This window comes from Lithobates pipiens, unplaced genomic scaffold (assembly GCF_037356315.1).
Source record: "Lithobates pipiens isolate NorthernLeopardFrog02 unplaced genomic scaffold, aLitPip1_a1.2 Scaffold_8, whole genome shotgun sequence".
In the NCBI taxonomy this organism is placed as follows: domain Eukaryota; kingdom Metazoa; phylum Chordata; class Amphibia; order Anura; family Ranidae; genus Lithobates; species Lithobates pipiens.
In genome coordinates this window covers 102,361,332-102,649,689 of record NW_027507903.1, presented here as the reverse complement: position 1 = coordinate 102,649,689, position 288,358 = coordinate 102,361,332, and the positions used below count along the sequence as shown (strand labels likewise).

At 43.3% G+C, this 288,358-nt stretch overlaps 1 protein-coding gene and 1 long non-coding RNA gene across 3 annotated transcripts; one reads left to right on the top strand and one right to left on the bottom strand.

The window, feature by feature from the left end:
• The first annotated feature begins 74,286 nt into the window (after positions 1-74,286).
• On the top strand, positions 74,287-244,619 carry SORD (sorbitol dehydrogenase). Of its 2 annotated transcripts, none has more exons than XM_077472608.1 (10): positions 74,287-74,414; positions 130,754-130,952; positions 152,506-152,539; positions 154,968-155,132; positions 161,466-161,625; positions 164,567-164,685; positions 168,614-168,679; positions 185,334-185,509; positions 243,915-244,036; positions 244,133-244,619. In XM_077472608.1, exons 2-10 carry the CDS (start codon positions 130,884-130,886, stop codon positions 244,296-244,298), a joined length of 1,077 nt encoding a protein of 358 aa, XP_077328734.1. In that variant the 5' UTR covers positions 74,287-74,414; positions 130,754-130,883; the 3' UTR covers positions 244,299-244,619. The 2 variants fall into 2 exon arrangements, with proteins under 2 accessions (XP_077328734.1, XP_077328733.1); XM_077472607.1 differs by lacking the exon at positions 74,287-74,414 and adding an exon at positions 107,640-107,728.
• Positions 179,634-180,966, bottom strand: LOC143963253 (uncharacterized). The gene is made up of 3 exons (XR_013270920.1): positions 180,838-180,966; positions 180,629-180,733; positions 179,634-179,907 (listed from the first exon to the last, which is right to left on the bottom strand). It is a non-coding gene; the product is annotated as an uncharacterized LOC143963253 (long non-coding RNA).
• Positions 244,620-288,358: the final 43,739 nt, after the last annotated feature.

The window sequence follows — 288,358 nt, the reverse complement described above, 5'->3', positions numbered from 1 at the left end:
TTAGTATATATTATTTGGTCTTTGTGAAAGTTATAGAGTCTACAAACTATGGTGCCAATCACTGAAAATTGATCACTTCTGATCAGGCCTTCAGTACATCAGGTGTATCTCATTTCTTGAGACACTAACAAGTCAGGAAAGTACAAATACCCCCCAAATGACCCCTTTTTACAAAGTAGACATCCCAAGGTATTAAGTAAGTAGCATGGTGAGTTTTTTTAAGTTGTCATTTTTTCCCACAATTCTTTGCAAAATGAAGATTTTTTATTTTTTTTTATTTTTTTTTACTAAATTGTCATATTATCAGGTTATTTCTCACACACAGCATATGCATACAACAAATTACACCCCAAAATACATTCCGCTACTCTTCCCGAGTACGGCGATACCACATGTGTGAGACTTTTACACAGCCTGGCCACATACAGAGGCCCAACATTGATGTAGTACCTTCAGACGTTCTACGAGCAAAAATGACGCATCTCATTTCTCAACCACCTATTACACTTTTGAAGTCCCTGGAGTACCAGGACAATGGAATTTCCCATAAAATTACCCCATTTTGGAAAGCAGACACCCCAACGTATAATCTGTGAGGCATAATGAGTCTTTTGAATGGTTAATTTTTTTCCAGAAGTTTATGGAATATGTGGAAAAAAATTAAAGCGCATTTTTTTTTTACACAAGTTTGTCAATTTATAAGATATTTCTAACACATAGCATGTATATAGCAAAAATTACATCCCAAAATACATTCTGCTACTCTTCCCGAGTACGGCAATACCACATGTGTGATACTTTTACACAGCCTGGCCACATACAGAGCACTAACATTGATGTAGTACCTTCAGACGTTCTACGAGCAAAAATGACGCATCTCATTTCTCAACCACCTATTACACTTTTGAAGGCCCTGGAGTACCAGGACAATGGAATTTCCCATAAAATGACCCCATTTTAGAAAGCAAACACCCCAACGTATAATCTGTGAGGCATAATGAGTCTTTTGAATGGTTATTTATTTTCCAGAAGTTTTTGGAATATGTGGAAAAAAATTAAAACGCATTTTTTTTTTACACAAAATTGTCAATTTATAAGATATTTCTAACACATAGCATGTATATAGCAAAAATTACACCCCAAAATACATTCTGCTACTCCTCCCGAGTACGGCAATACCACATGTGTGTGACTTTTACACAGCCTGGCCACATAGAGAGGCCGAACATTGAAGTAGTACGTTCAGGTGTTCTAGGAGCATAAATGACACATCTTATTTCATTCCTACCCATCACACTTTTGAAGGTCCTGGACCACCAGGACAGTGCAATTACCCACAAAATGACCCCATTTTGGAAAGCAAACACCCCAACGTATATTCTATGAGACATGGGCTGCAAATAGGTACTCGGGTACTCTGATGGGCTGGAGATAGGTACTCGGGTACTCTGATGGCCTGGTGACAGGTACTCGGGTACTCTGATGGCCTGGTAACAGGTACTCGGGTACTCTGATGGCCTGGTAACAGGTACTCGGGTACTCTGATGGCCTGGTGATAGGTACTCGGGTACTCCGATGGCCTGGTGATAGGTACTCGGGTACTTCGATGGCCTGGTGACAGGTACTCGCGTACTCTGATGGCCTGGTGACAGGTACTCGGGTACTCTGATGGCCTGGTGACAAGTACTCAGGTACTCTGATGGCCTGGTGACAAGTACTCAGGTACTCTGATGGCCTGGTGACAAGTACTCAGGTACTCTGATGGCCTGGTGACAAGTACTCAGGTACTCTGATGGCCTGGTGACAAGTACTCTGATGGTTTGGTGACTGGTATTTGGGTACTCTGAAGGGCGGTGACAGGTACTCATATGGACTGTGACAGGTACTCGGGTACTCAGATGGACTGTGACAGGTACTCGGGTACTCAGATGGACTGTGACAGGTACTCTGGTACACAGATGGACTGGAACAGGTACTCGGGTACTCAGATGGACTGTGACAGGTACTCGGGTACCCTGATGGACTGTGACAGGTACTCGGGTACCCTGATGGACTGTGACAGGTACTCGGTACTCTAATGGACTGTGACAGGTACTCGGTACTCTAATGGACTGTGACCGGTACTCGGTACTCTAATGGACTGTGACAGGTACTCGGTACTCTAATGGACTGTGACAGGTACTCGGGTACCCTGATGGACTGTGACAGGTACTCGGGTACTCAGATGGGCTGTGACAGGTACTCGGGTACCCTGATGGACTGTGACAGGTACTTGGTACTCTAATGGACTGTGACAGGTACTCGGGTACTCTAATGGACTGTGACAGGTACTCGGGTACCCTGATGGGCCGTGACAGGTACTCGGGTACCCTGATGTGCCGTGACAGGTACTCGGGTACCCTGATGTGCCGTGACAGGTACTCGGGTACCCTGATGTGCCGTGACAGGTACTCGGGTACCCTGATGTGCCGTGACAGGTACTCGGGTACTCTGATGTGCAGTGACAGGTACTCGGATACTCTGATGTGCCATGACAGGTACTCGGGTACTCTGATGGGCCGGGACAGGTACTCGGGTACTCTGATGGGCCGGGACAGGTACTCGGGTACCCTGATGGGCCGGGACAGGTACTCGGGTACTCTGATGAGCCGGGACAGGTACTCGGGTACCCTGATGTGCCGTGACAGGTACTCGGGTACCCTGATGTGCCGTGACAGGTACTTGGGTACTCTGATGTGCAGTGACAGGTACTCGGGTACTCTGATGTGCCGGGACAGGTACTCGGGTACTCTGATGTGCCGGGACGGGTACTCGGGTACTCTGATGTGCCGGGACGGGTACTCGGGTACTCTGATGTGCCGGGACGGGTACTCGGGTACTCTGATGGGCCGGGACGGGTACTCGGGTACTCTGATGGGCCGGGACGGGTACTCGGGTACTCTGATGGGCCGGGACGGGTACTCGGGTACTCTGATGGGCCGGGACGGGTACTCGGGTACTCTGATGGGCCGGGACAGGTACTCGGGTACTCTGATGGGCCGGGACAGGTACTCGGGGTACTCTGATGGGCCGGGACAGGTACTCGGGTACTCTGATGGGCCGTGACAGGTACTCAAATACTCTAATGGGCTGTGACAGGTACTCAAATACTCTGATGGGCTGTGACAGGTACTCTGATGGACTGTGATTGACAGGTACTATGAGGGGTGGTGACAGGTCCTCTTTATTGGGGGGGGGCAATCAGTATGTTTGGTGTACACTGTATGCGGTAACGAGATGTTACCGCAATCTCCTCCTCACACACGATCGGTGTGTGAGGAGGAGAACCCGGTAACATCCCATTACCGCGGTTTGTTTACATTTGAGTGATCGGCTGTGAAAGGATCACAGCCGATCACGTGGGTAAACAGCCGGCCAATGGCTGTTTACCAGCGTCGGTGACGAGCAGTGTTCCCGGTGTTACCATCTGTGTTAGCACGTCGGTGTTAGCACGTTCGAGGTGTTACCATCTGTGATCGGCCGTGACTTCATCACGGCCGATCACGTGGTAAACAGCCATAACGAATGGCTGTTCACCCCCTTCGGTGGCGAGCGGTGTCTCCGTGACACGCCGCCACCGAAGAAACAGGGATGCGCGCGCACGATCGCGCGCATTCCCTGTTTAAACGGGAGGCCGTCATATGACGGCCTCCCGCCACAATAGCTGCACCGCCTGGCCGTCATTTGACGGCCGGCGGTCAGCTACTAGTTAAAGAACAAAACTCCAGGATAAGTTCTTATGACTGAATTAAAAGCACATTGCCTTATAGCCAAAACAAGATGGAGTCACTATTGTTCAGTCATATTACTACACACACCCTCTTATAATTGGGGAGGTTCCGAATTAAGCAATTACATTCAAACTCATGTTAAATAGGAGTCAGTACACACCTGCCATCATTTAGGGAACTTTCGCATTGAGGTGCTGCAGTGTTGGCGGTAAAGCACCGCCATTTTTAGCAACGATTTACCGTTGTTTTAGAGTCACTTTTTGGCTTTTTAATGACAGGAGAGGCACTTTAAAGGTGCTTTGCAGACGCTATTTTTTGCGCTATAGCACCTGTGAAGCACCTCAGTGTGGAAGTAGTCTAAAAGTGCCTCTAATTAACCACAAATAATGTTTAGCTGTTCTAGTAGGTCTTTCCTGACATTTTCTCAGTCGCATCCTACAGCCAAAGCCATGGTCCGAAGAGAGCTTCCAAAGCATCAGAGGACTCTTATTGTTAAAAGGTATAAGTCAGGAGAAGGGTACAAAAGAATTCCCAAGGCATTAGATATATCATGGGACACAGTGAAGGCAGTCAACATCAAGTGGAGAAAATATGGCACAACAGTGACAGTACCAAGAACTGGACGTCCCTCCAAAATTGATGAAAAGACGAGAAGAAAACTGGTCAGGGAGGCTGCCAAGAGGCACACAGCAACATTAAAAGAGCTACAGGAATATCTGGCACGTATTGGCTGTGTGGTAAATTTGATAACAATCTCTCATATTCTTTATATGTCTGGGCTATGGGGTAGAGTGGCAAGTCGAAAGCCTTTTCTTACTAGACATGTGCATTCGTTTTCGTCCGAATGCATTTTCGTCCGAATTTCAGCTATTTTCGTTTTCGTTTTGACAAACGATAACGAAAGCACAAAATCCGAAAAACGAAAGATCCGACATAAATAAATGCTTTATTTTCGTTTTCATTGTTACAACAGTTCGATATAGGATAGGAGATTCGATATGACTCTGACAATAACAATCTGTGTCTATAGAACCTGTGGTCGAATGTGCCTAACCTTACCTCTATTAGTCCAAGATTATATAGAGAAAATATTCGACAGAGAAAAAAGATTTGACAGAGAGAAAAGATTCTGCAAGTTACTGTCCTAAAAAGTGTTTGGGGACCCGGGTCCTGCCCCAGGGGACATGTATCAATGCAAAAAAAAGTTTTAAAAACGGCCGTTTTTTCGGGAGCAGTGATTTTAATAATGATTAAAGTGAAACAATAAAAGTGTAATATTCCTTTAAATTTCGTAGGGGGGGGTTGTCTATAGTATGCCTGTGAAGGGGCGCATGTTTCCCGTGCTTAGAATTGTCCCTGCACAAAGTGTCATTTATGCAGGAAAAAAAGTCCTTTAAAATCACTCGCAGCTATTATGAATTGTCGGCTCCATAATACAGAGAACACTCATTGAAAGTCATTGATAAAAAAATAAATAAATAAATAAATAAAAAAGCGTGGGGGTCCCCCAAATTCAATTACCAGGCCCTTCAGGTCTGGTATGGATATTAAGGGGAACCCTGCCTCAAATTTAAGAAAAAATTTGACGTGGGGTTCCCCCTAAATATCCATAACCAGACCCTTCAGGTCTGGTATGGATATTAAGGGGAACCCCGCATCAAATTTGAAAAAAAATTGACGTGGGGTTCCCCCTAAAAATCCATACCAGACCCTTTATCCGAGCACACAACCTGGCAGGCCGCAGGAAAAGAGGGGGGGACGAGAGAGCGGCCCCCCCTCCCTCCTGAACCGTACCAGGCCACATGCCCTCAACATTGGGAGGATGCTTTGGGGGTCTGTGACCCCTCAAAGCACCTTGTCCCCATGTTGATGAGGACAAGGGCCTCATCCCCACAACCCTGGCCAGTGGTTGTGGAGGTCTGCGGGCGGGGGGCTTATCAGAATCTGGAAGCCCCCTTTAACAAGGGGACCCCCAGATCCCGGCCCCCCCCTGTTTGAAATGGTAAGGGGGTACAAAAGTACCCCTACCATTTCACAAAGAAAGTGTAAAAAATGGTTAAATAAAACAAACACACTTTTGAAAAATTCCTTTATTAAAAATAAAAAAATAAAAAAAAGATTCCAGCGGCGGTAATCCACTCTTGCTATCCAGCGACGGACGGTCATCTCTCCAGCGATGTCTCATCTCATCCAGCGCAGCGATCCTCCATCCTTCTTCTGTCTCCTCCACGGAGACACTGCAGGCATTCCGGCGGCTGACGTTTCTTATATACGGAGGGCGGGGCCACCCGTCACCTGACCCTGCCCCCCTCTGACGCAAGGGGAAACCCGGGGTTCCCTGTGACGTAGGGGTGACCCGCACCCCTCTGATGTAACACAGGCAGGTTTCCGTTACATCAGAGGGGGGCGGGGTCACCCATACGTCACGGGGAACCCCGGGTTTCCCCTTGCGTCGGAGGGGGGCGGGGTCAGGTGACGGGTGGCCCCGCCCTCCGTATATAAGAAACGTCAGCCGCCGGAATGCCTGCAGTGTCTCCGTGGAGGAGACAGAAGAAGGATGGAGGATCGCTGCGCTGGATGAGATGAGACATCGCTGGAGAGATGACCGTCCGTCGCTGGATAGCAAGAGTGGATTACCGCCGCTGGAATCTTTTTTTTATTTTTTTATTTTTAATAAAGGAATTTTTCAAAAGTGTGTTTGTTTTATTTAACCATTTTTTACACTTTCTTTGTGAAATGGTAGGGGTACTTTTGTACCCCCTTACCATTTCAAACAGGGGGGGGCCGGGATCTGGGGGTCCCCTTGTTAAAGGGGGCTTCCAGATTCTGATAAGCCCCCCGCCCGCAGACCTCCACAACCACCGGCCAGGGTTGTGGGGATGAGGCCCTTGTCCTCATCAACATGGGGACAAGGTGCTTTGAGGGGTCACGGACCCCCAAAGCATCCTCCCAATGTTGAGGGCATGTGGCCTGGTACGGTTCAGGAGGGAGGGGGGGCCGCTCTCTCGTCCCCCCCTCTTTTCCTGCGGCCTGCCAGGTTGCGTGCTCGGATAAAGGGTCTGGTATGGATTTTTAGGGGGAACCCTACGTCAATTTTTTTTTAAATTTGATGCGGGGTTCCCCTTAATATCCATACCAGACCTGAAGGGTCTGGTTATGGATATTTAGGGGGAACCCCACGTCAAATTTTTTCTTAAATTTGAGGCAGGGTTCCCCTTAATATCCATACCAGACCTGAAGGGCCTGGTAATTGAATTTGGGGGACCCCCACGCTTTTTTTTTTTTTTATTTATTTATTTTTTTATCAATGACTTTCAATGAGTGTTCTCTGTATTACGGAGCCAACAATTCATAATAGCTGCGAGTGATTTTAAAGGACTTTTTTTCCTGCATAAATGACACTTTGTGCAGGGACAATTCTAAGCACGGGAAACATGCGCCCCTTCACAGGCATACTATAGACAACCCCCCCCCCTACGAAATTTAAAGGAATATTACACTTTTATTGTTTCACTTTAATCATTATTAAAATCACTGCTCCCGAAAAAACGGCCGTTTTTAAAACTTTTTTTTGCATTGATACATGTCCCCTGGGGCAGGACCCGGGTCCCCAAACACTTTTTAGGACAGTAACTTGCAAATTAGCCTTTAAAATTAGCACTTTAGATTTTGAACGTTGGAGTCCCATAGACTTTAATAGGGTTCTAAAGTATGCTATATAGTTAGCTCCGTCGAATCTTCTTTATACATTCGACAGACACCATAAGCCTTCCAAGACAGATTCGACCGTAATTCATGTGGATTTTCGGACGAATGCAATTTTTGAACGAAAAACGAAATAAATAAAAACGAATTTCGGGAGTAACTAAATAAATTAAGTTTTCGGACGAAAACGAAATTCCGAAACGAAATATTTTACTCTGCACATGTCTATTTCTTACAAAGAAAAACATCCAAGCTCGGCTAAATTTTGCAAAAACACATCTGAAGTCTCCCAAAAGCATGTGGGAAAATGTGCTATGGTCTGATGAAATTAAGGCTGAACTTTTGGTCATAATTCCAAAAGATATGTTTGGCGCAAAAACAACACTGCACATCACCAAAAGAACACCATACCCACTGTGAAGCATGGTGGTGGCAGCATTATGTTTTGGGGCTATTTTTCTTCAGCTAGAATAGTGGCCTTAGTGAAGGTACAGGGAATTATGTACAGTTCCAAACATCAGTCAATATTGGCACAACACACAGCTGAACATAAAAAAGAACTTCATCTTTCAGCAACAACCCAAAGCATACATCCAAATTAACAAAGGAATGGCTTCACCAGAATTAAAGCTTTGGAATGGCCCAGCCAGAGCCCAGACCTGAATCTGGTTGAAAATCTGTGGGGTGATCTGAAGTGGGCTGTGCACAGCAGATGCCCTCACAATCTCACAGATTTGGAGTGTTTTTACAAAGAAGAGTGGGCAAATATTGGCAAGCCAAGATGTTCAATGCTGATATATGTATATATATTTAACACATCTTAAATGTGACAGATGGTACATTTTATAAGTCATATTTAACCTCTTTAAGACCACCCGCCGCACAATGGCTCTCCTGGGCAAATCTCCGTAGCTGTATGATGGCTCGCACAGGATCAGTTGTGGGTGCGCACCGCCGACCACGCTCTCGCTCCCGCAGCACGATGTGGGAGCATTCTCACAGGTCAGGAGGACTCGATGTCCTCTGGCGGCCTGCGATTGACTTGTACACAAGCAGAATAGGGAAGTGCCTATGTAAACAAGGCATTTCTTCGTTCTGACAGGTGACATGATAGGGATTTACTGTTCCCAATAGTTGGGAGCAGTGATCTCTGTCATGTCCCAGTAAGCCCATCCTCCCCACAGTTAGAAACACTCATAAGGAACACAGTTAACCCCTTGATCACCCCCTAGTGTTAACCCCTTCCCTGCCGGTGCCATTTATACAGTAATCAGTGCCTATTTTTAGCTCTGATCACTGTATAAATGTCACTGGTCCCAAAAAAGTGTCAAAAGTGTCTGATCTGCCTGCTGCAATGTTGCAGTCCCGATAAAAATCGTGGATCACAGTCATTACTAGTAAAAAAAAGAAATAATAATAATAATAAAAATGCCATAAATCTATTCCCTATATAGATGCTATATTTTTTGCGCAAACCAATCAATATACGTTTATTGCAATTTTTTATCAAAAAATATGTAGGAAGAAATTTGTTTTTAAAAAAATAAATGTGGGATATTTATTATAGCAAAATTTCTTTTTTTGTTTATAGCGTAAAAAATAAAAACTGCATAGGTGATCAAATACCACCAAAAGAAAGATCTATTTCAGGTCATTTCGGGTCATCGCAATTTGTAGATTCATAAATTCGATCATTTTAAAATTCATAAATTCAAAAATCCAAAAATAAGAAAGAAAATTCAAAAGTTCAAAAGAATAACTAACTAACTAATAATAACTAAGCTGCAAGTGACAAGCTGCATCTGGTGGCAGGTGAAGTGGCAAGTGACAATCTGCATCTGGTGGCAGGTGATGTGGTAGCTCTGATGGTATTTCTAAATAGAGGTTAAATCAAACTGTTGAAAGGTAGACAATTTTGACAAATTTGTTAATTCTGAAATACCTGAATTAACCCTGTTTAACAATTTATTCAGAATATTCGGAAATACGAATATACTAAAATTCGGAAATTTGGAAGTTCCAAATCTGCAAACCCGAATATTCAAAAATCTGAAATAATAAATAACTAATAATAACTTAACTATTAATAACTATTAAATTATAGGTTTGGAATTTCCTTTCAAATGTGGCTGTTAGTGAACGTAACGAATACGAATTTATCCGAAGTTACGAATTATCCGTAATAACGAATGCCGCTTCTAAACCAATGGAACATAACAAATTAATAATAAATAATAATAAAAAGTTTTTATTATTTTTGGTATTTAGTATTATTAACCACTTAAGGACCGAGCCTCTTTTTGACACTTGTTGTTTACAAATTAAAATAATTTTTTCTTGCTAGAAAATGACATATATATATTTTTTTTTCTCTAACACCCTAGAGAATAAAATGGTGGTCCTTCCAATACTTTCTGTCACACCGTATTTGGGCAGCGGTCTTACAAGCACACTTTTTTTGGAAAAAATAAAAAAAAATTGAATTAAAAAATAAGACAACAGTAAACTTTGCCCAATTTTATTTTATATTGTGAAAGATAATGTTACACCGAGTAAACTGATACCCAACATGTCACGCTTCAAAACTGCGCCCACTTGTGGAATGGCGACAAACTTTTAGCCTTAAAAATCTAGGGCTAGAATTATTGCTCTCACTCTAACGATTGTGGCGATAACTCACATGTGTGGTTGGAACACTGTTTTCAGATGCGGGCGCTACTCACGTATGTGTTCGCTTCTGTGCGCAAGCTCGCCCGGACAGGACGCTTTAACATTTTTAACTTTTTTCTTATTTATTTTATTTATTATTTTTTATTTCAACACTAGTTTTTTTAAATAAATCTTTTGGGTCACTTTTATTCCTATTACAAGGGATGTAAACAATAGAAATAAAGCATGACAGGACCTCTTAAATATGAGATCTGGGGTCAAAAAGACCTTAGATCTCATATTTACAAAAATATATAATAATAAAAAAAGAAAAAAAAAGAAAAATTCTCCTTCAAGAGCTATAGGTGGAAGTGGCATCTAACGTTGGTTCTGCTCTCCCATGCTATGGAGCTGAGCAGGGGCCATCTTCCCCTCGCGTGTTCATCTCTGCGACTACCGCCAGGTCCGGTAAACGGCGGAGACGACCGGAGCACTCAGGAGGGGGGCCTCTCCTACTGATAAAAGTGATCCTTCATTGAATCCGCCGTGGAGACCACTTTTTTCTTATAGAGAAATGCACGGCGTTCTCGAAAATACCGGGGTTATGGCAGCTAGCTGCTGCCATAACCCCAGTATTTAGCGTCAAAGTACCGACGGACGGGTATGTAGTTTTGCATGAAGTTTCTCAATTTGTTATGTTCCATTTGTTTAGATACGGCATTCGTTATTTCGGATAGTTTGTAACTTCAGATAGTTTTTGTTACGTTTACTAACAGCCAAATTTGAGAGCAAATTCCAATACTTATAATTTAATAGTTAGTAATAGTTAAGTTATTATTAGTTATTTATTATTTCAGATTTTTTAATTTTTGGGTTTGCAGATTTTCTCATTTTGAACTTCCGAATTTCCGAATTTTCCAATTTCTGAATTTTCGGTTTATGAATTTTCGATTTACGAATTTTCAAATATTCGTATTTAGGAATATTCGGAAAAATTCATTAAGCGGTTTATCATTAATTCAGGTATTTCAGAATTAATGAATTTGTCGAAATTGGTTAAAAAATTAATTCGGAATTAAACGAATTGCACATGTCTACCTTTCAACAATTTGATTTAATTTCTATTTAGAAATACCATCAGAGCTACAACATCTATATTCACCACCACATCACCTGCCACCAGATGCATCTTGTCACTTGCCACGTTGCCTGTCACCAGATGCAGCTTGTCACTTACCTGAAAGACAACTCTTCTTTCTGCCTCATCCCAGCGCTATGGCTTGTAAAGTGGCACATGAGGGCAGAACAGCTGTGATGCAGGGTGAGCAGTGGGAGATGATGTCATATCTCTGCTCGTCCACCACCACTCTTACACTGCAGCATTTGCAGCCCAGCTGCATAGAGGCCACAGACCGGCACCTGTCCGTGGCCCAGGGTTTGAGGACCCCTGACCTAGTATGATCAAAAGAATGCCAGAATCAGCACAGTAGTGTGAAGTCTACTCTATGCAAGCCAGGGCCCAGGCAAAGCTCCTCCCCCAAGCCCAAGGTGGGAAGCGCTGCAAGCCAATGGGAATTTACAAAATTCTAAACACATGATGTCCCTGTCAGTGGCAGCGTGTGTAGTGCAGCAGCAAGGGTTAATAGATCATTGGGCACTCACTGAGCTCATGCTGTTCACTGCCCAAATGTCGGGCTTGGACTAACTGACAAGATTCTATACCACCAGGAAGCACTGAACACAGTGGGAGCGGCGCCCGTAGTCGCGCCCTCCACTAGAGAGTGGTGGGCGGGACTACAGGCGCGCTTCACGCTGTGTTCAATGCTGCCTGGCGGTATAAAACCGTGTCAATCAGTCCAAGCCCAACATTCCAACGGTGAACAGTGCGAGCTTGGCAAGTGCCCAATGATCTAAAAAACTCTTGCGGCAGCACTACACACTCTACACTCTGCCCGTTGCAGCCACAGCACAAAGGGAAAGACGTTCCTGCTGTAGAAAAAGTACAGGAATGGCATTCCCATGCATTCCTGCAGGACTGGAGCGCTGGATATATCCACATATACAGTAGACAAACCATTAAAATTGTGTTGCATTATCCATATAAAGTACATACAGTCATTAAAATCATCATACAATTAATTGAAAAAGATTAATGTAATTCAAAGACCATATATGCAAATAAATATAAAAATTCATAAACAGTTCAAAGAAAAAGTGTTTTAGTGCAAAAAAAGTTAATATTGACATTTAAGTGTCAAACAAAATTCAGTGCTCCAAAGTGAATTAAGAATTCATGCAGCACAATTTTGGTTTTAATATTAAAATTTTAGTCTGTGGATTATAGTATGATGAACGCCTATTGCTAATGATGAATTCTAATTGCTCAAAGTATGAAAGTATAACTAAAACATAGCTCCCGACTGTCCCTGATTTGGAGCAATGTCCCTCTGTCCCTCATTCCTCCTCATGTGTCCCTCATTTTGGTCTAATCTATATAGTTGAATATAAAATGCATGGTTTATCTTTCAAAAAGTGTTTCCCAGAGCTAAACCTTTCATCCTATTTCAAAATTGCTGGATTTGTACATTTTAAAAGCCAATATAAAGGAATAGTAGGGGTAAAAAAAAGTCTTTGTGGATTTAATTAACCTTTTTTGGTTAATTCTCCTTTAACCACTTGCTTACTGGGCACTTAAACCCCCCTCTGTCCCAGACCAATTTTCAGCTTTCAGCGCTGATGCACTTTGAATGACAATTGCGCGGGCATACAACACTGTACCCAAATGAATTTTTTTTCCCACAAATAGAGCTTTCTTTTGGTGGTATTTAATTCCAGCTCGGAGTTTTATTTTTTGCTAAACAAACAAAAAAAGATGCAAAAAAAAAAAATCATGTTTTAATAGTTTGTTATAAAATTTTGCAAACGGGTAATATTTCTCCTTCATTGAAGTGCGCTGATTAGGCGGCACTGATAGGCTGCATTGGTGGGCACTGATGGGCTGCATTGGTGGGCACTGATAGGCTGCATTGGTGGGCACTGATAGGCTGCACTGGTGGGCACTGATAGGCATAGTTAAGGCGGCACTAATAGGCACAGATAAGGCGGCACCGATGGGCACAGATAAGGCGGCACTGATGGGCAAAGATGGGCACAGATAAGATGGCACGGATGGGTGGCACGGATGGGTGGCACGGATGGGCACTGATAGGTACCACTGATAGATGAGACTGATGGGCACTGATAGGTGGCACTGATAGGTGGCTCTGATAGGTGGCACTGCTGGGCACTGATGGGTGGCACTGCTGGGCACTGATGGGCGGCACTGCTGGGCACGGATATGTGCCACTGGGGTGCAGCACCTTTGAGGCAGATTGTGGGCACTGTGGGTGGCACTGCTGGGTGGCACTGCTGGGTGGCACTGCTGGGTGGCACTGGGTACTGCTGGGTGGCACTGTGGGCACTGCTGGGTGGCACTATGGGCACTGCTGGGTGGCACTGACGGGGGGCACTTACTTTTAATAAGTGTGGCACTGCAGGGGGCAGGTGGGCACTGGCAGGGGGCAGGTGGGCGCTTGCATTGCTGGCCGTGATCGGGACATCAGTGATTGGCTTTTTTTTTTTCTCCTCGCGCTGTCAGGAGGAATAATAGCCGATTACCGGCTCCGTTATATCACATGATCAGCTGTCATTGGCTGACAGCTGATCACGTGATAAGGGGTCGGGATCGACCCCTTGCACGGATCGGTGATCAGGCGAGTCTCATGGACTCGCCGATCACAGAGTGCGCCGCGCGCGCCCCTCAGGGGGCGCGCAGGCCGCTCGTACACGGGACTACGTCTATTGACGTCCTCCCGGAAAAGGAGATCCGCGCTGTAGCCGTCATTTGGCTATAGCGCGGATCTCAAGTGGTTAAGGGGGTGTGGCATGGGGCGTGTACTATGCCTACATACGTTTGTTAGAAGGTGTCGCTCATTCCCATCTCAAAATGTTGGGAAGTATGCTAAAAGCAAAGTTTTTTTTTTAGTTTTGGAGTCAATTTTTATTGCTGTCTGTGTCCCCGGTAGGGAGAATCACCCTCTGTATTTATCCTGTTTACCATTATCATTGAAAGTGAAAGTAAAAAAAAAAATCCCAAACTTTGAGTTGTCCCCAGAAAAGTAATAGAGGGGAAATCTTCCAATAGGGACACTAGTTCTGGTGTCCTGGGAGACCCCAAGGAATTCCTTTAATTTGCAGGGATTTCCTCTTGCTTCCTGTTTGGCTATGAGATAGGAAGTGAAGGAAAATCTCTGCTATGGGACACAGATGGAAAAAAAAATCTGACCCTGAATAACTCTCCCTCGCTCTATCCAAAATGAGAAAAAAATGTTTTGCCTATAGTTCTACTTTAAGGTATATTGCTGCTACTGCTCATCTCTTCTTTTGAAAACGGTAGTTGCACTTGCCATAATGATTCTTTAACTTTAGTACTTTGTGAGTCACTGGCCAAGCACAAGTTGATAGGAAATTTCAACCAACTTTTATTTGCTGTATGCTTGCTGGAGGGCTGTGACTCGGAAGTCCCGAAGCCAAACACAATTCAGAAGGAGGTGTACAATGGCATTCTTTACATTTCTCTCATGACACTTTTACTTTAAATAGAAGATACTGTACTATTAGTGATGCACACAGTGGTCATACAATATGTCCTCTCAAATAGAGATGGCCAAACGGTTCCGCCCGAGCATAAGTTCGGGCCGAAATTTGGTTGTTCGGATGTTCTGCGAAAACCGAACAATATGCGGTGTTTGGGGCAAATTCGAAAGCCGCCGGAACACCGTTAAAGTCTATGGGATATTAACATGAAAAATCAAAAGTGTTCATTTTAAAGGCTTATATGCAAGTTATTGTCATAAAAAGGGCTTGGGGACCTGGGTCCTGCCCCAGGGGACATGTATCAATAAAACAGTTTTTTTTTATAACTGAAGTTTTTTCAGGAGCAGTGATTTTTTTTAATGCTTAAAGTGAAACAATAAAAAAATAAATATTCCTTTAGATATCATGCCTGGGGGGTGTCTATAATATGCATTTTTCCCATTTCTAAAGGAAATATTGTAATTTAAAACTGATCGCGGCTGTAATGAATTGTTGGGTCGCAGTAATATAGATAAAAATCTTTGAAAAAAAGAGCATGGGATCCCCCCTTCATCCATTACCAGGCCCTTTGGGTCTGGTATGAATATTAAGGGGAACCCTGAACCAAAATTTAAAAAATAAATTGCATGGGGGTCTGATATGGAAATTAAGGGGAGCCCTGCACCAAAATAAAAAAAAAACAGTGTAAGGGTCCCCCTCAAAATCCATACCAGACCCTTATCTGAGCACGCAACCCAGCAGGCCATAGGAAAAGGGGGGGGCAGGAGAGCACCCCCTCCTGAACTGTACCAGGCTACATGCCCTCAACATGGGGAGGGTGTTTTGGGGTAGCCCCCCAAAGCAACAAGTCCCCATGTTGATGGGGACAAGGGCCTCATCCCCACAACCCTTGCCCGGTGGTTGTTGGGGTATGAGGGCGGGGGCAGGCTTAAGATGACCCCCAGACTCCGGCCTCCCCCCCTGTGTGAAATGGTAATGGGGTACAATGTACCCCTACCATTTCACAAAAAAAGCGCCAAAATGGTAAAAAAGACAATAGCCGGTTTTTGACAATTCCTTTATTAATAATGTCTTCTTCTTTCCCCCGCTTCTTCCTCCATCTTCTTCTGGTCTTCCCTTGGTTTTCTCTTTCTTCCTCCATCTTCTTCTTCCCCTGGTTCTTCCTCCATCTTCCTCTGCTTCTTCCTCCGGTCTTCTCCATCTTCCTCCAGCTTCTTCTTCCCCTCTTCGTCCTCCGGACGATTTGCCTCAATGGGAGGCTCCCGCAGTGTGACGCTTCTTTGCTTGTGACAGTTCTTATATAACTGAGGGTGGGGCCACCAAGTGACCTCACCCCCTCTGACACCATGGGGACTTCCCTATGGCTTTCCTGTGGCATCAGAGGGGGGTGGGATCACCTGTTTACCTGTTTCACCTGTAAGAACTGTCACAAGCACAGAAGCATCACACTGCAGGAGCCTCTCATTGAGGCGGATCATCCGGAGGATGCAAAAAAAAAAAAAAAGCAGATTAGGTTGTAGAGCCCATTCCAATGTGTGGGAATACACAGCAGGTTAGGTTGTACGATTTATGCCATTTTGTATGGGAATACACAGCAGGTTATATTGTAGAGCCACTGCCATTGTGTCATGAGGTTCATTTCTCCATACAGGAGGTGTCTTGAAGCTTTTTCCCTGTCATTCCATTTTATTACACATAACTTAATTTCTGAACTTATTTGTTTTGGTTTTTGTATATGGGTTGCATGGGTTGTTACTGATATGTTGTGAAAATGTCATGTCAATAGCACCTTTGGAAATGTAAGTATGGATTACATGGGTTGTTACCGACATGTGCTGAAAATTTCATAGCACCTTTAGAAATATATTTACATAAAAAAATGATGATGCGTTCAATACTTATTTAACCCGCTGTATGCGGCACTGACACACACTGCACTGTAGATTGTGTGTTACCCTGCTTTTCAGTAACACGCAGTAAAACATATTTTATTGCAAGTAATGCACAGTATTTAATGGGCCCTTTATGTTTGGATTTGTGGTGGAAGTGAGACGTGCAGATACGGTACCTTCTTTGTTAAGAAGACTCTACTGTGCCTTAGTCCACTTCACCACAATCTGTCAACGAGTACCATGAATATCAAACAACACAAGGTATGTAAACTAACAGCAAACAGTGAGATCTTTATGAAGTGACAGTGATACATATCAGTGGAACACGGAAGTTATGGTGCGAAAGTGATGCAAATGACATTTGTACTCCGTAGTTTACTAGTGCTATAAAATAGATAATCTCAGTATGTTAAACGTTCATATAAAATAAAAGAGTATCACTAAAACAACAAGTAGTATCTAACATATACAATATTTTTGTCTGTATTCATGTTAAACTATAAATGTACTTTGAAGCAGAACTCCAGAAATAATGTTTTTTTGCAAACTTCCATGTGTCCAGCTTGGCTCTTTGCTGGCATGGATATCTGATAGCTGGGGGGCTGTTGGTAATGCTGGACTGCTGCACCTTTTTACTGCATCCAATCAGAGAGCACCTTGCATTCACTGAAAAAAGAAAAAAAATGGAGCTGCACCTGCACTGGAGCAGCACCTGGAAGATCATGACTACCAATGTATAGGCCCATACACACGATCAGACTTTTTGATAACAAACATGCAAATTAGCAGTTTTGGAGCAACATCCGACCGTGTGTACGCTCCATCGGACAAACTTTTTTGGTTTTCATCAGACTTTTGTTGGTTGTGCGAACGGACAAACTTTCTGGCAACAAAAGTCACATGGAGCAAAGTCTGATCGTGTGTACAGAAAACCATAGGACTTTTGTACAAAGTACAAACAGGCATGCTCAGAACCAATGCAAAAGATCAGACAACAATACAGAAGTTGACCATAGGTGGCGGTAAAGAGCAGAAAAAACAGGTGATTTGGTGAAAATTGGCTGAAAAAGTCCTGCTGTGTGTATGCAATACAAGTTCAGGGCCGACGCCCTTTGTACAAAAATCCAAGGGAAAGTTTGTACAAAGTCCTATCATGTGTATGAGGCTTATGTCGCATAGACTGCTACAGTGATTTTCAGCTTCCCCAGCAGCCCCTCCAGATATCAGACATGCATATTTACACTAGTAGTTGCTGAGTTCTTGGAGTTTCACTTTTAAACAAAATGCAATTATCTTTTTTGCCGTCCTTCCCTCATCTAAGCCCACTCTACCCAGATGCATTCTAACTCCAATCCAGTGGTCACAGCCTCCGGTGTTGTTGTTTCCAAAGTCTTTTGCGTATTTGTTGCATCTGAATAATAAACTCTGCATACACATCCACATTTATCCAGCACTGGTTTATTGGGAGAAATTAAATACAAACAATAGGACTGGAGGGGAGTTATTAAAACGGGAGCATGCAAAATCTAGTGCAGCTCTGCATAGAAACCAGGTTGAAGCTGATTGGCTACCATGCACAGCTGCACCATATTCTGATTCTCCAGTTTTAGTAAATCTCCCCCAATGTGTCCCAGGACTTCTCCCCCCAAAATTCTCCAGCAGATGGTACCTGTGGTAGCCCATATACTATAAATTATCTGCCAATTCAGCCATTTTTAATGTAATCTAATGACCATGGGCACCTGTAGGCTTTAGGGTTTAGACTTTAGGTAGATGCCTCATTGATAATGATGGGCTGCTTGCTTTAGGCTCCTTTTACACAGAGTGGCGTCCGCTCCAATCAGCTGGGGATTCATGAGCAGCTAATCATTTCCATTGGGATTAATAAAGTATTCTAAATCTGAATCTGCTGAACTGAGCTGAACTGAACGGATGTCAGTTTTTTTACATCCTTTGACATCCTTGCCTGTTCAGTTTGTGCCTGGAGAACATGGGATGATCCAGGGCAGCCAGATGTAAACAGACTCTGCTGTCCATTAACACGCGGCTTCCTTCGTTCTATCAATTTTAGATCCGGAAAAATTAAAAAGTATGCAAGGATTGACCTAAAGGTAGGCCGGTGCTAGAGAGGTTGTATACCCACACAGAATTTTTTTGAAAAAATTTTAAAACAAAAAAAACCTGTAAGGCAAAGGCACAATGAGCTAGTATGCAAGGCATACTAGCTCATTATAAAATACTCACCTTAGAACGAGGCTTCGGCATCTGATCCTGGTCCACGTCGAGGGAGCTGACATGTTCCCTCATTGTTTCTTCCAGGTTTGCGGCTCCAGCACTGTGAGTGGCCGAAGCCACGATTACATCACTCCCAAGCATGCGCGCAGAAGTCTTCTTCCCGGCAAGGTCCTGCAGCACCTGCCGGACCTTCAGCTGGGCCTTTACAGCGCATGCTGCATGCAAAGTGAATATCTCCTAAACCGTACAGGTTTATGAGATATTCATTTTACCTACAGGTAAGCCTTATTATAGACTTACCTGTAGCTGAAAAAAAAAAAGGTAATACAACCACTTTAACATACACAAGTCTGTTTTTATCCGCCTGTCCATAGGACTGCACAGAGCTTCTGATCAGGTCAGCCAGAAAAACTGACAGGTGGACTTGATTGGAATGCCTGTGTGAAAAGGCCCTTCGAAGAACAACTATATTTGCCATGATCTTTTCCACAACTCATATGAAGTATTGGATAGTAAATATTTTATTAACTATTCTCCCACAGATAAAGGAGCCAGTACCCCTCATACAGATAAGAGACAGCATGTGCTAAAACTGGAGCACTTAGAATCTGGTGCAGCTGTGCATGGTAGCCAACCAGCTTCTAACTTCAGCTTGTTCAATTAAGCTTTGACAATAAAACCTGGAAGCTGATTGGTTTACATGCACAACTGCACCAGATTTTGCACTATGCAGTTTTAGCAAACAACCACCTTTGGGATTGATTTACTGAAGTCAAATAGATTGTGCACTTTGCAAAGGGCAGTTGCACGCTGCAAGTGCCAGAACTTAGTAAATGAGGTAACCCTTCACTTTGCAAGGAGTATCCAATCACATGCAAGAAAAAAAAGGCATTTTTGCTTGCACATGATTGGATGATGGAAGTCAGCATAGCTTCTGCACATTTTCTAAGCTGTTCTGCTCTTTGCAAAGTGAAAAGTGCACAGTGTATTTGCCTTTAGTTTCAATCCTTTGTTTCTAATGTTTAGAAAGGCTGAAGGAATCTCCTACTTGGCTTGATCCTTATCAGACCATCCCTATTAACATGTTCATTGGCTTGGAGATGTGCAGCTTTATGCTCTTATTCACTTTAAAGTAAAGTCTGCCCTTGTAAAAGATGTTTTTAGTTTTGGATAGCGCAAGTAAGGACTAGAGTCTCTGTCAGGTTTTTATTTCTGTACAGTATTTCCATACTTTTGTTGCAGTCTAATAATCAGAATTGAAACACATGAATATATCAGTACTATAAGACTAAATGTTTGAAAAAAACTAGGCAAATCCAAGTCCCAACAGTTCCAAGCTGATTCAAACACGAGGCAAAAAGGCAATGTTTGAAACAGCTTAGAACTGCAGGGACTTGGAAGTTCCATTTTGGTTGTGTGCTGCCAGTTGGACACTGGACCTGCTGGGACTTGTAGCTCTGTATTGGCCGCATACTACAATCTGGACCCTGGGATCTCTGAGACTTGTGATGCTACTCTGGTACAAGCGTAAGGCACCTTTCACACTCGGGCGGTGCGGGCGCTGGTGGTAAAACAACGCTATTTTTAGCGCCGCTTTACCGTTGTTTTAGCAGTGGTATTCGGCTGCTAGCGGGGCAGTTTTACCCCCTGCTAGCGGCCAAGAAAGAGTTAAAACCACCGCAAAGTGCTGCTGCAGTGTCACTTTTCCAGCGGTATAGCTGTGCTGCTCCATTCATTTCATTGGGTAGGATTGGTGAAGGAGCGCTATACACACCGCTTCTTCACCGCTCCAAAGATGCTGCTAGCAGGACTTTTTTTTACCGTCCTGCCAGTGCACTGCTCCAGTGTGAGAGCCCTCAGGGCTTTCACACTGGACTGTGAGGAGTGGCTCTTTCAGGGAACTTTGCAGGCGCTGTAGTTCCTGCAAAGCACCCCAGTGTGAAAATTTTTAGCAGCACTTTACCGTCAGATTTGCACCACAATTCTGCCGCTAGCGGCCGAGAAAGGGTTAAAAACCGGCAGAGGCGCTTTTCTGGTGGTATAGCCATGGTGCCCCATTTATTTCAATGGGCAGGAGTGGTGGAGGAACGGTGTACACACCGCTCCTTCACCGCTCCAAAGATGCTGCTAGCAGGAAATTTTTTACTGTCCTGTGTGAAGGCTCTTGGGGGTTTCACACTGGAGACAGGGCAGCAGCTGTCAGGGCGCTTTGCAGGCAATATTTTTAGTGCTGTAGTGCCAGCAAAGCACCCCAGTGTGAAAGGGGTCTTATAGTTGCTGGAGTTGTTTGCACCCCTGAATTCCTATTTTGTGAATCATTTGGAAGTCTGATCCATGCTTATTAATTATATCTCCACCATTCTGGTCCCTGTGCCAAAATCACCTTACTGATGCTATCCATATGCTCCTAGTTTGTCAAAAAACACAATTATATGCCCATATTGCCCTAAATTATACAGGAAATGCGTAGGTGGAATGAAACAGCTATCAGGACAGGATGCATTTTGTATGCAGACATTCCTATACTGGTAGCTTATCTGTTTGGTAAATATATTATAGTCATATTATTGTGGGGATTTTTCTGTACTGTAGTTGACTGTATATATCGTTTGCATTACTAGATCCATTGTGACTTATCTAAGTGGTTATATTTAGCAGGAGTAAAGGTTATTTCTAGTTTGTTGAAGAAAAAAGGGGGACGTTACCTTGTTGGTATTGAACCATTTAATTTCACAGCTCTAGCTGAAAATTTTCAAGAGAAATGCTTATAGCCTTACAAATGGTATAGGTATGAGGAAATATATTATAAAAAGCCTTCTTATATGCATATTTTATAGATGTTTTTATGAACTGCTTTTCTTCTTGGAAGTCCATATAAACGTATTTTCAGGCAAACACTGCAGGGTCATTTGAAGGAAAGGGGAAGACACGATTGAAATCTTTAAAGGAGAAGTACGGCCTAGGCTAGTTTTGCACTCCTGTGACCCATTTTTAACAGACAGTGGGCTGAAGTCTGCTCTCTGTTGACGTCACACAGGTCAGTCCAGGCACCGCGTCATCACCACAATAAAGTCCGTCAGGTGCCTGGACTGATACCGCTGAGCCGCTGAGAGCCTGAGATGGCCGCTCCACCCCCTCCACAGCTCAGCGCTCCAATAAGCCTGGGGTGGGGGGGGGGTGGTTGACGAGCGTAGAGCTGCTGAATGACAGCCAGCAGCTCTCTGCTCAGGAAACTGTGGGTACTTAGCCATCGGCAGTGTTTGATCGCCTGGTTCTCAGTGCAGAGACACCGGAGGAAACCTAAGTAAGTATGAAACTGCAAAAAAACTAAAACATACTTCTCTTTTACTACAAAAAGGGGTTGGAACATCAACAACACAGGGACATGACCTCCAACAGGAGGAAAGTTCAAAAATCATCTCAAAAATTATTCTACTACTGAATTTGATGCATGGAATAGACTTCCAGCAGAGCTAGTGAGTAAGTCAACAGTAAGTGGATTCAAACATGCTTGGGACGAACATAGATTTATACTCAAACAAAAAAGTTAAAAAACACTTTTGTTTGAGTATAGATCTATTTTTAAAGAGTGATTTTCATTGATGGAAGCTATAATACATAAAGCTTCTTTGAATAGAGTAGGATGTCAGAAAGGGCAGGGGTATGGGGGAGGAATTTTTAAATGAAGAGAGGAGAAGCCACAAGATCAAGGATGGAAGGATGGAAAATACCATCCGTTATGCCGATTTAAAAAAAAAATATTACTAAACAAAGGCTTTAACCCCTTCAGATCCGCGCTATAGCCGAATGACGGCTACAATGCGGATCTGCTTAGCCGGGAGGCCGTCGATAGACATCCTCCCCTTTGCACGCTCGCCACGCCCCCCCTAAAGGGCAATGAGACTCGGGCGGCCACAGATCGGAGTAAGGGGTCGATCCCGGTCCCTTACAACATGATCAGCTGTCAGCCAATGACAGCTGATCACATGATGTAAACAGAAGATCGGAAATCGTTTTTTTCTACTCTGAAAGCGTGAGTAGAAAAAAAAAGCCGATCACTGTTGAAGGGTCCCGAAGAGGAAGAGGGGAAGCCGGCTCATATGTGCACACCAGTACCGCTTGCCAGTGCCACAAATCAGTGCCCTCAGTGCTCACCAGCATGTAAATGCCAGCAATCAGTGCCACCTATCAATGCACACCAGTGGTGCCAATCAGTGCCTCATCAGTGCCACCTAGCAGTGCTGCCTATCAGTGTCACCTGCCAGTGCCGATCAGTGCCCATCACTGCCTCCCATCAGTGCCAGCTATCATTGATACCTATCAGGGCCACCTATTAGGGCCCTTCAGTGCCACCTATCAATGCCCTTCAGTGCCGCCATCAGTGCTACCTCTCAGTGCCCACCAATGCCACCTATCAGTGCCCACCAGTGCCGCCTATTAGTGCCCATCAGTGCTGCCTTATCAGTGCCCATCAGTGTCAGAGACTGCAGACATGATAAAAGAGGTGGTCAAAGACTGCGGACAGGATACAAGAGATGGTCAGAGACTGCGGAAATTATACAAGAGATCAATCCATCAAATGCAGCCTACCAGTTCCCACCAATTTCAGCCTCATCAGTGCCTATCAAATGCAGCCTACCAGTGTCCATCAATGCAGCCTATCAGTGCCCATCAGTTTAGCCTCATCAACGTACATCAATGAAGGAGAAAAATTACCTGTTTGCAGAATTTCTTAAAATATAAAACGGTTTTGTATTTTTTTTTATTCAGTCTTTATTATTTTTTTTTTTAACAAAAAATAGAAAACCCAAAGGTGATCAACTACCACCAAAAGAAAGCTCTATTTGTGGGAAAAAATATATAAAAATCATTTGAGTACAGTGTTGTATGACATCGCAATTGTTATTCAAAGAGAGACAGTGCTAAAAGCTGAATATTGATCTAGGCAGGAGGGCGGTTTAGGTGCCCAGTAAGCAAGTGGTTAAACCAAAGTCAGCTGTGCCCGGACTAGCTATAGAGCCTTGTTACAGCCTGGAAAGAATTAAAAGCCACAACAGCTACATGTTGTGAATTAACTTGCTTTGCCACGAGCCTGTATACCAGTATTACACAAAATGTTAGAATCTGTTTTGTACCACATGTGACAGGTACAACAGGATAAGGCTTGAAGTAAAGGCTCTTAATAAAAAGGTTGACCTGCAGAATTATTAGGAGAATATTCAATCAGCATGTTACTTTAGATTGTAGGATATTGACTCAACTCACTTTTTTTTTTGCAGTTTATTGACCTTTCCTGTTTCATACTTCCCCAGGGTGGCAGATCCCCATTGCTGTTTCCTCTGAGATTAAAACTCAGTGGGAAATTTTCTTATACTATTATTACAGATACTTATATAGCAATGTAATATTACATAGTACTCTACATATATACAGTATATTGTGCATTCACATCAGTCCCTGCCCTCAAGGAGCTTACAATCTAAGGTCCCCAAATCATTCTTAGCCCTTGTACACACGGTTGGAAATTCCGACCACAAAATCCGTCAGATTTTTTTCGATGGGTTGTCCAAAACTGGTGTTGCATGCACACGGTCGGACAAAGTTGTCGGAAAATCCGATCGTTCGGAACGTGATGACGTTCGTTCGTTCCGACGGGACCACGTTCAACCTAGTAGCCAAAAGCTTTGCTCTCGTACTTTGATCTGAGCTTGCATGGCACTTTAACCGATCGAAATTCTCTACAGACGATCGGACAAAGTCCGATTGGATCATGTTGTCGAAAAATTTTATATCCAGCTCTCAAACTTTGTTGGTTGGACATTCCGACGGCAAAAGTCCGATGGAGCCCACACACGGTCGGATTATCCAACAACACGGTCCAATCGGACATTTTCCGTCGGAATGTCCGACCATGTGTACAAGGGCCCACACATATTAGGGCCAGTTTAGACAGGAGCCATATAATCTACTAGCATGTCTTTGGAGTGTGGGAGGAAACCCACACAGGGAGAACATGCAAACTTCAGGCAGGTAGTGTCATGGTTGGGATTTGAACTGGCAACCCTAGTGCTGCTAACCACTTAGCCCCTGTATTATAAGGCTGAATCTCTTTGGATGAAAATACTGTTACCAATTAGTGCAGCTTGCAAAATAGTAGAGTAAGGGCCCATTTACACCAGAAACTGCAAGCATCTGCACATTTTTTCATTGTTCCTCTGCTTGCATTTGATGCATGTTCTACATGCAGTTGACTGACTTTTTTTATCTGCATTTGTCCTGTGAGGTCACATCCTTCTTTTTTCTTTCCCTGGGCTTCTATGTGCACTGTGATGCGTTGCAGTGTGTTTGCATGCATTTTTGCACGTTTGTGGTGTGGAAGAATGCACCATGCTGTACTTTTCTGCACTGTGCTGAATTGAAATACAATGGTGTGAACTATGCCCATAGGAAAGCCTGGATTTTAGACTGTCTATGCCAGTGATTCTCAACCCTAGGGTTCCTCCAGAGGTTGCTAGGGGTTCCTTCAGCATTGGGCATTATCTGCCTCTCAGATAAGTTCCCACTGTTCCCAAGATCCCATTGATCTTTTTAGCAATCTATAAGGAGGTAATTCTTCCCAATGATAACAAGTGTAAGGAGTATTTTTCCCACTGACCACCACACTAATGTATCATGAATTGTAGATGTCTCATTTTTTCCCCGGGACCAGAGAACTATTTCAAGGGTTCCTCTGTGTTGAAAAGGTTGAGAAAGGCTGGTCTATGCAGTTGCAGTGCAGTTCAAAACGCATCCAACTGCAGTCAACTGTATTCTACTGTGTTAAAGAGGAAGTAAACCCCTTCAAATCACTTTGACCTACAGGTAAGCCTAGATTAAGGCTTACCTGTAGGTCCAAGCAATATCTCCTAAACCTATATGGTTTAGGAGATATTTGCCCGAAAATGGGCACCGCTGTCTACGGCGCATGCGCCGTAGACAGCGGCGCGCAGGCGCACTAAATGCGGCAAGTCCAAGAATGGATTTGCCTAATTTGTCGACTCCCGTGCGCATGCGCGGGAGTGACGTCATCGCGGCTTCGCCGAATGGCAGCGGCGGAGCTGCGAGACGCGACTCCCGTGCGCATGCGCGGGAGTGACGTCATCGCGGCTTCGCCGCTGTCATTGGTCGGAGCTGCGAGACGCCACCAGCAAGATGGATGCGGCGGACTACAGGGATCAGCAGCGACTTCGCTGGCTCCTGTGTCAGGTAAGTGACACATAATGAGCTACTATGCGATGCATAGTAGTCCATTATGCTTTACCTTTGCAGGGAAAAAAAGAGGAAGTAAACCCATCAGGGTTTACTTCCTCTTTAAGTGTGAAAGGGCCCATAGGCAATGTGTATATACTGTATATCTAATAAAGGTCTCTACAATTGTTGGAAATATATTAAGAAAAAAATCAAAAGGGAATCATTGGTCCAGCTTGGCTCAATATAAACATTGGTATCTGATAGCTGGAGGGCTTCTGGTGATGCTGCATTCCCACACTTCTTCCCGTCCAATCAGAGAATGTTTTGCATTCATAAAAAAAAAAAAGAAAAGGTATCTGATAGCTGGCGGGCTGCTGGTGATGCTGCATTCCCACACTTCTTAACCCTGTCCAATCAGAGAATGTTTTGTATTCATTAAAAAAATAAAATAAATACAGAGCATTCTCTGAATGGTGGAGGTGCCAAGCAAGCAACACCCTGGGGAGATTTACTAAAACTGGTGCACACACAATCTGGTGCAGCTGTGCATAGTATACAGGAACTCTGTTCAGTTAAGCTTTCACAATAAAACTTTTTAGAAGTTTGTTGGTTACTGTGCACAGCTGCACCAGATTATTTGTGTACCAGTTTTAGTAAATCTCCACCCGTGCTCGGTTTGCAAAGGTAAAGTCAGTGGAGCAGCACTTGGAAGATCATAGCTATCACTCTATGTAGCATGGACTAATACAGTGATTTCCGGCTTCCTCCGTGGGCCTATAGATATAACATATGGAAACTCATATTGAGCCAAGACCAATGTAAATTTGAAAAAATTATAATTCCTGTAGTTCTGCTTTAAGATATAATAAAAAAAAAATGCAAACATGTAATACTTACCTACGTAAGTACGCTGTGCAATGGTTTTGCATAGAGCAGTCCCAATCCTTTTATTCTCGTGTCCCCTGCCAGCACCCTAGGCCCCTACCCCTCCTGCTGAGTGCCCCCTTAGCAAGCCACTTGTCATGGGGGAACTCATTCCTGCTTGCCCCTGAGCCAGCTCTCTGTGTCCATAAGACACAGAAAGCGTGGCTCTGATCCACCCCCCTCTCCCTCCTCACTGGCTGTGATTGACAACAACTTTAAACTTGACTATGAACTTTGCAAGTGCAGTTGCTCCACAGCTTAGTAAATGAGGGGAAGCTCTACTCACTTCACTTCCATCATTCAATCACGTGCAAGTAAAAATGCTGTTTTTTTTTATTTTCCTTGCATGTGATTGGGTACTCTTTCTAAAGGGAAGCTTCATATCATTTACTAAGCTCTGGATCAACTGCATTTGCAAAGTGTACAGCCTATTGGCCTTCAGTAAATCCACCCTAGAGTCCCCCTGCCAGAACAAAATAGCTCAGCAGGGAGATCACTGTGCTAACATGACATAATTAGTAAAGTGATCTCCTCGCAAGCTCCTCCGTTTTTGGGGGGTTTGTTTTCAGCCCACTGGGTTAACTAAAAAAATAAAAATATGTCAGTATGTAACAGGAGGCATTTTGTAATGCAGACGTTCCTATAATGGGAACTTATCTGTTTGGTAAATGTATTATAGCCACACTATTGTGAGAATTTTTCTGTACTGCAGTTGACTGTATATGTTGTTTGCATGACTGGATCCATTGTGACTTATTTATCTTCAAAGTGGCTGTAAACCCATTTAAAAAATCCAAAAAAAATTAAAAAAAACCTGCAAGACAAAGGCATAATTAGTTAGTATGCATAGCATACTAGCTCATTATAAATGACTCACCTGAGATTGAAGCCGTCCTCGTTCACCGATTTAAGGCGTCCTCAGCCATCCTCGTTCACCGCTCCGGCACCCGAAATCTCCTGGGGGTTTACTTCCGGGTATCGTGGCTCCGGCGCTGTGATTGGCCAGAGCCACGATGATGTCACTTCTGCACGTGCGCACGGGAGCTGCCAGTAACGGCACGTACGTGCCGTTGCTTCAGTTTGCTTCAGTGCGCATGTGACAAATGACGTTGGCACATGCAAATACAGGGGTATCTTCTAAACCGTGCAGGTTTAGGAGATATCCAGTGCAGCTACAGGTAAGCCTAATTATAGACTTACCTGTAGTATAAAGTGATTGTAAAGGGTTTATAACCACTTTAACTGGTTAGATTTACCAGGAAGCATATTTATCAGAAAAGGTTGTTTACCTTGTTGGCATTGAAGAGTTTTATTCCCCAGCTCTTTTAATAACTTTTCAAGAGATATGCATCAAGCCTTACAAATGGTATAGATATGAGGAAATATCTTAAAAAGCCTTTGTATTGTACATTTTATAGCTGCCTTTGTCTTAAATGTATATTGTTGTCTTTTATGAGTTGCCTTTCTCTTCCAAAGGCCATCAAGCTATATTTGTAGCGCCACCCCCAAAGAAGCCACTTGAGTAAATTTGGTTCTGTACTCTGTGGAGGTTATTTACAAAAGGCAAATCCACTTTGCACTATAAGTGCACTGAAAGTGCATTTGGAAGTGCAGTCGCTGTAGATCCGAGGGGGACATGCAAGAAAAAAAAAAACAGCATTTTAGCTTGCACATGATTGGATGATAAAATCAGCAGATTCCCCTCATTTCAGATCTTCCCCTCAGATCTACAGCGACTGCACTACTAAGTGCACTTGTAGTGCAAAGTGGATTTGCCTTTCGCAAATAACCCTCTCAACCCCAAGAGTCTCACCCCCTCTGCAACACCTAACAGACAATAGGGGTTATTTACAAAAGGCAAATCCATTTTGCACTACAAGTGCAAACTACAAGTGCAAAATGCACTTGAAATTGCACTGAAAGTGCGCTTGGAAGTGCAGTCGCTGTAAATCTGAGGGGTAGAACTGAAATGAGGGGAAGCTCTGCTGATTTTATCATCCAATCATGTGCAGGCGAAAATGCTGTTTTTTTATTTTCCTTTCATGTCCCCCTCGGATCTACAGCGACTGCACCTACAAGTGCACTTTCAGTGTAATTTCAAGTGCACTTTGCACTTGTAATTTGCACCAGTGGCGGCTGGTGAAGTTTTAGGATGGGGGGCCAGACCCTGCCCTTCCTTTTTGACCCCTCCCTCAAGGTGAAAATGGGTGTGGTTTCAGCGAAATAGTGGGCGTGCCTCTAAGGTGGTGTGGTTAGCATCTGAGATGAACAAGGGAGAGAGGGATGGAGGGACAGCAGGCCAAGATCCTACACAACAATAGAAATATGTGTATTCTAGAGCATTTAACAATCAGCAGATAAAGATACTCCAACATCTGGTGTTAGCACTTTAATCATCCCGGCACCATGGTTGTTATGGTGTCAGGATGATTGAAGTTTATTATTCTCATTATTTCTATTATTACATTGTAATATAAAATGAAATCATTCAACTCACCATAATGCAGAATCAGTGGGAGCCCTGAGCATGTCACTAGCCATGTCGCCTGCCACCAGATGTCATCAGGTGTCCCCAGCAAAGTCCGTCCTTACATCAGGCACCTACAGCAGAGTCCCTCCTTACATGCAGCCTGTGTCCCATCAAATGCAGTCTGTGTCACATCAAATGCAGCCACATCAAATGCAGCCTGCATCCCATCAAATGCAGCCTCTGTCCCATCAAATGCAGCCTCTGTCCCACCAAATGCAGCTTGTGTCCCACCAAATGCAGCTTGTGTCCACCAAATGCAGCCTGTGTTCCACCAAATGCAGCCTCTGTCCCCCAAATTCAGCCTCTGCCCCTCAAATGCAGCCTCTGTCCCCCAAATGCAGCCTGTGTCCCATTAAATGAAACCATAAAATGTCCCTTCAAACCCCCCCCCCTCCCTGTTCTCCACACAGCGGCACTTACCTTGCTGTTTTCCTCTCCTGTAGTGTCTCCTTCCACTGGCAGCGGCGATAGAGTGGCATACTTCCTGTTTTCTCTCTCCCGGGTGCAATGGGAGAGAGAAAACAGGAAGTAACATCAAACTGAGATGTCAATCAAACAGCGCGGCCATAGTATACTACGAGCGCCGGACGGAAGTTACTCGGCGCTTCAGAAATCTCATGATTGCATAGATATGGCACTTCCCATAGTGCACTCCGTCCGAACACAGTGCACTTAAGGAACTTTTTTTGATTTTTTTTTAAAGGGCCAGTTTTAAAAAAAAAATCTGGAAAACTCTGATATAACAATATATCTCAAAGGCACATGCATGTTATAAAATAACACAGTTTAACACTTCAAATTACTGTTACAGACCAGCCTGTCTCCCTGAAATCCTGAAATCACGGGCCCTGACTTAATATTGTTGGATATGTTGTTACATTTATAAACTTTAGCATGGAAGGTAGGGTTCCTCCTTAATGAATGTAAGTGCAATACTGAATTCCTGATAAATAGGGATAGGCCTGATGTTCAAGTCAAGCGTAAGTTCAACTCGTATGTTCGGCCATTTGCCGAATACCAAACATTATGGGGTGAGATCGCAGTGCATTCAGTGTATCTATATATACAGATCAGGCTTCGGGTCTGGAATAGATTTTAAGGGAAACTCCATGCCCAAAATCCATACCAGACTCTTATCTGAGGAACAAGGACCTTGTCCTCACAACCCTTACCCAGTGGTTGGGGTCTTTTTGAAATCTGGAAGCCCCCTATGTGAATGGGTAGGGCATATATTGTACCCCTATCCATTCACCAAAGAAAAAAGTTTCAAAAAGTAAAAACCACAAAAGACAGTTTTTGACAATTCCTTTATTAAAAAAGAAAAAAAGTGTCCCGCAATGTCCATCCATCTTTAACCACACAGCCCGACGGACCTGAAAAATAGAGAAAAAAAAACTTCATGGGAGGCGTCCCACCGACTGCTGTCTTTTCGCTGTGACAGCTGTTATATAGGCAAGGGCAGGGCCACCCGGTAATGCACCCGAGTGGTCCCTCCCTTTCTGACATCATGTGCCATCAGAAGGGTTGGGGTCATCTGGTTACATCAGCAGGTGCTAACGTTCTTACCTATTTAACAGCTGTCACAGTAAAAAGACAGCAGTCACCAGAAGTATTCTATTATCTTTTTTTCTATTTTTCAGGTCCATCGGGTGGCGTGATTGAAAATGAATGGACATCGCAGGACACTTTTTTTTTTTAAATAAAGGAATTGTCAAAAACTGTCTTTGTGGTTTTTACTTTTTGACACTTTTTTGGTGAATGGATAGGGGCTCAATGTACCTCTAGCCATTAACATGAAGGGGGCGGGATCTGAGGGCCCCCTTGTTAAAGGGAGCTTCAAGATTATGATAAGCCCCCTGCCTGAAGACCCCCACAATCACCAGGCAAAGGTTGTGGGGATGAGGCCCTTGTCCCCATGTTAAAGGCATCTGGCCTGGTATGGTTCAGGTGGAGGAGAGCGCTCACTCATCCTCCCCCTATCCTCCAGGCTGCTTGCACAGATAAGGGCCTGGTATGGATTTTTAAAAAAAAAATTGGTGTGGAGTTCCCCTTAATATCCATACTAGCCCCAAAGGGCCTGATATGGACTGAGGGAGGGAACCCATGACAATTTCCTTACTTTTATCTATATTGTTGGGAGGTGGCAATACATTACAGGCGCAAACAATTTTAGATGACATTTTTTCCTTTAGAAATGTAATTTTACTGCGGCACTGTAAAACACATCAGACAGATGGGCCACTTTACAGGCAGACTATTTAAAGGAATATTTAATTTTTACTGTTTCACTTTAAGCATTATTAAAATCACCGCTCCTGAAAAAAGCGGTTGTTTTAAAAACTTTTTTTTGCATTGATACATGTACCCTGGGGCAGTAACCAGGTCCTCATAAACATTTTATGGCAATAACTTGCATGTAAGCCTTTAAAATTTAAAACTTTTGATTTTTCATGTTCGTGTCCCATAGACTTTAATAGGGTTTACATGTTCGCACAAATTTGCCTGTTTGCATGTTCTGGTGCGAACCAAACCAGGGGATGTTCGGCCCATTCCTACTGATAAACAGAGCAGAGACATGGAATTCTGTACAGTGGATATGTCCAGTATTTTCAGCTAGCTCTTTGTTCGGGCACTATAGGTATTTTGTTTGCAGGATGGAACAAGGTACGTTTAAGATGTTCTGGCAAGCACGATAATATAAAGTGTACCGTGGAGTTCTAGTAAGCATGAGAAATCCTATCACTTCTCAGCACAAGGTCTCTCTCTCTGCCTTACTTGAAGCGGTAATATAATGGTGTCTGCATGCAGTGTCTCTTCATTATGAAAAGGTGGGCAAGTGCCTGCTCACCAATCCTGTGACAGAAGGCCCAAGGGGAGATGTCCTGTCGCTTCAGGTTGCCCGACTGGCTACCTGCCAACTGGAATGCCTCGCTATGTCTGCAGAGATGCACCTGGAGATACACCTGGGGTCCTTCTCTGGTGAGATGCTTGCGACCGACCGTGGAGATGTAGCAGGATAGTCACACTGACCGAGAAGCAGCAGCCCCCTCACTTGTGCTCAATCTTCCCCTCACCTCATGGTATCTTGTGGTAATCCCAGGCAGCCTTGTGGTATCCTTGCTGGCTTTTTCTCTTGCCCTGCTCAGCTTTATAGTCTGCCCCCAGGGAATTACAATGGGGCCGCCTGTGTTAGGGACGATATGTCCCAAGATCCTTTACTGATGAGTTCTTTCACCCTATTGGCTCTCTCCTCCTGCCAATGGGGAAGCAGGGGAGGGAGCAGTTTGGGTGGCCATTTCTCAGAATCACTGAAAGTAATATCTGATAACCAGTAATAATACCATGTCCAAGAAACAGACATTGAACCAGTCAGTAAAGGTAAACTTATGCCGCGTACACACGAGCGGACTGTATGGTGTACTTAGTCCGTCATACAATCCGACGGACAGTCCGTCATACTTTCGACTGAACGGACTTGACCACACACGGATGCACAAACAGTCCGTCGAAAGCTTGCGCGATGACGTGTACAGCACGTACGACGGGACTAGAAATAGGAAGTCGAATACACAGCAAAGCACCCTTCCGCCGTGTAAATCCTTTCTGGGCATGCTCCATTCTTAGTCTAGCCTACTGACGAGCGGATTGTCCGCTGAAACCAAAGTACGATGGACAGAATTTCGAAAAATCCGAAATACTTAGTACGCCAGACTGCACGCTGAAAAAGTCAGCTGAAGCCCACACACGAGCGGACTGTCCGCTGAAATGTGTTTCGACGGACTAAGTACGCCATACAGTCCGCCCGTGTGGCATTACAGGAGAAGTATGACCAAAGCTTTTTTGGCCCTATTTCTCCTATCGATCACAGGAGTGCAGTTCGTTCTGCACTCCTATGACCTGTTTTCAGCCAACAGCAAGCTTAGGCTTCAAGACCATCTTTATCTGCTTCTATTTTAGATTGCAGTGTATGTGGCGGTTTTTCTGTCCAGACATCTGACTAAAGGACAACTTTAAAACTGCTTTTGATATCTTATTTTTATGAGAAACTTAGTTGTGATGGATATTAGCCAACTGGTCCTCTGCCACTAAGATCTTTACAGCACCTTTGCTTACTTACCAGTTAAGCTAAAGAAAATAAAATATTTTACATACAGCTGTTTTCAATTCTACGGTAAGCCTATAGGTATAACACACACTGTGGATTAGCTCTTTCTACTATAGTATTCATTGTACAATGTATCTGGTGATTAATCCCTTCTTTGGAAATTTACTTATGGGGATGTTAGTATGATCATTCCCACTTTATTTGATTACCGGTATACATTGTATGATAATTAATCTTTTTTGATACGGATGCACTACTCCCGTATTCTGAATTTCCATATAGTGTTCTGGCAGCTTGATGGGTGGCACAGGCTCAATGCTAAGTTTCAGTTTCTAATTACACTGAATTTGCATGTGCACCTATTTGCAGACGCCCATCTCTCGCTTTGCTCTTTGTCCTCCGGGCTCCATCTGGGTGCGGTGTCCCTTCTATTCCTCGGTCCTTTTCTGCGTGGGGATTCTGGTGGTTTGGCACTCTCTGGATATTAACATAGGTTATGATTTTCCCCTTTTTTTATTGTTTGTTATGTATTAAAATGATTGTTACTATAAGGTTGTGATTGATATATGTATATCTTTTTAGTATGAACTGCTCCTGAAGAAGCGCTATTTGAGCGCAGAACATGTCAAGCTATTTCTTCAGTTAAAATACCTGGACCCACATGCCTTATTTAAATTTTCTGGAATTTTGGATAACCTCCTAGTACCGGCTTTGTATCATTGATTATTGCATTATATGTTATTATTGGAAAATACTAATGATTAGGCAATCTGGGTTACAGTGATAAAAAAATCTCTTTTATGCAATTGTTGTACCATATATATGTGAATGTTTAATGATATATATTTGTAATAAAATATTTTTATTGATAGAGTATCCATGTGCCTCATAAAGTCCATTTAAAATTAGCATATTTTTTCTACATTCCAAAGGAGAGCTTGGATGTTGAATGTTAATAGTTAAAAGGGTTTTAAAGGCAGAAGGTTTTTTATCTTAATGCATTCCATGTGCAGCAGCCCCCTTCAGCCCCCCAATACTTACCTAAACCCATCTCGGCTGCCCGAGACTCCCCTCCTTATTAGCTGAGACAGCAGTGTGGTTCCATTGGCTCTGGCTGCTGTAAATCAAAGTCAGTCAACCAATGAGGAGCGAATGGGGGCATGGCCGAGCCATGGCTCGGTGTCTGAATGGACACAGGGAGCTGTTAATCGGCTCGGGTGCCCCCATAGCAAGCAAGTGGGGGCAAGCAACAGGAAGAAGGGGCCAGAAGTAACAAAGAGGGACATGGGAAGAAGAGGATCTGGGTTGCTTTTTTGAGCATTCGTTTATTTAAAAAGAAAAAAGTGTCCAGCGATGTCCATCCATCTTCAATAATACCTCCCGATGTAGAAATAGATTTTTTTTTAAATCTCCGCCTCCACGGGAGGCCTCCCGGCAACTGCTGTCTTCTCGCTTTGACAGCTCTTATATAGATGTAGCGCTGGCTCCTGACAAGCAGGCGCTATGGTTTTTTGAAAAGTTAATTTGCCTGAAACCACAGTTGGGTTTCAGGACTATTTCTCAGAAATTTCTGGTCTCAGTACCAGTCCAGCTGGGTTGCACTGGGTTCTCCTTGACCGCAGGTGTCACTGTCACCGCCGGCAAGAGTAGAAACGCAGTCTAGCTGGGTGCATTGAATGCCACTAGTTCTCTCAGAACCAGCCAAGTGGGAGTGTTTTCCTGCTGTGTATTCTGGGGGGTGGTATTTAAGGTATGGACGCCACATGGTTTGGAGTTGGAGCATTTTATTTTATATCTGTTCGGTTCTGGTGGTCCTCCTGACCCAGCCCCATGGCCTTCCTGGCCTGGGGTGCGGAACCATGCATCCTAAGTCTCGGGGCCGGCTGTCCCGAGGAGACGCAACTGCAGGGACAGGCCTGACTGGATTTTGGGGCCTACTGATCCAAGGGTGGTCCGGTGCCGTCTCATCTGAAGGGAGAGGCCCAGCAACTGAGGAACCCCAGGGGAGGTCTCTTCAGGAGAAGGCCGTGCGCAAGGCTGGCTTCTCTGAAGGAGCCTGGAGGCTTAGTTGAAGGACGCAACCTGGATTAACCCACATATGGTATGGCCGGATCGGCTGTGAGAACCTGGTACCATATGTTAGCTCTTTAAATTTATCTACGTCCCTCAGTAACGCTCAAGTGTAAACACAAGTGTGTGGCAGAGAATTTGTCGAGCACCCTACTGGCTGCTAGGCCTAGTGAGAGGAGGTCTATCCGGGGGTTGTTAAATCCAGCTGTGAAACGGTCTTTATTCTCTGGATTTTCTCTAAGGACTTCCATAATTTCTGCAATCTAAGTACCTGAACTCATTCCTAACCCTCTACCCTTTATTTAAAGACTCTGTTTCTGTGACAAATAAATAACCCAAAATAAGATTCAGTGTCAGCTTCCACATTCTTTGGGCCATCTACCACGGGAATCCCTAGACGGAGAAGTGAACAAAAGGGTAACGGTAAGCCCAATAAAACCAGCAGCTCCTTCTGGGTCAGTGCTTCACTAGAAACCAAGAAGCAAATAAAGAAATTTAAAAAAGGTAAAACAAGTAAATATACCTTCCTATGTATTTACTAAAATGGTTGTGCTGCAGAATTAATATGTGAATATTCAATGAGTATGTTCCTTCTTTAGATTTTAGGGTGTTCACTCAATTTACTAACTTCTTGCAGATTATTTAACCTTCCTGCTTCATATTTTACCAGAGTGGGTGACCCCCCTCTGCTTTTTTCCTGAGATAAAAATTCAGCGGTAAATAGTCTTATACTTTAAGGTAGAATCTGTTTAGCTGAAGATGCTGTTACCAATTAGCACAGTTTGCAAAAAAAAAACTGAGTAAGGCAATAGGATCAATTTACTCAAGTGCAGTTGCACTAATTTTCCTTCGTAAATGTAATGTGGTAAAGCTTCACTTTGTAAAGGTGCAAGGAAAACAAACAAAAAAACAAACATTTTAGCTTGCATATGATTGGATGTTTGAAATCAGCAGAGCTTTACCATATTTAGTAAGCAGCAGTGTGCAACTGTACTTACACAGTCTATTTGCCTTTTGTAAATCCACCCCAATGCATATATATATATATATATATATATATATATATATATATATATATATATATACATACACACACAACAATTATTGTTAAAATATACATATCTAATTTTCTAGAAATCAATACAGAAATAATAATTCAACAATAAATTGCACCCACCAGGATCAATAATTACACAACAAAGGGAATCTTGGAAACTGATATTATTGAAAAGGGGCCAGCAAGCAATTCCCATGCCAGCCAAAATGCATATTAACATTGTGCTGGTTACTTTGAAGTAGAAGAAGGAAGAGAGAGGCACGCTCTCATAAAGACAAATGTAAGAGCTGAGCTAGACTGACTTCTTGTGTACTTTTGGGGCTAGGAGACGTTTAAGTAAGCATAGGACCATTCAGGGGTTATCTGGGAAAGATGCTAGCCAAGCAGCCAACTCCTGCCTGTATAAATGTACATTTTGCAAGCCCATATTATGTAATGCCTGCAGGCTTACTAACAGTACTGGAAACATCAGACACGTGAATCTCACAAGATTAAGATTGGGATAATGTTTACTGAATTTAAGTCAATTGCAACAGTTTCTGCCCCAAGAGAACATTGTGTAATGACCATGCACGCATAGTCTACCTTTCTCAAAGCACCTCAGGCTGGTTTCTTGGCAAAGCAAGCAGTGCAAAGCTGTCTTACTGTCACAGTTAGTAAATCTGGAACAATTGTCCAAAGCACACAGCCCACATTAGTAATCCAAAGTAACTGGCACTTTACATTGTCCTGAATAAGATTCTTTCTGACACGGGTTAAAGCAGAAGAGGGCCTCAACTGTCAGACTTGGCACTTTATGACAGTCCTCAACAATTCAGGATATTGAGGAGCTTCTACATCTCACTGTCTTTAACAAGCAGATTCTCACATAATGTTCTACCACATTGTGGTAGAACTTATGCTGTACACGGTGCATAATTGTAAAAAGTTAATTTATTTTCCAAGATTCTTCCTCCTCCATGGTAAGCGAATAATCCTGTAAGGCAGAGGACTGTACAATATTGCTAAATGGTACTTAAAATGGAAGTAAACCCTTCCAAACAACTTTGACCTACAGGTAAGCCTAGATTAAGGCTTACCTGTAGGTCCAAGTAATATCTCCTAAACCTATATGGTTTAGGAGATATTTGCCCGAAAATGGGCACCGCTGTCTACGGCGCATGCGCCGTAGACAGCGGCGCGCAGGCGCACTAAATGCGGCAAGTCCAAGAATGGATTTGCCTAATTTGTCGACTCCCGTGCGCATGCGCGGGAGTGACGTCATCGCGGCTCCGCCGAATGGCAGCGTCGGAGCTCCGAGACGCGACTCCCGTGCGCATGCGCGGGAGTGACGTCATCGCGGCTTCTCCGCTGTCATTCGTCGGAGCTGCGAGAGACGCCACAACCAAGATGGATGCGGCGGACTACAGGTGACAGCGGCGACTTCGCTGGCTCCTGTGTCAGGTAAGTGACACATAATGAGCTACTATGCGATGCATAGTAGTCCATTATGCTTTACCTTTGCAGGGAAAAAAAGAGGAAGTAAACCCATCAGGGTTTACTTCCTCTTTAAGACCCTCACAGTTGAACCAAAAGCAATAAACACTATCCAAATAACATTTCTCTGCACTGATCCAGACAACTTTACACACAGTAAAAACAAGAATTGGTGTGCAGTTTACTATAATTACCAATCAAATTCTATCAAAAGGGTCTTCATATGGGTACCAAACAGCAATACAATACTAAAATAAAAAATACGGTTTAAAAAATAAAATACAATGGAAGTGCTTCATGCTTTACATGTAAACAATGCACCTAACTGGTAATTACCTTATGGTAATTATTGTGCAAGACTATACGAAAAGTGCTCCTACAAATCCAATAATAATACACAGCATACAGACTTCTAAACGGCAACAAATACTGTACAAAAGTGCAAAATTATGAAATATATAAAATGTGTAAGCTACAATTGTGCAAGAATTAAAAGGGACAAATGCTTAATCCTTTCTGTAAACAAGACAAGGAATAAAAGATTCTAATAAGGCAGTCTATTATGCAATAAACCCACTGGAGAGTAAAAGGGACTTATGCAGTGTTTTTCTGTACAATACACTCCGTGTTCCCCTCTAGGGATGAGCCGAACACCCCCCGGTTTGTTTCGCACCAGAACTTTCGAACGGACCACAAATTCGTGCGAACTTTAGAACCCCATTGAAGTCTATGGGACTCAAACATTCGAAATAAAAAGTGCTAATTTTAATGGCTAATATGCAAGATGTTGTCCTTAAAAGGGTTTGGGGACCTGGCTCCTGCCCCAGGGGACATGGATCAATGCCTAAAATGTTTTTAAAAACGGCCATTTTTTTCAGGAGCACTGATTTTAATGACGATTAAAGTGAAAAAAAATATGAAATATTCCTTTAAATATCATGCCTGGGGGGTGTCTATAGTATGCCTGTGAAGTGCCACGTGTTTACCGTGTTTAGAACAGTCCCTGCACAAAATGACATCTAACGGAAAAAAAGTAATTTAAAACTGCTTGCGGTTTTAATGTAATATCTGGTTCCGGCAATATGGATGAAAATCATTGAGAAAAATGGCATGGGTAGCCCGCCCTGCCCATTACCAGCCCCTTTGGGTCTTGTACGGATATTAAGGGGAACCCCGTGCCTATATTAAAAAAAGGAAAGACGTGGTGCCCCCAGGCCCTATATACTCAGAACAGCAGTATACAGGCGTTGCAAACAAGACAGGGACTGTGTAGGTTTGTTGTGTTAAGTAGAATCTGTTTGTAATTTTGAACTGGTACATTTTCAAAGTGTAGCTCCAGTCAAAAAATCTATTTTTAAGCTTTTTGGAAAACATAGGGAAAGGTTATCACCCCTGTATAATTTGTTTTGCTGTCCGTCTTTTTTCATCTCACTTCCTGTTGTCTCCTTCCGTTTGCAAGTAGGAGACGTTTGGAAGTTGGATGATTGAAAGTAGGGGCCTGCCCTATATGCTCTGCAGAAATGGCGGAACAAGGTGTTCGTGTTGCCACAACATTGTAAGCCCTCAAGGTGACTCTTGGTGGGCGCTGGAGCACCCTGCTGTGAACGATTATATCAAGAATTGTAATTACATGCCATTGTTGTCTATTTAAAAAAGAGCAAGATAGCTAGCTATATAGGTGGATATAGCGGTGTATACTGGGTTCAGAGCACGCAGACAGCACACACAATCTCCTACAACTGACTGCAAGCTCTATTAAAAAATAGCAAGATAGTTAGCTATATATGTGGATATAGCAGTGTATACTGGGTTCAGGGTACGCAGACAGCACGCACAATCTCCTACAACTGACTGCAAGCTCTATTTAAAAAAAGGAAGATAGCTAGCTATATAGGTGGATATAGCGGTGTATACTGGGTTTAGAGCACGCAGACAGCACACACAATCTCCTACAACTGACTGCAAGCTCTATTTAAAAAGAGCAAGATAGTTAGCTATATAGGTGGATATAGCGGTGTATACTGGGTTCAGAGCACGCAGACAGCACGCACAATTCCTACAACTGACTGCAAGCTCTATTAAAAAAGAGCAAGATAGTTAGCTATATAGGTGGATATAGCGGTGTATACTGGGTTCAGAGCACGCAGACAGCACGCACAATCTCCTACAACTGACTGCAAGCTCTATTAAAAAAGAGCAAGATAGTTAGCTATATAGGTGGATATAGCAGTGTATACTGGGTTCAGGGCACGCAGACAGCACACACAATCTCCTACAACTGTCAGACGGCCACCTTCTCCACCGCTTCTTCTGACTGATGCCTCAGCAACACGTTTTCCAGGACCAGGAGTTTGTAACCTCCCAGTCTCTGGGAACGCATTGCACAGACCTTTCTGCAAGGCCTCCCAGAAATTTCTCATCCTCTGCTACCTCTGCGACGGCAAGATAAGGTCGGCAACCTTACCCTTGTACCGTGGATTAAGGAGAGTGGCCAGCCAGTAATGGTCCCTCTCCTTGATCTGAAGAATATGAGGATCCTTCCGCAGGCTTTGCAGGATCAGGGAGGCCATGCAGCGTAGGTTAGCTGAGGCATTCGGTCCGGAGTCCTCTGGGTCACTAAGGACAACATGATCCGCAGCTACCTTCTCCCAGCCACGTACAAGTCCACGGGTTTCTTGGGACTGTAAATAATCCCTACAAGACTGTAGCTGCTGCTGATGCTGAGTGCCAGATTCCACCTCCATGCTGACACAATCATCCTCCTCCTCCTCCTCGTCCTCTTCCTGTGTGATGGGTGGGACAGCAGGAACTCTGTCTGGATAAAGGGGGCCTTGAGAGGCATGGAAGTCCTCCTCTTCCTGCCTCTGTTCTGCATCAAGTGCCCTGTCCATTATTCCACGCAGCGTATGCTCCAACAGGTGGACAAGAGGTACAGTGTCACTGATACATGCACTGTCACTGCTCATCATCCTTGTGGCCTCCTCAAATGGTGACAGGACAGTGCATGCATCAGTGACACTGTCCTGGTGCCGTAGTCGCACAGGTACTCATTGATGGCCCTCTGCTGCGTGTGCAGCCGCTGCAGCATGGCCAACGTTGAGTTCCACCTGGTGGGCATGTCACATATAAGGTGGTTCTTGGGCAGGTTCAACTCCTTTTGGAGCTCAGCCAGCTGAGCACAGGCATTAAATGATCAGCAGAAATGCACACAGACTTTCCTGGCCTGCTTCAGGACATCCTGTAAGCCCGGGTACCTGCCCAAGAACCGCTGCACCACCAGATTAAGGACGTGAGCCACACAGGGCACATGGGTCAGTTGTCCCTGTCAGAGGGCGGACAGTAGGTTGGTGCCATTGTCGCAAACCACCAATCCTGGCTTAAGCTGGCGTGGTGTCAACCACCTCTCGACCTGCCCCTGCAGAGCTGACAAAATATCTGCCCCAGTATGGCTCCTGTCCCCCAAACAAACCAGCGCAAGCACGGCATCGTTTTGCCTGTGTACTTGTGTAGCCCCTTGAACGCCTACGGAGCACCGCTGATTCTGAGGACAGAGCACTGGAAGAGGCCATGGAGGAAGAAGAAGAGAAGGGAGTGGAGGAGAGAGGTGTGTCACAACCAGTAGTAGCATTTTGGAGGCATGGTGGCGGAACAACATCCAACACTACTGCACCTTGTCCTGCATCCTTCCCAGCTGCCAGAAGAGTGACCCAATGGGCCGTTAAAGACAGGTAATGTCCCTGTCCATGCCTGCTGGACCATGAGTCAGTGGTAATATGCACCTTTCCGCTGACTGCCCTGTCCAGCGAGGCAAGGACATTCCACATGCCGGTAGAGAGCCGGAATCGCCTTCCGTGAGAAAAAGTGGCATTTGGGGACCTGCCACTGAGGAACCGCACATTGCACAAACTCACGGAAGCAGGCCGAGTCTACCAACTGAAAAGGCAGCAGTTGAAGTGCTAGCAATTTAGCCAAGCTAGCATTCAGCTGCTGGGCATGTGGATGGCTGGGAGTGAACTTCTTTCGACGGTCCAGCAGCTGGGGCAGGGAAATTTGCCTGCTATAATCGGACGTGGGTGTACTGCTAGCAGAGTGCCCGGAAGCACTTGGCTGTGACACACCTAATTCTACACCTTCATTCCTCTCAGCGCAGGTTTCAGAGAGGACTGAAGGTCTTGTGGGGTTGGAGATCCCAGCTGATGAGGAGCAAGGAGAAGTCCGCTTTGTTCTTTGGTGTTGGTCTTTGAGGTACGCTTGCCAATGAGCTGCATGGCAGGTCAACATATGTCTGGTCAAGCATGTGGTGCCCAAGCGGCTGATGTTTTGGCCATGCGAGATACGCTTGAGACATATGTTGCAAATAGCAGTGGTGCGATCTGATGCACTTGTCTCAAAAATGGCCCACACCAAAGAACTTTTAGAATAACGCGCAGAGGCAGCGCCCTGCACAGGTGGAGCTCTGCGGTGTAATTCATTCAGTGTGCTGCCCCTAAGCTGGCCCCTGGAGGGCATTCTGCCTCCTTGGAGATGTGCCTCCTCCTCCTCTCTCCTACCAGGCACCCACGTGGAGTCAGTGCCCTCATCATCCCCTCCCTCTTCATTGCTGGAGCAAACCTGACAGTATGCTGCAGCTTGTGGAACATGACTGCCAGATTGCTGTCCTTCTTGAGCATCCCCTCTCTCTGCGCTCACGCTACTGCCTTCTTCTAGCTGAGTATGATCATCAGAGCCTACAAAACACTGGGCATCCTCCTGGAGCATGTACCCAATACTGTGTTCAAAGAGTTCAGGGGACTCCTGAGGAGGACGTGGTGGGTCTAGGGAAAGAGTCACTGATGATGACATTGAGAAGAGGGAAGAGGATGCGTTGGTAGCTGCTTTGCTAGTACCCTGAGCCTAGGTGAGAGAGGATGAGGAGGATGAAGAGGGCTTGGTCATCCACTCTACTAAGTCTTCGGCATGATGCGGCTCAACACGTCAAGCTGCCGAAAATAAGGACAAGCGTGTCCCATGGCCACGTGCTGATGACGATGCACCGCGTCCACGACTAGCACTGTTGTCTCTAGACACAGAGCCTGCTTGCCCTCTTTTATCGGCTCGTGCCTGTCTGCCTCTCCTTGTTGGCCTTCCAGACATGGTAATGGCCTGAAGGGAGATGGGAAAACCAGCAATTGGGTAGTGTATATTGTGCTGGAGACACAAAATACCCACTAACTTCTGCAGATGCCTTTATTATAGACAGGAACAACAGGAATTAAAGTGTAGATACTGTGCTGTGCTGGAGGCACACAACACCAACTAACTCCTGCAGATGGCTCAATTAGAGAAGAGCAAAATAGGTAGATACATGTGTATACTGCGCTCAGGGCACACAGACAACACCCAGAAACTCCTGCAGAGGGCTGATAGCTCAATTACAGAAGAGCAATATACCTATATAGGTGGATAATGGTGTATACTGCATTCAGGTCACACAGACAACACCCAGAAACTCCTGCAGATTTCTGAAAGCTCAATTACAGAAGAGCAATATAATTAGCTATATAGGTGGATAATGGTGTATACTGCACTCAGGTCACACAGACAACACCCAGAAACTCCTGCAGATGGCTGATAGCTCAACTACAGAAGAGCAATATATCTATATAGGTGGATAATGGTGTATACTGCGCTCAGGGCACACAGACAACACCCACAAACTCCTGCAGATGGCTGAAAGCTCAATTACAGAAGAACAATATAGCTATATAGGTAGATAATGGTGTATGCTGCGCTCGGGGCACACAGACAACACCCACAAACTCCTGCAGCTGGCGGAAAGCTCAATTACAGAAGAGCAATATAGCTATATAGGTGGATAATGGTGTATACTGCGCTCAGGGCACACAGACAACACCCACAAACTCCTGCAGATGGCTGAAAGCTCAATTACAGAAGAGCAATATAGCTATATAGGTGGATAATGGTGTATACTGCACTCAGCTCACACAGACAACACCCACAAACTCCTGCAGATGGCTGAAAGCTCAATTACAGAAGAGCAAGAATGCTAAATAGGTGGATAATGGTGTATACTGCGCTCAGGGCACACAGACAACACCCACAAACTCCTGCAGATGGCTGAAAGCTCAATTACAGAAGAGCAAGAACGCTAAATCGGTGGATAACGGACGGTGTACACTGCGTTAAAGGTACACAGAGAACACCCACTAACTCCTGCAGACGCCAACACACTACACAAGGCCGCCGCGCTGGTGGCCTTATATAGTGTGGGGCGTGTACTACACAGCCTGAGCTATGATTGGTCAATCATGGCTCTCCTCGCTGCCGGCGCTGTGATTGGCCAAGCATGCGGGGTCACAGTGCATGCTTGGCCAATCATGAGCCAGCAACGCACTGTGAAGGCGCAGTGCATTGTGGGCCATGAGCGCCACACGAATTTGGCGAGAACGGCCCACAGAGTTCTGGCTTCGCCAAACGGGCGAACAGCCGATGTTCGACTCGAACATGCGTTCGACTCGAACATGCGTTCGACTCGAACACCAAGCTCATCCCTACTCCCCTCCTATTGTACCACACTCACCAAAACCTTTTGACCTCTTATGTACCATAAGAAGGTCTAAAGCGCTTTGAATGTAGGTACTCTCAACTCCTCCGGTTCCAGTATATCCACTCTGCAGTGAACATTCCCATTGTTAATCTCCGAAGTGTATACATGTGCAGGGAGAGAATAAAAACAGCGGCAGCCTCCAATAATGTGATACATTTTGGACAGCTGTGATTTTCCACCAGATATAAATACTGCAAAGAGGAGAAATGGCATGCAGCTCATCAATTTATGGCAAACAAGGAAAGTGGGAAGAGTAGTTGATTACACTTCCCACCTTCCTTTTTGCCTAATGGTGTACAATCAGCTGGTCACTTCAAACATAGTGTTTCTAAACATTTTGATTTAGTACACAATAGGGACCCCTCTCATTTACAATTTTGGGGTATTGAAAGATATAATCCATCATGGAGAGGCAGTCACAAAATTAGAACCATTAGTCAAAAAGAATCCAGGTGTATATACATTATGAGAACTTTCACCCCTGAAGGTCTTAATGTTGAATTTGACTTGAACTGTTTTTTAAGCAATTTTTGACAGGGGCTACCTGGGCCTACCATTGACTTCCCTAATGCTGATTAGTGCCACAAATGACACCAGTACAGTGATCAGTGAAATATCTGACAACTGCACTGGGTGATACTGTGACAGGGGTTAACTGGGGGGGGGGGGGGGGGGGGTCGGAAGGTGACAAGTGTACCTACGTGTACTGGTGTTAGTGTGGTGTTTGTGCAAGTTACTTTGAGATGTCTCTTCTCCTCTCTCTGAAACAAAAAGAGTTCCACGAGGGGAGATGACATCACTTGCCCTGCCTGCGTTTACGCTTATAAGCAGGGGAAGGATTTAATTTGCCAGAACCGATCAGCAGGTCAAGGCCATAAATCATTGGCCTGGACCTGAAGACTAATCGGTTCTGGAACTAATCTTGTTGTGAGCATGGCGGGGGTGTGTGGGCGCCCCCTGGTAGCGAGAGTGCGCCCCGTACCTGTACCGGGTTTCGCACAGCTGTGCCATTGTGCCCCCCGTATATGTACGTGAGCCGGTCAGGAACTGGTTAAAAGATACATATCTAATTTTCTAGAAATCAATAGAGAAATAATAATTCAACAATACAACAAAAATAAATTGCATTTACCAGGGCCAATAATTACACAACAAAGAGAATCTTGGAAGCTGATATCATTATTGAAAAGGGGCCAGCAAGCAATTTCCATACCAGCGTATTAACATTGTGCTGGTTACACTGAAGTAGAAGAAGGAAAAGAGAGGCATGCTCCCATGAAGACAAATGTAAGAGCTGAGCTAGACTGACTTCTTGTGGATCTTTGGGGCTAGGAGAAGGTTAAGCATAGGACCATTTGGAAGATATCTGAGATGCTAGCCAAGCACCCAAGCCCTGCCTGTATGAATGTGCATTTTGCAAGCCCATATTATGTAATGCCTGAGAGCCTACGTAACAGTACTGGGAACATCAGACACATGAATCTGACAAGATCAAGATTGAGATAATATTTACTGAATTGAATCCAATTGCAACAGTTGCAGCCCCAACAAACAGAACATTGTGTAATGACCATGCACGCATAGTCTACCTTTCTCAAAACCCCTCAGGCTGGTGCAAAGCTGTCTCTGTCACAGTTAGAAAATCCGGTGCAACTGTCCAAAGCACACAGTCCACATTAGTAATCCAAAGTAACTGGCACTGTACAAGGTCCTGAACAAGGTTCTTTCTGACACAGCTAAAGCAGAAGAGGACCTTAAAGCCCCATACACACGAGCGGACTTTTCAACATCCAAAGTCCGACGGACTGAGTCCGTCAGACTATTCGATCGTGTGTGGGCTGCAACGGACTTTTGACTCGCCAAAGTCCGAAGGACTTTAGAATATGGAACATGCTTCAAATTTTTCCGAAGGAACTCCGCCGGACCCGGTCCCTTCGAAAAATTCGCTCGTGTGTATGCTACTCCGACGGACTAAAACCGACGCTAGGGCAGCTATTGGCTACTGGCTATGAACTTCCTTATTCGAATCCAGTTATACGTCATCACGTTCGAATCCGTCGGAGTTTAGTGTGATTGTGTGTGGCCAAGTCCGCTCAGCCGAAAAGTCTGTCAGAACTCTGTCGGAATTCCAGCAGAACTCCGACGGAACTCCTTCGGAAGTCTGTCGGACATAAGTCCTCTCGTGTGTACGGGGCTTTACTGTCAGACTTGGCACTTTATGACAGTCCTAAACAATTCAAGATATTGAAGAGCTTCTACATCTCACTGTCTTTAACAAGAAGGTCCTCACACAATGTTCTACCACATTGTGGTAGAACTTATTCTATACACTGTGCATATTTGGAAAAAGTTAATTTTTTTTCCAAGATTCCATCTCCTCCTCCATGGTAGGTGGGTAATCCTGTAAGGCAGAGAACTGTACAGTGTTGCTAAATGGTATATATGCCCCTCACATGTGAACCATTAGTAACTCTGGGGAAAAATGAGTGAAACTGCACTTGTAGAGTGCAACTGTACCTTTTGAAAATCCACCCCAATGTATATCTATGTGTGTATATGTATATATATATATATATATATATATATATATATATATTTTTTTTTTAAGCATCTCTACAATAGTTGGAAATATATGAATAATAAATATATTAATAAAAAAAAATCAAAATGGAAGCATTGTACCAATTTCATCAACAATTATTGTTAAAAGATACATATCTAATCTTCTAGAAATCAATACAGAAAGAATAATTCAATAATAATAATAATTCAAGCTGACATCATTATTAAAAAGGGGCCAGCAAGCAATTTCTATGCCAGCCAAAATGCATGTTAGCATTGTGCTGGTTATTTTGAAGTAGAGGACGGACGAGCGAGGCACGCTCCTATAAAGACAAATGTAAGGGCTGAGCTAGACCGACTTCTTGTGTACCTTTGGGGCTAGCAGAAGGTTAAGCACAAGACTATTCAGGGGTTATCTGAGAAAGATGCTAGCAAAGCAGCCAACTCCTGCCTGTATAAATGTACATGTACAAATGTAATAAATTTTGCAAGCTCATATTATGTAATGCCTGCAGGCCTACGTAACAGCACTGGGAACATCAGACAAATGAATCTGACAAGATTAAGATTGAGATAAAGTTTACTGAATTTAAGCCAATTGCAACAGTTTCAGCTCAAACAAACAGAACATTGTGTAATGACCATGCATGCATAGTCTACCTTTCTCAAAGCACCTAAGGCTGGTATCTTGCCAAAGCAAGTGGTGCAAAGCTGTCTTTCTGTCACAGTTAGGAAATCCGGTGCAATTTTCCAAGGCACACAGTCAACATTAGTAATTCAAAGTAACTGGCACTGTACAATGTCCTGAATAAGGTTCTTTCTGACACAGCTAAAGCAGAAGAGGACCTCAACTGTCAGGCTTAGCACTTTATGACAGTCCTCAACAATTCAGGATATTGAAGAGCTTCTACATCTCACTTTCTTTAACAAGAAGGTCCTCACACAATGTTCTACCACATTGTGGTAGCACTTATTCTGTAGACTTTGCATATTTGGAAAAAGTTAATTTCTTTTCCAAGATTCCATCTCCTCCTCCATGGTAAGCAGGTAATCCTGTAAGGCAGAGAACTGTACAATATTGCTAAATGGCATATATACCCCTCACATGTGAACCATTAGTAACTCTGGGAAAAATGAGTGAAACTTCACTTGTAGAGTGCAACTGTACCTTTTGAAAATCCAACCCAATGTATATGTATGTGTATATATATATTTATTAAGCATCTATACAATAGTTGGAAATATATTAATAAAAAAAAAAAATCGAAATGTAAGCATTGTACCAATTTCATCAACAATTATTGTTAAAAGATACATATCTAATCTTCTAGAAATCAATACAGAAAGAATAATTCAATAATAATAATTCAAGCTGACATCATTATTAAAAAGAGGCCAGCAAGCAATTTCTACGGCTGCCAAAATGCATGTTAACATTGTGCTGGTTATTTTGAAGTAGAGGACGGAAGAGAGGCACGCTCCTATAAAGACAAATGTAAGGGCTGAGCTAGACCGACTTCTTGTGTACCTTTGGGGCTAGGATAAGGTTAAGCACAAGACTATTCAGGGGTTATCTGAGAAAGATGCTAGCCAAGCAGCCAACTCCTGCCTGTATAAATGTACATTTTGCAAGCCCATATTATGTAATGCCTGCAGGCCTACGTAACAGCACTGTGAACATCAGACAAATGAATCTGACAAGATTAAGATTGAGATAAAGTTTACTGAATTTAAGCCAATTGCAACAGTTTTAGCTCAAACAGAACATTGTGTATTGGCCATGCATGCATAGTCTACCTTTCTCAAAGCACCTAAGGCTGGTATCTTGCCAAAGCAAGTGGTGCAAAGCTGTCTTTCTGTCACAGTTAGGAAATCCGGTGCAATTTTCCAAAGCACACAGTCCACATTAGTAATTCAAAGTAACTGGCACTGTACAATGTCTTGAACAAGGTTCTTTCTGTCATGGTTAAAGCAGAAGAGGATCTCAAATGTCAGACTTGGCAGTTTATGAAAGTCCTTAAAGAGGAAGTAAACCCTGATGAGTTTACTTCCTCTTTCATTCCCTGCAAAGGCAAAGCATAATGGACTACTATGCATCGCATAGTAGCCCATTATGTGTCACTTACCTGACACAGGAGCCAGCGAAGTCACTGCTGTCCCCTGTAGTCCGGCGCATCCATCTTCTCGGTGGGTCTCGCAGCTCCGCCGCTGTCATTCGGCGAAGCCGCGATGACGTCACTCCCGCACATGCGCACAGGAGCCGAGACGCTCGGCATCTTCGTTATCGAGAATGCCACACTGAGTGCGCTCAGTGCGCCTGCGCACCGCTGTCTACGGCGCATGCGCCGTAGACAGCAGTGCCCGACTTCGGGTAAATATCTCCTAAACCGTATAGGTTTGGGAGATATTTCTTGGACCTACAGGTAAGCCTTAATCTAGGCTTACCTGTAGGTCAAAGTGGTTTGTAAGGGTTTACAACCACTTTAACAATTCAGGATATATAAGAGCTTCTACACCTCACTGTCTTCAACAAGCAGGTCCATACACAACTGACCTGGACATTTTATAGATAGGCAACTCCTATCCTCATATTGATTAGTGGTTCCAAATGAATATTAACTACTGCAGTAGGGAACAGACACAAAAGATACATTCAGCATCTTTCCAAATAACTGTTCTGCTTTATTATGATGCAATTGAAGGTTTTTGTACACATGATTACGTAGGTATCACATTAATATTACAATTGTATGTTTATGGTAACAAGGGGCATAACATAGGCAGACTGATTTTATTCAGGACTCAAAAGAAAGCAAACATGTGCTGAAAACATTTTAGTGCAGTGTGCACAGTGAGATCACTGTGCAATACATATAAAATAGAATACAAAGTTTATCCTGTGAGGCAGATGACTTTAAAATATTGCTAAATGACACTTATGCGCCTCACATTTGAACCAAAAGCTTCTAGAGCTAGTGGGTGGAGGTTAGAAGGAGCTGTTTGGAATATTGATGAGGGCCTCAACCAATCCACAGTAAAACGGTTGGCAGGGGGAATACCACTTCATAAATAGGCATGGGTCCTGCCTGTCCATTTACATCTGACTGTCATCTGATCTGATCCACCAGACAAATGGGGAACAGATCCCCTATTTGTTTGGTTTTAGCAGACAGGATCAAATCATATGTCCATTGACACCCATGGAGGGGAATGGATGGTCTGCCCAGTGAAAGGGGCATAACACTTACACAATACAGTAGGTGACCGCGATATTGTGTCAATCTTGCCGCTTTTATCGGCGAGATTGACACCCTGCGAGCCCCGTCACGGGAGCCAGCGCCGAGCTGGCTCGCATCGGGAAAGGAAAAATGTTTCTTTTCCTTTCCCGATAGGCGGCAAGCATTGCTGGCCGGGTTCACACTGGAGCAGGGATCCGAACTGGATTCCCGTCAATACCAGGCACTGTATTTGGTATGAATCCTAAGGGAGAACTCCACCCCAAATTGAAAAAAAAATGGCATGGGTTCCCCCTTTGGAGGCATACCAGGCCCTTAGGTCCGGTAGGGATTTTAAGGGGAATACCCTATGCCAAAAAAAACGGCATGGGGGTCCCCCCAAAATCCATACTAGACCCCTATCCGAGCACGCAGCCTGGCCGGTCGGGAAAGGGGGTGGAGATGAGCGAGCGCCCCCCCTCCTGAGCCATACCAGGCCGCGTGCCCTCAACATGGGGGGTGGCTGCTTTGGGGGAAGGGGGCACCCTGCCGCCCCCCCACCCCAAAGCACCTTGTCCCTATGTTAATGAGGACAAGGGCCTCTTCCCCACAACCCTGGCCGTTGGTTGTCGGGGTCTGCAGATGGGGGCTTATCAGAATCCAGGAGCCCCCTTTAAGAAGGGGGCCCCCAGATACCGGCCCCCCACCCTATGTGAATGAGTATTGGGGTGCCATGTACCCCTACCCATTCACCTGGTGAAGAAAGTAAATAAAACACAACACACAAGGGTTAAAAAATAGTTTATTGCACAGCTCCGGTGGTCTTCCATCTTGGGGGGTCTTCTCGCCACCGTCCGGGGGTTTTCTGACTTCGGGGGTCTTGTCCCCTCTTTGGTTCTTCTTGTCGGGCCTCCGCTTTCTTCCTTTAGCTCTTTTACTAGCGGAGGCCCGGTCTTCCGTTGCGGCCGCCCCTTCTTCCGACTTCGGGGGTCTTGTCCCCCTCTTTAGTTCTTCTTGCCAGGCCACCGCTTCTTCTTCCAGCTCTTTTACTAGCGGTGGCCCGGTCTTCTGCCACCGCCTTCTGTTCTTCTTCTTCTTCTACTTCTTCCTTCTTGAGATGTTGACTCAACGCTCTCTCTGGCCGCAATGCCAGGGACGCGGCGTGCGTCAACTTATATAGGGACAAGGGGCGGGGTCACATGGGGACCCTGCCCCCTTATGATGTCACAGACCCGACAACCAATGGCCAGGGTTGTCGGGAAGGGCGCCCCCCTTCCCCCAAAGCACCCACCTCCCCATTTTGAGGGCACGCGGCCTGGTATGGCTCAGGAAGGAGGGGCGCTCACTCGTCCCCACCCCCTTTCCTGACCTGCCGAGCTGCGTGCTCGGATAGGTATGGATTTTGGGGGGACCCCACACACCGTTTTTTTCGGCGTAGGGGATTCCCCTTAAAATCCCTACCGGACCTAAGGGCCTGGTATGCCCCCGAAGGCATGCAGGTTTCATTAGTGAGGCGACATCATCACCGATCTTGCGCTCGCTCGCTACTATAGGAAAATTACCTTTTCTTATTGCTGCCAGCGCGAGAAACAGCGCAACGGGATCGCGCTGGTTAGAGAAGCCTGTTGCCGGGAACCAGTGCGACAGTATCGCGCTGGAAACACAATATCGGCGGCACCTACTGTAGTTCCTTCATTTTTTTAATTAACAAAGTGCTCACTGTATTCTATATAGTACTAAACAAAATTGTGCCATTTCTTTACTTTTCTTATTTTTTCATAGCTATTTTGTCAATACTGTCAAACGTGTAATCGCAAGAAAACTAACTGTCAAGAGTTCTTTGAAACCTTTTTGCTACATTGGCGTACCCTAAAAGGTGCTTTGGTGGGTAACTTTTCACATAGGGCAACCTCAATGCAGGAAAGGTGTATGATTATTCTTTTGTTGGCGGAACTTACATGTTTTTTGGTATCAGAAAGGAGGGAATGAGCATCAATAAGACAGTACTGTAGAGTTAACAGCTTTATTATAGTGGAAAATCAAGTTATAAATGAAATGATTAGAACCCAAAACACCTCATCTGAATATCTTTTGTGTGGGACTTATTAGATCAGGGGTGTCCAAACTTTTTTGAAAGAGGGCCAGATTTGATGAAGTGAACATGCGTGAGGGTCAACCATTTTGCCTGCCATTCTTTGAACCATTAACATTCGGTCTTAGCCCTTGTACACACGGTCAGACATTCCGACGGAAAATGTCCAGTCGGACCGTGTTGTCGGATAATCCGACCGTGTGTGGACTCCATCCGACTGTTTCGGTCGGAATATCAGACCGACAAAGTTTTAGAGCTGGGCTATAAAATTTTCCGACAACATGATCCGATCAGACTTTGTCCAATTGTTTTTAGAGAATTCAGTTTGAACAAAGTGCCACACATGCTCAGATCAAATTCCTAGACCAAAGCTATTGGCTACTAGCCTGAATGTAGTCCCGTCGTAACGAAATAACGTCATCACATTCTGAATGATCGGATTTTCCGACCGTATGTGTGCAACACCAGTTTTGGACAAAATCCATCGGACAAAATCTGACGGATTTGGTTGTCGGAATGTCCGAACGTGTGTACAAGGGCTAAGTGTGTTTGTCTGAGTACTATTACACTGCCCAATAAGAATTTTGTTGCTTTTGTGGCTGTGTGTGGTGAAGAGATGAGCTTGGGCGTATTATTTGGATATACCGTATTTTTCGGCATATAATACGCACCTTCACTTTAAGAGGGAAGTTTTAGGAAAAAAAAATAATTTTAAATAAAGAACTGTGAAGCAAAATAAGAGTCAGTGCCCATCAATGCAGCCTAATCGGTGCACATCTGCAGCCCCACCACTGCCATGAATGCAGCCCCACCATTGCCATGAATGCAGACCCACCGTTGCCATGAATGCAGATCCACCGTTGCCATGAATGCAGATCCACCATTGCCATGAATGCAGACCCACCATTGCCATGAATGCAGACCCACCGTTGCCATGAATGCAGACCCACCTTTGCCATGAATTCTGCATCCCCATTGCCAGAAATGCAGACTCATCATTGCCATCAGTGCAGCCTGATTGATGCCCATCTTCAGCCTAGGAGGGACAGGGAGGGGGCGGGACAAGCATCAATTGATTAGATATAGGAGAATCTGTTTTCCTGGCGGCCTCTTTAATACAATGTCTCACCACCTATGATGGTCAGAACAGTTGTCCAATGGCAGCGCAGGAGACAGGACTTTCTATTACAGAGGTCACAGTGTAAACAGGAAATTTACCTGCCTCCTCCCTGTCCCCTCCAAAGCAGCCAGCATGTATATCTTCTATGGCCCCCAGGGCTCGAGGATTTGTTGGGGGCCACAAAAGATATATATGTCCAAATTACCAGGCGGCATTCCAAACCGGAACGCGGGCCGTGATTGACCCATGACCTTGAACATGCCTGTATTAGATGAACATAGGAGTATAGAGTAGCACATACCTGATTAACTATAAAATGACGCTTAAATAATAAACAAGAAACCTCTCTAATGTAGACAATGTACAAATAAAGTGCCAATATATCATGTGACATAAAGTGCTGCAACCTAAATGTGCTCATTCATATATTATTCAAAATGAAATAGTGCCACTAGGTATCTAATAAATCATAACATTCAGAATCACATATAAACAATGTGCACAAATAAAGTGTCCACCTGTTAAAGTGCCATCTTTTCACCAACTCTGATGTTGAAAAACACAACTCTTTTAAAGTACTCACTCACTCGATTGTGTTGACCTTCTATATATAAGAAGGTTAACGTGTGCTTATGATACTGTGTCCAACTCCTAAATCTCTGTAAAGGACAGCTCTTTGGAATTCCCACCACTTATTTTCCAACAAAATAATCACCAATGTCTCATATAGGCCAACATCCTATGACCACAAAACATCCTCATTGCCAAGCATGGGTCACACAGACCAGGGGAGACTTCACCATCTACCGTGTCAAGTAAAATCCGGTGAACAATGCGACGGACTTTGCAGCTGAGGTCTGCCGGACTTTCAAACGAACGGACTTGGCCACACACGATCACTCCAAAAGTCCAACAGATTTGAACGTGATGACATAGAATAAGGAAGTTCATAGCCAGTAGCCAATAGCTGCCCTAGTTGTTGGTTTTAGTCCATCGGACTAGCACACAGACGACCAGATTTTTCGACCAGACTCGAGTCCATCGGAAAGATTTGAAGCAAGTTTTATTTCTAGGTCCGCCAGACTTTTGGGAAGAAAAAGTCAGCTGGAGCCCACACACGATCGAATTGTCCATTGGATTCCAGTCCGCCGGACCAAGTCTGTAGAAAAGTCCGGTCGTGTGTATGCAGTATATGGAGTAACAGCCAGCTTCCCACTCTAGACATGCTGGCACCTGGGACCTGAAGACCAGAAAAGAACTGGCTCAGATGAGGACGACCAGGATCCCTTAACATTCAAGTGCCCTTATATTAAAAGTCAGCAGCTATATTATTGGTAGCTGCAGATTTTTTTTTTTTTTTTAGAGACTGAGGAACCTTTTTAAATACTTTTAAATTAGGACTTTAGTCATTTACAATACTAAGAACACTATGATGACCCTATTAAATTCAAGGTGCCAAATCAAAATGCCTGAAAGTGAAAAGTACTTGCTGTGAGGTTTGCTTGCTACTATGTTCATTTATTATACATAGGTGTAAAAATAAAAATACAATTTCTATCATATTAAAAGGTGGAGGCTTCTTGACAGAAGATAAGATGGCATGAAACAAAAATAACTAATACATAGCAATGGTATTGAATTCCAGCCAGTGAAACTTGACAATCTCATAAAGATAAAACATGTTCTAAGTTTAGTTTTATCAATCCTTTTGTACTGTATAATTATCACATGCGTCAATATCTGAGTAAATTTGCATAAACTCATGATCTGAGACATCTGCCTATTTCTAAATTACATGCATTGATTTCCAATCCAGCATTTTTGCAGGAAGGGGAGGGCTGGCAGCCTTAGGCCAGGGGGGCAAGTCCAGTCAAGTGGCCCATATAACCGGTGGTGGCAAAGTGATGGATAGGGAAAACAGACTAAGGTTTTCCATGATCACAAAGGTGGGGGGGGGGTCAGGGAGGACAATGTGGCCCCCCAGGGCCCGTGGAGGACCTGTACCACCATGGCCTCCAGGTACTAAAGTGCAAACAAGTCCTTGTATGAATCTCTCAGAGCTGAGGACCTGACCCCCCCCCCTGACCAACCTGTGAGGGACTACAAGTCCAAGCCTTACCGCCTGAGATTTAAGGATTTGACCCCCCCAACTAGTGAAGGACTACAAGTCCCAGCATGAACCCCTGAGATCTAAGGATGTGTCCACTTAGGTCCTGAGCTCTGAGGGGTTCATGCTGAGACCTGTAGCCCTTTACTTTTTTTTACATCCTCAAAAGTAAAGGACTACAAGTCCCAGCATGAACCCTGGCTGAGATTTAAGGATGTGATCTCCTCCTCTGCTACCAGCTCATTCTCCCATGACACATATGCGCCACATTACACATATGTTCTAATTCATTCACTGCTCCCTAACCTCAGGCAGAGGTGCTTCTGTCAGTCAGTGACCGTTCCCTTCCCTCAGGCAGGCTCCGAGGCGCATGCCGCCGCACAGGAGAAGATGGAGGGAGGAGGTGAGTGGATAAAACACTAATAATCATGGAGGCGTGGAGGAGGCGGAAAATCCTTTCCTCCTGGGGACTGTGACATCACTGGTTGCTAGATGTCAGACAATCCTAGCAACCCCTGCAGACGATAGCGGCCAGCAGTGGTCACTTTGTGAGTAAAGCTATGCCACACAGAGACACCGCTCCACATTTCCCTGCACAGCGAGAGAGAGACCCTGCTCCATATTTCCCTGCACCTGATTAGAGCCATAGGCTCTAAAAGGCTTCAAAATAGGGTGGACTCAGAGCGCAGTACATTGCACTTGGAGCCCACCCAGGTGTATTAGAAAAGCAAATGAATATTTGCTTTTTTAACACTGAACCGGCTCTCCACCAATCAGGATAGCGCAGGTCTAATACCCATCACCTGATTGACTGGAAGGTCAGGTGCTCCTATTGGACATCTAGCAGGAGGAAGCATGGAGGACACGGGAGCCGCTGCCCGTCCCACAGCTCACCCCCATCATCTGCTACCTGACCCGCCACCAAGATGTGGTAAGTGGCAGTTAGAAAGCGAGCGGGCAGGGTTTGTGCTGGTTAAATGCTGCTGGGAGGGGGGTTGCTGTGGCTGCATTTGATGGGCACAGTGTGGCTGCATTTGGTTGGCACAGTGTGGCTGCATTTGGTGCGCTAAATTAAGGTTGCATTTGGTGGGCACAGTGAGGTTACATTTGTGGGCATAGTGTGGCTGCATTTGGTGGGCACAGTGAGGTTGCATTTGGTGGGCACAGTGAGGTTGCATTTGGTGGGCACAGTGAAGTTACATTTGGTGGGCAAAGTGAGGTTACATTTGGTACGCACAGTGAGGTTGCATTTGGTGGGAACTTTGTGGCTGCATTTGGTGGGCACAGTGTGGCTGCATTTGGTGGGCACAGCAAGGTTACATGTGGTGGACACAGTGAGGTTACATTTGGTGGGCACAGTGAGGTTGCATTTGGTGGGCACAGTGAGCTTGCATTTGGTGGGCACTTTGTGGCTGCATTTGGTGACTACAGTGTGGCTGCATTTGGTGGGCACAGCAAGGTTACATTTGGTGGGCACAGTGAGGTTACATTTGGTGGGCACAGTGTGGCTGCATTTGGTGGGCACAGTGAGGTTACATTTGGTGGGCACAGTGTGGCTGCATTTGGTGGGCACAGTGTGGCTGCATTTGGTGGTCAAAGTGAGGTTACATTTGGTGGGCACAGTGTGGTTGCATTTGACTGGGAGGGAACATGCAGGAAGACAGTGAGATCAGCAACAGTGCAGCACACCAGTGTGAGCCCACATCATAGGACCAGGTACTGCACATGCTTTTTAAATAAACCTCCTTATCTGTGGGGGGGAGAGACTGGCCACAGCTCACTTACTTGGAAGGAAGGACCCAACAGGAGGCTCAGTCATCACAGCTTCCACAGCGTCCCATACAAAACACTGTCTGCTCTGTTTGAATGTTCCCGCCCACACATCCTATTCAGACGCAGCACACAGGCAGCTCAGAGTGTGGGCGGGCACAGTGAGAGAGGGAGCTGGAGGAGGTGGAGCGGATCCACCCTCTTCCATTCGGCTGTGATCACAATGGACGCAGACTGTCAGCTCAGAAGTCGGGGACAGCACTGTGACAGGACAGATGTCCGCTCACAGCACAAACGTTCCTGCACTTCTGGGCTGTTATCCAGCCCTGTCACCCTTCCTCCGGACCGAGCAGTAACATGTGACCAAGTGCGGAACTGCACATGTGCACTTCCCATCTCAGCTGGCAGCACATCAGCCTTTTTATAGGGAATCAGAGCAGCCCAGGGGGCAAATGCATCCCTGCACCCAGCCCAGCCTGCCCCTGTTTCCCGGCCGCTGTGATATTCACCCCTAATCTGGGGAGGACTGGGAACTTTTGTCTTGGAGTCAAACACATCCAGATATTCTTTTTCTACTAAAGACAGGTTTCTGTGGGCATGGGGAAGAGGAGGTGTTCTTAAGGGTTTGTTTTAATGTTACACTGCTTTTTACATCTTACAGCATGAGCTTTGGCACTCCAACCAGCACTCAAACAGCAAAGTTGCAACTCTCTTACACAGCAGTCATCCTGTCTGCCCTTCCTGCACCTGTTCATTCACAGAACAATTTGTATTTCGTGATTGAACTCATAGAATGCAAAGTGTTCTGTGAATGGACAAAATGAGAGGAGGAGCACAAAAAACAACAGGATTTGCGCTGTGAGGGAGTCACAAGTCCCCTGTTGAAGTCAGGTCCCCTGTTGAAGTCAGATGAATGACAGGTCCCCTTCCCCATTTACATAGACGGTGCTGCAGGAAGCTCGGCCCCTCACCTTCATCACTGGGCCAATTAGAAAACACAGTGCACTTTGGTAATTCCCAGTAGGGAACCGGCTGCAAAGCCAAAAGGCTTCACTGTTGGGTTCTCTTACTAGCATTGGTGGCGGCTGCACTCGACAACCAATCCGAAGATCAGCTGGGATACTGACATCGAGGGGCTCCCGGGATAGGTAAGTGTCAATGTATTAAAAGTCAAAAGCTGCAGTATTTGTAGCTGCTGACTTTTTAATTTTTTGTGGGGTGGGCAGACCTCCTCTTTAAGAAAAAATAAAATATAAATAAATATGTATAACCGTATGGTTAGCTGTTTCTATTTGTTCATCATAAGTGATCTAATTTTTGAAAATATTTTAAAAGATAAACCATCATACTGAATATCAAACCATTATCAACTGACAAAAATTATGATAATCCATAATTTATTAAAAAAGTGCTATGTGCAATAATCAAAAAGTGCTCATATGCTGTGCTATAAGTGCAATTAATAAGGCATATATTCCAGAATTCATGTGGTTAAAAATGTGCTTCAAATACAATTAAACAGGTGTTCCAAATTTTCATATAGAAAATGTGCTTCAATAGTTAATATGTGGTTTCAGATTCCCATATGTGAGATGAAATAAAAAGTGTCCTTGTGCAAAGAATAAATCCAAAGTGCTTGTGCATCACCACCATGCTCCAAACAAAAGGTTGGCCGCTTACCAGACAAATTGATCATATATATTGAATCATATACCAAAATAAGAGAAAAAGAAAGGGGAAAGCAACAGGGCTGGAGGGTAACCAACCCCCGGGACTATAAAACGGTACCCAGGTAGAATCAATCAGAGAAGATACCAATATAAAAATAAATAAACAATATTTTTATTATTATTAAACACAACTCAAAAATAAAACAATCAACATCTAATCTTCATAAAGAATAGAATCATTAAATCTATACAGGAAAGGTACAGATCATATAGCCACGAGATGTTACCAATCCTGTAAATGAACTAATGCAGCTGATTTCAACATGTTTCGCTCCCGTGAGCTTCTTCAGGAAAATTCAGCTTTATTTAAAAACTAAGAAAAACAAAAACAATACAAGATATTTTAGTTATCACATCAGTATACAAAATAGAAATGACAAAAAAAAAACAATACAATAAGGATGTATACCAGTAAAATACAATATGCAAGGTGGGCAGATAAATATGATATCTCACCATGTGGACAAAGACTCAGAAAAGATATAGTTCAAAGATCAAGTCAAAAGAAATGAATGCAATGATTGATGATGCGATAAGAAGGAGAGCCGCACTAACAGACAACGGTCCACAAATATCTACAGATAGGGACAATTATATAATAGGACAATATGTAATCTTCAGTTACAGCAGGAAAAGACACTGCAGAGAAAAAATGCAGGAAAATACCTGGAAGTAAATAAAGTATCCTGCATTGATTCAAGGTTCCAAACGATATGGCATCATAAATGTAGTATTGCCAGAATATATGAGAAGATAAATGTCATCCCACCACCTGGATAAATACATGAACCAAAGCAGGGGACGTATATAAATTACTAATACAAAAATAGGGAACAGAGCAGTATTCACTATATGCCAGCAGTTCCAATATTGATTAATGATGCTAAATGAATAAGTAGAGAGATACCTGTGATGAAAAAGTTAAACCGTGAGGTTAAACGGACCAAGAGACTGCCTAGAGAAGGTTAAACCGCCAGGTAAAACAGACATGAAGACTGCCTAAAATATCCGGATGGAAGCCAGCCCCACAGAGTGAGAACCCTCCTCATCAATTGCCAAGCCGGCATTGATGTAGGCTGGGTTTTTAAAAGCCCTCTCCAGCTCGGCGGCGTCTGACTTCACCGCCGAGCTGTGTGTCTGTACAAGGAGGCTCCACCCTGTACACAACTAGGATCCACATACTGCGCATGCGCGAGTGACACAATTTGCGCCATTGTCGCACAGTGGTCATATTGGAAAAGCCGACTGCCCTGAGAATATTAACAGGAGAGGACAGGGGCCAAAAAAGAAGAAAAGGCAGAGAACGGACGCCGCCTTAACTTGTTATTATCCAGAATGGACAATGGTGAAAAAAGGGCAGTAATAGGAGCCGTTTAAAGGGGCGAAGGATCTCAATAAACATGGGGCAACCTGGACCAAGGCCCCTGATTGATTAAAGAGGTCAAATGCCAACATTGCCCCCGGGTGCCCGTGCAGATATATTAAAGGGGACGTATATGTGCAATTTGCGGCAATCATCTAATAAATTCAATAAATACCTTTAATAAGGAAAAATAGGAGATATCATAGATAACAACCTAATAATTGAAGAGTTAATTGGTGAAATTCAACTAATAATTGTAAGGAATGAACCAACCTCTTCGGAGAAGTCCAAATGGTGATACATATAAAGCTGACCACACAAATCTGAAATGTACAATGAAAAATGTACATTTCAGATTTGTGTTGATGTCATGTTACTGGCTCGTACCCAATGCGTTTCCTCTCAGAAGGCATTGACTGGGAATGGAGGCTAGCGCACAATGACAACCTATTGAATCTTATAGCGGAAGAACCCAAACTAGTCACAACAAGGAAATGCTCAACTTTCGTGCATTCAAACCGAAACCTACCCTCCTAATATGTATCTAAATGCAGCTAATTGCAAACAGAAAAAAAGACAATCTTAACATCCACCACTGTTCAACCTCTTACAGTACTAATATCTAATTGAAGAGATGTTAAAATACATTAATACATTAAGTCTCATTACTATGGAAATATTATTGATAGAAAAATATTTATTTTATTGAAAATTGTACAAAAACAAAAAAACTTTTTTATTTATATATGAAATATAAAATAAAAAAATAAAGAAGGAATTTAAAAAAAAAAAAAAAAAACTATATAACTGATTCTTTTACATATACACATTGATATATATATATATATCAAAAACCCCAGTAGGTATGATAGAATGCAATTATATATAGTTTATTATTTTATTTTAAATTTTTTGATTTTCAATTCCTTCTTTAAGCACTTTTTGACTATTGCACATAACACTTTATAAAAAAAAAGGATTATCACCATTTTTATAAATTGACAATGGTTTGATGGTTTATCTATTGATATATTTTTACAATTGCATTAGATCACTTATGATAAACAAATAGAAACAGCATCATACGGTTATACATATATATAAATATATGTTTAAAAGTATTCTAACTTTTCAGCATTTTCTTCACACCTGCCTAAAACTTTTAAACAGTACTTTATTTTATTTTTTAGAAAACCACGAACATGCATAAAGAGAGTAGGAATTCCTATTAAAAACAAAGGACCTCCTAACTGTAATCCTAAAAATAGAACAAATTTTTAACTTTTTATACATCCTAGGGTCAACGGTACTCCAAATGAGAACTGTGATTCCTAAAAGCCTTCCACTGGCAGATCCTTATTGCTAATGAAAACACAGCAATAATTTTTAACACAATTTAAAAAACCATACAGTATTAACTACGTTGTATAGTTTCATTTGGAGGACTGTTTGTTGTACCAAGGATATGATAACATTAAAATGTATTCTATTTTTGAGTTAACAGTTAGGAGGTCCTATTGTTTTATGCATGACTGTGGTTTTCTAAAAAAGTATGAATAAAATATATTTATTTTATTTATACAAACAGCTGGGTATTTATGGTTCTCTATCAATAATGCTTAAAGATTCCATTTTTTTATAGGATTTATTGTTAGAATTCACATTGCAAAGTAAACATACTCTACTCCTAAAGGACTTATTCACACAGGATGCGGGGAAGAGTGTTAAAAGCATGTGGGCGAGCTGCTGTTTTAGTGCCCCAAAACTTAGCATTGCAGCCAGTTACATGGCATATTGCATTCATGGGACCATACTGAACTGCCCAGCAACTGCATGCAATGCAGTGATTTGGCATTTTGAGGGTTAAAGCAAGCATTGAGGAGGCAACATATGCCCTCCCCACTGCTTGCCAATTGTCCTCAGAAAAGCAATTCACTGCAGATCGTATTTTTTTTAGAGCTGCGGTGTAGCTGCACACGTGAACGAGACCTTAGTAAATTGACTTCAATGTGTAAAATGTGTTAAAAGCATTTTTGTAACTAATTGCACCACTGTAAAAAATGCACAAAAAAACTTTAATTTTGAAGGTAAAAATTTTAAATCAAATTTTAAAAAAAACATTGCTTCAAAGGAATAGTAGCAAGGTTCACAAGAACTGAATTTCTCATTTCAATTTCCTTGTTTGAATTGTGTATCTCCACAAATATCATAGCAGGCCAATATTTACACTTGATTATGAACAGTGAATTAACTGGCATAATAAAATTTGATTCATACTACGTGCCACCAAGATAAAATGCTCAACCCTACAAGCCAACAGTACAATGTTGATGCAAAATCATTCTGTGATGTGCAGTTGAAATATTAAGATTAAATGCTAATATTTAATTTTTGGTGACTGTGCCAATAAGCTTTTTACTTTTATTTGGGGCGTTTCTGCCAAGATTTGTGCCATCTATTTTCCCAACTGTATCTACCAGTACCAACCATTGTAAAGAGTTCTGACACAATATCTATAATAATACATTGAGCCTACATTTTAAAGGGATGGCAGATGAGATTAAAATGTGTCTCTAGCCAAAACTTTTTGGACCCTTGTTCTGCTGACCATTGTCACTGGGGCAGAAAATGATGGGAAATGCATAATTTCTCAGCTATCACTAGGACAGGAATAAAGGGCAAAGCTTCCACTGGGGACATCTGTTACAATGAAAACTTTAAAAAAAAGAAAACCTTTTTACTAACTTTGTAGAATTTTCCTGCCCTGCCTTCAGGAAAAGGGGAAAACCTCTCAAAAAGGACACAGAATAAAAACAAAAACTGGACAGGGGTTATAAGCCTATCATACACTAACCAAAACTAAAGATAAAAGGTTTAGTGAAAGATGCGTTATACTACCTGTAGACATCTTTCTTTAACATTCTTTATTTAGTGGTATTCACCAAAATAAAGCAACATGTTATGGAAACATATGTGGGTACAAATAGATCATCAAAAGCAGTCTTCAGTAAAAAACAATGAAACATCATGGTACAAAAAAACTTTACAATACTATTAAGCTAGTGCCAGAGGGGCTTGCGCCTCAAACAGAACTGCTAATAGGAGGTAAAGTGGCATTGAAAAGACTTCAAATACCAAGTACTTATTACCATTAGGATGGAAGCTAGAAGGATGAGTTCAGGAGGTATGGTTTAGTAGTTGCAGGTGGGGCTTTCGATCAGTCAACCCCTTGTTTCAACGCGCATCAATCGGCATTTTTATCTTTTTTGAGCAGGGCATCTCGGGAGGTGGAGGCAGAAAAGGGACAAGGAGACAGGGTAGCAAGAGAAAGAAAAAAAAGAAGAAATGGGAGGGTGAGCAAGGGAAGGGTATGTGAGAAAGGGGGTCCACGGCAGTGGAGACTGTCTCCCCTAATCGGCTTCATTGTCAGGAGTAGTGTCAGAATATTAAAACAGGTGCCAGTGAAGCCACCACACATACTGTTCCTCTGTTTTGTCTCTGAGGGCAGCAGTCAAATGTTCCATTTGTTGGATATTATTCACCCTGGCAAACCATTGTGCAATAGTCAGTGGGTATCATTGTTTCCACATGCTAGGGATGCAAGCCTTGACGGCATTCGGTAATTGTTTTAATAGCGATCTACAGTATCTTTTGCTTGATATAGGGTTTAAGTTAAAGTGGGGGTCCACTCCCAAAAAAAATATTAAAAGCCAGCAGCTACAAATACTGCAGTTGCTGCTGCCATCCTTGGTAAGGGAATCAGGAAGTGAAGTTTTGCGGCTTCACTTCCCGGTTCCCTACTGCTCATGCGCGAGTCACACTGTGCATCCTAACTGGTCCCCGCTGTGTTCTGGGACCTGTGTGTGTTTCCCATAACACAGCGGGGGGGGGGGGGCATGAAGGGGCTTGACTCCCACAGGAGTCTATGCCCAGAAGTGGGTGCAGATACCTGAAAAGTGGAGGTTCCATTTTTGTGTGAACCTCCGCTTTAAGGAGTACCGCAGTGGGATTGTCCACAAGAGAGATATCCCAGACATTTTAAAATGTACAGAAGATCAAACCATGACATGATCCATGCCAGCCATTGCAGCTGGGCTGACACCACCCTTTGCCAATTATATTTGTTGAACAATAGTGATTGGCTGAAATAAACGGTTTGGATAATTGATTCCTCTCTTTTTTCAAACTGTTTTATTATTTTGTATATACGAAAGTACAGAGCATTGTCAGGTACAACAATGAACAGAGTTAGTGTGGTAAACAAAGAAAGTACAGAAGTATACAAAACGTGCCGCGAGGCCAAAGATTTCTTAGTGCATCATGCAGGCCGCGCATAGGTTAAGCCGGATTGAGGACATAAAAAATCTGCTATAGTGAGTAATTCGGAGAAAGTCATGACATTAGGACTAACTATCAGACCATACAGCGAATGTTAGGGGTGAGGGGGCATAGAGGGGGTCCAGCCAGGGGGGAAGTAACATTCCCCACCCGCCCCCCAGACTTCACGGGGGAGCAGACAGCGGGAGGCCACCCCAAAAGGGATCTTGCTGCAACTGAGGGCTCCCCCCGCCCTCCCTCCCCCGCAGGTGCTCCAACCCCCACCCCAGAAGGGGAATAATGACAGATGGGTACTCCAATGTCCCCCAAGGAACCGGGACAAAGGGCTATCTCACTACAGTATCCTCACCAAAGCAAAGTTGTGCGAAACATGTATAAGCCTCATCACTATAAAACAAAGAACAGTGGATGTGGGGGACAGGAGGATATACCCCCCCCCCCCACTCCGTGAGTGTGCAGCACAATCTAACCAAAACCGGTTCGGCCTAAACCAACAGGTAGCAGGGATAGGTGGAAGAAAGAGCCATCAGTAAGGAGGATAGAGAAGGGGAAAGATGGAGAAAAAGAGAGGGAAAGAAAGGAGGGGGGGTGTGTGGGACACCCAGTGGCACAATCAACTAGAGAACTGATAGCCCGGGTATAATGGAATATGGCAATGTTTGGCCCATGGTTCCCAAGTAAGTTCAAAACTGCGTTTTTTATCTTGAAGGATACTAACTATTTTCTCTTGCGCCATGATCCAGGCAATTTTATTTTTTACCGCTGAGAACGGAACCGTCATCTTTTTCCAATGGGCCGCTATTGTGATTTTCGTGCCTAATAGAATGAAAAAGACCAATGCTTGTGAGTGCTTGGTTAAACCTTCAATTTTGAGGTTGAGTAGCGCTATGTCCGGCGTCTGAGGGATCTGGGCAGACGTAAGTTTGCGTAGTAAGGCGAAGACTTTGTTCCAGAGACCCCTCAATCGCGGACAAGACCACCATATGTGAAGCATGGTACCAGTATGGTTGCACTGTTGAAAGCATAGCAGGGATGCGTCGGGGTAAATTTTTGCGAGGAGAGAGGGAACCCTATACCAGTGGAGAAGGACTTTGAGACTAGCTTCAATCAAAGAAACATTCATTATGCCTCTGTAGGACCGTTGGAGACAGGCAAACCATTTGTCCCTCTCCCATTGCAGGTCCAGATCCTTTTCCCATGCTAGGGTGTAAGATGGCTTGGACAATGCCGAGGCTAGGGAGGAATAGATGATGGGGATCCCACCCCTCTGATCAACGACATCCGAGCACCATGCTTCATAGTTCGTAACTCTTGGGGGAACTGATTTATCAGGCCAGATAGAGTTGAGAAAGTGTGAGATCTGGGAAAAGCGGAACCGTTCATCATTTGGCATTTCCAATTTCTTGAAGCAATACGTGAGGGATAAGGGGCCCGAAGGGGTGAAGAAGTTCCCTATTCTGAATAGACCTTTATTGAGCCACCAAGTGAAGGCCAGTATATTCATTCCAGGAGGGAACTTAGGATTGTGAAAAATATGCGTTAGAGGGCGTAGTGGTGAGATCAGGGCTGAATTTTTATGAATTTGGTCACAAAGGGACAGAGAGTGTGAGAGTGTGGGAGCCATAACTGGAGGTCTCGTTTTGGGGGGGGGCCCAAATGAGGTAGTCAATAGTGTGTCTAGGGACTGCCTGTCTTTCCATAGCAACCCAATCAGGTTTAGCCCCCCGAGCATAGACAATGGAAATCTGGGCCAGCCTTGCTGCTTGGTAGTACCACCAAATATTAGGTAGAGCGAGTCCACCTTGTGATTTGAGACGATATAGGACTTGTTTAGAGCATCTCCTCCCCTTGGTGCCCCATATAAATTTCAATATGCTAGATTGGACTTTATGTAATTGTGACTTGCATATCGGGATAGGGAGTGCCCTGAATAAATATAAAATGCGTGGAAGGAAAGTCATCTTAATTGAGTTTATACGACCCAATCAAGAAAGATCATGCTTGGCCCAGGAAGCGAGATCAGAAGAGAGTTTTTTGAAAGCGGCGGGATAGTTTGCGGGGAAAAGGGATTCAAATTTAGGTGTGAGATTAATCCCTAGGTATGGGATGTGTGTCGTGCACCAATGAATAGGGAAATGGCTCTGAATATTGTGCAGTAATATAAGGCCGTTGATTTAGAGATATTAACGAGTAGCCCTGATACTTTACCAAACTTGTCTAGTAGGGAAAGTATATTTGGCGTTGAGATCAGTGGGGATGTGAAGAATAAGAGTATATCATCCGCAAATAGCGCGCATTTGTGTTCTTGCCTCCCACAAAGGACTCCCTTGATGTTAGGTTTATGTCTAATTGCTATAGCCAAGGTCTCAATGGCAATAGCAAAAAGGAGGGGGGAAAGAGGACAGCCTTGCCTAGTCCCTTTCTTTATGGGGAAGGGATTAGAGTAACAGCTCCGCGAATGAACCCGCGCACTGGGATTCGAGTACAAGGCACGTAGGATTCCTAGGAATCGTGGATCAAAACCCCAGCGTTCAAGATTGATTCCTCTCTTATGAATGGCTGGCATACAGACATATCATTAATTTTTTCATTTTCAATTAAACTGTAATTGCTAGATCAGGCAACTCTAATCTCATGTCTATGGATATCTATAGCTATGGCTCTTGTAAGAGGTAGAGTAATTTAAATAGGGGCAACTGACTGCTGTAGCTGTAGTTCTAGAAAGATAAAGTCAGCGGGTGACAGGTCCCGAGGTGTACACCAAAAATCACAATGTCAGTTTGAGGGGGCATATTGTAGCCCCTAAACAAAAATTCATTGACAAATGTTCAGATTTAAAGGGATGACATTTTGTTACATCTATCCATTGTCATGGTCCTGCTATCATAAAATTATTGAGGTATTGGTGCTCCTGCATGGCTCTCCATTTTGCTGCACATGCACAAGCCTATCCAGCTGCACCATTTTGGACTGACATTTGTGCAGCATGCTTTGAGTTGGACGTTGTCCACTGCAATATTTATACTATCTTGCCAGACTCTCAGAGATGATGGTAGGGTAAAGCTATAAAGCCAGACACCAGGCACGATCTGTGGGTTACTTGCTCCTGACCCCTGAACTTTGTGTTTTACTTAATCCTGAGCTCTGTGCATTACCTAATTCTGACCCCTGAACCCTGTGCATAACTTAATCATGACCCCTGATCTCTGCATGGTACTTAATCCTGACTCCTAAACTCTGTGCATTACCTAATCCTGAATCCTGAACTTTGTGCGTTCCATTATCCTGACTCCTGAACACTCTGCATCATTTAATCCTGGCCCTGTACTCTCTGTGTTACCTAATCATTACCCTGAACATTGTGTGTTAGTTAATCCTTACCCCTGAAATCTTTGCATTACTAATTCTGACCCCTACACCCTGGGTATTACTTAAAGTGTAAATCCACTTTTGTTGAGAAAAAGAACATTCCCCTCTGGGTGATTAATGTGTATTGCAAGGATTATAACAACCATTGTTGTAGATTCCTATCTTCTGTTATTTTGAAGAAATTCATGTGTGTTTGTCTGTGCCTTTGTTCTGAGTGGGTCCAATGGGAGTGGTTTCATAATTAACTGTCAGGTGTGCACCTGTAGGGCACTAATGAGGAAATCTGCTGGACCTGCAACCCCTTAGACGTGCTCCTATTGAAAGTATCTCTCCAAAAATGACATTTTTGTTGCAGGGGATGCCTGAAACCTGACTTGTATCTTAGATAGGCCATACATGGTTTGAATTCCAAACAAATTTTCTTTCGAAAATCTTTTCAAATAATTTTTGTTCAAATGTCGCACCATTAGTGGGACACAGCAACGGGCAATTTTCGCGCGGGTTTCGAATTTGAGTGATTGGACATGTTGGAAATTTTTTGAAAAACAAATGATTTTCTAATCAATGATAGGAGAATCATATGAGAAATATAAATGAAAAAGGAATGCACATGAATGAGTGCAAGAAAAGTATATTCCTGGAAAGAAAAGAATATTCCCAGACACGAAAATTCTTTTATGTAGCAACATAAGGTGAAATTGAAGGCTTGGTTGGTCGAATTTCGAAAATCAATGGTGGCACCATCATCAATACGAAAATCAACCCGTTGTCCGCAGGAAATTTACTAGCCTGTCATCCAACATTTGTTGGTCGAAAATTGGACAACAATTGTCAAAAGGAGTGTGAAAACAATTGAATATCAATTGTGAGAACTCTGCGCCATAAAAAAAACGTGTAGATACAAATATAAAACAAAAAATCTGCACCCTTGATAGGGAGTGTGTAACTCCTCAATAATGTGTTGGTAGTGATTTATGGGGCTCTCTAATTATTTAATTTAAATGTATTAGTTGTAGCAGAGCGTCCCAGAGAGAGCCAGGAAAAGTCCTGTTCGGGGTTTATACCTCTCCCAGGCTCCTCTCATACACGTTCAGAAATCTGTGATCCATGATCCAGTTCGGATCTTGGTCCTCTTCCCCATGCTAATTTAAGCTCACCTGAGCAGACAGCCTTTGCTCTCTGCCTGGGACATACACACACAATTGGTCTGTGAAGAGACTAAGGTTGGTAAAAGCTGTTTAACAGTTTTTGTAGAGACTGACAAGTGTTAGGCTTGTTCAGCCTGGTAGTGAGGGCCTGCAGATTGTATAGTTAGAGCCGTGACACGGCTAGGATTTGTGTTTTGCTATTTTGTCCTTTATTTTGTTTTCTGGAACACTGTACAGCACCTGTATATGGACTTGTATATAACACAAATAAACACAGCACTGTTTGTCACTTCATCTCTGGATTTGGTATCTGTGCCTGAGAAACTGCTCATCCCAGGGAGCTTTATACCTGCTACCTGTCCCCCAGGTCACATAGTCCAAATCCTATCTAGTGAACCATAGTGATAGGAAAAATACATATTTCACAAAAAATATATACCGTATATACTCGAGTATAAGCCGAGATTTTCAGCCTCTTTTTTGAGGCTGAAAGTGCCCCCCTCGGCTTATACTCGAGTCATCGCTGTCTGCCCGCTCGATCAGCGTGTCGAGCAGACAGACAGCGGCCATTCTATGATTCAAAAGCCGCGCCTCCGGCTCCGCCTTCGCCTGTGATAGGCGGAACACTGAATTTCCCAGCAGCCTGTGTTCCGCCTATCACGGGCATCTTCTCATCCTCGTACTACGGACGAGGATGATACGACGTCCGTGATAGGCGGAACACAGGCTGCTGGGAAATTCAGTGTTCCGCCTATCACAGGCGAAGGAGGAGGCGCGGCTTTTGAATTTTACAATGGCCGCCGACGAAGAGGGCACGGGACGGAGGCAAGGCAAGGCACGGCACGGGACAGGACAGGACGGGACGGGACGGGACGAAGGCAAGGCACGACACGGGACGGAGGCTCGGGACAAAGGCTCGGGACACAGGTAGGCTGGACACACACACACACACACACACACACACACACACACACACACACGGATGGAGACACACACACACAGGGATGGATGGATGGATGGATGGATGGAGACACACACACACAGGGATGGATGGATGGATGGATGGATGGAGACACGCACACACAGGGATGGATGGATGGATGGATGGATGGAGACACACACACACAGGGATGGATGGATGGATGGATGGAGACACACACACACAGGGATGGATGGATGGATGGAGACACACACACACAGGGATGGATGGATGGATGGATGGAGACACACACACACAGGGATGGATGGATGGATGGACACACACACACACAGGGATGGATGGACGGACACACAGGGATGGACGGACACACAGGGATGGACGGACACACAGGGATGGACGGACACACACACAGGGATGGACAGGCATGTCTCACCCTCGGCTTATACACGAGTCAATAAGTTTGCCAGTTTTTTTGGGGGTAAATTGGGGGCCTCGGCTTATATTCGGGTCGGCCTATACTCGAGTATATACGGTACATATAGCTTAAATTAGTACAAAAGAAGCGTTGTTGCTTCCTGAAGACGTTGATGATGAAACGTACATCGAGGCGGTACCTGGTCACGCTTTCTTTGACGCCACATCCGGTTACCTTGGTTGTCGGCCTGACAGCTCGGAACGCACGCCGTAGTGGTGGCTCATAGTGGAAACACTTCAGCCGGTGAATCCCAAATTGAAAGGCGAACAGCCACAGTGCCGGGTCGGGCACACGATAATGTAAGGAGCCATTTGGCTAAGTTTTAAACCTTTTCAAAAAATAAAATAAAAACAGTATCAGGCTATGGATGTTTTTTGCTCTTTCCTATATACCACTTGAGTCTGTGAAGAGGGAGAGATTTTGTCCTATGTACCCATGTCAATATTCATGTGAACAGGCACAAACCTGTACAGGTGTTGTTTGACTTACTTTTTAATTAAAGTGGTCAAACAGATCTGGTAAGTAGATTGCATTTTCAATCACGATTGGGTGTTGTTTGTTGCGATCTCTGGTGGAGGTGTATGCAACCTATTTGGAATCATTTCTATCACATCTTGCAAGAATTTTCATGCTGGTGGATTCAGAATCACTTATCAAAAAAAGTGTTGTGCTATATGGATGGGACTTTTTGAATAGAAGATTATGAATAGTTTTGAGTTAATTGTTTTGTAGTCACTTGATCACCATTGTTATCAGATAAATATATTATATGTACTAATTTAAGCTATATGTATATATTTTTGTGAAATATATATTTTTTCTTATCCCTATGGTTCACTAGATAGGATTTGCACTAATACATTTAAATTAAATAATTAGAGTGGCCCATAAATCACTACCAACACAATTGTCAAAAGGAGCATACTAGCGGTAAGATTTTAGGACAACAGTCAACAGACAATCCCCTGCCAGCAATCGTGTGGTGAGCCAATCACACAAGCAGGAAATTATGTTTCTGGGAAGTGGTGTGTACAGACAACTCCAGGTAGCCCTATTGCAATGAATTCTCAGAAAATTACAGCAGCTGCAGATTGAAAAGGAGAAGTAATTTTTAATAACATTCAATCACAATATGATTAGTGTCGCAATTATATGTGCTATATTATTTTTTCTTTATTTGCAACATTATTCTGCTCCTCACGGGTGCTTTTCTCCATCTCTTTACCTTACTGGCTCCGGGTCTCTCTCTCTCTAACCACCCCCCAACTCCCAACTGCCCTAACTCTGGACCACTAACCCTTTTTTATAACACAGGATCAGTCAATCGGACCCAGAGAAAAACCCAAAGAAGACCAAAGAACTAGGAAGCCATAAACTTCTACCCTCCCTTTCCGAGACAGCAACTAACTGGCTATTTTCAGTCTGCTTACAAAGCCTCCAAACTCCAGGTTACTTACTTGTTTTTTTTTTCTAACTACTGAGGAAACTGAAATGGCAGTTTCTTCTGAAAGAAACAAGCACCCTGGAGCCCCTCAACCTGCCTGGATGAGAATTACAGGTAATAATCTCTTTTTACATTATAACAGGGCATAGTACTATCACACAACTAACAGGGTATTCTCAAAAGAGTTTTCCAGTCTTCCTAGCTGGATACATAATAGAAGGTGCTGGAGGCATTCCCCAGAGGTGAAATTCAATTCACTGACGATCATGCAAGCTTGGATGAAGCCCTAGTTCTCCCATGAAGGCCTAGGTGACATTGTCACTCCACAGAGTATTCTACCTCTTGCTAACTCTTATCCTTCCTAACTCCAACTTTTCCAAATGTGGACACTAAAGAGGCAACTGCCAGGGAATATAGTGTAGACAGTGTGGGGAGACCTGTGGCAGAAACACTAGAAAAACAAGGAGAGCACAGAGGGTTGTGGACAGTGCTGTTGGGAACAATGTGTTGGATGTACTGTAGATAATGATAAAATAATATCCCAGAAAAAGTGTGAATTTCCAGCAGACAGCATAGTGCTGGATAGCCTTGTGGTTCTCCCACAGCAACACAGTGGCACAGTAATTACACCAAACAGTCTCTCTTTAGGGCAGCACTAAATAGCATAGCAGCACATTCTCCAGCAGCTCTCTCCTGCAGCTTGGTTGTGGCCGCGGGCTCTCGTAACACTCTGGGTGCACAGCAACCTCAAGCTCTGTGCACAGGCTCCCAGCTGCCCATTACCTCTTGCTAAGCCCCCACCCCTGAGTACCCACACACAGCCCCTGCTGGTTGCTGCTCATTGCAAGGGTGGTGGGTAGGTCTACAGTCTGGCCAAAGTGCCCTAGTCCTGTTGCTAGGCGCGGACTCCCTCTTTAACTTAAGCTGCATCCAGTCAATGTCTTCTTCTTTTCTCTCCCTGCATTCTGTTTCCAGGCAGGGGAGGGAGCAACAATCTTCAGATAGGAGAAACAGTCTTCCGGGCAACTTAAAGGGGCCACTAGTGAGCACTACATATGTTTTCAAATACATTTTATGTTTTTAAAATGCACATATAAAAGTCATAATATTTCTTCATCACAGAATTTCTTCATCACAGAAAACACATATTAAATAAAGTAATCATACAACAATTTTGATTTTACTATATATCAAGCAAACTGTAGTGTCTATATTATCTTCACAACTGCATGTAAGAAAACCTACTGATAAAATTGATGTTTGTGGTGTTCATTCATTCTCTTGTTTCCTATGCTTTTCCTATTCCATGCATTTCCTGGGGAAAACCAATGCTCATGTATCATTTTAGTGGCTAGCTACATAGAATAAAAATATGGAATTTCTGTTATTCCTGTTTACTGGAAAAATAGGATATAGAGTAATATGTTATTCCCAGAGACTGGCTACATAGGATACAGAGTATTATCCTTCATTTGTAAGGACTAGTTATATAGGATACAGAAGCCATGACTCTGTCATTCCCAAACAATAGCTACACAGGATACAGTTGCATCTATCATTCATAGGGGCCATCTACACAGGATACAAAGACCTTACCTCTGTCCTTTACAAGGACTGGCCACTTAGGATACTGAGCAACATCTGTATATCCCAAAGGCCAGCGATTTAGGAATAGGATACAGAGGCAATATCTCTGCCATTCCCAATGACCAGCTTCAGGGTATGCAGAAGCAGCATTATTCCCAGTGACCATCTTATAGGGTACACAAGCAGTATCTACTAAATTCTAGTGGAAAATCTGAACTGTATACAGTACCTGGAGTGATGGTAGAACATCTCTCTGTGAGCAACAAGTGGTAAGTGCGGAATTTTCTTCTAATTACATTTTTTATGATGGTGCAGGAGTAAAAAGTCCATGACTACAGGCTGAACACAAAGAATGGGCAAACCATAGACTGACTACTGCTAACTAGTACTTCAAAAATACTTATATATTGTATACAGCAGAGATGAACACTGAACTGAGTGTTTCCCCTCTGTTTTCACCTGATGATCTGGCCAGTAAAGCAACTCTTTTAATAGAGTGCCCCCTCTCTGGAAGAAGGAGCACCGGGGGCACCTTTGGACAACAGCATTGTTAACCGCTTGATCCTCTGAAGATTTACCACCCCCCTCCCCCCTTCATGAGCAGGTCATTTTTTGCTATGCGGAACTGTGTTACTTTAACTGATAATTGTGCAGTCATGCAACACTGTCCATCAATAATGGATTTTCTTTACCCACAGATAATGCTTTCTTTTGGTGGTAGTTTATTTTTTGCGCCATAAACAAAAATAGAAAAACTATTTAAAAAAAATAAAAAACAGAAAAACAATATTTTTTACTTTCTGCTATAAAACATATCCAAAAATAAAAAATAATTTCTTCCTGATTTTAGGACAATATGTATTCTGCTACATATTTTTGGTAAAAAGAAAACCCAATAAGGGTATATCAAATGCTAGGTGCAAAAGTCACAGCATCTACAAACTATGCTATTTATACTGAAATTTTTCTTTTCTTTTTTTATACTAGTAATGGCGGCAATAAGTGACTTATAGTGGGACTGTGATATTGCGGCATACAATCTGACACTTTTGATACTTTGTGTTTTTGTGTACACTGTGTGCTGCTTCCACAAAGGGATGTGTTGGATTTTTTTCCCTGCTTTGAAGGGAAACAAAATCCACTACATCCCTGCTGACAGGACAGAGCTATGCCCTGGTTACATAGGCAGAGCTCCATCCCCAGTCTCTCCTCGCCGATCAGTGGGTGCCAGCGGACATCCATTCAATTTATACTTACTGCGCATGCGTGATGCATTCCACCATGCGTTCCACTGCGCACTATGTGATCCACACACTTTATGATCCAACAAGTAGCGGTATTCTCATAGAACACCCATGTGGACATCTTAGTACAGCCAGGTACATCTTGAATTGTATAGCAATTTTAGCAATAAATTGAGCGTATATAAATCAATATTACAGATATCAATATACTATATTTATTTATATACGCTCACTTTATTGCAAAAATTACTCTGAAATTCAAGACGTAGCTGGGTGTAGTAAGATGTCCACATGGCATCTATTCCACTGTGGAGCTAGAACCACCATTAGGGGCTGAGAGTGTCCCTTGTGAGAGGAGAATATGTCTTTAATGCAGGACGGGCAGTGTTCTATCAGAATACTGCTACCATCAGATCATAAAGTGTGTGGCCGCACGGTGCATGGTGGAACGCATCACGCATGCGCGGTAAGTATTTTTGGTCAGAACGTCACTTCCGTTGCTGATGGGTAGCAGTAATTTGATAGAACACCGGCGCCCACTGATCGGCATCTGCTGAAACTAATCACATATGGAGCGGTCACACTGTAGCAGTAAGTCTGCTATAGGGTGGTCATTAGGTGGTTATCCTGGGGGGGGGGGGGAGGGGTAAATAGACTATCATATTTAGATACACTAAAAAATGCACAAATTCAAGCCAAACTCCAGCTATCACTTTATAAGCAGTTTTTTCTTTTCTTTTGCATACTGCAAATAAATGCAAGCTGGCCAAAGTAATCACCTCTGCTGGAGAGCTTGTTCTGTTGAAAAACAACAAGACTTACTGGCTGGATCACCAGGTGAATATAGAAGAAAAAAAGCTGAAAAAAGAGAATGAATGCAGCCATCACATCCAGGAAAGGGTCAGCTGCAATATAGTAAATGTTTGCTTTTGGGTTTAAAAATGCTTTAATCGAGGTGACGACTTTTGCAGATGGATAGCACATACGGTCTAGTGTTTTAGTGATTTCATAATACATAATATTAACCAGCTCTTATGTTAAAATAGGAACTAAAAAAGAAGAGTATAAACCTGAACTTCCCTACAGTTTTTAATTAGGGCTGTGGAAATTAAAGATGAATTCCTCGATTAATCAATTAATCAATTAATAATTTTTTTGATTGATCAAAATTCTTTTTATCGGTACTCACCTCTCCGCCAGCTTTCGGGTCTTCAGGGAGTTCCATCGGAGATCCAGTGACATCACAGACATCGATGTCACTGGACTCCTCCCCCGGTGACATCGAAGTTCTGATTGAACAAAATGTGTACGTGGGAGGAGCGACGTATGACGTCACCCGTTCCTGCCCTACGGGAACTAACACGATTGTCGGCTTTACATGCTGTGTTTTCATCATCTTTATGTGAGTAGTTTGTGTTTGAACACAAAAATTAAATATTATACTTAAGCGTTGAGCACTTAGATCTTTTCTTTCTACCCATGACCTGGGGTCCTTGCTGAGATCTAAGGAAACGTGAGAGAAGTTTATGGTCTTAACCCTTTTGATTCCCGCTTGCATGACCACCTGTTTGCACAGGGGTCCATGCCATAAGGTGAGAGTGATTAGTTATACTGGAGGTGGAGGGACTGTCACGCTACTGTGGAAAAAAAATTACTTACGTCAGTGCTACAACTTGAATTTATAACGTATTTGTATGAACTGTGAAGTTAAGTCATGGATTGTGGAAACTAACTAGTGTCGGGTGATTGTATATAGTGTATACCACATTTACGACTGACTAATGCAGAGTTGCAATGCAAGTAGATCAGCTAAAAGTAGTTGGATCTGTATGTGTAATTAAAAAAAAAATCAATTAATCGAACAAGAAAATTTTAATCAGTAACAGCCCTATTTTTAATGCATACCTACCAACTTTTTGAAATGAGAACTAGGGACACCTATTAGCAGAAGTATGTAGGCATAGGACACACACCTCCTTAAAGTAGGATTATACAATAAAATGATTACTTAAACCCACAAGTACTTTATTTTACCACTACTATTCCTTTATACTGGGTTTTAAAAGCAATTTACAAATTGAATGAACGGCTGAGCACTGGGAAATACTTTTTGAAAGATAAAAAGTATATTTTGTATACAATTATATAGATCGGACCAAATGAGGAGGAAAGATGGACAAGCAAGACTTTGTTCCAAATCATCCAAATCCGGGACAGTCCCTGGAAATCAGGGACAGTTGGTAGCTATGTTTAATGGCAAAAGCTATTAGTCTTTTAGGATGGAAGGAGTGCTAATATAGAAATATACTCTTAGTGCAGGCCCCCCAAGATCACATATTTGTGCACTCTCTGCTGTAAGTTAGGGTGAGCCATGTTGTATGCCCATAGCTAAAAGCGAAAAAACATCCTAGTGGTGAACTTTTTAGGCACATAGAAAAGAAGATAGTATCTTAGTACAAATATATTTTATATATAAAACATATTTGTACTAAGATACTTTCTTATTTTCTATTTGTCTAAAAAGTCCACCACTAAGGGGTGTTTCGCTTTTAGCTTCAATATTGGATGTGGCACTAAATAAGCATTAAGTTGCCGTTCTACAAAAATTCTGGAATTCCCTAACCCAATCTGTCTGACTATCTCTAACTCTTTCCACTTTTAGGCAATCCCTGAAAACGTTTCTCTTCAGAGAAGCCTATTCTACTCATTACTAACAACTAGACTTGTGCACAACAGAAAATGTTGTTTAGTTTCGGTTCGTTGTCATTCGTAAAATACATCATTTCGTTCTGTAATATTCGTTATGTTACGTTAATAAGTTTTCGGATAATTCGTTATTATTCATAGAGTGTCTAATGAATTTGTTTGTATTCGTTGAAATTCGCTATTTATGTATGTATAGACATTCGTGATAATGATTCGTAGTTTGGAAAGTCGTTTGTTTATTGAATCTTTTAACACACACAATGACAACGTCTCTTCTCCTTTGCTCAAATACAATACAACACCCTTCTAACTCAGTTCTCAGGAATGCACTTTGCCAGTAATCCATCCTCCGACACAAAATTAATTAGCTGACTGGACTATAAGATTTACTTTGAGCTGACCTTTTGTTTCATTAGATCTTTAAAGAATTACCAAATTCATTAGAATTCACTCGAATTAATTTGTTATATTTCTTTTGTATTCGTTGTTATTCGTTATTTTTTTATTCGGACATTCGGATGCATCCGAATGTCCGAAAGATGCAAAATTCGGCCGAATTTCGATTTGTTACAAAACAAATTGCACAAGCCTAACAACTGTACTCTTATTTTCTTCATCAGATCATCCCCCACAGTTAATACCTTTTGCAGCACTTGACCGTCCCTTCTAGAATGTAAGCTCTAACGCCCTCTGATTCCTCCTGTATTGAATTGTATTGTAATTGTACTGTCTGTCCTCACGTTGTAAAACACTGCGCAAACTGTTGGCGCTATATAAATCCTGAATAATAATAATAATAATAATAATAATATGCAGCCCCTATAAAAAATATGCCCTGTCCATTTCCTTTGTTAAATAAATTGATGCCTTTTCTGAGTTGTCTTGCTGGCCCAAGCTCCCGCACTGTGCCAGCCAGGCACGGAACTAACCTAACCGCCACCCTCCATAGTACAGCCGCACTCAAGTCACATACCTCCTCAGCCCTGGGCCCGCAGCTGCGAGCAGCTCAGAAAAGCCAGTATGCTAAAACAAATGCATACGGTCATACAGCTTAAACTGTATGCTCTCTGTCCTCTGTGCAGTGCCACAACGCCAAGTCACTTCATAATTGTCACTGAGTCCTAGCAGGCACTCCCAGCTACCAAGTCTACTTCTGTTCCTGCAACTCAACATTCCTCCCTCCTCTTCCCAATGCAGTGATAGTGAGGCAGGCTGAGCAGCATTTGTAACTTAATGTGAAGCACATTAAGGAAATATTAACTTCGGGAATTCAGACACATTCTAAAATGTTCTGAAATACTAGAAGTCAAGTTAAAGTAATACTAAAGTCTTGCTTTTTTTTTGTTTGTTTTAAAGTAACAAACATGTTATACTTACCTGCTCTGTGCAGTGTTTTTGCACAGAGCAGCCCCAATCCTCCTCTTCTCTGGGTCCTCTGCTGGCGCTCCTGGCTCCCCTACAAGTGCCCCTGTAGAAAACCGCTTGCTATGGGGGGACTGAGCCTTGCTCTTTATGTCCATAAGACACAGAGCGTGACTCGGTCCCACCCCCTCGCACTCATAATTGGCTCTGATTGAAAGCAGCAGGAACCAATAGCCCCTGCTGCTGTATCTGAGCCAATGAGGAGAGGGAGATCCGAGAAAGCCAGGCAGAGCTGCTGCTCTATGAGAAGACAGCAAATCCAACCTACCCCCATTCCCCTTTTTTTTTTACCCTGGATATACCCACTAAGCTCTCATTCATACCCCTTTACTAAGAGGGCTTCATTGGCAATAGCCTTAAACAAAACAAAACAAAACAATTATTTCCCCCAAAAAATTTTTTTGAAAAATAAAGAAAAAGAGAAGACAGCGACTCTCCTGGAGTACTGGAGCACTGGAAATGTAGCAATAGCTGTACTCCTGGAGTAAAATTGTCAGATGTAAATTAAAGAGATAAGTCTGTGAGGTGTCATGTACCTCATTGGACTTAACCCATACAAAGCCAGCAGATTTTTTTAACGTGTCTGAATTCCTGGAGTTCAGGTTTAACTCACCTTCCTCTAGAATTCTCTATTCTAATCGGCCTGGCAATCCCCAATCTGTCTTTCTTTAGGCTATCCTTGAAAACTCATCTTTTCAGGGAAACCTATCCTGCCCAAACCCAACTTTACTTTTAATTTTTCAATCAGCTCATCCCTCATGGTTAATGCCCTTTTTACCACTTGCCCCTCCTTTTTAAATGGTATGCTCTCATGAACAGGGCCCTCCTTTTGAACTATTAGTGAACTGACGGCTCTATACTAGTATTGAACTACTGGCTCTATACAAATCCTGAATAATAATAATAAAGGTTTTAAAAATCTCCTGATCTCATTCCTGATGAGGCATCTACATGCCTATGGCCTGCCTTTTTATTCACACACAGCTTTACATTGCCATTCTTATATATTTTTATCTGGTTAATTACATGTAGGCAAGGGTTCATTTTGAGTTCTCCATACATTTTTGGAAACTCGCCCATTGTATCATATCCTTTGGGTTGGCATCACCCTCAGTATATTTAAGTATTGAAAGGAGTCACACCAAAGTCTTTTTGGGAATGTCGGCATTGTGAGGAGGTGAAGAGTTTTTCCTCTCTGGAAGATGGCTCCCCCTGCACCTTGGGGGGAGCCAGAAAGGACCAGTGGAGACCTCTAGCCTAATTGGAGTAAATGTAGCATGGCCCCTCCTGAAAGCAATTAAATTGGATGGCCGCACACTTTGCTGGAACCTAATAGCTTTCTTGATCCATATCACAAACATGAAATGGATCAATAAAGCTTTTACGTCCCAGCGAAGTGTGCAGCCAACCAATTTACTTGTTACTGTTTCTGGAGGTGAGCCGGGTAAGCACCTTTGCAGTGAATGTTTTATGTGGATCCTGCCTATCTTGAGCATTGCCTCTCCCAGTTTATCCCTTCCTAGAAAATATGTGAAATATATCAAGTGTAAATAGACCACTCATCCTTTAAAAACATTTGTTCTTCGATTGCCATATGCTTTAAAATGTTGCCTGTGATATTGCACTGAAGAACCAACCAAATTATAGATCATTGTAGCCTGTTTTCTACCACCAAGTTAAAGTAGAAGCCTGGGATAGAACTAACGAAGCTTAAACCTGCCAGTGCCCACCTAGTACCTATACTACCTACCATGTAGAAGGGAGATGCTTATACTTACCTATTCTTAGGGCTCTCCAGTCCAGTGATCTGCTCCCAGCAGCCAGCTTCAGGGGGAGGAGGGGCAGAAGGCAACGGGTGCCCCATAGTAAGCCTATGGGTGACCAGGTATTCCATCTGTTGTGGGTCATCTCTCCTCTCCCCTGAAGTCAGTCACTGTGGAGATCATGTGACCAGACAGTAGTGCTCTGAGAATAGGTAAGTATATACTGTATGTGACGGGAGTCACTTTGGGTTGGGTGCCAGAGAACTTCATTCTGATCTGTGCTGGTCAGACTCGCTGTACAGCCAAACTAGAATATTGTATATATGTATATATCGTGTGTTGTTTCATGCTGTTGGAATCTTTTGCTGGGATCGTTTGGGTGTGATTGTATTCCATTGTTTTATTGTGTCTTTCTGCCTTGGAAGAAAAGTATATTATGGGATGTATGTCTCTGTGGAGGGGAGGGGATTTCGCCAACAGTTCCCTTTGCTGATTGGACAGTTTACCCCGCCCTGAATTCCAAAGGGAGGGGTGATGGTCCAGAGTTGTACATGTATTTTGTACACGTGTGATACATAAATAGACACTTATTTCATTTGCTCACCAGGCACTAGAGGGGGTTGTCACATTCACCTTACCATTCGATCTAAGGTAGTTATGTGTATCATTCCCTGATGAAGTCACGTGACTAGTGACGATACGCGTCGGAACAAGGATACCGGAAGTGACGTTCGCATACACGAGCGGAACGCTCGATCGTTTTTAAAAGCTGTATTTTACCGTATGTTTGTGAGTACCTCTTTTTATATATCTTAATAATAAAATTTACGAACGTACTTCACCATCCGAGTGTACCTCTATCTTTCCTATGAGACCTCTGGGAGTTACACTGAAGCCAAAGATCTATATGGAAACTATCTGAGAGGAAAAAAACCTACCTGAGGGGGCCAATATCCACCTGCTAGGAATTGGGATAGAATCCCTGGACCCTTGTTTTGGTTGCTTGATTTGCTGTTTACCTTACAGCAGTAAGGTAAGGGGCCATTCTACCTGGTGTACCGTGTATACTGGAGACACAGAAATCACAACACGATTGCTGGCACCTGTCTTTTGAGAAGCACCAAATAAGTCACTGAGCACCTTATTTCAGCTCACATAGAGATTGTTTTATACACATATTTAATTTTTTTATTAAGAAGAGTACGGAACTAATAATCACTGGCACTTTATTTAATTTCACTAAAGACTGTATTTTACCAACTCTTTGTAACTATGCACTATGAATTGCACGTTTTAACATAAGACATCTTTACTTTATGGAATATTTTTCCCTTCTAGTTATTTATGTTGATATATAAACACATGATTTCTGGAATTTATGTTTCATAACACACCTGATATTCTCTGCTTTTTGGATTAACTTGGTGGAGCAAGTTTAAATAGTGTTTTTTTTTTTTTTTTTTTTTTTTTTTTTTTTTTTTTTTTTTTTTTTTGGCACAAGGCACCTCAATTTGTATTTAAGATAGGGTAGTCGACTTATAGTTAGATTTTATTTATTTTATTCCTTCCAGTATTAGGTTCTTTATTTATATCTAGCTCAGGTAGCGCAACACCATCTGTTTGATTTTTAATTTATTACCTAGGGGTTAGGGTGTATACCCCTGTCGGTAGTTTGCTGCAACCTATCCTTTTAAATAGTTTAGGCCCTTGACGACAGCGCGGGGAAACCTTAACCTAAATTAGTTATGTGTATACTCTTTTTTTTCTGTTGGTTCATGTCCTTAATATTTGGTGGCTTCCCCCTATGATTCCCATTGTTGCCTTTAATTAATTGTTGCCACATTGTATCAATTGTATCTTCGGTTCTGTTTTATGCCTATTGCCGTCTGTGTTTATTTTCCCTGCTTGTAGTTGAGACAGACGATCTGCAATTAGGCGTATACAGCATTCCCAGTATATAGGTTGACCAACAAATACATTATAACCTTTTTTTTATTATTTCCAATGTAAGCAATTCTTGATTTTAATCAGCTGAACTAAGTATTTATCCTTCACATCAATACATTTATATTTCACGAATATAAATAAAGTTTTTTTATTTTATTTTCATTTTTATTTTATTCTGGTTTACATTTACAACTAGACATGATTGTGCTCCAAAATATTGTGGCACCCCTGGCCTCCCCCTTTTTCAAATTTTGCTCATTGCAAGTATTCTCATTATCCTTTGTCCATCACATCACTTACTTATCATCCCCTTGGCTTTCACTACCCTACTGTTTACCACCCCTTATTTTTTTCTTCACTCCCCTTTTCTTATTTACACTGCTATTTGGCATGGATTTTCTTCCCCTTTTTTAATTTTTGCTTTTTTCTTTACCCCCCCCCTTTTCCCCCCACACTCCAGTCAACCCTTCCCCTTCCCCATTATTTTTGTTCTACTTCCCTTTTTTATCTTTATCTTTATATACACCTCCTTACTATGCCCCCTTTCCCACTCCGTCCTCATCACTTTTCCCTTACCCCCTTCCCTATTCCCGTCCCCACCCTCCTTTTCACTTCCACTGTCACTCCTTGACCCCCACACCCTTCCCCTCCCCTTCTCCCTTTCTCCCCCTTCCCTCTCTCCTGCCTTTCTCCCTTTTTTACCACTTTCCCTCCCTCCACCCCTTTTTCACCCCTTCCCTCCCTCCTCCCCTTTTTCACCCCCCCCTCCCTCCTCCCCTAGCCCAGTGCCCGTCCTTCCAATCCAGTCATTACTGGCTTTTCATCAGTGCACAGGTAACAAGCGCTGTTTGGTGGGTATTCAATGGATATGTCCAGTTATGACACACATCTCTCTGTATATTGGTATTGTTTTGAATAGGTCTCAAACTGGTGGCCCTCCAGCTGTTGAAAAACTACAAGCCCCATGAGGCATTGCAAGGCTGACAGTTAAGAGCAAGACTCCCAAAGGCAACGGCATGATGGGACTTGTAGTTTCGCAACATCTGGAGGGCCACCAGTTTGAGACCCCTGGTTTATACACTATTCTGTACTCCTACTTCTGGACCTTTCAGCTGCCTTTGACACGGTTGACCACCCCCTCCTCCTCAAAAAACTTTTCTCCCTTGGTCTCAGTGACTGTACTCTTCAGTGGCTCTCATCCTACCTATCCCAACATCCCTTCAGTGTCACTTACAATTCTACTTCCTCCACTTCTCTTCCCTTCTCTGTCGGAATCCCCCAAGGTTCTGTTCTTAGACCTCTCTTTTCAATCTACACCTCTTCCCTGGGCCGCTTTCAATATAATTTCTACGCCGACGACACACAAATCCATCTCTCCACCCCTCAACTCACTTCATCAGTCTCCTCACGCATCACTAACTTACTAACAGACATATCTGTATGGATGTCACACCACTTCCTCAAACTCAACTTGTCCAAAACCAAACTTATAATATTTCCTCCCCCACGTGCCTCTTCCCCTGACTTCTCTGTCAAGAGCAATGGCACAACCATCCACCCATCCCCACATGTCCGGGTGCTAGGTGTTATCCTGGACTCTGAACTCTCCTTTCAGCCCCACATCCAATCACTTTCCAAAGCTTGCTGCCTCAACCTCCGAAACATCTCTAAACTACGTCCCTTTATAACCAATGAAACCACAAAGCTCCTGATTCACTCCCTGGTTATCTCTCGCCTTGACTGCTGCCACTCCCTCCTCATTGGCTTACCTTTAAATAGACTATACCCCCTTCAGTCCATTATGAATGCCGGCCAGACTCATCAACCTTAAAAACCGCACAGTGTCTGCTACCCCTCTCTGCCAATCCCTCCATTGGCTGCCACTTGCCCAACTAATTAAATTCAAAATACTAACACTTACAAAGCCATCCACAATTCTGCCCCCAGCTACATCACTAGCCTAGTTTCAAAATACCCTTAATCGCCCACTTCATTCCTCCCAGGACCTCCTGCTCTCTAGCTCCCTCATCACCTCCTCCCATAACCGCCTCCAGGACTTCTCCAAAGCCTCGCCCATCCTCTGGAACTCACTACCCCAATCTGTCAGAATGTCTCCAAATTTATCCACTTTTAGGCGATCCCTGAAAACTTTCCTCTTCAGAGAAGCCTATCCTGCCTCCATCTAACAACTGCACTATTTTCTCCATGAGCTCAGCCCCCACAGCTATTACCCTTTTGTATAACTTGACCCTTCCTCCTAGATTGTAAGCTCTAACGAGCAGGGCTCTCTGATTCCCCCTGTCTTCAATTGTATTGCATTGTAATGTCTGCCCTAATGTTGTAAAATGCTGCGTAAACTGTCGGCGCTATATAAATCCTGTATTATAATAATAATAATAATAATTGTATTTTTGTTTATTGTAGTTATACATCTACTTTGTCTTTCAATAAATATCCTCTGAGGAAGCCCCTTGGATGAAACATTTTGGAACAATTGCTGAAAGACTTCAATCCATCTATATTTTATGACGTGTAACTGTACTGCATCATTTTTGGTATAGCCACTGCTATTGGTTTTAAATGCCTGTGCTACCTTTGAATACATTTTTTTTGTATAAGATATATGGTTTCTTTGTTTGTGTATTTGGCACCTGGAAAGTACCACTAAACTACTTCCTGAAATCTCTATTACTCAGGGATGGTGGTGCCTCCTATTGACTTTGTCACTCATCCATACTAACCAAAAAAGAGTTTTGATGTTTTTCACCCTACACTGAGTTACAGCTAGTGACTGGGTGGGCTAAAAGATCTTGGATCGTGTGGTATCAGACAGAGAAAGCATTTATGGTGGACATAGTCCTGTTGAGGACAAGGGTTTGTCACAATATACATATTCTTTTTACAGGGTAGTTAGTATAGCATTTAGATGGTGGGTGGGAGCTGTTTTCAGCATAGTTAGTTCTAGCCCAGGCTTCTACTTTAACCACTTAACAACCGCCCATTGCCGATTAACGGCTTCAGGGCGGTTGTTTAACTCTGAGAGGCCGTTAATTAACGGCCTCCCAGAATTCTGCTCTCGCGCGCCCCCTGGGGCGCGCACACGAGATCATCTGTGACCGCCGGGTCCAGTGGCTCGTTGCGGCCGTTTACCACATGATCGCTCCGTCAAATAATGGAGTGATCACTTGTAAACAAACCGGCGTCATGTTATGACGCCGGTTCCTCCCTCCCCTCTCTGTACCGATCGGAGTCAGCAGCGATGTGGGCTGCATCTGCAGTGCCCACATCGCTGCTCACCGAATTTAACCCCTCAATTCCCTGCCAATACTCTGCAGTACCCCCTATTACTCTGCAGTACCCTGCCATTACTCTGCAGTACCCCCCAATACTCTGCAGTACCCCCCATTACTCTGCAGTACCCTGCCATTACTCTGCAGTACCCCCAATACTCTGCAGTACCCCCCAATACTCTGCAGTACCCGCCATTACTCTGCAGTACCCGCTATTACTCTTCAGTACCCCCCCATTACTCTGCAGTACCCCCCCATTACTCTGCAGTACCCCCCAATACTCTGCAGTACCCTGCCATTACTCTGCAGTACCCCCCAATACTCTGCAGTACCCTGCTATTACTCTGCAGTACCCCCCATTACTCTGCAGTACCCCCCAATACTCTGCAGTACCCTGCTATTACTCTGCAGTACCCCCCATTACTCTGCAGTACCCCCAATACTCTGCAGTACCCTGCCATTACTCTGCAGTACCCCCCAATACTCTGCAGTACCCTGCTATTACTCTGCAGTACCCCCCATTACTCTGCAGTACCCCCCATTACTCTGCAGTACCCTGCCATTACTCTGCAGTACCCCCCAATACTCTGCAATACCCCCAATACTCTGCAATACCCCCAATACTCTGCAATACCCCCCAATACTCTGCAATACCCGCCAATACCCCACCAATACTCTGCAATACCCTGCCATAAATTGCCATACCCATCCATATTCGGTGATACCCTGCAATACCCAGCCATAGATGCCCCCCCCACCCCTCACCGCCCTCCGGTGCTTCTACCAACTCGCCAGTACGATCAAAGCCAGAATCTTTATTTATTTTTTTCAGGCTTCCCAGCCTAGAGGTGAGATGTGGGGTCATATTGACCCCCAGATTTCACTGTAAAGAGGACCTGTCACCCCATATTTCTATTACAAGGGATGTTTACATTCCTTGTAATAGGAATAAAAGGGATCAAAAATTTATTTTTGGGGAAAAAAATGTCAAACTAAAATAAATAAAGTAAAATGAACAATAAAAAAATAAAAATAAATTTTAAGCGCCCCTGTCCCCATGTGCTCGCATTCAGAAGTGAACGCATACGTAAGCCCTGCCCACATATGAAAACGGTGTTCAAACCACACATGTGGGGTATCGCCGCGAACGTTAGAGCGAGAGCAATAATTCTAGCCCTAGACCTCCTCTGCAACTCAAAACATGTAACCAGTAAAAAAAAATTTAAAGCTTCGCCTATGGGGATTTTTTATGTAGCGACGTTTGGCGCCATTCCACGGGCATGTGCAATTTTGAAGAGTGACATGTTCGATATCTATTTACTCAGCATAACTTCATCTTTCACTTTATGCAAAAATTGGGCTAACTATACTGTTTTTTTTGTTTTTTTTAAGCACAAAACAGTTTTTTCCCCCCAAAAAACGCATTCGAAAAATTGCTGCGCAAATACCGTGTGAGATAAAAATTAGCAACGACCACCATTGTATTCTCCAGGGTCTTTGCTAAAAAAAAATATATATATATAATGTTTTGGGGTTCTCTGTAATTTTCTAGCAAATAAATGATGATTTTTACATGTAGGAGAGAAATGTCAGAATTGTCCTGGGTGCTCCAGAACGCCTGATGGCGCTCCCTGCATGTTGGGCCTCTGTATGTGGCCACACTGTGTAAAAGTCTCACACATGTGGTATCGCCGTACTCGGGAGTAATAGCAGAATGTGTTTTGGGGTGTAATTTGTGGTATGCATATGCTGTGTGTGAGAAATAATCTGATAATATGACAATTTTGTGGGGAAAAAAAAGGAAAAAAAATCTTGATTTTGCAAAGAATTGTGGGAAAAAATGACAACTTCAAAAAACTCATCATGCCTCTTACCTAATACATTGGAATGTCTTCTTTACAAAAAGGGGTCATTTGGGGGGTATTTTTACTTTTCTGGCATGTTAGGATCTCAAGAATTGAAATAGGCCGTCAGTCCTTCAGGTGTGATAAATTTTCAGATATTGGCACCATAGCTTGTGGACTCTATAACTTTCACAAATACCAAATAATATCCACCAATTTGTACTTATTTTTACCAAAGATATGTAGTAGTATAAATTTTGGCCAAAATTTATGAAGAAAAATTACTAATCTGCTAAATTTTATAAAGGAAACAAAGAAAAATTCTTTTTTTCGCAGAATTTTCGGTCTTTTTTCTTTTATAGCACAAAAAATAAAAAACTGAGAGGTGATTAAATACCACCAAAAGAAATCTCTATTTGTGTGAAAAAAAGGACAAAAATGTCATATAGGTCCAGTGTTGCATGACTGAGTAATTGTCATTCAAAATGTGAGAGCACCAAAAGCTGAAAATTGGTCTGGTTATTAAGGGTGTTTAAGTGCCCGGTGGTCAAGTGGTTAAGTAAAGTTTAGGCTAAGCAAATCCTGGCCCAGATGTTCAGACAGATGGATTCAAAGCCCTAAACTAGACCACAAGTAAAACTGTGTATAAAGGTGCTCTGGGCATTAGGGGGTCAATGGACTGGTGGCTGGTGTATGGCAAACAGTAGTCCGCCTACATACATTCCTGTGAATATATAATCATAAAACTAGGTAGTTCATAATTTAATTAAAAGAATTTCATTTCCTCATAACTCATCATTTATGTCACTGAGTACAGAGATTTACATTAAACTACAATAATAATAAAGTAAGTGAAAATTTTTACTAGGACTTCCTTGTTCCTTGTCAGAGACAGATTTATATGACATCTATTTAGCAGCAATGTGAAGCAATGAACAATTATTGTAGCATAGACAAACATTATCATTGCAATTATTTACTCAAGAAGGCAAATAAGGCTAGACTTAGAACGTCATTACTGTTCAAAGCAATACAGTTCTCCGACATCAATGAGTGCTAAGCTCATTAATACGACCTTGTCATAAGCACGTACAACTATAGTGTGCTGTGAAACATAAAATAAGGACATGTCCAAGTGTTCATTTGTTGGAAACAAATTGAAAAACGGTTATAGTACCACCCAGACTGACTGTTTACTCTGTAATGTAAAATGATGAAGGCTATTCTTCTTTGTGAGTTAGTTCAAGACACCCAGTCTTAGATAAACTTCCTGCTAAAAGCCAGTCTTCAGGACCTTAGCGGAGACATCTATGACCTATTATTACAGTACTGTAAACAGCAGTGTAATTTGGTAAAATTGAGCTTGAATCCAGCAAGTGGAAGGTGACAATAATGAGCATGAAGTGGGGTTAGGAACGAGAGTCAACTAGGACACATTCCTCTTGCAATTATTTTATATATGTTACAAAGACTGTGTTGAAGCAGAACTCCAGTGAAATATTACAGAAGATAACAGTAAAGAGTCCACTAAAAAAATGAATATCAATGTTCATTTCCAAGGAAGGGAATTTTCTCTCTTCATAGAGGTTCTGTCCTGGTTCTGCCAACTTTATTATCAAACCACACTTCTGGTCTTCTTGTTTACCTACAGGTTTAGCACAATATCCTGTTTGGGTAGGGTAAGGGGGGGGGGGGAGGGATTTTGGGACTTTGAGCGAAATTATGGCCTTGTAAGGTTGTGTATTTGCATCCCTGTCAATGTGACTATAAACAAGCAAGCAAGCAAGAAGCTAGCTAGAAACAAGGCGGGGAGGGTTGGGACTTTAAATGAAGCACATGGTTGCAAATCAATAATTGGTGGGTTAATAAACTGTTTAATAAATCACATACGGTGGTTAACATACAAGTTACTATTATCACTTGACAAGACAGTTGGAATAGGTAGTGGCGCTGATAAACAGTGATTAACATATATATTACTAATATCACTTGGCAAAGCAGATAAAAGAAGTAATAACACTGGTGATAAAAAAAACCTTGTTAGGTAAATAAGGGACCACCAATATCAGAGTAGGTAAACATATATTGCACAGTAATGCCTGCATAATCTCTGGCCTCAATGTTCCTGTATTGAAGGATGAACCATATACACAATAAAGATTGGTAGATGAAAGTGGTATCTAGTAGCCTGACGAGTTTTGTGGTTCTGGACCACTCATCAGGAGCAGACACACCATAGTTCTGTAATTTAAAATTATATAATAAATCAAACATTAATTAACATGGATATAGGAGGGATAAATGAAACCCCCCGAGAAGCATGTTACTCACTAGAATCCATTTGCTGATGGTGAAAGGCCTTGAGTGGTAAGCCATTCTGAACGCTGCGACTGGGAGCTGAGGCAGGTAACTCACTGGCAGCGACCAACACAGGTACCCACTGAGGAGACACAGAACCACAAGGCACTCTGGAATGTTTTTGTCAATAGTGTTATTACTTATTGTATCTGCGTTGCCAAGTGATATTAGTAAAAATTTGTCTTGTTGCTCCCTAGCTTTTTGCTTGCTTGCTTGTTTATAGATTGTTTGGGTAGGGCCATTTTTCATAACTACTCCAAAAGAAGGCTACACATATATAGGCAAATACTTTGCAATCAACTTTATTGTCAACTGAAAAAAATATATTGCAAATGTCTTTATAAATTATATGTAGTCAGACAGACATAAGAGACAGATTCTTGCAATTTTCGATGCATAGACATCTCTCCTCCTCAGAGCGGAAGGGTCAAACCACTCGTTAAATGGCTAATTATTTTATAGATTATAAACACTACTATCTGTACTAGGCAACAATTTAATTTGCTTGTTTTATAAGATTAAAACAAGTCAGCCAAAGGAGATTAGTAAATAACTCAAGGAAAGATTTAGCTCAGTGATTTGTTTGTAATCCATTAATTCATAATTTGTATTTAATTCATCAGATTTTAAAATGTTAGTATGGCAGCTTTTTGGCTTCAACTTCAGATTTCAGTTTAATTAACTGGAATATCCATTAGTTGGTATACAGTATTCAGATTTTGTTTTAAAGTTTAAATGTTAATGTTCTCGCTTTATATGTATAGTTTACATGCCCTGGCAGGATTTATGATTTCTTGGCCATTTTTCAGAGAATATGAATGATAATGCAAAAACATTTCTTTCACTCATGGTTAGTTTGCCTGAACCCATTTATTATCAATCAACTGTGTTTACTCTTTTTAAATCATAATGACAACAGAAACTACCCAAATGACCCTGATCAAAAGTTTACATACCCTGGTGATTTTGGCCTGGTAACATGCACACAAGTTGACACAAAGGGGTTTGAATGGCTTTTAAAGGTAACCACCCTCACCTGTGATCTGTTTGCTTGTAATTAGTGTGTGTATAAAAGATCAATGAGTTTATGGACTCCTGACAGACCCTTGCATCTTTCATCCAGTGCTTCACTGACATTTCTGGATTCTGAGTCATGGGGAAAGCAAAAGAATTGTCAAAGGATCTGCGGGAAAAGGTAGTTGCACTGTATAATAGAGGAAAGGGAAATAAAAAGATAATGCCAATAAGCAGTGTTCAAACTCTAATCAAGAAGTGGAAAATGAGGGGCTCTGTTGAAACCAAACCACGGTCAAGTAGACCAACTAAAATGTCAGCCACAATTGCCACGAAATTTTTTGGGATGTAAAGAAAAACCCACAAATAACTTCAGGTGAAATACAGGACTATCTGAAAACATGTGGTGTGGCTGTTTCAAGATGCACAATAAGGAGGCACTTGAAGAAAGATGGGCTGCATGGTCGAGTTGCCAGAAGAAAGCCATTACTACACAAATGCCACAAAGTATCCCGCTTACAATGTGCCAAACAGCACAGAGACAAGCCTCAAACCTTCTGGCACAAAATCATTTGTAGTGATGAAACCAAAATTGAACTTTTTGGCCACAACCATAAACTCTTCATTTGGAGAGGAGTTAAATAGGCCTATGATGAAAGTTACACCATACCTACTGTGAAACACGGAGGTGGATCTCTGATGTTTTGGGGATGTGTGAGCTACAAAAGGACAGGAAATTTGGTCAAAATTGATGACAAGATGAATGCAGTATGTTATGAAAAAATATTGGAGGAACATTTGCATTCATCAGCCAGGAAGCTGTGCATGAGATGTACATGGACATTCTGATATGGCAATGATCCAAAACACAAAGCCAATTCGACCTGTCATTGACTACAGCAGAATAAAGTGAAGGTTCTGGGGTGCCAATCTCAGTCTCCTGACCTCAATATCATTGAGTCACTCTTGGGAGATCTCAAACATGCAGTTCATGCAAGACAGCCCAGGAATTTCCAGGAACTGGAGGCTTTTTGCCAAGAGGAATGGGCAGCTTTACCATCTGAGAAGATAAAGAGCCTCATCCACAATCACCACAAAAGACTTCAAGCTGTCATTGATTTTAAAGTGGGCAATATACGGTATTAAGAACTGGGGTATGTAAACTTTTGATCAGGGTCATTTGGGTAGTTTCTGTTGTCATTATGATTTAAAAAGAGTAAACACAATTGACTGATAATAAATGGCTTCAGCCAAACACTAACCATGAGTGAAAGAAACGTTTTTGTGTTATCATTCATATTCTCTGAAAATTGGCCAAGAAATCATAAATTCTGCCAGGGTATGTAAACTTATGAGCACTGTAGACATAAGTGCTATTTCATTTATTGAAACTTTCAAGAAACATGGGTGCCCAACTGAGTACTGCAGATAAAGTTACCATACCAGGTCTAACACAATATTCATTATGTATGAAATAAGGCAAACATGGGCGGTACAATGTATAAAATAAAACATGTAAAAGAGAATGTTTGGTACGAATGTCATATGCGCAATTAGCAAAGGGATATATGTCTTTCAAGGTGCAATTATTCAGCAGGGCACCTAGATAAAGTAGATTATCAAGAGCAAACTAGGTAGGAAGGGGTGGAGAAATTAGATGGCAACTGGGATGTGTGAGTGTAGACTAGGGGGTGTTAAAAAGTGTCTTAGAGAACATATAGGGAAAGATAAGGTGGGGTGGGGGGTTGTTCAGAGTGGAAGAAAAGATTTAAAGGAAGAGGCGAGGGAGGTTTGCCAGACTTTTATGAATGTATCATGTATCTCTTTTATGATAACAGTTAGGTTCTCATTAAGGAAAATGTCTAATCTTTACTTTTCTAAATTTGAGTTTAAGGGTTTTCCATGCTTTAGAAATTGTTTGACTAGTTGCACTGAAAATGTGTGTTTACTTTAGATGCTTGTTTAGGAATTTGTGTATTTCTTGGACTCAAAGAGCTTCACAGGCTGGGGTAGTATAAAGACAGGCTAGGGCAGTATATGGACAGGCTAGGGTAGTAAATAGAGAGGCTAGGGTAGTATATAGACAGGCTAGGGTAGTAAATGGACAGGTAGGGTAGTAAATGGACAGACTAGGGTGGTATATAGACAGGCTGGTGTCTATATACCACAGTCTCCGAGTGTGTTCCAAGCTTTGTTTTTTCACGGTACCGAAAGTGACGAAAACTGAGTTCCCAGCAGCCTCTACGCGTTTCGCAAAAAGGCTTCCTGATGACGCAATACATTTTGCGAAAAGCGTAGAGGCTGCTGAGAACTCCGTTTTGTCACTTCCGGTACCATGAGAAAACGAGGCTTGGAACGCACTTGGAGACTGTAGGACACACACCACTACTTGTAGGGGATAGGAGCGATTAGTGGGACAGACCTGAACCCCATCCCCACGCATACGGCTGGACATGCTCGGTGCCAGCATAGGCACAGGCATTATGTGAGTTTAAATTTAGTTTTTTATCTTTTAAATAAACTTTTTAGTATATACTACACTATGATGGCTATTCATATATCTCTATGAGAAACAATTAGCGCAAGAGGCTCCCATATACTGCTTGGAAAGGCTGTTGGTGAAACCCTTAACGGAGTGGTTATCCTAAATGAACTAAAGGTGCATATACAGATTTAATCTGGTGAGTGCCCATTTTGGCAGGTGGTGGTGAAGTCCCTCGGTTGGTGGATAGAAGAAGCATTTTATAAAAGAAACACTTTATACAGGAGGAATTTAGTGGCACTGGAGTGATCACTCACTTAGGACATTCATGTGGCATTGGAATTGTTTTTCTATTTATATACATATATATTGTTTACTTATTTTTTTATTTTGTATTTCTTATTCGTATTGTTTATAATAATCGCACTTTACATAGCAAGATGTACTATTTAATATGCTCTCATTGAGGGTGGAGTGAGAAATTTTAATTGAGGCATGGCACTTTATGTGGTTTTGTATAAAACACTGTGAACGTGATACTTAACATTAAATGATTGTGGTGGTAGTTAGCACAATCCATATTACACGTGTAGTCAAAGCATAGCCACAGTTCAGTAACCGGAACAGAAAGTCAGTCAAGCCAGAAATCAGAAATCAATGTAGTGGAACAGCAAGCAGGATCTAGAGCCAGAAGGGATGCCAGCAAAGCAAGTCTTTAAACAGGAACACAGGAGATAGGCTTTGTGATGTTGACCAAGGCGAAGGCCGAGATCCTTTGGGCTGGAGGGCTTAAGTAGGCAGGACTGACAAGCAGGATATCATCAACAGCTGAGTAACTGTGGAGAGATAGGAGCTGGCAATTAGCCAACAGGTGAGCAGCCAGCTCTGTGAAGGAAGGGCTGAGCCCAGCCCTTACAGTCGGGAGAGGGAGGTTCCCGGGCTACACACTATGCCACCTGTCATGCACGGCAATGCGTGTGGCCATGCTCACAGCTCAGCAGAACCCAGTAAAAGTGGGATGCCTTGTATAAAGAGGAGACAGCTGGCAAGTAGGGAATCCCCAACAAGTCTCTGGGGATTCAGATTTTACTGCCCCCTCCATGCTGGTGACGTAACCCGCCTTATGCTGGCACTGGCCCTGCCTGTCCGCCCTGACTGATGTGCGCTCTACTTTGCCCATAGGTAGGGCTGACTCTGCATCCCCGGTAAACTACAAGAACCTAAGGGAAAAAAGAGAGGTAGAGCAGCGCCGCTCTGAGAGTAGTATGTCTATTAAAACATGGCTTTATTTATAATTTAAAAGACGTGCACTCACATTTGTGTAGATAAAAACAGGCATAATAGATCTCTGTGGCCGTGCTCAGCTATCATCCGGAGTGTCTTGCTGGGCTGTAGTGGGGGATCAGACCCCGGTCGCTTCCGGTGGCGTCCGTCGCTCCGGGGTGTTTGTGTCCTACAATGAGCTTGTCAGCAGGTGGAGAATGTCAGCCGCTTGAAATCGGGGGGCGTAGCTACAGCGCTCGCGTTCGGAGCAGGCGTGCTCCTTCATCAAGCATTGGATTGACATAGATGAAAAGAGCTGAATAAGCACATAAACTGAAATGAAAGTGAAATATCCACACACTGACACCACTAAATAGATAAAAATACACTGCTGCAAGCACTGACGGTAAAACCAAAATCCTAGTGTAAAGTAAAAATAGATAGTGCTGTGCTGTATGATCTAAACATAAAAAATAAGGTGAACTGAATATATACCGTATATACTCGAGTATAGGCCGACCCGAATATAAGCCGAGGCCCCCAATTTACCCCCAAAAAACTGGAAAACTTATTGACTCGTGTATAAGCCGAGGGTGAGACATGGCTGTCCATCCCTGTGTGTGTGTCCGTCCATCCCTGTGTGTCCATCCATCCCTGTGTGTGTATCCATCCATCCATCCCTGTGTGTGTGTGTGTGTATTCATCCATCCATCCATCCCTGTGTGTGTGTGTGTGTGTGTGTATCCATCCATCCCTGTGTGTGTGTGTGTGTATCCATCCATCCATCCATCCCTGTGTGTGTGTGTGTGTGTGTGTGTGTGTGTGTGTCCAGCCTACCTGTGTCCCAAGCCTCCGTCCCGAGCCGCCGTCGTCCCGAGCCTCCTCCGACCCGTGCCGTGCCTCCTCCGTCCCGTGCCTCCTCCGTCCCGTGCCGTGCCTCCTCCGTCCCGTGCCGTGCCTCCTCCGTCCCGTGCCGATGGATCGCCGCTCTTCTCGGCGGCCATTCTACAATTCAAAATTCCGCCTCCGCCTGTGATAGGCGGAACACTCAATTTCCCAGCAGCCTGTGTTCCGCCTATCACGGACATCCTCTCATACTCGTCCGTAGTATGAGAATGAGCGGATGTCCGTGATAGGTGGAACACTGACTGCTGGGAAATTCAGTGTTCCGCCTATCACAGGCGGAGGCGGAGAAGGAGGCGCGGCTTTTAAATTTTAATGTCCGCCGTCTGTCTGCTCGATACGCTGATCGAGCAGTCAGACAGCGGTGACTCGAGTATAAGCCGAGGGGGCACTTTCAGCCTCAAAAAAGAGGCTGAAAATCTCGGCTTATACTCGAGTATATACGGTACACAATAAACTGACAATGTGTTGCATTTGAAACAGCGATAACTAGGCTGGTAACAGATAAAGCGACAATGTGCATATGTGCAAGTGATAAATACACTAAGATACTAGACATGTGTGATTAGAATCTCAAATTTGTACGAATTTCCCTAAATTCATACGTTCAGGAGGATCCGAAATATGAATTGCCATGTGTCTGAATTTTGTACGAAATACGAACTTTTGTTTACGAATTTCGGATCAGTCGTTGTCGATGACTTATTATGCTTATTATGAGGGGCCCCGACCATCCCTGTGCTATGCTGACTTCCTCCTGGGGCTGTACCCCTGCTGTGCTCATTATGAGGGGCTTCCACCATTCCTGTGCTGTGCTGACATACCGAGCACAGCAGGGGATAAAAACCAAACTTCCATCAGCATCGACTGTTATATTGAGGTATATATATTTTTGCCTTTAAATTCACCGTAAAGAATGTTCGTACAACGAACCTAACGACAATTCATATTTCGTACGAATTGAAATTGAATTTCGGACACGAATTACAAAGTACGAATTAATTCTAATACGAACTGTAACAGAACGAAACAAAACAAATTTATTGACGGCGCCCATATCTATAAGATACCACGTGCTAAAGAGCAAATGCTCAAATAGGAAACAAATGTCCTTACCTTCTTAGTGAATAATAAATTACATAAAATGACGTGAAATGTCTATACAAAGTTATTTTCTTTTTTATAATAAACAACAACAAAAAACTGTGCAAAATCAGTGAAATGTCTTCTTCTGTAGCAAAAATCTATATAAAGTGCAGAAAAGTGACTTCTTATCTTCAGTACAATATGTGGTGTATAGATTTCACCTTACCTTACTCCTGTAAGGTAACAGCATATAAGTAAGTCTTTGGGTAATGGGTATGTTCCCTTTAAGTCCAGACATCAATAGACTTCTGAACCTGGCATTTTTTAATGTAATGGTGTGTGTCTGTCTTTAAAGCCAACAACATTCTGTCAGACGTGGCAAATTCAGTGTAACTTCATGGGTGAGCGTTTGAGAATGTAGAAGGAAGAACAGGATAGTGAACTCGATAGTGTAGTAAGTTTTTTAAAATAATTTATTAAAAAGAATAGCTAGAGTACTCACATTCTTATACATGCAAAAATCAAAACAAACACGAGCAGTGAGCTCGCCGATGTCACTTCTGGTGCCTGTACGTCCCGACGCGTGTTCGTCACAGTCACGTGACTTCATCAGGGGATGATGAAACATATAGACTGAGTTCAGGGAAGAAAAAAGATCAAAATTACCTGATTCACTGAGAGAAAAGATCTCCAAACAAAAGAACCCCTACTGGGGTAAAGCTTTCTCCCAGCCTGTTGGAAAGGGAATGAATTCCATCTCCATCAGGGCTCATTTAGTTAGCTGTCCTGTGAACACCCCAATCAAAAGTGACATCTAAGGCAAGACAAGCTACCTTCCCATCATTCGGCCCTCAACATCCCCTTGGCACCACTGGAGACCCCATGTGTTCTAACCTGGAGTGCACCCATATTGCCACTTGACGGGATGGGCTGCCTGTCTGTGTTCCTGTTGCAGATTGGAGATATACTGTCACTTCCAATCAAGGGTGAAACTGTCAGTCAAACAGTAAATAAGAGGAAATGTTTCTAATAGAGGTTCTAATCTTTCCCGGTCTATGCAAAACAGAAAAAAAGTTTTTGCTGAACACAAACTATAATACAAATATTGGTACATTAACAAATTTATGATGCTATTGAATTTGCATAGCCTGAACCGGCTATTTTCTAAACTACAACTGATTTTTTTTAAAGGGGGGAGGGTGAGTCATTGAGACCAATGACGTGTCCCATCAGCATTGTAACCTTTACTACATTTTATCTTAATTATATGACAGATTTCAGTAGTTTAGAGTAAATCTGATAGTAAGAGAAGGATGACTTCAGCTAGAATAGCTCGATATGGGCTTTCATACTAGATTATTGTAATAGCAAGGTCTTGTTGGTATGTTATAGAGCTTTCTCATTGTATCTCCTTATTCTGGTGGGACATCTTTCTTTTTAAGTCTTTTGACTGACCATACAAAATTGAGTTTTTTGCCCTGTAAACCACTACCGTAGCCATGTGCTTAGGCATGATGGAAGAATTAGACTGAATACTGATTTAGCTGATAAAATATCCACCTTAGTTATATTAGCAAAAGGTATCTTTCTCTACTATTAACACCCAGATGAATTATGACAAACATCACAAATAGTCTCTTGCAAAATAACTAATCTGTTCAGACTTTTTTATTGTTCAAAAGCACAGACGTGTCTTAGTCTAACACAGTGGTTATCCAACCAGTTGCTCTTTTACCTACTTTTGATATGGATTCCACCAACCCTTCTAAGCACACATGTACAGTACATCTCGTAATTATTTGTTATATTATAACACATGTAACACATCACCCTATGTGGATGGTCACATTTTAGAGGATTTTGAATGCAGATGCTGTATTTAATCTAAATTAAACCTGTACATTTAATAAAGTTGTCAAGGTTGAAATGCAGGTGTCGGCATGTACTGTCACATACTTTCCCACGTGTCCTGGGAGTTTGAACCCTGTGGCTCTCTAATACTTAAAATAAAATTTAGCATGTAAATTTGAGAGCTTGCCTTCTCTGTTTTAGGTAGTTTCAGTGATTGATAGAAGGTTCTGGTAGTTGGGACTTGACTTTCCATCACATGATTGTACCAAAGCTGATTAAAAAAAGTATATACACAAATCACTTTTTATAAATGGTATGTAGCATAGGTAGATGGAGGGTGCAGGCACTTTTTTGAGCAGACATATATTAGTCTTTACTTCTACTTTAAAGCGTGTTAAAGTTTAAAGCAGTCTTCTCAAGCTTTTTAACACAAATGAAACCTATAAAGTTTTTTTAGGTCTTAGATGACTCCTGCTAATTACTAATCTACAGCTTATTGTATATAAACATAAACAATAAACTGAAATTTTAAAATGAATAAAAGAATAAGGAATGTGGCAAATTTAGAGTATTTAACAAGCACTCTATATGACAAAATACTTTTCAGTAGTAACATTGAAATAAGAAAAAAACTGTAATTTGGCCAGAAAATACATTTTGAAAATGTTATTATTTTCCTGGTCATCAGTGTAAAAATGTCCCATTACATTAACCTTAGTTAAAAAGAGTCACTTTCTTTGATGGTCAGTAAAGCATCCTCTTACATTGGTGGCCAGCGTAGAAGAACCCCTGCAAACTGGTGGTCACTGCGAGACAGACCAGCTTACATTGATGGCAATTAGAAGAAGCCCCTTATACTATAAAGGTCAGTGAGTGAAGGGCCCCCTCACACTGATGGTTAGTGAAAGAAGTCCCCATTACACTGGTAGTCAATGAGAGAGGGGCCCCATTACACTCTTGTTCAACGAGACAAAGGGGCCCAATATACTAGTGGCCAATGAGAAGAATGCTTCCCTTACATGTAGACAGCTAGTGGTCCCCTTAAGGGTTGCTCCTCCTATTGGTAGCGTAGTGATGCAGGGCTCCCCTACAAGGTAGGAGGAACTGGTTTTCTGGGCCGGTGGACTGCTGAAGCTCATTGTGCCCAATGCACAATGCTCCAGTTATGCTACTGATCTATGTTGACAAGAATATTAAAGAACCAGTTGTGAGCCATGTTATGGAAACTTCAGATGGTCACCAGAATTTGAACTGTTTTATTCTGTCCTATGTTCTTAGAACCAAGTAAAGAAGTTTACTTGCAACAAAGGGCCTCCATGTGATGACCTAAAGGAGTAAAGTTTTTAGTAAGTCAATGCCACGGGGAGAGAAGGGATGTGTGCTTTACTGGTGCAAACCTGGTCTACTCTAGAGTGGGTGGTGATGAGGGAAGAGGAGTCCCTTACTTGATGATGAGAGATAACCCAGTCATGTTGCATGAGTCAAGTGGCCCAGACATGTCTCATAGGCCCCAAGTAAACGGTTGGGCTTCTTTAGCTTCTTTCTGGACCACATGTCTGGACCATGTGCCAAGCATAGACCTATGGGTGTGAGTATTCTGGAATGCGAAGGGGTTAAAGGTGAAGTGACCAGGAGGACATCCATGTACCTAACAGTGTGTGATTTGGGTGAACACCTGGTGATGCCCTGCAACCCTGCATGTATAGGTGACAACCGAGAGTCAATGATTACTTTTGACAAAAGATTATAATGTTTTTGGTGAATGCAGATATTTTTTTTTGGCAAAGAGAAAATAAAAAAAACTGTCTTCATTGCCTCGCAATAACGTTTCTCTTGCACGCATGTGAAGTTCCTTAATCTTCTCAGTCTCAGTAATGTGTTGATTTTGATATTGTAAGAAATCAACCAGGTCACACGGATTGCTGGAATTGACATTGCCTGTAGAGGATATCCAAAAAGCACAGATTCACAGCTTACTGATGCCAGTAACAATAATCCTAAATAACTACAAGCAAGTCTTTGATAGACTTGAATAATTTTTTTGAGTATAGAAATATATTGCAGATGGTGAAAGCAAAAGTAATTCAAGAAACTAGTATGTGGATGATTTCTAAGTGATGAGCAACACTTTTGGAGAACCTGATCCTAAGGCTCCATTCTCATTTGTACGACTCCAAAGGCAGTGCAAGTTTGGAGTGCAACTGGGGTGCAATTTTGATGCAACTCTGATGCAACTTTGGATGGGTGCGACTTGGATGTAACTTGTTTTCCCTCTGCAAAGTTGGACCCACTGTTGCATGTAAAACAGTCAGGCCGCGTACACACGCGCGGACTGTTGGCCCAACTTTGTCCGTCCAACAGTTTGAGCGAACAGTCCGCTCAAACTTAGCATGGACGGACATGGCCACACACGATGGACGAACAGTTTGCTGAAACCGTGCGCGATGACGTGAACGGCACGTACGACGGGATGAAAAATACGACGTCCTATACACTGCAATGCAACCTTCCGACGTGGAAATCCTTTCTGAGCATGCGCGAGACTTAGTTGGCCGAACAAGCCTACACACGAGCGAACAGTCCGCTGAAACCTTGTTTCAGCGGACAGTTTTTCGGAATTTCCGTAAGACCTTGTTCGGCCAACTGTCCGCTGAAACTGTCCGCTGAAGCCCCACACACGAGCGGACTGTCCGCCCAAACACTGTTCAGCGGACAAGGTTGGGCGAACAGTCCGCGCGTGTGTACGCGGCCTCAGGTGGTTTCAAATTGCATGAAAGTCAGACCAAAGTATTGCATAAACTACTTTGACGTTGCTTCAACTTTAAGTAACACATACAGTATATGAATGATTATCATTGGAAAACATGGGGAATGACTTGTCATGCAACTTTTATGTCCAAAACCGTATGACAAGTGGCATAAGTGTGAATGGGGTATAACTGAATGTCTAGCTCCAGCCAACCTTTTTTCATTTTGTTTTAGTTAGAAAAGGTAAGGGTTAGCGCCAGATTCTTTATTGTCATCTTACTATTAATTAAGGGTGAATCTCTACTGCCCAGGGCCGGCCCTACCATGGGTCCCGGTGGGTCTATGGGTCCCAGGCGGCACTTTGAGAGGAGTGGCCGCTGCAACAGGGGCAGACTATAACTTTGCCCTGGAGAGTGCGGTGTAAGGATCACTAAACTGCCGCCTGTGTTGGCTGTGTTGAGGGGCAGGTACATCGGTATTAACAACACCTCCCTCCCTCTAATGTGCAGTCTCATCCTCACATATTGTCTTGCTGGGGAGCGGAGGGGAGCGTGTAGAGCTGGTACTAGTAGGAGGTGGACAGGAGGGTAATGTGGGAAGAAGTGCGCAGTTTTCCAGGTACAATCCTGCCCAGCAAAGAATATGCTGCATTGCCGAATGCAACCCTGTAAACAGAGAGCATCTTTATTCCTGCGTGTAAGCTAGATCGTAGCACTATACCCATCCCCTGCCTGCACAGTGTACTGTTCTAGTCCCTCAGCAAGAGTAGAGTGGAACAGGCGAAGCGCATGATGTTGGTGAAGCATCGGCTATCAGTGCTTTTTTGATTGATTGTAGATGCACACAACTTTCCTGCTCCTCTCCTTGCTGTACATGGGCTTCTCTCTCCCTTCTCCAGTAATTTCTCTCACTCCCACCTTCTCTTTCAGAGTGTCCCAATGTCAGTGGGACATCACCAGCCCCGCCCCCTAGACTCCTGTTTTTTTCCCCCCTCTCCCTGCTCTGGACAATCTCAGAGCCCATTCCATGTCTGTGTAATGACCCTTCTCCTCGTGTGCCCTTTCTCTTGGACCCCCTCCTCTCCAGCCCTACTGCCGAACTGAGTGGTGCTCTCTCCTCTGTGTGTGTTGCTGAGCCTGGCACTAAAACCTTGTACAGACAATCAGATTTTCGGACGAATGTCTATTTTTTTTCTTGCATGCTAGTCTCATGTCGAAAGTGAAGAGGTTGCTCACCATAGTAAAGCACATGTGAAGCACAGCTACTATAAAAGGTCTGCTCGGCTCAGTGTGAAAGGCCCCTTCCACATTGAGGTGCCAGTAAAACAGCACTAAAGCACTGGTTGTTTTTGCGGTGTTTAGACCCCTTTCACACTGGGTCTACCCGAGCGTTAGCAACAAATTGCTGCTTTACCACTGTTTAAGCAGCGCTTTGTACTGCTTTTTCTCCACTGGTGGGGCGCTTTTAACCCTAAAGTAGGGGTTAAAAACTCCTGTGTTGTGGCTCTTCTGAATCGCTTTTTAGGCATTTTGGAAGTGCTGCCCATTCATTTCAAAGCGCCGGTTGTTTTTGCGTCACTTAGACACCTTTCACACTGGGGCTGCACGAGTGGTAAAGCGGTGCTCGTTTAGAGGTGCTTTACCACTGTTTAAGTGGTGCTTTTCACCTGCTAACGGGGTGCTTTTAACCCCCTGTTGTAGGCATTCACATCTCTCATGTAAAAGAAATAAAGAATTGTAAAAAAAAATAAAAATAAGGCCCCTTTCACACTGAGGCACTTGTAAACTGCTAGTAAAACACTGAGCACTTTTGAGGAGCTTTTTAGGCATTTTGAAGCGCTTTCCATTCATTTCAATGGAGAGGGGCGCTTTTTCACTGCCCTGCCAGTGCACTGCCTCAGTGTGAAAGCATTCATTGATTTTAATGAAAATAGGTTTTCATGAGCTTTTCAGGCGCTTTTTTTAATGTGAAATCACCTGAAAAGCACCTCAGCATGAAAGAGGTCTTAACAGCACCTGAAAACTGCCTCCGATTCGTTTCAGTGTGTCTTTTCACACTGGGACGGTATGCTTGCGGGATGTCAGGAAAAGTCCTTCAAGCAGCATCTTTGGGGCACCGAAAACACCCTGACCATTGAAATGAATAGACAGTGCTTCAGAAGCGCCTGAAAGTGCATACACCCATTTCACACTGAAGCGCCACTAAAACAGCACCTAACTGCTGGTCATTTTTACTTTAGTGGTGTTTCCCTGGTGGGCCATTTTATGGGGGGTAAAAACCCCAAAAAGACCCATTTTGTGGCGCGTCCAAAGTGCCTCCCAATCTTTGCAATGGGCAGGATGTTTTGAGAGCGCTATTTACAGCTCTCCAAATCCACCCTAAAGATGATGCTCGCAGGACTTTTTGGAACGTCCCACAAGCATACCGCCCCAGTGGGCAAAGACATACTGCAATAAATGGGAGGTGCTTTTCAGAGGCTATTTCTAGCACGAAAGTGCCTGGAATCTGCCTCAGTATGAAAGAGGTCTTAGCCATACCTCCCAACATTTTGAGATGGGAATGAGGGACACTTACTAACTAAACATATGTAGGCAAAGCACACGCCCCCTGCCACACCCCCTTAAATGAGAATTAACCAAAAATAAAAGGCTAATTAAATCCACAAGGTCTAATCTTTACCACTACTATTCCTGTATATTGGCTTTTAAAAGGTATAAATGCAGCAATTTAGAAATTGGATGAAAAGTTTAGCACTGGGAAACATTTTTTGAAAGATAAAAAGTGCATTTTATATACAATTATATAGATCAGACCAAAATGAGGGACAAATGAGGAGGAAGAAGGGACAGAGGGACATTGTTCCAAAACAGGGAAAGTTGGGAGCTATGGTCTTAGCTAGGGTTGTACCTTATGCCTTTAAACCCGAACACATATGAATTATACAGGTTCTGAGGCTAATTTAATGCAGATAAAGCACCAAGTGAGTTTAATTACCACCTTAATCAGCCATAGAACCTGTGAAATTATTATGTGTTAGGGGTAAAAGGGATGAGGTGGCAACCCTAGCCTTAGAGCTCCAAAGATGCTGCTTGCAGGAGTTTTTTCACTGCCCCGCCAGAGCTCTGCCCCAAGTGTGAAACCATTCATTGATTTCAATGGAAATAGGTATTCATGAGCTTTTCAGGTGCTTTTTTTAGACCCCTTTCACACCACACCATCCATAGCGTGGGCGGTAAAACTGCGCTATTTTTAGCGGCGTTTTACCGCCGGATTTGTGGCGAATTTGCGGCGCATTTCGGTCGCTAGCAGGTCGCTTTTACCCACCGCTAGCAGCCGAGAAAGGGCTTAAACCGCAGGCATTACGCCGCAATAGTGCCGTTTTGCCGGTGGTATTACAGCGCTGCCCCATTGATTTCAATGGGTAGCAGCGGTGGAGGAGCAGTAAACACACCGCTCCTTCACCGCTCCAAAGAAGCTACTGGCAAGACTTTTCCCTGACGTCCTGCCAGCGCACCGCTGTAGTGTGCAAGCCCTCGGGCTTTCACACTACAGACAATGGTGCAGCTTTTTTAGGTTTTGCAGGTGCTATTTCTAACGCTATATCGCCTGCAAAACGCCCTGGTGTGAAAGGGGTCTTAGTGCAAAAAGCATACCTCCCAACATTGGGACTGAGGGTCACCTACTAACAAATGTATGTAGCATAAGACACGCCCCTTGCCACACCCCCTTAAAGGAGAAATAACCCAGAAAAGGTTAATTAAATCCACTACTATTCCTTTATATTAGTTTTTAAAATGTACAAATGCAGTAATTTAGAAATCAGATGAGGACTGGGAACCATGTCTCATATTTAGTGGACTTGCCCAAAATTTTGACAATATTGGAGAGAAATAATACAGAAAATAAAATATATAACAAAAGTGGTAGTCAAGAAGATCCGTGGGAGTGTTTATTCCACTTGACAAAAAACTCCAGTCAACCAATATATGAGAACCCTTATTCCCGCAGCTAAAAGCCTAATTCTTAGGTAGTAGAGGTTACTGGCAATTAGCTTTAGACGAAAAAAAAATTTTGTGATTAAAAGTATGTTATTAATTTTGTATATGATATAAAGAAAATTCAATAAAAGATATAAAAAAATAAAAAATAAAAAATCCGATGAAAGGTTTAGCACTGGGAAAAACGTTTTAAAAAAAAAGAAAAAAAATGCATTTTATATACAACTATATATATCAGACCAAAATGAGGGACGAATGAGGAGGAATGAGGGACAAATGAGCTCCAAATCAGGGACAGTCCCTCGAAATCAAGGATAGTTGGGAGGTATGCAAAAAGTGCCTCGTGTGAAAGGGGTCTTAGCCCTTGTACACACGGTCGGACATTCTGACAACAAAATCCGTCTGATTTTTTCAGACGGATTTTGTCCGAAACTGGTATTGCATACACACAGTCGGACAAAGTTGTCGGAAAATCCGAACGTTCGGAATGTGATGACATTCGTTTGTTACGACGGGACTAAGTTGCGGCTAATGGCCGATAGCTTTGGTCTCGTAATTTGATCTGAGCATGCGTGCCACTTTGTCCGACCGGAATTCTCTACAAACGCTCGGACAAAGTCCGATCGGATCATGTTGTCGGAAAATGTTATATCCAGCTCTCAAACTTTGTTGGTCGGACATTCCAACATAAAAAGTCCGATGGAGCCCACACACGGTCGGATTATCTGACAACACGGTCCAATCGAACGTTTTCCGTCGGAATGTCTGCCGTGTGTACAAGGGCTTATGGTGTTTATTCAAATGCCTCCGCTGTGCTCAACATTTTGAATATGAAGCTGAGAAAATATAATTATATCAGTAACATTTTTGTTGTTTTTATTTGTAATTGTATGTTGTATTTTTTTTTTTTTTTTTTGGGGGGGGGGAAACAAATAAAGACAAACATGTTGTAACAGTCATATACAGAGAAGAGAGAAGCATATCTCATTGGAAGGTAACGTATACATATGACAATCTCTCTCTCTCTCTCCAGTGCGTAGTCCATCTCTTATAAAATTTGTATAACATTTAAAAGAACTGTCATCTCGGTTGGCCTTAAGACATTGTGAGTGGACGAATCGTAAGGAGAACAATATATAAAGAAACAAAGGAAAAGAAAAAAAAAGGAAGGGTGGGGGGTACACTATGGATTTCAGCATTGTGTGTATATATATATATATATATATATATATATATATATATATATATATATAGATATATATATATATATATATATATATATATATATATATATATATATATATATATATATATATATATATATATATATATATATATATATATATATATATAGGAATAGGATTAGGTCATTTGAGTAGGTAGGAATTGGCTAAGTGTATGACTTTTCATCAGATGTATGGGATATTGGATTGAATGGAGATTTGCTGTTATTCTTATGCTCACTATGCTGTGTGTTTCTAGCTGACAACAGTAGAGGGCAGTAGAAGTAGCAGGAGGTGCTGCACAGTGGACTATATCAAACTGAAATCATAACGACTGAATAAAGTTTGTGAACTTGAAAAAAAAAAAAAAAACACCAGGGAAGGCAGCCAGCGCGTTGTGCAGACTGTAACCAGGAAGTGGAAGGAGTCTACGTGTGAAGAGTAAGTGGACGTGGAGTGTGTGGAGTGCACGTACAGTGTACTGTGGGAGGCACATAATAATATCTGAACAATCAGGATGAGTGTGTCAGAAATGTATCAGGACCTCTGTGTAGGCTGCCTGCAGAAAATACCAACACTAGTCATGGGGAATCATTTACAGAGGAAGGGTGCTTAGTGTTTGTTTTGTTTTTGTTTCTAATACAATAAATTGATAATATTATTGATGGTTGCTAGTAGCAATCCTGAAGGCACATATTTGTATAAATTAGTAAGTTCCGTTGTCCGGCATCCTTGGCTCTTCACACCTGTGCTGGTGTCCTATCCTATATGGTCCCCCATTGGATAGTGTCCGCTGTGCAGTACACAGCACACACAGATTCCGAAAATAGCCGAGGATGAACGGCGCCTGCGCCGTGAGTCCAGGTTGTAGCCCCACCATCCAAGTGGACATAGAGTAGGAATATAAAAGAGCTGAGTCTGAAGCGTGGCGAGCGAAGCTCTCCCGTGAGGGGCCCTCTAATTTTCCCAACCCTATGTCCGCTTGGATGGGGGGGGCTACCACCTCCACTCACGGCGCAGGCACGGTTCATCTTCTGAGATCACTATATGATGGCAGGACACTATCTGCCAGAACACCGGAGTGGCGGTGTTTGCGGGCTGTTGGGCATTTGTGTAAGATTTCACAGATTTCACACAGCATGCAGAGCAGCCTATTTATTCCTATTTATATTTTAACCACTTCAACACCGGGCATTTTTCACTCCCTTCCTGCCCAGACCAGTTTTCATCTTTTAGTGCTGTCACATCTTGAATGACAATTTCGCGGTCATGCAACATTGTACCGAAATGACATTTTTATCATTTATTTAGTTTTTTAAACAGAGCTTTCTTTTGGTGGTACTTAACCACTTCAGCCCTGGAAGATTTGGCTGCTCAATGACAGGCCATTTTTTGCGATACGGCACTGCGTCAATTTAACTGACAATTGCACGATCATGCGACGCTGTACCCAAACAAAATGCCCCTTTTTTTTCCCCACAAATAGAGCTTTCTTTTGGTGGTATTTGATCATCTCTGCGGTTTTTATTTTTTGCGCTATAAACAAAGAGTGACAATTTTGAAAAGAAAAAAAACACAATAGTTTGTACTTTTTGCTGTAATAAATAGCCCTAAAGCTATTTTTTTTCCTCAGTTTAGGCCGATACGTATTCTTCTACATATTTTAGGTAATAAAAATCACAAAAAGAGTATATTGATTGGTTTGCGCAAAAGTTATAGCGTCTACAAAATAGGGGATAGATTTCTGTCATTTTTATTATTTTTTACTGGTAATGTCAGCGAGCTGCGATTTTTATCAAGGCTAGGGATGAGCTCAGGCGTGTTCGCATGGTCCACATGCAGAGCCTGCCAGGAAGTCGGCGCAGCGCTGTGCTAATCACAGGCAGTGAGACATTTCCCCGATTTCTGCAGCCACACATCGGGGCAATGTTTTGCTGCCTGTGATTAGACTTCCTGGCGGGCTCTGCACATGGTCCATGCGAACACGCCTGAGCTCATCCTTAATCAAGACTGCGACATTATGACGGACACATCAGACATTTTTGACACATTTTTGGGTCGATTGACAATTCTACAGCGATCAGTGCTATAAAAATGCACTGATTACTGTATAACTATCACTGGCAGGGAAGGGGTTAACACTACGGGGTGATCAAGGGGTTAACTGTGTTCCTTAGTGTGTGTTCTAACTGTAGGGGGATGGGAGTGACTATAGGAGATGAGAGATTGGGGTTCCCAGTTCGTAGGAACTCGCATTCTCTCTCTCCTCGCAGAACTGGGATGTGTGTGTTTACACACACACACACATGTCCCTGTTCTGCCTCTTGTGCCCCCGATCGCACGTGATTTTTGTTATTACCCACTTGCTTACTGGGCACCTATACCCCCTTCCTGCCCAGGCCAATTTCAGCTTTCAGCGCTGTCACACTTTGAATGACAGTTGTGCTACACTGTACCCATATGATATTTTTATTATTTTTTTTCACACAAATAGAGCTTTCTTTTGGTGGTATTCAATCACTACTGGGGTTTTTATTTTTTGCTAAACAAACAAAAAAACAACCAAAAGAAACGGTTTTCGTAGTTTGTTATAAAGCCTGGTTCACACCTATGCATTTTTTTTTTTTTGTGCGTTTTGAGTTCTGAGAAACACGCTACAGTCCATTAAACACGTAGTTCACATCTGTGCATTTTATGGAAAGGGCCAGGGACTTTTTTCAGTTTTTTTTTTGGTTCCATAGACTTCAATAGATAAAAAGCCTGTATTGAAAAATGCAAACTGCAACCTGCATAGGTGTGAATCAGGCAAACAGGTCATTTTTTTCTTTCCTTCATTGATGTGTGCTGATGAGGCTGCACTGATGAGCACTTATAGGTGGCACTGATAGGCAGCACTGATTTGCACTGGTAATTGGCACTGGTAGGGGACACTGGTGGGCAGGGATGAGGAGGTGGTGGTTCTTTGTGTGAGGGACCTATGTCTCTCTAACAGAAGTCGGTGACCGGCTTTTTTTCTTTCTCCTCAGCGTGAGGAAAATAGCCGATTACTAGCTCTGTTTACATCAAGTGATCAGCTGTCATTGGCTGACATCTGATCATGTGGTTAGGGGTCGGGATCAGCCCCTTACTCCAATCTGTGGTCAATCGAGTCTCGTGGACTCGCTGAACACAGAGCGTGCCGCAGGGGACACGCAGGCAACTCATGCATGGGAAGACGTACATGGACTCCCTCTTATCGCTGTAGCCGTCTTTTGCGTATAGCGCAGGCATGAAGAGGTTAAAGTGGTTTCTAAAGACAGAAGGTTTTTTTATCTTAATGCTTTCTACTTATTCCAGCTGTCAAAGTCAGGGAGCCAATGAGGAGAGAATAGGGGCGGGGCCGTGCCACGGCTCCATGTCTGAATGGACACACAGAGCAGCGGCTCAGGTGCCCCCCCAACAGGCTTCTTGCTGTGGGGCACTGGCAGGAGAAAGGGACCTGAGAAGAGGAGGATCAGGGCAGCTCTGTGCAAAACCACTACACAGAGCAGGTAAGTATGGCATGTTTGTTATTTTTAAACAAAACAAGACTTTAATGTCGCTTTAAATTTTGCAAATAAGTCATTTTTCTTCTTCACTGATGTGTGCTGATGAGGCTGCACTGATAAACACTGTTAGGTTGTGTTGATGGGCACTGATGAGGTGGTACTGATGGGTACTGATAAGCTGCACTGATGATTAGTGCCCTGGTTATCAGTGTAAACTGTGTGCTGTCAGCTTTGCCGGTTGTTGGCTTTCCTTATCTCATGCAGACAGTGTATGAGGAAAGGACTGCCATTAACTGGCAAGTCTGTTTACATTTGATCAACTGTGATTGGTCCTTTACCACGATCTGTGATCAGCTGTCTCCTAAGGACACAGCAGCCACAGAGCACACTTAATGCACTCCCCCGGGGGGCATGACTCTGGGAGGATGTCAGTGGACCCCTCCCAGATCGAGAGTGCCATGCTGTAGCTGTCTATCGACTATAGTGCAGTAATGAGGTGGTTAAATATTGCACCACACCAAAACGCATTCCACTTTGTTACCATGCATTTTGGTTTGCAAAAGCGCACACCTTAGCAAGGCATGTGGGGGTGGGGTGAAGAAGTAGTAACACTGATGTGTTCCTGCAAAAAGGATATGCTTTTTTTTGTGAGTTGTGGGAACATGTGCTATTTTGTACTCCTCCCCACAATGCACAGATGTGAACCTAGCCCAAAGTGGACCTTCATCCATGTACACAATGTGCGCTCACCTGACCCTCTTCCCCCCACCCCAATTGCAAAATCTTTTCTTTAACCACTTGCGGCTCAGAGGATATATATATATATATATATAATGTGTATGTATGTATGTGTGTGTGTAGTTGCCACTAGTAACGTACAATCCACCAACTTACCCCACTGGCAGACTTCATATATCACTTTCAGAGACGATGAACAGTCTTTTGCTGGTTTTGTTTTTGTTGTTTTATTGGGGGGTACAGCTTGGTTGGGGAAAAGGGTATATGGGATGCCCATAGGATGTTTCTATTGCCATCATATTTTAGAGATTATACACACTAGAACATATTTAGAGCCAGAAGGTATGATTTGCATCTGTAACTGTTATGTTTCTCCTCCTGCATCTCCATGCAGACTGTTGCTCCTTCTCTGCTCTACTCCCGCAGAGTATTTGCTTCCAAGGATTCCCCATTCAGTACCGTGTAGAGAATAAGGACATCACTTCTGACCGTGTAGAAAAGATGTTCTCAGAAACTTCTTTCCTCCTGCACAAAGCTTCTCCTTTAGTTCCCCTCCTGCACAAACTTATCCTTAACTGAAATAATGACACATCTTCTACTGAGCAAGAAGGACCCACTCTGAGTCCTTAAGCTGGCTCTGGTTGCTCGCTGCTACTAGGCCTGAGGCCTGCAGAACCTCGCCTCGGAGACCTAGTAGTTTAAAAGCTTTCATATGGATGGTGGATTACTGTTCCCAGCCAGCCCAACTTGCAAATCCTGTGCCCTCAAGCCACATCAATTTGACACAGATCCTCACAGTCTCTCCTCTGATCCAGGACTCCCCACCATTTACTGTTTAAATGATGAAAATTTTGCTAATGACCATGTAGAAGCAAAGTTCCCTCACAGACTTCCTGGCACATTCAGCCCTCCACTGTGGTAACACTCGCCGACCTTTCACTGCCCTGGGTCCTTTATAAGGAACTTGACCATACGTTCTGACAGCTTCACCTGTCCACCTGAGTTCTTTATCACCGACCGTCTGATGACTAAGGACAGTGCCAACGACCATATAGAGGCAAAGTTCCCTCACAGCTCTCCCTGGGCCTCCTCCTGTGATCGGTACACCCCCCCCCCCCCAGATGGGGGTGCCCTCCTGCTGCTGCCTAGTATTCCATTCCTCACGTCACTCAGCCGACCTCTCGCCCCACTGGCATGTTGCCTCAGCTTGTATAGGAAGCCCGCCCCCTGCCAATTCGAGTTGGGGATTGGTCAGGGCTCCTAAACAAGCTGCTGGCCACTCCAGTTCTAGGCCCTGCCCCCTCTTCCAGAACATTCTCTCTGGAAGCAGGGGAGGCGCCTCAGAACTAGAGCACAGGTGGTCACATCCACTGCTACACTAACCACCCCCAGCCCCCAGATCAAAACAGACAGGCCTAGCTTGCAGCATAGGCCTGCCTAAATTTGCCTGTGTTGACAGTTCCTAGTAAAAACCTATTACTAGCACCTACCTATTGGTAGAGGGTGCTATAGATAGTGGCTGTTCAGCTGATTGATTGTTTTTACAGAGGTGGCAGGAGCGGGGGAAGCCCTCTGGTGTGTCTACCAGCTTGCCTGTTTGATCGGCGAGCCGGAGAAGGAATCCGCTGATGGCAAAAGTTTACTATAGAGAATACCGCTGGCCAGATGGTCCTTCGGAGGCCGGGCATGACATTATGATGCCATATCTGGCCCTGGCAGATGTAAACGCTGCCATTTATTGGTCTGGAAAGGCCAGAGGAGAGATGTGGTGTCTTATAGACCCCTGTCACACTGAGGCAGTTTTTGGGCATTTTAGCGCCTGTAAAGCACCAGAAAACTGCCTCTCGTGCCTCCCCAGAGTGAAATCCAGAGTGCTTTCACACTGGGGCAGTGAGCTTGCCGGATGGGGAAAAATATATAATAATAATAATATAATATATAATGTTTGGGGGTTTTAAGTAAATTTTTAGCAATAAAATGCAGATTTTTACATTACCAAAACTGCACCAGACAGCAAGCAGCTAAATAACTTTCTTTTGTACATATTCACTTATTTAGGGCCAATTCACACTATCTGGGGTGACAGACGCATGATCTGTCACTGCAGGGACACAGGAAACAGTTGTTTTCTATAGGTCTCATTCACATTGCAACACAGTCTAGCATGTTTTATTTTGTTTTTGCACGTGCTCACAGACGGGTAATATATTCCTAAACTTTTCTAACAAATACATCCTTCTCACTCTTGTTATGTATGACTCACGGCCTTCTTTCCTTCCTCCCGACAAGTTTTCTCAATCTCTCATGCACACTCCCTGTAATCTCTGTGATTCTACTAATCATCAAAAGATCTTAAGCCTTGGTTCACATTGGTGCGATTTGGCATGCGATTTGACATGTCAAATTGCATGTCAATTTGGCTGCAATTTCCGCCAAATACACCATCCTAATCGGTGCGGCACAGCGGCAACACCAAAAGTTGTTTCTGTACTACTTTTGGCGATTTCGGGGTGCGATTTCTATTGACATCTGTGCAGATACATGCACAGATGTCTCTGAATTTCATCTCCGAAATTGGGACTGACATGCGGGAATGAAATTGCGCTCGTTTCGCCTGAACACGCACAATTTAATTTCTGCACTCAGTGCGAACCGAGGCTCATACAATGCAATGTGCATGTGAGCATCAGAACTGGACCACTGAGCAATGGAAGAAGGTAACCTGGTCTGATGAATCACATTTTCCTTTTTTTTTTTTTTTTTTTTTTTTTTTTTTACTCCTGTGAATGCCTGGGTGCAATTTGATTTAAATCAAGTAAATTTAAATCACTAGTAAAAAGGCTTGATTTAAATCAACTCAATTTAAATTATAATTTTTAAAGAGCAACTGTCATCTCTGACCCGCAGTGGCTTCACCTCTGACGCTCTTTTGACTCACCAACAGTCCCATTCACTTTAATGGGATGGCTGGTGATGCGGCTGTGACGCAACAAGGTGAGGGACATGATGGCAGCGGGTGAGTGGGTGCCCACTAACAGGCGCTGCCATGATGGATCTGAAATGACAGGTGCTCTTTTTAAACATAAGCACTTATTCTTGCTGGTAATTAGAATCTTTAATATTTGCAAACAAAATGAAGGTTTCCTATTTAGAATAATAAACTGCCAGGTTAGTAAGACAGCGATATCAGAACGTTTCAATCATACAGTTTGTAGTGTACATAGATTTGCAAAACAATGGGATAAAGGAATATTCCTGAACTTTGTTTTATTTTCATGGTTACTGTGAAATTGTGTGAATGCATCAATGCAGTGCATGGATTTATTGAATGAGTTTACCAAAAATTTAAATATTACAGAATATACGGCCTCGTGCTACATAACTAAGCTCCATTTCATGCTGAATAAACAAAATTATTAATGTATCTTAAATAGAAAACTATCTTTAGTTAGCATTTTATTAAAATAAATATGATGAAAATCCAAAAAGTCAGATTTAAATTAAAAAAAAAAAAATCTGATTATGATTTTTTCTAAAAAGAAAAAAAAAAAAAAGATTTTGATCCACCCTGTAGGTCGCTTACCTAGGAAAGAGATGACACCAGGATGCAGTATGGGAAGAAGGCAAGCTAGTAGAGGCAGTGTGAAACTTTGAGCAATGGTCTGCTGGGAAATCTTGGGTCCTGCTATTCATGTGACTGTTACCTGATACATACCACCTACCTAAATATTGTTGCTGACCATGTGCGCCTGGTTCATGGAAGCCATATTCCTTGATGGCATTGGCCTCTTTCAACAGGATAATGCGCCCTGACACACTGCAAAAATAGTTTAAGAAAGTTTTAGGAACACAATAATGAGTTTGAGATGTTGGCTTGGCCTCCGAATTCTGCAGATCTCAATTCAATTGAGCATTTGTGGGATGTGCTGGAAAAACCCGTCGAAAAACCCGTCCAATCCACGGAGACTTAAAATATCTCCTGATGGCTTGGTGCCAGATACCACAGCATACCTTTTGGAGGCTAGTGGCATCAATGTCTCGAGGGGGTCAGGGCTGTTTAGGCATCAAAAGGGGGACCTATTCAATATTAGGTGAGTGGTCATGAAGTTATGGCTGATGGTTGTATACATATTCAACACTAGATGGCAATAAGGAGCATCAATATTGAAAGGAGCAGCATGTGATGACATCACACACAATATGACTATGATGAAATATGACATCATCACATATTAAAATTAATGGTTACGAATATGTATTTCATCAAAGGGTGCAAAAAGGAGGCTATACAAACAAGTGCCACCACATGGCTAATGTTGACTTTATTATGATTTGAGATACTTTCTTTTCTGTTTTGGGGGTCATTGAGCACTTGAGAATTGTTTTGTTTTTAAATTGAAGAAGCCATGATTTTGTGGCGAAACATAATGAGTTAAAAGGGTGGGTGGGGGGTTGAGTTTGTTGCTCCTGTCTTGTTGGAAGGTGGATTAAAGATCATTTGATGATTAGAATCACAGAGATTGCAGGGAGTGTGCATGGCTTGAGTCATATATGACAAGCGTTTATATATAAGAAAGTATTTTAGGGAATGTATTACCCTGCTAAGGAGTTAGTCATTGTAAGCAAGTGAAAAAAAGAAAGTTTTTAATCTTCTCTAATTATTATCATATACATGTGAAACTTGAAAAATTAGAATATCATGCAAAAGCTCATTTATTTCACTAATGCAACTTAAAAGGTGAAACTAATATATGAGACTCATTACATGCAAAATACAGCTCATGAAAACCCCAAATCCACAATCTCAGAAAATTTGAATATTGTGAAAAGGTGCAATATTCTAAGCTCAAAGTGTCCCAGTCTAATCAGCTAATTAACCACCTCGCGCCCGCCCTATAGCCGAATGACGGCCGTAGGGCAGGCGCGTTCGTCCGGGAGGCCGTCCCTGGACGTCCTAATGTTTACTTCCGCAATGCGCGCCACCGCGCATCGCGGAAGTTCTGTGTTCGCCGTGTCCCCCGGGGACAGGCAAACACAGATCGCTGTAAACGCCCAATCACAGCGGCCGTTTACAGCGCGATCGGCGTGTCCAATGGGAGATGATCTCATATGTAAACATATGAGATCATCTCTTAGCGCCGCTCTCCCTCCTCACACAGACCGAGTGTGAGAGGGGAGAGATGAACGGCTGTTATGATTAAAAAAAAGTGCCATCCTCCCCCAGCAGTGCCATCCATCCTGCCCCCAGTGCCATTTGTCCCCAGTGCCATTTGTCCCCAGTGCCATTTGTCCCCAGTGCCATTTGTCCCCAGTGCCATTTGTCCCCAGTGCCATTTGTCCCCAGTGCCATTTGTCCCCAGTGCCATTTGTCCCCAGTGCCATTTGTCCCCAGTGCCATTTGTCATCAGTGCCACATATAAGTGCCATCTGTCATCAGTGCCACATATAAGTGCCATCTGTCATCAGTGCCACGTGTCTTCAGTGCCACGTATCTTCAGTGCCACGTATTAGTGCCACGTGTCTTCAGTGCCACGTATTAGTGCCACGTGTCTTCAGTGCCACGTATTAGTGCCACGTGTCTTCAGTGCCACGTATTAGTGCCACGTGTCTTCAGTGCCACGTATTAGTGCCACGTGTCTTCAGTGCCACGTATTAGTGCCACGTGTCTTCAGTGCCACGTATTAGTGCCACGTGTCTTCAGTGCCACGTATTAGTGCCACGTGTCATCAGTGCCACGTGTCACGTGTCATTGTCCTGGTGCTTCAAAAGTGTAATAAATAGTCAACAAGTTAGATGTGTAATTTATGTTCCTAGAACACATGATGGCGCTACCTGCATGTTGGGCCTCTCTATGTGGCCAGGCTGTGAAAAAGTCCCACACATGTGGTATTGTAATACTCAGGAGGAGGGGGTGTCATTTGTGGTATACACATGCCATGTGAGAGAAATAACCTATTACAATGACAATTTTGTGGAGAAAAAAAAAATGAAAAATCTTAATTTTGCAAAGAATTGTGGGAAAAAAATGACAACATCAAAAAGCTCACTATGCCTCTTACTAAATACCTTGGAATGTCTACTTTCCAAAAAGTGGTCATTTGGGGGGTATTTGTACTTTCCTGACTTGTTTGGGTCACAAGAAGCGAGATAGTCCACCAGTACATCAGATGTGATCAATTTTGTGCGATTCGCACCACAGCTTGTAGACTCTCTAACTTTCACAAAGACCAAATAATATCCACTAATTTGGGTTATTTTTACCAAAGATATGTAGCAGTATAAATTGTGGCCAACATTTATGAAGAAAAATTAATAATTTGCATAATTCTGTCACAGAAACAAAGAAATATGCGTTTTTTTTTTTTCAAAACTTTCGGTCTTTTTTCATTTATAGCGCAAAAAAATAAAAACCCCAGAGGTGATCAAATACCACCAAAAGAAAGCTCTATTTGTGGGAAAAAAAGGACAAAAAATTCATTTGGGTACAGTGTTGCATGACTGAGTAATTGTCATTCAAAGTGTGAGAGCACCGAAAGCTGAAAGTTGGTCTGGGCAGGAAGGGTGTTTAAGTGCCCAGTAAGCAAGTGGTTAAGTCATAACACCTGCAAAGGGTTCCTCAGCCTTTAAACACTTGCCGCCTGCCCTATAGCAGATACACGGCGGCAAAGTGGTTTCAAAATCCTGACCGGACGTCATATGACGTGATCAGGATTTTGAGCCGCTGCGCGCCCCCGGGGGCGCGCATCGCAGCGATCGTTGTTGCGATGTGTCAGTCTGACACCCTGCAACTACGATCTCGGTAAAGAGTCTCAGACGGAGACTCTTTACCACGTGATCAGCCATGTCCAATCATGGCTGATCACAGTGTAAATAGGAAAAGCCGGTGATCTGTCAGACGCGAGTAGAGGAGAGCCGATTGACTGCTCCTCTGACGGGGGGGGGGGGGTCTGTGCTGATCAGTTATCAGCGCAGCCCTCCCGATGATGCCCACACTGGACCACCAGGGATGTCACCAGACCACCAGGAATGCCCAGCACAAGGTAATCCTCCCTAGACCACCAGGGATGCCAGTCAGTGCCCATAATGGATGCCAATCAGTGCCCACAATGGGCATCACTGATTGGCATGCATTGTTTGGCACTGATTGCCATCCATTAGTACAGTATAATGTAATACTATGCCGCCTATCCGTGCCCACCTGTGCCGCCTATCCATGCCCACCTGTGCCGCCTATCCATGCCCATCTGTACCGCCTATCCATGCCGCCCATCCATGCCAATCTGTGCCCATTCGTGTTGCCCATCAGTGCCACCCATCAGTGCCGCCTATTAGTGCCCATCAGTGTCACATATCAGTGCCACTTCATTGGTGCCACCTCATTGGTGTCCATCAGTGTAGCCCCATCAGTGCCCATCAGTGAAGGAGAAAACTTACTTATTTACAAAGTTTTGAAACAAAAAAAAAAAACTATTTTTTTTCAAAATTTTCTGTATTTTTTTATTTGTTTAGCAAAAAATAAAAACCGTAGAGGTGATCAAATACCACCAAAATCTCTATTTGTGGGGAAAAAATGATAAAAATGTCATTTGGGTACAGTGTAGCATGACCGAGCAATTGTCATTCAAAGTGCGACAGCGCTGAAAGCTCAAAATTGGTCTGGGCAGGAAAGTGTTTAAGTGCCCTGTATTGAAGTGGTTAAATGGTCTCTCAGTCTGGTTCAGTAGGAATCGCAATCATGAAAAATACTGCTGACCTGACAGTTGTGCAGAAAACCATCGTTGACACCCTCCATAAGGAGGGAAAGCCTCACAAGGTAATTGCAAAAGAAGTTGGATGTTCCCAAAATGCTGCATCAAAGCACATTAATATAAAGTTATGTGGAAGGGAATAGTGTGGAAGAACAAGGTGCACAAGCAGCAGGGTTGACCGCAGCCTGCAGAAGATTGTCAGGAAAAGGCCATTTTAAAGTGTTGGGGACTTTCACAAGGAATGGGCTGAGGCTGGAGTCAGTGCATCAAGAGCCACCACACACAGACGGATCCTGGACATGGGATTCAAATGTTGTATTCCTCTTGTCAAGCCACTCCTGAACAACAAACAATGTCAGAAGCGTCTTACCCGAGTTAAAGAAAAACAGACCTGGTCTGTTGCTCAGTGGTCCTAAGTCCTCTTTTCTGATGAGAGAAAATTTTGCATCTCATTTGGAAACCAAAGGCGCAGAGTATGGAGGAAGAATGGAGAGGCACACACTGCAAGACGCTTGAAGTCCCGTGTGAAGTTTCCACAGTCTGTGTCGATTTGGGGAGCCATGTCATCTGCTGGTGTTGATCCACTGTGCTTTAAGTCCAGGGTCAATGCAGCCATCTACCCGGAGATTTTGGTGCAACTTCATGCTTCCTTCCACAGATGAGCTCTATGGGGATGCTGACTTCATTTTCCACCAGGACTGGGCACCTGCCCCCACTGCCAAAAGCACCAAAATCTGGTTCAGTGACTGTGGGATTACTGTGCTTGATTGACCAGCAAAGTCACCTGACCTGAACCCCATAGAGAATCTATGGGACATTGCCAAGAGAAAGATGAGACCGAACAATGCAGAAGAGCTGAAGGCTGCTATTGAAGCATCCTGGTCTTCCATAACGCCTCAGCAGTGCCACAGGCTGATAGCTTCCATGCCACGCCGCACAGTAATTGCTGCAAAAGGGGCCCAAACCAAGTACTGAGTACATATGCATGCTTATACTTTTCATAAATCTGATATTGTTCTATTTACAATCCTTGTTTTATTGATTGCATGTAATATTCTAATTTTCTGAGATTGTAGATTGGGGTTTTCGTGAGCTGTAAGCCATAATCATCTCAATTATGACAAATCACAGCTTGAACTATCTTGCTTTGCCTGTAATGAGTCTATCTAATATATTAGTTTCACCTTTTTAATTTGCATTAGTGAAATAAATTTAACTTTTGCACGATATTTACATTTTTCGAGTTTCACCTGCAAGAGGTTATAAGAAGTTTTTTCCAGGTCACCTTTAATTTTAGTATAGTGTTGATCCTAAATCCACCTTCCAAAATAGTAATTGATTTTAAATTTTACATTAATACAATGTTCTCTGATGATGAGGTGGAGAGGATGGGTAGATGTCATAATCACCATCTTATTCATGCTGGCACTGTAAGGGCGCCACTGCAAGGGATAATTTTCTTTAATTGTACATCACAGGACACAGAGCCATAGTAATTACTATGTGGATTATAGTCCACCTTCAGGTGCTGGACACTGGCACACCCTAAACAGGAAGTTGCCTCACTATATAACCCCTCCCACTACTGGGTGTATCTCCGTTCTTTCGGCAGTGTCTAAAGTGTTGGTCACGAGTGAAGATGTGCTGTTCTGAGCTCTACTGGAGCAATCCTTGCTGGGGCTAGCTATGCAGCCAGATCCATTTAAAGTATCTTTTAGGCCGAATTGAATGGTACCCGGGCCCCCGTGTCTGAAGAAACAAGGTTTTTCCTGTAAATGCTTCTCTTTTTCGAGAGCTGGACCCCGGGATCCAGTACTTTTTGTAATCAAGTTTTACTGGCGGAGGTGCTATTACAGGGCCAGGATTGTGGGTTTCCCGAGGGTCCCCAGCTCCTGAAGGTTTGTTAACAGAACCCACTGTGAAGGGTGAAGATTGGGTCTGTTGGTTTTTACCACAGAAAACCCTGCGGCGGAAAAGATAAGTGGAGTTTTGTAAGAAATGTTTTAATTTTCTTATAAAATGTCTCCTTTACTTAGTAAATGTTGTCATGCCTAAGTGTCACCACTGGGGGCTGTATGGAACATATACCTTTTCATGCTTCCTCAAGAGATCACATTGTGTCCAGAGAAGCAGGCTTCTTTTTCGTTCCAGCTAGCAGGCAGACCTCCAGTATGTCTGGGGGGGGGGGGTTTCTCCTCCCCAGACACCCGCCCACCTGTGCTGTACTCTCCCCCTCTTCACGGGGAAGAGTGCCATAAAAAAAAAAAAAAAAAAAAAAAAAAAAACGATCAGCACGCCGCTCTACTTGGTAGCTTCCAGACTCCCTCCTCACCATTCTTTTCCCCTCACATGACGATCCTGTAGGATCAGAGGCCCACGCTCGCGCAGGAAAGTTTTAACAAAAAAAAGAGGGGGGCTGAAGGCGACGGATGAGGGGGCGGAGCTTAGCGAGTCATTCTCCAACGTCCAGCGTGGAAATGTGTTTTTTTTTTTTAAAGCACCATTATTACTGCTGCAGGCTGACGGAGGGACACTAGAGTGTAGAGGGGCATGAAAGAGGTTTGGTGACACAATCATTCCTTTTGACACATTTACTATTGCATCAGGCTGAGCATTAATAGCAGTGGCAGGGCTAGACTATTGCTCAACAATTGATGCAATTTCTTCTGGTAGTACCTCTGCTTTGTGCATCGGACTATGGTCAGAAGGGGGGATTGAAACACCCCCCAAAAAGAGCTAAAAGGGTCTCCCTCAAGCTCTGGAAAGCCTACTCTACAAATGGCATCCTCCCCTGAGAGGGAGGGGGCTGGTCAGAGTGAGATCGGGGCCATGAAATGTTTGCAACTGTTCAATACTGCAGCCCCTGTTCATTACTGCAGCCCCTGTTCATTTTACTAAAGATCTTTTACCTCAGCCATGGTAGGAAGAAAAAAAAGTTTAGCAACTTTAGAAATCGCATCCATTGCTTGAGCAATAGTCCAGCCCTGCCGCTGCTATTAATGCTCAGCCTGATGCAGTAGTAAATGTGTCAAAAGGAATGATTGTGTCACCAAACCTCTTTCATGCCCCTCTACACTCTAGTGTCCCTCCGTCAGCCTGCAGCAGTAATAATGGTGTTTTAAAAAACACATTCCCGTGCTGGACATTTGAGAACGCCACGCTAAGTTGCGCCCTCCTCTGCCCCTCCTTCGCCCCTCTCCTCTTTTTTTGGGGGGGTTTAATCGCATCCCAGTGTGGTCAAGTTGCGACAGGTTCTTTTCCATTTTCCTAGGACCCTCAAACCGAGGAACTAGGGGCAGGAGAAGATGAATTCCCTCAGGGGACCGTGGTGAGGCTGATGTGGTGTCAAATGCGGGAGAATCAGCTGTTTCAATCTTAAGATTGATGGTGCAATTTCTTGCTGAATGATCTGCTTCACATTTTATGTTCCCTTAACTGAGCATTTGGGTTCGCTAAAGCCTCCTCAAGCTGTGCATGCCTTTTTCTGTGCATTCTTTGTTGGAAAAGTTTTTTTGTATCTGGAGGATCACCCAGATAAGCAATATTTTACTTCATAAAAGTTTTCACACTTTATCCTATGGTAGAGAAAATTCACTAAGTAAGGTATACCAGAAATTGAAGCTACTATATCCTTTGTGAATAAGTTTGACTTGTCCGGGCAGACAATACACAAATAATTAGGGATCCAATGGGTAAAAGGTTGAAATTCATATTAAAAAAAGAACACTTTTTTTCTGGCAGATTGAGTGTCTCAGCCTGCGCTGACAGTAATTTGGTTAATGTTGAGAGACCAGTTTAAACAGGTGTTCAAGGTTATCCTGCTCAGCAGGCCCAGGAGGTAGCTTTATGTTTGCAATAGTTGCTATGATAGATTCTATCCTTTAGGCCTTTCGCCCTTCGCTATGCGTCCTGGCTAGTCTTCTTTTGTGCGGAGAAACATCCGTCTGCGGATATTTTGGATAATATATCCAAATAATTGTGAAAAAGTACCCCTTTTGCCATTTGTGTGAAGGAGTAAATGTATTTTCGTTTCAAAGCTCCTTCTGTGCCAGGGGCATCAGGCTTCAGGCAGTCATGACGGCTTCCACCGTCGGGTTCAAAGGGTAATCCTCAGGGTTAACCCCAGGGACAAAAGAGGTCTTGGAGGAAGCCTACAAGATACTTAAGCCTCCTTTTATGAGGAGGTGTTCCCGCTTGCTCTGTAGGGAGAATTCTTAAGTTCTCAGGGATCTGGCAGGAGTGCAAGACGAACGGTGGACTTCCTCAATAGCTCCAACGTACAAACTGGAGTTCCAAGAGTTTCCGTCTCCTCGTTTTCTCAGATCAAGCATGTCTAAGGATCCAGAGAAAAAGTCTTTCTCTCAAGCATTGGACCATTTTTTGGCAAAAAGTGTTCATGGTGGCCCCCATGTAAGAGCAGAGGTTGGGGTCTGGTTAAATCCAAATGGACATTCTGTATCTCAAAAATGTAAATTCAATTCCTTAATATAACCACTTTTTTTTTTTTTTTGCATGAAGTCAATCCAATCCGTTATCTCCATCCTATAAGGACTTCGAGCTTCAAAGATGCATATCTCCATATGCCTAGTTCCTTGCTCACTAGTGATCTCTACTTTTCAAAGTGGAAAATTGTATTTTTCAGTGTGTAGCTCTGCTTCTGATCTAGCTACTGCACCTCCAGTACAAAGATTCTGGCTCCTCTTCTAGCCAGATTGAGGGCCCAAGATATAACGATTATGATTTACCTAGTCGATCTGTTCTTAACCATTTCCCGCCCGCGCTGTAGCCGAAAGACGGCTACAGAGTGGACTTTTCCTGCCGGGAGGGCGTCCCTAGACGTCCTCCTATTTACTTCCCCTCTGCGCGTTCCTGAGAGCGTGCATCAGGGAAGTTCTGTGCTGGCCATGTCCCTCGGACACAGCCAGTCACAGATTGGCCATTTACAGCAATCACAGCGGCCGTTTACAGCGTGATCGGCGTGTCCAATGAGAGATGATCTCATATGTAAACATATGAGATCATCTCTCAACGCCGCTCTCCCTCCTCACACAGACAGCGGCCGTAAGTAAAAAAAAAAAAAAAAAAAAAAAAAAAGTAAAATAAAGTGCCACCTGTTGTCAGTGCCATCTGTCATCAGTGCAACATATTAGTGCCATTTGTCATCAGTGCCACCTATCAGTGTCACGTGCCATCTGTCATCAGTGTCACGTGTCATCAGTGCCACGTATTAGGGCCCTCTGTCATCAGTGCCATCTGTCATCATGACACGTATTAGTGCCATCCGTCATCAGTGCCACATATTAGTGCCACGTGTCATAAGTGCCATCTGTCATCAGTGCCACATATTAGTGTCATCAGTGTCACGTGTCATCAGTGCCCCATATTAGTGGCATCTGTCATCAGTGCCACATCAGTGCCACGTGTCACTTCAAAAGGGTAATAGGGAGTCAACAATTTAGATGTGTAATTTATGCTCCTAGAACACAAGACGGCTCTCCCTGCATGTTGGGCCTCTCTAAGCGGCCAGGCTTTGAAAAAGTCCCACACATGTGGTATCGTAATACTCAGGAGGAGTAGCAGAATTTATTTTGGGGTGTCATTTGTGGTATACACATGCCACATGAGAGAAATAACCTATTACAATGACAATTTTGAGGGAAAAAAAATACAATTTAAAAATCTTCATTTTGCAAATAATTGTGGGAAAAAATGACAACATAAAAAAGCTCACCATGCCTCTTACTAAATACCTTGGAATGTCTACTTTCAAAAAAGGGGTCATTTTTGGGGGTATTTGTACTTTCCTGGCTTGTTCGGGTCACAAGAAATGAGATAGGCCACCAGTACATCAGATGTGATCAATTTTTTATGATTCGCACCACAGCTTTTAGACTCCCTAACTTTCACAAAGACCAAATAATATCCACTAATTTGGGTTATTTTACCAAAGATATGTAGCAGTATAAATTGTGGCCAACTTTTATGAAGAAAAATTAATAATTTGCATAATTTTATCACAGAAACAAAGAAAAATTATTATTTTTTTCCAAATTTTCGGTCTTTTTTCATTTATAGCGCAAAAAAAAAACCAGAGGTGATCAAATACCACCAAAAGAAAGCTCTATTTGTGGGAAAAAAGGACAAAAAATTAATATGGGTACAGTGTTGCATGACTGAGTAATTATTCAAAGTGTGAGAGCACCGAAAGCTGAAAATTGGTCTGGGCAGGAGGGGGGTTTAAGTGCCCAGTAGGAAAGTGGTTAATAGACCAGTCGGTAGCACGCCTATACCAAAGTATGGTCAGCACTAAGGATGAGTTCCAGCGTGTTCGCATGCTCCATGTGCAGAGCCCGCCAGGAAGTCAGCGCAGCACTGCGCTAATCACAGGCAGTGCGACATTGAACCCGATGCGCGGCTGCAGAGATTGGCAATGTCTCACTTCCTGGCGCGCTCTGCACCTGGAGCATGCGAACACGCCTGAGCTCATCCCTAGTCAGCACATTCAACTACTTGATATATATAGGTCGGATTCTCAACCTAGGAGAAATCTTCTTTAAAACCATGAAGAAGGCTAAAATACTTCTGATCATAGGTACACCCAGAAAAGGGTATTCGTACCCCAGGCAAAGATCAGTGCCATAAAGGAACTAATTTAGGTGTTCGAAGCAAGATGATTTTTTCTTATTCAACTTTGCATGAGGTTGTTGGGAAAGATGGTGGCTTCATTCGAGGCCGTTCCTTATGCTCAGTTTCATCAAGACTGCTGCAAAACAGTATTGGCTTAAAACAAAAGGGTTCAAACTCTACATTCCAAATGTGTATGACTCCAAAGCCTACGGCCTCATCACCCTGATAGTGCCCGATCTTGTCTGATCTTGGAGGCTAAGCAGGGTTGGGCCTGGTTAGTACCCGGATGAAAGACCACCTAGAAATACCAGATGCTGTAGTCTGGGTGTGCCGGAGCCTCAGTTTATGGTTAATTTAATATCCAAAAATCTGCAAAGGCAAAAATCCTTCCTTCAGTTACCTGGGAAATAGTAACAACATATGCCAACCTTTTTTTGTTTAGGTTGGGGAACAGTCCTGAAGGAGGCAACTGTCCAAGAGAAGTGGCCCAGATCAGAAATGGCCTTGCCCAATAACATTTTAGAAATTCAGGCAGAGCACTTGGTCCTGAGGGCCTCAACGTTCAGTTTACGGTATTGTCCTGACAGGATTAAATCCGTCAATACCACAGCAATTGCCTATATTAATCACAAAGAGGGCCACAAGAAGTTGTGCGGCCCATAGAAAGATAGAATATGATTTATCTTGGGCAGAAAACAATGTACTATTCCTTCCAGGAATAGAAAATTGGGTCTTCAGCAGCAGTTCCATAGAAAATGGTTCCTTCACCCCGATATCTTCCTGTCAATATGTCAAAGATGGGGATCCCAGACATAGATCTGTTTGCGTGATTCAACAAAGAAATCGACAACTTTGTGTCAAGATCAAAGGATCCGTTAGCATGCAGAACAGATGCCTTGCTATTCACGTGGGCCCAACATGCAGGGGGCACTATCAAGCGTTCTGGAGCATAAATTACACATATAATTTCCTGACTACCTCTTATACTTTTGAAGGCCCTGGAGCACCAGGACAATGGAAACGCCCCAAAAATTACCCCATTCTGGAAAGTAAACACTCCAACGTATAATCTATAAAGGCATAATGAGTCTTTTGAACATCTCATTTTTTTTCTACAGTTTTTTTGTACAAAGTTGTCCATTTATACAATATTTGTAACACTTAGCTTGTACATACCAAAAATGACACCCCAAAATACATTGTCCTACTCCTCCTTAATGCGGCGTTACCACATGTGTGAGACTTCCACAGCCTGGCCACATACAGAGGCTAAGCACGGCCGGGTATGGCTGAGCACGGCCGGGTATGGTTGGGGGTGGATGGGATGGCTGAGCATGGATGGATAAGTATGGATGGGTGGATAAGTATGACAGAGGGATGGCTGAACATGGATGGGCGGGATGGCTGAGCGTGGATGACGGGTCTGCTCAGTGTGGATGGCTTATACAGAGGGATGGATGGATGCTGGATTTGTCACTGAGCAGTGCTGTGGGCACTAAACATCTAGCCCACAGCGCTGCTGCATCCGTTCTCTCCCCTCTCTGCTCACACTGTACAGAGAGGGGAGAGAGGTACCGGACGTGACGCTGGTTTATTTACATGTGATCGCGCCGTCATTTCACGGAGCGATCACATGGTAAATGGCCACTGTCAGCGGGCATTTACCGTGATCCGTAATGCGCCGGTTCCTCTGGACCCAGCGGGAGCGCAATTCTGGAAGGATGTCATAGTACGCCTTCCCAGAGTTATCCGACTGCCCTGTAGCCGTCGTTCGACTATGGGCCGTTTGGTAAGTGGTTAATGCAAGGGAGCCGGCCTCCATAATTATATTATGAAGTCTGGGAAACCTATGTCTCCTGTTGTGAAACCAGGAGCTGCACCCCAGGAAATAGGTCAAAGGTAGAGTCCCTTGACTTTCTGCAGATGGGGTGAGAAATAAATCTGGCCTTGAGTGCTTCCTAAGTACAGGTCTCGGCCTTATCGGTATTATTTTAATGAGCACTTTGCATTCTTTGGTTCATAACTTATTCAGGGGGTAACACGGCTTAATCTCTGCTTAGGTAACCCTTGGGACTTGAATTTAGTTTTGTCGGCATTACAAAACAGATACAACATATTCCCTTGGTCCTTTTTTGACACGGAAATCATTTTTTTTTCTGGTAACCATATCTTCTGCACGAAGGGTATCCGAATCTTTCTTGTAAAGAGACATATTTTTATTATTCACAAGGATAAGGTAGTATTGCATCCTTATCCTAACTTTTTACCAAAGGTAGTATCAGGTTTTTATCTAAACCAGGTTATTGTTCTACCTTAATTTTTCCAGAAAAATCACTACATTCTCTGGATGTAGTGTCTTTAAGTCTACTTAAAGGTGATTGCTCAGATTCGGAAAACAGATGTTTTATTAGTGTTGCCTGAAGGTCCTAAAATAGGACAGGCAGGTTCAAATATACTATTCTAAATGGATTTGACAGGTAACCTTTCAAGCTTATGGTTTAAAGAGGTAGATTCCACCCTCTCAAATTAAAACGCACTTATCTAGGGCTGTTAGTGCTTCGTGGGCAGTGCATCGCCAAGCCTCCATGACTCAATTCTGCAAGGCCACGACTTGGTCTTCAATCCATACATTTACCAGATTCTATCTGGTGGATTTAAAAAGATATGAAGATGTCACCTTTGGGCGCAGTGTACTGCAGGCAGCAGTAGAAATCCTCTGTTCTCATGCTGCCCTTCTTCGGCTGTGTCTCCCTCCCCTCAGTTGGCATTGCTCTGGGACATCCCACATAGTAATTACTATGGCTCTGTGCCCCGTGATGTACGATTAAAGAAAATATGATTTTTTATAATAGCTTACCTGTAAAATCCTTTTCTCTTGAAGTACATCACGGGTCCGGCCCCTCTTTCTAGTATACACGTTTATTTCTGTGCTACAAAACTGAGGTATTTCCAGGAGTGGGAGGGGTTATATAGGGAGGCAACTTCCTGTTTAGGGTGTGCGAGTATCCAGCACCTGAAGGTGGACTATAATCCACATAGTAATTACTATGGCTCTGTGTCCCGTGATGTACGTCAAAGAAAAGGGTTTTACAGGTAAGCTGTTATAAAAACCCTATTTAGTTGCCCGGAGTTATTTCAGCAAATATGCCAATAGACATGCTGCTTTCTTCACAAAGTAGTAGTTTTGTATTTTGTAATCCATTGACAGGGTCACTTTCCTTGTCCATAGTCTCAGCACGGGTTCACTTTAATGTGCATTAAAAAAACTAATTGTTCACAATGAAATTGTGCTTTAGCATTTGGCCGCATTGTGAAGTGTGCCCCTAGATATATATCCTGAACCATTATGATATTTGTCATGGCCCAGAGATCTTTGGGAAATGGGGAAAGTCAAACATTCATTGTTCCTGTAGAAGCCTTGGATTGCTCCCTTCCTGAATTTTGTATTTGCATTTCTGTGTTGGTAACTATACAGTGGTCCATTCATACTACCAGCATCTACTGCACTTCACAAGTAAATGTAACACTACTCTTCATATCCAGAATCCTGGGTGATTCTTTATATTTTGGAAGATTTGGGGAAAACTGTTCTGGGAACTGCAAAATTAAATAAAACATAAGATTCTAACTACTTAGAGGTAGAGCTGCACGATTATTGAAGAATCAAGATCACGATTCTACCCCCTCGTGAGCTTAACACAGCATTTTCTGGATACAGTGCAGAGAGTTCTCACTGCTGACAGCTGTCAAAAAACAAACAAAAAAACAGGCAGCCTGCCAAGTTTATTACAACATCCCTTAGGGGATATAAAGAGAAACATTGTAACATTTTTTTCTTTTAGATCAAAGGAATGACGACCTTTGGTCTGTAAATGAGGTCATTTTAACCACTTAAAAACTAAACCTTTTTTCTGACACTTGCTGCTTACAAGTTAAAATCTGTATTTTTTTGCTAGAAAATTACTTCGAACCCCCAAACTTTTATATATTTATATATATATATATATAAGTTTGGGGGTTCGAAGTAATTTTCTAGCAAAAAAATACAGATTTTAACTTGTAAGCAACAAGTGTCAGAAAAAGGGTTTAGTTTTTAAGTGGTTATATATAATATTTTTAGCAGAGACCCTAGAGAATAAAATGGCGGTTGTTGCAATATTTTATGTCATGCTGTTTTTGCACAGCGGTCATTCAAATGCAATTTTTTAGGAAAAAATACTTTAATGAATAAAATAAAATAAAAAAGTTAGCTCAATTTTTTTGTAAAATGTGAAAGATTGTATTACTCCATGAGAATCGTGCAAGAATTGTGATCTTTATTCTAAGCAAAAAATTGTTATTCTGTGATTCTCATTTTCACCAGAATCGCGAAGCTCGACTCAGAGATATACAAATTACTTTCACATTCAGGAGAAATGTATTTGTTCGGAATAGCATTCAGTGCTATGTAGGAGCCAACAGGAACCTTTAGAAGCAAGACATTATGCATATTGCAATTTTTTGACATTTAAAAAAAATAAAAAAAATTGTAGATTGTCGTATTTTATAAGGTTCATTGTCTTCTTACTCATGCTAGGGACTTGTCCAGCCCCATTTCCACATGTTTTAAAATGTTTTCAATACAGACTATATTATATTGTAATTGTAATATGTTCAGTAAATCTCTTGTGAAGATTAGTATTTTGTAAAGTTTAAAAGTTTACTAGACTTTTGGCATCAATGTTAATGAGCTATAAATATTAGTCTCAAAAGTTATAAATTATAGTTTAACTGACTAAGCAAAGACAGATTGCCAAATTGCTTTAACCAATGTCCCTCTCTTGTAGACAGGGTCAAAATCTAAAACGAGACCTGACAATCTAACACTAAGGTAAAACTTTAACCTGGAATTCAGATGTGGAAAATACTGCAGCAGACAAAGTAAGAACACACAAAAACAACACCAGAGTAAGAAACATGGCAGCGACAAATCAGCTTGGTGAGAACTTGTCTGTGGTAGTCCATGGAGTTGGAGATCTTCGCTTGGTAAATCCTTTTTTATTTTCATCTTTAATTAAGTGACCTTGATGCATTCTTCTTTTATTTTATTTTAGTTTGCATAGAGTGGAAAAGGGTTATGCCCCATACACACGAGCGGAATTTTGTCAAGAACGCGGTGACGTACAACACTACGACGAACCGAGAAAATGAAGTTCAGTGCTTCAGAGCATGCGTCAAATTGTTTCTGAGCATGCGTAGGAAATTGTACAGACGATCGGAACTTTTTCCGACCGAAAAATTGAGAATCTGCTCTCAATCTTTTGCTGGTGGGAATTCCACCAGCAAATGTCCGATGGAGCATACACACGGTTGGAATTTCTGACCAAAAGCTCACATCAGACTTTTGCTGGCAGAATTTCCGATCGTTGTACAGGGCACTAAAATTTGATTCAGTTTAAACAGTGTCTGGATTTTTGTGTCAGATTTCTCTTGTCTTCCTGTCTGGTCTGACATTCATTATTTAAATGGTAAGGCACCATTCACACCTGATCGCGGATGGAATCGCCACGATTCCACATGCAATTTCAAAACGCGGGGAGGGTTTGCGATCCTATTTCTTTTTAATGGCACCCCAATCGCGCCATGATTTTTCCATGATTGTCGTGTGGTAAATCACACTGCAATCGCAACATGTGACGCTGTCGCCCAAAAGAAGCACATGTTCCTTTTCGAGCGTCCGTGCTCAGGTGTGAATGGAGCCTAAGCGAGAGGAACTTTCTGCCATCTGGACAAAGACAACTATAAAGTACTGGCAGAGTTTCCAAACAATTTCACTGTACTAGAATTTTTTTTTTATTGTTGACTTTGTCACTGTTAAGAGAAATCCTATTCAATTCTTGTTCTGCCTGACACCTATTACATAAATAGGTAAAAAGGGGGAATTTTTCAGATGGGGCTACAGACCGTAATGAAGAGGTAAGTTGATAGAGGTTCTAACTTTTTTACACTCTATGCAAAATGAAATCTGAACTCCAAGCACTAAAACGGTAAGTTAAAAGAGAAGTATGGGGTTTTAAAAAAATAAATGTATACTTGCCTAGGTGAATGCAGCATCGACCCGATGCTGCATCTGTCCCCCGCCTCCTCTGCACCACTGATTGCTCAGTTCTTCCCTCCGCTCTGTGCAGAGAACAGTGACTGTCAGTCACCAACTCTGTACTCTGCCCCTCTAGACCTCACTGGAGCACTGGATTGTGGAGGGGGGCGAGAGCAGCTGACTTAGGCTCCCAGCTAAGCGGCTGAACCAGTTGCCAGTCCAGCCATTTGGTAGATCTGACTGTAAAGTTAGGATCGATCCAGTGCCTGGACTAGCTGAGTGTCATGAGCCCACAGCTGACTTTAGCCCGCTGTCAGCTGAAAATGAATCACAGGAGTGCAGAAAAAACTGCACTTCTGTCATTCATATGCCGCATACACACGATTGGACTATCCGGCGGACTTGGTCCGGCGGACCAGAGTCTGCCGGACAATTCGCCCGTGTGTGGGCTCCGGGGGACTTTTTCTTCCCAAAAGTCCGGCGGACTTAGAAAGAAGTCTTGACTCAAAATTGTCTGCCGGACTCTGCTTTCCGACGGACAATCTGCTCGTCAGTGTGCTAGTCCACCGGACTTTTGAAATCAACGGACTTGCCCACACACGGAGTAAAGTCCGTTTAATTTTGAACGTGACTCCAGGTAGACGGGACTAGCGAAGGAAGTCAGAGTTGCTGCCTCCATTGACGAGATTGACACCTCGCTAGCCCCATCGCCTGGTATGGATTTAAAGGGGAAACCCTACGCCAAAAAAACGGCGTGGGGGTCCTCCCAAAGTCCATACCAGACCCGTATCCAAGCATGCAGCCGGCCGGTCAGGAAGGGGGTGGGGACGAGCCAGTGCCCCCCCCTCTTGAGCCGTACCTGGCTGCGTGCCCTCAACATGGGGGGGTGCTTTGGGGAAGGGGGTGCCCTGCAACCCCCCCACCCCAAAGCACCTTGTCCCCATGTTGATGAGGACAAGGGCCTCTTCCTGACAACCCTGGCCGTTGTCGGGATCTGTGGAAGGGGGCATACCGGAATCCTGGAGCCCCCTTTTTAATAAGGGGTCCCCCAGATCCCAGCCCCCACCCTATGTGAATGAGTATGGGGTACGATGTACCCCTACCCATTCACCTGGGGGAAAAAGTGTAAATAAACACACAACACAGGTTTTTAAAGTACTTTATTAGTCAGCTCCGGGGGTCTTCTCGCAAGGCTCCTCCGCTATCTTCTGCTCTTTCGCTAGCTCTTTTACTAGCAGAGGAGCCCGGCTTTCTCCTTCTTCGCTGCTTCCTTCTGCGGGTCTTCTTCTGACTTTGGGGGTCTTGTCCCGCTCTTCACTTCTTCTTGCCGGGCCTCTGCTTTCTTCTTCAAGCTCTTTAACTAGTGTTGGTCCGATCTTGTCGATGTGGCCGCCGCCGTCTTCTTCTTCTCTTCTTCCGATGTTGACACAACGCTCTCTCTGGCCGCAATGGCAGGGACGCGTTGTGCAGCGACTTATATAGGGATAAGGGGCGGGGTCACTGGGTGATGTCACCCATCCGGTTGTCCACCGGACTAAGTCCGCCGGGTAGTCTGATCGTGTATAAACGGCAATAGGAGAAGTAGGGCTAAAAAAGCTTGGACCATACTTCTCTTTTAAACATAAAAGGGTTTATATTTAAGGGTTTAAAAAGGTTTGTTAACCCATCTATATAAAACTATGCCAGCCCCTCTATTAGAGGCTGGCATAGCACACTATGTCAGTAGTTTTAAACAAGTTTTCTAAATACCTGATTTGAGCTGTCTTCAAGCCGGTCACATGCCTCACGGCCGCTTTACAGCTCTGATGGATTGCTTCTGCGGGAGAAGCCGTGATCTCCCTCTGACGTCAGCCGCGAGATCACGTGGCCGCTTGTCTCCTCCATAGAAGCCCTGTATTGGAGCTGTACAGTGGCCACGAGTTACATGACCGGCCTGAAGACAGCTCAAATTTGGTATTTAGAATACTAGTTTCTTAAAACTACTGACATGGTGTGCTATGCCAGCCTCTAATAAAGAGGCTGGCAGTGATAACTTAAAGTTTTTATTTTACAAGAATAGCAGCGGGGGCAGGTCTGTGCCAAAGACAGACACAGAGGGAGATGACAGGCAGAGGGGACAGATAAGTATGCCGGGGGGATGAGCATCCCTGATTTTCGTGGTCTGTTTAGAGAGGGCATACAGGAAGTACCAGGTTCAGGTTTTTTTTTTTTTTTTTTTACAGTTTAGAGGGGGGCAGATTACACAGCATAAGCACTGTGCTGTGTAATCTGCTTTAAGGGACCAGGAGATATATATATATATATATATATATATATATATATATATATATATATATATATATATATATATATCATTTTTTTGGGGGTTAACAAACTTCAAATTAACACACAGGATAAAAATCCACTTGAGCGCACCAAATACTTTTCGCAGATATGATCTTGTACAAGTAGCAGTGAGATCACTTCTGTGCTGCATATGACCTGTGCAGAGAGCAGAGCTGTGGGAAGGTCTCAGCTGACCCACCCATGACAGGGACAAGACCAGTCATCCTGTACAAGGAGAGAGAACATCCACTCACTGGTTTTTATTGCAGGAAGCTCCTACACAAATGGAAAGTTTCATGGTGGATTCCTTCACAGATGTGGAAGAAATAAACAAAGTATACCAAGATTCAGTTAACATACATGTCTCTTGTATTTAGACAGAATTGGTTATCCCAGCGTTTAAAGCGGGAGTCCGCCATATTTTTTTTTTTTTAAAACCCAGCAGCTACAAATACTGCAGCTGCTGACTTTTAAAATAATGACACTTACCCGCCCAGCGTGCCCGCGATGTCGGCACCCGAAGCCGATCTCTCGATCGTCTCTCGGGTGCCGCCGCCGCCATCTTGGGTATGGGAATCAGGAAGTGGAGCCTTGCGGCTTCATTTCCCGGTTCCCTACTGCGCATGCACGAGTCGCGCTGCGCAATAAGGATGGGTCCCCTCTGTCTCTGGGATCCGTGTGTTTCCCAGCAGACAGCGGGGGACTTTCGGAAAGGGGCGTAGATTCTGTGGAAAGGGGCGTACTTTCTGCAGATATCTATGCCGGAAGTGGGTGCAGATACCTGTACTGTACAGGTATCTGCACCCCCCTCCCCCTGAAAGGTGCCAATTGTGGCGCTGGAGGGGGGGGGAGTTCCAATGAGCGGAAGCTCCACTTTAGGGTGGACCTCCGCTTTAACTGTAAAAACAAACAAACTGGTGTATGGTGTTGGGCTTTATCGACTGCAAGCTTTCAAAGAATGCTTGCAGTTAATAAGTATTAATCTACATAATTTTCTTTGCACTGGTCTCTGCCATTGTTGTGTGGCAGTGTCGTGATTCTTTCAAAAGCATGCAGCAACAAAAAGAAAAGAAAGTAATCAGCAACTTGAAGGACAACCGTATTTTAGCACACTTGTTGAAGGGCAACAATACTTTTAGTACACTTGTCCTTTAACCAATTGTCCACCAAAGTATGTTTATAATCAGAATGGTACACAAGTGGTTAAATAAAGCTCAGCTGTTAGCCTGACAGCAGCATTAAGAGCCGGTAAAGGGCTTCCTGATAAAAGTGATTGGGCGGCTCTGGAACTGCCTGACAAAGTTTATGGTTCTTCAAAGGGCGTAACCACACTGCCCCGATAGGAAAGTGGTTAAAAGAGAAGTATGGGATTTCAGGGAAAAAAATATATATTTTTACTTGTCTAGGTGGATGCAGCATTAATCTGATGCTTCCTCTGTCCCCCACCAGCTCTGCACTGAGAACTGAATGATCAAAGACCTCTGATCACTCAATTCTCAGTATTCTGTAAGCAGAGACTCGGACTGTCAGTCTCCTGCATTCAATCTGCCCCTCCAGTGCTCGCTGGAGAACTGGGCTTTGGAGGGGTGGGTGAGGCTGGCTCAGCCTTTCAGCAGATCGCTGAGAGGCTGAGCCAGCTGTCAGTCCAGACTTCTGGGCAGTTACAAAGCATGTTGTTGAAATCTTTTCAGAGAGCTTTTGGCTGAAAACGGATCACAGGAGTGCAGAACGACCTGCGATCCATAAGAGAAGTATCACCAAAATAGCTTTGGCTATTCTTCTCCTTTAAATATGGACACTTGTCTCCTGAGTGCAGTCCGCCTGGTAAAATATTTACCTTCCTCACTGCTCCACTGATCTTCACTGTGCAGCCCTGCCTGACTCTGACTCAGCTCTGGGAGGTTGGAGGTTACTCTAAAGAGCAACTGTACTAAAAATACAGTTGTGCTTTAATGTAGAGAATATTCAACAGGAAAAGTGCATTTTGCAAGAGTAAATCTGGTTTAGAAGCGCATCAAATAAAAAGTTAAAACCACTAAAAACCATTCTTCATAATGATACTTGGCATCCTTTCAACCGGCAATATTCCTGCATAGTCAGTTATGCCTATTTAGGCGCATGCCACACTATAAATATATGTGTCATAACCAATGACTGGTGAGTCAGTTCATATATTCCCATCGCACACCATATCAGAATGGATCTGAGGTTTCGGGGGTGTGTAACAACCGCCTATTGTTATCAGTATAAAACATAGAAGAAATAGGTCACCAGCACATCTAATGCCGTATACACACAGTTGGACTTTCCGGCAGAAAAAGTCAGACGGAATAATTTCATCGGATATTCCGATCATGTGTGGGCTTCAGCTGACTTTTTTTTTATTTTTATTTTTTTATTCTGACTGATCTAGAAATAGAACATGTTTTAAATCTCTCAGACGGAATCAATTCCTATCGGGAAAACCATTCATCTGTATGCTGTTCAGACAGACCAAAAACGACGCAAGGGCAGCTATTGGCTACTGACTATTGAACTTCCTTTTTACTAGTCCCATCGTACGTGTTGCACGTCACCGCATTCTAAACGGTTGGACTTTGATTGTGTGTAGGCATGTCCATTTCAGCGGAAATCCGTTGAAACTCCATCGGAAAAACCACCAGAGTTTATTCTGATATGGAAAAAAAACTATTGTGTGTACGCGCCATTAGACTTGATACAGAGTCCAGACATATATTTGATCACATCACTGTGCACTATGAATTGATGTTCATAATAAATATTTGGACTTTGTTAGTCAGATACTTGGGGGTTCATTTACTAAAGTCAAAAAGGCTGTTTACTGTGCAAGGAAAGTTGTATTTTGCAAGGAAATATTCAACAGAGCTTAGTGAATGAGGTGAAACCCTGCAGACTCCCATCATCCAATCATGTGTAAGCAAACATTCTGTTTTTTTTATTTCCCTTGCATGTGATTGGGTATTTCACCATATTCAATAAGCTTTGGGGCAGATTTCCTTGCTAAGTTCAACTTCCCCTGCAAAGTGAAGAGCTTATTTGTTGTTAGTAAATCAGCCCCAACATTTTACAAATGGGGAAAAAAACTCTACGCTTCTATTTTTTTCTAGGAGTTGGCGTCCTGTAAAGGTTACTCCAAGGGCATAGAGTAGAGTAAATCGTGGTGAAGGGAGTATAATGCTAGAGCGCTTTGCTGCCTCAAAAATATCCCTTTGCCAATTAAGGGAAAAGCCTCCTACTACAGCTGCTGTATTAAAATACCTACTAGAATTTATATAAAATATTAAAATAAAGAATATAGTGGTAGTGACACTTATCTACAAAACCTGTTTTCTCTATGTATGATATTTACAATCATTATCTTGCCTTAACCCAATACTGTGCAAATACCGCAATAATTACATAAGAAAATAAAATACCTTAATCCACATATCATCAAAAATAAACAATCACATAACAAAGCTCATAAACCAGTACATATTATGTGCAAGTCTGATATAAATAAATAAACCAATGTTCTGTGCCACACAAATCCTCTTATTCAGTGCAATAGTTCATGATGGGCTTTTGTGTTGATAATCAATTATATTGATTATCCACACGAAAGCCCATCATGAACTATTGCACTGAATAAAAAGATTTGTCTGGCACAGAACATTGGTTTATGAATTTAATTTATTTATAGAAAGATTTGCACATAATTTATACTGGTTTATGATTGTATTTTCTGATGCTATATGGATTATGTTTTCTTTATTTATGTAATTATTGTGGTTTTTTCACATTGGGTTTTTGCTGCTTCCAGGCTAGAAGGGTCCACAAGTTATACTAGGAAATTCTATGGTGATTTGGGAATTTTGAAGGAGATTTTTCTTTCAGACATATTAAAATGGACAGAGAATTATGTTGCCCTTCAGTCCAGAATTGTGGGCTTAGAGCAGAGGTAGGCAATTTTTCAGAGTTTGAGATCTACCTGGACAACATGGAGCAAATCAAAGATCCCTGGGAAGAGGGGGGCTAGGCGGCGCCCTTTAAAAAAAAAAAAAGAAGAAAACTATCAAGCTTCCAATGAAAAGACGAAATGAAGAACACATTGTGTGTCACAGTAGTGTTCTGTCTCATCCCCTTAGCAGTGTCCTCTGTCCCCCTTAACATCACCTTCCCACTGTATTTTCCTCTGGCCCCCCATAGTGGTGTCATCTGACCCTCTCCCCCCACAGTAGTGTCTTGTTCTCTGTGTCACCCCCATAGCAGTGTCCTCGGACCCCCTTAACATCACCCTCCCACTGTAGTGTCCTCTGTACCCCCCAACGCAGTGTTCTCTGCCCCCTCCTGCTCTAGAGTCATCTGCTCCCCACAAAGTGTCCTCTGACCCTCCTCCAACAGTGTCTCCTCTGCCCCCTTCACATTCTCCTCCCCAAACCCCCCCCCCCCCCCCCCCATACACACACCACAGTGTAGGTAGTGCTTCCTACCTGGTAATGTGTGTGTGTGTGTGGCAGAGTAGAGAGCAGGAGGTGCTGGATGAAAGGTGGGAGCAGGAGCTGCTGGATTTAACTTTTCATAACAATAAGCTGGTGATTGGTTGCTAGCAGCCAATCACTTGCTGGTTAACTCGAAAGGTTACCTGAGGCAACTTCCACAATTCATCCAGCACTATGCTGTCTTCCACCCTCCACTCCACTGCAGTAAACATGAGAGCATTGGCGGCTGGGAGGAGTTCACGATCTACCTGTCGGCTCCCCAAGGTTGACCTGTAGATCACGATCAACTGCTTGCCGACCCCTGGCTGAGAATAAACTTTACCTTTTTTTAAAGTAGTTGTAAATGTTAATTTTTTTTTTTTTTTTTAAATAACAAACATGTCATACTTGCCTCCTCTGTGCAAGGGTTCTGCACAGAGTGACCCCAATCCTCCTCTTCTGGGGCCCCTCAGCGGCGCTCCTGGCTCCTCCTCTTCTTGAGTGCCCCCACCGCGAGCCACATTCCATGGGGGCGCTCGTGCAAATGCACACTCCTGAGTCCTGCTGCTACGTCCATTGATGCAGGAGTCAGCCCAGCCCCCGGCTCCCATGTTACTAGATTTAAATGACAGCTGCTGGAGTTGCTGTGCTCATCCCTGTCACTGGAACGATTGGGGTAAGGTAAGTAAAGGGGGGCTCTGGGGGGCTACTGCACTACATAAGGTTTTTCACCTTAATGCATAGAAAACCTTGAGGGTTTACGACCCCCTTTAATCTTTTAAGCAGTAATTGGTGTATAAATTTCAGTTGCACTGTATCTACAATATTTAGAAACGTTTGCAGTCATGCAACGTTAATAGTCTTGTTATCTATCTGGTGTTGAACTAGGTATGAATAAAGGTAAAATGATCTATGTATGAGTAAATGTTGTAATGTTTGACTAGAGTTGACGTGTCCAAATGTTTACTTGGATAATGCAATTTTTAACAGAGGTTTTCTTTGTTTTTATTGTGACAAAAGAAGCATGAAATCTTTCTCCAGAATTTTAGTGTTTTACTTTATCACTTAATCAGTGATCCTTTGGTAGCACCTTTCCTACTAACTACTAACACTGGTTACAGGTTATCCAAGGGCAGTAAATGTGTAGTTAAAAAACGTGTGTAGTTAGAAGTTTTTACAAAGATTTTTTTTTTTTAAATAACAAACATGTTATACCTACCTAATTTGTGCAGCTGGTTTTGCTTAGACACTCATGGACATCACTGGAGAGAGATGGGGCTCAGATAAGTAATTAGGGGGGCTGCTACACATAGGTTTTTTATCTTAATGCATAGAAAAAAAAAACTTCTGCCTTTACAACTCTTTTAACTGACAATTGTGTCAATTCAACTCTGTACCCAAATAAAATGTATGTAATTTTTTCCCACAAATCAAGCTTTCTTTTGGTGTTATTTGATCACCTCTGGGTTTTTTTTATTTATTTTTTGCACTATAAACAAAAAAAGAAAGACAATTTAAAAAACAAAAAAATATATTTTTTACTTTCTGCTATACAACATATCCAATAAAAAAAAAATGGAAAAAAAACAAATTTCTTCATAAATATATACCAATATCTATTCTGCTACATGTTTTTGGTAAAAAAAATAAAATAAATCCCAATAAGCAATTTATTGATTGGTTTAAGCAAACTTTATACTGTGGTGTGTATATATACTGGAATTTTTATTTATATACTTATTTATTTATTTTTATGCTAGTAATGGTGGTGATTAGCAACTGTTAGCGAGACTGCAATATTGCGTCTGACACTAACTGCCATTTATGATACTTTACAGGAGCCAGTGACACTAATACAGTGATCAGTGTTAAAAATAAGCACTGTCACTGTACTAATGGCACTGGCTGGGAAAGAGTTAAACAGGGTGATTAAAGAGTTAACTGTGCCTAGGCAGTATTTGTATTTACTATGTGTGCTGCTTTTACTAGGGGAAGAGATGGATTTGAGTCCCTGCTTTACAGTAACACAGAATCTATCCCCCCCCCCCCCCATCAGAATGGCGATCTGCCTTGTTTAGATCCCTGTTCTGTGTTGTTGATCGGCAGGTGCCAGTGGCCATTGAGTGCCCGACACCCGCAGGTCGGCTTCTGCTGTGGATATCTGCAGTAGAAGTGGTTCACCCTCTGCAGGCAGAAGTGCAGGATTATATATATAAACCGCTAGTACCACTGATCCCATCCCCGCTGCCTCTGTTTGAACCCCCCCCACCACCGCTGTCTCTGTCTGAACCCCCCCACCACCGCTGTCTCTGTCTGAACCCCCCCACCACCGCTGTCTCTATCTGAACCCCCCCACCACCGCTGTCTCTATCTGAACCCCCCCACCTCCACTGCCTCTGTCTGAACCCCCTACCGCCGCTGCCTCTTTTTGAGCCCCCCACCACATCTGCCTCTGACTGAACAAGGGTTGCCACCTCATCCTTTGAAAACCGAACACATATGAATTACACAGGTTCTGTAGCTGATTACGGTGGTAATTAAAATACCTTGGTGCCTTATCTGCATTAAATTAGCCTCAGAACCTGGGTTTCATATGTTTTGGGGTTTAATCGCTTCCTGACCGCCTCAGGCAGATATTCTGCAGCAGAAGGGCATGTACAGGCAGATTAATGTACCTGTACGTTGCCCTTTAAGAGGCGGCTCGCGAGCGCGCACGCTGCCCCGGGAGCTCCGTGACCGCGGGTCCCGCGGACCTGATATCCACGGGGATACCCGCGATCATCTCACGGTGAGGAAGAACGGGGAGACACTAATGTAAACAAGCATCTCCCTGTTCTGTCTACTGACACTGTCACTGATCAGCTCTCCCTGTAATCGAGAGCACTGATCAGTGACGTGTCACACACATACCCCCGCCCCCATAGTTAGAATCACTCCCTAGGACACACTTAATCCCTACAGTGCCACCTAGTGGTTAACTTCTTCACTGCCAGTGACATTTTTACAGTGATCAATGCAATTTTTTAGCATTGATCGCTGTATTAATGCCAATGGTCCCAAAAATGTGTCAAAATTGTCTGAAGTGTCCGACATAATGTCGCAGTCACGATAAAAATCGCTGATCGTCGCCATTACTAGTAAAAAAAAAAAAATTGTCAATAAAAATGCCATAAAACAATCCCCTATTTTGTAGACGCTATAACTTTTGCGCAAACCAATCATACGCTTATTGCGATTTTAATTATTTTTTTTTACCAAAAGTATGTAGAAGAATACATATCGGCCTAAACTGAGGGGGAAAAAGTTTTTTTAAATTTTTTTGGGGGATATTTATTATAGCAAAAAATAAAAAATGCGTTTTTTTCAAAATTGACGCACATTTTTTTGTTTATAGCACAAAAAATAAAAAACGCAGAGGTGATCAAATACCACCAAAAGAAATCTGTATTTGTGGGAAAAAAAGGACGTATATTTTGTCTGAGAGCCACGTCGCACGATCGCGCAATTGTCAGTTAAAGCATCCATAGTCAAAGACCAGAGCAGTTTTTGCGATTTGGCACTGCGTCGTTTTAACTGACAATTGTGCGGTCGTGCAACGAGGCTCCCAAACAAAATTAACGTCCTTTTTTTCCCCACAAGTAGAGATTTCTTTTGGTGATATTTGATCACCTCGGCGGTTACTGTAAAAATGTCACTGGCAGTGAAGGGGTTAACCAATAGAGGGCTAGGGAGGGGTTAAATGTGTCATGGGGAGTGATTCTAACTGTTGGGGAACTTGGCTACGAATGACACTTCACTGATCATAGCTCCCGATCACAGGGAGCTATGATCAGTGACAGTGTCACTATGCAGAACGGGGAGATGCTTGTTTACATTAGCATCTCCCCGTTCTTCAGCTCCGTGAGACGATTGCGGGTATCCCCGCGGTGATCGAGTCCGCGGGACCCATGATCCCACTCACAGAGCTCTCGGCAGGGCTGTACGTGACCACACGGTTGCAAATTCAAAGGTACATACGCCCATTTGCCCAGCCATGCCATTCTGCCGACGTATATATACATGCGGCGGTCGGCAAGTAGTTAAAGGGATTTTCTTTCACTTCCTGTTTTGGCTATAGGTCAGGAAGTGAAAGGGAAAACTCCCCAATGGGATACAAATGCAAACATAAACTTTACATTGTCTATAAATCTTCCCTTATGCTATAATCTAAAATGAAAAAAAAGTTTTAGCTTTAGTTCTACTTTAACTCCGGCATGCAGGTAGGAGGGTGTGCTTAGCAGAAAAATCCCTCCTTCCCTCCAGATGAAAGGGAAAAAAAATGCCCATTAAAGACTCCTGGGATGTATGACATCACTTGGGCCTAGGCCAGAAACCAGGAATCCGCTGAAGAAATGGGGGAAAAAAAACCCAAAACTAGTAAATTTAATATACCTTTCTATCTATTTACTAATACTAGCAGCATATGGATTAGATTAGTTCATGTTGATGGAGAGAATTTAGTTAAAATTCTCTAGCCCACCTACCAACTGAGAGAAGACTAAATGGATGTGGTTTATAGTGTAGTTTCGTCTTACAGGTAATGCTGAAATTTAATCTGCTTCTATTTTGCCTTCCTGGGTTCTTAATTTCCCCCCACATTTGCATGCTAATGACATTTTTCTGTTTTTGTTCCATATCTTATATTCGACCCAGGGATGTCATCATTGGGTCTCTGTGCTTCTCTGTGCAATGCAGGCAGATCATAGTTGGAGGGAGTTGCCAACAGAGTGCTGTCAGTTGCTTCCTTCCTCACTGCACCCTGCCCCATGACTTCTCTCAAGAGCCCTCAGTTATGATGCAAGCAGTGGGCTGGCTCTTGCAAAGAGTTATGCAAAAATGTCTTGATTGCTTGATAGCAGACTGCCTCAGGTAACACTTAGACAGGACACAGAGCCCCTGTGATAGACAGAACTGAAATCCAGTGAATGGCATAGGCAGGCCAGGGACAGTCAGGCATAGTGGAAAGGGTGCAGATACCAAACATCCTCTAACCAGGAAATGAGGCAAGCTCAATCTGACTTTCTACAGCTTCTTTTTTTTTTTTTCACAGTGGAACAAAGTTCTTTTCTTTTTTTTTTTCTCCTTTTTAAAAATGTCTTTTATTGATTAAATAATAAAATTGCGACATAAGTTCACCCGCGCAGGGGTGTTGTAGAATATAAAACAATGAAATCGTTGTTATCAAGAGATTTCACAGATAAAATCTTGGAATGATCGACTTTGCCACAGGTGTGGTAGAGTATACAGAGAGAAATATATACATGGAGCAACAACATGTTCAACTCTGCTATCTGTACTTCCTTACTGCCAGCCGTCTCATCACCCACCACCCCTTTTGGGGTCTGACTGTGCCATGGGCTGCTTGACCACCTGGCCTCCGGTTGCTGAATACTTTGGTGTATACTCACAGGAATATACAAATGAACCTCTAATAATCTGCCAAGTCAATTACCCCATGGTATATTTGACGAATGTCAAAAAGACATCTAACCTTGAACTGTGAAATAGGAACTTTCAACTTGTCCCGTAAAAAATCAAGAGCATATATGAGAGGAAAAAGAATATTTGTCACAATCATAGCCCAAATTCCACCAGCAGAGGCTGTTCGGAATAATGGCAACAGGGACAGACAAAATGAGCTAGAGATAGAGAAATTGAAGCAAAGAAAGGGGAAAGGAGCAAGGGGGAGGGTATAGGGGTGAGGGTGCAGGCTTCAATGAGAGCTAAGAGTAGTAGGTGGGCTGACTTCGGGAGGACTGCCGGCTAGAAGGAATGACCTTGGGACTATAAGGAGACTCCAGTATGTCGGGCCCATGGTTCCTAAATTCGTTTGAAAATCTCTAGTTTGTCAAGGATAGTATTAGAAATTTTTTCCTGATTCATAATCCAGGAGATTTTTTGTTTGGTTAAATGGAAAGAAACTGATGGGGGCTTCCAAGCCTGTGTTATTGTCAGCTTCTAGGAGTGTGAAATGAATCAGAGTTTGGGTGTATTTTGTATGTTTGGGAATCTTTTGGTTTAGGAGGGCTACTGTCGGGTCTTGGTTGACCGCTGTCCCGGTGATTTTACGGATTAGGTTAAAGAGTTTGTTCCAATAGCATCTGATTCTGGGGCATTGCCATATAATACAGATGAGAGAGTTCAAGTGACCGCATCCTCTGAAGCATAGGGGTGATGACTGTGGATAGAATTTAGCTAGATATCGGAACCATGTACCAGCGGGACTTGACATTAAGGTTTGCTTCAATCAAGGAGATGTTAAGGATCCCCTTGAATGTGCTAGTAAAGTGAGAGTGCCAAGCGTCCAGGTCTCTCTCTATCTCAAGGTCACATTCCCAGCTCTGTATGTAAGACACTTTCCCCCGACGGCTCAGCTAGAGCTGAGTAGATCAGTGAAATCCCCCCCCCCCCCCCCATATCCATGGCTGTGGAGCACCAATGTTCATACGAGGTAACAGCTAGGGGGAGTGTACCTTGGGATGATATTGATCGTAGAAACTGGAATATTTGGTGGAAGCAAAATTTTTCAATTTATGTAGGGAGTCGCATAAGGCTAATGAGTGGGATAGCGTAGGGGATAGGATAGGGGGCCTAGTTCTAGAGGGGAGCGCCAGATTAGGAAATCTATAGTAAAATTTGGGATAGCTTGTTTCTCCTATCCCTATTGGGTTTTGGGCCCCTGGAGTATATGATTGATATTTGGCTCAGTTGTGCCATCTGGTAATACCACCAGAGGTTAGGCAATCCTAACCCCCCCCCCCTCAGTCTGTGTATAAAGAGGGTCTTTTTAAGAAGTCGGTGACTCGTTTTGCCCCAGATAGAGTGCATTATTGCTGACTGAAGGTTATTAATATGGCGTTTGGAGACTGGTATGGGAAGAGGTAAAGAGGGTAATTTTAATAGTATTAACTCTTCCTAACCTGGACAACTTATACAATGACCATTGGTCGAGATCTGTCTTGAGTTTCTTGTACATGGGCAGGTAGTTGTATCTGTACAGTTGGTCTATAGATGCTGTCAGGTGGACGCCTACGTATGGGATGGAGGTGGTACTCCAAGAGAAGGGGAAATGGTTCCTCAGTCTGTCTACTAGGGACAAGGGGGTCGATACATTGAGGGCGGTAGATTTGGACATATAGACTCGCGGTCCTGAGGCCTGTTCAAATTAGTTTAGTAGCTGTAAGACATTAGGGGTTGAGGTGAGGGGGGAGGTGATGAAATGTAGGACATCATCCGCGAAAAGTGTACATTTGTGTGTTGATGGGCCACATTGGACTCCATAAATGTCTGGGTGTCCTCTATTGCTATGGAGAAGAGGGGGGATAGGGGGCAGCCCTGTCGTGTGCCTTTTGTAATAGGGAAAGGATCAGAGAGGTGTCCTTGGAGTCCAACCTGTGCTTTGGGTAGGGAATAAAGGGCCTCTAATTTGAGAAAATTTGAACTGAATCCCCACCTTTCCAGTGTAGCGAATCGGTAGGGCCAGGTGACTGTGTCAAAGGCCTTTTTGGAGGTATATGGACAAGAGAAAGCCCCCTTGAGAAGGACCTTCATCCCAGCCTGACTTCAGGAGGGGTATGATATGCCCTCTTTATCTGGTCCGGACCCTGTCTCCCTGGGATAAAACCAACCTGGTCTTTATGAACATAAGACCCTAAGAAGGATCCTAGTCTGTTGGGTAAGATCTTTAGGTCGTTGTTAATTGAGATTGGTCTGTAATTGCTTACTTGGCTCGAGTCCTTGCCAGGTTTGGGGATGACAGAAATGTATGCTATAGGGCTGCAGCTAACGATTATTTTCATAATCGGTTAGTTGGCCGATTATTGTTTCGCTTAATCGGTTGATAACCTTAAAAAATTAAATAAAATGTGGTGTATAATTTAGTTAATATGTAAAGTTTAAAAAAACAATTCATTCCTAAATATCTCTATACGCAGGGGTAAATAAATAACCAACTGTATGGTTAGGGAGTACAATCTTTAACCACCTCAATACAGTGCACTTGCACCCCCTTCCTGACCAGACCAATTTTCAGCTTTCAGCGCTCTCACAGTTTGAATAACAATTACTCAGTCATGCAACACTGTACCCATATTAAACTTGCGTCCTTTTTTCCACACAAATAGAGTTTTCTTTTAGTGGTATTTAATCACTAGTGGGTTTTTTATTTTTTGTGCTATAAATAAAATAAAACGTAAATTTTGTGGAAAAAAAATGCCTTTTTCTTTGTTTCTGTCATAAATTTTTGCTAATTAGTAATTTTTCTTCATACATTTTGGTCAAAATTTATACTGCTACATATCTTTGGTAAAAAAATAACCCACATTAGTGTATATTATTTGGTCTTTGTGAAAGTTATAGAGTCTACAAACTATGGTGCCAATCTCTGAAAATTGATCACATCTGATCAGGCCTTCAATACATCAGGTGTATCTCATTTCTTGAGACACTAAGAGCCGGTTCACACAGGGGCGACACGACTTCCAGGACGAGTTTGTGAGGCAACTTGGAGACGACTTGAACACGACTTAGACACGACCAGGGGCGACTTACAACACGACTTTAAGTCGCCCCAGGCCAGGCGACTTTTGCCGTGGCCAATCAGAGAATGAGCTCTGAAGGGGGAACTCCACGCCAAATTTATGAAAAAAAATTGGCGTGGGTTCCCCCTCCGAGAGCATACCAGGCCCTTAGGTCTGGTATGGATTCTAAGGGGAACCCCCTACGCCGAAAAAAACCGGCGTGGGGGTCCCCCCCAGATCCATACCAGACCCTTATCCGAGCACGCTACCCGGCCGGCCAGGAAAGGGGGTGGGGACGAGCGAGCACCCCCCCCCCTCCTGAGCCGTACCAGGCCACGTGCCCTCAACATGGGGGTGCCTTGGGGAAGGGGGGGCCGTGCGGCCCCCCCACCCCAAAGCACCTTGTCCCCATGTTGATGAGGACAAGGGCCTCTTCCCGACAACCCTGGCTGTTGGTTGTCGGGGTCTGTGGGCGGGGGGCTTATCGGAATCCGGGAGCCCCCTTTAATAAGGGGGCCCCCGGATACCGGCCCCCTACCATATGTGAATGAGTATGGGGTACAATGTACCCCTACTCATTCACCTGTAAAAAAAAACACAACACACAAGGGTTAAAATAGTTTATTGCACAGCTCCGGGGGTCTTCTGTCCGTCTTCGGGGGTCTTCTCGCCGGACTCCTCCGCTATCTTCTGTTAGCTCTTTTGCTAGCGGAGAAGCCCAGCGTTCTTCGCCGCCGCCGCCCTCTTCTTCCAACTTCGGGGGTCTTGTCCCCCTCTTCGGTTCTTCTTGCCGGGCCACCGCGCCTTCTTCTAGCTCTTTTATAGGCGGTGGCCCGGTCTTCTGTCTTTCTAAAATATTATCAAAGGCAACTTCAGTTTCTTGCATGAAACAAGGCTTAATAGGTGATCTTTACTCTAATTTACAAATGTAGAACACTGAAAAACATGAAAATAGTTTTGCAATGTGGCAAAGAGACATAGAGAATCTAGATGAGGAGGATTGGACATGTGCCCTGGAAACACTTCCCATGACATCCCTCTCACCCTCCCAAAGGCTGTCACAGCTTGTTTTTATACATAGGGCTCATTACACCCCACAAAAACTCTATGCTTGGTGAAAATACACAACACCATTATGCCCGCGATGCTCACTATTTAAGGGTTCTCTTATCCACATGCTTTGGCGTTGCCCAAAGCTTCATCGTTACTGGGAAAAAAATATTTGTAATATTTGTGCTTCACTGAGATAACAGGAATGCCTAAAATTGCACTACTGGGAATAATTCCTAATGGAACGTTGCCAGTAGACAAGTGAATAAGATCCCTATATTTAGCATGTAAAGTTATTTTACAAAGATGGTCATCTGCTGATCCTCCAACCCATAAACAATGGGTTGAGAAACTTAATTACTCAACAGAGAAAAATTAACATATAAACATAGAGGTACACCCCAAAGGTTTGGTAAAATATGGTCATGCTGGATAGATCCTAGTAATCAACTATATGATGGTTTACCTAGTGGAGAGGAGTGAAGTAGAAGAGTTAGATGGGGGCAAATAGTAGAAGTAGAGGAGTGAGGTGTAGAAGAGACAAAATTAGTGCACAATAGAAATATAACTTGATGCTGTATAGAGGAAGCTGCCATGGTTTAAAGTTTCGATGAACAACTCGTTGAGTAAAATGTATCTATATCTCTATGTTTTGTTTAGTATACGCTAAGCTACTTTAGTCCGAGAGGTGCCAGGTTTATTTGTTTTATGTGTTTTCCTATTTTTTGATACTTCATGGATTAATGTGACATATCTGTATGTATGTTTAACCACTTGACCACTGGGCACTTAAACCCCCTTAACCAGATAACCATAACCAGACCAATTTTCAGCTTTTGGTGCTCTCACATTTTGAATGACAATTTTTTTCACACAAATAGAGCTTTCTTTTGGTGGTATTTAATCACCGCTGGGTTTTTTAATTTTTTGCGCTATAAAAGAAAAAAGACCGAAACATTCTGTAAAAAATGAATTTTTCTTTGTTTCTGTTATAAAAAAATTCAAATTAGTAATTTTTCTTCATATATTTTGGCCAAAATTTATACCACTACATATCTTTGGTAAAAAAAATAACCCAAATCAGTGTATATTATTTGGTCTTTGTGAAAGTTCTCTGAAAATTGATCACACCTGAAGTACTGACAGCCATTTCTCATTTCTTGAGACCCTAACAAGCCAGGAAAGTACAAATAACCCCCAAATTACCCCTTTTTGGAAAGTAGATATTCCAAGGTATTTAGTAAGAGGCATGGGGAGTTTTTTGAAGTTGTAATTTTTTCCCACAATTTTTTGCAAAATCAAGATTTTTTTTGTTTGTTTTTTTCACAAAATTGTTATATTAGCAGCTTATTTCTCACACACAGCATGTGCATACCACAAATTACACCCCAAAACACATTCTACTACTGCTCCTGAGTATGGCGATACCGCACGTGTGAGACTTTTACATAGCGTGGCCACATACAGAGGCCCAACATGCAGGGAGCGCCATCAGGCGTTCTTGGAGCATAAATTACACATATAATTTCTTGACTACCTCTTTTGAAGGCCCTGGAGAACCAGCACAATGGAAACGCCCCAAAAATGACCCCATTTTGGAAAGAAAACAACCCAATGTATAATCTATGAGGCATATCGAGTCTTTTGAACATGTCATTTTTTTCTACAAGTTTTTGGAAAATGTGTAAAGAAAATGAAAATGCATTTTTTTTACACAACATTGTCTATTTACACAATATTTCTAACACATAACATGTACATACCAAAAATTACACCCCAAAATAGTCTCCTACTCCTCCTGAGTATGGCGATACTGCATGTGTGAGACTTTGCATATTGGTCCTCTGTATGTGGCCACGCTGTGGAAGAGACCACCATCAGGTATTCTAGGGACATAAGTTTCAAATCTTATTTCACTACCTATTACACTTTTGTGAGGCACTGTAGTTGCATGGATGAGCATGAATGGGGATGGCTGAGTATGGCTGGCTACAGCTAATTATGGATGGGGGTGGATGGGATGGTTGAACATGGATAGATGAGTATGCTGATTATGGATGAGGATGGATGGATGAGTATGCCGATTATGGATGAGGATGGATGGATGAGTATGCCAAGTATGGATGGGTGAGCATGGATGGATGGATCAGTATGCCGAGTATGGATGGGTGAGCATGGATGGATGGGTATGCAGAGTATGGCTGGGTGTGCAGAGTATGGCTGGGTGTGCAGAGTATGGATGGACGGATCAATGGATCTGTCACTGAGCAGCGCTGTGGGCACTACACATGCAGCCCACAGCTCTGCTGCCACCGATCTCTCCCCTCTCCGATCACACTGGACGGAGAGGGGAGGAAGGAACCGGAAATCACGCCGGTTTGTTTACATGTGATCGCTCCGCCTTTTGGCAACCAAGACGGGCTGAATTCTGCTGGGAATTGACAAACGTAAGCCTTGGATGGTGGATATTGAAATCTAATACCACTCTTCATGGAAAAATCATTCCAGTTCTTACAAAGATACCAGAGGCGGAAAACAAGCCTGAGCCTAATGCCGCGTACACACGATCTGGCTTTTTCTTCCCAAAAGTCCGGCGGACCTAGAAATAAGAATGGCTTCAAATTTGTCAGCTGGACTCAGCTTTTAGCGGACAGTCCGTTCCTCTGTGTGCTAGTCCGACGGACTAAAACCGACACTAGGGCAGCTATTGGCTATGAACTTCCTTATTCTACGTCATCACGTTAGAATCAGTTGGACTTTTGGAGTGATCGTGTGTGGCCAAGTCTATTCGTTTGAAAGTCAGGCGGACCTCAGCTGCAAAGTCTGTCGGATTGTCCGCTGGACCAAGTCCGTCAAAGTCTGGGCATGTGTACGCGACATTAGACTCCAAAATTGACCATAGTGGCTCTATGATATTGAGGTCCAGTGACTGTGGAGCCCAGGGAAGATATGAGACTTTGACTGCATGGTCGTAAAACCATGATTTGACAACGCCAGCTTTGTGAATCAGACCACTATCGTCTTGGTAAATTAAGTTGTCTTTGAAAAGCAATGTCTGTACCATGGGGTGCACATGGTCGGTCAAAAATTGTAAAAAAAATTGTCCATGACTCTACCTTTCAATATAATGACAGGGCCTGCATAATACCAAGATATGGCTTCCCATACCATGATTACACGTTGGTGCGAGACAGTCCTGGTCTTAAGCTTGAGTAGGTGTTCACCACATCTAAACACATCCAGTGGTTGGTCACAGTGTGAAGCTTGATTCATCGAACCATATTACAATGTTCTATTGATTGATAGTCCATGATTTATGGGTGATGCACCACTCTCTCCTCTTCTGAGCATTAATATCAGTCACTAGTGGTTTGGCAGTTGCAGCTCGCCTGTGAATGTTTTGGGGCCCTCTAGAATAGGTCATTTAAGGTCCCCTATTTAAGGAGGAAGCTGGAGAGGGTCTTTGCCAGTCTTGAGAAGGCCATTTGAAGTGCACCTACTGGTTTTGGCTGATTTTGTTTACAGTTTTAAAGTATTAATTGATTAAAAGAGTTATGGTGAATTGTTACTAGTTTATATTTGTGAAAACCAGCAAACAAGGCCGTGTCCGTTATTAATCCAGTTTGGTGTGTCTAGATTTCTTTGTATGTTTTGGAGTTTTATGACGACTATCGTCCCATGTTATATCGCTTCCGCTTTCAACGCAAAACATGTCGTGGTGTTTCCATATTTGTGTCTAATCCCTGTAGTTGTGTTTTCAAAAGCAAAATGTTTTGAAACGTAATTATTGTTGCTGAGTTTTTGTTGTGATTGGGGTGCTATTTAAAACAATGAAATTAATAATGTAGTTTCTCTAGACAGCAACTCTTTCTTTTTTTTTATTGTGTTTTTTTTTTTTTTCCCCCATATTTGAGGTCTGCGGTAATTGATGTAATAGGACACTGTGTGAAGGGAAAATAGATTTTTACATTCTTGTCTACAATCAGTGATAAAGCTAAGGATAACTACAAACATACATAATTGTTGTGTAATCTGCTAAATATGTTGGTTATGCTATATTACCTGTTTTGTTTTTTGTTTTTTCTCAGGAAAACCGTCCAGTTCCTGAACCTGGTCCAAATGGTAACTTACCGTTTACTATTGTATTCTTAAAATTTATTTCTTCACTTTTATGGCAACAGGGGTTTTGTTGGGTTTTCCTCTTTATAAGGCTGATGCTAGGCAGCTGCAGACAATAAGAAGCTTTGTTACTGCAAAGTTACAATTAATACATTTGTTGCTTTTGAGGTTGCCTGTGGTGTTTATTAGTTACATCCATTTAGAAATGCACTACAGGTCTACTTTACTCATTAAAGCTTAGGTTTCAGTGCTATTGTGCACCACAAATGATTGTAAAGTCTCCATTTTTTTTTTTTTTTTTTAGTTAAAAATACCAAACATGTTATACTTACCTGCCCTGAGTAGTAGATTTGCACAGGTTTGCATGGATCCTCCACCTCTGGGGTCCCTCTTTGGCTCTCATGGCCCCTCCCTCCTGTTGAGTGCCCCCACAACAAGCAGCTTGCTATGGGGGCACCTGAGCCGAGCCACAGCTCCCTGTGTCCGTTCAAATATGGAGCTGCGGCCTGGCCTGCCCCCTTTCTCTTCTAATTGGCTGACTAACTTTGACAGTAGCTGGAGCCAAGAGGCACCACTGCTGTTTCAGCCAACGAGGAGGAGAGTCCCGGAAAGCCAAACACTGCTGCAATATTGTTGGATCTAGAGGGACCTCAGGTACGTATTGGGGGGCTGAGGGGGCTGCTGCACATAGAATGCATTTACAATCACTTTAAAGCGGTTCTGCACCTAAAAAAAAAAATATTAAAAGCCAGCAGCTACTAATATTGCAGCTGCTGACTTTTAATAAATTGACACTTACCTGTCCCAGGGTCCAGCGATGTCGGCGGCAGATGACGAGCGATCGCTCGTCTCTCTGCTGCCCCCGCCGCCATCCTCTGTCAATGAATCGGGAAGTGAAGCGTTGCGGCTTCACTGCCCGGTTCCCTACTGCGCATGCGCGAGTCGCGCTGCGCGTCTCTTCTGGTCCCCGCTGTGTCCTGGGAACTGTGTGTTTCCCAGAACACAATGGGGGGGCATCTGCGGCGGTCTGTCCCGGAACTTGGTGCACATACCTGCATTATCCAGGTAACTGTACCCCCCCTCCCCTCTGAAAGGTGCCGATTGTGGCACCGGAGGGGGGGAGGGGTATCAGATTAGCGGAACTTCCCCTTTAGGGTGGAGAACCACTTTAAGCCTAGAACAAACCACTATTTTTTTTCTGTGTTTGAATGAAAACAAAAATTGACAGCTCCGGTCAGAGCCGCTGTACTAACAATCCAATGGTAGAAAAGCGATCTCCCCGCTGTTCTATTGTGTTCTGACAGGGGGGGACAGCCCCATTTGGCTGAGAGCGCTGATTGAGAGCCAGTCGGTTGCTGGTTTTCCAGCATGCTAATCCGACAGAAGCCGACCGAAGCTAGTCGACCTAGCTTCTGTTGGACCAGCTGCCATAAATACAGGCTGATAGTCGGGCGGCTTTTTTTGAACTGGCTGATGTGGGCCGACAGTCCGCCCATGTGTACTAGGCTTTAAGATGATTTTAATTCTATGACTGCTTTGCCATTTTGAAAGTGACGTATCAGAAGAAGGCATGCAGATGCGCATTGCTAATTCAATACTGCAACATTAATTAATGTGACCCTATCACTGAAAGGAATAGAATGCTCTTGTAAAATAAGAGACTACCATGTCCTGTAGCCATGTAGGGGCCAGTTGGACGAAGCACAGAGCATTTTTTTTTAATTGTTAATATAATACAGGATTTCTATAGCGCCAACAGTTTATGCAGCACTTTACAATATAAAGCATGGGAGAAGGGGAAGAGACAGGCATTCAACACCCAGAAGTGGAATATGAAGATACCTTTAGTGGCATAGCTTTATAGCAGAATGAAAATTCCACAAAAGCATGATGGACCAGGTTTGTATAAAGTCTCTTTTACAGGATCCTATTGAAGTTGATTTACTAAAACTGGATCATTCTGAATCTGGTGAAGCTGTGTATGGTAGCCAAGCAACTTCTAATTTTAACTTGTTCAGTTACGCTTTGATGATAAAACCTGGGAAGCTGATTGGTTTCTATGCAGATCTGCACCAGATTGTGCACTCTCAAGTTTTAGTAAACCCTCCCTTTTTTTTTTTTTATGTTATGGACAGGGTAGCTTTATGTTATCACAATTTAAGGCATTGTGCTTGAGGACTTACAAAGATGTGTTGTGGTTAAGGAAAAAACGTTTAATACAATAACATTTTTTTTAAGGGAAATAAGGTTATAGCTAAATATTAGCAGCAAGTTATGTACCACCTTGTGTGAGAGATTGCAATAAAGATGGCAGAATATATGTAAAGCGCTTCGTAAATTGACAGCGCTATATAAGTACCTGAAATAAATAAATATACTAATTGTAAAGAAGTTATTGTTTTTAATTTGCATCAGTAACTTTCTTTTATAGAGGTGCTGCTGAAAATGCATTCAGTTGGAATATGTGGCTCCGATGTACATTACTGGCAGCATGGGCGCATTGGAGATTTCATTGTGAAGAAACCCATGGTTCTTGGACACGAAGCTTCAGGGACAGTGATCAACGTGGGATCCTCGGTTACTCATCTCAAGCCAGGTGAACAGCCATGATAGTTTTTTCTTTTCATCTTTTTGTTGGCAATATTCAGCAGGTTACATTGATTTCTGCTAGAGGGCCATATCAGACAGGCAATATTGCTTAGCTAACAAATCATTCACCTTATTGGTTTTGCTGTTAGCAATACGTGAATCGCAGTTATCGGAAGGTTTGTATCCCTGTGATTCCAGGAATTTGTAGCTCAGTCACTAACTTTTTTTAACTTATGCTGTGATCTGTGGTTAGGTCTGTGTGCTGGGCCTCCCAGGATCCAGGCATAGGAGAAGTGCCTGGCTGGACGAGTACAATGACAGTCTGTACTCACCAGCCACACTACATAAGCTGCCTGCAACATGTGCCAAGTGCGCTCCTGCGCCCGAGACAAGCCTAAGACCAGCCCTGCCCAACAGGCGCTTCCTAGGCCTCTCAGTGACATTACGTCAGCCGGGAGGCAGAATGGAAATGCAGCAGAGAGTGATGCCACCCGCATTATTTGATAGAACACCAGAGCTGTGACATGCGAGTGAGGCGGAACCAAGCACTGTATCGCACATGTAAGCAGATTGCCATCCCATCTGCAGATGACATAACTCTTGGGTTGGGGGGGTGGCCCGAGGAGAGGTTGATTAATTACCAATAGCATTTGTGCCATGCAGCATGAAGGGGGTTATTGTACAGTGTTTTTTAACCCCTCTGTACTGCATTAGTGCCACCAGTGTCATTGTTAATTAACCCACTGGTGTCACTAAGGCTACTTTCACACAGAGACACTTTTTAGGCATATTAGCGCTAAAAATATTGCCTGTAAAGCTTCTGAAAGTGCCTCTCAAGCCCATCCAGTGTAAAAGCCTGAGTACTTTCACACTGGGGCAGTGCGCTTGCAGGATGGGAAAAAAAGTCCTGCAAGCAGCATCTTTGGAGCGGTGCAGGAGCGGTGTATACCGCTCCTGCACCTCCCCTGCCGTTTAAATCAATGGGCAGCGTTGCTGAAGCACCTGCAAAGCGATTCGACAGCTGCGCTTTTCGGGAGGTTTTAACGCTTTTCTCAGCCACTAGCAGTGGTTAAAAGCATCCCACTAGCGACCGATAATCACCGATATAACAGCGGTAAACGCGGGTAACGTGGTCCATGCCCCAGTATGAAAGGGGTCTAATGCAGCACAAAGGGGTTAATTAATACTGACACTGTACATTAACCCCCTTCATGCTGCATATTACAAATACCATTGGTAATTAACCACTTGCCAACCTGCCATAGATGGCAGCTACAGGCACCGGGACATACCCACATGTTGCTGTCTGTTTCGGCGTGTGCCCTTGCCCGCCTACTCCCCTGTGATTGTGCACAGCGTGAGTCTGTCAGCCGATCTCAGCCAATGATTCATGGCTGGAACCTGCTGATCAGCTGTGTCCAATCACAGCCAAGAGCTCTGTGTTGACAATCAACTCGGAGCTCTATACAGGGGGAATGATCTTTTTTTTTTTTTCTTTTCCATGCAAACCAGGGACAAACATACATAAAAGTCATTCGTTTTATTGATAAACAGACGAACCAAAAAAACAAAACAATATGCTTTACAAAAACAAGAACAACACTTTGGCAATCATAGGTATACAGCATCATATACTAGGCTTGTGCATTTGGGAGACTTATAATAATACATTGTTTAAAGTGGTTGTATACTCGATTTTTAAACTTTTACCTACAGGAAAGCCTATAATAAGGCTTACCTGTAGGTAAAAAAAAAATCTCCTAAACCTGTACGGTTTAGGAGATATCCCCCTCGGTATGCGCCGCTGACTGCAGCGGCGCATGCGCGCAAGGGGATTCTCGGCCTGAAAATCCGGCAGTGGCCGGCGGCCGGAATGAAATCTCCCGCGCGCATGCGCGGGAGTGACGATATCGCGGCTCCGGCCACTCACAGCGCCGGAGCCGCGATACCCGGAAGAAACGCCGAGGGAGCATGTCAGCTCCCTCGGCGTGGATCGGGCCAGATGTCGGGGCCTCGTTCTAAGGTAAGTATTTCATAATGAGCTAGTGTGCGGTGCATACTAGCTCATTATGCCTTTTGCTTTGCAGGTTTAAAAAAAAAATAAAAAAAATGTGCGGGTTTACTACCGCTTTAAGCATCAGTTGCTAATCGCCGCCAATACTAGTATTAAAAAAAAAAAAAAAATGTAAATATCCCATCGTTTGAAGGGACTGTAGCTTTCACACAAACCAATTAATATACACTTATTGGGATTTTTTTTTTTACCAAAGACATGCAGCAGAACACATTTGTGCTTAAATATATAAAGATTTTTTTTTTTTATTAGATTTTTTTATAGCAGAAATTGAAAAATTAATCATATGATTAAAAACCCAGTGGTGTGCAAATACAACCAAAATAAAGCTTTAATTGTGTGGAAAAAATGTCATTTTTTGGGTACAATGTTCCCTGACCGTGCAATTACCAGTTAAAGTAACGCATTTCTATATAGCAAAAAATTGCTCATGAAATGGAGTAAAATCTTTCAGAGCTCCCCCACCTTCCCAGAGAGTTAACCACTCCAGCCAGTTCACGGGGATTGCAGATACTGCCATCAATGGGTTTACATAAGCTAACACTATTGCTGGGGATTATTGTTGCAGAAACTGATGTAAATGCTCTTTTAAAGAAGAAAAGACTGAAAGTTCTGTAAAAAAAAAAAAAAAAAAAGAATTTTTCTTCCTTTCTGTTTTCTTTAGCAATTTAGTAATTTTTCTTCATACATTTTGGCCAAAATTTATAATGCTACATATCTTTGGTAAAAAATAAGTACAAATTGGTGGATATTATTTTGTCTTTGTGAAAGTTATAGAGTCCATAAGCTATGGTGCCAATATCTGAAAATTGATCACACCTAAAGTACTGACAGCCTATCTCATTTCTTGAGACCCTAATGCTGCGTACACACGAGCAGACTGTATGGCGTACTTAGTCCGTCGAAACACATTTCAGCGGACAATCCGCTTGTGTGTGGGCTTCAGCAGGCTTTTTCAGCGTGCAGTCCGGCGTACTAAGTATTTTGTTTTTTTTCGAAATTCTGTCCGTCGTACTTTGGTTTCAGCGGACAGTACGGTCGTCAGTATGCTAGTTCGACGGACTAAGAATGGCGCATGCCCAGAAAGGATTTACACGGCGGAAGGGTGCTTTGCTGTGTCTTGGACTTCCTATTTCTAGTCCCGTCGTACGTGCTGTACACGTCATCGCGCAAGCTTTCGACGGACTGTTTGTGCATCTGTGTCCGTTCAAGTCCGTCGGATTGTATGACGAACTAAGTATGCCATACAGTCCGCTCGTGTGTACGCGGCATAACATGCCAGAAAAATACAAATACCCCCCCAATGACCCCCTTTTGGAAAGAAGACATTCCAAGGTATTTATAAAGAGGCATGGTGAGTTTTTTGAGGTTGTAATTTTTTCCCACAATTCTTTGCAAAATGAAGATTTTCTTTTTCTTTTTTTGTTTCACAAAATTGTCATATTAGCAGTTTATTTCTCACACACAGCATATCAATACCACAAATTACACCCCAAAACGCATTCTGCTATTACTCCCGAGTATGGGGATACCACATGTGTGAGACTTTTACAAAGCGTGACCACATACAGAGGCCCAACATGCAGGGAGCACCTTCAGGCTTTCTGGAGCACCCAGGCCAATTCTGACATTTATGTAAAAAATCATCATTTATTCGCTAGAAAATTACATAAACAAAAAACATTATATATTTGTTTTTTTTAGCAAAGACCTTAGAGAATACAATGGCAACTTTTTATCTCGCACAGTATTTGCGCAGCAATTTTTTTAACACATTTTTTTGGGAGAAAAACAGTTTTGTGCTTTAAAAAAAATAAAAAAGGTAAAGTTAGCCCAATGTTTTTGCATAATGTGAAAGATAAAGTTACGCCGAGTAAATAGATACCTAACATGTCACCCTTCAAAATTGGTGAGTCGGTAGAAGCACCGAAGGGCAGCTGGAGGGGGGGGCGGTCGTCCACTCTCCCCTCCCGTAAGAATGATCAAGCGGCAGAACAGCCGATATGATTGTTGTTATGGGGTAGGAAATCGCTGGCTGAAAAATCTGATATCTGAATGATGCCTGTAGCTACAGGCATCATTCAGATATCCCCACACAAAGTTAAGGACGTCATATGACGGCCGGCAGGCGGGAAGTGGTTAAAACACATTTTTTTAAACACAAAGTTGTTCATTTATACAATATTTCTAACACATAGCATGTACATACCAAACATGACATCCCAAAATAGATTCTCCTACCCCTACTGATTATGGTGATACCACATTTGTGAGACTTCCACAGCCTGGCCACATACAGAGTCTGAGCATTATGGCTGAGAATGGCTGGGTACGGCTGGGTATTGCAGGGTATGGCAGAGTATGGCAGGGTATTGCAGTGATGGCAGAGCATGGATGGATGAATTCATGGATGTGACTGCAATTGTCGCAGAGCAGTGCTTTGGACACCACACATCCAGCCCACAGCGCTGCTGCCATCTCCCCCCTTCATGACATGACGCCAGTTTGTTTACAAGTGATCGGTCCATCATTTGACGGAGCAATCACGTGGTAAATGTCCACTATCAGATGTTCCCAGGATGTTCCCGGGTGGGAGCGCAATTCTGTGAGGACGTCCCATGGCTGGCCACCCAGAATAAGCCGACCGCGCTGTTGCCGTCTTTCGGCTATGACACAGTCGGCAAGTGGTTAAATGATTAAATGAAACCTAATTTGATTTGTATTGTTTTAACGTTTTTTTTTTTTAAGTAGCGGGTGGGGGTACAGTTTTCCATCTTCTCCCTGGGCAACGGATGACCTTGTCCCGGCACTGACATGAAGTATACTGATTGTTTTAGTAATTCTGGTGTCTATAACGGAAAGTCAATTAGCTACTTTCTAGCAATTCTTACATAGTAGGCTGGACCCGGCAGACTAAGCAGAAGTACTATTAAGAGAGAAAGCTGTGGGAGACATACTATTCAGATTGCTTACATGTTTGTTCCTATACAAGGTGGTATCAAAATGTTTTGAGACTAGCTCTGTTTATCTATGTTTACACACTATCACCTTCAAAATAGTCCCCGTGCTGTCCCCTTGCACAGCAATACAGTGCTCCCAGCATCCTTGCCACTTCTGAAATGTATCCAGGAATGTGTCCTTTTTTATGAAACAAGTCAAGCACCTTCTGCTATTTGTGCTGGATCTTTAGCTCATTGCAGCATTGCCGTAAACGTGACAAATCATGTGAAATGTCTCTGTGGCAGATTTGTCCAGTTTCACGCAGAATTTCATGTTTTCTCTTTGTTTTAACTTTCTGTCCATGATGAAATAGCAGATGTGATAACACACGTGGTCAGAATAGCACCAGTAGCTCAGCTCCCAATGTACACAGAACAATGTCTTTTGGCTCACTCACTTATAAAAGCTGGTGCTCCCTGTAACTGCACTGCCATTTGTTGGCATGTTACATAACTAGTCTCAAAACTTTTTAATACCACCTCTTATAATGATGTTTACTCTTGGCAATGCTTGGGGCTGTTGGGTCATATCCTGAGGGATTCTCACAGGACCTGACAATATGGATCTGAGGGGGGAGAGGAGGGTTTTGGGGAATAGGGAGTGGGAGCCAGGGTGTGAGTGAGAGAGGGTTTGGATGGGGGGTGGGTATGCGAGGAGAGCACTCCTGGGGTGCTATATCCTTTGGAGTGTTTTGTTCTAGTGGTGCCTATAGACATAAAATGAATCTTGCCCAGGTCAATAATGATTTGTCTGTGCATGTTTCCCCACCAATGTCATTCTTACAAGGTGAAAAAAGGTAAATGGCTGGATTAGGCTTTCCTAGCTAATCTGTGTCTTCTCTTCCCTGAGACAAGCTAGTACTGAGGGTCTTGCTCACCTTTCTTTCTCCATAGCCATAAAATTACACAAAATGTATTTTACATGAGAGTGATGTTCCCTACACTTCTGAATGCCATTTGATGTCTTTAGGCAGCGGAAAAGGCCCAAAACTGAAAATGAAAAGTGAGTGGGGTTGGTACAGCATTGTGTACACCAACTGCAAATGTTTGTCTGGAGCTTCAGCAGCAGCACTCCCACATACTGTTTTGATGGTAGCCCCAGCATTAAAGTCTGTCCTCAAGGAAAGGAACTCCAGTAGGTTGGTAATGCTGCTGGCCTCAAATGTGCAAACAATAAGATGATTAGGGCAATATGTAAATAAATGATGTTTTTCTTGATATTTCTTTGACTAAATTCATTGTGAAATGTTGGCTTGAAAATTTTCAGGTGATCGAGTTGCTATTGAACCAGGAGTTCCAAGAGAAACGGATGAATTCTGCAAAACGGGTCGCTATAACTTATCTCCCACCATTTTTTTCTGCGCTACACCACCTGATGATGGAAATTTGTGTAGATACTACACACACAATGCAAACTTCTGCTATAAGTAAGTAAGCAAGCAAGCTTGTCATGTTTATTGTCAGTTTCTCTTCAGATTACAATAACGTCTGCTGATGATTCAACATGTATCATATAGAGTTAATTGAAAAGATAAGTTACCTAAAACTCACAAAGCACCAATCGGCCATAACTTAATGACACCCACCTAATATTGAGTAGGTCCACCTTTTGCTGTCAAAACAGTGCTTTTTGCCATCAAAACAGCTTTGACCTTTTGAGGCATGGACTCCTTTAGACCTCCGAAGTTATACTGTGGTATCCTGCATCAAGCCTTTAGTATCAGATCCTTTAACCGCTTAAAGACCGGAAGGATTTGCCCCCTTAATGACCAGGCCATTTTTTCGATACGGCACTGCATCGCTTTAACTGACAGTTGCGTGATTGTACGACATTGTACCCAAACAAAATTAATGTCCTTTTTTTCCCACAAACTGAGCTTTCTTTTGGTGGTATTTGATCACCTCTTTGGTTTTTATTTTGTGCGCTATAAACAAAAAAAAAAATGATGATAATCCCCCCCCCCCCCCCCAAAAAAAATAAAATAAAAGATGTCTTCATCATTTTAGGCCAATATTTATTTTTTCTACATATTTTTGGTAAAAAAAAAAACTCAATAAGAATATATTGATTGGTTTGCACAAAAGTTATAGCGTATGCAAAATAGGGGAAAGATTTATGTCATTTTTATTTATTTTTTACTACTACATTTTTTAATGGCGGCGATCAGCAATTTTTAGTGGGACTGCGGCAGACAGATTGGACACTTTTGACACTTTTTTGGGACCAGTGACATTTATACAGAGATCAGAGCTAAAAATAGTCACTGTATAAATGTCACTGGCAGGGAAGGGGTTAACACTAGGGGGTGATCAAGGGGTTAAGTGTTCCCTAGGGAGGTGTTTCTTACTGTGGAGGCAGTGTAATGACTGGAGGAGGAGAGTGACTGTTGTTCCTAATGATCAGGAACAGTGGATCTCTCTCTACTCCCCTATTAGAATGGGGATCTGTCTGTTTACATTGACAAGTCCCCGTTCTGGCTCTCTGAGAAGTGTCACGGGTGGCTGGCAGACATCGCGGTAGCCGGCTACGTGCATCGGATCCAGCGTCGTGCTGCCTATCACTCTTAAAGCGCCCGACATACACCTACGGTGATTCGTGCAGCTGTGCCAACCTGCCGCAGTATAATGACGGCGGCTGGTCGACAAGTGGTTAGGGAAAAGTTCCGCCCCCCCCCCCCCACAAAAAAATTAAGTCAGCAGCTACAACTACTGTAGCTGCTGACTTTTAATATTAGGACACTTACTTGTCCAGGGTTCCTGCAATGTCGGCACCCCAGCTGATTTTTAGATCGGCTCTCGGTGCTGCCGCCGCGTTCATGGTAAGGGAAACTGACAGTGAAGCCTTTTGGCTTCACAGCCATTTCCCTACTGTGCATGTGTGAAGCGCTGCTATGGGGAAGGGTACCTGTCAAGAACAGGTACCTGTTCCCCACCCACCCTGAAAGGTGCCAAATGTGGCAATGGAGGGGAAAGGAAGCAGATAAGTAGAGGTTCCACTTTTGTGTGGCACTTCAGTTTAAGTCCTGTAGGTTGCAAGGTGGGGCCTTCATGGGTTGGACTTGTTTTGCCAACACATCCCGCAGATGAACGATTGGATTTCGATTTGGAGACTTAAGAGGCCAAGTCAACACCTCAGACTCATTGTTGCGTTCCATTCTTGGATCATTTTTGCAATGTAGCAGGGCACATTATCCTGCTGAATTTGGCCACTGCCTTCAGGGAATTATGTTTACATGAAGGCATGTACTTGGTCAGCAACAATGTTTAACATCCACAGAAATAGATGGACTCAGGAGAACATTGTCCAAAGCATCACAATGCCTGGCTTGCCTTCTTCCTCCCATACTGCACCCTGATGCCATCTCTTCTTCAGGTTGGCAACATACATGTACCCAACCATCCACACAATGTAAAAGAAAACGTGATTAATCACACCAGACCACCTTCTTCCATTTCTCCATAGTCCAGTTCTGATGCTTATGTGCCGATTTTAGGTGCTTTTGACTGTGGACATGGGTCAGAATGGGCATCTAGGCAGCCTCATAAACAACAAATTGCGATGCCCATTTTTTCTGCTTTCAAAACCTCAACATATATATACCTTATTTATTGGCGTATAACACGCACCGGCGTATAACAAGCACCCCAAGTTTAGGAGGGAATTTAAAAGGAAAAAACTTTTAGGAGGGAAGTTTAAGCAAAAAAACGTGCATTTAAATGCCCATCAATGCAGCCTTGTCAGTCGTATGCAGCCTTGTTAGTCGTTTGCAGCCTTGTCAGTCGTATGCAGTCTTGCATTTGCAGCCTTGTCAGTCATTTGGCGTTTAAAAATGGCGCCAGTAGTTCTCGGCGGCTTTCGGGTATTTTCAGCCGCACTCAGCCGTTCTCGGCGGCTTTTGGCTTTCCGAAAGCCGCCGAGATCGGCCGAAGATAGCCGCGAACGGCCAAGTGCGACCGAAAATACATGGAAGCCGCAGATAGTGGCAGAAAGCCCTAGCAACAGCGGGGGATCGGCGTATAACACGCACCCCCGATTTCCCCCTGATTTTAGGGGGAAAAAGTGCATGTTATTCGCGGATAAATACGGTACTCCTGTTTTTCAGATGCCATTGTAACAGGTTAATCAATGTTATTCACTTAACCTGTCAGTGGTCATAAAGTTATGGCTGATCGGCGTACCGTATGCATAACACCAAATTCATTATAAACTTGTTTTTTTAATGTTTTAAGTCATTTCTATATGTATATATGGCAAAATCTCCCCAAAATTGCATTTTAACCTGTGGCCAAATCAATATGTATATGGGCCCTCTAAAAGTATAGTAATTGTATTATCAAGGCATACATTTTTTGTTTTGTTTTCTGCAGACTTCCTGATAATGTAACATTTGAAGAAGGAGCTCTGATAGAACCTCTCTCTGTAGGAATCCATGCTTGTAGAAGAGCTGGTGTTACACTTGGAAGCAAGGTCTTTATATGTGGTGCAGGTATTACCTTTGGACATAAAGGCTATATTTTCAAATTTTTAATATGGGCTAACATTTAAAAAAGTGAATATACCAAAATGTATAAACCAGTATATATATATATATATATATATATATATATATATATATATATATATATATATATATATATATATATATATATAATAATATAATATAAAGTTGTAGCTCATTGGTATTGCAAAGCAGTGCGTTTTCTCCAGTTCGTTTTAGGGCTTTTTCTGCCAACTTTTGTTTAAAATAAAAGCAAAAGTTCAACACATGAATATCTTCCCATGCATGGGGTTCTCAACATCAATCCGAAAAAAAAAAAATCATAGCCTCCTAGCTCTTTATCACCCTGCAGCTCAAGCCTAATGGCTCGGTCCTCCCGACCGTCAAACACAGTCCCAGTGCTCGAGCACAAAACACTGTACCTCTGTCAGCTGGGCCTTTTGTCCAGCAGCTTCTTGCTGCTACATCCTTCATAGGCTCTGTCCTTTGTCTGTCCTGACCTGGACAGTACAGTGCAGATGTGACTGTCTCACTGCTTCCTTCAATCTTTGACCCCCTCAGGAGGGTGGGTGACTGACCTTTAACCACTTAAGGACCAGAAGGATTTGCCCCCTTAATGACCAGGCGATTTTTTTTTTGCGATACGGCACTGCTTTGCTTTAACTGACAATTCACATGGCCATGCGACATTGTACCCAAACAATGTGTCATTTTTTTCCCCCCACATATAAAGCTTTCTTTTGGTGGTATTTGATCACCTCTGCGATTTATTTTTTATTTTTTGCGCAATAAAAAAAAGAGCGACAATTTTGAAAAAAAAAAACTATATTTGTTTTACTTTTTGCTATAATAAATATCCAAAGTGCAAAAAAAGTGCAGCGCTAGTAAATACCAAACTAAATCAAATATCAGTAAATAAATTAAATAAATTAAATTATTGCTATACTTATTAAATAATCTCACTAAAGTGACATAAAGTACCCTTCAAAGTGACATGAAATAAAAATTAAAAAATCTTGGATAAATAAATGAAAACAATACCCAAGTAGTGATGAAAAAATCCCTGAAGGATTAAAACGAAGACAGACACCCACCAAAATTCATAATTGTAAAAAAAAAAACTTTGCTCAAATAACAATCCTATACTATGCAAGTAATACATTAAATAATCAAGAATCAAAAAAATCTAGTATATATAAATAAATAAATGAAAAAATTATGTCCAATACAAAGTGAGGTAGTTGGTAGTGCACAAAAATATATAATCCACACAAAAGCGCTGAAAAAGCGATCCAATCTCAGATGAGTGAGAAACAGACTCCTTAATCCCAGCCGGTGACTAGATCCAAAATGAGTGACACACCAAAAGTGAGTAATGATAACCCTTACCTACTCCACATGACCATACTGCAATGTTCTCTTTAAGCGTAGGGGAGAAATTCTCAGGTATCCCCAAAAACCTTATAACGACTCCTCATAAAGGCTCACAAACTGGGTATGGATATGGCAATCATGCCACTCATAAAAGAACAAAGAATGCCTCCATAGTGTAATCGTTCTGAACACTGTATCTCATCACTGTATTCCCAGTTGATACAACATACCGCCACCTCAAAGGGACCATCCCTATTGAAAGGCTGTTGTAAGGATATTCCGGAACTGGAGAACCCCAAAATCCTCCTGAGCCCTGGTACTTGACCTGGCGGGGACGAGCGAACTTACGTTCGAGTCGAACATCAGCTGTAAGATCGTTAGAAAATCGAACATTATGGGTCGCTTGTGCCAAATTTCAGCGGTGCGTCACGGCCCATAATGCACTGCGTTACATTGCTGGCTGATGATTGGCCAAACATGCACTATGACCCGCATGCTTTGGCCAATCACAGCACCGTCAGCGAAGAGAGCCATAATTGGCCACAGGCAGGGTGCCTGTGACCAATTATCAGCATCAACAGTAGTCATCAAGGGATCATTTACAGTCTCAATAAACCCATGGACTTGTACGTGGCTGCGGATCATGTCGTCCTTAGTGACCCAGAGGAAAGAATGCCTCAGCAAACCTAAGCTGCATGGCCTCCCTGATCCTGCAAAGCATACAGAAGGATCCTCGTATTCGTGGTGTCAAGAAGAGGGATCATTACTGGCTGGAAACCCTCCTTGATCCACGTTACAAGGGTAAGGTTGTGGACCGTATCTTGCCGTCGCAGAGGGAGCAGAGGATGAAACATCCTAAGGAGGCCTTGCAGAAAGGTTTGTGCAACGCGTTTTCAGAGCCTGGGAGGTTACAAATTCCTGGTCAGTCACAGAAGGAGCGGTGGAGAAGGTGGCTGTCTGACCGATGCGTTCAGACAATTTTTTAGTCCGCAGCCCCAAGGCCTGTCCTGCATCCAGCGTTCTTTTCAGTGCTGCTGGAGGCTTTCTAACCGATCACAGGGTGCGCCTATCCACCAACTCGGTTGATCGGCTGACCTTCATAAAAATTAATCAGTCTTGGATCACCAGCTACCGAGCACCTGATGCTGATGTAACCGAATAATTTTTTTTTTTTATGCGAGATCCCTTCAAGACATCCTATGCTGATGCTGAGTGACTATCCTCTTCCTCAAATTTTGTGGCGAAAGCTTGTAAGAACATTTTTGGTTCTTGGCACCGCTACCAGTGGCTAAGGCCCAATTTTTCTGCCCCTGTTTAACAGGGGCCTGTAATTGCAATTTTTGATGCAATACTTTGCAGCAGGGCTCATTTGTATTACATGCCCTGTTAAACAGGGGCTGAAAAATTGGGCCTATACACTGCAACCTCTACCATATACTTTAGTTGGAGTGCAGGAATGAGCCCTGCTGCAAAGAATCGCATCAAAATTTGTAATTACACGCCCCTGTTTAACAGGGGCGTGTAATTAAAATTTTTGATGTAATACTTTGCAGCAGGGCTCATTCCTGCGCTCCAACTAGAGTATCTGTGAGGGGTTGCAGTGTTATGGCACCAGCACCAACACCAGTGTCTAAGGCCCAATTTTTCTGCCCCTGTTCAACAATGGGCAGGGTTGGGTAGTGGTAAGAGAAGAGGAGTTGGTAAGAGGGCAGGTGTAGTGGTGAGTTATGAGGGTCAGGCACAGCACTGACTGGGCTGTGATAGGCAGGAGGAAGGGTTTGCAGACACAGTGGTGGGATGAGCTGTATGCATGGGGGGTGAGAATGAGCTTACGGGGGGTTCAGTCACAATGGTGGGGGGGGGGGGGGGAGTGGGTGCAAAAGTACAGTGGTGAGAATCGGGGGGGTGGGTGCTATTATACGTATCTATAATAGTTGTTCAAAATTGGAAAAAAGTTATAGAAATCCATGTGAAATTAGATACTAGTAGTGTTTGCCTAAAGAGTATATTTGTTAGTAGTCAAGGTGACTTGAAGTGTTCCTGACCTATGTCACAATGCTTACTGTAGTTTGCAAAGAATCTCACAGATAACGTTTACAGTTTGAGTCCAAAAAAGATGGATTTTAATTATCTAGATTTTGCTTGTCCTCTTTGGTGAGTCCTGAGAGGATTATTGGTCTTTAACTGCTTTGTATTTTTTGTAATTATGAAATTTGCTAGATAGAGAAAAGTGCAATTCCAGTCCCTGTTTCCATAGACTTTCTGTATTGTGATAAACTGTACTGTATATTATAAATGCAGCTTTCAGAATTGCGCTCTTGTCTTATTTTATTTATGTTTCACAGTAAATCATTACTTTTATTGTTGTTGGCCTATGCTACATGCAGTGTAACATAGTGTTAGCTGCCCATGGCAATCGGTTATCTTTCAAATAATTTGATATAGGCAACTGCATTTCAGTTTTCTTAGCTATACTTTTAGTTAAACAATAAAACAGTGATATTATTGTATTTTAATGCAAATATCCAATGTTGTGTCTCAGGACCTATTGGGTTGGTTTCACTAATTGTTGCGAAGATGATGGGAGCCTCACAAACAGTGATAAGTGGTAAGCAAAAATACTACTTGTTCTTATTACACTAGAGTTAATCAAATGTACTTGTTTTTGATTGTACGGAAAAGTGTGATCACCCCTTTGCCTCTTGATGGGGATCTTCATTGTGAACGGGAAAAAATTTTGAATATCAGATAGCTGCAGAGAGATGCCATAAATCAAGTTTCCATGCTGACAACTGTTACAGAAAAGGAGAGAAAACATAGAGGTATAACTCATAATTAGTAATGGAAGCATAAGGCTAAAATTTATCTGGGAACCAAAAGTGAAAATGCAAAGAGGCAAGAGAAATTAAACTTTGCAAGGGATTTTTCCCTTAGCTTAGTGAAGGAGGTGAAGCTCTTCTGAATTCCATAGCCTAACCAAGTACAAGTAAAACATTTCCTTGCAAAATTAACAACTTGTGTGACTTTAGTAAATTTGAGTTGTGTCCTGTTGTGGACAATGAGAGCTGATGTATAGGCTTGTAGAGCAAAAGTGGAAGTTCTGCTATAAAGTGTAAGGAAACCCTAATGCCTTCCTCATATGCCCCATAAGCTAAAAATCAAAATTTTTACTTTTTTTTTTTTTTTTTTTTTTTTTAAAGCAGTGTTGCTCCCCATCATGTGACCACAATCCTGATTCACTTACAAGCACAAAGTGGCTGGTGGGCATGTGCATTATCATCTGGCCTCGGGGGGGGGGGGCAGGTACTTGGTCCCCCGCTCATAGACCCACTCAGATCGCCTAGGCAATTTGAGCGGAAGTCCTCCCTCCCCTCAGTCTTCTTCATGTGCAGTGGGCACCCAGCTGTGAAGCCACAAGCTGTCACATTTGGGTGCTCACAGTTAAGATGCTGGTGCAGAGGACCAAAGACAGTCCCCAGTGCTCCCTCGGGGATGAGCACAGTGCTGGATCCTGGTACAGGTAAGTGTCTGTATATTAAAAGTCAGCAGCTACAGTTTTTGAAGCTGCTGACTTTTAATTTTTAGAAAAAAATAACTCTTTAAAGTGATTGTAAAGTTTTTTTTTTTTTTCAAATAACAAACATGTTATACTTACCTGCTCTGTGCAAGAGTTTTGCACAGACTAGCCCTGATCCTCCTCTTCTGGGGTGAGCTGCTTTCCATGGGGGCACCCATGCGGGTGCTCACGAGTCCGATTGCTGCATCCATTGACACAGACAGCAGGACCTGGCCACGCACCCCCCCCCCCCTCCGCTCCCATGTCACTGGATTTGATTGACGGTAGTGGGAGCTAATGGTTCCTGCTGCTATCAATCTATCCAATGAGGATGGAGACAGTGGCTGGAGTCGCACCCCTTGTTTGTCCATGCATCGCCTGCTGCCTGGCAGCACAATGCTTTCCTTAGCAAAGTGGAAGCCTGAGATCTAGTCGGTACCCATACTAAAAGTTCTGTACACACCTGCACAGTCAAATGCTGGTTGCTGACCACGGAACTGGAGTCTGGAGGCTTCATTGCTCCATTACTCTGCAAAATCTCTAGATTCCATAACCCTTGTCAATTCTGGAGAAAACTGAAAAGCCATTTTCTCCCCTAAAAAAAAAACATCCCTGGGCCATTTAATCTGCATGGGGGAGAAGCCTGGGCGACAACTAACCCTCCTGACACTGTGACATAGTTCAGTCTTGTCACTATATTTTAAATATATACAGTGCTGTGCATTCGTCCCATTCTGTTTTACATGTAACTTCTGCCTGAGAAAAAGGTGCTGCCAGAAGGGGAGTGCTTTGGTGGAGCGGAGGAGATACTACCCAGGAAAGGATAGCAAAGGCTCGTTGTGACCTTGATATTATATTGGGGTCAACACCATGAAGACTAGGACAATACTGGGAGCACAGAATTTTTCCGATTGTTTATTTTATGATTTGCAGTACATCTATATGCTTATATTTATGATGTGAAGTGAGGTGAAAGCACTTTTAATGTTCAGCAGCATCTTAAATCATTTATCGGTTTGTGATCATATTAATACTTGTAGTGTGACTGCGCTGAATGTTCACATGATTTTCGGTCAGTAGCATGTTCCCAACATCTTGGAGAGCTAACCACAGATCTTCTGTGGATGTAATTGGAAAGATTGAGCTGCGCAGCTCCATATTTCTAATTTAATTTGCTTATATGTGTATCTCATATTGAGCTGCTGCTGTGTGTCGTTTTTTTTTTTTTTCATTTTTTTTTTGTTTACTTAGCGTGGTATTTTTTCACTTTTTTTTTCTTCTGTGGATGTAAGCTGCCTCATATCCTTCTGTCTCTTTATGTAATCCCAGACAGACCCGATGATATTGCGATCAGGGCTCTGTGGGGGGCAAATCATCACTTCCAGGACTCCTTTTTCTTCTTTACACTGGAGATAGTTGTTAATAACATTGGCTGACACAAGATAGTTTTACTGCATCAGCAAGATAAGACATATCATGCTTACTTTCCTTCAAAACTGGAAGATGTAAAGCACCCATCTACTGTCTGGAGAAGTCTGGCCAGAAGAGGTCTTGCAGCCAAAAAGCCTTACCTCTGATGTCAAAACAAAGCTAAACAACTCAGCTATTCACGAAAACATAGGAACTTTCAATAAGAATTTTATTGAGGCATAAAAAGCTTTAACAATCATACACAAGAACAGTTTTGAATATCATACATAGGGTATGACCAAGGTCACCAACCGCCCTGATGCAATGTGTGACCTTAGTATCGTTCACGTATGAAGTAAAAAAAAGTTAAAATGTTATACGATATGAACACAAGCAGGTATTCGATACATTTTAAAGTTTCGGAAATAGAATAAGAAGCAATGGTAATACATAAAAGAGAAAAGGGAAAATAAAACATTAAATTGTAAGTAATAAGTGGAATTTAGTTATTGTTCTAGGTTTGGTCCGTCCGAGCAAAGCTCACTCATATACATATATCGGGGTATATCTAATTATACATATATCACTAAAGATAAACAGTCTTGAATATTCTTAGGTCAAAGCTATTCAGCCATTTCATAGTTTACCGTAAGAATAAGAGTATTTGAATAGAAACCATGATGACCTCCATAATTTATTGAATGTTTTCTGAAGCAATAGCTACTGTCTTTTGCATTTTGTTGATTGAGTCCACTGCATGCAGCCATTCTGCCACTGTAGGCACTTGCGTCATTTTCCAATATCTGGGGATGACAGATTTTGATGCATTCAGCAGATGCCTAACAATAGATTTTTTTACTTTTATTTTTTTTGTAAGGAATAATTGGATATGTTCAGTAGGCAGCATTCTGCTGTAAGTTTTAGTTTTGTCTCGGGTATGGAATAAATCTGCCAACTGAAGTTATTCCAAAAGTTGCGTAAACGCAGGAATTCCCACTATATGTGCAACATGGTTTCTGTGTCATTGCCACAACGCCAACATGTTTCTGAGTACCATGCATGTAGCTTGGCTGGAGTGAAGTACCAGTTTGTCATGATTTTATACAAAATTTCTTGGATGCTAGAACATATAGAGCATTTGTGAGCTAGAATGCAAGCATTAAGCCATTGATCATCTGTGAAGGTAGTTTTGAAAGCTAGTCCTCACTCTTTCCTGTGTTTGCTAATGGTATCCTCTAGATTGGATTGCAACCAATTCTACATCAGGGACGTGGCTTTCCTTATAGGAGCTCCCTCAATATATAGCTGCTCAAAGTATGTCATCTGTCTCATAATTTTTTTTCGGTTGGCATGACAGTATATATATATTTGTGAATGCCTGTATTGCCAATGTGTGATGTGTTTTGTTTTAAATTATGCCTGTAACTGTTCAAGTGGTTTAAGTCTAAAATGTGAAATATTTGGCTGTAGCAGGAGGCTAGTTGTTCGGGAAGGGCTGGAGAGCTGTACAATATTGAATGTCTGCAGACAACAGTGAGGCTTGGTGGAGGTTCCCTGCAAGTTTGGGGCTGCGTTTCTGCAAATGGAGTTAGAGATTTGGACAGGGTCAATGGTGTCCTCAATGCTGAGAAATACAGGCAGATACTTATCCAGCATACCATATCATTAGGGAGGCATGTGATTGGCCCCAAATTTATTCTGCAGCAGGACAACGACCCCAAACATACAGCCAATGTCATGAAGAACTATCTTCAATGTAAAGAACCAGGAATTCTGGAAGCAATGGTTTGGCCCCTACAGAGCCCTGATCTCAACATCATTGAGTCTGTCTGGGATTACATGAAGAGACAGAAGGATTTGAGGCAGCCTACGTTCTCCAAGATGTCTGGAACAACCTGCCTGACGATTTCCTTCAAAAACTGTGAGCAAATGTACCTAGAAGAATTTTTTTTTTACTCATTTTGTTAATTAATAAAATAAACTATTAACACTTCTTTTTTTGAAAGCTCTCCTAATGTACAGCATTTTTTCATACCAGCCTAAAACTTTTGCGCAGTAGTGTGTGTGTGTATACGTTATGCTATGTTGTGTGTGTGTGTGTGTGTGTGTGTGTGTGTGTGTATATATATATATAACACAGGGCTCAGCATAAATGAGTACACCCCAACAGATTTGCCAGAAAACCTTTACTTTCCTTTGAGAATCGACCTTTTCTATGGGACGCTATACTACAAAATACTCCCACAAATGCGGGCCATTGATTGCAACCAAGATCTCTTAATTTGCACACACAAAAAAAGTATTTTTCTTAACAAATTCATTCAAGACCATGTTGCAAAAATAAATACACCCCAATGAAAGTTTTAGGAGCAAAGCAAAATTTTAGACAACAAATTCTAATTAACCAGAATTTAACTACAGGTGAGTCTAATTATTCAATAAACGAGTGTCCAGCAGACAGTTGATTATAAAAGGGCGTTACTTAACCACTTCAGACCTGGAAGATTTGGCTGCTCAATGACCAGAGCATTTTTTGGGATTCAGCACTGCGTTGCTTTAACTGACAATGTCGTGCAACGCTGTACCCAAACAAAATTGTCCTTTTTTTCCCCCACAAATAGAGCTTTCTTTTGGTGGTATTTGATCATCTTTGCAGTTTTTATTTTTTTGCGCTATAAACATAGAGAGCGCCAACTTTGAAAAAAAAAATACAATATTTTGCACTTTTTGCTATAATAAATATCCCCAATTTTTTTTAAAAAAAGTTAATTTTTTTCTCAGTTTAGGCCGATATGTATTCTTCTACATATTTCTGGTAATAAAAATCACAATAAGCGTATATTGATTGGTTTGCGCAAAAGTTATAGCGTCTACAAAATATGAGATAGATTTATGGCATTTTTATTATTTTTTACTAGTAATGGTGGTGATCTGCGATTTTTATCATAACTGCAAAATTATGGCGGACACATTGGACACTTTTGACACATTTTTGGGACGCTTGACAACTATGCAGCGATCAGTGGTCTAAGCATGCACTGATTACTGTATACATGTCACTGGCAGGGAAGCAGTTAACACTAGGGGGAGATCAAGGGGTTAACTGTGTTCCCTGACTGTGTGTTCTAACTGTAGGGGAAGGGGACTGACTAGAGGGGATGATAGATCGTGGTTCCTAGCTATTCACGATCTGTCTATCCTCACAGAACAGGGATTTGTGTGTTTACACACACATGTCCTAGTTCTGCCTCTCGTGTCCACGATTGCTCGTGGCCGGTGGTCAACGCAACTGTCGGCCACGAGCATCGGCACCCCCACACTGCAGCTGGTTGGCAAGTGGTTAACATGCTGTCAGCAATGGCACCACATGGAAGAGAAATGTCACAAGGTCTGAAAAAGAAAATTTCTTCAAACGAGAAAGGAAAATGGTACAAGAAGATCAGCAAAGCCTTACTTATCAGTCAGAATACTGTAGCAAAAGTGATACAAAAATTTAACATTTCACAGAGATGCCCAGACTGTCCACGGAAGTTAACACCTCGACAGGAGCGTCTTCTGATGATAAGGGTTGAAGAAAATCGCCATGCAAGTTCACTGCATTTAGCTAAAGAAGTAGAAAGCCAAATAGGGTTGATATTTTTCCATGACACAATATGGCGTACACTGCAGAGGAATGGCATGCATGGGTGTCATCAATGAAGGAACCCTCTTCTAAAACCCATGCACAAAAAAGCCTGTATTAGAATTTGCCAGGGCCCATGCTGAAAAAGAAGACTAGTGAGACTTTGTCCTCTGGAGCGATGAGATAGATAAATATTTTTGAATCCGATGGCTTCAAAACTGTATGGCGTCGCAAAGGTGAGGAGTCCAAAGAAAAATGCATGGTGCCTACAGTGAAACATGGTGGTGGCAGTGTCCTCCTGTGGGGCTGCATGAGTGCTGCTGGTGTCGGGGAGCTGCATTTCATTGATAGTATCATGAATTCGCAGATGTACTGCTCTGTATTGAAAGAGAAGATACTACTATCACTCTGTGCCCTTGGTCTTCGTGCATTTTTCTAACATGACCCAAAACACAAATCTAAGGCCACTGTTACATTTCAGAAGAACAGGGTAAAAATAATTTAGTGGCCAAGTATGTCTCCTGATCTGAACCCAATCGAACACCTATAGGGAATTCTGAAGAGACGATTATCATTCTCCATGCAGCATCCAGGCTCTAAAAGAGGTAGCTCTTAACCAGTTCCCTACTGCCGTATTGCAAAATGGCGGCAGGAACTGTTCCTTCCTCCGGGTGGACGTCATATAACGTCCTCTGCTTCCCGGCATTGGGGAGAGCGCACACAGCCGGGGGCACGCACGCTCGCCACATCGCTGGGGACCACCGGGTACATGGCGATGTCTGCCTGGCACCCGCGATTGCCCGGTAACAGAGCCGGGATGTGGATCTGTGTGTGTAAACACACAGATCCATGTCCTGCCAGGGGAGAGGAGAACTGCGGATGTTCCTTGTACAGAGGAACACTGATCGATCTCCTCCCCTCATCAGTCCCTTCCCCCATAGTTAGATTCACTCCCTAGGACACACATTTAACCCCTGCAGTGCCCCCTAGTTTTAACCCCTTCCCTGCCAGTCACATTTATACAGTAATCGGTGCATTTTTTTATAGCACTGATCGCTTTATAAATGTGAATGGTCCCAAAATAGTGTCAAAAGTGTCCGATCTGTCCGCCACAATGTCACAGTCATGATAAAAAATGCAGATTGCCGCCATTGGTAGTAAAAAATAAATAAAAATGACAAATCTATCCCCCATTTTGTAGACGCTATAACTTTTGCGTAAACCAATCAATATACGCTTATTGGGATTTTTTTTACCAAAAATATTTAGAAGAATACATATCGGCCTAAACTGAGGGGAATTTTTCTTTTTTTTTTGTAAATGGGATATTTATTATAGCAAAAATTAATAAATATTGTGTGTTTTTTTGTTTTTTGTTTTTTTTTTCAAAATTGACTCTTTTTTTGTTCATAGTGCAAAAGATAAAAAAAAAAAGCAGAGGTGATCAAATATCACCAAAAGAAAGCTCTATTTGTGGTGGAAAAAATTATAAAAATGTAATTTTGGGTACAACGTTGCATGACCGCGCAATTATCATTCAAAATGTGACAGCGCTGAGAGCTGAAAATTGGCCTGGGCAGGGAGGGGGTTAAAATGCCCCGTATGGAAGTGGTTAAAGAATGGAAAAAGATAGATGTTGCAATATGTCACCAACTTGTTCATTCCATGCCTAGAAGACTTGGTGCTGTCCTTACAAATCATGGAGGTCATAAAAAAATTCTATATGGAGTAGATTTTGTTGTAGGTTGTATTCAATTTTGCATCAACTAATTTGAGTAAAACTGAAGATTTTGTAATGTAAGTTATATTATTTACCTTACTTTCATGTAATGAGCTTAAATGTTCTATAAAGCTCAGTTTTATAAATATTTTGGAAATTGTTCTTGCGTGTGTGTATATATACATATATGTATATGTGTGTGTATATCTATATCATATATATATATATATATATATATATATATATATATATATATATATATATATATATATGAGCACTGACCCCCGAAGGAGCTGCTGGTTTGATTAGATTTGTGTTTAGGGTTTTCCCGTGGTAGATGGCCAGTAACTAGAGACTGACAACAGATCCTCATAAAGGGATTTTTATTGCAAAAAAAAACGTAGACAAAGAACAGTCTCCTTATAATAGGATCAGAGGGTTAGGAAGGAAGTTCAGGTACTCTTAAGTCGCGTAAACACGGGCGGATTGTATGGCCTACTTAGTCCGTCATACAATCCGACGGACAGTCCGTCATACTTTCGAATGAACGGACTTGACCACACATGGATGCACAAACAGTCCGTCGAAAGCTTGCGCGATGACGTGTACAGCACGTACGACGGGACTAGAAATAGGAAGTCCAATAGACAGCAATGCAACCTTCCGCCGTGTAAATTCTTTCTGAGCATGCGCCATTCTTAGTCCGTCGAACTAGCCTACTCACGAGCGGATTGTCCGCTGAAACCAAAGTATGACGGACAGTATTACGGAAATTGAAATTGTCCGCTGAAGCCCACACATGAGCGGACTGTCCGCTGAAATGTGTTTCGGCGGACTAAGTAGGCCATACAATCCGCCCGTGTGTACGCGGCCTTAGTGTCAAAGTCAATAATGAAGGATGTGCTTACTTTGACTAAATCCAGAGAATAGCCATTCACAACTGGATGTTCACTCAGGTTTGATAGTCCCTCTCTCACAAGGCCTAGCAGCCAACAAGGTGCTTCACTCAGGAACAAGTCTCTGCCACAGACGTTGTTGTAGAACTTACAGGAATATGTCTCTGCCACAGACGGTGTTGTAGAACTTCATGAAACTAAAACTTGTGGAACACTCGTGTGATACCTGGATCTTTCAGCCAGCTTGGCGATACCCACGAGACTGGATTCACTTAGGTACTTCAGCTCCACCAGGCTCTTGCTAAGAAGCCAACCCGTACGTGGCCTTCTTCTGAAGAGTCCTCCCTTGGATAGCTACGAAATTACTGGGCCTCTCCAACTACCGGAGACGGCACCGGACCACCTCAGAATCCTTCTTTAGTTCCCTTGCTTTGGGCTAGCCAGCCCTGAGGCAATAAGTTGGGTGGATCTGCACCCCAGGCTATAGCCTTCCTGGGGGCTGGTCAGGAGGACCAGGACCATGGAGTCAGAACGTCCTTCTGGACTCGAACACCGAACCACGTGACATCTGCATATTAAGTACCCTCTCCCAGAAAGGACAGCAAGAGTCACACTCCCACTGGGCGTGTTCCGAGAGAGAGTAAACTTAAAGTGCCCAACTAGACTGTGGTTCTATGCCTGCCAGAGGAGACAGTGCCCCTTGTGGCCAGACTGAACATCCTATAGCCCAGTCAGACTGATGCCGAGGTCCAAATTTAGAACAATTGTACCCAAACCAAACTGCAGTTCAGTTGTAACCTTAACTTTCAAAAACACAGCGCATGCTCTTCAGGAGCCGGTGCTATATATATATATATATATATATATATATATATATATATATATAATATACCTTGATAAGCTCCTCCATACATAGTCTTTTCAAAATAATAAACATATGTGAATTTTTAATTTTTTTTGGAGCCTGTAAACATTGCACCAGCGATCAACAGATCTGCCAGTGTATCTGTGTGCCCGTACATCCTGTAGGTCAAGCAGATGCAATCTGACGGGAACAGAGAATGAACTACCACAGCTCTCCACATCGCTGCGGTAGTTCTTTGAAATCTACAAGCTGACAGCTGCAAAGGCTGCTTGACCTTGTAATTTTCTATTCACAGGATACGGTGAATGAGTGATCTAGCCTGCTTGGCCGCGTTTAAAAAAAAATGTGACAGCTAGTGGGGGGGAATGGGGAGAAGATCCCCGTGAGCTGTCAGATTGGAGAATCAGGGGCCAGTCCATTCGTAATATCTTACGTGTTATACCCTGAATATAAGTGTGACATGTTAAAAAAGGTGAATTTATCCTTTAAGCCAAATGGAAGGCTTTGGTCTCAGCCTGTGAATCATATAAGTTTATATGTTCAGAATACTTGTTCACTCTCATATTATTAGCCTTCTCTGTTTTCAAGGCTCCAGATTCCATAAAATGTTTAATTCATGTATGAATTCATTAAAAATACGTAAAATATACCTTTTTAAACTGTGCCTCGATCTGTACTGCCACATTTAATTCCCTGTACACATACCAGGAAAGATTTATTGCATTGCACAGTAATGTATGAAGGGTATTTTGTGCTGCTGCTCATAAAAGTTGCCCTGCCCAAGTTGCAAAATTTTGACTGCTGTGGAGACAATAAATGGTTAAAGCGGAGCCCCAGTCTCTGAAGTGAAAATTAAGTCAGCAGCTCCAAAAACTGTAGCTGCTGACTTTTAATAAACGGCCACTCACCTGTCCCACGATCATGTTCTACCTGTGTCCTCCCTCACCAGTGCTGGCATCTTTACTATAGGCACCCGACTGTGACAGCCAGGTGCCCACTGCTTATACACAAGTGGAGCTGTGCTCTGTAACTGGTCATGAAGTCTTCTGGGACCTGTTATGTGTCCCAGAAGACTTGGTGGGGGGGGGGGGGAGTACTTCTGTTTCCAATCACCTAAGGTGATTAAAGCGGAAGTGGGAGCGGGTACCTGTCAAAATCTGGTAGCTGCTACCCCCCCTCCCCAAAAGCTCCATTTCAAAAACAGGAGTTGACAAGGAGGCCTTAAAGTGGAACTTCCTTTTTTGGGTGGAGCTCCGATTTAAGAACATGGGGAGTGTCTGATTTAGAATACTAAGAGCTTCAGGTAAGCGTTCTCTCAAGTTATGCGTTACTATATAAACAGATGTCCCATAATTTGGTATAAAAAAGGAAAGTTGGGACTTTAAATGAAGCACCTCTGGGTAAGGGGTGCCTCCATCCCTATATTCGGTAGAAAGGAGGGGGGGTTTGGGACTTTAGATGAGGCACAAAAAGGAACCGGATGTAGACAAGTAATTTATTTAACAACCATAGACATGACATAATGTAGCCAAAATAGGTATTGCAGTAAAGGTTGTAGTTACATAAACTCAGATACAACAAAGGATAAACATGAACCATAGAAAGATATATGGTACCGTTGCCGATATTGCTCCATGTACAAATTCGCATAAAGCATTAACAAATAATGAAAGTCCTCACATCATCATTAGGGTATGCATCTTTGTAAGCTTTGCGTGTTTCAGGGGATAAGTACCACCTCAACAGGAGCTGATTCGTATGACAGTTCTGTAGAAAGAATGATATAGAACATTTAACATATAATAACCTCAATAACAGAAAAGGACAAGGGGAAAGGAGCAAAAAAGGGGGCCATGGGAGGGGAATTGTTCATCCCCCTACTGACTTGAGGACTCAACATGTCACAGCAGAATACTGAGAGACCAAGGCGTATCACAAATGTCTCCACTGGGTGCTGAGGTGGGAAGGGCCCCCAGGACAGAGCACAACCACAACTCCCCACCAGAACAAGGAAGTTCTTGTTATTCTGCTGTGACATGTTGAGTCCTCAAGTGAGTAGGGGGATGAACATTTCCCCTCTCATGGCCCCTTCTCCTTTTATTGCTGCTTTCTCCTTGATCTTTTCTGTTATTGGCCTATACCGGTAACAAAAGAAAAAAGGAGTTTAAAAGAAATTTTATCAATTTTTAATGAAATACAAGAAAGACAAAAAGAAAAACAATGTATAAAACATCAATAGTAAAATTAAAATACACCCCAGAATATATAGCATGTACAAACACTCAAAAGAGAGGATTTGATTCTGGTGGTGTATGGGGGTCTCCTCTACTAGTTTTGCGGACCAACCGCTTCTTCAGGAGGATATCTAAATAGGATTATAACAATTAACATACAGGTCATTAACAAACAATTGAATTCTAGAAATAATAAGGACATCATTTAGATAAGAATATATAAACACCTAGAAGGAATATGGAGATCAACTCACCCGATAATCAATGAGAGACAAAGCCAAAATGGAAAAACATATTAACAGGTGGCAGGGACCCTATATTGCCCCTACGGTGAACATGGGGGATTGGTGAAACAGGTTCTGATAAAAAAAGAAATAAGAAATTAGAAAGATTTTTTTTTTTAATTTTAAATGGGAAGGGGGGACAACCCAACCCATACCTCCATTAGTTGGTAATCACTTACCAGATTTTATAAGTTTATATATGCATTGTTTCATTAATGATAGTCTATGGTCCTTGAACGATTCCCGTAGCGTACAATTTTAAATACAACAGTCAGTTTTACCATAAAGGGTAAGGCATCATTGCATCTAAAAAAAAAAAAAAAAAAAAAAAAAAGGGCTTGTTTAAAGAAAAGTTCCGCAAAGTAATAGCAATAAAATGGTATCTCCAGGAAGGAATCTTAAGGGTAGCACGTTACCTGATGTAATACAATGTTGTTTACCAGTTGCAGCCGCCATCTGTTCACCTGTCCAAACACAGCGGTCAAATGACCGCTGTTTTATGGGCTCCCCGACATGCGTCATGCCAGACACATCTGCCGGTGGGAAGTCGGCGGCGTCTGACATGCAGTCAGCGCCCCCACACTGCGCAGCTGCGGTATATCAAAGACCGCAGCAGAAGTGCGCAGGGCCGAAATGGGAAAGAAGACACCGGAATTTCCGGTGTCCGTCACACTAGCCCTGCAAGCTATAGAGAAGGGACAATTCCCCTCCCGAAGCCAGGAGGAGCACATGTCCACCGGAGGGGGGAAATTAATTGAAGGGCTCCAACCTAAAATAAAAGACAAAGAGAAAAAAAAGGGGAGGGGGGCAACGGGAGAAAAAAATTGGCTCTATCTGTCACCACATCATCGGATGAGGAAAAATCCTAAAAGGGGAAAAAACTTAAATTCAATATTATTAATTGGGTATTTAAATATTACAATTATACAGTAATAAAGTACATATAATATTTTAATAATGACAAAAATATCTACACAGAAGATATTTTAAATATCCCAGAGAGGTAGCAATAAAAAAGAACAAGAGAAGGGAAGAAAGAGTAAAAAAAAAAAGGGGGGGGGGGACCCAAACTAAATATTAAAGAAAAAGGTTTATAAGAGATTGTTTCGTTAAGGCCAGGGGGATGAGTGGCGTTGAGCCGTTCGATCCAGAGGGTTTCTCTCTGTAGGACCACTCGGTCCCAATCGCCACCTCTTGGATTTGGGGGGATCACCTCCAGAACCTAGAATTGAACAACGGAGGTATCAAAACAGTGGTGGAGACCTATATGTCTCCCAATAGTAGTAAGTTTTCCGTTGCTCGAGTAATAAAGGTGATCCCCTATTCGTTGCCTAAATTCCCGGATTTTTTTTCCAATACAAAATGCCTTGCATTTGCAGGTCATTAAATATATAATGCCCTTCGTACTACAGTCAGAGAAGGTTCGTGATCGAAATAGTTCACCATTTGGTAAGATGAATTTTTTCCCCTCCATAACCCATGGGCAACGAGGACAATCATTGCATTTGTACGTGCCTGGAGGGGTACGTAGTATCTGATCATTAGGATTATAATGACTGCGTGTTAGACAGTCATGTAATGAACGAGCTCTACGAAACACTAGTTCTGAGGTGGAACGTACATATTTGGTGAGTATATGATGGTCAGTGAGAAGGTACCAATTTTCACTCAATATATCACGAAGAGTTTGGTGGTGAGCCGAAAAAGTGGTAATAAATCGAACAGAATCTTTATCAGTAATTTGGGGATTTTGATGTAATAATGTGTTACGTGGGCGTAGCATAACTTTATTAAATGCTCTCCTCAAGCATGTAGGAGAATATCCTCTCAACAAAAGTCGGTCCCGCAACGCATCTGCTTGTATCTTAAAATCAGTGTCTAAACTACAATTTCTACGTAACCGCAGAAATTGCGCAAAAGGGATACTGTGCATCAAGGGTTCCGGATGGGCAATAGTGGCATAAAGGAGGGTATTACCTGCAGTAGGTTTACGGTACAAATCAGTATAAAGAGTACCGTCGGATCGTTTGATAATTCGTAGGTCCAAAAAGGAAATTTGTTCCTGGTCAAAATGAAATGTAAATTTCAGATTAAAGTCATTGTTGCCTAGTTCCCGTATGAATTGTAACAGTCTATCCTTTGTCCCTGTCCAAACTATAAATAAATTGTCCAGATAACGGTACCATATAAGTATATCCTCCATAAACGGGGCAAGTCGGTCACAAGAATGGACCTCCCAGTCTCCCAGGTATAAGTTCGCATATGCTGGTGCACACGAGGTGCCCATAGCGACACCCTGGGCTTGCAAGTAATATTGGTTATTAAAAATAAAAGTATTCTTTTTAAGAATGAATTCCAAAAGGGTAAGGATAAATTTGTTGAAAGGCCATGAAGTCGTATCCTGTTCATTAAGGAAGGATCCAGCTATCCGGACGCCCTGCTCGTGGGGGATACTTGAGTATAAAGCCTCGATATCTATCTATTGCCACGAGTAGGGCGGCCGGAGGGGTCTGGATCCCATCCAAATGCTGAAGCAAATCCATAGTGTCCTTGATATAAGAAGGTAAGCTTCGTACATGGGGCATCAAACAGGCATCCCCTAGTTTACTAGCGTTATCTGTTAATGAGCCCATCCCTGAAACGATTGGTCTGCCTGGAGGGGTATGTAAGTTTTTGTGGGTTTTAGGTAGGGCATAGAAAGTAGGGACTATAGGAAATTTTTGGGACCAGGAACTCCAAAGTGTCCTTGTCAATGAGGCCCAATAAGAGGGCCTCAGTGCAAAGGACACAGAGTTCCTGGTGAAAGGACACAGTAACAGATTGATCAATTGGTTGGTACCAGGTACGGTTATTAAGGATAGTCATACACATAGTTTGATATAGTTTTGTCATTATTAATTAAAATATTATATGTACTTTATTACTGTATATTGTAATATTTAAATACCCAATTAATAATATTGAATTTAAGTTTTTTTCCCCTTTTAGGATTTCTCCTCATCCGATGATGTGGTGACAGACAATTTTTTCTCCCGTCGCCCCCCCCCCCCCCTTTTTTTTTTCTCTTTGTCTTTTATTTTAGGTTGGAGCCCTTCAATTAATTTTCCCCCTTTTGGCAGACATGTGCTCCTCCTGGCTTCGGGAGGGGAATTGTCCCTTCTCTATAGCTTGCAGGGCTAGTGTGACGGACACCGGAAATTCCGGTGTCTTCTTTCCCATTTCGGCCCTGCGCACTTCTGCTGCGGTCTTTGATATACCGCAGCTGCGCAGTGTGGAGACGCTGACTGCGTGACGTCAGACACCGTCGACTTCCCGCTGGTGGATGTGTCTGGCGTGACGCATGTCGGGAGCCCATAAAACATTGGTCATTTGACCGCTGTGTTTGGGCAGGTGAACAGATGGCCGCTGCCATCTATCTATTTATTGGTCTGGGTTGGTTATAGGAGGTTAGCGTGGACAGCTGCCCCAAAACCCCCACACCAAACCCTTTTTGCATCTTAAAATTTGTGGATGATGGTACTGGTCAAATTTGTAAAACTACATTTATTTAAGGCGATATTTATAATCTCTTGAATTTTCTGTTATTGGGGTTATTTTATGTTCAATGTTCTATATAATTTTTTCTACAGAACTATCATGCGCTTCAGCTCCCGATGAGGTGGTATTTATCCCTCGAAACGCGCAGAGCTTACAAAGATGCATACCCTAATGACTATATCTGAGAACATTCATTCTTTGTTAATGTTTTATTTGAATTTGTACATGGAGCAATATCGGCAACGATGCCACATATCTTTCTATGGTTCATGTTTACCCTTTATTGTATCTGAGTTTATGTAACTACAATCTTTACTGCAATACTTATTTTGGCTACATTATGTCATGTCTATGGTTGTTAAATAAATGACTTTTCTATATCTGGTTCCTTTTTGTGCCTCATCTAAAGTCCAAAACTCCCCCTCTTTGTACATAATTTGGGATAGTTTTGAGTTGGGGACCACACTTTCTAGATGTGTCTTGAAACAACAGTAAGGCTTTACATGGTCTTACAAATATATGCAATACAATTCTAAGTTTTAACTTGAGTAATTATTTTTCCTGACCAGCTGTAAAATTTGTTGGGTAACTTTTGTGTTGTTTTGTCATATTTCCCTGCTCATGTGCATCTTTTTACTTTTTGAGTTTGTTTTTTTAGTTTGTGAGTAAAGCCTCATACACACGATAGGACTTTGTACAAACTTTCCCTTGGATTTTTGTACAAAGGGTGTCGGCCCTGGACCTTTTCAGCCAACTTTCACCAAATCATGTGGTTTTTCTGTTCTTTACCGCCACCTTTGGTCAACTTCTGTATTGTTGTCTGATCTTTTGCATTGGTTCTGAGCATGCCTGTTTGTACTTTGTACAAAAGTCCTATGGTTTTCTGTACACACGATCAGACTTTGCTCCATCGGACTTTTGTTGCCAGAAAGTTTGTCCGTTCGCACAGCCAACAAAAGTCCGATGAAAACCAAAAGTTTGTCCGATGGAGCGTACACACAGTCGGATGTTGCTCCAAAACAGCTAATTTGCATGTTTGTTGTCAAAAAGTCTGATTGTGTGTATGGGCCTTAAGATGGGTCACATGTGTACTCCGCTTCTTGCTTTCATATTCATTTAAAAGTTTATTTCCCATTAGATTTATCTCCATCACGGCTGGAAAAAGCCAAAGAAGTGGGAGCAGATTTTCTTCTTCAAGTCACCAATGAGACTCCTGAACAGACAGCTCAGAAAGTTGAAGGATTGCTTGGGTGTATGCCAGAGATCACTATAGAGTGCACTGGGGCTGAATCTTGCATTCAGACAGGAATCTACGTAAGTAAATCAGACACTTAAAAATAACTTGTGCAAACAGTTGTTTTCTGGAACAGGTAGAGAAAGTTCTGCATTTTGACGTTATTCACTTCAAAAGGTACATTTTGAAACTTTCTAACTGTGTTCATAGCCTTATTCATAAACTAAATTTTTCAGCACATTGGCCCACCATTGCCAGGTGAGAAATGCATTCACTGACATTGTTGTATCTGTTCTTGCAATGGAAAAGGGGTTTACTGTAACACTTGAAGTGATATGGTATTCCCAGCACTAACAGAAAAAACGAAACAAACAAACAATAAAAGATTGGTTGCAGCAAACCACCGGAAAAGGATTTGTTAGCTCGTATATCCCCTGAGGAAGCGGTTGCGAAACATGTCGGGATAAGCGATTACAAGCATCTTAACTGAACTACTATATGGACCTCATGCTATATGTAACATCCTTGTATATTTAAAAAGGCTGGCTTTGTTTTATTGAATTGTTATAATAAATACATATTTTTATATTTTTCTAAAATATATTTCTTTATATTTCGTTAATTAAAATATTGCACTGTTAATGTCCCATTCTCCCTATATTTGGGTTTATTTTTCCCCCAAAAATTTTGAATATTATTACAAGATGTTGATGACTTAATGAATCTCATCTATACAACCCTTGAGATAGAGGAGGAGAAATTACAAATGTCTAAACATGACCTTATGTACGAAGGTTTGCATCAGAAAAAGACTAAAGTTCCCTTCTTGATACCATCAAGCTTGAGTGAGAAAAACCAGCGAGAAAAACGTTTCTTTTGCAGTAACCTAAAAATAAGGTTTCCATTTGAAGAGGACACCAAAATCCTAGTTAGAGTTAGACACACCTCTTTCAAAATTAAAAAAAAAAAAATCTAGCATTTGGCGATTTGGGTGCGCTTAGGGATCCGATGGATAAAAGAGGAAATATCCTTCTATGCAGGGCCTGGGACTCAGCCATTGGGAATATTAAACCAGCCCTAGCCCCCACTTGTGTAGCCAGAAATCTAGAAGTATGGTTGACACAAATACTAACGCATTTGTTGGTAGGTACCTCTAGAGAACAGATTCTAAAATCTTGCCCTCTCCTCTTTTGTGCAGTGGGGTTTTTGGCTGATTCTTCCATAGAGTGCGTAAGAATAACAGCTAGGTCCTTGGCCTCTATGAATCTGGCCAGAAGAAGCCTATGGCCCAAAACCTGGTCAGGTGACGCTGCCTCAAATTACGCCTAAGTTACACCTATGTGGTCTTCCCTTAACAAGCGATCATCTTTTTGGCCTAGGTCTGCAAAAGGTGCTGGAACGCACGGCTAATAGAAAGAAGGCCTTTCCAGAGCATAAGAAGAAGCTGACAGCCAGAAAAAAATGTTGTGGCCAAAGTAGGCAGCAGGGTCCAAGAGAAAAGCACAATAGGCCCAAAAAGCATTGGACAGGGTACAAAGGCAGAGGTAAAGGGGGGGGGGGGGTTTGTTTAACCCTCCTCAACAACCCACCAAGCTACAGTGACTCGTGTCTCCCAGTGGGAGGAATATTGAGGGATTTTCTCCCAGAGTGGGCAGCGGTCACCTCAAGTCCATTAATGCTGGACCTAGTGACCAATGGGTACAGGCTGGAATTTTCTTGCCAGCCACCAAACAATTATTGGTCACCTTCCCTCCCCAAGATCGGGTAAAAGCGACAGCCCTGGGTTTCCAATTTGGAGACTTGATAGATCAAAAGGTCCTGATCCCGGTTCCCTGGTCGGATCAGGGCAAGGGATTTTTTCCCATATATATGTCATCAGAAAGCTGTTGGGAAAATATCGGCTTATCCTGAAACTCCGGTCTTGAAACCGTTCAATCAGGTACAAGCACTTTCATATGCAGACGGTGTACTCAATCAAAAACCTGCTTTACCCAAACTGCTTCATGGCCACTTTGGATTTGAGAGATGCCTATCTACACATCCCTATTCATCCAGCCTTCTAGAGATTCTTGAGATTAGTGGTCAAGATGTGAACAGATTCGGCACCTTCAATTTCAAGCCCGCCCATTCAATCTGTTCCTCAGCCCCACGCATCTTTACAAAGGTGTTGGGGGAGTCACTGGCTCCATAAAGGCGATAACTATTATCTCTTATCTGGATAACCTAGTGGTGGCGGAGTTATACCAAAAGTTATTAGTGGATCTCCAGACCGTACAAGACTTCCTTCAATCTCTAGGCTGGTTAATAAACAGAGAAGTCGTCCTTAATTCCGGTCCAAAAGGTGCCCTATGAAGTTCACTTGCATTTCTTTACCTAGTGTCTGGACTTTTCTATGTTATAGTTATCACACACCATTGTTTCGTTTTCTTTTTTGTGTTTACACTTTCCATCACTATTTGTTTTTATACACCTATATGGTGTCCAAATTTAGTATATTTAGAGCTACACTTATGTATATTTATTAACCACCTCAGTACAGTGCAGTTACACCCCCTTCCTGACCAGACCAATTTTCAGCTTTCAGCGCTCTCACACTTTGAATGACAATTACTCAGTCATCCAACACAGTATCCATATGAAACTTGCGTCCTTTTTTCCACACAAATAGAGCTTTCTTTTAGTGGTATTTAATCACTAGTGGGTTTTTTATTTTTTGTGCTATAAATAAAATAAAACGTAAATTTTGTGAAAAAAATGCCTTTTTCTTCGTTTCTGTCATAAATTTTTGCTAATTAGTAATTTTTCTTCATAAATTTTGGCCAAAATTTATACTGCTACATATCTTTGGTAAAAATAACCCACATTAGTATATATTATTTGGTCTTTGTGAAAGTTATAGAGTCTACAATCTATGGTGCCAATCACTGAAAATTCATCACTTCTGATCAGGCCTTCAGTACATCAGGTGTATCTCATTTCTTGAGATTCTAACTAGTCAGGAAAGTACAAATACCCCCCAAATGACCCCTTTTTACAAAGTAGACATCCCAATGTATTAAGTAAGTAGCATGGTGAGTTTTTTTAAGTTGTCATTTTTTCCCACAATTCTTTGCAAAATTAAGATTTTTTATTTTTTTTTACTAAATTGTCATATTATCAGGTTATTTCTCACACACAGCATATGTATACAACAAATTACCCCCCAAAATACATTCTGCTACTCTTCCCGAGTACGGTGATACCACATGTGTGAGACTTTTACACAGCCTGGCCACATACAGAGCACCAACATCGATGTAGTACCTTCAGACGTTCTACGAGCAAAAATGACGCATCTCATTTCTCAACCACCTATTACACTTTTGAAGGCCCTGGAGTACCAGGACAATGGAATTTCCCATAAAATCACCCCATTTTGGAAAGCTAACACCCCAACGTATAATCTGTGAGGCATAATGAGTCTTTTGAATGGTTAATTTTTTTCCAGAAGTTTTTGGAATATGTGGAAAAAAATTAAAACGCATTTTTTTTTACACAAAATTGTCAATTTATAAGATATTTCTAACACATAGCATGTATATAGCAAAAATTACACCCCAAAATACATTCTGCTACTCTTCCCGAGTACGGCGATACCACGTGTGTGAGACTTTTACACAGCCTGGCCACATACAGAGCACTAACATTGATGTAGTACCTTCAGACGTTCTATGAGCAAAAATTACACATCTCATTTCTCAACCACCTATTACACTTTTGAAGGCCCTGGAGTACCAGCACAATGGAATTTCCCATAAAATTACCCCATTTTGGAAAGCAAACACCCCAGCGTATAATCTGTGAGGCATAATGAGTCTTTTGAACGGTTCATTTTTTTCCAGAAGTTTTTGGAATATGTGGAAAAAAATTAAAACGCATTTTTTTTTTACACAAAATTGTCAATTTATAAGATATTTCTAACACATAACATGTATATAGCAAAAATTACACCCCAAAATACATTCTGCTACTCCTCCCGAGTATGGCGATACCACATGTGTAGGACTTTTACACAGCCTGGCCACATAGATGGGCCAAACATTGAAGTAGTACGTTCAGGCGTTCTAGGAGCATAAATGACACATGTTATTTCATTCCTACCCATCACACTTTTGAAGGTCCTGGACCACCAGGACAGTGAAATTACCCACAAAATGACCCCATTTTGGAAAGTAAACACCCCAACGTATATTCTATGAGACATGGGCTGCAAATAGGTACTCGGGTACTCTGATGGGCTGGAGATAGGTACTCGGGTACTCAGGTGGACTGTGACAGGTACTCGGGTACTCAGATGGACTGGAACAGGTACTCGGGTACTCTGATTGCCTGGTGACAGGTACTCGGGCACTCTGATGGCCTGGTGACAGGTACTCGGGTACTCTGATGGCCTGGTGACAGGTACTCGGGTACTCTGATGGCCTGGTGACAGGTACTCGGGTACTCTGATGGCCTGGTGACAGGTACTCGGGTACTCTGATGGCCTGGTGACAGGTACTCGGGTACTCTGATGGCCTGGTGACAGGTACTCGGGTACTCTGATGGCCTGGTGACAGGTACTCTGATGGTTTGGCGACTGGTATTTGGGTACTCTGAAGGGCGGTGACAGGTACTCAGATGAACTGTAACAGGTACTCGGGTACTCAGATGGGCTGTGACAGGTACTCGGTACTCTAATGGACTGTGACAGGTACTCGGTACTCTAATGGACTGTGACAGGTACTCGGTACTCTAATGGACTGTGACAGGTACTCGGTACTCTAATGGACTGTGACAGGTACTCGGGTACCCTGATGGGCCGTGACAGGTATTCGGGTATCCTGATGGGCCGTGACAGGTACTCGGGTATCCTGATGGGCCGTGACAGGTACTCGGGTACCCTGATGGGCCGTGACAGGTACTCGGGTACTCTGATGTGCCGTGACAGGTACTCGGGTACTCTGATGTGCCGTGACAGGTACTCGGGTACTCTGATGTGCCGTGACAGGTACTCGGGTACTCTGATGTGCCGTGACAGGTACTCGGGTACTCAGATGAACTGTGACAGGTACTCGGGTACTCAGATGGGCTGGGACAGGTACTCGGGTACTCAGATGGGCTGGGACAGGTACACGGGTACTCTGATGGGCTGGGACAGGTACTCGGGTACTCTGATGGGCTGGGACAGGTACTCTGATGGACTGTGATTGACAGGTACTATGAGGGGTGGTGACAGGTCCTCTTTATTGGGGGGGGGGGGGCAATCAGTATGTTTGGTGTACACTGTATGCGGTAACGAGATGTTACCGCAATCTCCTCCTCACACGATCGGTGTGTGAGGAGGAGAACCCGGTAACATCCCGTTACCGCGGTTTGTTTACATTTTAGTGATCGGCTGTGAAAGGATCACAGCCGATCACGTGGGTAAACAGCCAGCCAATGGCTGTTTACCAGTGTCGGTGACGAGCAGTGTTCCCGGGGAACACGCCGCCACCGACGTGCACGCGCAGCGCGCTCGCGATCGCGCGCATGCGCCGTGCACGTAGGGGGTGTGACCATCTGTGATCGGCCGTGACTTCATCACGGCCGATCACGTGGTAAACAGCCATAACGAATGGCTGTTCACCCCCTTTGGTGGCGAGCGCTGTCTCCGTGACACGCCGCCACCGAAGAAACAGGGATGCGCACGCACGATCGCGCACATCCCTGTTTAAACGGGAGGCCGTCATATGACGGCCTCCCGCCACAATAACTGCGCCGCCTGGCCGTCATTTGACGGCCGGCGGTCAGCAACTAGTTAAACATTATTGCCTGGATCTCCTACCTGCTCAGTGTTTGGTTGCGAGGTCCTGTAGACAGTTGTCCCTCCCTAGACTGGTAAGTTCTTGCTCATCGTCTCATGGGCTGTCCTGGAAACGCTTAGAGAAAAGCTGAGTTAGAGTTACCAGTAACTCCTTTTCTGAGAGTCTTCCAGGACAGCCGGATTCCCACCCGGTTTTGTCTTGAAGTTATGTGTATTATCCATATATTTTGCAGGTAATTCCTACGGTTCTTGAGAAATATTTATAAGGGGTCTGGTGGACCGCCCTTTTATCTGGTGGGGATTAACATGTTTCTTGTCCTAGTAGGAGGAGCCCTAGGTCTCATGGGGCAGTCCTGGAAAACTCTCAAAAAAGGAGTTACCAGCAAGTCTAAAGCCCCATACACACAATCAGATTTTCTGCTGATTTTTTTCCTTCAGATTTACCAAAACCATATAATATGAGGTCAAACCTTAGGAGTTTCAATTTGTATGCAATCAGGAAGGCCCTTGCACTACATTGTTTTGGTAAATCTGAAGGAGGAAAACAGCAGAAAATCTGAATCAGGTTTTACTCAGCTTTTTGTTTATACAAGTGCAGATTTTACAGTGCCTTTGAAAAAGTATTCATACCCCTTGAAATTTTCCACATGTTGTCATGTTGCAACCAAAAACGTAAATGGATTTTATATGATAGATCAACTGGCACATAAATGTGAAGTGGAAGGAAAATGATAAATGGTTTTCAAAATATTTTACAAATAAATATCTGATAAGTGTGGCATGCATTTGTACTCAGCCCCCTTTTACGCTGATACCCCTGACTAAAATTAAGTGAAAGCCATTGCATTCAGAAGGCACGTAATTAGTAAACAGTCCATCTGTGTGCAATTTAAAATCAGTAAAAATACAGTTGTTCTGTGAAGCCCTCATAGGTTTGTTAGAGAACCTTAGTGAACAAACAGCATCATGAAGGCCAAGGAACACACCAGACAGGTAAGGGATGAAGTTGTGGGGAAGTTTAAAGCAGGGTTAGGTTATAAAAAAAATATCCCAAGATTTGAACATCTCACGGAGCACTGTTCAATCCATCATCTGAAAATGGAAAGAGTATGGAACAACTGCAAACCCACCAAGACCTGGCCATCCACCTAAACTCTCAGGCCGGCTAAGGAGAGTATTATTCAGAGAAGCAGCCAAGAGGCCCATGGCAATCCTGGAGGAGCTGCAGAGATCCACAGCTCAGGTGGGAGAATCTGTCCATAGGATAACTGTTAGATATGCACTTCACAAATCTGGCCTTTATGGAAGAGTGGCGAGAAGGAAGCCATTGTTAAAAGAAAACCATAAGAAGTTCAGCTTGCAATTTGCAAGAAGCTATGTGGGGGACACAGCAAACATGTGGAAGAAGGTGCTCTGGTCAGCTGAAACCAAAATTGAACTTTTTGGCCTAAAAGCAAAACACTATGTGTGGTGGAAAACTAACACTGCACATCACTCTGTGAAACATGATGGTTTCAGCATCATGTTGTGGCGATGCTTTTCTCCAGCAGGGACAAGGAAGCTGACCAGAGTTAATGGAAAAATGGATGGAGCCAAATACTGGGTAATCTTGGAAGAAAACCTGTAATGCCGTGTATACACTGCCGGACTTTCTGGAGGGAAATGTTGGATGTGAGCTTGTTGGCTGAAAGTTCAACTGTGTGTATGCTCCATTGAACATTTGTTGTCAGACTTTCTGCCAAAAAATGTTGGCTAGCAGGTTCTTAAATTTTCCGCCAACACAAGTCCATCACACAAAAGTTCACGCATGCTTGGAATCAAGTACAAGCTGGAAGCACTCGGTTTTGTAAAATTAGCATTTGTAATGGTGATATCACATTCGTCGCGTGGCAAATTATGAAATCTCTCAATGCAGCGCATTCTCTTCTACTATAATGCTTTAATAATGAAGTTGCTTTGCTTCTGATATTCACATAGTTCTGACAAACTTATTCTTTATTATTTCTAGTGATCTCCTGAATAATATTTGTTAGTTTTTTTTGTCTTTTTTTTCAAAACCAAAATTTGAAATTTAATAGGGAGCACAAGGTCAGAACAAAATAAAGAGCAAAGCAACGCAGGATAAATAGTTGGAATTGGTGATGCCTTTGTACCCCAGGGCAGACATCAATTATTTGACTGTCAAAATTGGTAACCTGAGGAGTCCATTATTAGGAAGCACAATACAGTCTAGAGAACGGGAGCTGCAGCAGATGACATATATACCCCGAGGCTGTGGTCTTACAGCAGCCTGTGTTTTTTGCAGACAACACCAAACCCAGGCCATTACTCTCAACACTTCCTTCCATGCTTCTTTCCATGCTGCTGTGGTGGGTTGGGTGGCTATGGTGTTGCTGGAGATGGTGGAGGAGTATGGTCTAATTCACAGAGGTGGGTTTGATTTGTGAATTCGCCCCCTGTCCTCTTGTGTAGGGCCTTCAGAATAATTTCTTCATAGATCGTGTGTTGGCCTTCCTCCATGTGTTCTAGTTTGCTTGCAGTGACACATCCAAATGTCTCGTGTACACCAGGGGTCATGGTAATTGCAGCAGTAGCCTGCTTTAAGAAAGCAGATGCAGACTCCTCAAGATTCCTTGCCTTCCTGGTCCTTTTGAATGGAGGACAGAGGAACCTAGGATTCAGTCAGGCTGCTTGCCACGGCCTCCTCCTGGCCGGGACTTTCCTATGTATGAAAATGGTACATAGCTTTAGGTTTTTAGTCATCAATCACACACAATTTTGAGCTCATGACTGTTGCAAATTGAAATGACTATCATTCTGACCCCAGCATTTTTCATTCTTGTCCCAATAATTTTTGGCTACTACTGGCTATTTTATATGTAAACCACTTTGTTAAATCAGAAATTGGTGATCAATAACATCTAGTTAACATCATTCCATTTTTGACAAGAAATATCTTCAACAATGCTATACCTGGGTCAAGCTGGGCTCCTCCACATCTTCTTCCTGGGTGGAGGGCCCAGGTTGGACTTCCGGAGCCTCAGCTGATGTGGAAAGAAGTGTTGGAGGAAATGATAGAGATGGCCTGGTGTCACATACCTGGTAGGAGTCTCATATGACGAGGTCGGCTTCCCTTGCATCTCCAACCCAAGCTCCACTGAATGTGGAACAGATGGTAGCTAGGGTTAGGAGGAACACGAGTGCCTGGGTATGTTGTTTCCAGAACTTGCAGTGGAGGCTGTAAGGTAGATGGCTCAGGCAGAACAACAGGCAGAAGTCTGGATTGAGATCCAGTGGATCAGCTGATGTTAAAGTGGCACTCCAACCGACGTGCAAGTTCAGGTTTCGTGTCTTGTCAGAACTTCCTGAGGACAGGAGATGGACGCAGAGTCGTGGGGATAGCCGAGTTTGGTAACTGGCAGGCAACGAGGTACAAGGCATCAGGCAGGAGCAGAGTCAGATCAAGCCGGGATCTTAAGCCTGAAGTGACAGGCATCAGAGTCCAAAGGCACCTCGCTCTCTCTATCTCGTTACAGCTCCCAGGAAAGACTTTACAAGTCCCCGCTATCATTGACTCTGGGTCTTTATAGCTGTTTTATGGACTCCTCTTTTGCCATCAAGCATCAAATCCCTCTGCTATATAAGGCCCAAGCACTATATCCACCTGGCCGATGGGACTGCAATAATTTAATTGAATTACGCCAGTCAGTCCCTGAGCCCTACCATGACTTCTTAGACGTATTTAGTAAAAAGGGGGCAGAGGACCTTCCACCGCATCGGGGTTATGACTGCCCCCCATCTCCTTCCCGGGGGGCGGAAGTTCCCTTTGGCAGGGTTTTCCCTTTGATCGAGTTGGAACAAGAGACACTGAAAATATATATCGACAAAAACCTAAAGAAGGGTTTCATTCGACCTTCCACAACCCCAGCAGGTGCAGGCATCTTTTTCAATGAAGAGAAAGATCATTCCCTTCGGCCCTTCATAGACTATCGGGAACTGAATAAAATTTAAATTAAAAATCGGTTAATATGAGCAGTTGGCTCGAATCCAATGAGTCTCCTGTGAGGCTGGGACCATCCAATGCCTTAGTGCAGCCTCATCATTAGATGCAAAAAACAAACCGCTGCTCCCAGGTGATGTGTACTGACCATAATCTTCAAAGCATGCTGGAACCGTGAGGTGCATGCCCTGCTACTGCAAGCAGATTACTGTGAAATATTACTAGGATACCTAGGAGTGGGCAACTTCCAGAGTGCTATACAGTGGCAAAAACTGTGAATGTCTCATACCCCTGGAGGGGGAGTAATTTCTGGTGAGTGCAGTCACAATAGGAGCACGAATAAGCCACGTATGCTGTGTTCACCCTTCAAAAGGAAATAGAGCAGCAGGGTTTTTTTTTTTTTTCCTTCACCAGCACAAAGCACTTTCACTTATTTTTTAAAAAAACTTTTATCATTGGGACTATGAACTTTATCATTTGTTTTTTATAATATTGGAACATGGCTATTCATGTTGGAGACATAATTATAATTATTTTTGCACTTTTGCACGTTTATGGAAATTTTTTTCTTATGAATTTAATTTTGTGTAGTTTTATGTTTTTTTCTGCATTTTTCTATATTTGTATATTTTTTTCGTATGTATGAGCTTTAACATGAATTTCATAAGATACACTTATTAATTGTATTAGGCACATGATTATACACTATATTACCAGTTATTTAAAGATAATTTAAACGAACAGCGTCACACCTACTTTAATTTTTTCTCAATTAAATATCGGTACCCACTTCCCTTGGTACCAGTGTTGTTCCAGAGACTGGGGACTGCTACTGTTTTCACTAAATTAGATCTCCGAGGGGGCCTACAACCTGGTCCATATCAGAGAAGGGGATGAGTGGAAGACAACTCTTCACACCCGCCTTTTGGGTTGTGCAATGCCCCGCCACCTTTCAGTACTTCATAAACTATGTTTTCCGGGACTACAAAGATTTGTTTGTCATAGTCTACCTAGACGACATCTTCATCTTCTCTTCTTCTCTGGACTCCCACCGAAAACACATTAGATGTGTCTTAGCCCAGCTCCGACAACATGGTCTGTACGCTAAGGCTGAAAAATGTGCGTTCGAGCAAGAAAGCATTACATTTTTGGGACTAATATTTTCTGTAGAGGGAATTAAAATGGATCCTTGACTGGTTGGCCCCCACGGACCAAAAAGGAGTCCAACGTTTCGTTGGCTTCGCCAACTTCTATAGAAAATTCATCAAGGGGTTCTCAGCTATCATTTGCCCTATCACGCAATTAACCAAACAAGGGGTTCACTTTCATTGGTCTCCGGAAGCTTAAGCCGCCTTTGAGTCCCTCAAAAGACTGTTCACTTCCGCTTCTGTCTTGACGCACCCTGATTCCTACCTACCATTTGTCCTGGAGGTAGACGCCTCCAAAATTGCTGTTGGAGTGGTTCTCTCCCAACGGCAAGGGACCAAAGCCTTGCTATTCCCGGTAGCCTTCTTCTCTCGTAAACTGTCAACTGCAGAAAGAAATTATGATGTAGGAGATCGGGAACTACCGCCAATAAAATCCGCTCTTGAAGAATGCCAATACATTTTTGGAGGGAGCTGCTCATCCTATTCTGATCTACACGGATCACAAAAACCTGGAATATCTGAAGTCCGCAAAGAAGTTGAGACCACAACAAGCCAGGTGGGCCCTGTTCCTTTCCAGGTTTTCCTTCCATGTTACCTATCGGCCAGGCTTCAAAAACACAAAACCTGGCGCTCTCTCTAGGATGTTCCATAAGTCTAAAGAAACTATTCTGGCTCCAGGGAATTTTCTCCTGTTGCAAGAAGACCTGCTTTTGCGGATCAAGCAAGCCTCAATGGGGTCAGCACATGCTGTAGGAACAGAACTACAAGCCAAGGATGGACTGTTTTGATACGAGAGCAGAATCTTTGTATCTGAAGGCCTATGGGGTCTCAATCTTAGAACTTTGCCATGATCATGCCCTGGCGGGGCATTTTGGTGTCACTAAAACTGCTGATCTTGTCCAGCACACCTTCTGGTGTCCTCAAGTACTTAAAGACTGCAAGAGGTAAGTGGAGTCCTGCACTACCTGTGCTCGGAATAAGACCAGTAGAACCAGGGCCTGGGGATTATTGAAACCCCTGCCCATTCTGAACAGGCCGTGGAAGATGTTGTCCATAGACTTTATCTCCATGTAGCTTCCAGCGGAAGGGCATACTGCCATCTTTGTGGTGGTAGATCGGCTGTCTAAAATGTCTCACTTCATTCCTATGAAAGGTACCCCCTCTGCTCCTGAAACGGCACAAATGTTCATCAGAGAAGTAATTAAACTCCATGGAATCCCAGTCAATATAGTTTCTGATCGCGGAGTACAATTTACTTCTCGATTCTGGAGAGCTCTGTGTAAAGCCCTGGGAATTGAGTTATCATTTTTCACCGCCTACCATCCCCAGACAAATAGACCGAGAGGACCAATCAGACCCTCGAGAAATACCTGCGCTGTTTTCTCAAGAAGACTGGTTCACTCTACTTCCTTTGGCTGAATTTGCCTACAATAATTCTGTGCAATCCGCCACAAAACAAAGTCCGTTTTTTGCCAACTATGGGTTCCATCTTTCCTTTCTGCCCAACTCCATTCCTGAATGTTCTGTACCTGCGGTCCAGTAAACAATACATTTTTTTTCTCCTATAACAACCAATTACTATGGGAAACTATGGCGAAGTCCCAAGAGCACAACAAAGAAGCCTTTGACAGGAAGAAATGGGGAGAATTGGTACTTGAACCGGGTAACCTTGTATGGATGTCCACTGTAAATCTGAAGTTGACTTGTCCCTCCAGGAAGTTGGGTCCCAAATTCTTGGGTCCTTTGACAATAAAAAGGAAAATCAACTAGGTTACTTATGAGCTAGAACTCCCAGATTCACTCAAGATACACCCTGTTTTTCATGTCTGCCTGTTGAAACCCTTTGTGTCTAGCCCTTTTCCTGCCGGAACTCGAATCCACCGGATCCTGTAACAGTAGATGGTGAGGAAGAATTTGAAATCAAAGCTATCTTGGATTGCAGGAAAAGGAATAATCAAGCCCAATTCTTGATTAAATTGAAAGGATATGGCCCAGAAGAGAACTCTTGGGAGCCTGAGGAGAACATTCATGCAAAAAGCCTAATTCAATCTTTTAAGCGATCCCATCCTGAAAAATGGGCCCGGTTGGGCATCCAGAGGCTGCCCCTTGGGGGGAGGGCAATGTCAGGAAGATCCTGCCAGTAACAGGCGTTCTGGGCTTGCCGCTGCGCGTTCACGCGCACCTGTGCTCATGAGTCTGTTGGCGCCAGACGGGCTATTTAAACCTGTCACTCTAGGATCTTGCTGTCTGATCTACAGCGTGTGTGTGCTCTGATTTTGAAAACCCATTTCCTGTACCTGAACTTTATCCGGCTTGTCTCTAACCATCCCTGTCTTCCGCCTGCATCCGAACACGGCTTGTCTGACTACTCTTCTGCTTGATCCTCTGGTACCTCTGCTGCCCACCTGATAACTGACCCAGCTTGTCTGACTGTCCGCTCTCTTCATCCTGGTTCCTGACACCTGCCTGCTGCTCTGCTCCCAGTTTGTGGTCCAGCTCCTGCCTGCAGTCCAGTTCCAGTCTGAGGTCCGGTTCCGCTATCCTGGTTCCTGTCAGTTGCCCAGCTTCCTGCTTGCTGACCAGCTCCTGTCTGCAGTCCAGTTCCAGTCTGAGGTCCTGCCCCGGGATGTCGGTTCCTGATACCCGCCTGCTGCCCAGTTCCTGTCTGCCGCACCTGCCTGCCGATCGAGCTCCTTCCAGGTTCCTGCTTATCTTCTGATCCAGTCCAAGGTCCTGCTACACAGTGCTTCCTGGGTTCCTGATCCATCTTCTGCTGTTGATCCTGCCAGGCACTCATGCCACTCCTGACTCTTGTGCTTCCTGTTCATCCTACCAGGGCCCTCGAGTCGGAACCCCAAGAGAGGTCACTCCCTGCAGGTCGGGCTCGTCCACTAGGTACATGACAATGTGGGACTCTCAAGGCTGCTTTTGTTTCTGCTCTTGTGTTGGCAAAGGCCTTAATTGACTCCGGAGACCAACTCTGTGGGTTACCATCCTTTCAGGTCATATCAGTCAGGGGCTTGACCAGAGACGAGAAGTTACAAATAAACTTCCGACCGTATTTGGCAAAGCTCAGGAAACGCTGCAGAGGATGTAAACCCACGGGTTGAGGCCACTTTAGGACTGCCGAAAGTTTCTCTGGGTCCATCGAAAAACCAGCAGTGGAAATGACATAGCCCAGGAATATAACCTGTTCACTATGGAACTTGCACTTCTCCAGTTTACAATAGAGATTGTTCTCTCTTAGTTTATGAAGCACACGACAGACATCTGTGTGGTGGCTCTCCAGGGACTTGGAAAATATGAGGATATCATTGAGATAAATCACCACACATAACTGCAACAAATCTCGGAGGACATCGTTAAAAAAATCCTGGAAAACTGCCGGAGCGTTACAAAGGCTAAAGGGCATTACCAGGTACTCATAATGGCCTGTTCTGATATTAAATGTTTTCCACTTGTCGCCCTCCTTAATCCGCACGAGATTGTATGCCCCTCTCAAATCAAGCTTTGTAAAAACCGTTGCTCCCTTGAGGCAGTCAAATAACTCTGTAATCAACGGAATTAGATAGGCATTCTTAATCGTGACACGATTGAGACCCCTATAATCAATACAAGGTCTCGGTTCACAAAGAAGAAACCACCCATATGCTACTATGTTTAACTAATTCTCTTTCCCCCCCCCCCCTCCCACCCCCACCATCCGTTGTTGTTTTTTTTTTTTCTCTTCCCCTTCCTCCCCCTTCCTTTCTATGAGTAACCTTGTCTTGTCTTATCTTTATATTTGCTTAGATCCTCAAAATGTCATTGATAATATTGATTTTATACTTGACATTAGGAAACTACAGGTTGTATTTATCTATACCCTATCAGTTCTTGTAACACTCTCTGTACTCCTTCTAAAACTTGTTACAGTATGTTCAAATGAAACCGACACTGTACGATGTATTGTTGTTTATAATGCTTTGTTCTCCTTCAATAAAATCATTTGTGAAATAAAAAAAAAAAAAGAAACCAGCCCCAGCAGGAGACGAGGATTTGCGGATGAAACTTCGAGAAAGTTCATCTGCAACATACTGCTCCATGGCCTTATCCTCCAAGACCGACAAAGGGTAAACCCGGCCACGAGGGGGTATGACACCAGGTTGAAGGTCAATTGCGCAATCATAAGACCATTGTGGAGGCAAACTACCGGCTTGACCTTATCAAAGACATCACTAAAATTGCGGTACTCCTCCGTCAGGGAGGAGATGGAAGAGGTGCACAGGACCTTGGATACCTTCAGGAAGCATGTCTCACTGCATTGTGACCAGGAGAGAACCTCAGCATGGAGCCAATCAAGAGGGGGTTGTGCCTATGTAACCAAAGATAACCAGCGGAAACCTGGGTGAGGAAATAACTTGGAATTGGATTATCTCATGGTGAAGAGCCCCTACGGCCATGGACAAGGGAACTGTCTCATGAGTCACATGAGCAGGCTGTAGAGGTCTCCCGTCAAGAGCCTCAATGGCAAGTGGAGTGTCATGCAGCTGCAGCGGAATAGAGTGCTGCTATACAAAGGCAGCATCGATGAACAGTCCTGCAGCCCCAGAGTTGATTAGAGCCTGTATCTCGAAGGATGACTCAGCCCAAGAAAGGGTAAACGAAACTAGGGGCTTATCCTTCTGGATAACTGGGGATGAAACAATGCCACCTAAGGTCTGTCCCTGACAGGGCCTCAAGGTTCGCGCGTTCCCTGGATGGGTAGGACAAGACTTCAAAAAGTGACCTGCCTGGCCACAATAAAAGCACAATCTCTCCCTCCTCCTAAAGGTTCTCATCCGCAGAGAGACGTGTGAAACCCAAGTGCATGGGTTCATCTTCACTGACCGACTCAGTACCAGGAGGTAAGGGAGGTGAAGGAGGCATGGGTGGGACTGCAAAACTCGAAGGCAAACGTACAGGAGGCTTCCGCAAGTGCTCTTTCAAAGAAAGTCTTTCTCTGAGTCTCGAGTCATTGAGGATGGCAAACGAGATCAAGCTCTCCAGCTCAGTGGGTATATCTCGGGCTGTTATCTCATCCTTGATGGAATCCGAGAGAACATGAGAAAAAGCAGCCACGAGGGCCTCATTTTTCCCAGCAACCCCTGCTGCCAGAGTACGGAATTCAATGGCATAGTCAGCAACAGTTATCGTACTCTGATGGACATGAGGCACTTGGCAGCAGAAGCGGAGCATGCAGGAACATCAAATACCCTTTTAAAGGAGGCCACAAAGTCGGGGTAACTCAAGACAGGTTTTTGCATCTACCATGCAGGGTTTGAAACCTACTTTGCTTCTGTCTGTGGGAAAACCTGGGGCAGCATTTCAAAGTAAATATCAACCTAGTTGAGAAACCCTCTGCATTGAACTGGATCACCCCCAAATCGCTGGGGAAGCATAGCAGAACCAGACATACCTCTTATAGAGGTAATACTCGAGGAGGGTGCCTGCACAGAGTTTGGTGCAGCAACAGGGACGGCCTGCAACACAGGTTGTACCGGAGCAGCCACCGTGGGGGATTCCAGATGAGCCATGCAACTCAGGAGCATTTGTAACGCTATGGCAAACTGATCCATGCGGTGATCTTGCTCATCCAATCTGGAAAAAATATTACCGACAAGTGGATTGACTGTATCTTCTGAATTCATGGCCTTCGCCTACTGTCAGAAACCAACCAGACCGAGACAGAAGTAAAATTAAATCACGCTTGTTTATAAATAAAAAATAAAAAGGAAAATAGAGTAAGCGTAGTCAAAGCATAGCCAGAGTCCAGTAATGGATCGAGTAGTCAGCCAGGCCAGAGTTCAGTAACTAAATCGGGTAATCAGCCAGGCCAGAAGTCTGGGATCCAAGTAGAGGAACAGCAAGCAGGATAAGGCGCCAGAAGGGATGTCAGAAAGCCAGTCTTTAAATCTTAACACAGGAGATGGTTTCTTGTGATGTGACCAAGGTGAAGGCAGAGATGAAGTGAGCTGGACAGCTTTAAGTAGACAGGTCAGATGAGCAGGATCAGGAACAGCTGGGTAACTGTGGAGAGAGATGAGAGCTGGCAATTAGCCGACAGCTGAGCAGCCAGCCCAGAGAAGGAAGGGCTACGCCAGCCCTGACAGTAGCAGACCCACAGCACAACATAATAGTTGGCTGAAGAATAGCTTGTCACCTCATGTATCAAATAAGTGACATTTGCACTATTGAAGAAAATGGCCAAAAATAAAAGGCCATTGGAGAACCTAGGAGACAGATAAGAAACACAAGCAGTAAATCAAATGAAATATTCGTTTTTAGTTCTTCCCAAAAAAATTTTTTTAAACTACTTCCAGATTTTCTGGTAAATCAATTGCCCCCTACACACAAAGTACTCCACATAGTTTTGCCGTAGTTCATGAGCTCTTTGGGGGGCAAGCCTGTACTGCCACTTTCAAGTGCCACCATTGTTTGTGCCGGTGAGAAAAGTCAGCTTCAGTCGCAACTGCGGCCAGATATCTGGCTGCATTCTTCCGTAGTAAATTATGAAGAATGCAGGAGCTCAGAATGATGTGGTTGAGTTTGAATTTGGCCATGTTGATGGCCGTTTGGAAAAGTCAGAATCCGACGGAGACTCTTTACCACGTGATCATCCGTGTCCAATCACGGCTGATCGCAGTGTAAATTGGAAGAGCCGGTGATCGGCTTTTCCTCACTCGCGTCTGTCAGACGCGAGTAGAGGAGAGCCGATCGGCTGCTCCTCTGACAGGGGGGGTCTGTGCTGATCGATTATCAGCACAGCCCCCCCGAGGATGCCCACACTGGACCACCAGGGACGCCACCAGACCACCAGGGATGCCCAGCAAAAGGTAATCCTCCCTAGACCACCAGGGATGCCAATCAGTGCCCATAATGGATGCCAATCAGTGCTCACAATGGGCATCACTGATTGGCATCCATTAGTACAGTATAACATAATACAACGCCGCCTATGAGTGCCCACCTGTGCCGCCTATAGTGCCCACCTGTGCCGCCTATAGTGCCCACCTGTGCCGCCTATAGTGCCCACCTGTGCCGCCTATGAGTGCCCACCTGTGCCACCTATCAGTGCCCATCCGTGCCACCTATCAGTGCCCACCCACGCCCATCTTTTCCGCCTATTCATGCCCATCTGTGCCGCCTATCCATGCCCATCTGTGCCGCCCATCCATGCCAATCCGTGCCAGCTATCAGTGCCAATTTGTGCCACCTATCAGTGCCACATATCAGTGTCCATTAATGCCACCTCATCAGTGCCACTTCATTGGTGCCACATCATTGGTGCCCATCAGTGCCACCTTATCATTGAAGGAGAAAACGTACTTATTTACAAAGTTTTGAAACTGAAACAAAAAAAACATTTTTTTTTCAAAATTTTCTGTATTTTTTTATTTGTAGCGCAAAAAAGAAAAACCGTAGATGTGATCAAATACCACCAAAAGAAAGCTCTATTTGTGGGAAAAAAATTATAAAAATGTCATTTGGGTACAGTGTAGCATGACAGCGCAATTGTCATTCAAAGTGCGACAGCGCTGAAAGCTCAAAATTGGTCTGGGCAGGAAGGTGTTTAAGTGCCCGGTATTGAAGTGGTTAAAGTGGAGTTCCGTCTTTTTTTTTTTTTTTTTTATTAAGTCAGCAGCTACAAATACTGCAGCTACTTTTAAAATATGGACACTTACCTGTCCAAGGGCGCCTGCGATGTCGGCACCCGAAACCGGTCTCTCCCCGGCTGTTGGGTGCTACCGCCACCATCTTTGGTAAGGGAATCAGGAAGTGGATCCTTGCGTCTTCACTTCCTGGTTCCCTACTGCGCATGCGCTATCCCACTGGTCCCTGCTGTTTTCTGGGAGTGGCGTAGATACCCGCGGGTGGCTTGGGTATCTATGCCCGGAAGTGGGAGCAAAATGCCTCTATTAGACAGGTATCTGCTCCCCATTCCCCCTGAAAGGTGCCAAATGTGACACCGGGGGGGGGGGGGGGATCAGAAAAGCGGAAGTTCCATTTTTGGGTGGAACTCCACTTTAAAGTCTCTGCCTCACCATATTTATATTATAGTCGTGGATGCAGAAAGGCTTTTCAATGACACAAGTTGTCGTGTTAAATTTGGACTGTCATATGTGGGTGACAAGTCATCTTGTGTCATTGAAAAGCCTTTCTACATCCATGGCTATAATATAAATATGGAAGGCATAGACTTCAACTATGCCTCTTATATTTATATTATAGTTGTGGATGCAGAAAGGCTTTTCAATGACACAAGATGTTAATTTGGACCGTCGTATGTGGGTAACAAGTCCCACACTACCTTGCTACTGCTTCCCACATAGTCAGGGCATCCTGGGGGACTGCACTTGACTGCCTTTTTCCTCAAAAATTCTAAAGTGGTATGTAAAATCTGTGGCCCTTTCACAAAGCTTATACAGTTTGTCCCCCATATCTTCCATGTTTGCTGGGGAGATATTACTTTATTGTAAGCCTTCCAGTAAAGTGTACAAGGCACTCATCTATGCAGAGAAAGCAAAGTGACAGAGTGTTGAGCTTATGACTATGCTACATCTATTTTCACTATCCATTCACAAAGACCTGGGCTCAAAAGAAGTGCATTACATAAAGTGCTTTTCAAGGGGCTTCTAAACCAGGTTTACCGCTCCCAAAGCACTGGAGCATGACATTGATGGGTGCTGAGTTCTCAGTTCTTTGGCACCCCCAGTGCCAAAGAGTGGTTGTCAGCAAAGGGCTTATTTGCAATCTACCTGGCCACATGGGGAACATATGTGGTCACCTCTCCTTATGATGTTTTACAACCAATAACGTAAATGTATTTTTATTTGGATTTTATGTGATCAACCAACACGAAGTGGCACATAATTGTCAAATGGAAGGAAAATGATAAATGGCTTTCAAATTTTTTTACAAATATCTGAAAAGTGTGGCATGCATTTGTATTCAGCCCCCCTGATTCAGAACTTTGTAAAACCACCTTTCACTGCAATTACAGCTGCAAGTCTTTTTAAGGATGCCTCTACCAGCTTTGCACATCTAGAAAGTGAAATTTATGGCCATTCTTCTTTGCAAAATAGCTCAAGCTCTGTCAGATTGGATGAAGAGCATCTGTGAACAGCAATTTTATAGTCTTGTCACAGATTCTCATTTGGATGTAGGTCTGGACTTTGGGCCATCAGACATATGGTATCCCCATACTCAAGAGGAGTAGCAGAATGTGTGTTTTCTTAATCGTACATCATGGGACACAGAGCCATAGTAATTACTATGTAGGTTATAGGCCACCTTCAGGTGATGGACACTGACACACCCTAAGACAGTAAGTCCACTCCTTATATAACCCCTCCCACTACTGGGATTACCTCCTGTTTTTTTTTTACCAGTGTCTAAGATGTTGGTCACTAGTAAAGATGTGCTGTGCTGAGGGGCTAGATATGCAGCCGGATCCATTCAAAGTGTATTTTTAGGCCAAATTGAATGGTACCCGGGCCTCGTGTCGGAAGAAATGGGATTTAGCCTGAAACTCTTCTCTTTCTAGAGAGCTAGACACCGGGATCCAGTGCTTTCATTTTTTTCAGCCATAAGTTTATTCTGGTGGGGTGCTATTATGGGTCCAGGCATGCAGATCCCCCCCAGTGAAAAGGGGCCCCAGTTCCTGACGGTTTTTTAAACTGAGTCCCCTGTCAGGGGTGAAAATTGGGTCTGTTGGTTTTACCACAGAAATCCGTGCAGCGGGAAAGGTAAATGGAGATTTCTAAGGAATATTTAAGTTCTTATGAATTGCCTAAAAAAGTCACCACTGGGGGCTGTATAGAGCATGTACCTTGTCATGCTTTCTAAGATCATGCTGTGTCAGCAGAAGCTGCTGCTTGGGGGGGGGGGGGGGGGATTTTTGTCTAAAAACACCCCCCCACCCAGACAAAAGCTCTCCCCCTCTCTCCGAGTAGAGGGAGAAGCTAGAACAATCGACAGATGCTGCTCCGTTCTCTACCATTTCTGTATGGTGGTTTGTCACAGCCCTCCTCCTCGCCGCCCTCCCCCCACACAAATGCCGATCCCGTTGTATTGGAGGCCCAGGCGGGAAAACGCTTTTTTGAAAAGAGGAGTGGGGAACAAAGAATGGACTTGGCTTATCGCAGCATGGGTGGGCAGCAAAGTCCAGCGCAGTTGTACTTTTAAAAGGCTCCATTTTTTTGCTGACTGCAGCTGTCGGAGTGACACAAAAGCTAAAAAGGGGCATTTAAGTGGTGACAATAAAAAAAAAATAGTGGTGATCAAATGAAACCAAAATAATGTTCTATTTGTCTGAAAAAAATATCAAAATGTTATTTATGTACAGTGTTGCATTACCACGCAATTGCCAGTGCTGAATAGCAAAAAAACGGTCTGGTCATGAAGGGGGTAAAACCTTCCGGTGGTTAAATAAACCATATCAGTTCCTAACGATGCAGTACATATATATTAAAAAATCAATACGTGGCATTGCCCGCTAGTAAAAATCAACTTAATTAAGAAACATAATAAATGCTACTAAAGATCGAATGTGCAAATGATCATAGTATACAGTATAAAGTGCACTGTACTCAAAATCCAATGACCTCAAATGCGATACACAGTGTATACAATCAAGTAAGATATATAATATACAAGCTAATCTGATTATAAAGGTGCTAATGCTAACAAAGTGTAAGAATAAAGTCCAAATGTGAACATAGATCTTCAAAATTGATACATAAACTGCAATATATAGTGCTGTTCTCCAAGTGCCACTCTGTGCAGAAATTAACTTATTGTGAATAAGTGATGAACGTCCTCTTCTGTGTACAAAACACCTCAATGTGAAATGGCTGCTTACCTTACTGCTGTAAGGTAACCGCGTGATATGTGGTGATGAACAAATCCGGGATCCTGTAGTCAATCACTCCTAGCGTTCCTTATATATGCTATTATTCAGGGAGCATCAATGGGATATGATATCCTGATATGCCTAGATATCCTGGTGGGTGATCTTCTCTTGTATCCTCTATATTAGTCAATGGCAATAGAAATCCTCCCAGGTGGGTGTGAAAATGACATAAAGAAGAAAGAAAGAAAGATTAGAAAGAAACCGGGGGGACCCAGATAGTGAAGTATGTAAAACAGGGTATTTATTTAAATTGTAGCCAAAAGTAGTACTTGTATTAAAAACATTTGAAAACGCAAAACAACAAATGAGCAGCGAGCTCATGGCCTGACGTCACTTTCCGGTGCCAGTCTATTTCAACGCGCATCATCACGATCACGTGACTTCCTCAGGGAATCAGAAAATAGCACCAGGAATGTCTTTAAATAGATTTATTGTTGTATCTAATGAGCGGGCCATTTTCTTGTAGTCCTACGAATAAAAACATATGGCGGCCATTTTCTAGTAGATATTCTTAATGTTCTATAGCCACGGCCATTTTCTTGTAGTAAACCATAGGTAGACAAAGCGGCAGCCATTTTCCAGACAATTTGTAAATAGAAGCATGACCCCAGACAAAACCAGAAACAGTGAGAGATATATGATCTAAAATCAAGATCAAACATATACTCCTACAGTACTAAATAGACAGAATGGCAAAACCAATATCGGCTAGAAGGGAAAAAATATTTATAAAAACTCTCTACAAAAAATAGAGACAAAGGGCAATGTGCCAATATCATAATATAAACATTAAGTAAAATATTCTTAAACTATAGTAATTCGGACTTGCTGAAAAAATTCTGTGGGTCCCGGAAATTATATCATGTATACAGTACGAAAACATTCCAATGTTGGCCACACATGGACAATTTGTCTCATCCTAGATATAGTTTGGACACATTCCAATATTAGCCGCACACGAACAGTCTAATCAATAAGGGATAAAAATAAGGTGAGGATGAATTTGTTGAAAAAGCAACATGATATTCCAGCTTAAGAAAACTCCTCAGCTAGTAATAGCATGGTACATAAAATATTTCCAAAAATGATTAAAAATCACTGAGGAATCAATTGAGATCGAATTCAATATTTAAACCTCGAGGTGTAAAAGCATTTAGAATAAAAATCCATTTAGATTCTGACTCAAGGTCTTTACTTTATGGTTCCCCTGCCAGTGTTTTTTGTACGGTTCAATCCTCCAGAACCTGAGATGGGTGGGATCTTTATGATGTGTGGCAAAATGTTTAGAAACACTGTTTGTCAAATCCCTTAATTATGCTCTGTACATGTTCTTTAATACGTACTTTCAGAGACATTTTTATACGTCCTATATAGTGTAGCCCACAGCCACATTCCAGAGCATATAGTGCCCCCTCAGTATTGCACCCTATGAAGTCTTTGACCTCATAGGTATTTCCTGTACTGGTGGAAGTGAATGAAATTTATTTTTCACCGGGCGACTTGTTTTGGTACATGCAAAACATCGTTTGCACGGGAAGAACCCTTTTCCCGTGAAAAACGTGAAGCCCCTAACTGGTAGATCCGGGATGCTTTTGACAATCTTATCTCTTAGCGTGGGGGCCCTTTTTATATACGAATTTAGGAATGTCAGGTAGTAGATCTTGAAGATGCTTATCCGTCAAAAGTATGTGCCAGTGTCGTTTTATGATTTTTAAAAAGAAAATTTTATATTGAGTGTTATAATATAGAATAATCGGTACTGTATCCACCTTATTTTCTAATTTCTTTTTGTCTTTGATGAGTACTTCTCGATTCATTTCTGCTACTTTTGATATTTTCCCATTTTATGTGTTTACTGTCATATCCTTTCTTGTCAGCATATAATATATTACAGTTCTGTTTGAGAATCTGCAAAACAGTAATTTTTTTTTTTCTTTAACTGCTTGCCGACCAGCTGCCATCATTTTACTGCAGCAGGTCGGCACAATGCCGTGAGCCATCGTAGCTATATGTCGGCTATTGAGATAGCAGGCGCATGCATGTACCTGCTGCACTGCGGGGGTGCCAGTGCTCATGGCCCGATGGTAGCGATGACCGCCGGCCACGAGCGATCACGGGCACGAGAGGCAGAACAGGGACGTGTGTGTGTGTGTGTGTGTAAACACACAAATCCCTGTTCTGTTCTGTGAGGAGTGACAGATCGTGTGTTCCTAATAGCTAGGAACCACGATCTGTCATTTCCTCTAGGTCAGTCCCCTCCCCCTACACACACAGGGAACAATAATGTCGCAATCCCAATAAAAATCACAGATAACCGCCATTACTATTAAAAAAAAAAAAAATGCTATAAATCTATCCTCTTCAATGAGTACTTCTCGATTAATTTCTGCTACTTCTGGTATTTTTCCTTTTATGTGTTTACTGTCATCCTTTCTTGATAAACCTGTGTCCTATTACCTCAGCCTGAGCCAGAAAATATATTTTTTGAATGCAGTTACGTCTCGAATGCATCATTTGGCCTTTAGGTATGTTATAGAGTCAATTCTGATGATGACAGCTGTCAAATGGAAGGTAGCTATTCTATATATTGATGGCATTTTTATCCTGTGAAAAGGCAAACAGAACCAACTGATATATTTCCTAGAAACCTTGAATAACAATGATAGAAATATCACACTAACATGGGACATTAGCAAGAAGACCGTAACCTTCCTGGATCTAGAAATCACACAAGAAAGAGGCAATCTTAGCTCAAAAACACACTTCAAGAATGTAGACAAGAATAGCTACCTTCCATTTGACAGCTGCCATCATCAGAATTGGCTCTATAACATCCATAAAGGCCAATTGATGCATTTGAGAAGTAACTCCACTCAAAAAAAATTATTTTCAGGCAGAGGTAATAAGACACAGGTTTATCAAGAAAGGATATCACAGTAAACACATAAAAGGAAAAATATCAAAAGTAGCAGAAATGAATCGAGAAGTAGGGATGGCCGAACGGTTCGCCCGGCGGTCGTTTCGCAGCGAATTTCGGCTGTTTGCGGTCCGCCCGATCGGTGGACTTCCGTGTTTACTGTGTAAAAGAACTTTGACCTATGATGACACATCCATCATGGGGTACAGGACAGCCAATTGAGACATTACAGCACATGGACACTTGGACATTCCCCCTACCCTATAAATAGACCCGATCTGGCGGCCATTTTACATTCTTTCGTCTGTCACTATAGGGAGAGGTTGCTGTGTGGAGCAGGGAGAGATTGCAGTAACCCAAATCGCTAGCTATTTGGTCCACAAAAGTTCTTTTTAGGACTGGTATAGGTGTTAGGTGTAGTTCCTGATATAGGTTTGAGGGACTGCTGTGCTACTGATTGTTGCAGCAGCCTGTCTCTTGTCAGTGTAGAGAAAGGGACAGGACGCTGTGTGCTGCAGGGACAGTCAGTTTAATCATTAGCTGTTACTATTAGGTCCACAAAAGTGCTATTCAAGTTATTGTTCCAGCAGCCTCTGTTTTGTCAGTTTAAATAGGGACAGGCAGGAAGCTGTGTGTGAGGCAGTGAGGGACAGTCTGTTTAATCAGTAGCTGTTACTATTAGGTCCACAAAGGTTCTTTTCAGGACTGGTATGATAATAGGCTTGTACACGTATAATATTCTTTTTTCCAAATATAGAAAGAATATTATACTTGACTGCTGCCCTTCAGCTGCAGTAGTCCTTTATGAGTATAGGGACTGCGGTACAGTCTGCTAATCATTCACAACCTACTTGTTCCACAAAGGTCCTTATAAGGACTGGTAAGGTCTAGGGTGCTACAGTACATAGGGTTGAGTGAGGTACAGTCTTCTATTCCTTAAGGACTGGTATAGGTCCACAACACATAGGGTTGAGGTGCACTACTGCTGAGTCTGACTGCTGCCCTATACTGCAGCAGTCCTTTATCAGTATAGGGACTGAGAGTTTTGTCACAGGGTCATTTAAAAAATGACAGGCAGAGGAAGAGGCAGGCCCTTCCACAGGGGTGGTAGGGGTAGGGCAGGAGCAACAGGCTTGATCCAAAGTGGGAAGTTGCAGAAGGTGCGTTCAATTCATTTAAAGGACGCACCAGACTTGGTTGAGTGGCTCCCTCCTCATCCTCTCGATCTGCACCCTCTTCTTCACTCTCTGCTATGTGCACCCCCAAAGACACTACCACCAACAACACCACCACCACATACCTTCCTCTTGAGTCACAGGAATTATTTTCCGATCCATATCAAGACATTTCTGATGCGCAGCCACTCTTGGTATTGGATCAGGAAGAGGAGGTAGCAACAACCGCTACTCGGCAGTCTGACGACAGTACCCAGATCAGCCCAAGGAGGAGGTTGGTCCCCGGTGTTGCTGCCTACTCCGAGATCTCTACTTATAGCGGTGGGGAAGGTGACGTCGATGATTTAGTGTCTAGTGATGTCACGTGGGTGCCCACAAGAGAGGAAGAGGAGGGGAGTTCAGAGGGAGATATGGACCAGCAGATAGGGAGGAGAAGCAGGAATAACTTACATTGCACAGGAGGGACAAAGCAGACTGCAAATGTATCAGGAGCGAGTCATCGACCCATGTACGGTCACATCTGGCGCTCCCAGGACACCGGCACATGGCTCCGCAGTGTGGGCTTTTTTTAACGTGTCCGCTGCTGACAATAGCGTTGCCATCTGCAATCTTTGCAGTCAACGCATTAGTCGCGGTAAGCCCAATACTCACCTAGGGACGACCGCCTTAAGAAGGCACATGAGCAGCCATCGCCGAGCCCAGTGGGAGCAACGGAACACACAAAGCCACATTCCAGGCTCTCACCGTCCAGCCTCGTCTTCTACTTCTCCTCTCTCCTCACAATTGTCCTCCACTCCACCTTCTATCACGCCAAGCTCACGTTTTTCTGCAAAAAGGCAGGCTTCCGTGGGCCTAATGTTCGAGCGTAAAAAATAATGACGCCGGATAACCCTCTTGCCCAACGGTTGACGGCTGGCTTGTCAGAACTGATAGCCCGCCAACTACTGCCATATCAACTGGTGGACTCAGAGGCCTTTCGAAAATTTGTGGCATTGGAACACCACAATGGAAGGTCCCAGGAAGGAAGTATTTCTCAGAGAAGGGCATCCCAGAGCTATATAGCCATGTTCAGCGGCAAGTGAATGTATCTCTGGCACACAGTGTCGGTGCCAAGATACATCTGACCACAGACACGTGGTCTAGCAAACACGGGCAGGGAAGGTATATCACTTTTACTGCCCACTGGGTGAACCTTCTGACGGCCGTCAAGCATGTAACCCATGGCACCCGTGTAGATTTGGTTTTACCGCCATGGATTGCATGCAGGCCTGGCTCTTCTTCTCCTCCTCCTCCTACTCCATGCTCGGCTGACTCCTCCTTTTCCGCTGCCAGCGTCTCTTCCGCTGCGCCGCCCAAGCTCCCTAGAACCTATTCGACATGCCAGGTGAGACGTTGCCGTGCTGCATCTGTTGTGCCTGGAAGCCAAGAGCCACAATGGCCCGGCACTCCTTTCAGCTTTGCGTTCACAGGCAGATCAGTGGCTAACACCGCTCAATTTGACAGTTGGTAAAGTGGTGTGTGACAACGGTGCCAATCTGCTTAGCGCATTGAAACGGGGCAAAATGACGCACGTGCCATGCATGGCACACGTCTTAAACTTGGTCGTGCAGCGATTCGTTGTCAAATACCCTGGGGTCCAGGACATCTTGCGGCAGGCAAGGAAAATCTCTGCCCATTTCAGAAGATCTTACACGGCCATGGCTCGCCTTGCTGACATTCAGCGGCGACACAATCTGCCGGTCAGACGTCTTTTTGGCGATTGCCCGACGCGAGGGAACTCAACCTTCTATATGCTTGATAGGCTGCCCCAGCAGAAACGTGCAGTTAACGTCTACCTGTATGAACTCTGTGGCAGAACAGGTTCTGGGGAGCTGGGGTTTTTTCACCGCGCCAGTGGCTGCTTGTGCGCGACGCATGCAGACTTCTGCGGCCATTTGAGGAGATCACCAAACTGGTCAGTCGCAGCCATGGCACCATCAGTGACATGGTACCTTATGCCTTCTTTATGGAGCGTGCATTGCATCGTGTCATTGATCAAGGTGTGAAGGAGCAGGAGCGGGAAGATGAGGAAGTCGCAATGCTGGATGAATTCCCAGGGGGGGGCTACTCTATCTGAGACAAGTCAACAACAGGAGTCTGAAGAGGAGTCAGAGGAGGATGGTGTCGGGGCGGATGAGGAGGAGCAGGAAGAGCATGCTTTAAACCTTTCTGGGACCCCTGTTGTTGTGCGTGGATGGGGAGAGGAGAATGAAGAGGACGACATGATCCTTGATGATGAGCAGGAGCCAGGCCACCACACCGCTTCCAGTTTAGTGCAAATGGGGGCCTTCATGCTCCAGTGTTTTAATAGGGACCCCTGTATAAAAAGCATAAGGGTCAAGGACCAGTACTGGGTGGCAACGTACTTAGACCCCCGGTACAAACACAAAATGGCGTAAATGTTACCGCCGTCACAAAGGGCTGTCAGAATGCAGCACTTCCAGGCCTTGCTTCGAGAAATGCTGCATTCTGCTTTTTCGTGCGCTGGCAGAGAAGCAATTCCCACTCCCAGAGAAGGAGTTGCGGGTACCAATCCAACAGCGCCTGCAAGAAGAGGCTGGTTTGAAGATGTGTTGGTGACTTCGGATATGAGGTCATTCTTTCAGCCGACCCATCGACAGGTGTCATCCGGATCCAGCATCAGGGAACGCCTAGACCGTCAGGTGTACGACTACATCGGGTTAACGGCCGATGTGGACGCTCTGAGGAGTGATGAACCCCGGGACTACTGGGTCGGCAGGCTTGACCTCTGGCCAGAGCTTGCCCAATTTGCAATCGAAATGTTGGCTTGCCCCTCGTCCAGTGTCCTGTCCGAAAGGGCGTTCAGCGCAGCAGGGGGGGTCGTGACCAATAAGCGTACTCGCCTAGCTCACGACAGTGTTAACTACCTCACATTTCTAAAAATGAATGAGGCATGGATCTCGGAGGAATTCAACACATGTGACCAGTAGACCATGTATATGTCTATAAACGATTTTTTTAATCAAGCACACAGACCTTCTTTCTTCATTTGGCTCACTTCCTTGTCCAAAAAAAGCACACCGTACTATATGCCCGTACCCTCCTGTCAAGAGGTTGAGCAGTGTCCTATTTCTACTGGGGCTGCTTATTATGAGGGGCTCCCACCATCTCTGTGCTGTGCTGACTTCCTCCTGGGGCTGCTTATTATGAGGGGCTCCCACCATCCCTGTGCTGTGCTGACTTCCTCCTGGGGCTGTACCTCTGCAGTGCATATTATGAGGGGCTCCCACCATCCCTGTGCTATGCTCATTATGAGGGGCTCCCACCATCCCTGTGCTATGCTCATTATGAGGGGCTCCCACCATCCCTGTGCTATGCTGACTTTCTCCTGGGGCTGCTTACGGTGCAGGTGTTGGTGCTCTCTATCACGGTGCTGGTGTCAGATGACTCTATCACGGTGCAGGTGTCATTGCTGTATGTCACGCTGCTGGTGATCATCTCCTGCACCCTCTTCTTTGCCTACCCTGACCTTCCCTCTCCTCCATTGCCTTCATGCGCTCCACAGTCCTGAATTGTGACAATTTCACATATAAAAAAAGAATGCTTGTAGTTGTCAATCCCAGATTCACCTCATACATGTGTTATGTCATTGGCCATGTGGTGGGACTATGTTTGCATAGCTATTAATTATTTTGTGGCTGCAAATTTGACCTGTAGGTTTGCAAAGTTCGCCTCCCATTGAAGTCAATGGGGCCCGCCGCGAACGTTACGGTTCGCGAACTATCGGCCGCGTTCGCGAAACGTCCCGTCGGAAGTTCGTCCATCACTATCGAGAAGTACTCATCAAAGACAAAAAGAAATGAGAAAATAGGGTGAATACAGTACCGATTATTCTATATAATAATACTCAATATAAAAAAATTGAAAATAAATCATAAAATGACACTGGCACATACCTTTCATGGATAGACATAGTTTCATAGTTAGTAAGGTTGAATAAAGACACCAGTCCATCCAGTTCAACCTGAGTGAGTGTCTACAATTGCCCCTATCCCTGTACATTGCACACTCGCATCACACATCCCTTCATATACTAGGGCCAATTTTAGACAGAAGCCAATTAACCTACCTGCATGTCTTTGGATTGGACATCTTCAAGATCTACTACCTAACATTCCTAAATTTGTATATAAAACCTAAATTCATATATAAAAGGGCCCCCACGCTAAGAGATAAGATTGTCAAAAGCATCCCGGATCCACCAGTTAGGGGCTTCACATTTTTCATGGGAAAAGGGTTCTTCCCATGCAAACGATGTTTTGCATGTACCAAAACAAGTCGCCTGGTGAAAAAAAATTTCATTCACTTCCAACAGTACAGGAAATACAGGAAATACTTATGAGGTCAAAGCCCTTGTACACACGGTGGGACATTCCGACAACAAAATCCGTCTGATTTTTTCAGACGGATTTTGTCCGAAAGTGGTGTTGCATACACACGGTCGGACAAAGTTGTCGGAAAATCTAATCGTTTGGAACGTGATGACATTATGTAGTTACGATGGGACTACATTCAGGCTAGTAGCCAATAGCTTTGGTGTCTTCATTTGATCTGAGCATGCATGGCACTTTGGCCGATCGGAATTCTCTACAAACGATCGGACAAAGTCAGAAAATTTTATAGCCCAGCTCTAAAACTTTGTCAGTTGGATATTCCAATGGAAACAGTCCGATGGAGCCCACACACGGTCGGATTATCCGACAACACGGTCCGATCGGACATTTTCCGTCGGAATATCCGACCGTGTGTACAAGGGCAAAGACTTAATAGGGTGTAATGCTGATGGGGCGGTATATGCATTGGAATGTGGCTGTAGGCTACACTATATTGGGCGTACAAAAGGGCCTCTGAAAGTATATATTAAAGAACATGCACAGAACAGAATTAAAGGATTTGACAAACATTGTTTCTAAACATTTTGGCACACATCATAACAAAGATCCCACCCATCTCAGGTTCTGGGGGATTGAACCGTACAAAAAAACAGTGGCAGGGGAACCATAAAGTAAAGACCCTGAGTCAGTTAGAATCTAAATAGGTGTAAAAGCATTTAGTATAAAAATCCAAAGGTTTAAATATCGAATTCGATCTCAATTGCTTCCTCAGTGATTTTTAATAATTTTTGGAAATATTTTATGCACTATGCTATTACTAACATGGTACATGGGGAGTTTTCTTAAGCTGGATTATCATGTTTTCTTTTCACCAAATTCATCCTCACCCTATTTGTATCCCTTATTAATTAGATAAACTGTTCATACGTGGCTAATATTGGAATGTGTACACACTATATCTAGGATGAGACAGTTTGTCTGTGTGTGGCTAACATTGAAATGTTTTCATACTGTATTTATGATATAATTTCCGGTACCCACAGAATTTTTTCAGCAAGTCCAAATTACTATAGTTTAAGATTATTTGACTTATTGTTTATATTATGATATTAACACCTTGTCTGTTGTCGCCATTATTTGTAGGAAAACATGTAGTAAAGAATTTTTAGAATATTTATAAATATTTATAAATATTTTTTTCCCTTCTAGCCAATATTGGTTTTGGAGCACAGCACTTTATATATTTCTCTTTATGTATCTATTTTGAAGATCTATGTTCAAACTTGGACTTTATTCTTATACTTTATTAGCATTAGCACCTTTTAATGTTGGATTAGCTTATATATTATATATCTTACTTGATTGTATACACTGTGTATCACATTTAAGGTCAGTGGTATTTTAAACACTGTGCACTTTATATTGTATACTACGATCATTTATACATTTCATCATTAGTAGCATTTTTTAGGTTTCTTTATTAAGTTGATATTTACTAGAACGCAATTCCGCGTATTGATTTTTTATATATATTGTATTTGGTACTGTTGACCAACCCGGTGTTTGCCTGCAACTGTTTCATTGCTCTTATTAAGCTTGCATAGTAATACTTATTTCATTGATGCAGTACATATACATTTATAACTGGTGCAACTTGTGTCTGATTTCTCAGACGTTACCAGCCCAGACTCCCTTTAAAAGTCTCCACCCTGTCACAACTTTCCCAGTAAACAAACTACTGCAGTTAGATTTTGTCTGGTTACTGCTTCTATTGTATGCAAATTATTCACTGCTCACAAAACAGACTGTTCCTGTCATGGACATTCTATTTGGCAAAAATGCTAATCGTCTATAACATTTAAGGGGGAATTACACTTTGGGGCCTGCCTTCATTGGCAACTTCATCAAATATGTTGCCGGAGGGAAAAGCACCCTTTTGTCCAAGCAAGAGTTCCTTTTAGTTTAGCCCATGCCTGTGCAAGGCCAGGTCCAGGAATCTGTCCCATCATGAACCTTGGAATCCCAAATCATCCAAACCTGCAAGCGAGTCATCCTTGCAATGAGGGAACCAGTCCACTTTTCAAAGTGGGGGTACATTGGTTGGCCTTTGCACCCTCAGAGACCCAAAACATCTTGGATGTTTGAGATAAAAACAACAACATATGTTTTTCAGCAGCTACTGTCCAGAATTTCAATCGCTGCCTCTGTCCATCTACACGTTGTGAAGCCTGCCATCCAACAAATTAATCAAGTTTCTCTCCACTGAATGTAAATTGGGTATCTGGCTCTCCCGGAGGCAATGCCCTTAGATTGTAATAATGTACATTTAGTCAGTCTTTATGTAAAACTAAGTTGAACCACTGTAATCACCCAGATTAAAAAGAGGCAGCCATCCTCAGAGTGTGTCCAGCAACTCTGCAAAACTCGGGTAAAATAAACGGGGGGGGGGGGGGGGATATGCTCCTCTCTAAGTATAGTATTAAAATAGTAACTTTTATATTAAAAACACAAAATATAAGTGAGGGTCATGCTCATCATAAGTATGTAGTCCTGGCAGTTCTACTGTGTCCCACAGGCTCCTCGCACGACCCGGGTGGCTGAGAAGAGATCTGGTATGATGTTCATCTGAATGGTTGTATTTTCAGGAAAACCAGGAAGTAGTCTGCTCCACACTGACCAGCTTGAACCGTGGAAGCAGAAATGACATCAACAGTACGGGCGGGAGGAAGGGTTCAAGACTTTCTGTGGAATGAAAGGCTATGCACTCGGAGCTCACAGCTCCTTCTACTGGCTTGATGCTCTCTGGAGGAGAGCATCATTAAATACACTCTCGTGGGCATGACGTCCGCAGCCATTTAACTACAATGGTCAGTGGACCCAAAGCAATGGAATGAAGGAATTTCAGAAAGATAGAAGATAATAAAAAGTGGGGCTTACAAAGGTTGACAGCTGATGCAAAACAGAGCACACATTGAACTAAAAAAAGGCCAAATATCAGACTGCATTATTTAGGTCAATTCAAAGAATTTATCATATACTGTATATATATATATATATATAAGGGGAGGAATATTGTTAAAAAAAAAAAAAAATATATATATATATATATATATATATATATATATATTTATTATATTTTATATATAAAATATGCCTGAAAATTAATATGTAAGATATAAAAGAGATATCATAATATGTATTTTTGTACACTGCGTAACCACACATATGCAGATACACACCAATGTATCTTTGTTAGAAATGGCTACTTACAATCCCACCACCCCCAACCGCAGACTAGGGACCCAACACTGACCATTGTAGTTCTATGGCGTGGATGTCATGCCTATGAGAGTGTATTTAACCACTTGACCACTGGGCACTTAAACACCCTTAATAACCAGACCAATTTTCAGCTTTCGGTGCTCTCACATTTTGAATGACAATTACTCAGTCATGCAACACTGGACCTATATGAAATTTGTGTCCTTTTTTTCACACAAATAGAGCTTTCTTTTGGTGGTATTTAATCACCGCTCGTTTTTATTTTTTGTGCTATAAAAGAAAAAATACAGAAAATTCTGTTTCTGTTAAAAAATTTAGCAGATTAGTAATTTTTTCTTCATAAATTTTGGCCAAAATTTATACTACTACATATCTTTGGTAAAAATAAGTACAAATTTGTGGATATTATTTGGTCTTTGTGAAAGTTATAGAGTCCACAAGCTATGGTGCCAATATCTGAAAATTGATCACACCTGAAGTACTGACGGCCTATTTCAATTCTTGAGACCCTAACATGCCAGAAAAGTACAAATACCCCCCAAATGACCCCTTTTTGGAAAGAAGACATTCCAATGTATTTAGTAAGAGGCATGATGAGTTTTTTGAAGTTGTCATTTTTTCCCCACAATTCTTTGCAAAATCAAGATTTTTTTTTACTTTTTTTTTTTTCACAAAATTGTTATATTATCAGTTGATTTCTCACACACAGCATATGCATACCACAAATTACACCCCAAAACACATTCTGCTATTACTCCCGAGTACGGCGATACCACATGTGTGAGACTTTTACACAGTGTGGCCACATACAGAGGCCTAATATGCAGGGAGCGCCATCAGGCGTTCTGGAGCACCCAGGACAATTCTGACATTTCTCTCCTACATGTAAAAATCATCATTTATTTGCTAAAAAATTACATAGAATCCCAAAACATTATATATGTTTTTTTAGCAAACACCCTGGAGAATACAATGGTGGTTGTTGCAACTTTTTATCTCGCATGGTATTTGCGCAGCAATTTTTCGAATGCCTTTTTTTGGAAATAAAAACAGTTTTGTGCTTAAAAAAAAAAAACACAGTAAAGTTAGCCCAATTTTTGCATAATGTAAAAGATGAAGTTATGCTGAGTAAATAGATACCTAACATGTCACTCTTCAAAATTGTACACGCTCGTGGAATGGCGCCAAACGTCGCTACTTAAAAATCCCCATAGGCGACGCTTTCAATTTTTTTTACTGGTTATATGTTTTGAGTTACAGAGGAGGTCTAGGGCTAAAATTATTGTTCTCGCTCTAACGTTCGCAGCAATACCTCACATGTGTGGTTTGAACACCGTTTTCATATGTGGGCGGGACTTACATATGCGTTCGCTTCTGCATGCGAGCACATGGGGACAGGGGCGCTTTAAAAAAAAAAAATTTTATTGTTCATTTTACTTTATTTATTTTAGTTTGAGATTTTTTTTCCCCAAAAATAAATTTTGTGATTACTTTTATTCCTATTACAGGGAATGTAAACATCCCTTGTAATAGGAATATGGCATGACAGGTCCTTTTTACAGTGAGATATGGGGTCAATAAGACCCCACATCTCACCTCTAGGCTGGAAAGCCAGAAATAAAAAAAAATAAAAAAAAAGATTCTGGCTTTGATCGTATTGGCGAGTCGGTAGAAGCAACGGAGGGCGGTGGGAGGGGGGGATGTCTATGGCTGGGTATTGCAGGGTATCACCGACTATGGCTGGGTATTGCAGGGTATCTCCGAGTATGGCTGGGTATCTCCGAGTATGGCAATTTATGGCAGGGTATTGCAGAGTATTGGCAGGGTATTGCAGAGTATTGGCTGGAATTTTACTGCAGAGTATTGGCGGGTACTGCAGAGTATTGGCGGGTACTGCAGAGTATTAGCTGGTATTGCAGAGTATTAGCTGGTATTGCAGAGTATTAGCTGGTATTGCAGAGTATTGGTGGGTGTTGCAGAGTATTGGCGGGTGTTGCAGAGTATTGGCGGGTGTTGCAGAGTATTGGCGGGTGTTGCAGAGTATTGGCGGGTGTTGCAGCGTATGTGCGGGTGTTGCAGCGTATGTGCGGGTGTTGCAGCGTATGTGCGGGTGTTGCAGCGTATGTGCGGGTGTTGCAGCGTATGTGCGGGTGTTGCAGCGTATGTGCGGGTGTTGCAGCGTATGTGCGGGTATTGCAGCGTATGTGCGGGTATTGGCGGGTGTTGCAGAGTATTGGCGGGTGTTGCAGAGTATTGGCGGGTGTTGCAGAGTATTGCAGAGTATTTGCGGGTATTGCAGAGTATTGCAGATTATGTGCGGGTATTGGAGATTTGCTGGTACTGCAGAGTATTGCAGGGTATTGCAGAGTAATGGCAGGGAATTGAGGGGTTAAATTTCGGTGAGCAGTGATGTGGGCACTGCAGATGCAGCCCACAGCGCTGCTGACACCGATCTCTTCCCCCTCCGCTGTACCGATCGGTACAGAGAGGGGGAGGGAGGAACGCCGGTTTGTTTACAAGTGATCACTCCGTCATTTGACGGAGCGATCACGTGGTAAACGGCCGCGATGAGCGACCGTTTACCGTGATCCGTGATGTGCCGGGTCCTGTGGAATTTTGGGAGGACGTCCTATGACGGCCTCCCAGAGTTAAACAACCGCCCTGTAGCCGTAATTCGGCTATGGGCCGGTTGTTAACCCCCCTAGCGGTAATCCCGAGTCTGGCTCGGGTTAGGAATTTACTGATAGGAGCGGTAACCCCGAGTCAGACTCGGGATGGCTTCGCTCGATGCAGGGGAGGACACCGGGAAAGTTACTTACATTGTCCCCTGGATCCAGCGATGTCCTCCGCGATTTGTGATCGAGCTGTCCTCCGCTCGATTCACAGTGCTGAATGCCGCCGAGCTCCGTTCCCTGCGGCGTTACGGCGCACGGGAGCGGAGAACGGCGGCAAATTCAAAAAAGTAAAAGTACACAAAACACACACAGCACTGTAAACTTACAGATTACAGTGCTGTATTAAAAAATACACACCCCCTTTGTCCATAGTGGTCTGTGCAGTGCCCTGCATGCACTTTTATATTATAAATACTGTTTTTTCTGCCTGGAATTTGGAGATTGTCCATAGCAACCAAAAAGTGTCAATTTTTCAGTGTTTTAGGATTTGATTACATTATTGAATAATTTTTATTCTTTATTATATTATAAACTTTATCATACCCGGGATGTCTGCTAGACTGTGGTTTGAACAGATTTAAGAGCGTTATTCCTAAGAATTACAGGACTACAATATAAAACGCCAGATTTCCATGCAAAATAATTGTACCGCTTTCAGCACCTAATTCCAGACTGAATCATACCGCCAGGGAGGTTAAGTGGTTAATGATGCTATCCTCCAGAGAACAACAGGCCAGTAGAAGGAGCTGTGAGCTCTGAGTGCGTAGCCTTTAGTTCCACAAAAATAGTCCTGACCCCTTCCTCCCATCCCATGCTGGCGACGTCATTTCCACTTCTGTGGCTCAAGCTGGTCAGCGTGGAGTTCCTGGTTTTCCTGAAAGTACAGCCATTCAGCTTAACATCATACCATATCTCTTCCCAGCCACCCGGATCGTGCAAGGAGCATGTGGGACGCAGTAGAACTGCCAGGACTACATGCATATGATGAACATGACCCTCACTTATATCTTGTAATGCCCTGTACACACGATCGTAAATTCCGCCAGCGAAAGTCCAATGTGAGCTTTTGGTCGGAAATTCGTGTGTACCAATTCCGACTCGCAAAAATTCCTATGCATGTGCGGAAACAATGACGCATGCTCTAAAGCATTGAACTTCATTTTCTCAGCTCTGAAGCATTGAACTTCATTTTCTCGGCTCATCGTAGTGTTGTATGTCACCGCATTGTTTATGGTCAGAGAACTTTTGTGTGACCGTGTGTATGCAAGCCAATCTTGCCAAGCGGAATTCCGTCGGAAAAAACTTCTTTTGCCATAAATGTTACTATTTTAAGACTACACTCCCCCCAACCCCAAAGTTTCTCTCCAGGTCCATGCATTCTCTAGCCATAGCAGTGGATGCTGTGGTGACTCTGTGGGATCAATACAACCCAGTCTGTTCCTTTCCCTCTCTGAAGTATTTTCCTCATCTGCTTTGCAGATGTGAGATGGCGTTTTCCCTGATGTCTCCCTGCACTCTGCTGAAGCTAATGGAGCACACATTGTGCTCCATTAGCTGCTTCTCTGGCCAGCCCTACCAGGGAATCATAGCTTTGAACCAGGAAGTAACATAATGCACATCTTTTCCTGATTCATTCACTGTATGGAGGATCAACAAACAGATGTTCATCGGCTCCCTCCATTCTACCCAGCAACACCTGCCATGCCAGTCGCAAGCTTGCAGGTGGGATTGATGGTTTGTGGGAACGCAGTATTTTCTGGTGCTTGTGGAAGTAAAGCCCCTTGAATCATGTCCATGAAAAAGCGTTTTCTTGTAAAGTACACGTGCTACAGCAATTGGGAGTATGTGTAAAAGTTACAGCTGCCACGATATAAGCTTTATACTGGTGGCCATGAAAAAAAAAAGTGACACAGGTTCCACCCCTCTGTTTTCTAATCACTCCTACTCCAGCAATTTCCACTTTAGCACAAAACTAAAGCATGATGGGAGGGGGTTATACAGACTAACAGTTTTTCATGTCAATGTCCAATTCTTTTGCTGGTGGCTAATATAACCTATACATCTCAGAATTCATTCTACCCGGAGTCCCTTAATGAACTAAAAAAAAGATTTTATAGCAAAACTTCAGTTTTTCACATTTTTTTTTTTTTTACATGCGGTTTTTCATCTCAGTGCTGCTTATTTCCTCTTTTAACCACTCCCTATCAACATTCATACATACGTTTCTAAGTGGTGACACTATACTCTAGAAGTGTAACCCAGTGAGTAATGGCTCTTTATATTTCGTGTTTTGCAAAGTTTTATATAATAACATTTTAAGTTGGCATTGCCATGGTAATCTCTTTTCCCAAATAAACCAATTTTTATACTTTGTTATTCCTTTTTATTCTATGGGGTATTAATTCATAATCTTTAAATGTGTTAGATGTAGCATTTCATTTTTTCTGTTAATTTTATTACATGCAAATAGATCTACATTTTCTGTTTTCCAAGTAAGGCAAATGTGAGCAATCGATTGATCAATAACTGTGCTGCCTTTTTTATTTTATTTTTTGTTCTATAAATTTTTTTTTATTTTTAGTAGGTGATTAGTGAGCTAAGACTGGCAAAGGTTGGTATTTCTTGGACATTTTTGACAAATTTTTGGGATCATTGGCATTAATACAGCGATCAATGCTATAGAAATGCATCGATTACTGTAAAAATGTCACTGGCAGTGAAGGGGTTAACACTATGGGGCGATCTAGGCATTAACTGTGTTCCCTGGGAGGTGATTCTAACTGTAGGGGGAGGGGACTGTCTGGAGGAGGTGACAGATTGTGGTTCCTAGCTAATAGGCACACACGATCTGTAACTCCTGTCAGAACAGAACAGGAAAGTGTGTGTTTACACGCACTCGTCCCTATTCTGTGTCTCCTGCTCATGATCGCTCGTGGCCGGTGGTCGTGACGACCGTCGGCCACGAGCATCGGCTATCCAGACCCCACATATGGCTATGACAGCTCGCGCAGGGGAGCCAACCTGGCGCAGTATAGCTGCTGCGGCTGGCCGGGAAGCGGTTAAAGTATAACTAAAAAAAGATTTTATAGCAAAACTTCTGTTTTTCACCTTTTTTTTTACATCCTGTTTTGCATCTCAGTGCTGCTTATTTCCTCTTTTAACCACTTCCTATCAACATTCATACATACGTTTCTAAGTTGTGACACTATACTTTAGAAGTGTAACCCAGTGAGTAATGGCTCTTTATATTTTGTTGTTTTGCAAAGTTTTATCTAATAACATTTTAAGTTGGCATTGCCATGGTAATCTCTTTTCCCAAATAGACCAATTTTTATTTATTTTTTACTTGGTTATTCCTTTTTATTCTATGGGATATTAATTCATAATCTTTAAATGTATTTGATGTAGCATTTCATTTTTTCTATTACATGCAAATATATCAACATTTTCTGTTTTCCAGGTAAGGCAAATGTGAGCAATCGATTGATCAATAACTGTGCTGCCTTTTTTATTTTATTTTTTGTTCTATAAAAAAAGTGTTTATTTTTACTAAGTGGTTAGTGAGCTAAGACTGTCAAAGGTTGGTATTTCTAAGAATATTTAAATACTGGTATGAGCCATTGTGACCTGAATCAATGGACTGATATGAGTTCTTATGGGCTAAATTGGCTGTTTTTCTATAACCACTTTAGGCTCTCTCTATCTCTGTCTACAGTATCATATATATATATATATATATATATATATATATATATATATATATATATATATATATATATATATCTATTGTACATTTAGTCTTGATAGTTTTTACACAATCATTATTGAGCCAGTAACAGAGTAAGAATTACTCCTGAACTACCAAAAAAACAACCAACGTAATAAATAATGTGCCAGCTGCTAACACATTGTGTTCTCACAATGACTACTAAAACTGCAAACAATAAATGGGGCTGTACTACCCCCCATGACTGAAATAACAACTGCACTGTACTGTTACCTCCACATATACACATACATATGTACATACATACATAACAACAGTATTGTGAATAAATAAGGTATTTCCATAAATACTAATATACTAAAAATGACAAAAAAAGTGAAATAAAATATTTGACAAAATGCCGCAATATAGAAAAAGGATGCTGAAATAAAGTTCTCATTCACGTGTGCAGTCTATACATTTATTTCGTAGTGATGTTTTATGACAAACGTAAGTGCATATCCGGGTGCATGACGTAACCAGTAGCGCGGAGCCTGGGTGACTCAAAATGAAAGTGTCAGGTACTCACCAAGGGCCAAAGTGCCGAGAGCGGCTTCCCTTGCAACTGGGTGCACAGTACCCCTGAGGGTGGAACAGCGGGTACAGGGCACGAAGGCGCACGGGTTGCCAGCAGGTGACTGGTATGCAGGAAGTCTTCTGAAGGAAGAAATGCCAGTGCAGATGGCCTTGGGATATACTTGAAGAGAACGCCCGGTAGGGGTTCTAACACCTGACTTGTGTGAAGGTCTGGAAGAGGGCTCATGCAGGATGGACCGGACCTGAAGGTAAGTAGCAAGCCAGTCTGTAAAACAGGTAAGAAAAGTGCAGAAACAGGCCGAAGGGTCAAACACAAGTAATCAGTCCTGGAGCCAGCAAGGCTAAGAGCAGGAAGTCCGTTAAGCCAGGGGTCAGGTCAGGAGAGAATCAGTGTAGTCTTCAGGCAATCCGGGTCACAACAGGAAGTGGTGCAGAGGAACACAGGTGAACGGAGGAGACAAACCAGCAAAGACACAGAGCAAATGGTTGCCTTTTATAGGCCTGCCAGAGTGATCAGGTGATGTGCAAACCTGCTGTATCGTGCACACGTGTGTACCTCTGCGCTGGTCTACCCTGCAGGCGCACAGGGAAGCACCGACGTTGAAATCTGTTGATCCTCTGACAGTGCCCCCCCCCCCCCAAGGGGCAGCCTCCGGATGCCCAATCTGGCTGGTAACTCAGGGTGTCTACGGTGGAAATCCCGTATTAAGCGAGTAGCGTGAATATTACTGGAGGGTTCCCAAGAATTGTCTTCAGGGGGATACCCTTTCCACTTTACCAGGTATTAAGTCGTACTCCCCCTCTTTCGACAATCCACTATGGCTTCCACCTCGAATTCTTCTTCGCCTTCAACCGGTGGAGTTTGTGCCACTTCTCTTCCAGGAATGGAGCTTGGGATCACTGGTTTCAATAGGGATGCATGAAACACCGGGTGGATCTTGTATGAACTAGGTAGCGATAATTCAAAGGCCACTGGGTTTACCACCCTCTTGATCTGGAAGGGACCGATGAACTTGGGGCTGAGTTTTTCGTGATGGGTATGGTCATTTCAAGTTAATAGAGGATAACCAAACTTTTTCCCCGATCTTGAAACTCGGACAGTTCTTCCTCCCCTATTATAATATTCCTCATAGTCCCTCTGAGCCTTTCTCATAGCTTCTTGGATTTGTAGGAATCTGTTTTGGATTGATTTTACCTGTTCTTGTACTGCAGGAGTGGAGACTTCGGGGGCGGAATCTGGCAGGAAGGAAGGTTGATAGCTGTAATTGGCCCAAAAGGGTGTTTGGTTGGTGGTGGAGTGTACCGAGTTATTGTAAGCAAATTCCGCGCAGGGCAGGAGAGAGGACCAATTGTCTTGAGAGCAGGAGCAGAAACAACGAAGGTATTGCTCTAGTGTTTTATTTGTTTGCCCGTTTCTTTTTGGTGTGGTATGCGAAGGATAGTGAAGTCTTGATTTCCAGTGCTTTGCAGAGGTCCTTCCATAATTTGAAGGTGAATTGGATTCCACTATCAGACACGATGTTGGAAGGGACGCCATGTAGCCTCACGACTTCCTTGATAAAGATGCTTGCTGTAGCCAAAGCAGGAGTGCCACACATAGGTAGAAAATATGCCATCTTCGAGAGACGATCTACTACTACTAGGATTGTAGTAAACTTGTCAGAAGGTGGTAGGTCAACAATAAAATCCATAGAGATCTCTCTCCAAGGGCGTTTGGGAACAGGTAAGGACCTCAAAAGTCCCCAGGCCTTGGTGTTTGCCCCCTTGTTACGTTGACAAGTGATACAGGACTGGACATAGTTCTTGCAGTCCCTTCTCCAACCCGGCCACCAGAAAGAATGACTTATTAAATCGGCAGTCTTCTGGATCCCAAAATGTCCTGCCATCTTGTGATCATGAAAGGTCTGCAAAATCTGGGGTCTTACTGAAGGAGGAATGAATACCTTGCTGTGTGCCCATAGCAAACCGTGTTTCCTTTCTAAGGAGGATGCTGTAGTTTCGGAGAGTTGGTTAGTGGTTTGTTTGATGGCAGTTTCTAGATCGGGCTGGATGATTTGGAGGAAGTTGTGTAGAGACAGAATAGTTGCGGGTTCAGTTGGTTCTTCGGCTTCTGGAAACATTTGGGAGAGTGTGCGTCTGCTTTCCCATTCTTGGAACCGGGGCGTAAGGTGATATGGAAATTGAAGCTGGAGAAAAAGAGGGCCCAGTGTGCTTGTTGGGGTCGGAGGCGTTTAGCAGCTCTGAGGTACTCCAGTTTCCTGTGGTCTGTAAAGATCATGATGGGTTGAGATGCATCCTCCAGCAGGTACCTCCATTCTTCCAGTGCAAACTTTATAGGGAGACGTTCTCGATCTCCGACATCATAATTCCTCTCCAGAGGACTGAGTTTCTGGGAAGCGAAGGCGTCTGGATGAAGGCCCACTTCTTTGGGAGAGGATAGCACCTAATGCGGATTCAGAGACGTCCACCTCCAACACATAGGGAAGGCTTGGATCTGGATGTAGGAGGATAGGAGCTGATATAAAAAGTGTCTTTAATTCATCGAAGGCTTCCTGTGCTTGTGGAGACCATTGGAATTTGATCTGCTGGCGGGTCAGTTGGGTGATGGGGTAAATAATCGTGGAGAACCCTTGGATGAACCTGTGATTAAAAATTGGTGAAGCCAACAAATTGCTGGACAGACCTTTTGTCTGAAGGTGCCAGCCACTCCTGGATGGCTTTGATCTTTTGTGGATCCATTGAGATTCCTCCTGTGGTGATGATAAATCCAAGGAACTGGATGGTGTCTCTTTCAAATTCACACTTTTCTCCTTTTAGGTAGAGCCCATGTTCTCTGAGGACGAGGAGGACCTTCCTGACGTGGGTACGGTGCAGTTCTAATGAATTGGAAAAAATCTGAATATCATCAAGATATACTATCACAAAGTTGTCTAGATACTCACGGAATATATCATTGACCAGATGCTGGAATGTGGCCGGGGCATTGCAGAGCCCAAAGGGCATCACTAGATATTCAAAATGCCCGAATCTAGACCTGAAAGCCGCCTTCCACTTATCCCCATCGCGGATTCGGACTAAGTTATTTGCTCCCCGAAGATCCAGTTTAGTAAATATCTTGGCAGTTCTTAGGCGTTGAAAAAGGTCAGGGATGAGAGGAAGCGGGTACCTGTTCTTAATGGTTATTTTATTAAGTTCCCTGTAGTCCATGCAAGGCCTTAGAGAACCGTTTTTTTTTTCAACAAAAAAGATGCCTGCACCAGCTGGAGAAGAGGATGGTCAGATGAATCCTTTTTCCAGGTTTTCATCTATGTAAAGGCGTAGGGCTTCTAGTTCAGTCTCTGATAATGGAAAGATCCGACCAAACCGAATTTCGGAACCAGGTAGCAGGTCTATCGGCAATCATAGGGCCGATGGGGCGGCAGAGTATCAGCCTTCTTCTTGTCAAAGATGTCCAAAAAATTATGATAGGCTGAAGGGACATGTTGCAGGTTATCAGGAATAGTCTGTATGGTTAGGCAGGAGGTGGACTTGTGGGAGGTCGGCAGGTGACCGTGCTGTGAACAGTAGGCAGATGAAAAGAGTACTTATTTCTTGTTCCAGTTGATCTGTGGGTCGTGGGCTTGTAACCAAGGGAAACCGAGAATGATTGGAAACATAGGAGAAGGTATAACGTCAAAGCGAAGAAATTTGCAGTGACCAGAGTCTGTGGATGTCAAGATTGGTTCTGTTTCCTGGGTCACAGGACCGGAGCAGGGTAGGGAGCCATCAGCCAGATGAATCTGAAGGTGTTGTTTTTTAGAGCAGAGAGGGATGTGCAGGCTCCGAGCTAGGGTTATGTCCATAAAGCAACTGCAGGCCCCAGAGTCAATGATGGCTCCTAGCCGAACCTCCTCTTCCGCCACCTGTAATGAAACGGGAGGACAAGGTGAGACCGGGTGGAAACCGCAATCTGAGAATTCACTGCAACACGAGGTCGGCACTTACTGGGTCTCACAGGGCAGCTGCATAGGAAATGGCCCGCTTCACCACAATATAGACAAAGGTTGGCTTGACGCCAACAGAGTCTCTCATCAGGGGTGAGTGTAGCCCGGACCAAGCCTAGCTGCATGGGTTCGCCATCAGTAGAGGAGGTGGGAGCTGGAACAGGTGCGGGTACCGGGGGTACTCGGGGTAGCATCCACATGGGTCTAGGTGACTGGCGGCGTTCAGAGCGACGCTCCCGTAGACGTCAATCAGTTTGGTGGCCAACTGGAACAGATCTTCCAAGGATGTAGGGGTGTCTACTCGAGCTAGTTCGTCTTTTAAGGTCTCAGACAGGCCAAGACGGAACTGATACTTAAGGGCAGCCTCATTCCAGTCAGTGTCCCCAGACCATTTCCGAAACTCCACAATGTAGTCCTCTACTGGTCTCTTTCCCTGGGTTATGGAATGCAGGATGGCTTCGGCCGTATCGGTGCGCTGGGGATCGTCATACAGTTGTGACATAGCTTCAAAAAAAGTCTCTACAGAAACAAGAAGGGGGCTCTTCTGTTCTAGGAGGTTATGGGCCCAGGACTGTGGCTCATCGGATAGCAGAGAAATGATGAAACCCACCTTTACCGATTCAGAGTGGAAGGTCCTGGGCTGCAAAGCCAAGTACAGGAGGCATGCATTCTTAAATGCCCTAAACTTCTTCCAGCTGCCCGAAAAAAAACGCTCAGGAGTAGGGACCCTGGGTTCCGGAAGGGTCATGACTACTGCAGGTGTGGCACCGCCTTGGGCTTGCGAAGCAGAAGAGCTGCTGGCTGTGCACGGTGAAGAATCCGGTGGACTGGGAGAGATTGCCAAGTGCTGAAGGTGGCCCTCAATCTGGAAGTAGCTGTCTTGGAGTCGCTGCACCACCTGGGTGAGGGCTGCAACCTGCTGGCAGAGGGCCTCCAAAGGTGAGCCAGCTCTGTCGGCCTCTGACATGGCTGGTTTGTACTGTCAGGCACTCACCAGGGGCCGAAGTGCTGAGAGCGGCTTCCCTTGCAACTGGGTGCACAGTACCCCTGAGGGTGGAGCAGCGGGTACAGGGCACAAAGGGGCACGGGTTTTCAGTAAGTGACTGGTATGCAGGAAGTCTTCTGAAGGAAGAGATGCCCATGCAGATGGCCTTGGGATATACTTGAAGAGAACGCCTGGCAGGGGTTCTAACACCTGACTTGTGTGAAGGCCCGGAAGAGGGCTCGTGCAGGATGGACTGGACCCGAAGTAGCAAGCCAGTCTGTAAAACGGGTAAGAAAAGTGCAGAAACAGGCCGAGGGTTAAACACAAGTAATTAGTCCAGGAGCCAGCAAGGCCGAATGCAGAGGATAATCCAGAGGCAGGCCGAGGGTCAAACACGGGTATTAGTCTGGGAGCCAGCAAGGCTAAGAGCAGGAAGTCCGTTAAACAAGTCAGGGGTCAGGTCAGGAGAGAATCAGTGTAGTCTTCAGGAAATCCGGGTCACAACAGGAAGTGGTAAACAGGAACAGGAAGCAGAGGAACACAGGTGAGCTGATGAGACAAACCAGCAAAGACACAATCGATAATTGTATGCATGCACCTAGATATGCATTTACGTTTGTCATGAATCGTTACTTATAGACTGCACGCGCGGTTGATTTAAAACTTTTATTTCAGCGTCCCTTTACTGTATTGTGGCATTTTGTCAATAATTTTATTTACTTTCACTTGTAATTTTTAGTATAATAATATTTATGGTAATACCTTATTTATTCATAATACTGTTGTTATATGTGCAAATATGGAGGTAACAACACAAAATGCATTTGTTATTTCAGTCATGGAGGTAGTGTAGCACCATTGTTTGGAAATAATGACACAGTGGGGGTTATTTACAAAAGGCTAATCTACTTTGCACTGCAAGTGCACTTGGATGTGCAGTCACTCTAAATCTAAGGGGTAGATCTGAAATGAAGGGAAGCTCTGCTTATTTTATCATCCAATCATGTGCAAGCTAAAAAATATGTTTTTTATTTTCCTTGCATGTCCCCCTTGGATCTACAGCGACTTTACTTCCAAGTGCACTTGCAGTGCAAAGTGGATTTCCCTTTAGTAAATAACCCCCAGTGTTCCTAAGGCTTTAGGATACACACGGGATGTAACGTTTTTTTTTTTATGTTATGTGTTGCTTGGTAAGTACTTCTTTGGAACACATTGCTGGTTCTTCTGAAGAAAACACACCTTTACTAGTTAACCAGTGACTAAAATACAATAAATGTAATGGATAATATAATATGCATAAAAATAGACATTTTATAAATGGTTAGCAAAGTAGATGTCAACAGTTTAGTGTTTGCTGCAAATGTATACGTCATTGATAGGTTGTGCATAGGCTACATAAAATCCACACCTTTATGTAGTCGCCAAACTATTTTAATTCTAGCTAATTCTTTCTAACTGCTGAATACCGTTTTTCCTATCAGCCCTCTCTTGTAAGTCACCTACAGTCATTCTTACCGATGTCTCAATAATCTACCCTCCTTTGTTCCATGTAATCGCTAGAGTATTTTTCCAATGTGTAATTATCATGCTGACCTCTAGCCATCCTAAATTTGAGCATTGCCTGTGTGAGCTATTCTCATCCTGCTATACCTCATTTTCTGTCCTGCATTCTTGTTAAAGTGGTTGTAAACCCTTACAACACACTTTGACCTACAGGTAGGCCTAGATTAAGGCTTACCTGTAGGTCCAAGAAATATCTCCTAAACCTGCACGGTTTAGGAGATATTTGCCCGAAGACAGGCACCGCTGTCTACGGCGCAGGCGTACTGAGCGCGGCATTCTCAACGACGGAGCTGCCGCGTGTGTCTGCTCCCGTGCGCATGCGCGGGAGTGACGTCATCGCGGCTTCGCCGAATGACAGCGGTGGAGCTGCGAGACCCCACCGAGAAGATGGATGCGCCGGACTACAGGGGACAGCGGTGACATCGCTGGCTCCTGTGTCAGGTAAGTGACACATAATGGACTACTATGCGATGCATAGTAGTCCATTATGCTTTGCCTTTGCAGGGAATGAAAGAGGAAGTAAACTCATCAGGGTTTACTTCCTCTTTAAGCACAATACATTCTTGTCTGGTGCCTCCATTGTACTGTTTAACTATTGCATCTCTTTGGAAGCCAATCTGCATTTAACTTGTTGGAATATCTGGTAGACATGAAGACCAGTTAAAGATAGGGAAGTTTCCTTTACATAGTAGCATATTATTAATTTTTTACATTTTGGGTAGAGAAAAATTAGGGTAGAAACCCTGTTAGATTTTTTTTTCGCCACCTGTGTCCCATTGCAGAGATTTCCCTTCACTTCCGGTTCCCTAGTCTAACAGGAAGTGAAAAGAAATCCCTGTAAATCAAGGGAATTCAGTGGGGACCCCCAGGACAACCAGTGTCTCCATTGGAAGATTTCCCCTCTATTACTTTTCTGGGGACAACCCAAAATGTGGGTCATTTCTTTTACTTTTACTTTCAATGATAATGCTAAACAGGACAAATAGAAAGGGTGAATCTCCCTAATGGGTGCACAGACGGCAGTAATAACTGACATGTTCTAATCCCTCTCCACTCTATCCAAAACTAAAACAATGTTTTGCCTTTAGTTATACTACTCTATCATTTCAATTACAAGTATTCAGTTCCTAACATTTTCTTGCTTCATACGTAGATGAATATATTAAGCTGGTCACACACACACCTCAGACCCTGATGTAGATCTACCTAAACAATCTATTCAGTTTATATCCAGTCAAGTAGGCCCTTATATGACATAGTTGTTACTGAATTTTGCCGATCCAACAAATCGACTGCAAGTCGATTCTAACTATGCATGATTACCTTTACCACTTCAGCCCTGGAAAAATTTACCCTCTTCCTGACCAGAGCACTTTTGCGATTCGGCACTGCGCAATGACAATTGCACGGTCGTGTGACATTGCACCCAAGCAAAATTGTTGTCCTTTTATTTCCCACAAATAGAGCTTTCTTCTGGTGATATTTTTATTTTTTGCGCTATAAACAAAAATACGTCAATTTTGAAAAAAACACAATATTTTGTACTTTTTGCTATAATAAATATCCCCCTTTTTTTTTTTTAAAAAGGCACATTTTTTTCTAAGTTTAGGTGATATGTATTACATATTTTTGGTAAAAAATCTCAATAAGCGTATATTGATTGGTTTGCGCAAAAGTTATAGCATCTACAAAATAGGGGATAGATTTATAGCATTTTTTTTTCACTAGTAATGGTGGCGATCTGCGATTTTTATTGTGACTGCAACATTATGGTGGACACATTGGACATTTTTGACACATTTTTGGGATCATTGGCATTAATACAGCGATCAATGCTATAAAAATGCATCGATTACTGTAAAAATGTCACTGGCAGTGAAGGGGTTAACACTAGGGCGATCTAGGCGTTAAATGTGTTCCCTGGGAGGTGATTCTAACTGTAGGGGGAGGGGACTGACTGGAGGAGGTGACAGATTGTGGTTCCTAGCTCAAAGCCACATACGATTTGTCACTCCTGTCAGAACAAAACAGGAAAGTGTGTGTTTACACGCACTCGTCCCTGTTCTGTGTCTCCTGCTCGTGATCACTCATGGCCGGTGGTCGTTGCGACCGTCGGCCACGAGCATCGGCTATCCTGACCCCGCATATGGCTACGACGGCTCGTGCAGGGGAGCCAACCTGCCACAGTATAAATGCGGCGGCTGGTCGGGAAGCGGTTAAAGTATAACTAAAGGCAAAACTTTGTTTTGGATAGAATGGAGAGGGACTCTATGAATCTCCCTAATGGGGGCACAGACCCCTGTCAGTTCTTATTGCTGTCTGTGCCCCCATTAGGGAGATTCATTCTCTTTTTGTCCTCATTACCATTATCATTGAAAGTGAAAATAAAGAAAATCACATATTTTGCATTGTCCCCAGAAAAGTAAAAGAAGGACAATCTTCCAATAGGGACACTGGTCCCTAATTTGCAGGGATTTCCTCTTATGTCCTGTTTGACTATGAGGCAGATGGTGAAAAAAAAAAATCTTACAGGGGTTATAACCCTCTCTTGCTCTAGCCAAAATGAAAAAAAAGTTTTGCCTATATTTTTGCTTTAAGGTTCTCTATTCCTATCTTTTGAAATGTAAAGCCATAGATGTTAAGCTTTTGTAACACTTATACTCTAAAGATTTCTTTCACATACCATATAACAATGGCTGAAATTAATGGAACAATTGTACAAAACTAAGCATCGGGTACCTCTTAAGAAATGCGGGGTAGTTTCCAATAATATTATTGGTTGCTATCCATGGTAAAATCTGATATGGATAGAAGTTTATTAAATGTGATTACCATTTTTATTGGTTTAGAAGCTCCACGAAGGAATCCTTCTCTTCAAGTGCAGGTGGCTGAAGAGAACAACAGCTGCCTACATAATAATAAAAAAAAAATGTTAAAGTATAACTAAAAGCAATTTTTTTTTCTTAGTTTGGACAGAGTGGAGATCGGTTTGAACACCTCTCAGGCTTATTTCTGTTGATGTCCCTCAGTTAAGGGGATTCACCTTTGCTATTTATAATGTTTACCATTATCATTGAAAGTGAAAGTAAAAGAAAATCAAAAATTTTTTTTTTAACCCAATAAAGTAGGGCTGTGGAAATTTAAAGATTAATTCCTCGATTAATCGATTCAATTTTTTGATCGATCAAAATTCTTTTGATCGGTACTCACCTCTCCGCCGGCTTCCGGGTCTTCAGGGAGTTCTGCCGGATATCCGGTGATGTCACGGACATCGACGTCACTGGACTCCTCCCCGCTTCCCCAAGTGCCTCTGTCTGCTAATGAAGGGAAGGGGGTAGGAGTCCGGTGATGTTGAAGTTCTGATTGAACGTAACGCGTACGGGGGAGAAGCTATGCATGACGTCACCCGCTGCTGTCCTACGAAACTAACACAATTGACTGCTTTACATGCTGTGTTTTTATCAGCTTTATGTGAGTAGTTTGTGTTTGAACACAAAAATTAAATCTTATACTTAAGCGGTGAGCCCTTAGATCTTTTCTTTCTACCCATGACCTGGTGTCCTTGCTGAGATCTAAGGAGATGTGAGAGAAGTTTATGGTCTGTTAACCCTTTTGATACCCGCTTGCATGACCACCTGTTTGCACAGGAGTCCATGCCATAAGGTGAGAGTGATTAGTTAGACCGGAGGTGGAGGGATTGTCACACTACTGCGGGAAAAAAAAAAGACTTGCGTCAGTGATACAGTTTGAATTTAAAACGTATTTGTGTGAACTGGGTTAAGTCATGGATTGTGGAAACGAACTAGTGTCGGGTGATTGTATATAGTGTATACCACATTTACCACTGACTAATGCAGAGTTGCAATGCAAGGAGATCAGCTAAAAGTAGTTGAATCTGTATATGCATTATAATTAATCGATATTAGTCGATTAATCGAACACAAACATTTTAATCAGTAACAGCCCTACAAAAAAGTTATAGAGGAGGACAACTCTTCTAATGGCAATACTAGTTCTGGTGACCTGGGGGTCCCCAAGAAATGTCCTTTATTTGCAGGGATTTTCTCTCACTTCCTGTTTGGCTATGTAATAGGAAGTGAAACAAAACATCTGCAATGGGACACAGGTGGCAAAAAAAAAACCTGACGGGTTATAACCCTCCCTTGCTCTTTCCAAAAAAAAAAAGGAAAAAAAAGTTTTGCCTATAGTTTTACTTTAAAGTGGTTGTAAACCTCATGTTAAACAATTCCAATAGACAGGCACCATGTTTTAGCCTTTTTCTATAAAAATCAAAAGCACATTAGTTGTACCTGAATTTTCTCATTCGTGTGTCTGTCACAGACCTCTGAAAAACTCTGGTCTGTGGACGTGTCTATGGGCGGGAGCTCAGGAGGCAGAGTTCTGACATCACATGACTCTCCTCCCATCTGTACAAACCCCCTTCCCCCAGAAATCACACTAGCGTGTCTTGAATGCCAAGCTGGATACTGGAAACTGTTAACCCCAAAAACACTTGGCAGCATTTGAGGCACAGGGGGTGCAGACTTTCATAGCAGGAGGGAGCCAAGCAAATGTCAGGAATAAGTACACAGCGGACACTGCCGACACTTATCTCTGCTAACGGAGGAGGAGGGGGATGCATGCTTTCACTGTCAACATTAGCAAGAGAGCCAAACCGCCGCACACAGATTTAACCCCAGGGAGAGAGCCAAGCAGGAGGATCATAATGAACCTCTCAATGGCTGGGCACTTTTACTGTAGCGCCCTACTTTCAAGTAGTGTCCGCTAGTTACACCGTAAAAGTGCCCAGACATTGAGGGGTTAATTGTGATTCTCTTTTGGTAAGGTGTGCGCAGAGTGAACAGTCAACATACTTCTGGAAGGTTGACAAACTAAACATTACCTCAATATTCTTCTGGTCAAAGCACTCTCATTTTATTTGCTTTTCAGAGCTTTTACACGTGGGCGCTGGATGTACTTTGTGAACTCTGGCTGCATTCCTACAATAAGCATGTGTTCATGAAAAGGCCTGCAGCACCATGTGTTACTAAACAGCGCAAGCAACACACTGACCACACACTGCAAGCCAAAGCAAAACACACACTTAACACAGTTTTAGGAACTTAAAGCAGAGTTCTGCCTGGGAAAAAAATGAAGAAATACTGTAGCTGCTGACTTTTAATATATGTACGGTTACCTGTCCAGGGAGTCCGCAATGTCGGCACCCAAAGCCCAACTTCAGATCGACACACGGGTTGCTGCCGCCGCCATTCCTGGTGAGGGAACCAGACAATGAGACTTGTGGCTTTACTCCTGGTTCCCTTCTATGCACGAGCGTGTAGCACTGCCCGTTCTGCATGGTCCCTGCTGTCTTTTGAGAACTGTGTCTCTCAGAAGACAGTGGGAAAGAAGGAGGAGGGGCCAAACATAGCGTAGTTTGCCACACAATATGCGGTGCTCTTTTGCCAGGTATCTGCTCCCCCCCTGAAAGGTGCTCTGGATTTTACAGGTATCTGCTCCCCCCTGAAAGGTGCAAAATGTGACACCGGAGGGGGAGGGGAATCCCATCTGCGGAAGTTACAATGCCATTTGATTTGACAGTATGACTTGACTTTTCTGACATGTTTTTGGAAGTAATGCTTTCAGGGTAAAGCAGCGTCATGCATGATGTGATGTTTCAGGGTACCATTACTTTACGCAGCACATCAGGCATCATACCGCAGGATGAATGTAATTTATTTGTATGCTTGGAACTGTATTATGTAGTGTATTTATGCGCTGCGTCGCAGTACAGGGTGGAATGTACTTTGTTTAGTATTTGTTTATTGTATATTTTCTTGCAAAATAAAGTGTACATTTTCAATCAAAAAGTTACATTTCTGAGTGGAACTCCTCTTTAACACCGTTTTTGGGGGTAGGAGGGTGTTTTTATATGTTTTATATTAAGAATGTTAGATTTGTATTTCTTTGTGATTTTTGCACAGTATACTCTACAGCACTGTGGTAGACACTCATCATTAGAACATAAAACTTTCATGGGGCGTGGTTGGATGCTGAGCGGAATGGACGTGTGAAGATAGAGCTCCTCACAGCCATCCGCAATCCACCGCCATCCGCTGTCTCAAGCCACTCCATCCGATCGCTGATTGCACCAGGAGACAGCGGAGCAACCTCGGGAAGCACCCGGAGTAAAATTACGGCTTTATTGCCGCGCTCGAGAGGCTTGGGCCTGTAGTGCGGCCGTCCGCCGCCATCTTGCAGCCTACCCACCGCGGCTGCCATTCCGGGAGCGATAGCGGCCACACAGAGGGCAGAACAGTGCCGAGACCAGCCCAGGGGCCCCCGCGGGATACCTGAGGATACTGGGAGCCCCCCCTTGCAACAGGCCCTGTCGAGAGTCCGCCATACGGGCAGCGGAGGACGGCGGACGGCCGCCATTTTGTATAGGCCTGAGAGGCCCGATGCTGGGGTGAGTGCTGCTGGGGACTGCCGGGTCGGTATAGACACCCCCCTGGGGGACCGCTGGGACAGAGACTGCTATACCTGACTCCACCACTTCTCCACCGTGTTTCCCTGCAAGCTGCCCACAACCTTAGTGCACCTTGTACCTACTTAGAGCCCAGGGGAGGAGTGGAGTGGTCCTTGTGCTCCTTGGGATACCCCTTGTCCCCCAGGGACAGCACTTTTGGCTTAGCCTTCCCTGCCTGCGAACCCCAGGGTCCCCCCGAACATCTGCTGATACCACCAACATGCCACAAGGCATTACCGGGGACTTGTTTGCTCTGTTTCTAAACCACGGCCTAGGTGGCGTCTCCAGTTCTGGGGTGCTACATGTGCTATTACCACCGGACCTCTCACATCGGCTATGTGTTACCATTGTAAACCTACACATGCTATCCTTAATCAAATGTGAGTGACCCTGAGCCCCGTCCAGCGTTCAGCTTTACTGACACAATTATGACAACAAAGAAGCCTAGATCACGCTCCACGACTAATAAGGGATCTGGAAAGGGACCAGTGCTAACCCAATCCAGCTCGATTCAACACTTTCTAGCCGCGGGGAAATCGTTGTCGGGAGAGCGAGGTAGCCACGTCAGAACCCCTAAGCGCAACTTCTCCCCCTCCTCACTTGCTGCCTCATCAGGGAAAGCTCTTCCGCTTCATCATATTGTTCTGACCTGATCGATGATCCCCAGTTCCCCGGTGGGCTCTCACATGTCCAACTTAGTCAGCGGTCTTAAGAAGGAGCTGGTGGGGATGTTCCATAGACTGGAAAAATCCATAAAGAAGGAGATTACTGGAGTTAGGACGGATATGGCACATATTCTGGACCGGGTAGAGGAGAAGGAGCTCAGACAGGAATCGCAGGCCTCCGCCATTAAAGAGTTACAAGAGACGGTCACACAACTAGCGTTTGCCCAGCGGGCTTCATCGTATAAGCTCAAAGACCTCGAGAACAGGAACCGCAGAAATAATCTGCGAGTGCGGGGTCTTCCGGAAGCCACTGGTGACAACGACCTCGAACCATCGATTCGTGGCATCCTTAACACAATTTTGTAAAAGCCAGTTACCAAACCATTGCTGTTTGACCGGGTGCATCGGGCTCTTTGCCCCCGCAACTTTTCCTCGGATCAACCACGGGACGTTATATGCCGCCTGCATTACTTTTCGGATAGAAATGCTGTGATGATTAAAATGCGGAGCACGCCTACCATAGACTTTGATGGAGTCACCATCAGCATTTTCACAGACCTGTCTAAGGACACTCTAGACCGTTGCAGAGCTCTTAAACCTCTTTTAGATCTCCTTCGTGCGGATGGGATTCCATACAGATGGGGATTCCCAGCGTGCTTGATCGTCACTAAAAACGTCCGCTCTCACACCCTGCGGTTCCCGGAAGATCTGCCCGCATTTCTAAAGGAACTCAGTTTGCCACAAGTTGAACTCCCTGGCTGGCAGGTCCAAATCCCCCAATTTACCTCTACACTAGATGCCCAATGGTGGAGAACCTCATCAAAAAAAAGGCGCACATCCCTCCCAGGATCCGCACAAAAGAATGTCTGCCTGTTGCTGTCTGAGGAGCACTTAATTTGTTCTTTTTAGCTTTTCTTATGTTTTTGTTGGGTCTTTTGTCCCACCCCGCTCCAACTCACTTTTGTTTCTTTTTTTATAACCGGACGATGGAGGCCCATGGTCGGCGTGGTCATGTCTATGTGCTGATAGTACATTCATAACTCTTGACAGTACATTAGCTTTCAGCTACGTTAGTGAACTCGAGATGATCTCCTATCCTGGGACCCTTTTTTCTGACCCGGACCGTTGGAGCGGTCCAGTAAGTATTCCTATCTGTTTTCCTGGACATTGTTTATTTAGTTTCATGGTATTTACATGCTGGGAATACCTCAAAGCGACTCTACATCACCTGGGACTTGGTCCCAAAATGTTCTACCACATAACCTCCCTTTACTCTGCTCCCACAGCTCGTGTCCGCATAAACAGGTCTCTGAGTGACTCGTTCTCTCTGTATAACGGTACTCGGCAGGGATGCCCCCTATCCCCTCTTCTATTTGCCCTCACCCTTGAACCCTTTTTGTCAACCATTAGACATAATCCCAATATCCATGGGGTTCAGATAGGCTCCTCGAACCATAAATATGCAGCTTATGCTGATGAAATCTTATTCTTTGTCCAGCGCCCTTGTATCTCCCTACCTAATTTAATGTCTGCCCTCTCTACCTATCAAAAGCTATCTAACTTCAAAATTAATCTTTCTAAGTCAGAAATTCTGAACATTAACCTTCCCAGATGGGAGGCTGACTACATACGGCCTCTCTTCCCTTTCAGATGGGTCCAGCGAACCATGAAATACATGGGAATCTATCTAACATCTAACATCCACTCCCTATTTAGATATAATTACCTTCCCTTACTGAACAACATCAGGGAGAACGTGAGAAACTGGAAGAGCCTCTCACACTCCTGGTTGGGGAGGGTTAATATTGTTAAAATTAATATTCTGCCTAGAGTTTTATTTCTATTCCAAATGATCCCCATGGGAGTACCCATGTTTTTTTTTTACAACATGACAGACCATGATCTCCCGCTATGTATGGAGGAACAGTCACCCCCGGGTCTCCAGGGACATATTATACCATTCCAAAGATGCTGGGGGTCTGGCCCTACCAAATTTTAGGGAATATTATCACACTGCTATACTCTCCAGGATAGCTGATTAGAAGTTCACTGCAAACACCAAGTTGTGGGTTAATATGGAACGCTTTCTGTGTGCTGCATACCTTCCGGTTGTGCCTTGGATCCCTCGCATACACTGACATCTCACCAGCGATACCTCCTGGCTCACATTTTCCACCTTAGATGTTTGGGACAACCTACACAAGAAGTTCTCATGGTCCTACAACTCCCCTTTAATGCCGCTTCCTAATCACCTGTACTTTTTGCCTGGCCTATTAGACCCGGGATTTCGGACTTGGTCCCCTGATCGACCCCTGCTTCTAAATCAGGTCCTCCGGACAGATATCATCAAGTCTTTATCGGATGTTCTTGGCACCAAACCAATTACATTCCTTGACAGGTGGAGATACGCTCAGTTACAGTGCTTCCTACGAGCTCTGCCTCGACCACTCAGAGGTCCTGAGGGTCTTAACGGGCTTGAGGCTGTGTTTTATCCAAAAGATCCTCCATTGCACTGCCTATCGCTGTTCTATAAGGCCCTTATCAAACTCCTCTACAACTCACACCCGCCCCATCTGGCTAGATGGGAAGAGGACCTAAACGCAAACCTCTCGGACCTAAAAAAGGGAAAAGTGCTGCAAATAACCCATGTTTCATCCCTTGCCTCAAAAATGGCTGAAGTTAACTACAAGTTGCTTACCAGGTGGCATTACACTCCAGAGAAATTACACCGGATGTTCCCTGAAAACTCCCCGCTATGTTGGAGGAATTGTGGGTTCAGGGCCACTCATGCACACATCTGGTGGTCTTGCCCACTCATTAAACCATTTTGGTCCAACGTGATCCAAGTTATACAGCGGATCTCGGGCATTAACCTTCCTAATGACCCCTGGACCGTTCTCTTCCACGATACAGCCGACTCTGTGGGCCGGTACAAACGATCCATAATCCCCCACCTGTTGAACACAGCCAAGGCACTAATACCTGCTCTTTGGGGACAACCCAAAATTCCAACGCTGAAATGCTGGATGCATAAGATTGCAGCAGTTCATCTCATAGAGGACACGACTCACTCTGATAAGAAGACTTCTCAAAGAGTTTTTAAGACGTGGTCTAGCTGGAGGGAATTCACCACCACCACCTCATTCTACAAGGATCTCCTCACACAGTCCGAATGAGTGAGGCTCAACCTCACAACCCATTTGAGTCAACCACGCCTATCAACGGAACCATTCCCCTCCTCTTCTCAGGAGGACTGGGTTTTCTCTTATCTTAGGCCTTATAGTAGTATAGTGTAAGATCCGGTATTGATTCTCTACATGTAACCACGTTACATGTAGAGAAATGTCCCCTCCACCCCCTCCCCCCCACCCCCTCCACCCCCTTCCTACCTCCCTTCTTGTCCCTCATTCTCTTCCTTCGCTCCCCCCTTTCTAAGCTCTCATCTTTCTTTGTTCTATCCTCTGTTCTTGAGACAGATGACTTGAAGCCCAATACTTGAAATAATGCTGTGCAATATCCCCATACTCTTCGGTTGGTTGGTTGGTTTTAAGAGCTCATATGTGTTCCCCTCTCTGTATTGAATACTAATATGCTCTAATTTTTGGGTGCCTTGATGGTTTTAGATATGTTTGTTACCATGTTTAGGGGATTGGGCGCTGTCTACATACAGACTTTGTCAATGTTTGTTTGTTGTTTGTCTCTAATAAACATTTATTAAACAAAAAAAAAAACATAAAACATTCAGACATGTTCTTTTCTACGGTGCATGTTGTACCTGTGTTTTCTATAGTGGTTTATTGTTTATACAATGACTTATTTCTAGTGAATGCCAAAGCATAAAGGAGCAGATTGATGGCTCACAGACTCCTGGCTCACAAAGTGGCCAGTTAATAATTTTCCTAGTTGTTGCTATAACAATCTGCATACAAGAACAGAACATTTTACAGCTAATTTATTTCTTGAATAAAATGCATGAATTTAAATTTAAATTATAGTTTGGATTTCACGCCACCATAGTATTAATTGTATAACTCCCAGCTTTACATAATGAGTCAACATACCGTAATAAAGAGGAGGAAAAACTTTTTTATATATATATTTTTTCCCCATAGGCAACGCGCTCTGGTGGGACTTTAATTCTTGTTGGTCTGGGGCCTGCAATGGTCAGTGTTCCAATTGTTAATGCAGCAGTGCGAGAAGTTGATATCAGAGGGATATTCCGATATTGTAATACGTAAGTAGATATAATATGGCTTGAAATATTTAGACAAATTATGTGTGGCTTGCTTATCAGACAGAATGGTTTTGACTGTCCCTTTCTCTCTTGCAGATGGCCAATGGCTATCTCTATGTTAGCTTCTAAAAGAGTGAATATAGCTCCATTGGTTACACATCGCTTTCCCTTAGAGAAGGCTCTGGATGCATTTGAAACTACAAAGAGAGGTGTGGGAGTAAAAGTAATGCTGAAATGTGACAAAGATGACCACAACCCTTAAATATTGGTTCATGTCAAATAAAAATGTCTAATAATTTCTCTGATATTGTTAATGTTTCAGATTTTGAAGAAATATAGGTAGCTACTGTACAATAATTCCAGGCAAAATAATTTAACTTCCACTGATGTAACCATCGAGCAAATGAAATTTGGGCGTTTATTGGTGAACTTTTACTACATTTTTCCCTTTGTTTATCACTTTATTTTGATCAATGACATACTGCATGTCCATAGTAGACAGCAAGAGAGATGACATTAATGATTGCATATACTTTCATCTTGGATTTGTGTGTCCTAAAATAAATCTTTCTTGTACCCAGAACTTGATTTTTATGCTTTACAAAAATTTTGCTGATTTGAGTTCATCTTTAACAAATGGGTGAGCTAGCTATATTTCCCAGACTGCTAACATTTACAGTTTATAAAGCATTTACCATACATTGGGAAGTAGTTCCTCTTTTTGGAGAAACTGTCATATCCTTTTGCATCAGAATGAATCAGCATTGCTTTATGATTTGCAGTAGATTATCAAATGTATAGGAATGGAATAGAAATGTATATCAAATAGAATAGACACAATATTCTAATATAATAGACATATTTTAAACTCTTATGGAAGCTTTTGAAGTTCACTGTATAAGCAATGGGTGTTTCCTTTGATGAACAGCCATAACACATTTTATAAAGATGCCTGTATGTGTTTTTTTAATGTTCTTAGCCCCAGGTTGTTCTTTGGGCGTGTGCATTGTATGATATAAACAACAACTCTGGTTTTGATGGTTTATATATTCTTGTATCTTATCATAAACCTCCATTGTGCAGAATCCTAAACTTCCAGTCCTTTAACCTCCTGTTATTTTCCACAGTCTTTGATTATTACAGATAATTAGCAGTACAGCCGGTCTATCTCTCCTTCTGGGAGCATTGCCCTGCAGCCCTACCACTCTGAAATTAACCCTATATGCCCAACACAGTCCTCCCGAGTGTAAAATATTCTAGCATGTCTCCTTAACTAAAAGAGGACAAAGCGGCTGAGGTTTGTAGCTCTGCAAAGCCACATTTAAAGAAGTTTGTATTGGACCTCTTTCACACTGGGGTGCTTTGCAGGCGATACAGCACTTAAAATAGCGCCTGCAAAGTGCCCGGAAAGAGCCGCCCCTGTGTTTCCAAGGTGAAAGCCAGAGGGCTTTCACACTGGAATGGTGCGCTGGCAGGATGCTAAAAAAGTCCTGCTTAGCAGCATCTTTGGAGCGGCAAGGGAGCGATTTGTATACCGCTCCTGCCCATTGAAATCAGTGGGCAGCGCGGCTATACCGCTGGCAAAGCGCTGCTGCAGCAGTGCTTGGCGGGTGGTTTTAACCCCTTTTCGGCCGCTAGCGGGGGGCAAAAGCCCCCCCCCCCGCTAGTGGCTGAATAGCGGCGCAAAATTGACGGTAAAGCGCCTCTAAAAATAGTGTCGCTTTACCGCCGATGTACCCATCGCCCCAGTGTGAAAGGGGCCTTAGGGTTATAGCGTAATAGTGTTATTATTTTATTATTTTTATTAATACTGGTACTAATCCTACTGACAATTAAACTACAATATTAAGCACTTGTTTGCTATGGTGATAGAAGGGATGGAAGGACCTGAAATGTTATGCTCCTTAAAATCAGTTGATGTTTAGAAAGGGCTGGTGAGCTACTGAGGACAAAATGTCAGCTGGAAAATTAAGCACAAAAGTTATTATGGGAGAGGAATCACAGACACATCGGTGTGGTGGAAGATTGAAGGATTGGATGAATATTCACTTCTATTGTTTTCTTTCACTTTGTCCATGGACTGTATTTATATAGCACGTCATCACGGGTGTTATATGTTTCATGTTTATTTATTTTTTCTCAGATCACTCAATAATGGTATTAAGCGCTACTTTAATTATTTGCAGTACACAGTGTTTAGGTATAATTTATTTTGTTTCTATATTATTTCACGAAAGTAGCAGCTGTTTTTCACTGATATTTTGTTGTATGTTTGTTTGTTGTAGTGTCCTCAGCTGCTTAAATGTGAACACAATGTTTAGGCATTCTCTTTGCTAAAACATACCTCAGCATCAATAATTACCCATTTTTTAAATATCTTTAATGAGTGTTCAGAAACTTTATTGTAGATAAAGTTTACCTTAATCGCACAGTATAGGACACAGGCTGGATATTCATAGACTTTGGGCTGTAGGCTGGTACCTTCAAGTGAATAGACACTAGACATGCCCCCTAAGCGTACTCCTATGACCCTACCCCACTCCATAAGCAAGCAATGCAGTGTAAAAAATTCCTCATCCTAAGAAATCCAGATTCCTCAACCAACTCTCCAGGCAACTCCTCTTTGCCTTCTTATTAAACTATAGAAGCAGTGCATCTGGATTAGTGCAAGTGCAGTACAACTTTGGGAGCTTTACCCGTATCTCATGCGGTAATGTTGCTTTGGGCCCTGGAACCTGATTGGGCACTGACCTCTGCACTTAGTGCAATGCATGTAACAAGGTGCAGGGCCATGGTCGATCCCTATGAAACCTAGATCCTAAATAATCCTCTGGATGGGATGTCCATCATGACATGAGAAGTTTGACAGGGTCCCTAATTAAGGATCCTGTCAGCAACCTAGAGCTCAGAACAGTAAAACTATGTTTGGATCACTGGACTCCCCTCCTTCTTCAAGGTCATCCTGTCAGGGTAAAATCAGACAATGCCATGGCTGTAGCTTATATCAACCTCCAAAGGGTTACCAGTCTCTCCCAGGTTACATATACCAAAAAAGGAGGAAATGGAGCCACATAGTGTATTACCATTATATATAAAAGGTTTATTCAATAAAAATTGGGTACTCACATGTGAGAAGGCATAAAAAGCATGTACATTAAAATTCTGGAAACGCAGTGGCGTCAGCAAACCTCTTCCTCCCCCCCTCCTTTTTTGGTATATGTAACCTGGGAGAGACTCACAGTGTATACCTGGCTACTATATTTCAGATCCCTTTACAATCCACATATGGAAGAGTCTAATTCATACGTTTGATGTGTATGGAAGTTTGGTGATATAACATCCCCAGGTGTGATTACACAGTTAAGACTTAATGACTCAGTGGGCATAAGCCTAGTTGGGTCCATCGCTTCCAGTAAGCCTCATTCCATAAGGTGGTGGTTATCTTCAGACAAAGCACTTGTTTTTCCAGTATCTACGGCACTCTTTGGACTCTTCATGGACTTAAAGGATTTTTTTTTTTTTTTTTTGCACCATTGCTTCTATTACGGTGGATACTTTCAGTGTCACCACCCACTTTTTGAGTTTTTATAACACCTATTTGGATTTTCTGTGTACAGATGGGACTTTATATTCTTTTCACATTATAGATCACTATTGATTATTACATTTATTATATATAATTACAGTATATCTTAATACAGATACTTTGTTATTGCATACAGTCTTTTATTGGTTTTAGCACTTTACCTATATTTCATTAACAGTGCCGCACTTGACCATTACTTTATATTGCTTTTACCACATAAATCTAACTTCCATCCTAATTGAAATATAGTCCTTCCCTCTTTATGACCTGCTTCTAAGTACCCCAAAAGATTGTGCTTTATTGCCTGGATGTTGTCAGAGTTTATCTAAAAGCTACAGCTTCTATCTACAAGAAAGATGAATTCTCTCTTTGTGATCGGGGCTTCTCAAAGAACATCTTGCCTTTAAAATACATCATTGCCAGGTTGATAAAACAACTCATATCTCAAGAGCTTACACGCTAAAGGATAAGCAACCTCCAGCACTATTATGTGCTCAATACACCAGATCAGTGGGTGTTTCCTATTCATTTCAACGTCAAGCTTCTGTTGCCCAGCTTTTCACGGCCACCACTTGGTCTTCAGTTCATACCTTCTCCAAGTTTTACCAAAAGGGTGTGCACACTTCTGCTGATGCAGCTTTGGCACTGAGTTGGGTCTGTTGGCACAATTTTTTTCACTTTTTTGTTGCCCGTTCTTCTTCTTCCCGGGGTCTGTGAATATCCAGCCTGTATCCTGTGTACAATTTAAGATGAGGAATTTTGTCGTACCTGTAAACTCCATATCTTGGTGTACTGTAAAAGAAAAAAAATTACAAAATGTGTGCAATTAACCACTTCCCACCTGTCCAATAATGTACTGCGGATGGTGTAGGCAAAGCAACACACCAATACATCCCTGTCTACTTCCAGGTTTAGGGTGTGCACGTGCATGCCCCCCAGCCAGCACCCACTGCGGTTGCACATAGCGGGAGCCTGTCAGCATGTCCTGACCAATGATTCACGGCTGGAACCTGCTGATTGGCTGTGTACAATCACAGCCCAGAGCTCTATACCGACAGAATGATCTCTTGGTTCTCATCCCTTCAAAGCAGGGATGAGAACACTTAGAGATCTAGTAGTAAAACCAGCACACATTACACACGATACACATACTGTAGTTAGGCATACTTTTAACCTCTTAATCGCCCTAAATGTTAGCCAATTCTCAGCCAGTGTTATTAGTACAGTGACAGTATATAATATTGCTGATCACTGTATTAATGTCACTGTTAATTATTATTATACAGGATGTATATAATGCCAACGGTTTGTGCATTGCTTTACATCATTAGTGCAGACAGTACAGTTACAATGCAATTCAATGCAGGAGGAATCAGAGGGACTTGCTCATTAGAGCTTACAAACTAAGAGGGAGGGTCAAGTGATACAAAAGGTAATAACTGTGGCGGTTGAGCTGATGAAGAACATAAAAGTACAGTTGTTATGTGAGGGCAGCATAGGCTTCTTTGAAGAGGAACGTTTTCAGGGATTGTCTAAAAGTGGATAGAGTTGAAGATAGTTGGACAGATTGGGGTAGGGAATTCCAAAGAATGGGTGAGGCTCGGGTGAAGTCCTGGAGGTGATAATTGGAGGAGGTGATGAGGGAGCTAGAGAGCAGGAGGTCTTGGGAGGAACAAAGAGGACGATTTGGTTGGTATCTTGAGACTGGTATTGGTTGGTGTTTTGGTGGTGGCAGTTAGTCAGTGTCCCCCCGCATCATTTAGTGTCAATTTCCCATCACACTATTGCAATCTTATTATAAGTCGTTGATCACCGCCATTAGTATAAAATAAAATAAAAATAATCCAGTATATATATCATAGTTTGCAGGCGCTCTAACTTTCACGCAAACCAATCAATATGCACTTATTGGGATTTTTTTATTCAAAGACGTAGCAGAATACATTTTGGCCAAATGATATGAAGAAATTCGTTTTTTTTTTTTTTTTTTTTTTATTGGACAGGTTTTATAGTAGAAAAATATTTTATTTATATCACAAAAATTAAAAAAAAAACCCAATGAGAAAGCTCTATTTGTGTGAACAAAATGATATCAATTTTGTTGTACTGCGGCAGCATGGCTCGGCTGTGCAAATCGCTGTTATGCTACGTCTGTAGCATAAACATCCACTAGGGGGCGCTTGCACGCTGCCAGAGGCTCCCCGCTTGCTCCCCGAGCTGATGCGAGTGCTTGGGCTCCCGCGATCCCTCGGGGAACATGGAGAACCGGGAGCTGCGTGTGTAAATACACAGTTTCCGGTTCTCTGAGCAGTGAACTGACAGATAGTCTGTTCATACAGAGTATGAACAGCGATCTGTTAGTTTCCCTGCACAGTCCCATCCCCCTTCAGTTAGAACACTCCCTAGGATACATAATAACCCCTTCACTGCTCCCTAGTGTTAACCCCTTCAGTAACTGACATTTTTTACAGTAATGCAATTTTAATTGCACTGATCGCAGTATTAATGCCAATGGTCCCCAAAAATGTGTCAAAATTGTCCGACATGTCTGCCATAATGTCGCAGTCACAATAAAAATCACTGATCGCCGCCATTACTAGTGAAAAAAAAATTATTAATAAAAATGCCATAAAACTATCCCCTATTGTGTAGACGCTATAACTTTTGCACAAACCAATCAATATACGCTTATTGCACATTTTTTTTTACAAAAAATATGTAGAAGAATACGTATCGGCCAAAACTGTTTGTAGCGCAAAAAATAAAAACCGCAGAGGTGATCAAATACCACCAAAAGAAAGCTCTATTTGTGGGGAAAAAAGGAGGTCAATTTTGTTTGGGAGCCACATCGCACGACCGTGCAATTGTCAGTTAAAGCCACGCAGTGCCGAATTGCAAAAAGTGGTCTGGTCTTTGGCCAGCCAAATGGTCCGGGGCTTAAGCGGTTAAAGTAGCAAAGTGCTACATAGCAAAAGATGGCCTGGTCATGAAGGAGGTAAAATCATCTGGAGCTGAAGTTGTTAGTTATAATACCTCAAAAAAATATACGCATATAAGTATATGCCCCAATACTGCTGCCCACACTCTGTGTTCATGTGCCAACCAAAGTTATATATAAACAGTGCTGTGTAGTATCATGTAACAAACAATAAAATTACACACAGATTGCATCTCTGTTTTTGGAAAACTTTCTCAAAATGTGTATATAAATAATGGTAATAAAAATTCCTCAATTATAAAGTAAATGTCCGTCATTAATTTCTTGCCACTTGTATCATTTAAAATGTATTCCTTTTGCCACCATATTTTGTGACCTCACTGAAATGTGTCTGCCATCATTTATATTGTGCAAATCCCTTTATCAACATTCCAATTCTCTCACCTTGTCATTTGACCCAATAAAAATTAGGGTTCATGTGCTTTCCCCTTTCAACAGGGTATTGAATACCGGTTGAGGAAAAGTGACATGCAAGTTCACTGAAGTTAGCTAAAGAAGTAGACAGCCAAACTAGGGTGATTGTTTCCAGTGGCACAATACGGCATACACTGCAGTGCAATGGCATGTATGGGTGTCGTCTATGAAGGAAGCCTCTCCTAAAGCCCATGCAAAAAAGCACACCTAGAATTTGCCAGGGCCCATGTGGAAAAAGAGGGAGATTACTGGGTCTCTGTACTCCGGAGTGATGAGACCAAGATAAATGTTTTTGGAACTGATGGCTTCAAAACTGTATGGCGTCACAAAGGGGAGTACAAAGAAAAAGGCATGGTGCATACACTGAAACATGATGGTGGCAGTGTCCTTCAGTGGGGCTGCGTGAGGGTTACTGGTGTCGGAGAGCTGCATTTCCTTGATGGTATCATGAATTCACAGATATACTGCTCTATATTAAAAGTGAAGATGCTACCATCACTCCGTGCCCTTGGTCGTCATGCACTTTTTCAACATGACAATGATCCAAAACACACATCTAAGGCCACTATTGCATTTCTGAAGAAAAACAGAGTGAAAGTGATTCAGTGGCCAAGTATGTCTCCTGATCTGAACCCAAACGAACACCTATGGGGAATTCTTAAGAGACAAGTTGAGCATCACTCTCCATCCAGCATCCAGGCTCTAAAAGAGGTTGTTCTTGAAGAAGAATGGAAAAAGATAGATGTTGCAATATGTCATCAACTTGTTCATTCCATGCCTAGAAGACTTGGTGCTGCCCTTACAAATCATGGAGGTCATACAAAGTACTAGATGTAGTAGTTTTTGTTGTGGAATGTATTAATTTTTGCATCAACTAATTTAAGTAAAACTGAAGATTTTGTAATCTAAGTTATATTAACCTTACTTTCATGTAATGAGCTAAACAAATGTTCTATAAAACTCTGTATTGCAAAGAGAAATTGGTCATGGGACTTTGAATGAGACGTGTCACAAATTAAAAAGTAACAATGTAAATCGCATAGAAGGGTACATAAGTAAAAATATTTATTTTACAAGCTGAAACATTTCATTGTCTCAAGGTACAATATACAATTGGTATAAGAACATATCCCAAAAAGGCCATTCTAAGCTGACATATGATAAATGTCGGCGCGAACGGCGCATGCAAATGATGCCGATATGTGGGAGGACACCCCCCACAACCCCCCCCCCCCCCCTCGCATCCCGAGATAGGGATGGAGAGGGGAGGTACTGCCAGGCATCTAAGCCCCGGAAACCAACAGAGGATGGTACCCTCCACCCCCTGGATGAATCAAAGCTGGTAAATATAAAACCAAAAAATGGTCAACCATGAAATGTTATAATATGATATAATGAGAAATTAAACCAGAACAGTTCATATAAATAAATGTAAAAGGTATATATGTATATATGCAAAATAAAATAAAAATAGTGTCATGTCAGATTACTGGAGACGGGGTGTCTTCCACCCAAATATTGAACATATAAAAACAGAGTGTGACCTGACATAGCCACTGTGGCAAGCCTCCATCCTTAATTACATGTATTGCAGAGAGAAATTGGTCATAGGACTTTGAATGAGGCGTGTCACAAATTAAAAAGTAACAATGTAAATAGAAGGGTACATAAGTAAAAATATTTTACAGCGGAGGGGGGCGTGGCGGGAATGGAGGCGTGTGTGATGAGAGCACCCGGGCTCTCTGCCTCTGTATCTCCCCTCTCCCTTTGATTGGGAAAATGTACGCTGCTTGTGTGACTATCGTCCCTGCAGCCTGACTTTTTCGCCCTCACTCTCCATTGATGTCTCTCCATTGAGCCCTACGGTCCTCGGGACGATTGCTGTGCCTATTTCCGTCTACCTTCTGTCGACTCGGGTTATCGCGAGATCCCGAGTAAACACCCGAAGGCAACCCGAGGTCAGGTCGGAAGAGGGCACGCTGCCGACTTGAGCCGACACAGGACGCCCCGCGGAAGACCAGTGGAACGGGGCTGCTTCTGCTAGCTAGCTGGCTTATGTGCTATGGTGGACACCATTCGAGCCCTGAGCCTCGCATGACTCGTGAGCAAGAACGGATGGGAGCAGTGGAGCACTTGGACAGCGAATAGCCTAAGACAGCAGTCTAGGTGAACGGTAACCCGGGGGATCGAGGTGGGGGAGAGGTGAAAGCTGGGACTATGGACTATGGGCACTATTAATACCTGAGAAGAAGGAAAGTGACCTGGTACTCTCTCTTCCCTGGAGGATTGTCCAACCCCTCCCTTTTTCCCTCCTTTAGTGGTCAGCTTGTGGGAGTTTTTTCTTTTTTGGGTCAAGGACACTATATTTCACTGACTGTATCATTGATTGATTATAGTTGGGGCAGGTGAGGAACTGAGTAAAATCAACGAAGGAACAGCTGCTGTGTTTCCCTTTCCCCTATCACTGGCTGCGCTCTTTTCTGCTGTGAGGGCTTGTTACACTGTTATTCCCTTTTTTTTTTTTTTTTCTTTTTTTTTTTTTTTATATATATTGTTGATCCAGCCTACATTACGCTGATAACACCATGCTTAGCAAAAGAGCCACTGAGGATGTGTCACATGGGGAAGGGAACCATAAAACACGAGCTGCCAAGGAAAAACTAAATCAAGCTTCCGCAGCAGCAGCCAAACTTGAGCGTTTTGCCCATGCGACTTCTCCAAGCAGGAAGGGACGCTCCCATCCAGCGGGTCAAATGGGGCCACAGGCGACAACTGGGGATAGGAGAAGCACTGGTCATTTGCCCTTAAATCTTGTTACTCCATCCTCAGGAAGCAAGGCAAGTCATTTACCCCCAGGGGAGAATAAGGCGCTTTACACCCCCGTGGAACCGCCAGAACCCCCTGAGTTGGGGGCTGGCGAACCCACGTTGAGAGAGATATTGCAGGCAGTTAATGAGTGCAAGGACTTTATTTCTGGTCTTGATAACCAACTGAGCAATATCAAAAATGAATTGCACTCTATGGGCCAATTGTTGAGTAACACTGTTGATAGAACGACTGTACTCGAGGGAAGATTAAGGATGAGCTCTTCCCATTACAGCAAAAAATAACTGGACTACAGAAACAAATCGCTACACAGGCATCAAAAATAGATGACATGGACAATAGAAATCGCAGGAACAACGTGTGTCTAATTGGCCTGCCAGAGGGAAGTGAGGGCTCTAACCCCATAGCCTTTCTGGAGAGTTGGTTTAAGGAGTTATTGGGAGATGCCTCTTTTTCCCCACTCTTCTCTATAGAAAGGGCCCACAGAATTCCCTCTAGGTCTCGGTCATTGGAGGAACGCTGTAGGCCGTTGATATTGAAATTTGTCAGTTATAATGACCGAATGATCTTAATGCGAAGAACTCGAGAACTGGGAGACATTTTTTATAAAGGGACTAGAGTATCATTCTATCCGGATTATTCATCGGACTTGCAGAAACAGCGAGCTGAGTTTATTTCCATCAAACGCACCTTGCAAAAATACAAGATATCATATGCATTATTGTACCCTGCTCGACTGCGAGTGTCTGCTTTGGGCTCAACCCTGTTTTTTAATACACCACTTGAGGCTGCAAGTTGGTTGGAGGAACATAAAGGGACCCTGTAGAGCTATGTAGCATTACTTTACTTATAAGGTTAATCTTAGCGAGGAGGAGGAGAGGGGGGGTGGGGGGTTTTCCCCTTTTTTTTTTTGCACTATGGGTAACATTGAATTTATAAGTAGCTGAGATTTGAGATTATTTGATAAGGTATGTTATGTCACTAATTGGTATTTACTATGGGGTAGGGGGGAAGGAATGGATAGAATTAGTAATTAAGAAATGGTGTTGCGCTCCGACTAAATAAATCTACTTAAACTAACATGTACTCAAGTAACAACCAAAACAGAAATAGAATAAAGTGTGAAACTGTATGTTTAAATAAGCTCAGACAATGTGCATAAATACTAAAGTGCAATACACCAGGTCAAATTGTGCACTTGACCAAGAAAACTTGATATGAGAAATCTTCTATAAATGACAGTGAAATAATATTAGGTATACCCAAATGTATAAATTTATACATTTGGGTATACCTAATATTATTTCATTGAGTAAGAGGGCCACAATAGAGACCCCTAGGGGGCGCTCTGATGGGCAGGGGTGGGCGGGGGGGTGGGTAGGGGGGTGGGCGGATTTCTTCGAATACACGCTGTATGCAATGGGGGAGTGGCGGACGCGGGGGGCGGGGGAGAGGGTGCAGCCCTCTTCCCGCCGCCCTTTTGCTCCCTGCTGGTTTAGCAAATATTAACGTCAATGAGTAGAGCAAGTATTATATCTTGGAATGTGAGGGGTTTGGGAGACTCAAGTAAGAGAACTGCGGTTATATCAGAAACAGAGGGAAGTGGACCCGGCTTACTTTTTCTACAGGAGACGCATTTGACTCCTAATACAGCCTCACAGTTAAATAGTCGGAAATTCCAGGCATATTATCATTCTTTCCACTCATCGTATTCAATGGGAGTGAGTGTCCTAGTAAGGAAGGGAATGGATTTCCTATGTAAGGAGTCCTCTGTTGATGAGGAAGGTAGGTTTGTCTTTTTGTACTGTATGATTGGTAGGCAAAATTATATTCTAGCTAATATCTATATACCCCCTCCTTTCAAGCTGGAGGTTATGTATAAACTATTTGCGTTCAGCTTGGATAAACCAGGTGTCCCGTGGATAATATTAGGCGACTTTAACGAAACATTGGACAGGAGCTTGGATAGATTTCCTAGCCCTGACAGGATTAGGGTAGGTCGGTTACAAGGATTTTTATCAGAAATAGGACTGAGTGATTTACGGCGAACGCGACATCCCCAGGAGAGGCAATATTCCTGCTTCTCCAACACCCACCATACTTTATCAAGAATAGACATGGTCCTTGAGAATAAGGAGGCTTCGGGGCTGGTACAGGATATAGAATATGGTGTTAGGGGGATTTCAGATCATTCCCCTTTGTCTATCACCGTGAGTATGGGAGATAGAATTGGCCCGGGGGAGTGGAGGGTAAACCTTGCCTGGTTGGAACTGATCGGCAGTTCAAGCTCCCCTTTGGATAAGATTAGGGAATTTCTTCAAGTTAATAAAGGTTCAGCAGTGCCTGGAATAGTTTGGGATTCCCTAAAAGCCTATATTAGAGGTATACTAATACAGCAAATTGCAGTAACTAAGAGGAAAACTCGAGAGCAGGAGAAGGCAATAAGAAGTGATGTTACTCATGCAGAGCGAGCGTATATAGAAGATCCATCATTTGATAGGCAGAAGGTATGGCTGGATAGTCAGCAAGTATACAAAATGGCACTCCTGAAGAAGGCGGAAAATAGGCGCATATTTCAACGCCAACATTACTTTGGTGAAGGGGAGAGGGTGGGTCGTGCCCTCTCCCTATTGGTTCAAACCAATAGCTCCTCTACAGCGCTACAGGTGATTAAAACACCGAATGGGGATCTTGTTTCCAGCCCTTCGGAGATTATGAAGGTACTTGCTGACTATTATAAAAAGTTATATAAATCAGTCACATGGGGCCAGGGTAGTCCAGTTATTGATTTTCTACATCAAACAGCAATCCCAACTTTATCAGAACATGATAGAATGAGTCTTGAATTACCACTTACGTTGGAAGAGCTAAAAAACGCAGTTGCTGAAATGCCCAACTACAAATCCCCAGGCCCGGATGGGCTACCAATAGAAATCTATAAACGCTATGGCGAAGTGTTGTTGCCAGAACTCCTGGAAACACTAAATCATGCAGTGGAGGTGGGTGAACTTCCCGCTTCAATGCTGGAGGCTAACATCACTCTAATACTTAAAGAGGGGAAGGACCAACAGGAAGTCTCATCAGACCGGCCAATATCCCTACTATGCTCCGATGTTAAAATACTAGCTAAGGCCCTAGCGGCCCGTTTAAACAATTATATCCATAAGCTAGTACACCCAGACCAGTCTGGTTTTATCCCGGGCAGGGCAACTAGTACTAATATCAGGAGAGTTTTTCTCAATATTCAAATACCCAGGGATAATGATGGACCTGGAGCTATATTAGCTCTAGATGCCATTAAAGCTTTTGATAGCCTGGAATGGAGTTATTTATGGGGGGTGTTGGAGCGCTTTGGTTTTGGCCCTGTTTATTCGATGGGTAAAATTACTCTATAGGGGACCTAGGGCAAAAATTAAAATGGGAACTGCATTCACTGAGGCGTTTCAGTTGGAGACATTGACGAGACAGGGGTGTCCGTTGTCTCCCCTCCTGTTTGTTCTGGATATGGAACCCCTGGCTGTCCTGACGAGATCGCCCCCGGACATCCAGGGATTCCGACGTGGATCGGGGAGGATAAAATCGCCTTGTTTGCGGACGATGTTCTGTTCTTTATTGGGGACATGAGCTCTACCTTGAACAATGTGGTGCAGATGATGGGGGAGTTTGAGCAACAATCGGGGCTGGCAATTAATTGGAGCAAATCAGCCCTCCTTTCCGCTGATTAGATCCGGGGATCTATTACCGCCTATAATTACTTGCCTAGAGGTGGTATCTAAGCTGAAGTACTTGGGGATTTGGATCTCCGGAGAAGTAAATCAGTATGTTAATGATAATTTGGCACCACTATTGATGAAAATGAAACAGAAAGCTAACACTTGGTGTTGCCTTCCTCTCTCCGTGGCGGGGCGCTGCAATTTAATTAAAATGATCTGGCAGCCACAGTTGTTATATATTCTACATAACTCTCCAATTTGGATTAACCAGAAATGGTTTAAGAAGTTGGAATCATTATTTCGGGACCTAATTTGGAAGAAGGGGCAAGATCGGATTAGACTACAGACAATGCAGCTACCCGTCGCGGGGGGAGGAGTGGTGATACCACATCCGAGATCATACTTTCTGTCAGCCCAACTCCAGCATTTAGCTGGGGCTGGGCTCCAAGGTGGAGGGTGCCCAAACCACAAATTGATGATTGAGAATGCGCCCCATAAAGTATTGGCTGAAGTTTTGGAGGCCAATTCATTTGCCCATAGGTGCGCTACTAGTGCATTAATGAGGAAGTTGTGGCAGACAGCAAAGCAATTTATGGGATATGTGGGAGTGACCAACTATACTCCATTATGGCACAATAGAAATATGGCTGAATTAAATAGCATAGACAGATCCGTGGAATGGGAGAGGCAGGGGATTAGTAGGCTAGTGCAATTATATGAAGGGAACCTAATGAAATCCTTTGAAGATCTTAGGCAAGAATTTAGTATTTCCAACAAGACATTTTTTAACCACTTTCAGACCGGACCAATTTGCTGGTCAAAGACCAGACCACTTTTTGCGATTCGGCACTGCGTCGCTTTAACTGACAATTGCGCGGTCGTGCGACGTGGCTCCCAAACAAAATTAACGTCCTTTTTTTTCCCACAAATAGAGCTTTCTTTTGGTGGTATTTGATCACCCCTGCGGTTTTTATTTTCGCTATAAACAAAAATAGAGCGATAATTTTGAAAAAAACGCATTATTTTTTACTTTTTGTAATAATAAATATCCCCCAAAAATATATAAAAAAACATTTTTTTCCCTCAGTTTAGGCCGATACGTATTCTTCTACATATTTTTGGTAAAAAAAATCGCAATAAGCGATTATTGATTGGTTTGCGCAAAAGTTATAGCGTTTACAAAATAGGGATAGTTTTATAGCATTTTTATTAATAATTTTTTATTATTTTTTTTTTACTAGTAATGGCGGCGATCTGCGATTTTTATTGTGACTGTGACATTGTGGGGGACCCATCGGACATTTTTGACACATTTTTGGGACCATTGTCATTTATACAGTAATCACTGCTATATAAATGCAGTGATTCCTGTGTAAATGACACTGGCAGTGAAAGGGTTAACCAGTGGGTGGCAGTGTAGGGGTTAAGTGTTCCTAGGGGTGTGTTACTAACTGTGGGGGGGTTGGGCTTTCATTTAGTGTACACTGATCTCTGCTCCAATCACATGGAGCAGAGATCAGCGTCACTAGTTAGGCAGAATGGAAAAATGTTGTTTATACAGCATTTCCTCCATTCGGCCACTCCGTGAGACGATCGCGGGGATGCCCGCGGCGATCGAGTCCGCGGGTCCCGCGACCGGACTCACGGGGGTCCCGACCAGCGCGGGAGCGCGCCGCCGCCGGCGCGCTCCCGATGGCACGGCGGCAACGAATATTGGACGTACATGTACGCCAATATGCCTGCCCGTGCCATTCTGTCGACGTACATCGTCGTGCGCTGGTCGGGAAGTGGTTAAATACCTACAGTTAAGGCATGGAATTCAAGCCCAGTTTGGGTCATTAGTTATTGAGAGGTCTGAATCCCCCTTGCTCCAGGAACTTATTGAGCGGAAGCAAGTAAAAGGTCAGATCTCTAGGTTATATATTAAACTTGGGGATAAAATCCTGAAGGGAGAGGGACCTGAAAAGAGCAGGAGGGGATGGGTAAGGGATGTAGGACCAATATCTATGGAACAATGGGCCAAAATCCTAGAACAGGGGAGCTTGGTATCCATATCTCCATCACAGCGAGTGTCCCACTTGCTCTTTATCTATAGAGCATATTACACCCCACAAAAGATGTGGAAAATGGGCAGGAAACCTAGCGATGATTGCCCCAGATGTGGGGCGTCAGGGGACCTTCTCCATATGGTGTGGAAATGCCCAAAATTGTATAGGTACTGGATAGAAATAGTAGATAGAATAAATAGGATCTTTAATGCCGCGTACACACGAGAGGACTTATGTCCGACAGACCTCCAAAGGAGTTCCGCCGGAGTTCCGACGGAGTTCTGGCGGAGTTCTGGCGGACTTTTCGACCGAACGGACTTGGACACACACCATCACACCAAACTCCGACGGAGTCGAACGTGATGAGGTACGACTGGATTCGAATAAGGAAGTTCATAGCCAGTAGCCAATAGCTGCCCTAGCGTCGGTTTTAGTCCGTCGGAGTAGCATACACACGAGCAGATTTTTCGAAGGGGACCGGGTCCGGCGGAGTTCCGTCGGGAAAATTTGAAGCATGCTTAATTTCTAAAGTCCGTCAGACTTTGGCGAATCAAAAGTCCGTTGCAGCCCACACACGATCGAATAGTCTGACGGACTCAGTCCGTCGGAGTTTGGATGTTGAAAAGTCCGCTCGTGTGTACGGGGCATTAGACTACCTTGAAACCAGAAGCTAAGATTTGCCTACTGGGGATTTTAGAGGGTGGAGTTCCCTCCCCAATAAGGACTTCTGTACTAAGGTGCCTGTACCAGGCTAGGCGGGTAATAGCAATAAACTGGCAAGCCAGAAATCCCCCCGCATTTGAAACATGGGTCAATGCAATTAGTTCTACAATTTGATGTGAAAGAGTGATGTTTATAAAACAAAACAACTTAAAGAAATTCGGAGCGCTGTGGAACCCTTGGTTGAGCGACATGGGCTACCCCCTCGGTGGGGCCACTGAGGGGCAGGCTTAGCACCCATCTGGCTGGTTTGCGTTTGGGGGGGGGGCTTTTGCCGCTCTCCCCCTGTTGGACCACCCTATGGGTGTGTCGCTCGGGGGTGTGGGGGGGGTTTGCCTTTTACCCCTATTTCCCCTGCTCTTGGCGGCGTCCTTTACTACCCAACCAGTCAACCATTACTGGAGTGGCTGGAGCTAACAGTGTGTATTCGAAGAGGGGGGTGGGTTGGGGGATAATTATATCGCGAGTTTGCGACAACTTGTGTGTTGAATACAGTTTTGTTTTTGTGATATTTATGCATGAGTTGAAGGCTTTTATGAAGTGTGAAATTTATTGTTCACTTGTGCTTAGAAATTTAATAAAAATAAATTAATTTAAAAAAAAAAATAATATATATATTTTACAGCTGAAACATTTCATTATCTCAAGGTACAAAATACAATTGGTATAAGAACAGATCTAAAAAGAGGCCATTCTAAGTTGGCACATGATAAATAACAAATACAGCTTAATTCTTAGAGATAAATATATAATGATGTTTGCAACCAGAGAGATTGGGGGCATGATGTGAACTCTATGCATTGCATACTAGCAAATTGAATTAAATTCAATTAAAACAAAGCTCTCCAGTGGGGTGCTATCACCGCTGCAGAGGCTTCCATCGTCACCCAGTCTTCCTTCCGGGTTCGCAGGCTGCTGCCGCTTGATTGGCTGAGATGCAATGACAGCACTTCGGGAGTCTTGGCCATGGCACACAGCTCTGAAGGAACGGTGCGAGTATTCGGTTCCTTCAGAAGGCATCACCGGCAGCTGCTCGCTAGAATGTCTCCTAAATGGTGTACGTTTAGGAAATGTACATTTTACCTACAGGTAAGCTTAATTATAAGCTTACCTGTAGGTAAAAATAAAATATGTGCATTTACTACAACTTATAAATAGGACTCAATCATAAGGTTGTGGAAGATACTGCAGGTATGATTGTTATAATTAATAACTAGGTGATGTATGCACTTTGTATCTGCAGCTTTTTTGTGCCAACGGGGTCTGTTTAAAGCTGAACACCAGGCAGATATAAACAACACACATTTTTACAGTTCTGAATATGTTCAGGCACCAATCAAGGTGAATTATGTCAGAGGGGTATGGCTTAGTGTGGGGACTATGCCGAAAGGCATCTACATCAATTGAACTTCATGATGGGACTTTTATGGAGTTTGGCTTTGTCTCTTGATTTTTCTGCATATACGGGGGGGGGGGGGGGGGGCAAGCTTTTAAAAGCTGACACACAGAGCGGTGAGGGACCTAAGGAGCACACCCGGGACCAGGTGTAGCTCTTTCCTGCTACCTTGGGTTGTAAAATGTTGTTAATCTTATCACTCCTGGGGTTTAACCTTGATTCTCTTCTGTCTATAAAAATCTATATCCAGTAGATTAACAATAATCAATTAAATATTAGCTTTGCCAGGTATTCTCCACCTGTCACAGTAGAATATTTGCACAGGAATGAGGAAATAAAGTAAATAAACCTCAGACGTATCGAACAACTGATGTTTACTGATTACATATTTTCTTTGTCAGCAGGTAGAATGAGTATGCCTTGAAGTCCTAATTTGCATGCAGAGTGCGAGCAAGAATTTATGAAATGCTTGGCAGTAACTCAGCAGATCTAGCTATCATGTATCCACTGTGCATACATTCTAATGTGGGGTAATATGCAATCCAGCACCCAAGACCCTACCCTTTTGGCTACCTATGGCAGAACTGGATCAGTGTCTTAAGGCATGCTGCCAGCGGTCAGAGCCAAAAGTGGTGTTGGGCATTAAAGTTTCTAGCCTTGGGAACTTCTGACACATACCACTGGTCCTCTGCAAATGTCAGACCTCACCCAGAGAGCATCACCTCCACCTAATGCATACTCTCTTTTACTCTACACTACTACCTGTGAAAAATACTTTATTATTAGTACAATATGCAGACTGCTACATCTACCTCAAGGCAATGATGAGCACCTTTCCCTAGTCTCAAGAGCTTGATAGGTCCTGCCCACTGATTGGCTGATACAGTTGGCAACTGATGAATAGGCTCTAGAGGAAACTAGAGGAGATTTGCCTATGGCTGCCTTTCAGGAGAAAAGGTCTTTGCCAAAACATACTGTGCATTTATTATGTTTTCCTGCAGGAGCCTAGAAAGCTTTGCACCCACGATCAATAGATTACAGATGCAACATGGGCTGTTACAGCCATGTCATCCAGCTTTTAGGTCATACCTCTGTACAGGCTTTCTGTTTGAAAACTAGTGGACTATAAAAGTGCTCATCAGTGCTCCCATTGAAAATCAGAGCCCATTGAAAATCCATCTGCTGTGGTGGTAAATGGTACTTGTAGTTTGTTCACAGGAATCTGTGAATGAATGATGCAATTGTGTGGATTGAAACCTGGACACCTGGGCTGATTTTAAAATGGTACAATGGGTGCGGAGAGAGGATACTCTGCCTGCTGTCACAGGGAGGGGAGGATAAGGAAGAGAAGGGGCAGGAGATGGAACATATTAATATGCCACCCTAAATAAGGATGGAACATGTAACATGTCCCAAAGGTGAACTTCACCTTTAATTATACCTTTACTCTTCTGGGTTTATGAAAGATTATTGCTACCCAAACAGAGTCTCTGTTGGCACTGCCTCCTGGCTCTGGTTTACATGTTTTAAGACATTACTTCTTGTTTAGTAGCTACAATTAGAAGTAGTATTGTATTGTGCTAATAGATTTGATTATCAGTGTATATATATTCAGGGCATACCTTGATGTTGGAATGTAATTGCCACCCAGTCTATCAAAATGGCTAAAGATTCCAAGCCCTGAACTAGTCTGAGCGAAGATGAGGGTTCGAGAGGAGGTTAGTATAGTTCCACTTTTAACTTCATGATCTTACACCACCCCATATTTAATTTTGAGGGTGCTGGACAGCTGGTTTCCGTTTAACTAAAAAGTAGAGCACTCGCTTCACCCCCCGGCCTGTGCAATCATTTTCTTATACAAAGGGTGGAGCTTGGACAAAAGAATGTCCAGGGCAACATGATGTCTAAATACAACCCCGTTTCTGTTCAGAGGGTTTGGCAAAATCAATGCAGTTACAACCGTAGCAAAGGAAACTCCAGTAAGCTTGAGTTAAAATGTAACTATGCTAAAAATTAAAAAAAAAGGCACACATTATGCAGTCTACCCCTGGAAATAACACAGTGGGTTTGTTTTTCTAAATCCCCCATAAAACTCTTATATTGCCTGTTGCTTCTGAGAGAAGCTCCATTATCTTTCCCTTTTCTTTAACAGGTTGACATACTGTAGCTGTTCTTTTTCCAGTAAAACAACACAGCAGCGTTATCACACAGTAGACAGAGTAAAGGTTAGTCTTATTATTATTATTATAATACAGGATATATATAGCGCCAACAGTTTGTGTAACTCTTTACAACATGAGGGCAGACAGTACACCTACAATATTTGTAAATGATATGTGGCGCTACCTCACCTACTACACTCCTTAAATATGTGAAAAAATTCCAATAAGTAAAAAATAATAATACCATTAATCATAACATGTACATGGTGAAATACAATATATATTCTTAATAATATAAATAAAGTGTAAATAGTGATAAATGTGCAAACATATAACAAAATATAGTGCAAAACAGCTTATAAAGGGCAATATGCTTCTAAGGTGCCAGAAACTTTAAAAAGTGCAGTCCGTGCTAAACAATAATTGAATACTCCAATAATGTGACCATCAAAAGAATTTTATAAATCAAGTCCCACAATGTAGTAATAAATTATAATCTTCATATAATAGTTAAATCAATTTAAAGTACAAAACTGGGTGCAATCCACCTTCAAGCGGTGCAAATCCACCAATCCTCTGTGCTCAGTGCAATCCGGTGTGCACCCCCTGTTTCCCCCAGCCTCTGACACTTACAATACAAATCAATACAGGAGGGATTAGAGGGCCCTGCTCGTTAGAGCTTACAATCTAGAAGGGAGGGTCAAGTGGAAACAAAAAGTAATAACTGTGGGGGGTGATCTGATGGAGAAAATGAAAATACAGTTGTTAGGTGTGGGTAGGGTAGGCTTCTCTGAAGAAAAGGGTTTTCAGGGATCATCTAAAAGCTAATAGATTAGGAGATAAGTGGACAGATTGGGGTAGGGCATTCCATAGGATTGGAGAGGCTTTGGAAAAGTCCTGCAGGCGAGCAAGGGAGGAGGTGATGAGGAGCTAGAGAGCAGAAGGTCTTGAGAGGAACAAAGAGAACGAGTAGGTTGGTATTTAGAGACTAGGCTAGTGATGTAGCTGGGGGCTAAATTGTGGATGGCTTTGTATGTAGTTGTTAGTATTTTGAATGTAATTCTTTGGCTGAGCGGAAGCCAGTGGAGGGATTAACAGAGAGGGTTAGCAGAGACAGAGCAATTGGTAAGGTGGATGAGTCTGGCAGCAGCATTCATGATAGTTTGAAGAGGTGAAAGGCTATGTAGAGGTAAGCCAATGAGAAGGGAGTTGCAGTAGTAAGGGCGAGATGGCCAGCGAGTGAATTAAGAGCTTTGTTGTGTCATTGGTTAGAAAGGGGCGTATTTTGGAGTTGTGGAGGTTGAGGCGGCAGGATTTGGGATGTGATTGGCCATGATGCTTAAAGGAGAGTTCAGAGTCCATGACTACACCTAGAACCTTGGCATGTGGGGATGGGCTTATAGTTGTGCCATCGATTTTTACAGAGAGATCGGGGAAAGGGCATATGGGGGAGGAAAAATTATAAGTTTGGTTTTGGATAGATTGAGTTTGAGGAAGTGGTGTGGCGTCCAGACTGATATATCTGAAAGTAAATTAGTGATACGTGAGGAGACTCAGGGAGTGAGCTGAGGGGTAGAGAAATAGATTTGGGTGTTGTCAGCATAGAGGTGGTATTGGAAGCCACGGGAGGCTATCAGCTGACCCAGGGAGGATGTGTAGATTGAAAATAGGAGAGGTCCAAGAACAGAACCTTGGGGGACCCCAACCGAGAAAGTACGAGGAGAGGAGGAAGTAGAGCTGTAAAAAATGCTAAAGGTGAGGTTGGATAAGTAGGAAGAGAACCAGGGAGTAGTACAATCATGGAGACCAAAGGCGTGGAGATTTTTGAGGAGGAGGGGGTGCTCAACCATATCAAAGGCAGCAGAGAGGTCCAGGAGTAGGATTACAGAATAGTGTCAATTGGTTTTGGCCATTAGTAGATAATTTGTTAGTTTTAGGATAGCAGTTTCTGTGACGTGTTGAGGACGAAATCCAGACTGAAGGGGATCAAGAAGGCTATTATCGGTGAGGTGGACGCTCAGTCAGTTGTAGATCAGACATTCAAGGAGTTTGGATAAGAAGGAGATGGGGTGTAGGTTGTTAAGATTGGATGGGTCCAGTGAGGGCTTTTTAAGTATGGGTCTGACAAGTGCATGTTTTAGAGAGTTGGACCAGAAGAGAGGGAGAGATTGTAAGGTGGTAAGGTGGACATTAGTAAGTAGTTTAGCAATCTCATCTATAGTGGTGGGGTTGAAAGAGGGAAGTAATGATTGTACCTGTGGGCATGAAGTGTAAAGCGTGGAGGGCATCGGAACAGTAGAGATTTCCCCGCTAATTGTATCAATCTTCTGTTTGAAGGGATTGGCGATCTCCTGAGCAGTGAGTGAGTTGGCGCGTGGAGGCGGTGGAGGACGAAGTAGAGAGTTGAAGGTAGAGAAGAGTTGACAGGGACAGGTTGATAAGTTGCTAATGAAAGTGATAAAATAGGTCTGCTTGGCAGTGAGGAGGCTGGAATTGTATTTTTGGAGGGCGGGAGATTTATATTGGTGGAAATCTCTCTGAGACTTAGTCTTACAGCACAGGCGCTCATGAGCACGACTATGTTTTTTCAGACTTCTAGTATCATCTGTTTTCCAAGGTTGAAGGGGTCGGGCCTTATTTTGTGTGTAGTGAGGGGGACCAGTGAGGCTAGAAGTGAGGTGTTGTAGACAGAAGTGGCTAGGTTGGTGCAGGATAGGCGTGAGATTTTGTCGTAGAGGTTGTCGATAACAGAGTAGAGAAGAGAAGGGTTAAGATGACATAGGTTTCTGGGGGTAATTTTTAGGCGGTTGGAGGGAGAGGAGGTGGAGGAGAATAAGCAAGTGAAACTAATAAGGTGGTGATCAGAGAGAGGGAATGGATAGTTACAGAGGTTGCATGGGGAGGGAAAACGAGGTCAAGGATATTGCCTTCAGTGAGTAGGAGCATGTATCCACTGCTTCAGGTCAAAGGAGGATGTTGATGTTAGGCTGAGAAGTTTGGAAGTGGCAGGAGTGTTAGTAATAATAGGGATGTTGAAGTCCCTGAGAATGATTGTGGGGATTTCAGAAGAAAGAAAGTAGGGTAGCCAGGCAAAGAAGTCATCAAGAAAGGTTGATACTGGTCCAGGGGGCCTGTAGATCACAGCTATCCTTAGAGAAACTGGAGTGAAAAGGCAAATGCAGTGTGCTTTGAAAGAGGAGAGTGACAGAGAGGGAGGTGGGTGAAGTACCTAAAAGGTGCTATGTGGGCCTAGAAGCCTTCGGACACCTCCTCCCTTACATCCACTGGATCTGGGGGAGTGAGTCCAGAGAAGACCGCAGTGTCGGATTAGTGGAGCCAGGTTTTTGGTAATGGCGAGTAGGATAAACTGAGTGGGAGTCCAATGCTCTGTACACACGATCGGACATTGATTGGACATTCTGACAACAAAATCCATGTTTTTTTTTCTGACGGATGTTGGCACAAACTTGTCTTGCATACACACAGTCACACAAAGTTGGTCGGAAATTGGGAACGTCAAGAATGCAGTGACGTACAACATGTATGACGAGCCATGAAAAATTAAGTTCAATAGCCAGTGCGGCTCTTCTGCTTGATTCCAAGCATGCGTGGAACTTTGTGCATTGGAATTGTGTACACACGATCGGAATTTCTGACAATGGATTTTGTCGGAAAATTTGAGATCTCAAATTTTGTGTGATGGAAATTCCGATAGAAAATGTCCAATGGAGCCTACACACAGTCAGAATTTCTGACAAAAAGCTCCCATCGAACATTTTCCATCAGTAAATCCAACCGTGTGTATGGGGCATTAGATGAATATGTAGTTTTAAATGGACAAAAAATGGGGCACGGCCGGCTAGCACAGGAGATGGCCGTCTGAAAGAACTGCTCTGCACATAGCCAGCTCCCGGGAGCAAACAACGGATGATACAGGCACCGAAAACCAGCGATTACAGCCTCTTGCAGGTCGGGCATACCTTCCCTACATGTCTCAAAAGAGAAAAGAGAGAAATCAAACAAAGAGAAAGACAGACTTTTATTCTCAGCCCAGCCGCATCTCCAGCCAAGATGGCACCGGCGTCTCTTCACACACCATGCACGGCTTCCCCAGCAAGAAGGACAGACGCCTGAAACACTTCTCTCCAGACATTCACAGGGCACAGCAGGCCAGTGGCAGGGCATCTCAATCCTTCTCCTGCTTCTCTAGCCCAGCTAAAGCTAAACACAAGCTTCAAGATCCAGCAGATCCAGCACTGGAGGTGATTGATCTAGCAGGCTCCCTTGAAACCATAGAACTACAAGATTCTATATCAGAATACCCCACAGCTAATCAGCCAGTGCTAGACACCACAGTGAAGGACATGCTAGTATCCTTAAGAAGCACACTCCATTCAGATATCTTATCATTAGCCCAGCAATTTAAATCTGATGTCACTGAAATAGGAAATAGAGTGTCACATATTAAAGACACAATGGGAGAGCTCTCGAATAAAAGAAGCAGCCGGCAACTCCATAACATCAAGCGTATTTATGTTCAAGCCTCCACAGTGAGTACAGTCAGCAGCAGACTAGTTTCGGCGATAAGCCTTGTTCACAGCACTCCACACTCCATTCTCCACTACAAAATGGGAGAGTTTGCCTCCACATTTAATGATCTGATTGACACACATAACTCACAGGATGATGACATCACATGGATGAAATCCAAAATTGCAGACCTGGAAGATTGCTCCAGGCACAATAATGTAAAAAAATCAGAGTGGTCCCCGTATCAGTGAAATAACCCGACCTGATGGCTTTTTTTTACTGATGTTATGAAAGCTGCACTGCCAGATCTCCCTCTGGAAGAGCTATTAATTTTTTTTTTTGCAAATATCTGTTTTATTGGTTTTATATCACATGAATACAGAAACAGAAAATAGAGGATAGACCCACAAATCCCGGTCCCAAGAGGTCAGATACAGAAACGTACATACAGAAAAAAAAAAGGTAACTTCTACAAGCGAACACAGGACATCCTCTCTACCAGCTATAACACATTGGCATGTGAGTAATATTGTCCATAGTACAGTTCTCTTACGCCAGGCTCTCATATTGTCCACGCCCCTCTGACACGCAGATCCTAGAAGGTCGGCGATCCGTGGGCCTCACCGAAGAGGAAAGAGGAAAGACTGGGAAGAGAGTGAAGATGGGAAAGAGAGGAGAAGGGGAGAAAAGGCAAAAGAGGGAGAAGAGGGGGTGGGTGGAGACGGGATAGGAAAGATAAGTGGGGAAAATCGGGTCAAGGGAGGGAGGGGGGGGGAGGGGGATGGGAAACAATTCTGGACATGGCCTCTGAAACAGCTAGGTTCACAGAACCAGAGCTTATCCAATCCTAACATTAACTAGTTTGACCCAAACCAAGGAGGGTTTTGCCCTCTTCTGAATATTTAAAAATATTCCAGTGGGTCCATGTTTTCTGATACACCTCGTGTTTGTTATTCGCGGTCATTATCAGATCTTCCATTCTATTAATTTCTTCTACTTTTTTCAGCCAGAGTGTTATAGTAGGGGGGTTTTGCTGTTTCCAGAGTAAGGGAATACAGGACTTGGCAGCATTCACCAGATGACGTAGGACAGCTTTTTTGTACGTTTTGACAGACATGGTAGAGACATGCAACAGAAAGAAAGCGGGATCCTCCGGGATTATGAAATCCGTAAACTTTTGAGAGATCGAGCGGACTGTCGTCCAGAAGGAGGTTAATTTGGAACATGACCAGAAAATGTGTAGGATCGTACCCTTGCTCGTCCCACACCTCCAGCATCTATCCGATGCCTCGGGGAAGATAGTTTGGAGTCTGCTGGGTGTCAGATACCATCTCGTCAAAATCTTATAGTTATTTTCCTGTGTTTTGGTGCAGATTGAGGATTTAAAGGACAAGTGGATCATATTCTGTATTTGTGTTGCCGTGAACGTACACTGCAGATCAGTTTCCCATTGTCTGATGCTGGGTAACAAAGGCTGGGTAGGGGGGGTGTTCAGCAGATTGTATGTCTTGGACAGCGTATGTGGGAGGGGTTCCACCCCTGAACATAGCTCTTCAAAAGTCGTAAGTTGCCTAGCATATGCTTGCGGGTCCCTCAAGGTTCGAAGGAAATGGTGTAGTTGTACTGCCGGCCAGAAGGTAAGTCTATAAAGGCCTAAGGGGTCCATCAGTTCCACAATGGTAGGCCATCTGTCCTGCCTCACGAAACCTGATGCCACGGTCCTGTCGGTGTCTCTTAAAGTCCGGAAGTGTGCGGTTGACATGCCCGGTGGAAAGCTAGGGTTCCCTAATATAGGGGTCAGAGGAGAAGTCCGAGTGGTTTGCTGTGTCTTCAGGATAGCTTTTGCACTTTGTGTCAGAGTGTTTCCAATCAGGGGATGTGTCTTAAGGTCAGTTGGGATCCCATCCCAGCACCAGAGTGCCCTATTTAGGGGGATGGTGGATTGCTCCTGTTCTATCTGGGCCCACAGCTTCAGTGCCCCGTGTCGTTGCCAATCGACGACTCTGGCCAATTGAACCGCCAAGTAGTAGCCTCTGACATCCGGGAGGGCGAGGCCCCACAAATGTTTGGGCGCAGTCAATTGTGAGCGCTTGATGCGGGGTTTCCTGTGGGCCCAGACAAACTCCGCAAACAAAGCCTGCACTCTTTTAAAGAATGTGCACGGTATAGCCACCGGTAGGGCCTGAAAGAGGTAGAGGTATTTTGGGAGTATACTCATCTTTAGTAGGTTACATCTCCCAAACCAGGAGATTAGGTTCGTCTGCCATTTAGACAATAGTACTTTAGTAGTTGTAAGCAGGGGCGGGAAGTTCAGCTCATATATTCGCGAAAGGTCGGCTGGAATTTTCGTGCCAAGATAAGTCAGTGCTGTAGATGTCCACTTAAATCGAAAGTCAGTTTGCATCGTCCGTAGAGTGTTTGGCGGTATCGCTATCCCCAGCGCTTCCGATTTCGTGAAATTAATCTGTAGATTGGACATAGTCCCATAGATCTCAAATTGGTTAAGCAAGTTCGGCAGAGATATTGCTGGGTTTGTCAGTGTAAATAAGAGGTCGTCTGCGTACGCCGCAATTTTGTGTTGCATTTTACCAACCCGTATGCCCTGGACGTCGGGGTTCAGTCTGATCGTGGCCAGAAATGGTTCCAAGGAGATAGCAAACAGCAAGGGGGAGAGTGGGCAACCCTGTCTAGTGCCATTTGTAATCTGGAAGGAATCGGACAATATCCCATTTGCCTTTACCTGTGCCGAGGGGTTAGAGTACACTCCCGCTATGCGGCGCAACATCACCTCCCCCAGCCCCACCTGTCTCAGGACGGAGAACATGTACGACCAGGCCACCCGGTCGAACGCCTTCTCTGCGTCCGTGTTAAGAAGGACACGGTGTGCCGCTAGAGCGGGCTATGTGTATTAGGTTAAGCACCTTGGACGTGCTATCCCTTGCTTCTCGCGTGGGTATAAATCCCACCTGGTCTAGATGTACTATCCGTGAGACATGCTGGGCCAGGCGGGTGGCCAAAATCTTGGTGTACAGTTTCAGATCCGTGTTTAGGAGCGAGATGGGCCTGTAGCTACTGCACAACATAGGGTCTTTCCCGTCTTTGTGTATGACCGAGATGTGGGCTTTTAGTGTGTCCCTCGCGAAAACCGAACCCGAGTCTAATGCATGAAACATTTGTAGTAGACGGGGACCCAGAATTGGCAGCAGTGTTCTGTAATATTGTGTGGTGTAGCCGTCCGGCCCCGGTGCTTTCCCCGGTTTCATAGAGCTCAACGCTTTCTGGAGCTCCATTAGAGTGATGGGTGAGTCTAACTCTTCCCGGATTTCTGGAGACAGTGATGGCACTTGGGACTCCCTAATGTAGTCCACCATGTCGGCCCGAGGCGACCCAGGTGACTGCAAATTATATAGTTGAGAGTAAAATTCACCAAATTCCTGAGTAATCTGCTCTGGGAGGGTCAGTTGTTGCCCGTCAGTCCTGGACACCCTGGGGATATAGGAGGAAAGTTTATGGTCCCGCACTTGTTTCGCCAACAGTCTCCCACACTTGTTCCCGGATTCATAATTCGCCTTACGGCAAAACTGTAACGCCGCTTTGGCCTTATACCACAGCAGATCAGTAATCTGTCCTCTAACCGTTGCCAGGTCCGCTTCCGTCGCTCGGGATGGGGCGTGTTTATGCCGAGCTTCTAGGGCGTCTAATTTTTGCAGCAGTTGGGTAAGATGTTTCGCTCGTTCCCTTTTAATACGGGCACCATGTTTAATCAGGATGCCCCTAATGACTGGCTTGTGGGCCTCCCACAGCACGCCGGGATCGCAATCCGGCCTGTCATTCGACTGGAAGTACAGGTCGAGTTCTCTGGACACCTCTGCCAATACCTCCGGAGTCTGTAGCAGACTCTCGTTGAGGCGCCAGAACCGTCGCCTAGGTGACGCGGTACCAACTAAGGAATAGGTAAGGAGAATAGGGGCGTGATCGGACCAGGTAATGTGTCCAATCGATGTAGCGCTTACTGCATGCAATTGGCCATGGGGAATCATAAAGTAGTCTATTCTAGTATAGACTCTGTGCGGGGGAGAATAGAACGTGTAGTCCCTTTCACCAGAATGGAGTAATCTCCATACATCAATTAATTGGGCTCTATGAAATCTTTTGGCGATACGTTTAAGGTGACTTGGGGGAATCGAAGATTTACCCGTAGAGGTGTCCGTGGACGGTATTAATGGGACATTGAAGTCCCCGCCTAGTATCAAGTGGCCCTGCTGAAAGCTCTGTAGTTTGTTCAGCGTGGTTTCCAGGAATGCAGCCTGACCATTATTCGGGGCGTAGACAGTAGCTAGTGTTATTTGCGTTTCTCCCACCAGCCCCTTGAGAAACAGATAGCGTCCCAAGGGGTCTGCCATGGTAGCCTGGGTGCGCCATGGGATATGCTTAGAGAGTAAGATGGATACCCCTCTGGATCTAGCCGATGGGTTAGTAGAGTGGAAAGCCAAGGGGAAGTGGTTATTTTGTAAATAATTCAGTTTGTCAGATCTGAAATGTGTCTCTTGGATGAACGCGATGTCAGTAAACGTTTTTTTGAGATCATGCAATAACATCCGCCTTTTCTTCGGCGTGTTAAGCCCTCTGGCGTTGAGGGATAACACCCGTACAGCGTCCAGGGCCATGTCCAGGGCAGGAAGGAAGGGAGGAGGAAGAAAAGGAGGGAGGACGGGTGAGAGCAGTCAAGGGAAGGGGGGGAGGGAAGGGGGGATATGGGGCAAGGGTAGCTGGTAGGTGGGCTTAGCTGAGATTAGGGAAGGGGTAGAAAAATCGGGAGGATGCAGAGGAGGAGAGTATTCCGAACAAGGGAGACGGAAAAGTACAGGGGTAGATAGAGGAGAGAAGAGTGTAGAGAAAGAGATAAGAAAAAAGGGAAAAGAACTACAACCACTATACCTTGGCCCGGGGGCCTAAGTTCGTGCAACTGCACGGATCTAGCATATATCTTACTCAGGTGCGCAGGTGCATCCCGAGCGGATATGCAATCCTAATTGGGGGAAGAGGGAGGGCAGGGCTCCATAGATGAGCCCCCGAAACCGCCCCCCCCCCCACCCGACCGCGTCTATTCGTACGACATTCAGTCAAACATACGCAGCAGCAAGGAAGAAACAATCAGTTTTACTCAGAATGTGACAGACAAAAAAAAAAACAAAAAGAAAAAAAAAAACTGCGAACTCAACTTGTAAACCTGAGCCTGCAAGCAGGGCACTGGGATCTAACAGATAATAAAACTGTACATCCCCACATTACCGCCACAACTCCTGCCCCCTCTCCCCTGACCCCGCACTCCCCCCAAATGTCCATCTTCACAGCAAAGTCTGTGTCGCTGCCCTCCGCCTGCACAAACAGTTCCAATGGATGGTAACTTGTAATGGTATACACGCTTCTCAGGCAAAGCTGAAGCTAGGGTTGGTCTCTGCCCGCAATTGGCACCCCTGCAGGTCTCCAGAGAACCTACGAGTACGTGAGTGAGTGAGGATCATCTGTCCGCCATGCAGGACAGACGGCAGCAGGCGACAAAAAACCAGTGAAGGGGGGCACAGGGATCGTGAGGCGTGAGAATCCTTCCCGTTCCCCAGCGTGGCTTCGGACAGACATCGCCCACAGGGAGTAAAAGAAACAGGGGGGTGGTAGGGGTCCGCTGAAGCAGGGCAGGGGCAAAACAATTGGCAATGCAACCAGGGAATGTACTTACAGCCTCATTGAGTTACGTTTCCCGACTTCCCTCCACAGAGAGTGCTCTCGCACGACGGCGGCTGCTCGGCTGACCTGGGATAGGCCCTGCTCTCCGCTGGGGCGGCTGGTCTAGGCGCGCTGGGAACCGGGGGATGAGTGCCAGCCAGTTGGGGACTGTTATCGGCTCCACCTCCAGGAAGGCAAACAAAGCTGGGAGTGATGCAGGGTTCCGGAGTGTAAAGGACCGCTGGTCTCTCCGGAAAGTTACAGAAAACGGATAACCCCATCTGTAGGTGAAGTTCTGTCGCCTGGCGAGATCCAGCAGGGGCTTGAGAAGTGCTCTGCGTTGCAGCCTCGCGCGAGAGAGGTCTGGGAGAATTTTAACTGCTGCCCCATCAAAGTCAGGAACTCCTGATTCCCACGCTTTCCTCACGATTTGCTCCTTAAGCGTGTAGTGATGGATCCTGCAGATCACATCTCTGGGCCATTCTGGGTTGGGAGATCTGGGTCCAAGTGCCCTGTGTATTCGGTCCAGCGTCATTCTGTCAGGCAGCTCCACACCTGCGATACTGCGGAAGATGGCCAGAGCTGTATCGTTCAGGTCTTCCCCCCCCCCCGTGGCCTCCGGGAGTCCGCGGAGCCGGACATTATTCCTCCGGCTCCGGTCTTCCAGGTCTTCCTGGTGAAGCTGCTGGTCGATTAACATCTCCATCTGTAGCTCTTGCCTCTCCTCCAGGGCCGCCACACGAAGGTCTATAGCTGCCACAGAAGATTCCCCCTCTGTCACCCTGGCCGCAAGATTGCGTACGTCCGTTCTCACCGCCGCCATCTCTGCTCTATGGGCCGCCTCCACCATGCCGATCAATGCTACAATATCTGCTCTGGTGGGTAACGCCTGAATCAGGGAGCGGAGTTCTGTGTCCGCCTGGAGGGAGAGCAAGGAAGGTTGCTGGTAGCTACCCGAGGCACAGTGCAGGTCTGGCGGCGTGTCATGAAACGTGTCGTCCGGCTTCCTCTCTGACTGCGGAGAGCCCGGACAGTCCTCACGTGCGGCCGCCATATTTGCCTCCGGAGTGTGCCGCTGTGGGAGCTGAAAAAACCGTCTCAGTTCGCCGGGAGCCGGGGTTTTTGGCGAGGGATGGCTAGGTTTGCTCTGTCGCTGTGAGGGTTTCTTCCTTGAGGAGGGCATGCTGCGATGGGTAAGGTATATCGGTCGGGTCAACCGGGAGACGGCCGGGAGCTCCAGACAACACGTCTCTACCCAGCCATGCCCAGGCCACGCCCCTCAAGAGCTATTAATTGATTGCATTCAGAGACTCCCAAAACCAAAGCATATCCCCGCCCACTTGCCAAGAGACATTAAATCTTGCATTAATTTTTTCCGCACTAAGGAAAAATGAATGGCAGCCTTCAGACAAGCAGACCAGCTCCCAGGACACCTACAGCCGCTCTCACTGTTTATCGACCTGTCTGCTCATACTACTCAGCAGCACAGACTGTTGGCTACCATAACAAAGCCTCTGAGGAAACATCATATCTCCTATCAATGGAGATATGCAGCGAAACTTCTCGTTACCAAAGATGATTGAATATATATACGATCAATTCCCTGACCCATGGCATAAGACTGCTGCAAGACTTGCAAATTCTAGATCCCGAGTCTCATACCCCAAACCAACCTAGGTCACCACGTCGGGATCCACCAGACAAAAGGGCTTCTTCCTCTAATCACAGGCCTGTATGACTGATGCTTACCACCAAACTAAAATAGCTCCGGCGAATGCCAGTTATTTAGTTTGCAGTTGCACCCCAGAAAGTTGCGGTTCACTATCCGCTCAGATTCCGCCTGGAATCATACTTTTTTTGTTCTCCAGCTTGGACATTACCACCTAAAGGGAATTCCCTGTTTATAAATTTTTTCTTCACTAACTGTTTAACCTAACACCCAGTTCTTCAGCTAAACCAGCTTACTGATACCAAATCTCTAACTACAACCCATAATTTGGATTTTGCACCTGAACCTTTTGCAATTTAAAAGTCTACCCATTGGGCACACCATTTGTGCTATCTGCCGAGCCCATACTAATATTCCCCAGGAGAATGACCACCAACATGAACTTCAAAATTTCCTCTTTAAATTTGAGGGGTTTAAATAGCCCAACCAAATTACATATGGTGTGGAAAGAGGCACAACGACTGAACTTGTGACATTTTCTGCCTGCAGGAAACGCACTTCAACTCACAAAAGCCTCCTAAATTTTACCACAAAAGATTTCCACATGTGTACCAAGCTAATGCCCCCTCGAAGAAAAACTCATAGCAAATCATAGCAGTCAAGGTCACATTTACTCTAGTATCCTAGGTATCAGACCCACAGGGGTGATATTTAGCCCTTGTGTGTCTATGCAAATATTATTTCTGCTAGACTTCAGACCTTCCTACCCACTGTTGTAAAACCTGATCAGGTGAGATTTGTGCCAGGCCGCCAAGCCCCAGATGCCACAAGGCGGGTCATAAATCTCATACACCAAGCCGAAACCTCCCAAAGACCTTCTCTGCTGTTGATGTTGGATGCAGAGAAGGCCTTTGATAGGGTCCACTGGGGGTACCTATCCAGTGCCCCAGTTTATGCACTATGGTGCAAAACATGTCGGGTACATAGCCTGTAGGCCAGATATACTAAATATAATTTCTCTTGATGGCTTGTACCTTCATGAATTATGTTTTTTATAATTTAACATTTTTAAATACTTTTTTGTACTGGAGTGATCTACTCTATGTCCAGGCATTTTTTCAATTTTTTTTTTCTCATTATACCTACCTGATGATTGCACTTTTGGGGAGTTCAAGACACAGACAACCTGCATTGGATATCTCGATCGAGCCTGGAGTTCGATTGCTCCTTTTGGAGGACCATTTGCGGCGGATTCACGATTGATCCACCATTATGGTGTGTGGGTCCACACCTTAGGGTAAGAGTACCCATAATTGTTCTATGATAAGTGCATCTGCTATCTTCTTAGAAGTTTGCTATTGGTGGAATTTGGACGTCAAGTATCACATTTCCATACTACCGCATACATTTGAAGTCCTATGTATAAGAATTGGATGGGGTTACATGAAGGACTGATTCATTCATGTTGTAGTGTCTTGACCTCTCATGAGAGAATGGAGAAACCCCCTAGATGTGGGACTTTGTAGGTACTACCATATCAGCATTAATAGAAAAATATACAATTTATTGTACAAAGAGAAAATACATAATTACAATACCAGAAAAGAACACATAAATAATCAAGGATGCATGGCAATATACAAACAATCATGGATAGGTGTAATGGAATGACTCAAACCCAACGGCGTTTCACAGATGAGTTGTATTCTCCTTCATCAGGGTTTTTTTGCAGGTAACACCATATCTAAAAGATTTGAATAAAGCAATCAGCCAACAAATCAAAACATAGACTGTTATAATACCATTGGATAATACAAAACATATACGTACATCCTAATCACTAGATAAGTATATTTAAGCATCCAAAACAAATTCTAAAATAAATGCGGAAGAGACATCATGACGCAGGGCCCAGCACGAATCCCATCCAACTATATGTTTGTAACAAGTATATAAATACTGAACAAAAAGAAAAAGGAAAAATCGTGGGGAGGTGAATGATATTGAGATCCCCCACTCAATCAACTGTCCTATCAGCCACACTGAAGTCCGAAATATCAGACCAACAGGGGGCCGACATGTATACTGGGGCCCAAAAAAAGATGGAGAGTCTGGAAGGGAAAACAAACCGAAGGACATCAATGATAGAAAAATTCATTAATATTAATAACTGTATCTAGAGAGGTGCATGACATATTGTAAAATTGCAACCTCACCTTAATCAAATAGTGATGTTGCCACTACTGAAATGGAGAGGGACGCATCAGAGGCCTCGGGGTCCCATAAATTTACACCCACTGGCAGGTAGAGAAAAAAGATATATATATATATATATATATATATATATATGAAATCCCAAAAGGGAAATATAATAAGACAAATAGTATAGCCGGATGTGTATACATACAGCATAGTGTGTCCAGATTGAATGAAAAATACATCCAACCCAAAGGACATTAATATTGGCAAAACAAACATAATAAAATGCCTGCACAGTATGGATTCAAAGCATGGCTCCAACGAGTATGCCAAAATCAGAGTCCGTCTCCAAGCCCTGCCTAACCTGTACTGAGGCAACGCTTAAATAGTAAGCCTAGCACAGCTGATTGGGCAGCAACACCGATCAGCTGTGCATCAAGCTATCCAAGGCCAGTCCTCCAAGGACGACCCCCTGAGATGTCACCGCGCCCCACTTCCACACTGTGCAAGCGCCGCAAACGCAGCGCGCAATGAACAGGGCAAATTGCCAGTGCACTCCAGCGCCGCGAACGTGCTGACGTCACCGCGACAGCTCAGTGGAGGGGCACGATGCAGGGACATCTGGCACGTGGAGTCACGGCCAAAATAGACATGAAAACCAGTGGGGGGGAATAATACCATGTGTTAAAGTGAAAGGTCCCGCCCAACTGTACGCCCCAAACGGGGACTGTCTCATAGCTATAAATGAAATTCAATTTTAATCAAAATAGTATACATAGTCTATGGGGAAAAGAATAAGGGAGAACCTCGCATCAGCGTCAAAGAAATGACAAGCCACAGGAACAATCAAAGGAAAAAAAAAAAAGGAGAAATAGATGATTACATTATTACATACGTGCAATATAAAAATCAGGAAACTCAATCTACATGCAAAAAGCCCAATGGGCAACAATAGCTCATCTTCCGCTAGACCAGATGAAAACAAGCATATTCACAGAAACAGATCCCAGTTATTTCTCCATTCCTTCCGAATTGAACCACTCTAAAAAGGGTCGAAAACGAACGACCTCATTCAGGCCAGGGGGGCAAGTAGCCTTCAAAGTATATATCCACCGCAGTTTGAGCTGGAGGAGACTCTTGTTTCAGTCTCCTCCCCTCGAACTGGGGTAGATATGATCCAGGATCAAAACTTTAACCCTGGGTAAAGTACCTTGATGGACTAGGGTGGTGTGTCTCCGGCATTGCTGACCGATCAGCTGTGCTAGACTTACTATTTAAGCGCTGCCTCAGTACAGGTTAGACAGAGTTTGGAGACAGACGCTGATTTTGGCATAATTGTGGGAGCCATGCTTTGAACCCATACTGTGCATGTATTTTATTACGTTTGTTTAGCCAATATTAATGTCCTTTGGGTTGGATGTATTTTTCATTCAATCTGGGCACGCTATGCTGTATGTATACACATCCGGCTATACTATTTGTTTTATTATATTTCCCTTTTGGGATTTCATATATATATATATATATATATATATATATATATTCTCTTTTTTCTCTACCTGCCAGTGGGTGTAAATTCATGGGACCCCGGTGCCTCTGATGCGTCCCTCTCCATTTCATTAGTGGCCTGTAAGCGACATCACTATTTGATTAAGGTGAGGTTGCAATTTTACAATATGTCATGCACCTCTCTAGATACAGTTATTAATATTAATTATTTTTTCTATCATCGATGTCCTTCTGTTTGTTTTCCCTTCCAGACTCTCCATCTTTTTTTGGGCCCCAGTATACATGTGGCCCCCCTGTTGGTCTGATATTTTGGACTTCAGTGTGGCTGATAGGACAGTTGATTGAGTGGGGGATCTCAATATCATTCACCTCCCCACGATTTTTCCTTTTTCTTTTTGTTCAGTATTTATATACTTGCTACGAACATATGGTTGGATGGGATTCGTGCTGGGCCCTGCGTCATGATGTCTCTTCCGCATTTATTTTAGAATTTGTTTTGGATGCTTAAATATACTTATCTAGTGATTAGGATGTACGTACAGTATATGTTTTGTATGATCCAATGGTATTATAACAGTCTATGTTATGATTTGCTGGCTGATTGCTTTATTCAAATCTTTTAGATATGGTGTTACCTGCAAAAAAAAACCTGATGAAGGAGAATACAACTCATCTCTGAAACGTCGTTGGGTTTGGGTCATTCCATTACACCTATCCATAATTGTTTGTATATTGCCATGTGTCCTTGATTATTTATGTGTTCTTTTCTGGTATTGTAATTATGTATTTTCTCTTTGTACAATAAATTTAATATTTTTCTATTAATGCTGATATGGTAGTACCTACAAAGTTCCACATCTAGGGGGTTTCTCCATTCTTACATTTTTGGGGATGTGGTACACCTTCATAGCAGATTTATTCAGATAGCTCTTTTTCATTGACCTCTCATGAGGATTTTATTATGTGCATAGCATTTTCCCATTCTCTGTGATTTTCTATGAACTGCACAGATTATTTTTTATAATCTAATGTTATGCATTTTGGATTTGATATTCATTTGCTTTTTATTAATATTTATTAGTTTCACTACTATTGTTGTGGCTCACTGTTTTCAGTGAGTTTACTCTCACAGATTTTTTATCACAATTTTTTTTGATATTTGTCTGGTGTGTATTGTCACTAGTATCTCACATTATTTAGCGTGGCAATTTTAGTTTTTTATGTTTTCACAATTCATCATTGTTGTTGCTGGCTGCTAGACTTTTTACGTTATTCTGATAGCGCAATTATATTTTTATTTTTATATTTTGACATTAGACAATCCAATACACTCTTTACCAGCTGTACATCAGATCTTAACCACTTGCTTACTGGGCACTTAAACACCCTTCCTGCCCAGACCAATTTTTAGCTTTCGGTGCTCTCACAATTTGAATGACAATTACTCAGTCATGCAACACTGTACCCAAATGCATTTTTTGTCCTTTTTTTCCCAAAAATAGAGCTTTCTTTTGGTGGTATTTGATCACCTCTGGGGTTTTTATTTTTTGCGCTATAAATGAAAAAAGACCGAAAATTTTGAAAAAAAAACGCATATTTCTTTGTTTCTGTGACAGAATTATGCAAATTATAAATTTTTCTTCATAAATTTTGGCCACAATTTATACTGCTACATATCTTTGGTAAAAATAACCCAAATTAGTGGATATTATTTGGTCTTTGTGAAAGTTAGAGAGTCTACAAGGTGTGGTGCGAATCGCACAAAATTGATCACATCTGATGTACTGGTGGCCTATCTCGCTTCTTGTGACCCGAACAAGTCAGGAAAGTACAAATACCCCCCAAATGACCCCTTTTTGGAAAGTAGACATTCCAAGGTATTTAGTAAGAGGCATAGTGAGTTTTTTGATGTTGTCATTTTTTTCCCACAATTCTTTGCAAAATTAAGATTTTTCATTTTTTTTTCTCCACAAAATTGTCATTGTAATAGGTTATTTCTCTCACATGGCATGTGTATACCACAAATGACACCCCCCCAAAAAATTCTGCTACTCCTCCTGAGTATTACAATACCACATGTGTGTGACTTTTTCACAGCCTGGCCACATAGAGAGGCCCAACATGCAGGTAGCGCCATCATGTGTTCTAGGAACATAAATTACACATCTAACTTGTTGACTATTTATTACACTTTTGAAGCACCAGGACAATGACACGTGACACTGATGACAGATGGCACTGATACGTGGCAATGATGACACTTATACGTGGCACTGATGACAGGTGGCACTGATGACAGATGGCACTAATATGTGGCACTGATGACAGATGGCACTTATACGTGGCACTGATGACACGTGGCACTTATACGTGGCACTGATGACACGTGGCACTAATACGTGGCACTGAAGACACGTGGCACTAATACGTGGCACTGAAGACAGATGGCACTAATACGTGGCACTAATACGTGCCACCGATGACAGATGGCACTAATACATGGCACCGATGACACGTGACTCTGATGACAGATGGCACTGATAAGTGGCATTGATGACACGTGACACTGACAACAGATGGCACGTGGCACTGATGACAAATGGCACTGATACGTGGCACTGATGACAGATGGCACTATGTGGCACTGATGACACGTGGCACTGATGACACGTGGCACTGATGACAGATGGCACTGACGACTGGGGGCAGGTAGCACTGGGGGCAGGTAGCACTGGGGTGGATGGCACTGGGGGCAGGTAGCACTGGGGTGGATGGCACTGGGGGCAGGTAGCACTGGGGTGGATGGCACTGGGGCAGGTAGCACTGGGGTGGATGGCACTGGGGCAGATGGCACTGGGGCAGATGGCACTGCTGGGGGCGGATGGCACTGCTGGTGGAGGATAGCACTGCTGGGGGAGGATGGCACTTTTTATTTTATTTTTTTACTTTTTTTTTTTTTTTACTACAGGCAGAACGGCTGCCGCTGCAGCCGTTCATCTCTCCCCTCTCACACTGTCTGTGCGAGGAGGGAGAGCGGCGCTGAGAGATGTTTACATATGAGATCATCTCCCATTGGACACGCCGATCACGCTGTAAACGGCCGCTGTGATTGGCCGTTTACAGCGATCTGTGTTTGCCTGTCCCCGGGGGACACGGCGAACACAGAACTTCCGCGATGCGCGCCCGCGGCGGCGCGCATTGCAGAAGTAAACATCAGGACGTCCAGGGACGACCACCCGGACGAACGCGCCTGCTCTACGGCCGTCATTCGGCCATAGGGCGGGCGCGAGGTGGTTAAACCAATTCAACCTAATCTCCTACTACAAAGTAAACAAAACCAAATCCAACATCTTAGTTATAAACATAGACAATACCATGAAACAAAAGTTACAGTCTCAGTTTTCATCCCCATGGTCCCCTAACACAATATCATACCTGGGAATCACACTGACCTCCCCCATGTCCAATTTATATAAAGAAAACTATGCCCCACTGCACACAGAGACCCAAGAGGAAACAAATAAAATTGGTAAACTTTACCTATCCTGGGCGAGAAGATTGGCAGCATTTAAAATGTCCATCCTCCCCAAGATCTTATATACCTTCAGGACGCTGCTAATCCAAATCCCACCTACCTTCTTTAAAGCCATGAAAAAAATTATCTCCACACTACTATGGTCCAAAGGCAAATCCAGATGTACTCAAGATACCTTATGAAAACTCAAATGGGCGGGTGGTATGGGAGTACCACATCTGCACAACTACTACACAGCCACATTACTAGACCAATTCAGATTCTGGTTTATTCAACCAAATCTCAATTCATGGTGCTCTCTGGAACAAGACGCCGTAACGTTGGGCAGTCTACAGTCACTTTTAATGGCCAACACCCTATCTCCTAAGATTAAAATTGGTCTAGATCATCCCACAATCTCAGCCTCCATATTAGCATAGAAACGTTTTTTACAATAAGGTAACCACTCAGCCAAACAAATGTCCCAATAACAGTAGGTATGTATGTTCAGATTCATAAACTTCAGCATAGCAACTTCCCAGATGGGAGAAGAAGGGAATAACAGACCTCGTAACCATCATAAAGAGTTGCAAACTCATTCCATATGAGGAAATATCCTCCAGATTTGGCTTGCCAAAAGGGTAATTTCTAACCTACGCCCAACTACAATCTACAATACCACCTGACCAGGCCCCAGTTATGGGGATTTCCCAAGAGGCTTGGCAAAACTGGACGTCTCCGAACCCAAAACGGAAAGGTATTTCCTTTTTCTGCAATTCCCTCAATGATAAACTCGCTTTTAAAATCTCCAATCCCCTGCTCAAATGGACAAATTAACTTAATACTACCAGCACAGAATGTCAATAGAAAAAGGCAATAGTAAACAACATGTCCACTTCAAAATGCACCACATATTGGGAAATGGCACAGAAAATCCACCTTAGGTGGTACTACACGCCATACATGCTGGCCAAATTCAAATCAGCACAATACAACTAATTCTGGCGGGGCTGTGGCCTAGTGGGGACGTTGTCCCACATGCTGTGGTCATGCTCTAGTTTGCGTAGATACTGGAACTCAGTATTTAGACTTGTATCAAAACTGACAGGGTTTATAATTAAACCTAACATAAAGATGGCTATCCTGAGTATAGACGTAGATCCATTTCCTCACAACTTTAAACATGTGGTTATGCACATACTACACGCAGCATGTTTAATACTCATGAGGAAATGGAAGACAAACCTCACCCCTAATATTGGTGAGGTAATTCATCTTGTTTCAGAGACATACGCCCTAGAACAAATAATGGCATACAAACAAGGCTATCTTGCTATCTTCAGTTTTATGAGCAATGGCGTATCTGGAGAGAATCTCACAGAGAAGCAAACTAAAATTCTCATACTCAAAAGATCCAAAGTGTACAATCCATGGAATACAAGCTGAAATAACTGGGTGTAAAATTACCCCCCTCCCCTCTCTATACAGTTTAGCGGTATTGCTTTCTTTATTCTATATCTTACTATAGGCGTTTCATAAATCTTACACATGTGAATGAGGTAACCTCCTTATGAGAAACCAGTAAAATATACTAAGTCAGCTTGGCGCATGATATTTACAAGTGAAATAATGATGACTTTTCTGGTTATGTTTGTATTGTTAACTCTTCATTCACAAAATATTATATGTAAGATGTAGGATATCTCTGTTAACTTTTGCTTACAGCATAACCAAATAAAAAATATTTGAAATAAATGGACAAAAAAATACTTCTGGTAATATTTTTTAAGACATTTTATTTTGGAAAAAAGGTTTCAAATATGCAAATTTGGTTTCCTTCACATAGGATTATGTGCACACATAGATCAGTGGTAGCTGCTTAGCCGGTACAAAGAAATTATAGGAGGAGAGTAACTGTCACACTTCTCATGTATCTGCACACCCATCAGTTACCTGGTTAGGGCAGATGTCTTTATTGATTCCTGCAGCTGAGATTGACAGCTGTGTGTGGATAGCAATGATTGCAGTACCCAGGACAGTGCAATGACATTCTGTTATTAATGCCTGTTTGCAATGCTAGCAATCACCTTTGGTAATTGCAGCTGATTGCATACAAACCTGTTTATTTATAAATGGTATTTATTTATACTTGCAGGGTCTTTAACCACTTGCTGACTGCTGTCAGCACATATACGTTGGCAGAATGGCACGACTGGGCAAAGTAACGTACCTGTACATTATTTTGAATTTACCCACCATGCATGCACGCGAGTGCACCTGCCACAAGCTCCATGACCGTGCCCGTGGGGATACCCACGATCGTTTCACGGAGCTGAAGAACGGGGAGATCTCGATGTAAACAGCATCTCTCCGTTCTGCCTAGTGACAGGAGACTGATCGTCTGCTCCCTGTCATCAGGAGCAACGATCAGTGTCGTGTCACTGCTAGCCCATCCTCCAGACAGTTAGACTCACTGCCCAGGAAACACTTAACCCCTCCCCGCCCCCTAGTAGTTAACCCCTTCACTGCCAGTGATATTTTTACAGTAATCAATGCAATTTTATAGCATTGATCGCTGTATTAATGCCAATGGTCCCAAGAATGTGCCAAAATTGTCCGATGTGTCCGCAATAATGTTGCAGTCATGATAAAAATCGCTGATCGCTGCCATTACTAGTAAAAAAAATATATTAATAAAAATGCCATAAAACTATCCCCTATTTTGTAGACGCTATAACTTTTGCGCAAACTAATCAATAAACGCTTATTGCAATTTTTTTTTACCAAAAATATGTAGAAGAATACGTATCGGCCTAAATGGAGGGAAAAAAATGCTTTTTTATATATTTTTGGGGGATATTTATTATAGCAAAAAGTAAAAAAGAATGTGTTTTGTTCAAAATTGTTGCTATTTTTTTGTTTATGGCACATAAAATAAAAACTGCAGAGGTGATCAAATACCACCAAAAGAAAGCTCTATTTGTGGGAAAAAAAGGACATTTATTTTGTTTGGGAGCCACGTCGCACGGCCGCGCAATTGCCAGTTAAATCGACACAGTGCTGAATCACAAAAAGTGCTCGGGTCAGGAAGGGGGTAAATCCTTCCGGGGGCCGAAGTGGTTAAAGACATAAAACATGTGGAAATAAGCATGCATCTCAAAGATGCACTGCATATTCTTTTATTTTATTTTACATTGACATATGTTTTAAAGTAGCCCAGTTTTAGAAATAAAAACTTTTTTGATATGTAAAATTCAAATTTGCACTCATTACCTCCAAACCTATAAAGTGCTACTGATACAGACTTACAGTAGTCTTTAGTCTAAGATCACTTACTGTACTGCTGAAATATTCAAATTTTACAGTGATTGGCACAACCTATATTCGTCTTTATTTAAAAGATGAAAACACAGGTATAGTCTTAAAAGCTTCCAAGTCTATTCTGTAGCCAAGATAAGTGAATAATAAAAATTACTACAATTCTCTCAATTAATTCAGACTACTTGATCTACTGGATTATAATTAGCTGTTATGCCAATGGTAAACACCATGACTTTATTGTCTGTTTCAACAATTTTGAAGAGCAATAAAATGTGGCCATTATCCTGAAGATGGAGTTATTTAGACTATTTACTACTTTGCTGTGTGCTTTGGTTGCTTGCACGTACGTGTCTAACCAATTAACCGCCTGTCCTACTTAATATGTACTAATTTCATACTGAATTAATAACTACATTATGATTCACAGAGGTGGTTAATCTTACTGTCAATCATCTATATGGGCATTGGAATCCCTCTTGGTTTTCTTTTGCTTTATTTCTAAATTTAGATCTTGAAATTAAAAATTAACTTAGCAAAAAGCTAAAGTGCTTTTAACCCTTAACACACATGTTTAAAAAATAATTTTAGGCCTGAAGGTTACACAAAACCCCAAACATTATATATTTTCTGAAAGTAGACACCCTAGGGAATAAAATAGCGCTTGTTCCATTTTTTATGATGCATGATATTACCGCAAAGGTCTCGGAAATGCAATATTTCAGTAAAAAACACACTAACATGAATTTCAAAGTGAACAAATGTAATGAATTACCCAAATTTTTGATAAAATATAAAAGACAAGGCTGAGTAAATAGATCCCCAACATGCCAAACCTTTAATTTTTTTTGTTCCTGAGAAATGGCATCAGACTTCAGTACCCTATATTTTCTATAGGCAACACTTCAAAGGCCCCCTATAGGTATCAGTTTAGGGTTACAGAGGAGGTCTGCTGCTAGAATTATGGGCTCTCACTCTGGCATAGGTGGTGACATGTAACATGTATCACAATCAATGTTTTCACGTGTAGATGCACTGGCACATGTGTTTATGTTCATGCGTGTGTATTTGTGGGGGTGGGGGGCCTCAACATTTTTTTTGGGGGGGGGGGTTTATGTGCTTGAGTGTAACTGTTTTTTTTTTGCAAAAAAAAAAGAAAATGTTTATTGAGATATGCAGGGTCTAAAAGACCCTTACTGTCTCCCCTGTATTTCATGGAATATTTTGCAATGCAGATCGCATAGCAAAACATCCTACACCCAGCAAAGCGAGCCGGGGACACGGAGAACGTGACCCGGAACTGACATAAGAGACGACACTTTCCGGGTCACTGCAAAAAGTGGAGGAGAGTGGATGTGTATCTGCTCTTCTCCTTCCCCTCTACCCGCCGGTACCCACCATGACTGTCCTGGGCCCGCCGATGGCCAAGCGGAGCCCAGTAAGCATGGTGGAAGCGCATGAGCGGGGGGGAGCTGGTACTGGGGGAGTGTGAGAGCGATCGGGTAGTAGTGGCGCCGCCCAAATGCTCTCATCTGACAGGCAGAAGGCTGCCTGTCAGTTTCACACAAAATCCCGGTGTCTGCAGCCACTGGATTGTGTGAAATATCCACCGCTGTTAAGTCCATACGACATATGAACCTGGCAGTGAAAGGGTTAAGGAAGAATGTTTTTTTTACCTAATACATTATCTGCATTAAAAGAGAAGTAGTTTTTTTTTTCCCTCCTATCCATACTTACCAAGGTGGATGCAGCATTAGACCAATGCTGCATCTGTCCCCCACCGCCTCTTCACTGAGAACCAAGCCACCGAACATCGCCGATGGCCCAGTTCTCTCACCTCCCTAAGCAGAGAGCTGTTGACTGTCAGTCAGAATCTCTCCTGCTCTGCTCCTCCATGATCATTGGAGTGCTGAGCTGTGGAGGGATGGGGAGCGGCTTTCTCAGCCTCTCAGCGGCTTGCTGGAGGCTGAGAATGCCATCAGTCCAGGCAGCTGGC

Bases quoted from the DNA above. Each gene is read 5' to 3' on its own strand.
- SORD (XM_077472608.1), top strand. From the start codon at position 130,884: ATGGCAGCGACAAATCAGCTTGGTGAGAACTTGTCTGTGGTAGTCCAT. The intron at 161,626-164,566 runs GTAAGTAAGCAA...TGTTTTCTGCAG, and splicing joins AATGCAAACTTCTGCTATAA to ACTTCCTGATAATGTAACAT. The intron at 185,510-243,914 runs GTAAGTAAATCA...TTTTCCCCATAG, and splicing joins GCATTCAGACAGGAATCTAC to GCAACGCGCTCTGGTGGGAC.